The 202,115-nt window shown below is 42.6% G+C and overlaps 4 protein-coding genes and 1 long non-coding RNA gene across 12 annotated transcripts; 2 read left to right on the top strand and 3 right to left on the bottom strand.

Moving 5' to 3' along the window:
• The first annotated feature begins 6,911 nt into the window (after positions 1-6,911).
• LOC128415249 (uncharacterized) lies at positions 6,912-10,373 on the top strand. Its single transcript, XR_008330901.1, has 2 exons — positions 6,912-8,269; positions 9,954-10,373. It is a non-coding gene; the product is annotated as an uncharacterized LOC128415249 (long non-coding RNA).
• A 14,314-nt stretch (positions 10,374-24,687) lies between these two features.
• Positions 24,688-28,220, top strand: MRPS14 (mitochondrial ribosomal protein S14). Of its 2 annotated transcripts, none has more exons than XM_053391232.1 (3): positions 24,688-24,798; positions 25,584-25,742; positions 27,793-28,220. In XM_053391232.1, exons 1-3 carry the CDS (start codon positions 24,760-24,762, stop codon positions 27,973-27,975), a joined length of 381 nt encoding a protein of 126 aa, XP_053247207.1. In that variant the 5' UTR covers positions 24,688-24,759; the 3' UTR covers positions 27,976-28,220. The 2 variants fall into 2 exon arrangements, with proteins under 2 accessions (XP_053247207.1, XP_053247206.1); XM_053391231.1 differs by lacking the exon at positions 24,688-24,798 and adding an exon at positions 25,224-25,459.
• On the bottom strand, positions 28,221-38,540 carry CACYBP (calcyclin binding protein). 2 transcript variants are annotated; one of them, XM_053391230.1, is made up of 6 exons: positions 38,433-38,540; positions 34,986-35,181; positions 33,429-33,525; positions 32,140-32,239; positions 30,803-30,897; positions 28,221-29,301 (listed from the first exon to the last, which is right to left on the bottom strand). In XM_053391230.1, the coding sequence occupies exons 1-6, from the start codon at positions 38,439-38,441 to the stop codon at positions 29,142-29,144; spliced, it is 657 nt and encodes a 218-aa protein (XP_053247205.1). In that variant the 5' UTR covers positions 38,442-38,540; the 3' UTR covers positions 28,221-29,141. The 2 variants fall into 2 exon arrangements, with proteins under 2 accessions (XP_053247205.1, XP_053247204.1); XM_053391229.1 differs by lacking the exon at positions 38,433-38,540 and adding an exon at positions 37,601-37,960.
• A 2,717-nt stretch (positions 38,541-41,257) lies between these two features.
• On the bottom strand, positions 41,258-192,007 carry RABGAP1L (RAB GTPase activating protein 1 like). Of its 6 annotated transcripts, none has more exons than XM_053391188.1 (27): positions 191,840-192,005; positions 187,648-187,765; positions 184,531-184,684; positions 183,877-184,054; positions 182,924-183,134; positions 180,912-181,086; positions 180,286-180,446; positions 179,672-179,782; positions 176,091-176,157; positions 174,136-174,238; positions 173,073-173,239; positions 170,538-170,658; positions 169,678-169,771; positions 161,041-161,191; positions 122,894-123,007; positions 114,395-114,469; positions 112,777-112,902; positions 108,294-108,437; positions 105,585-105,626; positions 94,309-94,437; positions 72,548-72,640; positions 59,271-59,381; positions 57,326-57,430; positions 48,217-48,300; positions 45,993-46,064; positions 44,146-44,343; positions 41,258-42,675 (listed from the first exon to the last, which is right to left on the bottom strand). In XM_053391188.1, the coding sequence occupies exons 3-27, from the start codon at positions 184,663-184,665 to the stop codon at positions 42,520-42,522; spliced, it is 3,123 nt and encodes a 1,040-aa protein (XP_053247163.1). In that variant the 5' UTR covers positions 184,666-184,684; positions 187,648-187,765; positions 191,840-192,005; the 3' UTR covers positions 41,258-42,519. The 6 variants fall into 6 exon arrangements, with proteins under 6 accessions (XP_053247163.1, XP_053247164.1, XP_053247167.1 ...); XM_053391189.1 differs by having other exon boundaries at positions 184,531-184,680; positions 187,668-187,765; XM_053391190.1 differs by lacking the exons at positions 41,258-42,675; positions 44,146-44,343; positions 45,993-46,064; ... (1 more) ...; positions 57,326-57,430; positions 59,271-59,381 and adding an exon at positions 71,601-72,293 and having other exon boundaries at positions 191,840-192,007.
• GPR52 (G protein-coupled receptor 52) lies at positions 148,403-152,835 on the bottom strand. Its single transcript, XM_053391214.1, has one exon. It carries the CDS (start codon positions 150,597-150,599, stop codon positions 149,505-149,507), a length of 1,095 nt encoding a protein of 364 aa, XP_053247189.1. The 5' UTR covers positions 150,600-152,835; the 3' UTR covers positions 148,403-149,504.
• Positions 192,008-202,115: the final 10,108 nt, after the last annotated feature.

The raw sequence follows: 202,115 nt of genomic DNA, 5'->3' as shown, positions 1-202,115 counted from the left end.
ACAAATTTCAAAGGATGGCTGTGTTTCAGTTTGTGCATTGTTTCAGAAAGTGCAAAATAGGTACCGTAGGTTCGCCTTTAAATGTGAACAGAATCAAATTTCAGGCCTCTTTCACACTATACATTTGTATTAGTTTTATACCACTTTCACAATTGTGGTTTTCTGCAAAGAATATCAGCAGCTACAGTTTGTTAAGGGTGCTGGGAATTGTGGGAGTCTCCTATCCTGTCATGTAACTGCAATAATTATACAATTATTTGCATTTGCATTTTTTGCATGGGTATTCTCAGAGCCCCAAAGGCATTTTCTAAACAAAGATTTAATTTTTTGAAAGAATTTGCTAGGACCACCAGACTAGGTATCTCCAGGAGAACATCCACCACAACCTGAAGCAGCTTGAGCAGCGAATCCTTGGTGCAGTGGGGTGGTCAGTACATCAATAGGAATCCTGCACTGACCCTATTGCCCAACTATGGCACAGAATTTGCTTCTGGCTACTGCTAAAATTGGAAGGGACGCGGGTGGCGCTGTGGGTTAAACCACAGAGCCTAGGACTTGCCGGTCAGAAGGTCGGCAGTTCGAATCCCCACGATGGGGTGAGCTCCCGTTGCTCGGTCCCAGCTCCTGCCAACCTAGCAGTTTGAAAGTACATCAAAGTGCAAGTAGATAAATAGGTACCGCTCTGGCGGGAAGGTAAACGCATAGCTGTCAACCGTCCCTTATTTGGTGGGAAACTCCCTTATCCCAGCGCCGTGTCCTGCTGCTGTCCCGGATTGATGATGTCCCTTAAATTTCCCAGATTTAATGCTCACCCAGCTCAGGAGGGAAGCAGCAGCTCGGGGTCCTCCGCCTCGAGGGAGAGCGTACACGAGCTGCCGCGTCTCCATCTCTCCCTTTTCCCCCTCAGGGGCGCGTCCTGAGGAGATGGGTGGCGGCGGGCGGGCAGGCAGCCCCTCTCTTGCGAGACTTCCGCCGCGCTGCCAGGGGAAGCCGGAGGCGGCAGCGGCGATGGAGGTGGCTGAGGAGGCAGCCTGAGGGAGGAGGAAGAGGAGGGGATGGGGAGGGACGCAGAAGGGCGATACTTCAGCGGCCGCCACCGCACCACAACCACCTCATGCCGGGCTCGCGGGCAGCATGGGCGAGAGTCTCTCTCCCTCCCTCTCGGGCGGGGAAGGGCCGATGGAACTCATAAGCTAAGCAAAACCCCTTATTTTGGCTGCTGGTCCATTATTTTCAAATCTGTAAGTTGACAGCTGTGTAAACAGCATTTCCGTGCGCTGCTCTGGTTTGCCAGAAGTGGCTTAGTCATGCTGGCCACATGACCCGGAAGCTGTACACCGGCTCCTTCGGCCAGTAAAGCGAGATGAGCGCCGCAACCCCAGGGTTGTCTACGACTGGACCTAATGGTCAGGGGTATCTTTACCTTTACCCCTTACTTATTTGTTAGCACAAAGTTTGTAAAGGAAATTAGATGGCATTGGTTCTTTATTGAACTTTTTTGTTTGTTTGTTTTGGGGGAAGTTAGATGACATCCTGCCAAGCAATTGCTATCTCACACTTTCTCCTATCACAAAGTCTTTATCGCAAAAAGTCTCGTTTGGGGATGGGGGAGCCGGTTTGTTGTGCGAGATCACCGAATCCGCTTTAATTGTGTAACCTGAATCGGCCAGTATGCGATAGCAGCAGCCGTCTGGAAGTGTCCAAGGTGCAAATATATTATTGATGCAATTGTATGAGTTGTATGAGTTACAGATTTGGGGGAACTGATGGTTTCTGGATTAACTAGTGGGGTATTGCCTCTTTCCAAACTAACTCTTACAAATGGCATATTTTGTATATGGGGAAATTGCATACGTTTAATGGAGAGCCTACGTAATGTAGTGCCCGAAGTGTTGGGCATGAACTGGGGAGAGCCAAGTTCAAATCTTCTGCAACCATGAAGCTTGATGAGTGAGCTTTGAACTCTCTTTCAGTCTAGTATATTTCAAGAGGACTTGTGCAAGGATACAATAGGATGCCTCACACACATTCTTAGTAGATGAACTGTAGAGTGTAAACATACGTTACACTCTACTAGTTAATGTCAATAGCCCACACTTACCAAACTTGACCTTAACCAGCAGAATATATGATACGAGGTTACAGGGCTATTGATTCCTGGAGTGAAAATAGCTCAGCTGGGATCCCACGCAGAACAATAAAAGAATGTACTTCAGTTATGCAAGATACATGCATACAGAAAGATTTTCCAGCCATTGATCTCGTGGTGCAAGGCTCATTATAATTTTTAATACCGGGTAAGAGGCACACACTTAATCATGATCAGGAAGTAGTTGAGAAGCTGTGGAATGTTATATCTGTAAACTGATTCATAGGCATACAGAATATGTCAGAAGGAAAAGGGTGATAGAGAAACCAAATGTGTAGTAATTATAGAACTGCAGGATAGGCAGACATACTTCAGAGAAAAGTAACCACATATGTGCTTTATTCTGGACGTTCCTTAGCATCATATTTTCCTCTTGGAACTCCATCCCACATGATTTTTTTAATGAGAGCTCCCCTCCCAACCACCAGAACCTTGTGGTCTCCAGAAACCCTTACGCAAAGGTTTTGCAAGGGCTACTAGCAGCTGAATCCACTGCAAAGGACATTTCTATACACTGACATCAACCCTGGGATGAAATCCCTCTACATCGTAATCCAATAATAGATTTATTTTTTAAAAATTCTTGTCCCTTGGAAGATGCTTCAAGGAATGTCCTCATATTTATATATGTAAAGGGTACATAATACATGATAGTTTACTGTGGAATTTAACATGTAACTAAGAAGAGTTATAAGGTTCACATACTTTCCGAGTTAAATCAGAGAGAACCAGGCATAAATATACTGAAGTCTGGGGATGAATTTAGGAGAGTAGCCTCTGATCCCACTTTACCTTGGTAATTGGGGTCATTCTGGAAAATGGCATTGAGAAAGCCACCCTTTCAAACCTCAGTTCCTTGTCTGTAAAATGCGAATTTAGTGTAGAAAGAAGACATGCCGCAAAACACGGCTGTACATTCTCATGCCCTAGGCACCATTCTCTCCTTTTTCTTTCTCAAATTACATTCTTTGAGAAATCCAACATTAAATCGCCTATAAGCTCCCTCAATATATTTGTAAGCACACTTGCCATAGTTATTTCTCTTCTATCTCGTAATAAGCATAGCCTTGAAGCCTCAAGATCTGCCGATCTCTAATTTAAGGATAGCACTGATCTACTTTACAGAATTGTGCAGGCAATAGTAGCAGTCAAGCGCAGAGTTCCAAGGAACCCCAGTGGTGAGAGGGAAAGCAGAGGATGAAGCTCCCCGTGGTGTGATCAGACAGGTTGGACGTGAACCAGCATAGGACAGAATCAGGGAGACCTGCAACGTAAAAGGAATAAAGGCATGAATATTAAAGGTAATGGAAAAGTTGTGGGTGATGAGGAATGAATAGAGGCATATAGAGGCAGCGTAAAGGTCATCATTGATTTTCAGGAAGGCAATTTCAGTAGAGTGCAGGGAATAAAAGCCAGATTGGAGTAGGGCAAACGAGAAGTTGGCGGAGAGGAAGTTGAGACAATGGAAGTAAGCAGCCAACATGCTGCAGGAGTTTGCAGGTAAAGAGTAGAAGGGAAATTGCACAGTCGTTGGAGAGGGTGTTTGGGTCAAAGGGGTGTTTGTATTAAAAAACACACATACAAGAGAAACAGTGGCATGTCTGAATTAAAGGGAAGGCACCAAAGGATACCTGTGTTATCAACCCCTCACCATGCTATAGAGCAGAAAAAACAAAGGATCGAAGGAGGTACCAGAGAAGGAAGAGGGAGAAGACAAAGCTAGAGAGGTCTGAAATACATTTTGCTACTGAAGGAGGCAAAATCTTGACTAGAGAGTCTTAGGAGGCCTTAGGAGGGCATCAAAGGCAGAGGAGAGGTGCTTGGGATTCCTAGCGTTGATCATGAGATGGGGTTATATTGCTTAGTGGAGCTGGTATAGCTCAGTCAGTAGAGCAGGAGACCCTTAAGCTCAGGGTCGTGAGTTCCAGCATCACACTGAGCAAAATATTCCTGCATTGTAGGGGGTTGGACTAGATGACCATCTTGGTCCTTTTCAGCTCTACAGTTCTATGTTTCTATGACTTACAAAAGCTAGATTGGTGGTGGTGGACAAAGAGCAGCCAACTCTTTATCCATTTTCTAAAGTTGTTCAGTTGCTCAAGAACATAAATGAAGACAGCAAATGGAATGAGTGAGCCAGGGCAGGGGAGGATCAGGCAGTTCACTGCACAAGTAAGCATATTTGTTATGCGTTGAAAGGCGGGTAATTGAAGGTGCAAAATGGCAAAGTCTGACAAGCAGGACTAAGGGGTGCTTCCATACTGCCACTATTTTTTTGTGTGGAGGGCGGGGGAGTGTTCAATCACATACCAGCATATTCAGGTTGTACCTAGTCCTACAGAACAACCCTATTTTCCCCCAAATGGACTTCTTGTGAAAAGAAAAGTTAAAAGAAAATGCACTGGAAAATGTGGGGTAGCGTTTTGTTGCCTCATCATCTAATCTCTCTGCAAACAAATCACAATGAGTGCATGGAACCTTACAAAGGGGCAATACGAGTGGACTCTCTGTGCCCTTACCACAGCAAAAAGACTGATACTGGTGAGTTGGAAAAATAAAAATGTGTCTCCCTTCTATGATTGGATTGAAGACTTATACAAACTCACCACATATGAACAACCTGCAGATAAATGCAGACTTGCCATGGACAAATTCAATGATACAGTGGTACCTTGGGTTAACATACACTTCAGGTTACAGACTCTGCTAACCCAGAAATAATTTGTTGTTGTTGTTTAGTCGTTTAGTCGTGTCCGACTCTTCGTGACCCCATGGACCAGAGCACGCCAGGCACTCCTGTCTTCCACTGCCTCCCGCAGTTTGGTCAGACTCATGTTTGAGATAATACCAGAAATAATACCTCGGGTTAAGAATGTTGCTTCAGGATGAGAACAGAAATCATGCTCCAGCGGCGTGGCAGCAGTGGGAGGCCCCATTTGCTAAAGTGGGGCTTCAGGTTAAGAACAGTTTCAGGTTAAGAACAGACCTCCAGAATGAATTAAGTTCTTAACCTGAGGTACCACTGTATGTGGAATCCATTCTTTCAATTACTGTTCTTCTTTGGTGATCATTTGTAGCCGAGTAATACTGTCTTCCACGAACCCGGTCTTAACAGTGAGTCCGTAAGTGACTGTGGAGGCCAATTCTGGATCCACACGTCCTTCCACAGTGTGGACATTGGATTCCTGGCGGGAGTTGATCACTGTGAGGGTTTGCCAAGCGTGCCTTCCTCTTAGCACATGTCTTCCTTTCGTCCTGAGTTCGAGCGTCTTCAAAGCACATGACACCTTTGGTAAAAGCTGTTCTCCAATTGGGGCACTCGCAGGCTAGTGTTTCCCAGTTGTCGGTGTTTATACTACATTTTTAAAGATTTGCCTTGAGAGAGTCTTTAAACCTCTTTTGTTGACCACTAGCATTACGCTTTCCATTTTCAAGTTTGGAATAGAGTAGTTTCTTTGGAAGACAAGAATCAGGCATCTGAACAACATGACCAGTCCAATGAAGTTGATGTTGAAGAATCCTTGCTTCGACACGGGTGATCTTTGCTTCTTCCAGTACAGTCCTACCTCATGTTACGTTTGCTTCATGTTACCTTTTTTCAGGTTGGGTCCCGCGGCGATCCGGAAGTACCGGAAAGGGTTACTTCCGTGTTTCGCCACTCGCGCATGCGTAGAAGTGCTAAATCGTGTCAACATGATTCATGGTGTCAGCATGACTGTGATGTGTTACAAGTCATTATCTCCAAGCCTCATGGCCATGCCTCAGAAAACACAAACCACCCCAGCTTTTCGGAGCTGGCTATCGTGGCTTTAATCTTTGTGCATTGCTACACCTGATGGCTGAACCGTAGAAAGCACTGACTTTTATATATCTATTTTCACTGCCAAATGTTGCAGGGGGCCATTTTCCGCAGTTTGGCGCTGCTTTAGAGTTAATCGGATGGCTCATTTTGTGGGGCGCTGAGAAACGTGCGGTTTTCCCTGCTAAACATTGCACGGGCCATTTTGCCAGTGCTCGGCGCAGGAATCCCTTTCCCATAATATCTTATACATTTTAGACAGCACTTTTACATTATGCAACAGGTCTCGCTCCAGTTGTGATATTTGGCAAAATCTTGATCCTGAGGGTTAGGGTGTCAAGGGCTGATTTTGTGGGGTGCAGGAAAACATAGTGTTTTCACTGCCAAATGTTGCATGGGGCCTTGTTACAGCATATGGCTCTGCTTTGGAGTTAGTCGGACAACCCCAGATTTTTGACGAAATCTTGAAACTACTGTTTAGTGTGCTAATGGCTCATTTGGGGGGGGGAGCTGTGAAACGTATTTTTACAGGGGCTGTTCCTGGAGCACCGCTTTGGAGTTAATCGGATAATGTCATATTTTTGGCGAAATCTTTACCCTGCAGGTAAGGGTGTCGAGGGCTCATATTGTGGGGCGCCATGAAATGTAGTTTTTTCACTGCCAAATGTCACATGGGGCCTTCTCCAAGCATTTGGCGAAACATAGTGTTTTCTCGACAAACGTTGCAGAGGCTCTCCCCCACAGCTTAGCGCCCTTTGTAATGATTCGGCGGACCTTGGATTTTTGACGATATCTTAACCCAGCAGGTTAGGTCGCTGAGGGCTCATTTTGTGGGGTGCTGGGAAATGTAGTGTTTTCTTTTTTTACCAAAAAAATTTATTGGTTTTTTCACAAAAATTTAAACACAGAGACAAATAGACAAACAAACATAAATCATAACCTTTTTAAGACTAATCTAATTAACATTGTTAAGTGACTTCCTCGTATCCCCCTGATTGGATTTCAGTGCATATCATTTTAACGGTTTTCCAAATCAATATTCTTATAAAATTAACTTAATCACTTAACATCTTTCTTACTTCCCAGTTCAGTATTAAACATATTTATTCGTCACATATTACATATTGAAATCCTAAGTCTATCCGCTATATGCAAGCTTTTTCCAATTAATTTAACTTAATATATTTAACTAAATAGTCATTAAATTTCATCCATTCTTCCTGATACTCCTCCTCCTTCTGGTCACGGACTCTTCCAGTCAGGTCGGCTAGCTCCGAAAAATCCATCATCTTCATCTGCCATTCTTCCACTGTTGGTACTTCTTGCGTTTTCCAATTCTTAGCTAACAAAATTCTTGCTGCAGTTGTGGCATACAAAAATAATTTAACATCTTTTGGGGCCAATTCCAAACCTGTTATTCCAAGAAGAAAGGCCTCTGGTTTCTTTATAAATGTATATTTCAACATTTTTTTCAATTCATTATAAATCTTTTCCCAGAAGTCTTTCACCTTGGGGCAGGTCCACCACATATGATAGAAGGTACCTTCTTTTTCTTTACATTTCCAGCAATGGTTATCACAGTTATGATAAATCTTTGCTAATTTAACAGGGGTCAGATACCATCTATATATCATTTTCATTATGTTTTCCTTTAGTACAGTACATGCAGTGAACTTGACCCCTTTCTTCCACAATCTTTCCCAATCCTCAAACATTATGTTATGTCCTACATGTCTTGCCCAATCTATCATCACTGATTTAACTTGTTCATCCTTCGTATGCCACTCTAACAATGGGAAATGTAGTGCTTTCACATACACCCCAATGTTGCAGGGTGCATTCTCTGGGTGTTTGGTGCTGCTTTGGAGTGAATCAGATGACATTGGACCTTTGGAGAATTTGTGACCCTGTGGGTTAGGGCAATGAAGCCTCATTTTGGGGGGGGCACCATAAAACGTGGGGTTTCACTGCCATGGATCACAAAACGGCTGCTGTTTTGTGCAAAGCTGGTAGATTGAGAAACTTGAATTTTATTTTTATTTTAAAAAAGATAAACTAAAGGTGTGTGCTTACAGGTAAACAGATACCAGTGTGCATGCCCATTATGACCTCAGGCAAGAATCAAGAAAATACAGGTGGTCCCTCTTAACTGACATTCTTAACTGAACAGAACTGAAGGGAGGGGCTGGTTCTGGAGCAAAGCTGTTTAGATTGGGTTTGGGTGGATGCGAAGAGGATGCCTCAAACTTCTTGGGCTTTGCTTCTCAACTTATTCTGCCTTCTGGGACCCCCCAGCCCAAGACCAACCACCTCTTGGATAGGTGAGCATGCAGATATTTTGGAATGTGAGTGTGGGGCAGGATGACCGCGTATGAAAGCTCATTTGAGCACAAGTGCTGGCCCCCCTTTTCTCTCCCATGGAGGCCCTGAACTGGCCAGCTCCTTGTTCGGGGCCTCCAAGGGAGAGAAAAGGGAACCTCAGTTACTCTTTGACTTCTGAGGACAATGTCTCACTCCCAGAGCCCCAAGACTTACGGCTGCTGCTCTAACAGCCTCAAGGGATCATGAGCAAAGCACACAAGCCCTGCCTGCCAGATATGAAGCACTCTCCTGAGAGAATTTGGGTTTTTTAATCGGCCCTGCTCCTCCAATATACCACAGAGTTTCAGCCCTTGGGGAATTTGATTTCTTAAACATACACCTTCCCCTTCCTTGTGTCCCTGGTGAGAAAAGCCAATCCTGCTTTCTGCCTTTGGTAATTTAATCAGAGGAAAGAACTCTTTCCATGGTCTAATTATAGATTTGCTGAATCATGAATTCTGTACATGCACAGAGGCTATACCTCTTGAAACCCCAAAGATGGGCAAGATGGGGCATTTCTCTCCACCTGGCTCCACCGGATATTGCTGATGGCCAATGAAAGCCCAAGTAGGGATTCCTAGTGGGGGATGTTGCTGTGGTATGTTGGAGGAGCAGGGCCAGGAGGCTAACTTGGACACCTGAGAACACAAAAAAGCAGCAGCAAAACAACTACATGTTTCCTTTTAAATGGGCCTTCCTGCTGAGTGGAAAGCATAGATCCTCATTTTTAAAGGGAAAAGGGAGAGAAGGCTTCTCCCAAAGTGTTAGAAGGCCACAAATAATGTAACAATAGAACAAAACAAATGTGCCGTTTCATGTGATATAGAATCCTATGTGCAAATCTGTTAGATTGAGAAATGTGTATTAAATAAGGGGGGGAAATTAAAAGTGTGTGCTTGCAGGTAAACAGATTGGAGATTTCCTGCAAGATCTTGTGAGATCTCATCTCTTGCAAGATGTCTAGGAGAGCAAAATATGTATTGAGTTTTGGGAGAGATCTTGCATGCTCTTTCAGGGACCAAAGCCACCACTGCTGCAGTGCCAAAGGCAGGTGGCTAAGGGGTGGTGAGTGTCCCACGGGGCGAAATGGGACGTACCCCCCCCCCTCAAGCTCAGGATTCCAGAACTAACAACTGTCAGTTGGGAGGGACGGAAGGCAAGGTGGGGCTCGCTAGCTTGGGGAGGAGGTGTGTGATTCCTCAGCTGGAGTAGATGCAGGACAGTTGAGGCTCACATGCCTCATCACCGCAGAAGCTGTAACTGGAAAGCTGTCCTGGCCAGGCCTGTGTCCTTTGGCTCCAGTTGGGAGTGAAACGGATGACGTCTGATTTTTGGAGAATTTAAAAAAAAATAATAATTATGATTTTCAAGTTTATACATTTCAATAATTTTGCAGTCATTTTAACATTTCAAAACTTGACTTCCTCCCCCCTCTTTCTGCAGTTCCTTAAATTGATTCTTCATATCTTATGCATACCCAAATTACCTCAATTTCTTCATTTATGCACCTGCTTTAAATATATAATCTTATTAAACTGCAGGTTATTCCAATAATCCTGCCAATGTTCTGATCTGTTTACAGTTTGTTACTATTCATTAAACCATTTCCATTCTTTAATAAAAAGTTTGTTCTCTTGCTCCTAGAAACGGTCAGCATGTGACAGAGGCCACATCCTGGGAACGGTTTGACTGGCCACCTAAACCAGGGGAGGGCAGCCAAGGAGTCTCAAATGCTCAGGAACTTCCCCTGTGTGCCAAGACAGGCTCCAGCAGATTGAGCGGACAAGACCAAGCGTGGGCCCAGTGGTCAAGAAGGTGGTTTCTGCAATGCTGTGGAGGGAAGTGAGGGGCAGATGGGGCTCATCCACCTATAGCCCATCGAGGAGAAGGAAAACTCTGATCCTAATTTGCCTTGTGGGATATCTTTCAGAGCTGAAAAGGCTAAGGAGTAAAGCCTACACAAATCTGGAGTGGAGTCCCTCAGGCGGTTGGATGGCGCCGTTTACAACCCCTTCTGACATCTCCTGCAGCCCAACTGGTGCCTAACTCTGCTTTCCTTGGAGACACATCTGCAAGGCCAAGAGAGGGACTCTTGTCATCTGGGAAGCCCAGGACCTCCAGACACACTGCCCAGTCTTGCTCCCTGGAGAGGTCCCTTTGAGACTGCTGACACTGTTGCTTGACTTTTGACCTCACCCCCGGAGGCGCACTCCATTGCTTCTCGAGACAGACAAATGCCAACATTAAAAAACTATTTGAAAGAATTTTATTTCATTCACAAAAGACAATCTGGCATGTGATTAGGACACTGGTTTTCTGACAACGGGTGACACGTTTATTGATCCAGTTTGGAAGTCTCTGTCTTGTCTTCGCACATGTGCAGTTCCATCTAGGAGCAACAACAAGGGAAGGAGCCAAACTGTTGACTCCTGCAGCGAGACCCCGGATTTCCACTCATGCTCACAAACGTAGGAAAAAGCACCGCCTAGGATAAAAGGATGATCACAGAATAGCATGTTTGTAAAGGAACTTGATTAGAATAATAATAATGATTTTTATTTTATTTTTCTATTTGGGTTTGTGGGGAAGGGGGGGACTGGGGAGTGAGATCTGTGCTGGAGTTGCTGGCCTCACTGCTGTCGCTGCCCGGAAGAGAGAAGAAGAGAAAATATTTTTAATCTTTCCATTTATTATTATGTTGACAACCCATCTTTCCTTCAAGGATCTCCAGGTGGCTTACGCTATTCTCCCTTTCTTTAATTATATTTACTTCCTCATTCCATTTCTCTTCCAATATCTCTTCCTCCTCCTCCTCGCAGACCAGGGGGTGGATTTTAGGGGCACAACAGCAGGAGGCCAGCAGCTTGCACAGCCTGCCACACTAGCCATTCTCTCTTTCAACAGCCTTTGAGAACAACTGAGTAGGCATCTAGAGCGTCAACTGAACAGGCATGCGGATCAGCTAGTCACTGGGCACAGTCTATTCTTTTGGAGGGGGATTTCCCCAGTTTCCATTTATAAGAAGTTTGAAAGGTTGCCTCTTTATAAAGTCTGTTTCCTTGTGATGAGAGACCACACTGGAGACTCATAGTGTTTTTGAAATATATAAAGGTAAAGGGACCCCCGACCATTAGGTCCAGTCGTGGCCGACTCTGGGGTTGCGGCGCTCATCTCGCTTTCTTGGCGGACCGGTCATGTACAGCTTCCGGGTCATGTGGCCAGCATGACTAAGCTGCTTCTGAACCAGAGCAGCGCATGGAAACGCCGTTTACCTTCCCGCCGGAGCGTTACCTATTTATCTACTTGCACTTTGATGTGCTTTCGAACTGCTAGGTTGGCAGGAGCAGGGACCGAGCAACGGGAGTTCACTCCATTGTGGGGATTCGAACCGCCGACCTTCTGATAGGCAAGTCCTAGGCTCTGTGGTTTAACCCACAGCGCCACCCGCATCCCTATTATTTATTTATTTAGATACTTGGGTTTTGGGCAAAGGGAGAACTGGGTCTTGGAGCGGGGTAGAGCTGTACTGGAGCTGCTGGCCTCACTGCCATCGCTGCCTGGAAGAGAAATGAAGAGAAAAAATTCTTAATTTTTTCATTGATTACTACATTGATGACCCATCTTTCCTGCAAGGATCTCCAGATGGCTTGCGTTATTCTCCCTTCCTCCCTTCCTCATCCCATCCCTGAACTCTTCTTGAATCAGGGAGCTGCCTCCCCCCATCCCAGTGATCCAGATTCTCTCTGGCCTCCCTGTTCCTCAAGAACAAAGATCACCATCTCTCACCATCTATATTGGCATCAGTGGCATCCATCCCCTGGTCGCTTGGTCTTACATTAGTTGTTTCCACCTTCACTAAAGATTCCTTCTGATCTTCATAACCATCACTTCATCCTCCCATTTCTCTTCCAATATCTCTTCCTCCTCCTCCTCGCAGACCAGGGGATGGACCTTTGGCACGTGACAGCAGGAGACCAGCAGCTCACGCAGCCAATCTTTATAAACTAATCTAACCATGACTTGGTTCCCTACGTTTCTGAATCTTGAGGGATAGTAAAAGAAACAGAATGCAGAAGGAATTAGGAATCCTACTTATACTTTATATGAAGAAAGTCTCTTCATTACACCAGAAAACATATTTCCTTTCTCACAAACTACCTTTTACTGTATTTTTGGTTTTTATGGAAGCCGCCCAGAGTGGCTGGGGAGGCCCAGCCAGATGGGCGGGGTATAAATAATAAATTATTATTATTATTATTATTATTATTACTACCTCCTCAAACTAAATATGCTCATCTTTAATTTTATAGTCCCTCTCCTCTTTTGTCCAGTTCTGCCCCTCCTTTCGCCGCTTTTCTTTTCTTGATTCTCCAATTAGTCCAGCCATTTCTCCTAGACCACGCTACGCCATCTTTGCCATCTTTATAGGTTAGTGTTTAATATAAGTTCAATATTAAAAGTGTTGCCTTCTCTTTTACCTTTGTTTTCCAGTAACTTCCACTCTTTTACCACAAACAGCGCTGACAATCCAAGTCTTTTAACTCAGTCTCTTTCGCTGGGCACTCACGCCACTTCAAAGTAAAAAACAAGTTAAGTCCTTGAATTCCGCTTCTTTTAATGGGCTACTACTGCTGCTGCAGAGTGAAATTTGAATCTGTCTTCCTTTTCTTACTGGTACTTGTTAGAGAAATCTTCGCTTATGGTTAAGTATAATGAGAAAGATTTCCAATATATTTAAGATAAAATCTGCCGTTCTTTACTCTTTATGTGCTAGTTTTTTGGGTCTGTTTCTGAGCAGCTCACTTTGTATAAATAAGTCTCATAGACCCTCTTCTCCTCAAACTCTCCATGTTAGCTTAGTCCAGTAATTAAGGGGATTGAGAAAGTGAGAGATTTTGCTGCCGTTCTTACTGTTTGGGACTTTGAGGCTTGTTGCTGAGGGTTGCTTGTGTCCTTGCGTCTAGGTACTCTCTGTCGACTCACCTCCTGGTTAGGACGTGGGCTTTTTTGATGCTTCCGGACAATGTCAGCCCAGAGCCTTTTTGGGGGTCGTGTAGCCTCCGCGTTGCCCCCCAAAGTTCCCTCTAACAGCTGCTAGGCGCGGAGAACCCACGAAGCATATCCACAAGGGGGGGGGACCGGAAGCCCTTACATACCAGGTTTGGGAGGGGGATTTGGTCTGCGATAGGCTTTTTCTGTAGGGACACAGGTGGCCCCAGAGCCTAGGGCTTGCTGATCAGAAGGTCGGCAGTTCGAATCCCCGCAACGGGGTGAGCTCCCGCTGCTCGGTCCCAGCTCCTGCCAACCTAGCAGTTCGAAAGCACAAAGTGGAAGTAGATAAATACCGTATTTTTCGCTCTATAGGACGCACTTTTTCCCCTCCAAAAATTAAGGGGAAATGATCAAAGCAGCAGAAATAAGAGGTGATTGGATCCCTTTCTGAGCTCGAAGCATGGGTACCCCCAACAAAAATTTAAAATTTGGTTTTGTAATTTGGAACTAATGTGATTTGATTGGTTTGCTAATAAAAATTATTTTGTAAAAAAAAAAAAATCAGGGGAAATGTGTGTGCGTCCTGTGGAGTGAATGCAGGCTGCGCAGCTAAGCCCAAAGCCAGAATAGGGAGAAGGAGCGCTGCGCAGTGCTCCGTCTTGCTGTTCTAGCTTGGGGTTAGCTGCGCAAAGCCTCCGCAGGGCAGCGGGGTGAAGGCACCCTGCTGCCCTGCGGAGGCTTCAAAGGCCGTCCCCAAAGCCGGAACAGCGAGGCGGAGCGCTGCGCGGCGCTCCATCTCACTGTTCTAGCTTGGGGATGGCTGCACAAAGCCTCCGCAGGGCAGCGGGGTGCCTTCACCCTGCTGCTCTGCGGAGGCTTCAAAGGCTGCACTCCGTTGGCTTCAGGCAGCTATCTGCAAGCTTTCGGAGCGCAGCGCTCCGAAGGCTTGCGGATAGCCGCCTGAAGCCTGGAGAGTGAGAGGGGTCATTGCACACCGATCCCTCTTGCTCTCCAGGCTACGCTTCGCTGGAGAGGCGCTGCACAGTTTCCCCTCTCTGCGCAGCGCCCCTTCAGTGAAGCGGGAGGAGAAATGGAAGGGGCTCCGTTTCTCCTGCCGCTTTGCTGAAGGGACGCTGAGCAGAGAGGGGGAGAATTCCCCCCCCCCGTTCTCTCCCTCCTATGGTCCAGTGTGTCCTATGGTCCGGTGCGTCATATAGAGCGAAAAATATAGTAGGTGCCGTTCTGGCGGGAAGGTAAACAGCCTTTCCGTGCACTGCTCTGGTTTCGCCAGAAGCGGCTTAGTCATCCTGACCCCATGACCCGGAAGCTGGACGCCGGCTCCCTCAGCCTATAGAGCAAGATGAGCGCGCAACCCTAAAGTCGTCCGCGACTGGACCTAACGGTCAGGGGTACCTGTACCTTTACCTAGGCTTTTTCCAGATCTGCCTTACTGCCCTATGTTTCTAAATCTTGAGGGAGAGCAAAAGAAGCAGAATGCAGAAAGAATTAGACATCCTACTTACACTCAAGAAGAAGAAATCTTCATTTTGCTGGAAAACATCATTACTTCTCACAAACCACCTCCTTTCTCCTGAACTATCCTCAGATAGTTGCTCTTCCCAAAGTCCTCAGCCAAGTCACTCAGCAGGGGGACGTGTCACAATGGAGGCCCTGACCCTGTTGCTTTAGCTACCTTGCTTAACAATGTGAATGGTATCACCAAGGAAAAACTCTCCTGGCCTAGACTATGGCTGCTGTTTCTCAATTAATAGTAAAAATTGACCCTTCTCAACATCCTGTAATAATCTGTCCAGTATTAGGATGGACAGGAGCAGGACTTCACCCTTAGACCCCCTCATCCCCCTGTTTCCTTCTGTTTCTGCCCAGTGTCTTCTGCCAATCAACAGCTTTCCTTAGCTTGCAAGGAAGTGAAATGTTATGAGTTACTTGGTGCCAGGCTCCCCTTTGCCACGAGTTTCTGGGTGCCAGGCACTGAACCCCTGGACACTGAACATCTGGGGAATTAAATGTCCCCCAAGCTCTACATTTGATTGTTGGTTATTAAAAACTGATTGAAACCATTTTATTTCATTCACAAAAGAAATTTTGACATGTGATTATGATAAGAGTTTATATAATAAAGGTGACACGTTTATTGATCCTTTTTGTTTTTGTATTATTTGTCTAATGTATTTTTTATATATATTAATCAGTAAGGGGGTGGGGTGGGAAGCAGTGTTGCATATGAAACTGGTGGATGGCTGTCATTAATCCAGATCAATTTCATAGAATCACAGAAACTTATAGCTGGAAGGGACACCAAGGGTCATCTAGTCCAACCCCCTGTGATACAGCAATCTCAGCAAAAGCATCCATGGCAGACGGCCATCCAACCTCTGCTTGGAAACCTCCAAGGAAGGAGAGTCCACCTCCTCTCGTGAGAATCTGCTCCAACGCCAAACAGCCCTTACTGTCAGAAAGTTTTTATGAATGTTTAGTTGGAGTCTCCTTTCTTATAACTTGAATCCATGGGTTCAAGTCCTACCGTCCAGAGCAGGAGAAAACAAGCTTGTTCTCTCTTCCATGTGACAGCCCTTAAGATATTTGAAGATGGCTGTCAGATCTCCTCTCAGTTTCCTCTTTTCCAGGCCAAACCTACCCAGCTCCTTCAAGTGTTTCTCTTCAATCTTAGTTTCCAGACCCTTGATTGTCTTGGTTGCCCTCCTCTGCACACATTCCAGCTTGTCAACACCCTTCTTAAATGATGGTGCCCAGAAGTGGACACAGGACTCCAGGTGTGGCCTGGCCAAGGTAGGAGAGAGTAGGACTTTGACTTCGTTTCATCAGGACCCTGGACTTCCATAGATGCAACCTAGAACAGCGTGACCATTTTCTGCTGCTGCACATTCCTTGTGGCTGAGGCTCAGGGTAACGCCCCCGGGACCTTTCAGTTCATGGTGTCCATGGAGGCGCAGGTCAATTCTGTGTCCAGGCCAGCTGTTGACCAGCTTCATCTAGTACGCAGGCTGAGACCCTACCTGCGCACAGACTGTCTCACCGGAGTGGTGCATGCTCTAGTTATCTCTTGCTTGGACTACTGCAATGCGCTCTATGTGGGGCTACCTTTGAAGGTGACCCGGAAACTACAACTAATCCAGAATGCGGCAGCTAGACTGGTGACTGGGAGTGGCCCCCGAGACCTACACTGGCCCCCAGTATGTTTCCTGGCACAATTCAAAGTGTTGGTGCTGACCTTTAAAGCCCTAAACGGCCTCGGCCCAGTATACCTGAAGGAGCGCCTCCACCCCCATCGTTCTGCCTGGACACTGAGGTCCAGCGCTGAGGGCCTTTTGGCGGTTCCCTCCCTGCGAGAAGCCAAGTTACAGGGTAGTGGTGCCTGCCCTGTGGAACCCCCTCCCACCAGATGTCAAAGAGATAAACAGCTACCTGACATTTAGAAGACGTCTGAAGGCAGCCCTGTTCTGGGAAGCTTTTAATGTTTGACAGACTATTTTATTTTAATATTTTGTTGGAAGCCGCCCAGAGTGGCTGGGTATAAATAATAAATTATTATTATTATTATATGATGATGATGACTGTGAGGTGTTACAAGTCATTAACTTCAAGCCACACTGCCATGCCTTTGAAGACACAAACCATCCCAGCTTTTCAGAGCTGGCTATCATGGCTTCTTTAATCTTTGTGTATTGCTCCACCATGTGGCTGAATCATATAAAGCACTGACTTTTACATATCTCTTGACCTCTAATTGCAAGAAGATCTCGTTAACTTGGATTATAATCTTTATAAATTGGAGTTGTGGAGCAGGTCCTCGAGGGGGGGCTCCCACCATTCCTCCTCAGTCCAGCCCCTGACAACCATGTGGGTTACGGCGTCGAGGGCTCATTTTGTGGGGCGATGTGAAACGTAGTGTTTTCACCCCAAAACCTTGCAGGGGGCGTTCACTGGGTGTTTGGCGCCGCTTTGGAGTGAATCGGACAACGTCTCACTTTTGGAGAAATTGGGATCCCGTCAGTTAGGGCGCCAAAGGCTCATTTTTGAGGGTGCCATGAAATGTGGGGTTTTCACTGCCAAACATTTCAGGGGGTCTTTAGCAGGTGTTTGCCGTTGCTTTGTTGTGAAACCTAAGACATCGGGTTTTCAGCGAAATCGTGGCCACCATAGCTATCCTGACAGATGATTTGGCCTGTCACCCTTGTGTGGAAGTAAAGGATGAGATTCCCCTACTACTCCGCCTGGGGTCTCCAATGTGGTGCACCCAGCCTCCACTCACACTATTCCTATGTTGGGAAATTGTGTGGGGCAAGTTAAGATTTATCTGTGAAAGAGGACTTAGTATTTTTCTTGCTTTTTAGTGTAATGTACTATGAAAAGGTCTTAATGGAATTTTCTTTTTTAAATGGAATTTTAATGGAATTTTCTTTTTCGTTATTACCCTGTTTGCCAGTGTTTGTCCCTGGTAATTAACTGCCCTGATGTCTTTGTAAAACAGAAAAACAACTAAAAACCCACGATGATTTCACTGTGCGCACAAGGTGTGTATGAAAGTGAATGTGAGTTACAAGAGATGCTAGCCCACTTGTTCTAAAGTGAAAGCCTTCTGTGACATAATATACAACGAGTTAAAAAAGGTTTTGAAATATAACTTTAATAAAAAACCAGAGGCATTTTAATTAGGCTTAATTGGTGAGGAAATACATAAAAGTGATGTAAACATGTTTATGTATGCCCCAACGGCTGCAAGGACACTTCTGGGTCAGAAATGGAAGCAGCAGGAACTTCCAACACTGGAAGATTGGCAGGTCAAGATGATGGAGTACGGAGAGATGGCCAAGTTGACGGGGAAGATCTGGAATCAGCATGACGAACTGTTTTGTAAGGACTGGAACAAATTTATATTTTATATGAAAGAAAATTGTAAACATTCGAAAATGTTTGTAGGCTTGAATTGAAATGCTCTGTAATGTAAATATAAGGAACTGATTTACCAATAATAAGGTGAAATATTATAATTTGACAAAGGGTAAATAAGTGCTTATAGAAATGCGAAGAACATGGAAAGTTATGTGGAAGTCAGAAAGAGGGAGGGAAGGAGGTTGATGCACTTACAGAGTAATATAGAATTATGTAACAAAATGTGAATATGATTTAAGTGGAAAACTCAATAAAAAGTATTTTTTAAAAAATACAAGAGATGCTAGCCCTTTCTCCCTGCCTCTAGCATAGGAGCCAACTCCTAGGGCCCAAGGTCCCTTCAGCCCCCCCAGTAAAATATTTGAGGGGACCCTCCTTCCCCCAAAGTTGATGGGCATTGCCATTCAAATGGTGTGTGCACCATGTCATGTGATCGATTACACAGGACGGGGTTTACCTGGTCCCCCCACCTAATATTTTATTCAAGTTGGCACCCCTGGTCTCTAGGCCTTCACAGCACAATCCTACGCCTGCTTGCTGAGTCCCATGAGCCTTACTCCCAATGCAGAAAGGCAGAGACAGCCCTGGATTACTCAGTAGTACATATACATGGGGGGAAACAGAACTTCACTAGACTCCCTTACACCCCACTGCACATTCTTCCCCCATTTTTCTCTTCTTCTTTTTTCCTATTTATTTTGAATTGCTTAGGGGAAGGCAACCTTATATTTTGACTGCTTTAGGGCCTCTAAAGGTCTTCATCTAGCCGTAGGTAGAGATGAAAGGAAGAAGTGAAATACTAAGGGCTGCCTATTTCAGGGAAAGGGCAAGGGAAGGGGGTGCTTCTACAAGTTTCACTGGGACCCAGAGGTGTGGATTGTGGTTCTGCATAGGGATTCTAGCTGCAGCTAGCAGCAACTGACGAACTGGTCCATTTCAGTTTCCATCCATTTCTCATTTTCCCAGTCTTAGATTTGATCCTCCACATTTCTGCAGTACTTTGCATTTTTAAAGAGGAGTCCTCATGCAAATCCAATGCTGCATGCAATTTTCGTAATGTTCGCAAGCAACTTTCCTGAATATAATGCATGCTTCTATGTTCTGTTTCTACACACACGCATTGTAGAGGTGCTTGGCTGCTTAACATGGCAGACTCAGAGACTGCCTCAGTGATGGAGGGCTTAACACCCAGCGCCTCACACACACACACACCCCGCTTCCATGGAGGCAGGAATGGGCTCAGGAGATGATTGCGGGTCTCCTTTCTAATCGATACCCCTCAACAAGGTATGGAAGGCAATTCAGCCTCAGGTTACCCCCCTCCCCTCTTCCAGAGTCTCCTGCGAATGGGTGAGATGCTGCCATTGCCACAGACTGGAACAAGAAGCCTACTCCACCACTGTTAGTGAGTGAAGCAAGCAGGGGCGTAAGCCCTGGTATTATAATATAATTGCAGTATTGGATCCACACAGCTACCCAGATTATTGGACTCTCCTAGTTGGCATGGCTATATGACAGCTGTCATGATGAGATTCTGCCCTTTAAAATATACTGTACTACAGCACCAGTGGTTATAGCGACAGTTCAAATCCTCTGCCTTTTCCAGACACAGTCCATGCTTACCCTTCAATCTGCCGTTTGCTCCGATTGAGCTTTAAAGAGTGGATATTTGTGAAGAAAGCTCTGGAGCAAAAACCAGCAACAACAATGCTCAATCAATGCTTTTAAGCATGGACTCTGCCTGGAAAGTGTGGGGCAAAAGGCATGTGTGGATAAGCCCTCAATTTCATACATACACATACCTCATTTTTCTCACCACTCCTCTCCACAACACTCCATGCCCAGCTCAGTTCTTGTTGGGCTACTTTTGGGGGAAGTCCCCTTGAAGTCCCCCCCACCCCTGCAAAAAAAAAAAAAGATTTGTGTAATCTTGCAAACCTTGTGCATGTTCACAAACCCAAGTCTGATTATCTTTCCCTCTTGCATGCTGTTTGACTACCTTAGGCCTGGGGCTCAGAGACTTGAGATCATCACTGTCAATAACGATGGAACTGTGCCAGAGCTCTCCTTTAAGGCACTAGCATCCCCTGGTGTACATTTGTGCACCATCTCTGCCAAACCCATACACAAATTCAGCCAATTTGTGGTACAGCAGAAAAAGGGAAGATCTACTGCAAAATCAGAACTGCTTGCAAAATCTTCCAACCTCCCCATACTTCTTTGAGGGTGGGTAAGTAAGTTTGCTGTTTTGGATACTGTCTTCAGATATGCATTGGCAAAGGGGAGCTCAATTTATTAGCAGCCCAGGCCAAGTTCTCACAAACAGCAGACGAGGAGGCAAACATGTTTCTGGGCTGCTTCACTTTAGATTGTAGGTGGGATTCCCGAGATTGAGTGCTGCTACAGACAAAATATATAGACAGATATATGAATTCTGTACATAGAAAACATTTATCAGGGGAAACTGAGGCTGCATTCAGACCTGCGGTTTATAAAGCTAGTGCTTCTGCACCAATTTCTAATGCTCTTTTTACACTCTAGTATCTTGTTGCGTTATGGAACTGTGGCTTTTTGATCAATATACGTTTCTGTGTGCTGCTCTGGTTCGCCAGAAGCGGCTTAGTCATTCTGGCCCCATGACCTGGAAGCTGTACGCCGGCTCCCTCAGCCACTAAAGTGAGATAAGCGCCACAACCCCAGAGTTGTCCGCGACTGGACCTAACGGTCAGGGGTCCCTTTACCTTACCAGAATTGTATGCCAGTATGTTGTTGTTGTTTAGCCGTTTAGTCGTGTCCAACTCTTCGTGACGCCCTGGACCAGAGCACGCCAGGCACTCCTGTCTTCCACTGCCTCCCGCAGTTTGGTCAGACTCATGTTTGTAGCTTGGAGAACACTGTCCAACCATCTCGTCCTCTGTCGTCCCCTTCTTCTTGTGCCAGTATACTATCCCTAATTTCATCAGTGCAAAACTCCCACAATATCTGAGCCAATGGGAATGCAATATGATTTTTTTATGGAAACAACACAGAAACTAGATTCCACTAGATTTCCAGAAATGGCTTTTCCATCATGTGAAAGATCACAATGAATGCAAAAATGAGCAGGTAAAGAAACGTCGTGAAGATGGAGCAAAGTGCTGCCCTTGTATGGAAGCCTAGTATGGAAGCTTAGTATGGAACTTTTCCACTAGCAACCAAGGGTTGCTCCCAGATAACCTGTTCATTGAGTATTCAGAGTATTCAGCCTGTAGCATTTGCACAAAATCTGCAGGGCGGTTAGGTGACACCCGTCATTTAAGGAGCCTTCATTCTGATCTGTTTGCAGGGAGTTTTTAGATGACACCATGTTAAGCAATTTTCATCCCACTGTTGGAGAAAATAATAATTCATAAGACTATCATTTTGATTATTACACTTTCTTTAGTTTATGGCCTAGCTAAACTGCAATGTCCTGTGCCTGTCTAGCTTTTACAGTAACAAAACTAGGTGCTTTTAGGTACTGTACATAAGGTCCTTTCCAGAACATTGAAAAGAATAAGCTGTTAGAATCTAGGGTGGCCATTGTATGTCAGGGTTGTGATATATCCAGGATTTGGCTGTTGGAAACAGTGTCTGGGTGGAAATCGCTGAAATGTCCGGGAACAACTTTTGTGTCTGGATTTTTACTTTTCGAACCCTATTGTATGCATGGCAGTTGTGATTAATCTTGAATTGTTTTGTAGACAGCTGAAAGAGGATATTGTAAGACATTTAATGAATAGGAAAATTAGTTAAAGTCTTACTAAATAAAGACGCTGAAAAATTGTTATATGTAATCACATGATATTATGATGGGGGCTGATCTGAAGAATCAAATGATTGGTTCAGGGGGATGACACTGGGTTGCAACTATTAAGATTGCTGTGATCCTTTGATTAGTGAAGAGAAGTGATACATGTATAAACAACATTGTTTTGAATGTGGTTCTTTACAGCCTCCTTCTTTTTGAGGCTGTCCCTGTGCACCTTTGTATTTCAATAAAGGCCTTTCTTCTCCTTTGAGCTGAATCCTTTCCCTTTGGGTTTCTGGGGTACCTCCAGCCTAGGAATCCCTTTTTAAATTTCTCCAAAACTGCATTTTCCCAGTGTATTTTCCCAACATTTTCCTTATTGCAAAAAATATGATTTTGGGGGGAAGCGGGATTGCTGTATGAGAACTCCAAAAGCACTACACATTTTGGAAAGTTGCTTGTCTGCCTGTTCTCTTTGCATCGGTCATTACCAAATTTCCAGGTGTGGCTGGTGGCCACTCGACTTGGTGAGGCTGCTAAGAGTTCATGGGGGCATAGCCAATGAGTGGCCACAAATTGGTGCTACAGGTTTCTCCATCAGATATCTGTGACTGTCAGTGTTGGTTGCCTGAGGCATGTCCAGGACTCTATGGACTTATTAATAACCGAACAATGTGTGTCCATGGGAGCATCTTTTGGGGGAATGTTCTGACCATGAGAGCCATTCTGGCGAGAGGATGTGCCCTTTCTCTCTCTCCTGGCCACCACAGCCAGAGGCAGGGGGTCAGATACCTCTGCAACTGCTTACAAGACACTGGCATTTATGCAACTCACCTGAAGGGGGCAGCAACTGGGTGGCCTAGACTGAACACTCACACAACATTCTGATATCATGCATAACCCCCACGTTTTGGCACAGTTAGCAGTCAAACTGAGGCCGAAACACTGTCAAGGTGGATCTTTGCAACAGGCGATGAAAGGTTTATTGGGGGGAGGGTTTACATTAACTTTTACTGCAGGGTGAAGTTTTAGAATAATTTGCAGAATAAGTTCTTGTGGTCTTTTCCTACATATGTTGTAAATGTTGTAGCCATTTCTACATTTGGGTGCCCTTTGCATTTAATATTCTGCTTGTGTGGTTTTAGTAATTGGATAGGTGTATCTGAATACAAATGAAAGATAATAACTTGAGAACACCAGAGAGGGTAAACAGAAATATTCACATCCAGAGGCTGAGTCGTGGGAATGTCCTGAATACAATCTTGAGCACAAGCAGTATTACGCTGGTCGAAATGATCATGATATGATGTAGAACCCAAGCCATTCAGGACTGTATTCCTTTTGTATTTTGCCTTTTTAGACTAAGCCTGAGGGCAGACACTGTCTGCATACACATTTTCCAAGCACATGACTTGCCCCAAAGAATCCTGGAAACTGTAGTTTATGCCTCACAGAGCTACAATTCCTATCACCCATAACAAACTACAGTTCCCAGGATTTTAGGGGGAGAGAGAAATGTTCTTTAAACATGCGGTGTGTACACAGCTGTTGTCTTTTTGGGACACATCTGCTAGCTGCTCTGGGGTCCCTTTTTGGCTCAGTATTGTGCTAAATTTATTTGAATTCATTCCCAATCTGCCTTCTCCCTACAAAAAACTCATTTCGTGAAGTTCAAAGATCCCATAAATAAAGGGCTGGGGCAGTCATGAGGGTCATGGCTCACTGGTAGAGCGTCTGCTTTCTGTGCAGAAGGTCTCTGCTTGAATATCCGCTGTCTCTGCAGATGTTTCCTGCCCGAAGCCCCGGACAGCTGCTGCCCATCAGTGCAGGCAATATTGCGCCCCAGGCAGGAATGGTTTCACACACCACAGGTAGCCCTGCTAGCCTGTTGCTGCAACATAAACAATAGTCTTGTAGTATGCAGCTGACAAATGTGTATTATTAAGCTTTTGTGCACTACAAAAGGCACATTTCCTTTTATTATTCACCTGCTGCCTCGTTTTCTATTCTGTGAGGTTTTTTAAAGTGTTCTTGTTTGGCTGACTTTGCAAGATAATAGTTCCAAAATGTGATAAGCTGCTAGCACATTTGCAAAGCTAAGCAGGGTCTGGTATTGCTTCAAACTGGATGGGGAGCTGTGTGTTGAGATTCCAGCATTGGACTAGGTGACTCCTGGGGTTCCCTTGAATTCTATTATTCTCATTATTAATTTTTAAAATATATTTCATAACTTTCACTAATTTCAAATTTGTTATCCATTTCTCTTTGGGATTTGGCTCCCCGCTTTCCTTCCACGCTGTTTTTGTACTCATCCCTTTTACATACTGCATGATATCACATATCTCACCTAATACAGGTTCCTCTATTATATCACATATTATTAATTTCTATCATTCTCACTTTGCTTTTGTTTTGCTTTTTCCCTCCCCGCCCCCAAACAGGCTTCCCTTCTCCGCTTCAGCTGAACTTCCCGCATTCTCCCCTTCAACTGCGAGCGCGCGTCTCCTGCAGCAGCATCTCTATGTCCCACTAGGCGCAGTTAGCTCCGCCTAACTACTGGCGACGCATGCGCGGTCTGCCGCGACGCCGTTGGAGGCTAGTATGGCGGGGGCAAAGGGGGCGGGGCCGCGCGCTTCTCAGCCGCGCCGCCGTGGATTATACTTGAGTAGCTCCGCCTAACTGCTGGCAGCGCATGCGCAGCTCTCCTCCGCGCCGCCGTTGGCGAACAGCCTTGTGGGGCCGGCGGGGCGCAAGATGGCGGTGGCGGCGGTGCTGCAGGCGGCGTCTCGTCAGGTGAGAGTCGCGGTCGCGCGTGTTTCCTCCTGGGGGGCCGCCCTTTTCCCCGCGCCGGGGTGGCCTCGGCTGCGGGTTGTCAAGTTTTAGCCCCGTCAGAGACGGAGCCGCGCCTGGCGGGTGTTTCGCCTCCCCGCAAACGGGTTCTTTTGTGCGCCGCCTTTCTCCCGAGAGGAGCTCGAGGCGGCTGACAGATTGGGAACGTAGAAAAGGCGACAATGAGAAAGCACACAGAGTCCTTTCCAGGCCTGTGCTCGGGGGGCGGGGGGGTGAAGGACACGAGCGCCTCATTTCGCTTGGAGAGGTGTCACTGCTGTGTGTTTCAGGTTGGTGGAAGTTGCCCTTGGGGGACAGAAAGCCGGGATTTCGTCCCGTGGGTTATTGGGCCCCAAACAGAAGCCCACACTAAAGTCTATCTCTCCCCCTCCCAAAATAAACTCAGGAACGTAAATAGTCTTTTGCTTGGTTGCCTGTAGGAAATAGTGCACTGCAGTGCCCTCTGCTAGCCAGGCATTTATTCCCCATGAGTTACCCCCATCAGGGTGCTACAAATTACAATTGTGTCTCCAGGTGGTGGGCTAGTAAATTATTTGTGGGCTCACACTTTCGTGGTCTTTCCCTCCCAAGACTAAATCTGGAAAAACGTTTGTCAGCAAATCAGGTAAAAGTATAATTAGATTTCTTAAAAGAACAGATGCACTGATGAATATCTGGACACTCACATCTGATTACTTGCACAAAATGTACCACACTTTGACCCCAATTTATTTTTGTTGTAATAATAGATCTTCCGCATACCATGTGTTGGACAAGTAAGGGGTTATTATGTTGACTGGAGGATGGTACGTGATGTTAAGAGAAGGAAGATGGCTTTTGAATATGCAGATCAGAGGCTGCGGCTGAATTCCCTTAGGAAAAACAAAATTTTGCCCAAAGAACTCCAGGTAAGATTAAAATACTGTTTTAAGATATTCTTGATTGTAGCAATGAACCAGGCATCCCCTCCCCATCTACATCACAGATTCAAAAATATATTTTATTTTAGCATAATATAACCATTGTAGGTTATGAACAGGTTATGAATAGAATTATCTCCTGATTCATTTCCCACAGTACATCCATTGCTTTTTTACATACCGTATTTTTCGCTCTATAACACGTACCCGACCATAACACGCATGTAGTTTTTAGAGGAGGAAAATCCGTAGGCATACCACCCGTAGGCATTTCCTCCATAACACGCACAGACATTTCCCCTTACTTTCTAGGAGGAAAAAAGTGAGTGTTATGGTGCAAAAAATATGGTACTTTTTAAGTCATTGGTTTATCCAATTTCTATTCTTTCCAGGAGCTAAGAGTCCACTAAGCAAATAATAGTATGGAAGCAGCTAGCCAGTTGTGTGCAGTTACAGTATTACACTGAGGATCAGTTTGGAATGTAACCTACTGCTTGGGAATCCTGTAATTTTGTTTTAAGTTATTGTGTCTTTATTGTGGTGGGTTCCCTGAAGTGGCATCTATTATGCATTGAAAACCTTTCTCATTGTGTCCTTCAATTAAAAATTCCAGGCAGTTTTTTACTGGTTATTCTGTTCCAGACTGTATTCTTTCTTAACTTTAAAAGGCATCTTGAATGCTCTTTTGTTTTCCATATGCTTTTAGAATTTAACTGTTGGTTGTTGTTCTCCATAGTGATTCAGTCCTTTTACAAAATTCCTTTTTCTTTTTCTAAATGTATTGTTGTAGGTAATGTTTTTGTTGAGTACCTGTGTACATGTGGCATTTGAATGCTCCAGGAACAAACAGCTAATCGTTAAAGAAAACACTGTGTTATAGTAATTTAAAGTCTTAACCAATTTATTACAACACTGGGGCTGACCTGCCCTCCGCCATTCCTCAACCATTAACTTCCTAGACCTTCCCCTTCTCACACCATGCAACCACTAAGATTGCTTTTCACCTTCCCATTTCTGAAGCTGCTTCTCTCTTCAGTTTTGCAACCCTGCTTTGCAGTCGTTTTTACCTTTGCCCCATGTCCATGCTTCTTCCCTCTCCTTTTGTGCAAGCAGCCTTGCACACAAACTTCCCACACAGTAACATCCTGTATCTACCTCCTCCTATGCACCCTTTTCATCTTCTGCCCAGGTATGAAGCCACCATCCCTTTCATCTTCCACCCTATTCCCTCGCCTCCTACTCCCTCTTTTTTCACAAACCCCCTTGCACCCCCAATTTCATCTTCACTTCCTTTTCCCCTCCATATTTCCTCCTTATTTTTCTCAACTCTCCCTTGCAAAAAAATTAAGAAAATATGAGGATCGCTTGAAGGAGTTGGTTATGTTTAGGAAAAGAGGGGACTGAGATAGCCATTTTCTTAAGGGCTGACACATGGAAGTTGGAGCAAGCGTGTTTTCTCCTGCTCTGGAGGGTAGGACTCGAGGCAGTAGCTTCAAGTTACAATAAAGGAGATTCCGACTAAACATTTGGAAAATCTTTCTGACAGTAAGAGGAGTTCAGTAGTGGAACAGATTTGAGACACATGTTATTTTTGCCAGTGAGTTTGCAGATTCCTAGCTGGGAGAATTAAAGCTTTGATTTGTCACAACCATAGTGGTTGTAAAACTGCTGTTGCTGTCACATTTCCTTCCTGTGATGCTAAACTTTTAAGAGATCAAGACGGTGTCCTTGTGAATGATATATTCTACATGTGTCTCCCAATTTACACAGGGGTTACATTCTGGACCTCTGTATGAGTCAGTGAAATGTGTGTAAATGGGAAGCACCTTAGAAAGGAGACCCCCCCCCCCAGCCCAAAGAGGATGTCCTCTTCAGGCTCTGCAAAGGGTCTCCTCGCAAGTCACTAGGACTCTCTATGGTGCTCCCCATTTCCAGGTTTCAGCAGACTGAATGCAAATAGATGGTGTGTAAATGGGGTGCTGCCTGTAGTAGCTCCAGGGCTACCGATGGGCATTACCGCTGTTTTTATTTGTTCCAGGAAGTGGCTGAAAAAGAGATTGCTGCCCTTCCCCGGGACACCTGCCCAGCGAGGATCCGTAATCGATGTGTTCTGACATCCCGTCCACGAGCTGTAGTGTGGCGATGGAGGTTAAGCCGAATTGTCTTCCGCCATCTGGCTGACCATGCGCAGCTCTCTGGAGTACAGAGAGCAATGTGGTGAGCCACCACCAACAAGGCTTTTCTTCAAAGCAGACAAAACGGAGTTCTACTTCAACTCCTAGGATGAATTAAAGACACGTTCTATAACTTGCAGCGTGTAAGGAGTGGGGGGGGGGAATAGACCCATTGGTAGAAGACCCTTAGCTAGAAGGGGGCAACCTTGTTTAATTTTGCCAAACCTTCCACACTTGCTCCTCTTGTATATTTAAAAATGACATCGAAAAATAAAGCAGTCCCACGCTTGGATTTTGTTTGTCCTTTGCATTTAAGGTTTGATAATATAACATTACATTGTTGCAGGGTGTATATTGCTAGCAAATCTGAAAATATCACAGAGACACAGAATTCAGATACACTACATAGTTACTACATATATTTTCTTCCTGACTAAGCTGCTAAATGGATCGGTGCAGCTCTCACTGCCGCTAGATGGAGTGCATGGTCCAAAAACAGTGGCTAGAAACATGAGGGTTTAAGTAAATATAGTTATCCTATAGTTTGCAATTCCTGTTGGTGGGTCTAGGACCTCAATGTCCTGTTATTTTGACTATTGCAGCAATTACATTACAGCTTGTTCAGTCCATCGCTGTCCTCACTGAATGTCTCCACAAGGACAGATTGGCACAAATCCTCATCAGCACAGAGGAGGAAGCCAGAGTGAAAGATCAATAACTCTGCCCCCTGGAGCCTCCCAGCAATGTACTTAACAGTCCTATTACATGCTAGTTTGCATGCTTCAATAGTGCTCTTGAAATGGGCACCATCAATCTCTGAGAAAAGAATATGAAGCTTTCTAGTTAGTTCCTTTGTCTGTACATACAGATTACGCATACATGCCCTGAAACCTATTTCCTCAATGGTTAGAAGTGAAAGTTTCTTATACAGAACTTGGGCAGGTGTGGGTAGTAAGTAGATGTTGATTTCAGACAATAGACAGTTGCACTCAAACTAGCTTACTTATTTTTATCAATTTCACAAAAAGCACTTAAAGCTTTATGGAAAAAGGGCAACACATTTGAAGGAAAAGCTTTTCTGCATGCTTTATTTCCCATCTCCAACCTGAAATGTAAAACTTGTTTTTACGCAGAAGATTATGTAAACAGCACACTTTCTCTGATCTCAGCAGAAGCCCCATACAAAAGATGTACATTTAAGATGGGTATTTGTTCAAATATCTATTGGTAAATCATCTTTGACTTGCTTTTCTCGGCTCTCAACCCAGGCTTTGTTAATTGACCTCTTCATTTCATCATCGCCTTCAGCATACATCTTTTTCAGGAGATTCATCAACCCTTCACTCGGGTCCGAGGTGTCATAAGCAGCTTTCCTAGAGCATACAAACATACAGAAAATAATTACATCACCAGTTACACACAAAGTTTGGTATGCATTAAGATTTAAATTCAGTGGTACCTCGGGTAACATACGCTTCAGGTTACATACACTTCAGGTTACAGACTCCACTAACCCAGAAATAGTACCTCGGGTTAAGAACTTTGCTTCAGGATGAGAACAGAAATTGTGCTCCGGCAGCACGGCAGCAGCAGGAGGCCCCATTAGCTAAAGCGGTACCTCAGATTAAGAACAGTTTCAGGTTAAGAACGGACCTCCGGAACGAATTAAGTACTTAACCCGAGGTACCACTGTACAAGTAAGCAAACAGTAAAATAATGGGAGCTCCAATCCTAAACCTGTTTACCTGAAAGTTTTATTAAAAATCAGTGGACCATATACAGAGGGATTGTTAAGATTAGACTAAGAGCAACTGGCTGGGAGAGAGGAAGCCTGGATAACTTTCGATTACTGTCTTGTTTTTCCCCACTTCTGCTTACAAGCCTCCCAACTGCCAAATATGAATTTGTGCCCTCTCTTATAATCAAAATACACCTGTTAAAAGTACATAGAGTCCTCAGGTAGTAAGAGGTGGGAACATGAAAAAGTACAGACATTAAACCTGTCACTTGCGCTTACTATTCCTTCTACATTACACCACACCTGCAGCCACTCTGGTAAATTATCCATATATCCCTCAGGAAGCTTGTTTTGTATATTGAGAACCTTGGGTTTTGCTACAGGACAAATTAGTTCCTGAACATCTGGCATTCAATGTAGTATTAATTCCAGAAAGTGACATGGCCCTTTTGTGCAGCAAAACAAGCAACCAGTTTTTGCATATATTTAGTGGAATGTTAAGTATTCATGTTCTTGTAAGGACACAGGAAAGATTTCATTAAAAATACTGTGGCCTGTTTCAGGTATGAGTAGCAAGAACCCCCAGTAGGAAAAAACGGTTTCTGCAATAAATGTTACAAGCAAAGATTAAAAGCTCATTGTGTTGCAGTTTAGAAAGACATGGAATTGAGCCAGCTTAGCCTAGCAGTTCCATCGACCAACGCATAGCTTGGATCCTGCAATCGCCCACAGGCAGCAGTTTGAAACCTGCAGGCACTGGCTGGCTTTTAAAAAAAAACAACTTTTTTTTAAAGACATGGAATTGAATTCTATTATGAAAATGAACAAGTTCTAAATAAGATGATCTGGCAGAGCTGACTTAAAGAGTTGCCCATCAGGAATACTCAGCAGACAAGATTATTGTAGTGGCACAATTTGAGCCACTAATAATGGAACCTGGATTAGACTTTTGCCTCAGAGTCTTTTGATTGCCACAACTGGAAACACCACGGCAATAACTCTCAGCATCAAACACCAGCTCGACTGACAAATATTTTGCATGGATCAACACCACTTTGGGTTAACAAGCCTAATCTGCAAGTCCTTTTTTTCTACCAAACGCAATGCAAGAGAACAAGAAATAGAGTTGCACTTACTCCTTCTCCTTCGTCTCTTTTTCAACTTGTGTTAGGCACTCCCATTTTTCCTCTTGCTTTTTCCTACATAATATCAATATCATATCTGTTTTGATCTGCAAAAATAAGAAAAGCACTACAAAAAGTGAAACTAGGTGGCAGAATTACCGAACAGGCTAAGTATCAATAACTTTATTTTTAATAGTATTTAAAGAATGACAATTCAATTATGTGAGTTAAAATTTAGAATATGGACAACAGGCAGAAACAACAAAAAAAGGGCAAAATGAACAGGAGAGATGGTGTTGTATGAACAATTTTCGCTCACGTGTAAAGTATAAAATAGACTAATCCTGTGCAACACTTTTGCCAGCCAAAGCCACCCACTGAATTTGTTGTGAAACATTCAGAATGGGGCTCGTATTAGCAGTATGTTCATTGTCAGTAATTTGAGACAAGGTAATTGTTTTCACCAATCTGAACACTTTTTTGCGTTAATTCTCTACACAAATCTCAGAATAAATGCTCTCTTATATACAAGTGTTGTTTCTCTACTAGAGAGGTCACATGATTGTAATTGGAAGGTAGCAAGATACAGTATGTGCATTCTCTTGGCGCAGCAAAAATTTCTTTTAGCTGCACCCAAGAGAAAGAATCTATCCTTATCAAGTTCAATTGTTGTTGTTGTTTAGTCGTTTAGTCGTGTCCGACTCTTCGTGACCCCATGGACCAGAGCACGCCAGGCACTCCTGTCTTCCACTGCCTCCTGCAGTTTGGTCAAACTCATGTTCGTAGCTTCGAGAACACAGTATCAAGCTCAATACTGCCTGCTAAAGCCTAAGAAACCACATATATAACATGAATGAGACTAGGCCCCTTGGATGGCATCGAACAAAATGCTTCTGCTAGTGCAGGGACTTGTGGCTGTGCAACGTAACTCCACTCCCTCTCCCACAGCTCTCCAGAGCAGATTTAGGGAGGGGAAAAACCATTGTGCTAACGGAAGCTCTTCTTTGGATACCGTTCATTCTTCCCAACAGACTGGTTTCTTTGTGAAAGACTCTCTCTTGTTATGTCAAGTGGTACAGCCCAGATTTGTGACCTCAGGGACAAGTGGGCCTCTGACTGTCCTCTATTGCCCAGTAATATTGAAAACAGAACGTAAATATATGGGCAGGAAGCCTATCAAGAAAGGGTATCTATCCATCTTGAAACCACAAGCTACAGAACTGATGGCTTACCCCCTAGCAAGTGCCTAATGACTAATCTGCAGCAGGTAGTAACACAGGAAGCAGCCTTAAACTGTGGAGATCGTAGGAATCTACTACGTTAGCATGTACTTGAAAAGAAGCGTTTACCTTCCATGAGCTGCTTTCCACAGAGATGGGTTTCAGAAGATTGTTGAATGTCATAGTGTAGTTCTTGTTATTCAGATTCTTCACCAGCAGATCAAATGATCTAGAAGGAAGAAGAGATTAATCATAAAGGCACAGCCATGATCTATCAAATTCAGAGAAAGCTGACATGGAAAGGGGGAGGGAAATAAATTGCCCTGCACCTAAAATCTGGTATCACAAATCTAGAATCACATATAAGACATAACTGAAGCAAAAGATCTCAAAAGGGAAAAACAACAATAAATACTACAAAGATAACAGAAGCGGGTAAAAGTCAAGCCCAGAGATATTCGCATTAAACTGTAAGGAAATTAGTGTGACTTTAAGACACAGTAAATAATGATTTGGTGACGCAACTGAGTTGGCTAGATGCTAATAGACAAGTCCTGTGAGGCAAAACAGCAAAATAAATTGGGTGAGGGGGGAAAAGCACCCATCAGATCGAAGTGTCCAGCAATTAACCAGAGCTCAATCAACAGAAGCAATTATGGCAAGGAGACAAGAGAAGCAAAGTGGAGATGGAAGCAAGAAAAGCAGAAAAAATGGAAATGGAACTCAGAGGATGAACGAGGAGCTGGGGGCAAAATCTAAAGAAAAAAGGCAACAAACTGAGAGGTAGAAATAATTATGAGAAAGCATATGGTACTTCAAAATCAAGAGGGGTAGCATCTATAATTTCAAAGAGATGCGGGTTTAATATATTAAAGATGAAGAAAGATCCTGAAGGAAAATACATTATAATTCAGGGAACAATGGCAGGGGAAGAATACGGTATAATTAATATTTCTGCTCCTAATGAAAATCTGGTGGAATTTTTTCATAAAATGTTTAAGGAAATGGAGGATTTTGAATATATGGGCTATATGATTATGGTAGGAGATTTCAATATAGTATTAGATAAACAATTGGATAAGTCAAATCCTATCCCAGAGGAAAGATGTAATAACATTACAGGATTAGCTAAAATTATGAAAAGGATATGAAAGATGTTTGGAGAGTGATGAGGGGAGGAGAGAAGAAATTTTCTTTCTTCTTACCAATGCATAAGACCTATTCAAGGATCAATTATATCTTCTTTTCAAAATATATTCATATACTGTACATAAGTTTGCGAAGGAAATTTAATACTTGGGAACTATTTCACTAGCTTCTGAAACATCTTAATATGGGAACAAGCAGCTGGGGACAAACAAAGCAAGAAATGATTCAAGACACAATCTGTACTTCCTGGTATTTAATGAAATACCCACCTTTCTGTGAAATGCACCTTCACATTCTCAGCTGGCAGGTGCTGAACTCCACTTAAAGTGATGTAGATTTTCAAAAATTTATCTGACTGATCCCAAGCTAAAGGGATTAAAAGAAAGCTGTATTTATTACATTCATGATTCCAAACTGCTCTCCCTAGGTGATGATCTTAGTGAGCAATTTCTTCATCTTCTAAGATTTTAGCAGGCACTGCCCACACCTCTGCAAACAATTCTGGCAACCATGAGGGCTAGAAACATGTTTGTTTTTAATGTAAACTGGAGTTGCCAGGAAACAATTACTGTATGTATAAGACAACTATTTAACCCAGGAAAATCTTCTCAAAAGTCGGGGCTTGTCTTATGGTTGTGGGGGTCACCTGAGTGCGGCCCTCCACAGCGGTAAAGACCAATGGGAAGCTCTCCACCAGCTGCCCATGCTCCCCCCACAAGACATGGGACGGGGGGGCAGCTCCTCTGATGTCCCTCGGAGCACCTTTGAAGTGGAGGCAGGAGGAGCAGGAGCGAACCATTGTCCCCAAAAGAAGCGGGGGGGGGGGACAGGAAGGGAAATCCCTTCTCACAGCTCGCTATGCCTCCTGAGCTATGCTGACCACTGAAGCGACACCTGCCTCGGGCGACCCTAGTGTGTACGCGCATTTTCAACATTTGTGCGTGTCTCCTCTCTGCCCCCCCCCCACGGATGGACGTCACCGAGCGGAGGGGACGGGGAGCTAGAGGGGGGGAGCACGTGGGTCCCTCTCACGCGTGCACGGGACAAGTAAGCGGCTGTTTGGCGGCCACTGGGAATCCGTGAGGCGGGGGAGGTGGGTCCGGTGAGGGAAAAGAGGGGTGGCAGCTTCTCCTCCTCCTCTCCCGCCGTCACACGGAGAGTGATGGAGGGAGCCCTTCCTGCCAAAACGGGGCAAGAGGCGGCTGCGCTGGCCTGGCGGCCCTGATTAGCGCCGGGGAGGTGGATCATGAGGGGGAAACATTGACTATTATACCGAGAGAGAGAGAGAGATATCGTATGTTCTAGCTGCCGCCAAGGGGCTGGCTGCCGCCGGGGATGGAGGAGGGATGAGGCAAGCAGGTCTTTGAAGTCCTCCCCTCCATCCACCCCTCCCCCTGATCCTCCTGCGAGGCCCCCAGCTGTGGTGTGTGTACAGGGATGAAAAGACTGGCTGCCTCTAGTTGGCTGCAGGCACTGGAAGAGGGATAATCTTATATGGCGAGTATATCCCAAACTCTATATTTTAACTTGAAAAGTTGGGGGTCGTCTTATACGTCGGAAAATACGGTATTCATCAAGTAACAGTTATTATGGTTTTCATGTGCTCCTGTAGGATCACAAAAAATCCCTTGTTCATGACATAAAAAGTATATCAATCTCTGCACAATAACCTACTTTTCCATATATAATCCAACCTATGATTCATGGATTAAAAAAATATATACACTGGCTGTGATGCTAAGCAGTTTACTAAGCAGTTTACAAGATGTTGATATTCTCTTGAATCTCTTGTATTAATTCAAAAGGTATGGGTGGATAAGACCTACCATAATTGTTGATTTTTACTGTGTATCCTGTTGGAGGTGGTCTTTCCTCTTCAGATGTTTCTGCTTTTATTTTGCTTGGTAACTGGTTCTTGATTTCTCTTTCTATCTTATTCTTTTCTGACAGCAACACATCATGAACTCTCTTTCTTGATGCTTTTTTCAAAAGCTCCTTCACCTCATCTAAATCTTTATGTAGCTGGATGAAACACACAGAGCACACAAATCTGTAAGCTGCCTTGAAAGCAAGTGCTGATAAAGAATTAAAACAATCCATACAGTACAATCAAAGCACGAAGTGCAGAACAGCAAACAGTTAAACCCACAAAAAGCACATTAAGGAAATAACTTAATCAGGCCAACTAAAGTATCACAAAATATCGTACATAATTTTTGGCATTTCCACAGAAACCATCCAGCCTGGGGAACTTGCAAGCTTGCACATTATTTTGTGTTATTTTGTTTGGTCTAAAAAGATATTCCTCCAATATAGATATTGAGCATTTTGTATGGGTCGACACTAAGCATTTTAAAAATGAAACTAGATTCTATTGTCATTTAAAAGACGACATACTGAAAAGTTGTGAGGAAGACACTGGAAACAAGAGACAAGGGATCAGACACCACTACTGGAAAGTTCCTCTCTATAGTTAGGTAACGGTAAAGGGACCCCTGACCATTAGGTCCAGTCGTGACCGACTCTGGGGTTGCGACGCTCATCTCGCTTTATTGGCCGAGGGAGCCGGCGTACAGCTTCCGGGTCATGTGGCCAGCATGACTAAGCCGCTTCTGGCAAACCAGAGCAGCACACGGAAACGCCGTTTACCTTCCTGCCAGAGTGGTACCTATTTATCTACTTGCACTTTGATGTGCTTTTGAATTGCTAGGTTGGCAGGAGCAGGGACCGAGCAACAGGAGCTCACCCCGTCATGGGGATTCGATCCGCTGACCTTCTGATCAGCAAGTCCTAGGCTCTGTGGTTTAACCCACAGCACCACCTGTGCCCCTTCTCTATAGTTAGCACCTGCCTAAATTCAGAAGATCAGGCAATCTGGAGCATAGCTGTCAACTTTTCCCTTTTCTTGTGAGGAATCCTATTCGGAATAAGGGAATTTCCCTTTAAAAAAGGGAAACGTTGACAGCTATGATCTGGAGAAGAGACGTTAATACTTTCACTCAAGAAAGTAACAAATGGTGGAATGGATGTCAGAACAGATCTTTTCCATGCTATCCTTTACAGTCAAGCAGGAATGAATTTGTGCCTTCTAATTCCATGTAACACTAGACCTCTCTTCACAATTTGCCCTCCCTGCCTAAATGCACAAAGGGGTGGGGGTGCGGCAGCACACACCTTTTCACCCTGCTCCTGATGTCACATGCTCCCCAGACCCTTCACACTCACTTTTGCATTGAGTGTGACATTTGCAGGGGGCACACTATTACAGGGCACTAAGTTCTGAACAAAAGGGAATCCTACACAATCACAGTATGTGTGCATGTTGTCCTGCTCTTGCCATTTTCCTGCTCACTGTAGAAGGTGGGGGGTAAGCAAGGCCAATAGAACATGCAATATTGAGAATGTGACCAAGAAGCACCATCCCACATAATAATAATACCACCTTTATTATTAATGCACAACCTGTGTACAATGAAATTAACCGAGCCTCCCCCCCACACAAACACTCAATCTCATTGCACTCTATGTGCTTGTTGCACAACACACCAACCCTGAAAGTCAGTTGCACTATATTTTCCGTTCAGCAGCCTAACAACCGACGGATATAAACTGTAAAACAGCCTGTTGGTATGACTGATTATACTTCTATATCTCCTGCCCGAGGGTAGAAGATTAAAGAGGTGCTGGCCGGGGTGTGAATCGTTCCTGATAATTTTTTTCACTCTCCTAAGGCAAGGATCCCTTGCAATGTCATCTAGCGGGCTCAGGGGACAGCTCATGATATCATGTGCTGTGTTCACCACCCTCTGTAAAGACTTTCTGTCCGTGGCTGTCAAGCCAACGTACCACACTGTGATACAACATGAGAGGACACTTTCTATTGTGGACCGGTAGAAGGAGGGCATCAATTGTTGTTTACTTCCCCCAAATTTATTTCTCAGCTTAAAGGACAACTTCAGTGATTCCATAGGTCAGTTTTATTGCTAGCTGTTTGTCAAGTCACGCAAAGCCCTCCCAAGCCTGTTCGCAAGTTTCTGAGTTATATATATCTCAGTCAAAAGAAATAAATGAAAAAGCAGCATCTTAAAGGGTGAATATTTAATTATTAATTACATGTATATCCCACCTCCTTTCCTTCTCCCCCACCATGCAAGGAGCTCAAGAAGGCGAACATAGTTCTCCTCCCACTTCATCCTCAAAGCAACAACCCTGTGAGACGGGTGTGGGTGAGAGCCAGTGAGCAGCCCAAGGTCCCAGTGTTCGAAATTCTCTAGGTGCCAGGCACATTTTGCTACTGGTGTGGGTCCAATTATAACTAATCTGTTCAACTTCCTAAAACCAAGGCGTGGCTTCTGATTGGCTGCAGGAGCTTCCTGCACTCAAGCAGAAGCAGCGCTGGACGTTCGGCTTCCAAAAAATGTCTGAAAACCCAAACACTAACTTCCAGGTTTTTGGCATTTGGGAGCCAAAACGTATGAGTACCAAGGCGTCTGGGAACCAAGGTACAACTGTACGTGGAGATGTCTGGGCACCAGGTTGGCGACTGACATCTCCATCGAGCCAGCTGACTTGTGTGCAGCAAAAGATGTACGTTGTTATTGTTATTAGCCTTTATTGGCATAAGTTTAAACAATAAAATGGTAAAATCATCCAAATGCATTGATAATCCAAACACATAAAATATATAAAAGACTAGATAGCCACCACTGAATAAACCAGGCAGCTTTAGATTTAGCTTTAAAGATTTTGTCTTCTCCTTCTGCGCCGCTGCGCGAATCATGGCCATCTTAGTCCTCCATCATCCCATCAAGGAAAGTAAGTGCAGGGCTGAGTACAGATATACTTGACACTGCAGCAACCTTTCCACAGGCCTCCCAAATGAAGCTCACAGACCACAGTTCTTGCATACTGGGACAAGTGAATCATTGTAAGAGCAAACTACAATCAAGCAATGTAGTTGAGATAATAAAATCATAGAATTGGAAGGGACCCCGCGGGTCATCATGTCCAACCCCCTGGCAAATACACATCCTGTTGTGGTGATGGGGACTCAGGTTTAAGGGGCCTTTGGGTGCCTAGCTTATATATCTGAATTTCTAGCACCCCGGTCTCTCCCAGCCCTGCCTTTTCCCAGAGGGGTCCTTTCTCCCGCGCTCTGCACATGAGCAGGAGCCCCCTTCTTCCTCCCTCTCCGCCCCTCGAGGCGCCCAACGGCCCTTCTTCCCTCGCTCGGCCCCACAGCCGCCCCCGCGCGCCGCGCGCCCCCGCCTCACCTCCTCCATGGCTGGAACAGGGGCCCCACCAAGCGGACTCGCGCACGCGCATGCGCCGCCCAGCGCCGCCCCCCCCCCCCCGGAGGAGACGCGGAAGCGGCGACGCTCGGCGCGCCCAATCAGAACCGCGCCGGCCGCGCTGCTCTCATCGCCCCGCCCCCGAGCTTTCTGACCTTAATCGTCACTACTCCGCGCCCAGCCCAGCCAATGGTCGCAACGCGCCCATACAGGAAGCGGAAGAGGGAGAACTCTGGGAGGGGGAGATGGAAACGGAAGAGGCGCGTCTCGCTTTTCTGGATGCGCAGTTTCCGGGTTCAGTCTCGGAGAAGCCGTTCTGTGGTTTTTTCTGCGAGGGCGAAAGCGAAGGCTGCCTGCTGAATTATAGTCATATAGAATTTATATATTCATTTATGCAAGATAGATAGATAGATAGATAGATAGATAGATAGATAGATAGATATTGCACTTCTATCCCACCTCTTTCTCCAAGGACCGCAAGGTGGCCTGCGTGGCTCTCCCGCCTTCCTCCTCCATAGGGTAATAGAATTGTAGAGTTGGAATGGGCCCCTCAAGAGTCATCTAGTCCAACTCCCTGCGATGTAGGAATCCCCACAGCTCCTCTGTTGGAAGACAGCCTGAGGCAGTGACTGACCCAGGGCCACTCCCAGTGAAGCTCGTGGGCAGAGAGGGAGAATTTGAACCGTGGTCTCTACCAGATCCTAGTGGAAACGCTCTTAACCACTTGAGGTCCCACCCCACCGCCCTACTTTAAATATTAAGTCCCCCACAATTGCAAATACAGTCCGTTGTACCTCCATATTTCAGAGAGGAGCAGTGGTGGCTGAGGAAACGTAAGAATATAAGGAGAGCCAGGCTGGATCAGTAGCTGCAGATGAGAAATCTGTAATTGCATTCAGCCCAGCATCCTGTTCTGGCAGTGGCGGATCAGATGCCCCAATGGGAAGCCCGCAAGCAAGATCTGAGCACAAGAGCACTTTTTCCCCTCCTGTGACTTTCAGCAACACATTCAGAAGCATTGCTCTCTAGCTGTGGAGGCGGAGCATAGCCACAATGGCTCCTAGCCATCAATAGCCTAGTTCTCCTCCATAAATTTGGCCAATCCTCATTTAAAGCCATCCATGTTGGTGGCCATCACTGCCATCCACACAACTTAGATTGACAGAGGTTGAAACTGAAGGGGTCCTGTTTGACTGGGCAATAGAGACCACCATTATTACATATTTAGCAACATCCAGTATACCAGCCTTTGCCAATCTGGTGCTCTCCAGAGGTTTTGTACTAAAACATCCATTGAAACTCTTCCTGTTCTGGTTGGCAAATACTTCTATGTAATGTAAGGCATAATTTTGTACATAATCAGACTCCCAGTTTTAAATATATATTTAGTAAAGGAAATGCAGGCTCTGGGGATGCAAAACTGAACTGTAATGGTGGGGGAAATTAACCCTTCCACAATGCCTTAAAAAAAAAATCCACAGCTTCCTTTCCATTTCAGCCTTCTGGAGTCTTATTTCTCCCCCATAGGTGGGAAAGTGTGCAGGGCAGGGGGGATTTTACTACAGAAATGCCAACCAAGAAAGGATTGATTTCACTCCCACCTGCATTTCTTCCCAAATCTTCCCTCACATACAAATGTAAGGCTGTCATCGCTCAGCCCCCATTAGAGGATTTGAAGCATCTCATCACAGTTCTTGATTTGCATGAGGAGGAGAGCATAAGAGAAGGCAAGCTGAACAGCAGCAGAGGTTTGAATAAAGGAAACTCAGAGCAGCAATTATAAGGAGAAAAGTTTGTGGGGAGCCCTAAAACCTTATGATTAGCTGCCGCAAGGATTAGAAAGGCAGAGTCTGTTATATATTCCCTGCTGTTACAGTCTTAATTGGTTTGGGAGATGGACCCTATAGGCAAATGAAAAGATTCTCAATGGCACAAGATCTGGTCCACTCCTCCAAGTCGACTAGTTTTTAACATGTTCACCTAGCTCATATTGTAAGAGCCAGCTCCTCCTTATGGTGTCAGGTACAAAGAACATATTGGCATATGTGGTAGCGCTGTAACTATGTACATAAGTTCTGGAAGCTGGTTGTAAATTGGTATTATTGTTGGCAAACAGGCCACCTTGAATGCAAAGTTGTGTTTTTCATCAATTTCTGATGGTGTCTTTGCTGACCTTACTTCTCTGTATCTGTTGGTTACTGCTCTCAAGGATGGAAGGACACATCCTGTTACTCTCTGGATTTGCTTATTGCCATTTCTGAAAAACTGACTTATAAAATACTTGCTGCCAGAGGTCATGCAGACTCGACTCCTCAATTTCTTCTGGTTGGGGACTGTTTCTACTAAATTTGAGTTTATTTGGCATTAATGATTATTTGATATGCTTTGTATAAATATGAACCTTATATTTCACTCTGGAATGTATCTTATGCTACTGATTATTATTCTGTCATCTTATTTTTAATTCCTCTTGTGCTTAAAAATAATACAAGTTATTCAGGGAAGCAAACTTATTTGACAGAATGCCTGGTTTTAATCATTATTTTAACTGTGTTATGTATTTTTATTTTGTCTTAGGTATCTTTTTTTTTGTAACCACTTAAACTTCACAAATAAATAATATTCACTTGTATATACCCTCCCACAGTACATACTATTTATAAAAAACAACAACACAACCAGATGTGGTTGCTAACCACAGTATTAATATGTTTGGTTTGGCCCTCAGTTATCATGAGCAAGTCAAACTTTGCATTATAGTGTTGAAAACTCCTAATGGCAAATATGCCCAACAATGAAACACAAAGTGAGCATCATTAAACTTTATTGTAGAGAACTGACTGATAGGCTATTGCGTTAATTTGGATTAAAATCAGCACAGAACAATGTCCCAGGAACACTTTTCATAACATGGAAACCAAGTACATAACCAACTTCTTATCCAGTAGTGATGTTGGCCTGTGAGACATTATTATACACATTACACATAATAAAAAAAATATTTCCATCAATTTAAGCAATAGTATAATTCTCCATGAAATAAGCATTTCTATAAACATTTTATGTTAAATTCAAAAATGTAACAAATGTTTTTTTTTTGCACTTTAGAAAGATATAAAACAAGTATGATTTCCAGACAGACACAGGAATCTTCTGAAAAATTTGTTCTGCCAGTCAAAGGTGAAGGTCACCTTCCATCAAAGCATTTTGGACACATTTTACCAGGACCAAGAATGTCTTCTACACAAGCCCTGTGCAAAAGAGCAAAGGATGCAATCCACTAGGAAGTTCACCTCTGCTAGCTTCGATTCATTTTGAAGGTGAGTGCTCCAAAGAGCTTTTGTGAGATGTGCCCCAAGTCTGCTGATTGGCAAAAGAGAACAGAGGTGTGGGAAAGAGCTATTTCCCTTATTTGCAATATACGGCATAAGTTACGGAATGCTTAAAGGCAGCATTAAAGTAGATGTGGTTTTATGCATGTTCTCGTTTAGTAGCTTTACAAGATTTTTTTTTAATTACTGTTGTTCCACTTGTTATAGATGTGGCCTGAGACTCAGGCCTTAAAACAACAGGTGCATCTTGGCAGGGTGCAACAAGAGCTGTAAACCTTTGAACTGATCTACCAGGAAACGCTCTGGCATTATAATAAATGTGCTTTTTCTTCATTATTTTACCCTGCCCTCTCTCTCTTCTCCCAAAGTGGGGAAAAACTGTCTTATAAATAATTATGAATATTTTTTAGCAACATATGGAACACATAGTTCTGAATTATTTGCTCCCCATACTTGAACTTCTAGGCATACAAAATAACATGTAAAATATGAAGGTACCAGGATGTGGCAAGGCAGCTGGGAACGAGTATTCCACATATAACAGGATTCTTTAAATAACTTCCCTTTGGAAAGGGCCACATCAGAACAAATAAAAGACACTGAAGGAATTGGTTTGCAGGCTGGCTCTCCTGCCTGTCTCCTGCTTCCCCCTTTGAACAGGTGCTATTGGGTGAATACCCAAGGGGTTTCAAGCTGCTTTGTCCATTGTGCTCTTGGTGCTTGGAATCCAGCTGGAACTATGTGCTGCCCTCTTTGGGTGATGACGACAGCTGAGCCTGCTGTAGTGGCTGTGTGCCAGTAGCTGTTTTGATAGAGTTCAGGGTTTTGCTAAACCAAGAGTTCTTGGCAGCTTGGATTTCACTCATAAGTGCTCCTCTCTGGTGTTCTAGCTCCTGTGAAATGAAAGCAGTCCAGTGCTGATCAGAGAACTATTCAGCAGGGCTTAGACATTTGAGTCATCTTTTGCTGAAATTAACCAGCTTAATAAAAATTGTTGCCAAGTTTATGGATAATTTTCTATGTACAACTTCAGTGATAAACACAGCAACAACTTATATCTGCTTACATTACAATGTAATGTATGTGTACAACATATATCTGCTTACATTACATTACAATGTAATGTAAGGTATATGGGGTGTTAGGGGAGAGGTAGTACCTCTGGTGAGGGACACATTGTGCTCCTTTGGGGTAGTTTGTCTCCCTTTGGTCCCCCATCCTGCACTCAGCCCTCACCTGTGGCTCTGGAAGCTGTCAGCATGTGACAGTGGTCACACCCTGGAAACGGCTTTGACTGGTCAGCTAAAGCAAGTGAAGCTGGCTGATGGGTCTTAAACCTAGGGACTTCCGCTGCATGGAAAGATAGGCTCTAGCAGATTGAGCGGACAAGACCAACAGTGGTTCAACGGCCAGGAAGGAGGCTTCTACATGTGCTGTAGAGGCAAGTGTGGCATCAACCTGGAAAGGTAGCCGATACAGGAGAAGGAAAACTCTGATCCTAAACCTTCATTGGCTTGTGGGATATCTTTGGGAGAAGAAAAGGCTAAGGAGTAAACCCTACACAAATCCGGAGTGGAGTCTCTAAAACGGTTGGATGGTGCCTTCTACACCTCCTTCCGGCAATGCCTGCAGCCAAGCTGGTGCCAAACGTATCGCTCTGCTTTCCTTTGGACCACATCAGCAAGGCTGAGAGGGAGTTTTTGTTGTCTGGGCAGCCGACGACCTCCACACACACTGCCCAGGCTTGCACCCTGGGGAGGTCACTTCAGTGCTGCTAATGTAGCGGTTTTACTTCACTTCCAGAAGCGCACTCCATTGTCTCTTGAGACATGTGGATGCCAGCAACAATGTAATTGTGAGTTGTACGATTTTAATTTTAAAAAATTCAATGTCAATCCTTTTAAATATTATTATGAAAATTCTTCTCAACAGATTTGCAAGGAACAATTAAATTAAAAAAAAAACTGGAACCCCTTCTCTTCTAATGAAGCAAAGACAAAGCAGCCACCCCTGAAAATTAACAGAGGAATCCAAATGGGGACTGGACTGCTATGGATTCCCCACGGCATCCCCAAAGCCCTGCCAGCAATTGACGTGCAGAATGGAAGGGGTAGATTATTCCTCTGTGTCACTACACCAGGGGGATGAAGCAGTTTTGGATTCAGTCACAAGATTCTCATCACAGGAGTCCCACCAAAGAATGCTTCATTGTCAATGAATACGTTTGCCTCAAAAACATTCTATCTGTCCCTCCAATACAGTTAGATGGGTAGAAAAGGTATAGTTCATTCTTTACCATACCAAGAGATGCAACAACAGTCTATTTTCATCAATGCAGTATGGCATGCATAGAATGACATTACCTGTATTTTGCATTTGGCTTCCACAAGTTGTAGTTTGGTCTGTGCCAGGTCCAGCTCCATCTCTCTCAGCTGCTTTTTAAGGGCATCTTTCTCATCATCTGTGTCTGTTCTTGGGCTCTCTCTCGGTACAGCAGGTACTTTCAATGTCCCCTCTTTACTGAATATTTCACTACAATGTTTGCAAGCCATCACCTTACCCTAAAATAGTCAAATCAGAGAGTCAGTTGATAGTTATGATATCAAAGAGGCTGCTCACTATACTAGGGTGATGTTGTGAGTTGCAACTACAAAGTCGCTGAGCAGATACATGGCTCTTCCTGGCTGAAAGGATACCAGAATTTCCTGAACTGAAGACAACATATTGTAAAAAAGGTGTAACATCATCTGGGACCAGTTTGGCATGAAAATCTGAGACCTCAATATATTGTTGGTGCCAGAGACCCCATTCAGGACCAGGGAATCTCCCACACCCGCCTGTCCCCCAAAAACAGTACTTCTGTCTTGTCAGGATTCAACCTCAATCTGATAGCCACCACCCATCCTTCAACCGCCTCCAGACACTCACACAGGACCTTCACCGCCTTCACTGGTTCTGATTTAAAGGAGAGGTAGAGCTGGGTATCATCTGCATACTGATAACACCCAGCTCAAATCCCCTGATGATCTCTCCCAGCGGCTTCATATAGATATTAAAAAGCATGGGGGAGAGGACGGAACCCTGAGGCACCCCACAAGTGAGAGCCCAGGGGTCTGAACACTCATCCCCCAACACCACTTTCTGGACACGGCCCAGGAGAAAGGAGCAGAACCACCGTATAACAGTGCCCCCTGCTCCCAGCCCCTCTAGACGGTCCAGAAGGATGTTATGGTCGATGATGTCAAAGGCTGTTGAGAGATCCAGCAGAACTAGGAAACAGCTCTCACCTTTGTCCCTAGCCCACCGGAGATCATCGACCAGCGCGACCAAGGCAGTCTCAGTCCCATGATGAGGCCTGAATCCCGATTGGAATGGATCCAAATGGTCCGCATCCTCCAGGTGTGCTTGGAGTTGTTCGGCAACCACCCGCTCAATCACCTTGCCCAAGAATGGTAGATTTGAGACTGGGCAATAGTTGGCCAAATTGGCCGGGTCTAAAGATGTTTTTTTAAGAAGCAGTTTAATGACCGCCTCTTTCAGCGGGTCTGGGAAGGCTCCCTCACAGAGGGAAGCATTCACCACCCTGCAGAGCCCATCGCCCAGCCCTTCCCGGCTCGCTTTTATCAGCCAGGATGGGCAAGGATCAAGGAGACAGGTGGTCGATTTCACTTGTCCAAGCAGCCTGTCCACATCCTCGGAAGTAACAGATTGGAATTGATCCCATATAACAGGACTAGACAGAACTCTAGCACTCTCCCGCCCTGGCCCTGCTCCCACGGTGGAGTCTATCTCCTTCTGAATCTGAGCGACTATCTGCAAAAAAACTTTGCAAAAGCATTGCAGGAGATCTTGGGGTCCCTACCAGGCCCCGGTGGTGCAGGTGGTTCCGATAGATTGTGAACCACCTGAAAAAGTCTCCTGCTGCTGTTTTCTGCAGATGCAATGGAGGCGACGAAGAAAGCCCTTTTCGCCGTCGCCATTGCCACTTGGTAGGCTCGACGTTGAGCTCTAGCCCGTTGAGCTCTAGCTCATGTAAAAACACACTGATTCCCGGACCGTCTGTGGGCCGGACTGAGAAGGTGATTGGGCTGCATCTGGCCCATGGGCCTTAGGTTGCCTACCCCTGCTATAGACCTACAATTGTTAACAATAACACTACCTCAAAATACTATTTTGAGGTAGATGCATGTCAGATTCAGAGTATTCTCACCTTTAACACCTCAAGTTCCTCTTTATTGGCTGCCTGCTGCTTCTCCAGCCTGCTACTCAACTGAGAACAAATCTAGGAGGAGATAATATACTTTTAATAACATTTATTCTCAAGGAAAAAGAAAATTTAACATATTTAACCAAGGTGTTGACATTTCATCTTCTTTTAGCATCTTGAAAGCCTTTACTCTGTGAAAGGTCAGTCGAAGTGATTAGGATACTAGAGTCACTTCCAGACTATCAGTATTTTGGGGGAGGGATTCGCTTACCAGAAATTTAGGCTTGCACAGTTAAAATGGATTAAAGTTTTCTGTCACAATAGATCCACTTTTTAAAAAGAGGGGACTATTTGCAGTTAAGAAAGTGACAGAAAAATTTACTCAAAGTTTGGGATAAACAATTGATTAATGGTGAGATGTAATGTGCAAGCAAATCAGGATGAAAGCTCATTGTTATATATGCTCCCCCTGCCCAACAAATCAGAATAAATATTCCTTAAAGACCAGGTGAGGATGAATGCTTAATGAACAGGTAGTCTGGGTGGGCCCTAGGTCCTGGGAGAACACAATCCAAATCCCCACTCAGCCATGAAGTTCACTGGGTGATCTGGGGCCAGTCACTACCTCTCCGTGAAACCCACCTGACAGGGCTGTGGTGAGAATAAAATAGGAGGAGAAGGAGAGACAATCAGGCAGGGACTCTGGCTACAGGGGGCGCAAGGAGCACTCAGCCCCTCAAGGTAGGGAGCAGAGCCCCCCAATATTGAGGGGGTCACCATCACCCCCTGACCCTGGGCAACCACCAACACGCCGGGCAGGGGCGGGAGGTCAAAAATTGCCACCTGCCAACTGAACAGACCCGCCGGCAATCCTGTGATGAGGGGGCGCCATCAGAGCTGAAAGCTCCAGTGCATGGTTCTGGAAGGCGAGCGTGCCTTCCACAGAAAGGAGGGAAGCTCCCCTGGGCCAGCTGGAGGCAACTCTGGGCAGCAAAGAGGCAGCCTTGCAAACTTGGACTGTCTGCCGTTGGGCTTCCCCCATCGGAAGGGCCTGTATGAGGTCCAGCATCAACTCCTCAGCAGGAAAGCTTTGCAAGGGAGGGAGAGGGTGGCGGGGAGACTAGATCCTGTTGTGATCTTTCCGATCCATGGGGGAAAAAGTGGGGGAGGCAGAGCGCAAAAGAGGGAGGATTCCCTGAAGCAACCGGTGCTGTTGTGGTTGGAAGGTGGCAGCATTTCAGGAGTGACCTCGGTTTGGGGATTCGAAAACTACCCACAAGTGTGTGTGTGTGTGTGTGTGAGAGAGAGAGAGAGAGAGAGAGAAGGCCAGGAGAATTGGCTGGGACTGGGTTAGGCTGAGTGTTGAGAGAGCTACGGAGCCTCCCCAACTATCCCCTCCCCCTTCTTTTCTTTTGCCCATGGCTAGTCTGAATGTCTGATAAAAGGTGGATTAGGAAGGGAGCTGAGAGGCACACCAATAGCTGCTGCCAATGGGAGTGTTTTTGTGATTCACCTGTAAGAGGCTCAGGAATCGCTAGCTGCTGCTTTCTTTCAGCACCGAGAACAGCTACAAGTGCAGCTCCTCACTGCCTGCCTTCCCCCTCCTCTGAAGAGCCAAGCAGTGTGCATGCAAAGAGAGCCACAAGAGGCATCCTTAGGGTTCCTCTCCAGCCCAGGTGGGCTCCCCCTCCCTCCCACGCTTGCCAGCGCCTTCCAGGAAGGTGCTCTGGCGATCTTCAAAGTGACGCCCGCATGTCCTGGCAGGCCTGGCCGATGGGGGGAGGCGCACTGCGTGATTCCCCCCCCCCCCAATGTTGGGCCCAACTCAGCACACCTGCAATCAAATATGCTACTTTGAATTCTTTGGAAGAAAGATGGAATATTAAATAAATAAATGTAATAAAAGTCATTCCCTCACAGGTCATTGGTGAGCATTTGCAAGTCTGATTATTAGCTCTATAAATTAGTATTGACAAACTCTCCTCTCAACATTTGGCACGGACTTGACTGGCAGGAAATACAAGCTTGATCCTGAATTATGAAGTGGGTGGCTAGCTATTTAATTATAAGTATACATAGTTACTCTTCAGAAACTTACACATAGTGAAAGTGGAGATGAAAACATAGAATCATAGAATTGTAGAGTTGGATGGGACCCTGAGGATCATCTAGTCCAACCCCCTGCAATGCAGGAATCTCAACAAAAACATTTCTTAAAACCCATTACCTGTTTATACTCTGCAATAATGGCTGATGTCTTCTTTATCTCAGATTCTGCCTTCTCTAGCTGTTTTCTGAAGATCTCCTTTAACTTTTAATACAGAAGGAGAGAAAACATATTATCATTAAAGTTTGAGGTATATCCCAGACACTTAATTAACTAATTACTTTCTGAAACATACCCTTTATCAACAATATTATATATTCTCAGTTCTCAACTCTCAATTTTAACACTTTATAGCAACAATTCTAACCATATCTACTCCAGAAATAAATTCTACTGAATCCCATGGGGTTTACTCCCAGGCTAGGATTGCACCCTTAATCCCTAAAGTCTAGGTAAGGTAAATGTTTCCTATAATTATTTGCTCTGGATTTTGAATCATTAGGAGTGTGTATCGGTGCAATGTTTTCTCATCAAAGATGGTGGGAGAAATTCAACCCTGTGCTAAGGAGATCACTCTCTTCTTCTGCCCCCGCATGCTGTTCCAGGGCTTCTCCTGCCCCAAGCATACATTAGATGTTATAACCTGAAGAATTCATGACACATATTAGGCAATCATTGGTCAAATATATTACATGCACAAGGATATTCACTTCACATGGATTAGTCACTATGGTGTAATTACCTTTTTATATTGTTGCACTCAGTGGTAAAAGGTTGCATATCTGACACACCTTACTCTTTGAATGCATATTTATGTGTAGGGTTGCAACAGCAATTCTAAACAAAGTATAGCCTTAGTTGTGTTCATTAATCCAGATGGAGCTCTCTTTTTTGAGGACTATCCCTGCCTCCAGGTCTGGTCCTGACCGGAAGGATACAGTAATCAGCAAGGGAAACCCACATGACCTGAAAGTGTTGCTGTGCAATGCCAGGTCAATGATGAATAAAACCACTGCCATCCACGACCTGATTGTGGATGGAGGATTTGACCTGGCATGTGTGACAGAGACCTGGTTGGATGAAGCAGATGGGCCTGTCCTTGCCGCTGCTTGCCCACCAGGTTTCTCTTACGCACAGCAACCCAGGTCATGTGGGCGGGGAGGGGGGGGTTGCAGTGATTTTTAGGAAGTCATTAGTCTACACCAGGCGTCCTATTGGGAAGACCCAGTTTTCTGAGTGCATGTTCTGGAAGTTGGGCAATAGGGGCAGTACAGGATTCCTACTGGTGTACCGACCTCCCCGCTGCACCAAGGATTCCCTGCCCGAGCTGCTTCAGGTCGTGGCGGATATGCTCCTGGAGACACCTAGCTTGGTTGTCCTGGGGGGATTTTAACATCCATGCCGACACGACCTTACAAGGGGCCGCTCGGGACTTCGTGGAAAGCATGGCCTCCATGGGGCTGTCCCTGAATAAGTTTGGCCCAACTCATAGCCGTGGACATGCCTTAGACTTGGTGTTCACCTCTATGGATGTTGGTGATCTGACACTAACTAAAAGCGAAACGAAAGAAGTGCCATGGTCAGATCACTTCCTGGTGCAACTGGACTTCTCCGCAACCCTTCCCCTCTGCAGGGAGGTGGGACCGATTCGGATGGTCCGCCCCCGCCACTTAATGGATCCAATTGGCTTCCAGAGAGTGGTAGGGGATGCTTTATCCCAAGTTGATGGCCTTTCAGCTGATTCCCTGGTGGCACACTGGAATGCGGAGTTAACCAGGGCTATTGACTGTCTGGCTCCGAAGCGCCCTCTCCGATTGCATGGAGCCCGGACAGCCCCGTGGTTTTCCCCGGAGCTGAGGGTGATGAAACAATCGTTGAGACGGCTAGAGCGCCGGTGGCGGAAAACTCATTCTGAATCAGACCGGACACGGGTTAGAGCTCAACGTCGAGCCTACCAAGTGGCAATGGCGACGGCGAAGAGGGCCTTCTTCGCCGCCTCCATTGCATCTGCAGAAAACAGCAGCAGGAGATTTTTTCAGGTGGTTCGCAATCTATCGGAACCACCTGTACCACCGGGGCCTGGTAGGGACCCCAAGATCTCCTGCAATGCTTTTGCCAAGTTTTTTGCAGATAAAATCGCTCAGATTCAGAAGGAGGTAGACTCCACCGTGGGAGCAGGGCCAGGGCGGGAGAGTGCTAGAGTTCTGTCTGGTCCTATTACATGGGATCAATTCCAATCTGTTACCTCCGAGGATGTGGACAGGCTGCTTGGACAAGTGAAACCGACCACCTGTCTCCTTGATCCTTGCCCATCCTGGCTGATAAAAGCAAGCCGGGAAGGGCTGGGCGATGGGCTCTGCGGGGTGGTGAATGCTTCCCTCTGTGAGGGAGCCTTCCCAGACCCGCTGAAAGAGGCGGTCATTAAACCGCTTCTTAAAAAAACATCTTTAGACCCGGCCAATTTGGCCAACTATCGCCCAGTCTCAAATCTGCCATTCTTGGGCAAGGTGATTGAGCGGGTGGTTGCTGAACAACTCCAAGCACGCCTGGAGGAAACGGACCATTTGGATCCCTTCCAATCAGGATTCAGGCCTCACCATGGGACTGAAACTGCCTTGGTCGCGCTGGTTGATGATCTCCGGCGGGCTAGGGACAAAGGTGAGAGCTGTTTCCTAGTTCTGCTGGATCTCTCAGCGGCCTTTGACACCATCGACCATAACATCCTTCTGGACCGTCTAGAGGGGCTGGGAGCTGGGGGCACTGTCATACAGTGGTTCTGCTCCTTCCTCCTGGGCCGTGTCCAGAAAGTGGTGGTGGGGGATGAGTGTTCAGACCCCTGGGCTCTCACTTGTGGGGTGCCTCAGGGTTCTGTCCTCTCCCCCATGCTTTTTAATATCTATATGAAGCCGCTGGGAGAGATCATCAGGGGGTTTGGACTGGGTGTTCATCAGTATGCAGATGACACCCAGCTCTACCTCTCCTTTAAATCAGAACCAGTGAAGGCAGTGAAGGTCCTGTGTGAGTGCCTGGAGGCGGTTGGAGGATGGATGGCGGCTAACAGATTGAGGTTGAATCCTGACAAGACAGAAGTACTGTTTTTGGGGGACAGGGAGCAGGTTGGTGTGGGGGATTCCCTGGTCTTGAATGGGGTAACTGTGCCCCTGAAGGACCAGGTGCGCAGCCTGGGAGTCATTTTGGACTCACAGCTGTCCATGGAGGCGCAGGTTAACTCTGTGTCCAGGGCAGCTGTCTACCAACTCCACCTGGTACGCAGGCTAAGACCCTACCTGCCCGCAAACTGTCTCGCCAGAGTGGTGCATGCTCTAGTTATCTCACGCTTGGACTACTGCAACGCGCTCTACGTGGGGCTACCTTTGAAGGTGACCCGGAAACTGCAATTAATCCAGAATGCGGCAGCTAGACTGGTGACTGGGAGTGGCCGCCGGTTCTGAGAGATCTGCATTGGCTCCCAGTACGTTTCCGAGCACGATTCAAAGTGTTGGTGTTGACCTTTAAAGCCCTAAACGGCCTCGGTCCTGTATACCTGAAGGAGCGTCTCCACCCCCATCGTTCAGCCCGGACACTGAGATCCAGCGCCGAGGGCCTTCTGGCAGTTCCCTCATTGCGAGAAGTGAGGTTACAGGGAACCAGACAGAGGGCCTTCTCGGTAGTGGCGCCCGCCCTGTGGAACGCCCTCCCATCAGATGTCAAAGAGATAAATAATTACCTGACATTCAGAAGACATCTTAAGGCAGCCCTGTTCAGGGAAGTTTTTAATATGTAACGCTGTACTGTTTTTAACACTGATTGGGAGCCGCCCAGAGTGGCTGGGGAAACTCAGCCAGACGGGCGGGGTATAAATAATAAATTATTATTATTATTATTATTATTTCCACACTTCCTTTTGTCCCACTGCTTTCTCTCAGGATAAACTGCTCTTTAGTGCTCAATTGGAGCAAAAGTCAATTTGGGCTTTTCCTGGGTTGCCATGTGTTCCACTCTATTGGTAAAGATCAGGTTTTCCCTTGGAAAGGAGCAGGGCAAGCAGAATACCGCTTGGACACATGCCTTCCAGGCATGGCGGAAGCAGAAGTGTGGACGAGCCCTTCATATCCTTTTCTGAATAATAGAAATTCCCATTGTTTGGCATACTTTAAATTAAGGAAGGGGAATCTGTAGTCTGGAAGAAAATCTTGACCTATCAAGGTTTAAAATTGTGCTGTGAGGCCATTTTCCTGACACCACACCCCTGTCATCGCTTTGATGGGCAGGGTGACATCAGCTTTGGGGCGGGTGTGTATGTGTTTCAACTGGCTATGCACATAGGGAACAGGAATGTACAGCCAAATCTGCAGGATTTAAACCCCCACATTCTCTGATGATTGGGGCGGGGTGTTAAATCCTGATCAGGCTCCTACAGAGAGAAGCACTCCGGTTTCCACATCAGCTTATGAATAGAGCATGTAATCCTGCTGGCTGCTGCTTCACTGGCAAGTTCTCTGCAAAACAGATCCCTCTCCCCCACTCCCAGGTCAGCTTTGGCAGGTGGGCAAATTCATCCACCATTAAGATACCAGACAGTTGGCAGGTGGATGGCCCCACCTACCTGTCAGTATTGGCCTGCAGAGGGGAGGGGTCTAATACACCAGTGTGAAACCTCCATTCATCCACTGGGTAATTCACATGAAGTTGTCTGATTTTTATTTTTTTTTTATAAAATTTTTATTGGCTTTTCAACATATATTATAAGACATTACACACAACAAACACAAACAAACGAACATATAAACATGTATAATTTCATAAATTTTTTCTTGTACCCAATTTCAACGACTTCCCCATGCCTCCCTTTTCTGCATCCCTATTTTAAACTTTTTCAGCAACCCCTGATCTGAATTACTTATAAATTCCTTTCTTTAACCCTTTTCTTTCCTCTTGTCCAATCATTTATCTCTGCAAATCTGCTATGCTTTACCCATGACATTTTAACACTCACTAATTTTACAACAATTTTTAAGATAAAATTTGAATTTCTTCCAATCTTCTTCCACCGTCTCTTTCCCTTGGTCACGGATTCCGCCCGTCATCTCTGCCAGTCCCATGTAGTTGATCACCTTCGTCTGCCACTCTTCCAGTGTGGGTAGTTCTTGTGTCTTCCAATACTTTGCTAGTAGAACTCTTGCTGCTGTTGTAGCATACATAAAAAACGTCCTATCTTTCTTTGACACCAATTGGCCTACCATGCCCAGGAGAAAAGCCTCTGGTTTCTTATGAAAGGTACACTTAAGTACCTTCTTAATTTCATTATAAATCATTTCCCAGAAGGCCTTAATCCTTGGGCACGTCCACCAAAGGTGGTAGAAAGTACCTTCAGTTTCATTACATTTCCAACATTTATTATTGGGCAAATGGTAGATTTTTGCTAGCTTGACTGGGGTCATGTACCACCTATAAATCATTTTCATAATATTCTCTTTTAGGGCATTACATGCCGTAAACTTCATTCCGGTGGTCCATAACTGTTCCCAGTCAGCAAACATAATATCATGTCCAATGTCCTGTGCCCATTTAATCATAGCTGATTTAACCGTTTCATCCTGTGTGTTCCATTTCAACAGCAGGTTGTACATTCTTGACAGATTCTTAGTATTGGGTTCTAACAATTCTGTTTCTAACTTTGACTTTTCCACCTGGAAGCCGATTTTCCTGTCCTGTTTAAATACTTCATTTATCTGGTAATAATGAAGCCAATCTCTTACTTTAGACTTCAGTTTCTCATAACTCTGTAATTTCACATTTCCACCTTCTTGTTCTATAATTTCCCAATATTTTGGCCATTTAGATTCCATATTAAGTTTTTTGACTTCCTTAGCCTCCATTGGTGACAACCACCTAGGGGTTTTATTTTCCAACAAATCTTTATAACGAATCCAAACATTGTATAATGCTTTCCTAACAATATGGTTTTTGAAACCTTTATGAATTTTTACCTTGTCATACCATATATATGCATGCCAACCAAACCTATTATTGAACCCTTCTAAGTCCAAAATGTCTGTGTTCTCAAGAAGTAGCCAGTCTTTCAGCCAGCAAAAAGCTGCTGCTTCATAGTACAGTTTTAAGTCCGGCAGAGCAAACCCCCCCCCCTTTCTTTTGCATCAGTTAATGTCTTAAATTTTATTCTGGGCTTTTTGCCCTGCCAGACAAATCTAGATATATCTTTCTGCCACTTCTTGAAACAGTCCATTCTGTCCAGAATCTGCAATGTTTGAAACAAAAACAGCATTCTTGGCAAAACATTCATCTTGATAACAGCAATTCGGCCTAACAAGGAAAGTCTCAAATTCGACCATATTTCTAAATCTTTCTTAATTTCTGTCCAACATTTCTCATAATTATCTTTAAATAAGTTCACATTCTTAGTTGTTAAATTAACCCCCACATATTTCACTTTATTTGCTACCATTAATCCAGTTTCACTCTGAAACTTCTCTCTTTCCTCCACTGTTAGATTTTTCCCCAGTACCTTTGTTTTTTGTTTGTTTAGCTTAAAACCTGCTACTCGACCAAAAACTTGTATTATCTCCAAAACTCTTTTAGTACTAGTGTCTGGCTCTTGCAAAGTTAATACTAAATCATCTGCGAACGCTCTCAACTTATATTGTTTAGCTCCGACCTGAATCCCTTTAACCAGCTGGTCCCCTCTAATCATATTTAATAACACCTCCAGAACAGATATGAAAAGTAATGGGGATATTGGGCACCCCTGTCGTGTCCCTTTTTCAATAGCAATTTCCTCAGTAACCACATTATTTACAATTAGTTTTGCTTTTTGTTCAGAATAGATTGCACCTATACCATTCTCAAAACCCTGGCCTACCCCCATTCCTTTGAGATTCTTTTTCATAAAACTCCAAGAGATATTGTCAAAGGCTTTCTCAGCGTCCACAAATATTAATGCTGCCTTCGTATTAATATTGTTTTCGAGCAACTCCATAATGTCTATTATATTTCTCACATTGTCAGATACCGTATTTTTCCCTCTATTACACGCAGATTTTTTCTCCTAAAAAGTAAGGGGAAATGTCTGTGCGTGTTATCGAGCGAATGTGTGGTCCCTGGAGCTGACAAGCGAAGGCAAAAATCAGGCAAATATCAAATCGTCCAGAGAAGGGAGGAAAGGAGGAAGTTGCTGCTTTCCTGCATTCTGCCTCAGGGTCTTACTGCCCACCCGCTTCTGTTTCCTTACTGTGTTTGCTCAAACGGAACAAAGAGCAGAGAAAACCCCTCCCCTCCAGGCAAGCAGAGTGGAAAGCTCCTCTCCGTGCGTCTGGGACTCGAAGGCAACATGCAGGTTGGGGGGGGGGAGAGAGAGAGAGCTGGCTGGCTTGTGGGGGGGGGGACTTTTGCCTTCCTTTCCTCCCTCCGGTAAAACCCCTCTCCTGCATTCTTAGCCAGCTGCTTCTCTGCACACCCCTCTCCTTGTCGCTTCTATGTTTTTCCTTCCCTCCCTACTTAAAACGTGGTTCCAATCACGGATCCACATGGATCCTCAGGATCTTTGCATTGAGTCACCCCAAATTCACCATCAGATCACATAGCAATGATCTGATGCAAAAACAGGGCTGCAATGGTGCAAAAACATGGTTACAAAGCACGGATCCACATGGATCCTCAGGATCTTTGCATTGGGTCACCCCAAATTCACCATCAGATCACATAGCATGTCCATGGCTACAGCCTGCACCAAAAAAATCACGCACCCACTGTTGCCTGGGGCTGCAATGGTGCAAAAACATGGTTACAAAGCACGGATCCACATGGATCCTCAGGATCTTTGCATTGGGTCACCCCAAATTCACCATCAGATCACATAGCATGTCCATGGCTACAGCCTGCACCAAAAAAATCACGCACCCACTGTTGCCTGGGGCTGCAATGGTGCAAAAACGTGGTTACAAAGCACGGATCCACATGGATCCTCAGGATCTTTGCATTGGGTCACCCCAAATTCACCATCAGATCACACAGCATGTCCATGGCTACAGCCTGCACCAAAAAAATCATGCACCCACTGTTGCCTGGGGCTGCAATGGTGCAAAAACGTGGTTACAAAGCATGGATCCACATGGATCCTCAGGATCTTTGCATTGGGCTACCCCAAACTCACCGTCAAATCACATGTCTGTGGCCGCAGCATGAAGCACAAAAATGATACATCCACTGTTTCATTCAGAATTTTTTTTTCTTGTTTTCCTCCTCTAAAAACTATGTGCGTGTTATGGTCAGGTGCGTGTTATCGAGCGAAAAATACGGTAAGTGTCTTCCCGGGAGAAAGCCGGCCTGGTCTTTATGAATCTCACCCACCAAAACCCTCTTCAATCTTTTTGCCAAAATGTCTGCAAAAATTTTGTAATCCACATTGAGCAATGATATAGGGCGGTAGTTCTTAATCTGGTTCTTTTCCGTCTCAGATTTTGGTATAAGTGTAATGTATGCTTCTTTCCACGATTCAGGTGCCTTCTTCCCCTCTAAAATTTGAAGTTGTCTGATCAAAGCATTGGAAACATGCACATGGTTGACCCAACACATTTGGTGCCCAAGGAGAAAATTCCAAATGGTGCACTAATTACCATGAGGGACAATTTGCTTGGAAATTATTGGAGCGGCTCCAGGAGAACTTCCCAGGGAATTGCCTTCCAAGGACCAGGTGTTGCCTCCTGCTCTGCCATTATTAATGGTGCCCAACATCAGCACAAGAGCTAAACTTGTTCCCCCTGTTGCTCGTGGAGGTCCCTTGAAATGCAATCACCTTTGGTAAGGCAATTTTTGTCTGGACCGTGGCAGGGAGATTCCCTGAAGCTATTTATTATGAACACAACTACATCCAGTGTAATTATTATTATTTTCCTGCAGTAGTCCCTGCCCCTCACAACCTAACCTGCCCCACAGAGTTGTTGGGAGGATTAAATGAGCGGGGAGAACTATGTATGCCACCTTGAGCAACCTGGAGAAAAAGGTAGGATATAATGCAATCAATCAAACCATGCATTTTACATCGAGCTTCTAACAGGTCTCTCATGGTCAGGCTGTGCAGTGTGAAAGTGCCAGTGATTGTTCACTGGATCTTTAGGCAACGTTCTCTATTTTTCCCTTTTGATACACCGTGTTTAAGCATTCTGCATATAGGTTAGTTGCCTCCTCTGCTGATCACTGAAACTATTCTTACCTGGGCTGTTTCTTCTTCCTGTTTCCTCTTCTCCTCTTCAGTCTCCACTAGTTTTTGTTTGGTCAAAAGCAGCTCCTTATTCAAAACATCTGCTTTGTCTTCAGCCTGAGAATTCAAAGAAGGTCCCAGTTACACAACACTGGCTCTTAAACAATAACAACACAATTTATCTGAGCCTCTATGTGGAGCTACCATTATCAATGGAATGTGCACTCCCCTGAAGATGTGTGAATATCTGCATGGAGGTGTGTGCTTGTGTGTGTTTATGTATATATGTATGGACTTGTCATCTCTCTTGGCACTTTGAAGATAAACGCTTACAACATTATGATATAATCTATATCCAAATACTGGGGCCAGAGAATTAGCCTCCCACATCTCTCTTTACAATGAAATCTACACATGGGTAGTCATTTGATCTTTCATTTAAGTTAATTAAACATGCAGAAGGCTATTGGAAAGAGCAGTGTCGCATTCTTTGCTGGCACCTGGGGTACACATGCACGCACCGGGCGGGAGCAGGGACAGGGGGTGAGGCGCAGAGGGTGAAGAAAACCTGCCGCGCCAGCCCTGCCCTCACTGCTGCTGCTGCTGCCAGGTGGGCGCAGGGCAATGAGGGTTCACAGGACCACGCTGTGCTGCCTGCCCACTCAGGGGGGAATCTGCCTGGCCGATGCAGTCCTTGGCGGGCACATCCTCCCAACATTGACCAGGCGAGAGGGGTGGGGACATGGCAGCAAGGCCAGGCCAGGCCAGGCTCCGGGGCCCCCAGGCCCCCAGCGGAAGGTAGAGTGGAACAGGGATCCCTGCAAGGGGGTTTCTGGTTCGCATCCCCTCAAAATCATGCGTTTGGGGCTACAGCCCCCCCGGCCCTGCCCACGCTACGCCCCTGATTGGAAAAGCTCCTATTGGGTGAAACATTTACTTTTCTAATATCCATCTCTGAGAGACATTTATTATAGAATGGGTTCCTCAACCTCAGCCCTTCAGATGTTTTTGGCCTACAACTCCCATGATCCCTAGCTAGCAGGACCAGTGGTCAGGGATGCTGGGAATTGTAATCGAAAACATCTGGAGGGCCAAGGTTGAGGAAGCCTGTTCTATACCTTCTTTTATCCAGGCACCTGTCTTCTCCTGGGCTTAGCCCAAACATGACATGTCTTTAGGATATGGTAAGCCATTTCTCTGAAAGTGGGGCAATGATTGGCCTTCATGAGCTCAGGAGTGCATAACCTTTTTCACCCTGAAGACCACATTTCCTCATGGGCCATGTGGGAGCTCAATGGTAAGCGTGGCCAGAAGGACTCATTTATATCTGCAACCCAATGACATAGTTCTTTTGGTACCTCAAAAATATAAAATGAGAAAATAATATACATTAAAAATATAAAAGAACTGTTGCAGCATAAAAATTTCCCAGCAGTGAGAGAAACCTAAAACCAAATTTACAGTTTAACTAAAAATGCACCACATACAAAAGTTTCAATTTTAAGATCCCATAGTTTAAAACAGGGAGACTAAAAAGGTCTTCACCTGGCAATGAAAAGAGCACAAAGAAGGTGCCAGGTAAGACTCTCTGGGGAGGTTATTCCACAGCTTGAGTGCCATCACCAAGGCCTTCTCCCTAGCAACCACTAAAATCACATGGTGAAAGAACTTGAAGATGGACCTCTGAAATGGATCTTAAGGTTTGGGTAGTTATATACAGAAGGTGTGGATCTTGCAGGTAACCTAGTCCCAAGCCATTTAGGGTTTTAAAGGTTTAGGCCAGCATTTTGGAACACTAAATACCATTCACAAACATGAACCACCCACCAATAATAATAATAATAATAATAATAATAATAATAATAATGTTTGTAATTCTACTCTCCAACTGCAAACCTAAGACTGTGATTTCTCTAATTTCGGCTTATACCTGCCTGCTGATGAAGGCTTTTCTCACCTGGTCCAAGTCATTCCGTAGAGCAATTTTGCTTGTTACAAGTTCATGGGCAAGGTCATCGTTCTCTTGCTCAAGCCGCATGCTGGCTTCCTGAAGCCTCCGGTTCTCCCTCTGCAGAAAGAGAGGAACCACCAAAACAGGAAGTTAACTCTTGCCAATACTGAAGAAGACAGAGTAGCCGTGCAAGCCATTTAGCTGAAGAAAGGAAGTTTAGAAAGTGCTACTAATCTGAGTCCATAAATAAAGATACGTTGTTCACAAACATACTACGGAAGGTTTGGTTTGAACCTAAGACTTGGTACAATAGGGAAGGATTAAGTTTCACTAATCATGTTCACCTTATTCGGCATGCAGCCCCTTGTCCTGTGATCATTAGCATGTGAAGCAAAGTGATTTTGCCTTTTTAAAAGCCTACAACCACAGTGTCATTCCTTGTCTCTTGAACTTAAATAACTATGCAGAATAGAGGGAGCACTAAAGGGACTAAAGTGGAACTGGACAAAGTTTAAAACCCTCTTAAAGACTACAAAAACGCCCAAATAGCAGAAGAGCAATAAAACTAAAAATTCAATAAGTGCTGTCATAATAAATATTAAACAGTTTTAAAAGGCCTGGGCTTTTCCATTTGGTCCTCGTTCTCCTCAACAAATTTGATGAACACACAACTTGCAGATTGTGAAAGAAGCAAGGAGAAAGTAAATTCCTTCGGTATGCAAACGTCATAAAGCAGAAGTAATACTGTACAGGTAAGATAAGATTGCTGCTTTAAGGGCAACAGTGAAGCAGTTTCAAACTCTTCTCATGCAAAGCCTGCTGAGGAGACAAGAAAAGCATCACTGCTAATGTTCTGTTGTGAGGAACATCCTGAATCAGGTGTTGTCCAGAATCACTCACATGTGTTCTAGGGATCATGAAGGCACTTGTGGTAAACAGAGAAGAATTCACTAAGTCATGCCTCTGAAGACAAAAATGTGCTCTCTATTTTTCCATAGCTTTCTTCCTGAACACAGACCATATTAGAATGTTGAACCCAAATAGCCTGTACTGAAGTATTTTTTGTTGCATACAAAATGTAGGAACAGTATGACATCACTCGCAATTTATGAATGGACTGCTTACAGGTGCAGACTCTGTATGGATAAATGCAATAACATTTGGAATGAGTTTATACAAAATGTTGTAGGCTATTACTATTTACATAAGCACTAGGACAATAACATTATCCCACTTTAGAGAAGAACGTATGGGAATATCATATATATTTTTCTTTTTTTGCAAATTTTTGCTTTTATATGTATCTTTGATGTTGTTTTTCTCCCTCTCATTTTCCCTTTTTTCCTGTATCACTTTAATTCCTTTAATTGAAATCACCTTAATAAAATATTAATATTTTTTAAAATGTAGGATCATCCCATTGCTGGATCTGATGAAGATGTGGAGATGGGCATCTGACAAATCCACTAATTACAAAAAGTCATCTTTCAAGAAAGCTGTCATGATGGATTTGAGAGTCCTCATCCTAATATGCTTCTGGTGAGATGAGAAACTTGTTGAGCCACTAGATCTGAAATCTCCAACCTTTTGTGGCACCAAGAAAGGAATAGACTCCAGACCTCTAGACCAGGGGTCAGCAAAAATTTTAGCCACGGGCCGGTTCACTGTCCCTCAGACCTTGTGGCTGGCCAGAAAAGGGGCACTGGGGGGGGGTGAGCTGGAAGAAGAGGCAAGAGGGGCAAGTAGTCCTCCTCCCCACCCCCCAGCCCCACCCCCAGCTGCTGCACTTACCTTCCCAGGGGCTGCCGCCACCACCACCACCACTGCTTCTGCTTTTCGTGAGTAGGCAGAGCAAGCTTGTCTGCTCTACTCCCTGGCCCACAGGAGCACCAGGGCGGCAGCGGCGACAGCAGAGGGAAGATGAGTAGCGTGAAAGGGCTGGCTCCGGAGAAGGGCTGCTTAAAATGGTGCTCAGCCAGCTCAGCCCAGCCCCTTCCTCCTCTAGGCAGGGCAGGGATAATCCAGGAGGAGGGAGGCGCCGCCGTGGTGTGTGTGAGGGAAAGGAGGGAAAAATGGAATAGCGCAGGGAGAAAAATGGCGCAGCCCGAACAAACAAGACTCCCCACACTGGTCCACAGACAGTCCACAAGCCAAATCATGAAGGCAATTGGGCCTGATCTGGTCCCCGGGCCTTAGTTTGCCGACCCCTGCTCTAGACTGTAGGGACAAGAGCTATTCTTTTGACATCCAGAAGGTGCTGATGGTTTCTAGCCCTGGCTGGTGTTTGGATAGATTTCATGACCTTGGGGAGCTCATGAATTTATTTCTGGGACAACATGCATACTCCATTATGTAACCTAGAGAGACCATCTCCCAGACCTATACTTCAGAACTAGTTTGATGCATAGTAAAGCGTCACCTACCTTTAGTTACGGGCAGGGAGCTGGTGTCAGGAAGAGGAAGATTTATTCTAAACCTTGCTGAACACAGCAGATGTGTTTGTCCCTGGTTGGGTCTGCATAGAGCTGCACCCAAACCCCTGGGATAAACTCTGCTAGAAGTACTTCCCTGAAGTCCAGTTCCTTGTGGAATAAGCCCGAGTGTAAAGACTGTCACTGTTCTGGTTCTTTTTCTTCCTTTCTAGAGTAGACTAGGCCTTCTTTTCATCTTTACTCTTTCTGAGCACTAAATCAAATGCCTTGCCAAACAGCTTTGTACCTGAGAAGGGATGCTCCAGCCAGCCTGGACTAAGAACTGACTGGCTGCCCAAGTCCTCAGTCATATGTTACTCCTGGCCACCATGTTAACTGTCAAGGCTTGAAACTATAACTTGAGGGTACCCATGAGAAGTGTCTGCCATGAGCACAGAAGCCAGTCCAATCTTCTCGAGACCATCCTTAATCACCTTGGACATACCTTCCAGCTCCTGGAACCACATAGAATAATAGAATCATAGAACTGTAGAGTTCGAAGGGACCCTGAGGATAATCTAGTCAAACCATACGAAGCTAGAGCTGGCAAGCAAAGCCCAGAAGGCAGTAGCAGAAGCTTCAAATCTCCTGTGAAGACGCCTTGACCATCTTGTCATAAGGGTCCTTGGTCTTCCCTTCTGCAGAGTGACAGAAGAGGCAGGCATATGCTTATAGAAAGATGACTTCCTGGAGGAGCTAGATGATAATGAGCTCAAGGGTGGAGACCTCCTGTTCCTTTTGTGGCTAGTGTGCTCCCAAGGATAGTGCTTTTGCTGTTTCCTTCCGGAACTTTCTAGACCCCAAATTGGAACAAATATGGCCGCTCCTCCCATCCCCTTCCAAAAACAAAACCAGCCAGGGTATTTCATGGGCAATCATTCCCCTCATCCAAGTGAAAAATGTGGGTGTAACTCACTACCCAGATCCAGAGGTCTATTGGTATTGGGAATAAGAGCCTCATATTATGAGACGCTGAAGAGCCAGGCTGCGAGGACTGCAGTGCTTGGCCTTCCCCTGGCACCACTGTGTCCCCGACACATCTTTCTGGGATTTCATGTCTGCTGCAGTTACCCCAGCAGCCCAAAGCTCATGTCTGGTCCCCTGGAGTGGGGGGAAGCTTAGAAAAATGTAAGCATTTTTTGGTAAATATATCATCCAAAACAGCCCTGACACAGGTGGGAGTAGTGAGAACTAGCCTAGCCAGTGAGATTTCTCCTATGGTGGGTGGCCTGACAGCCCCAGAAGGGGTGAGGAGCCTGCTTGCTGTCCCATTGCAACAATGGCATGCAATCTCTAATGCTGACCTGCCCAATCCCTAGCTGTGAGGTGTTGGGCGGTGTAGAGGGGGGGAATGAAAAGGCAATAATAATAATAATAAATCAAGAAAGGAAATATTTTGTTTTACACTGGTGACCTTGAGAAGCTCACAAAAAAGCCCTGATAGGTCTGATCTGGGAGGGCAGGGCAGCTCCTCCGCCTGGAGAGGACCATCCTTACTGGCTCTGCTGCTGTCCTGTCCTAAAGGTTTGGAACACCCTTCAGGAGCGACAGGAGAATTCTGGGACTCAGTGCAACTACTTCTATAATTAAATTGTGAAGCTGTGGAGTGAAGCCCAGCATGAGATAAGGGAAGTGAAAAACTGTGCTAAGATGTGAAAGCAACCTAACACTAGTTCTTCCTGAATCTATAAGGCATACTTCCAAGTGCAATCATAAACTAGAGTTACACCTAAAATAAATAAGTAAACACCCACAACTGTTTTCAGCCACAAGACATAAGAAAATATTACTTAAAGAAAGCTAGCTGACAACAGTAATGAAAAGGCTCAAGCTGGGGACACGACAAGGCTGCCCAATTTCCCCACTGCTTTTTATTTCAGTCCTGGAGGTTTTGCTAAACATGATCAGAAGGGACTGTTTGATTAAAGGTATACAGGTCGGAGCTAAACAATATAAATTGAAAGCTTTTGCAGATGACTTGGTATTGACGTTACAGGAGCCAGAATCTAGTGTTAAAAGAGCTTTAGAATTGATCCAAGAATTTGGTCATGTGGCAGGATTTAAGTTGAACAAGTCAAAAACTAAAGTCCTTGAGAAAAATTTAACACCGATAGAGAAAGAAAGGTTTCAGAAGGAGACAGGGTTAACATTGGTAAAGAAAGTAAAATATCTGGGGATTAATATGACTGCTAAAAACTTAAATTTAATTAAAGATAATTATGAGAAATGTTGGTCAGAAGTGAAAAAAGATCTAGAAATATGGTCAAATTTGAAGCTTTCCTTGTTAGGCCGAATTGCTGCTATAAAGATGAATGTATTGCCAAGAATGTTGTTTTTGTTCCAATCACTACAAATTTTGGACAAAATGGACTGTTTCAAGAAGTGGCAGAAAGATATTTCTAGATTTGTCTGGCAGGGCAAGAAGCCCAGAATAAAATTTAAAATATTAACTGATGTAAAGGAAAGAGGTGGATTTGCCCTGCCAGACCTTAAACTTTACTATGAATCAGCAGCATTTTGCTGGCTGAAAGAATGGCTGCTTCTTGAGAACACTGACATTTTGGACTTGGAAGGTTTTAATAATGTTTTTGGGTGGCATGCATATTTGTGGTACGACAAGGTTAAAGCTCATAAAGCATTTAAAAATCATATTGTCAGAAAAGCATTGTTTAATGTCTGGATAAGATATAAAGACTTACTTGAGAACAAAACCCCAAGATGGTTGTCACCAATGGAAGCTAAGGCTCAGAAAAAGCTCAATATGGAGGCCAAATGGCCGAAATATTGGGAAATTTTGGAACAGGAAGGAGATAAATTGAAATTGCAGAGTTTTGAGAAATTAAAAGATAAAGTGCAAGACTGGCTTCATTATTATCAAATAAGGGAAGCTTATAATTTGGAAATGAAGGTACATTCTTTCATCTTTGGTGGACGTGCCCAAGGATAAAGGCTTTCTGGGAAATGATATATAATGAATTGAAAAAGGTATTTAAATATACCTTCTTGAAGAAACCAGAGGCCTTTCTTCTGGGCATAGTCGGCCAACAGGTGCCAAAGAAGGACAGAACTTTTTTTATGTATGCCACAACAGCAGCAAGAATACTTATCGCAAAGTATTGGAAGACACAAGATTTACCCACTCTGGAAGAATGGCAGATGAAAGTGATGGACTATATGGAGTTGGCGGAAATGACTGGCAGAATCCGTGACCAGGGAGAAGAGTCGGTGGAAGAAGATTGGAAGAAATTTAAAGACTATCTGCAGAAATATTGTAAAATTTATGAATGTTAAAATGATGTTGGATTGGATTTAAGTGGACTTAGTAATAAGACCAATAAGAAAAATGTAAAAATGGTTTGATAATGGATGAAAGTATAAAGATGTAATTCGTTGAAATACTGAGTTAAATTTAAAAAAAAAATGGGGTAAGGATTTGCTGAATTAATGATGTAACTGGGAATACAAAAAAGGGAGGTGTGAGGAGGTCAAAGAAATAAGCTAATGAGAATTCTAAAAAGTTGAAAAATTGATTTATTTTTAATTATTCTTTTTTGTGTTTGTCTGTTTTTGTTATGTATTTTTGTATTTTATGTTTTTTCTTCTTTCTACTTTTTTCTGTATGTTTTTTTTCGTTATGACATTCTTGTCTGGTTTTTTAAAAAAAATCTTAATAAATATCTTTTTTTTTAAAAAAAAGAAAAGGCTCAAGCTGGCAACTCTTTTGACTAAGGTAAAAAAGATTCCGAATTCTGTGCAAACTGTGGACTGATAACTGTAGCAATGGGACAACAATGGGACCCTTCCCTTATCTCAGTGGAACCGGGAAGAAATAAGCCACCCCTTCTCACTCACTGCCCCCATGGTGAGACTGGGCTTTCCCACCCCATAAATCTGTTTAGAAAAAACAAGATATGCAACTGACTGCTAAGTACTTAAGTGCACATCTCCTTGGGTCCCCATTTCAACTCTTTGCAGCCTTGAAGGGAGCTTTTCTTCATGAGCAATAGTTGGCTTTACAGCTGTTGTTATCTGCTTACCAAAAGCTTTGGTGCTGGCAAAGCAAGTAGCACAAACGTGAACTTCAGGTGCCTGGCTATTCATTCACAGACATGTGAGCAAGCAAGCTGTGTGGTAGGAATTGCAGTGTCCTCCCATTCTACACTATTTTTTAAAAAATGGTCAATTTTAAAAATAGAGATGCTGTAGCAAATGACTGAATGAAAGCCCTCTGGTCAAAACTATTCTTTTTCTTTCTTTTTTGGCTGAGGGTCACTATCAAGCTGCCTTTACTCCTTTGTGCTGCAGAATTAAATCACTGGGTATGATTTCAACATCCCACCCCCACCCCCCAATGTTCCCCTAGGGAGGAATTATATTATGTCAGAATGAGCCCTTGCTTTCTGCAAAGGAGTTATAATTCTTCTTGAAACAATCGTTTTTAAAATGCTTAAATCATGAGAAAATTGAGAACCCCAGAGGGAAAAGAACTTAAATTATGCATCTCAAGGAATACACAGGTTAATTCTGTTGCTTCTAGGAAGTTTTAGATTAACTATAACCCACTTGTAAATACTATTACATTCTAGAAGAAAACATTTATGACCATGCTAGCCAATTTAAAGATAGATATGTAAACAGAGGCTTCTTGTACTAATCCTCCAGTACTAGCTACTATTACTACTACCCCCCCAATCCAAGCTGTAGCATTAATAGAGGGAATGAAGTTGAAGAAATTGCTTGCTATGAGCTGTCAAGAAGGACACTGCATTTCCAAAACAGAGAGGAAAATATGTAATATAGTAACACAGAGATATAAAACTTACCTCCATACAAGTCACAGAACAACTACTGCTTTCAATCATAGATATAAAGTTGAGAGAGAGAGAGACGTAATCCAGTGAAATTTAAATATCAATCAACAACAATTAGGAAACAGGGGAAAAACCAGCTTGGGAGCGTGCTCTGTGAGGGGGTTTGGCTTTTTTCCTTTTCCTTTTAAAAAGGATATAACCTCTTCCAGCTGTGACCTATTAAAGGCAACATTTGATTAAAAAGAGGAAGCTTGAAACAAGAAGACAAGTTCCAACTCAGGAAGGCTGCAATACGCTTAACTCCACCCTCAACTATCCTCATTCAGCATAGAGAATGAACATGTAGACTGATGCAAAAAGATTACAATATTATTCCTAAAGCTGGGTGTAACTCAATGTGTCACACCCCTTGCTAAACGCCTTCATTATATTTCATTGCAACAGAGCGACTATTTGGACACTTAGTTGCTTCAATATGGGTAGTTGTTAAAATTAGTAAGAAAACCAGAACCTTGGATATGTGATGGTTTGAAATGCAGCCAAAAAGGAGGTTAAGCATAAGATAAATTATTGCAAGCCATTAAGACTGCCAAAATATAAAAGCTAAAGTTAGACTATGTGCTTTGTGGAACACATCACAACGTTTTTTCCACTGTGTTGTCTGTTGCTATGAGTAATTTAAGCACACAGTCGTCCAGAATGCCATTATTTAGAAATTGTTCTTCAAAAAGAAAAACAGCATTCAATATGTGATTCTTTTTTCCTACCCTTGCAGTCAGGGAGAGCAGCAGCAACACAGGATAGAATTTATTTGAGTAACCATATATCATGTGGTAAAAGGGATCAACTAGGTCTTGCCACTGGACAGGGTGAAATGGCTCCATGGGTGTCTTAGTTTGGCTGCCGCAAAGCAAGAGCACACTGTTGTTTATTATTCTTGCATTTTTATTCCCAGCGGAGGGGAAGAGGCATTTTCAGCTATAGGTGCCAAATAAGTGAAATCCTGGAATGCCAGAACCCACTGTTATACCAAACATGCATTTGTGGACCAATTTCTTTTCTTCCTCCCCCCCCCCCATATTTATATGGTGGTAAGTGCTGCTGTTGAGGAAGAAGAAGAGTTTGGATTTGATATCCCGCCTTTCACTCCCCTTCAGGAGTCTCAAAGCGGCTAACATTCTCCTTTCCCTTCCTCCCCCACAACAAACACTCTGTGAGGTGAGTTGGGCTGAGAGACTTCAGAGAAGTGTGACTGGCCCAAGGTCACCCAGCAGCTGCATGTGGAGGAGCGGAGACGCGAACCCGGTTCCCCAGATTATGTGACTACCGCTCTTAACCACTACACCACACTGGCTCTCCATGAGCCATCAACCATAGTGGGTCCCAGCCCACCAGCTGACAACCAATGAGCCAAACTGACTAGGACTGAAGTTCTGACTAAAAGTCAGCTTTCCACATTCCTAATCCTAAGCATGATTAGTCAGAAGCAAGTTTCACAGAATCAAGGGGCCACTACCAGTAAAATATGTTTGGAATTGTACAAGACCAATATATTTTGGTGTCAAGGTGGAAAATCCAAATGTCACACCTCAGAACCTACTAAAACTTTCTCCTGTACAAGTCACATTTAAAATGAACTTAGGTTGTACAGCTTCTGAATACTTCAACCTTACAATTTGATTGGTTGCTTTAGATCACACACTCAAAGATCTGGGCTCCCAGTGAATCAAGAGAGGGCAGGCTGATTATTATGTCTAGCTGGCAGCTTCCAAATTCTGAGGACAAGTGCCTGGACAGTGTAGTTGCTCCTACAACACACTAGCTTAAAGGCTTAAAAGGAGAGTAGTGGTATTAATACCCAAGACTGGAGCTATGGGTGATGTTTTATCCCTTCAAAGGTAATAGAGGACTCTGCAACAGCAGGGTTTGGTTAACACAGGATATACATGCTTTTTGCTCAAAGGCATATTAATCAGTGATGGTGTCAAAGTTCAACAGTATCTGGCTACCAATGCAAGTGTATCTAGTTCACAATAAGCGTAGGTTTCTAAAAATTAGGTCAGGTTGTTGTTGTTGGAGTAACAAGCTTGGTGGGTCAGGGGAATGCTGTGGACATAGTGTATCTTGATTTCAGGAAGGCTTTTGACAAAGTCCCCCATGATATTCTTGTGAGGAAACTGCTAAAATGTGGGTTGAATGAAGTAACTGTTAGGTGGATTTGTAGCTGGTTGGCAGACCGAACCCAAAGAGTACTCATTAATTGTTCCTCATCATCCTGGAAAAAGGGACAAGTTGGGTGCCACAGGGTTCTGTCCTGGGCCCATTGTTGTTCAACATCTTTATAAACAACTTGGATGAAGGAATTGAGGGGATGCTCATCATATTTGCAAACTGGGAGGCGCAGCTAATGCCGCAGATGACAGAATCAAAATTCAATTTGACCTTAACAGATTGGAGAACTGGGCGCAAGCTAACAAAATGTATTTCAACAGGGACAAATGTAAGTTTCTGCACTTAGGCAGGAAGAACCAGATGCACAAATAGAAGATAGGGAACACCTGGCTTACTAGCAGGACATGTGAAAAGGATCTAGGGGTCTTGGTGGACTACAACCTTAACTTGAGTAAAAAGTGTGAGGCAGCAGCAGGGGGGGGGAGCTAATGCTATTCTAGGCTGCATCAACAGAAGTCTAGTGTCCAGATCAAGGGAAGTAATAGTACCACTCTATTCTGCCTTAGTATTCCAGGTGTGGTCTGACTGTTTCCAATTCTGGGCACCACAATTTAAGAAGGATGTTGACAAGCTGGAACATGTGCAGAGGAAGGTGACCAAGGGACTTGGAAACCAAGCCTTATGAGGAACGATGGTAGGAGTTGGTTATGTTTAGCCTGGAAAAGAGGAGACTGAGAGGAGATATGATAACCATCTTCAAATATCTCAAGGGCTGTCACATGGAAGAGGGAACGAGCTTGTTTTCTCTTGCTCTGGAGGGTAGGACTCAATCCAATGACTTTAAGAAATGAGATTCCGACTAAACATCAGGAAGAACTGTCTGACCATAAGAGCTGGTCGAGAGAGGAACTGTCTCCCTCGGGAGGTTGTGGACTCTCCTTCATTGGAGTTTTTTAAGCAGAGATTGGATGCCCATCTGTCATGGATGCTTTAGCTAAGATTTTTGCATTGCAGGGGTTGAACTAGATGACCCTTGGGATCCCTTCCAACTTTACAGTTCTATGAATCTAAGCAAACGAATTTCAAGGAAGCCTCTCTTGTTCCTGAATATTGTCTCCTGATCACATCAGAAGAAAATTTGAATCAAGAATATGATGAGCATGTGTCTATTATTTATTGTCTAAGCCAGGCAATAAATGTATCATCATTTGTATTTGTGGAAGGAAAGTCTATCTCATTCCTGAAATTAACATCAGCATTGAAAAAGAGATACAAAATTTACAGTCTTAACCTTTTGTTGTCAAGTGCACCCTAACAGCACTGGAAATGAGTCAAAAAACTTGCCTTCCTCTTCTACAACTACATGTTCCAGGTTAATCATCAACCATGAGATGTAAATCACCCTGTGAGGCACATCTCCTTAACTTAATAAATAAATAAAAAATCAATGTTTTTATTCTTAATACTTTTTGCGGTCAAAACCCCTGCTGAAATGCCAGGGGCAACTGAAAAATAATACACACAAAATACTAGGGGGCAAAGAAACCCTGCAAAATGCTGCTCAAATGGATAAGTTACTGATCATGCACACAGGTGCATAATGCTGAAGCTGTTCCATCCACTTCTAGTGAGAAAGGAGCACAGAGGGCGACAAAAACAATTATTTAGACTAAAGGAATATTTTTTTACTAATTGCAGAAAAAGCAAATTAGTCACCTTCTGTAATATCAACACAAACAGTATTAGGGACCAATAATACTACAGAGGTTTACATTATCTTAAAAACGTAACTTTAAAAAAAAAAATTCCAGTTAGAACTTTCCTTGTGATCCAGCAAAACTCAAATCCTGCTTCTGGGGACACTGCAACCCCAAAGGTATCTGAAAATGTTTGTAAGCAACCCACACCCTCAAGCCAGTGGTACCAAGTGGTGAAAGTTCACCTTATGCAACACAAACGAAGTTTATGCAACAAAGAAAGAACCCACCATTGCCCTATTGAATCCATGCCTCTCCCAGCCCTTTAAGGCATCTGCCTGTGTGTGCACCTTTTCACAGTAAACAAGGATAACTAGTAATATAGCCGTAATACAGGCGCCCTCTGGAGGAAAGATTTTACCTGACCAATGAGGATGTGTGTGCAAGGATTTGGGCTTCACCTTAACTGCCAACTCTTTTGCTAATGGATGTTTCTGTAGAAGGGCATGACATATTTCACATTTAGAGTAAACAGTCAGCCCAAACTAGCAAGGAAACATCTTCATGCAGGAATCCTCCTGCATTTTTCTCAACATAACTAACCACATATTTTACCTCCCCTTAACTTCTTGTGGTAGAAAACAAAAGGGGGGGGGGAATCATTCCCTAAGTGCTTCTTCTTTTCAGATATATTTGCACACAGCTTGCTCTCTGTAGGTTTTGCCCAGGCATGGATTACCAAGTATGGAAATTTACAGTATGTACAGGTTTTAATATTTCTCTTAATAGGCAGTCAATGTGGTATTGACAAATTTCTGAGCAACAAAGCCTATTTTAGAAATGGACTGCAGTACAAGAAATCTGCTCACCACAAAATGGCAGAGACTCCTGCATTACGGCGGAAGAAGCTTAATGAACTAACATTCCCGATCAATACTTTAATTAAACAAACAGAAAATAATCAATATATGTCACACTACCATGACCATACTAACCAGAACACCATGAAAAAATTTCTTCTGACCTAGAATCCAAGCTATGCTTCAGATCAATGTAATAAAAGAATAAAAAAATCCTATTTGTGGGGGGTTGGTTTATCAATTCTTAGAAGAAGGGGGTAATATAGATTTATTTATGTTGCATTTCTCTCAAGGACCACAAATAGGTATTAGGACACCATATTAATAAAATTCAGCCAGGGGATGTTTTATTTTATTAGACCAGTTACATAATGCAAGCTTTCAGACTTGATACTTAGCACTCACATAGTGCACTTCAAGTATTCCAAGAGCTTCACATACATTATCTCAATAATCCTTACAACAGCCCTGTAAGGTAGGCCAGTATGACTATTACCACATTATAGATGCCAAACTGAGTCTGAGGGTATAGTGGCTTGCGGAATGAAATTGTGGCTGAGACGGGATTTGAAACAGAAACTTCCTGCTCACTTAGCCACTATGCTACATCAGGACTTTTTGAGGCCTGGGAGTTCAGGACAAAGGTAGAGTAAAAATGGGTGAGACAAGGCTTCACCTTACTAAGGACTATCCTTGCTTAGAACAACCATGACGTAAGAAAAACTTGGCCCAATAAAATATAGTATTTCAACCATTCTGTGCCTCTCATTATGTGTGATAAACACAACTACAAACATGAACAAATTATGAGGAAGATTTGCACCACAGAGAGTGAAAGGTCAATCTTGGAAGCATGCACCTTCCAAAATGTGTCTGTGGTAGTGAACCACACACAGCTTTGTCTAAAGCATAATATATTTCCTCCTTTGCGTGTCAGTGGTAGAGAATCTCTCTCTCTCTCTCTCTCTCTCAGGATCCCATGCAGTTTCCCAGAAAAGTTCAACAGCAGAAGTGTTACCTACAAACATATAAACTGAAAGAATAAAAAAATATAATGTGGCAGGCTTTATGGTGCCTTTTAATTATTTTAAACAAAATATAAATGCATATTTTCGAACAACAAAAAGTGCCTGAAGTGTGCCTTTTAAAATAAACATATAACACACTACTGTTGAAAACAATACTAGAAAACCTACTTCCAGCTTCTGAAGGTGATCCCGTTTTGCCTAAGTGGGTCAATGGAAGTTGCTTGAATACTTTGCACCCCATTACCTTGTATCTGTCCAGAGGGTCTTCCTGCTGCAGCTGATTCTCTCGCATCATCTGATACTCCCTCTCATATTTCCTCAGCTTCTTTGTGGGCACCTTCAGGGGAACAAAAACTAATGTTAGTGATGTTAAGAGCAACACTTGGGAGTAGGGGCTGGGAGAAAAATGAGACAAATTGCTGTGCCAACACAGAGAGGGTAACAGAAGATCCGGACATTCCCTACTGAATTTCAGCAAATGAGCAACATTAACTTGTTAAAGTCTGTCTCTGAAATTCAAGCAATGTCTAAAGTAAAACTGCATAATGTGGTGTCCCTTGCCCTGGTGGGCAGAATTATGGGAGGAAAAGTAAAGGGCTCTTAATGAAGAAATTAACAACAACAACAACAACAACAACAACCCACCCTTCACCCTATGTTCCAGGGCAGGTTACAACGTTAAAATTCAATATTTCAAACAACTTAAAAACACAAAAAATTAGGTCCTAAAAAAAAACACTGCAGGTATCAAAAGCCAGGGTAAAGAGGTATGTCTTCCATATTTTCTGCAAGCAGTACAATGAAGGTGCCAGACACACCTCTGTGGGAAGGGAGGTTCACAGCTTAGGAGCCACCAGTGAATGCCCTCCCTCCCATGAGCTTCTGAAGGTGAAGGAACTACCAAGAAGGTGCTGATCTCAGCACCCAAGAGGGTTCGTAGGGAGATATTTGGGGCCTAAGTGACTTAGGGCTTTAACTACTAATGTGAGCACCTTGAATTGGGCCTGGACACAAACTTGCAACCAGTGCAGCAGTTTTAAAGCAGAGGCTATATGAGATATAAACAGAGCCCTAGCCGGCATCTTGCCACTGCATATTGGACCAATTGAAGTTTTTAAATCATCTTCACCGGCAGCCCCATGTGGAGCACATTGCAGTAATCTAACCTGGAAATTAACTACAGCATGGAGTGCAGTAGGCAAGTCATCTCCAAAAGGGGCTGCTGCTGGCAAACCAGTTGGAGCAGAAAAAGGCACTCCTAGCCACTGAGGTCACCTAAGCCTCTAGTCAGTGTTGAATTGAGGAGCACTCCCAAACTGCAAACTTGCTCCTTCCAAGGGAGTGCAACCCTATCCAGGGCTGGCTACATTCCTACCTCCTGGACATGAGCATCTGGAACACATTAACACCTCTCTTTTCAGGATTCAGCTTCAGTTTATTGACCCACATCCAAGCCATCACTACCTCCACGCACTGGTCCAACACCTCAACCACCTCTCTGATTCAGATGGAACAAAAGATAGAGCTGGATGCCATCTGCATTTTTATAACAGTTCACTCCAAATCTCCTAATGATGTATGAAGCTGGGCTTAAACAGCTTGTTGTAAGCCAGAATTTTTACTCTGACAAAATTGAGGATTCATCTCTGACAAAATCCTGCTCCTGGCCATGCAGAAGAAGGTAGTGCATGAGTCCAGCATTTCACTTGGGCTTACTGCAGATCACGTATGTAGCATTAAGCCATGGTTTGATGCTACATGTGAACACTAATAGTGTGTCAACAAATATTAAATTAACTTCTGTTGAGTCCAACAATAGCATCAGCACAACTGCTGTTGGGGAGAGAAGGTGGAACTGCAGTCTTAATGTTGCTCTTTCAAATGACTTTTCAATTTCTTTCCAAAAGAAGAAATTCAGGATTTGCAATAATGTTCAGTTTTTACAAGATAAAACAGAAGGCAAAAGCCTCCCTTCCCTAGCTACCCAAGACAATCTTAATTCAGTATAATTCAGAGGCAAAAAATGCTTCAATTTGATCAGTCAGGAAGAAAGAGGGGCAGACCTAAGCAAATAAAAGTTTTTAAAACCCATATTCTTTTTCCTATATATCCTTGGCTTTTAAAACTCTGGTCACACACTTAAAATCCAGATCCTGAAGAACAGATGCAAAGCACACCAGGCTGCCGTCTGTGCCCTCCTCAGCATTCTGATGTTTTGTGCATGGGGACACAGCAGATTCCTAACATGTTGCTAGGATACCTCTCAGCAAATGCACTTCTTATATTCCCTGATGTTTTGCCACTACCCTTCTGTCAACAGAAGCAAGACGATAACAGAAAATACAGGGTAGTGTATAAACTGGTGTGTAAAGCATTGCCACTAAGGCAAAAGAAGATTCGAGAGTTTGCAGGGGCAGTGTCAGAAACACTAAAGTTGGCTTTTGAGGGAACAGCAATAAGTAAAATTGCTGTTAATTGCTAGTGCATGACTAGCATGGCAAGAATGAGCAGCAGCAAAGCTTATGCTCATGCACTCTCCTCCATCTTGGAAGCTTTGCTTTCAGATTTGGTTAACCAGTTTGTTGTGTCATAAAGCCCAAATAACTGCAGTTAACATTAACTATGGCTAGTTTCAAACAAGCCAACTTCAAAGCATGTTTGCTGAAGCTCACATGCTGAAACAAATATAAGTTTATGTTAACCACTCCTCTGGGTCTAGATAACATGCCACACAGTGGTCAACCAAAATTGAAAGCCAATGCTTCTGAAATTCTTCTCCCAGCCCTGTGGGAGGAGAAGGGAGGCTGTGTTCAAATCCATGGCTCACTGTGGCTTGTTTCTGCTCATGACATGTGAATGTGTTTACCATAACATAGAAATGAGTGTACATTTATCACTAGCTTATGTGTCCAAGCTCCAATTCCATGTTTAGCTCCATTACAGAGGTAGGAAAGTAGGTGGAGCTTTCATTCCATAGTCTATTCGAAACAGGTGCTTATATGCCAAATCAATATTAATTGGGGAACTTTTTAAAATCACAAATACAATATTTCAAATTCTCTTTCAGTTATAGAAAGCTCAGCTCTGATTCTATATAATTTTGCTCAGATTGGAATCTAGCATAACAAATTATGATCACATACAGCCCATAGTCTCATACTACAAGTTATTAATCAACTGGTTCCAATTAATAACATACTTTGCATAGAATACACTAATTAAATTAGAGTAAAAGAAATATAATATACCCCAATAGATTTATGTTTGAAAGAATGAATGTAGAAGTCAGATAGAGAAAATTATCCCATATTTTTTGGATACTTCTATTGTCCTCCCGAAAACAGTAATATTGCTATTAGGTGTGAAGAGATATGTTGTCTCAGCACATTAGGCTCAAAGTTACAGATATAAAGATTCTGCTCAAGGCAAAGGAAAAAGCCAAAGTAAAATTTCAATGAGGGACAAGAGACCCATGTGTTTTTCTGTTAAAGTGTAAGAAATCTAATCAAGGGAATCAACATACCAGACCTGGCACAGCAGACAAGCCAAAACTGGAAATTTCTTACTATGAATTTTTGTTTACTGAAGTCTCCTGGAGGGCAATCCGAAGAATCCAAATGGGAAGACAATCCAAATAATGTATTCTATGTGAGGTGCTTAATCATACACAAAAGCCCTCAGAAGAAAGGAAGGAAAGGTCCACTGCAATTCTGGAAGAGTGGCCATTTTAAGGCCAATTCATCCATTAAAGGAGTACTGGGGAAGCTGCTTCTTCATCACTTCCTCCCATGTTGCTCTGGCAATGTTTGATGCAGACCGTAACTGCTTCAACAATCCCACCAAAGTGGTTCCTGCACCTAAATATTATCAGAGCAGAGTGGAAAGACAGCATTCATCTAGGAATGAGTGACCTCATAGAATCTTACAGCTGGAAGGGTCTCAAGGGTCATCTAGCTCAACCCCCCTTTTATTGTATTTATTATTTTTATTGACACTGTCCACAAAGTTCCCATATCACAGGAGTGGTATGAGAAGACGTCAGAAGAAAATGGCTTCCAGACTGCCACAGTAATATAGGAATTGTTAATTACTCCGTGACAACAAAACAAGCAAAAACAATGCCATCTTTGAAGTTCACTGCTGGATTGTGGCCTATCAATGACGAATAGCCATGATGGCTATGCTCTGCTTCTGACTGTGGAACCACAGTGCTCTGGTGCTTGGATCCTGATGGGCCACTGAGAGAACAGGAGGCCAGGCTAGTTGGGCTGATCCAGAAGGCTCTTCCTATGTTCTTAACTCCCATCAGCCTCAGTAAGCATGGCCAATGGTTACAGATGATAAACTCCCAGCATCCCACAGTCCAACACTGTCTGGAAAGCTACAGGCTCATGTCATCGTGGTTCCATATGTAATTTTTAAAAATGACAATTTGCTTTGAGAAACGTCTAGAATACTTCAAGCTCTAGGTAAAGGTAAAGGACCATTAGGTCCAGTCGTGGCCGACTCTGGGGTTGCGGCACTCATCTCGCTTTATTGGCCGAGGGAGCTGGCGTACAGCTTCCAGGTCATGTAGCCAGCATGACTAAGCCGCTTCTGGCGAACCAGAGCAGCGCATGGAAACGCCATTTACCTTCCCGCCAGAGCGGTCCCTATTTATCTACTTGCACTTTGACGTGCTTTCGAACTGCTAGGTTGGCAGGAGTAGGGACCGAGCAACGGGAGCTCACTCGCGGGGATTCGAACCACCGACCTTCTGAGCGGCAAGTCCTAGGCTCTGTGGTTTAACCCACAGCGCCACCTGTGTCCCACTTCAAGCTCTAGCTTAGAGCAATTTTAATGCGGCTAAGAAACAATTCACACCTTCATGACCCAGCACAGCATGCTGAACTCGTAACCAAAATGAACAACAATTGCAGGGGTGCAGAGCACAGGGTTTCGTTGCCTTTGTCCGTTATCCTGTCTTCTGTTAGCCTTGGAGGACATCAGTGCCTAAGTTCTGTTTCCAGAAACGACATATAAAAGTTGGAAGGTCCAGTGAAACCAGTATAATTAGGCCATGATTCTCTTGACAGCAGTAGAAAAAAGAATAACCGCTACAATTACCAGCTACAATTACAATACTGAGTGTGTGGTGGCAAAGTTATGGTTTCAGAGCAGGAATGGGGAAACCCATGACTCTCCTGATGTTGTTGAATTAAAAGTCCAATGACCATTGGCCATGCTGACTGGGAGATGGGAATTTGAGTCCATTATGTTTGTATTTGAGTGTGTACACACGCACACACACCCCTCTCCAAATGCATCACTGGATTTTTAATTATGTTATTGCACATGCATTTCTTCTATTATCTTTTTCGAGTCATGTTACTGCCTAATACCCTGAAACTGGAATCAGTAATCAGATTACAGTGGTGATTATCCATGGTGCTCCCCCAGAGAAACAACTGCCAGGGGAAAGGCAGAGGAGTGTAATTTTCAGACATAATGTGCTTTGTCTTTGGTTGTAAAATTTAGATTGTGAAATGCTTGCTTTTTGCTTTAAAGTTTCTAGGATGGTCAAAATTTCATAGGAAGGGGCTGTTTTAATCAGAAATATAATTTCAATGTGCAACATTTATTGTTATAACACTAGGAGCAATGACTCTAGAACAATTTGCACAAAATTAGGACTCACCCACACTTCTGTTTGCCCTGGGAAAACCAGCAGTTTAATTCTGAACTGGAACAAAAGGGCAATTGGGTTTTCTGTGGATTGCCTTTTGTTCCAATTTAGCACTAAAGAATGTGTTTTCCAAAGGAAAGCTGTGGGGCAAAGGCAAAACCACTCAGACCCATGTCTAGAAAGCAAGGGGCAAGCAGGAAACCCTTCAGACCTGTGCTTTCTATGCACAGAACAAGCAGAAGAGTGGACAAGCCCCTTAGCATCATTGCTCCTTAACAGGTAACAGTATACTTAGTAACCAGGGTATGAAAGGCACTATAAGTAAGTTTTGTTGTTTTTCCACGTGGAAAATGGCTTAAGAGAAGCTTACTACAATCATCTTTCTCAGCCCACTTCTTTCTTAATAAAATACTTCAAGTCCATTGTCATTCTTTCCAGGAATTAAGCTAACATACGCAAATCACAGCAATCAGTCTTACAGCATATTGTTCTTCATAATCCAAGTACTTTTACAAATATTATTCAGAAGTCACTAAATTAGGTATTGGATTATGGATCAATTACCATGAAAAAATGCATCATAACTGCTTTGTTAACAGGGAACTTCTGCTTGCCATTGCCCAGTTAAGACAAAATTGTTCTCAAATCATTCTACAAGGCACTGGCGGGGCACAAGAGCACAGTGGAACTGAATGTTCCCATCAACAACAGTTTCCATCACTGCCACCAACATTTCTGGATCATTAGCACTCCCAGAAAGAAATCACACAGGACTTCAGTTGGAGCCACAGTTTCTCTCCTTAAAAAAATTACAGCAGTGAAGGCTGTGTCTTGGCAGTGATCTCTTAGGGTATGCACCTATGACGGCAATTAGGAAACCACTGGCTGTGATGACTTATCATCTGTCCCAGATGTAGTAGCTGATATGTAAGAGGACCTTTCCAGGGGAGGAGATATGTGGAGAGGTTGGCTCTGGGAGCTTTGAAAATGTATTTGGCAGACTAAAAATAATCTGCTGTTTGTGATCCTAATGATATTAAGGGACCCATATCTTACATGTGTGTTCATGGAAGTACCACCTCTGGGATCTTTAATCTGGAGATGATTCCATACTACAGAGGTTATTCCACTACATTAGTACCAATTTCGACTTGTCAATACTGTACTGCTTACTTGGAAAAATTAGCAAGAACCAATAAATGGCAATATTAGTTATTTACACAGAATGGTGGACAGGGAGTAAATGTGCTACTGGCACTGAATGTGCTTACAGGATCAACTTTGCAGTGCTTTTTGTCTAAAAAAAAATGTTTAAGGGTACTCTCATTTTCCTACTCATATTGAAATACTGCCCCTCAGTGAGGCAAAACTTAAGATTCACAAAATGTTTAGGGGTATGCATCCCCCTAAACACTGCAACTTTGTAAGATTGAGGCACACTGGCAAGGCACCCTAAGACAAACTATAGCTACCTGGGACTGCACTCGTATGTTTGTTCTTGGCTAGAGCTCATGATTAGTCAGGACAAGCACAAGTTCGAACAACACACATGGAAAAGACTTAAGAAAAGACTGGGGGTGGGGGGCAAAGCAGCTGGGAGCTCCCCTCCAGGAGCCCACATCTTCACACTGTCCTGATAAATCATAATCGGTCTTACCACAATGTGCAAACCAGGCCATAGTCATAAATGTTAATAGTGCTGGAATATACGCATCCATCTTGAAAATGTAAGTGAAAAAGAAATGGAAATTTTAGTTGATACACATCCACAAGTATTAAATAAACAAATGGAGTTGAGGTTTCTCACTGAAGAAGCATTTTATGTAGATTGGGCGTCCCTTTAAAATAAATGTTTTTCTGAAGAATAACAAAATATTGAAGAGGCTAAGCAATTATTAGAAATTACAAATGGTTGTTTGGAAAGTACTATTCTGATTGATAGCTGTCTCTGACTTCAATGTTGACTTTCTCTATAACTTACTATCAAGGACATTTTCATGAGGCACCAGTGGGGAATTTGCCCACAAACAATACGAGCTTCAAAAGAGGGGCTTTGATGGGGAAACTTAATATTCTCCCTCCATGCCTGCACTGATTCTATTAGTATCAATTCCCACAGCTGCTGCAATTTAAAACACCTGCACATTAGGTGCAAAAGTGCATTTAACCTCACATGTTGTTTGGTCATGAGAACTGGAACACCCGGCATGATGCTATAAGGTGTGTGAGGATGCAGAGTCATTAGCCAATTTTAAACTTTTCACCCAATAACAAAACCCTGCAAATTGAGAATACAAAACTTTACTAAGCAAAGCAGTTAACCACTGAAAACTTGGTTTCCTTTGCATTCATTAAAAAAGTAGTATTTAAAGTCTCCATAGTATTTAAAGTCACCTCCTATTTTGATGGGAGGTGACATTCTCTCCAGTTTTTAACAGACGAGGGAATATAAGGACACATCATCTTACATCACAGTAATAAAAAATGATTTCTATCTGTCATCATGCTAAAATTTATAATGTGGTCGTGGAAATCCCCAATTCAACTCTCACCTCAGCCACAAACTTAGTAGATGGTCTTAGATAAGCCTCTCCCTCCCTCTGCTCTGCCCCAGCCATTTTCAAAGCAAGGCTCTTTTACAGAGAAGACTGTAAAGGTTACTGCAACAGTATATGTCTAGAATTTCAACACCATATAAATGCTATTATCGCTACATCTACTTTTGATGAAGTAAACCTGCATGGATATACACATTCTCTCCAAAACACGTTCTCTCCAAAACTGCATAATGAAAATCTCAGATTGTATTATTGCTTCTTCTTGTCTAATAAAGCTAGTATTTTTCCCCACGACTGCAAGTCCCTACATTATCTTGATTAATTGCATATTTTTATCACTATGATTATTATAATCACAAAATTGTAATCCTCTCTGTTAATAAGACTTTCCTAACACGGTCTTCCTCTTATTATCCAATTCTAATATAATTCAAGGGGGCAAAACACTGCTTGAGCAGGCACAGAACTTTAGATATGGATAAAAATTTCAATGTTAAGTTTGACCACTTGATCATTTCTATTTCAGAGCTATCTGTCATGCGATATAGCCTGATTGAGGATTCTGACTAGGTTTGCCAGTATGCCCTGGTGGGAAGGAGAACAAATTTAGCCATTTCTCATTTGTTTATTTTATTTTGTCCTAGTCAGAACAGATCCAGCCTGCTGACTTGCCACTATCATTTTAACATTATTACTGATGCTAAATCTCTGTCCTAAACGCCAGTCAGGCTGGCAAAAATTAACGCCCCCCCCCTTTCCCCTTTATGTTGGAAGGGCTGTGGAAAGCATGATTCATTTATTCATGTTTGGTGGGAATGCTCTTACGTTAAAAACTTTTGGAATAGAGTATTCTCCATTATATATGCAATTACAGGCCAACCCCTTTCTCCAAATCCTACCTTAGCCCTACAATCTTTGGACATAGACAGGTTCCATCCTGTGCTGCAGTGAACTAGTAGGCTTCTTACTGACCGCAGCACGATTAGCGGTAGCTCAGCAATGGAAGAAACAAACTGAAATACCCCTGAACATTTGGGAAAATAATATCTGGGATGTCTCAGGGTCTCACCAGACACAGGAGGGCAATTAATGGCATAACAAACAGAGACACCTTCCCCAGGTGGAAAAATCAAAATTGGAAACAGAATTCTTAGAACCTAAAACTAAGAACCTGTCAAGAATGTATAACCTGCTGTTGAAATGGAATACACAGGATGAAACAGTTAAATCTGTTATGATTAAATGGGCACAGGATGTTGGACACAACATTATGTTTGCTGACTGGGAACAGTTATGGACCACAGGTATTAAGTTTACGGCATGTAATGCCTTAAGAGAGAATATTATGAAAATGATTTACAGATGGTACATGACTCCAGTCAAGCTTGCAAAAATTTATCACTTGCCCGATAATAAATGTTGGAAATGTAAAGAATGTGAAGGTACCTTTTTTCACCTTTGGTGGACATGCCCAAAGATTAAGACCTTCTGGGAGATGATTTATAATGAAATGAAAAAGGTATTTAAATATACCTTCCAGAAGAAACCAGAGGCCTTTCTCTTGGGCATAGTCGGCCAGTTGGTGTTAAAGGAGGACAGAACTTTCTTTATGTATGCTACGACAGCAGCAAGAATACTTATCACAAAGTACTGGAAGACACAAGATCTACCCACCCGGGAGGAATGACAGATGAAGGTGATGGACTACATGGAACTGGCTGAGATGACTGGCAGAATCCGAGACCAAGGAGAAGAGTCGGTGGAAGAAGAGTGGAAGAAATTTAAAGTTTATCTACAGAAATATTGTAAAATTAAGGAATGTTAGAAAGATGTTGGAATTATGCTATGTGGTTTTAGCAGAAAAGATATAAAGGATTAAGTAAAGAGGAATTGATAACAGGTGAAAATGTAAAGTTATAATATATTAAGATAAAATATTAAGATAAAAGCAAAAAGGGTAAGGATTTGCTGAAACAACTACTGAACTAGGATACAAAAAAGGGAGGTGAGAGGAGGTCAGGGAAATAAGTAAATGAAAGATAAGAGATGGAAAGACTGATTTGTTTTTAACTGTTTTTATTTTTTTGTATTTTGTATTTTTTGTTCTTATTTTTTCTTTTCTTTTTTATTTTTGTAATTTCTATGAAACTTTAATAAATATTATTCAAAAAAAAAAAACCTTCCAAGAAACGTGGCCCCCATTTTTTAATTATGTTATTGGTCAAAATCAAGACCGGGTTATACCAACTACTCAATATTCTCAGTGGAGCGGTTTGAATGTTGAATGTGTAAGTGTAAGTGTATGTCTAGAGACAACGGATAAAACAAACATCGTTAGCTGTACTGCTGGATAGGTGTTTAATGGCTATTGTATTTGTATTTGTTTAAAAACCAATAAAAAACAAAAAAAAACCTGTCCTAAAGCCAGGTGGAAAGAATTCCTTACCTTCACTGGATCTTGGTGGCACTGCTTTAAATTCTTAAAGGACATTGGGGGAGGGGCTCTTATACGGCACATAATTTTCTCTCTTCCTTAACATCAGGATGTCTTTGTTGAGTAGGATATTTTACAATGATGACAAATAGTAAAGGTGAATTGGGAGATAAAGAGTCCTTGCTTGTAAAAGATGACAAGAGAATGAGAACAAGAATATCAGACCAAAAACATGGAGTGGTATTACATGTTTTCGGCTCTTCAGTTTGAAAGTTTGATATTGATATTTCAAGGATTTGTTTGTATATAGCTGCCTAACTATAACTTTGTATGTTATATCCCAGCATAAGAATCTGAACAGTAAATGACAAGCAAACATGATATTGCTCATTTGCTGGTATGGAAGCTAAGCTATAGCTACCACTCAGAAGCCAAAATAGATCCTACCAGCTAGTAGAATCTCTGTACACAGAGTTGCTATGTGAGCAACTAAAAAATCTGTTTTGGTTATGGTGATGCAGAAAAGCAAAAGACACAACACACAACCCCACAATGGTCCACCAATACTAGCTGGATGTTTTATTATTTTTACAAGGGTTTTATTCAGTATAAGCCATGATCTGTCGACCCATTTTAAGGATTGTAACATTGCATGTTGTTTCATTAAGGAAGTATTCCATCTATGTAAAAGTATTAAAGCGATGCTGAAAATCAGTGGAATTATTTTTATTTTTTGCAGTAAGTAAAAGGTCTAACTTCTACCTCAGAGATTTAAAAATACTGTAGCTGGTTCAGCAAGAAAGCTTCCTAAATGGAATGTACCCTATTTTTCGCTCCAGAGGGCGCACCGGACCATAGGGCACACCTAGTTTTTAGGGGGGGAAATAAAGAAAAAAAATATTCCCCCCCCCCAGCCCCAAAGAGCAAAGAAGCCAAGACAGCCAGCGGGATCCATCCCGCTGGCTGTCTTGCCTTCCTCTTTAGCCACGCACAACCTCTCCAGCCGGGATCCAAACCCACTTTTTCCATGAAGCTTAACTCCTTAGTTCCCATTGTCAAATAAAACAAACTATATCACACACGTTCCCTTCCATCTCTCTTTCATAAACATAAATAAAATTAAGTTGAAGAGGATCCTTTCTTGTGCAAATTAAGTTCACTAGTCCTACAGGTTAAGCAAGGCCAGACCAGCTATAGGCTGCCTTGAGGCATCAGCAGAATCTCTTTTAGTGTAACAACACCAGGGATGAGCAGTGTGATAAGAATCCATGGTTGTTCGACAAAAATAGACATTTGACAGTGTGAGAGGTTTTTAGCACAGTACTATTCAAGAACCTTGTCAAGTCAATGAGGTCTAAGGGAGAAAGAGCAAGTAGAATCATTTCCCTACTACAGACATTGAAGAAAAAAATGGTACTGAAGAAAAAAAATAGAACAGTATTTCACAATCTAGACACCTACCACATATTTGGGTTTGCTGACTGCAACCAGGCTGGCCAGAAAGTCTTCATCATATAGCTTGCTAAAAACATGGGAGTCGTAGGCCACCACAATGGAAATTTCTTCCATCATTTTGTCAGCACACTCTGTTAGCAGTGCCAGCAACAGGTTCAGTATCCAACGACAAAGAATTAGCTCAGCTGTGTGTCGATTGTCCACACCCACTTGAAGAGACTAAGTGGGTGGAGTGTCACAGAAGGAACAAAAAGGCAAAGAAACACAGCAGCCAGTGCCTGTCTGTTGCTTTCCTCTGGGAATCTTCCTTATTTTTGCAGGAAATGTATAGGTGTAACACCTGTTCATATGCTCAGATAATAAAACAGTCATTCGCTAAGGTCAGTAATAAAAAGTCTTTTTCCCAGTAATTAAAGTCCAAATGAAGCAGGGGTAAATCCGAAAACTTCAGTTCATAACAGAGTTCTCTCTTGTGTTTCCCCACAACTTCTTGTTCTTTAAATGTAATATTTCACCATAGTAAAAAGATTCTTTTTAGTGGAGGAGGACAGATTTCACAAGACGACTTGCTTTATGCTTATTCCACAGATTCCCACAGAAGGAGTGAACCGTATTCTGCCACTCTTGGAATTTTCCAGAGTCTCTTATCAGATACCTGAGGAAATAGTGTTTTTTCTTTGGCAGGTTTGCTCTGGTGTAGGGTCTGCTTTTGTTTCTTTTTGAATTATTCTGACATAAAACAGAAATATAGGGCCTCATCAGCCTTTTATTGAAACAATCTTATATACCTGTAAGATCACAGCGACAAGTTTTCACTGTTAGTCAGAGAGTAAGATCATACCTCAAAAGGATAAAATCTCATCTACATGGCCTTCATTCACAAGAAAATGTATGCCTTTGTTCAACAAAACAGTAGAGTACAGAATCAGAAGAGCACAGAAAGAAAATCCTCCTTGCAGAAGGAATCCAGTCCTTCCCTAGTTTTTAACAGCAGAAGGACTTTGTAGTTTCAGACCAGTAAGTTTATCAAAAATATGTGAAGGGGGGAAATGCACCAAAATCTGAAACATTTGAGAATTTTCAACTATAGTTTTACCAAGACATGCAAAACTCCATGCCTACCCTCCAATTCACAACAAGCTGTTAATCAAAAAGCAATATTCTTCAATTAAGAACAGAAAGGAGAAAACATCAAAGGACCCATTCCTGACTGACTTACTGCATATTTTGCCCTGTTCTATAGCATTTTCTTCCAGTGCTAAGGACAGATATATATCTGACATTTATCATGAATGAGAGTACATTTTAGTCACCACAAAAATCATATGGTATTTCCTGGTCCAAACCGCTGCAACTTTGTCACATGTTTTTTTTTCCTGCCAGATAAAACAAAAGAAAACTGCTTGTCATTTCATCCTGTTTTCCTCAGCGGTCCCTCTCAAAAATTACATGTATATCTCAAGAGCAACAGGTGTTGTTTGCTATTAAACAGGGAAGCTGGGACACAGCTATAGCATGGCGGATAAAAAACATTTCCGTTTTAAGAAAGGAGGAGTAAAAACCACTTGTTATTGCTAGGAAACAGCACAGAATTTTAATAGGCTTAAGGCAGGCAAAATGCAAAGAAATCCTCTTAAGAAATCCTTAAGAGCTACTGGTCACGTTTAACCCACTAAGTGCAATGAAAAACCTATGTATCCTATTTGAAGCTTGTAACAATGTAGTTCTGTGATACTGAAGCTAGGTTAATCTTACTTGTTTTCCCAAGGAAGTAGTTCAGATCTAAGCAGTAAACAAACCATTCTTTTTGGATTCCAGTGAACCTAATTCCTACCTGAACTTGCACTTTGTTTTCCTAAGCATGCTACTAGGTCCAGGGAACCTCTTCAAAGCAAGCATTTCTCCCTTCAGCTTTGCTTCAACTTCCTGGTAGAAAATGCTTGCTAGAAGTGAAAGCTGCCTGCCTGTGTGGTTTCACCTTCACAGTGACTCAGCTTGGGAGTATGATAATGTGTGTGGCACAAGGCAGGTAAACAAAGACACCTGTTGTAGAAGGAGGTAAGAAATGGAACATCCCCTGATCCCAGGTTCCCTTCCAGGAAGGGATGAAATTACAGCAACCATCACATGCATTACAACTACATACACTTCTTTCTTAAAATTCTGTGGCAGAATCAAAGAAGGGGGTGAGGAATGCAAGATCTCCACCCAAAAAAGCAACCTTAAAAACATGTCAATAGTATCCAGATAACGTTTAAGTTAATCATTTCATGGCAAAAATATTGGGAGTCAGATTTTTGTATATCCCACCCTATCCTTTTAGTGTGGCAGCACCTACACTTTGGAATTGCCTGCCTATGGATATCTAGCAGATGTCTTCACTGTATTCTATTCAACACTTGCTAAAAACATTCTTGGTTAGACAAGTCTACCCAAGCAGTGTGAATTTTAATCTGTTTTTAGCATTTTAACTTTTTGTATGGTTTAAAGTATTGTGTTTTTTAATTTATAAATTGTCTTCTTTTTGTAAACCACTTTTCAAGCATCATAGTATGTCCCTTTCTATTCTTAAGAAATGACAATAGCCGCAACATTCATTTCCTCTACTATACTTAATTAACAAAAATGCATCCACGAGCTCTCTCTTTTAGCTTGCTACACTGGCTTCCTAGAAGACAAATCAGGAGACAGGAATCACTCCACTCTCTGCTTCCCCCTACTCTTAATGAGTTGCTTGGCAGGGAAGGTAAAGAGAAACCTCCAAGCATACTTGGGAGGTAGTCTCTGAAATTCTCTCATGCAACATTTTAACAAACTGGAAATAGAGGACTTATTCTTTGTAAATAGTTTGTCTATTTTCCAGGAAAGCCACATTTGATTCCAGGTGCAGACAACCCATCTGCAAAGATCCTTTTAGAAATTTCAAACCATTTCTGCAGAATAGTTTACTGAGACCACAGTGACTAATCCAACGGCTACTGCTTTAACATTTCACAATGATGCTACAGCAGAAGTAATGACGGAAGTGGTTTTACACCCTTTATTCTAGATTGCAGTTATGGTTCTAAACAGAAACACTAGTTATAAATTTTCACACACACATATGCACACGCTCTACACTAGACTGTAAGATTTTAACTCACTGTTAACAAGGCATTTTGTGTTGAGGTAAAACTAAAGAAGATCAGACCACTGGTCCAGCTTGTTCAGAATCCTGTTCTAAGAGCACCAATCAGACAATTAAAGGGAAATGGAAACTTAGTGAGAAATCTCCTCTCCTTTCAACTGGCTAAAAGGTCGGCGAGTGAAAATATAGTGTATAACCCAAGTTGGAAAATAGGGTAGATAGTTGCAGAATTTAAAAGGATAAAGGGATGTGGGGTTTGAAACTTGTAGAGCTGGATCTGAAGCTGAAACACTGGTCACAGAGCACTTTAGCAGCAGAAGCCAAGAGATGACTGTGAAGAGACTCAAAATCTGAACAGAGGGTAAAAATGGATAACATGTTGACTTCATTAGGGTAACAGTTTAGAAAAGCCATAGTCATATGTGTTTCTCTCCATTTTAAATTTGTTACTTATGAGTAACTGTAGCATTATTTATCTCTAAAATCATTTTCTCAAGCTGCTTGCTTTACTAAAAAGAAAAAGGCCTATTTGTTCAGGAAAAATTTGGTCTGAGGTAGGACTGCCAAGTCAGGGACATCCTGACCTAGCAGTCCTACCTCAGACCAAATTTTCTTACCTGAGATTTCACTGCCCCAAACTGAGACCCTGGGGGCAGCCCCCAGTGATGTTGCAGGGAAGCCCCAATGATGTCATTAAGTACAACACTTTAAGTATTAACTGCAGTCCCTGAGAGAATGTCATTCAAATAAAGAACACAAGTCCAACAAATGAGCAACCATATCACTCGTTAGAAATTAAGATGGAAACCAAAGCTAAAGTAGGTGTTTCTGGGCTTGTTGTGAACTGCTCTTGACAACAGCCAATGTTAATGACGCAATTGCCACTCCGTGCTGTATGCATCTCACCAATGCCTATCCATTATACAATTTGTTACTCCTTAACATGCCACAAAACATTCTTGCTTGTTCAGAAACAAAGAAAAGCCATTTAAGAGTTTGTAGCAACATATAACATTAACTTCAACACACAAGATCACCTGTGCAGGTCTACCTGTCTGACATACAAGGCAATCTGGCAGAAGTGGGGACACTGGCACAAAGTGAAGATTACCTTTTCCAGGCTCTGGTTTAAATAGAAACACACACACACACACACACACTTTATTCTGCAAGCTCTGTATTTAAGTCATGAGATGCAATGAGAGTTTTAGTCCACCAAAGTAAAAATTGCAAGGATCCTCCTTTCCAAACTTCTCCTTTACACACCAACATGGTTAATTCCCCATTTAAGACACACAGAGAGGTGGGGAAGGCATAAATTCCACTGGGCTAGCAGAAGCCCCTTTTGTGAATCAATATTGTTCTGTCTTCAATTCAGATTTTAGTTTAGAAAACTAAACACATTCCCCCTCCCTTTCATCACTCCATTCTTTCCCATATCCAAAGCGATTTCTCATGCCAATTCCAGCATTCCCAACTGGATTAATGTAAGAGGGAGCAGTCAGGGGAGCTGCTCTGGAAGTGGAAGGGGGGAAATGCTGGAATGGAATTGGGAACTTTCTAAATCAGTATTTTCGATCAAACAAGTCTCCAATCTGCTTCAAATGAAAATGAAAAATACTTCCTCTAGTCCAGGCTCCCCAGGCTCCACTCATGTTTCTCAGCACCCCAGTCTGCCATTGTAAATTTCTGTCATCACCCCCTTGGACTCATCTGAGAAGAACAAAAGACCATCCAGGAGTTGCTGTGGGCAGTGGAGGCAGCATGGTTCAGATCCCACCCCTCCTCCTCCCGTGTTCTGATCACTTCTTCAGCCCTACACCTCATGCCAGGTGCACACTCACAGCCCCCTCCTCCTCCTGAGCCCAATTATTTTTCTTCCTCTGCACTCCCTCCCACCACTGAGCCCTGGAGACTAAGGTTAACTTGGAGAGGTGGAAAATCAGACCCCCCACCCCATGAGAGTATATGCAATGCAGCCAGCCTCCTGGTGGAATAAATCTTGTAAGCTGCATGCACACTTTTTTTAAAGGAGACTCAAGCCCTCCCATTGCCAAGGGCATGAGATCTGGGATCCAGTGCTAAAGACCAGATCTCATGCCACCTGAGCCACGCCCAACAATGTCCACTGTGGCTCCCATGCAACTGGTAATTATTTGCATATCACTTATGAACCTGAAGATTCCAGAGAGTCATCATGAGTTATAGCCAATTATACACATTCTTCATGATTTTTTTCTAATCCCTTTTTAAATACATCAAAGCTAGAGCCTCATCATGTTTTGTGGCAGAGAATTCCATAAATTAGTTATATACTGTGTGTCCTGAATCTTTTACCAAATAGCTTCTTTAAACGGCACTGAGTTCAAGGATTATAGCAAAGACAGATTTCCTACGTAATTTCTCCCTAACAAAACTCTCCCAAATAAAATATCATTTCATAAACTTCTATCATGATTCCCCCTTGGTCTGTTTTTTTTTTTATAAAAAGAACAACATGTTGCCTTTCCTCAGAGAACAATTTGGTACTTATAATACATTAAGGGAACTGCAAGTGCATTGAGAAGCCAAGCAATGGTTATACCTTGGGTTGAATGTGTTTCGGGATGAGGGCGTTCAAGTTGAGCTCCGTGGCAACCCGGAAGTAACGGAGCGTGTTGCTTCCAGGTTTCGCCGCTTGCGCATGCGCAGACGCGGTGAAAAGCGATGCGTGCGTGTGCAGACATGCCATCGCTGGTTACATTTGCTTCTAGATGCAAACAGGGCTCCGGAACGGATCCCGTTCGCATCTAGAGGTACCACTGTAGTTCACAAGCCACTTACTCTGTTACAGTCCCAATGGCTTTAGTGAGACACTTTGGAGTAACATGACTGTGGGATGTTGCTTTCAGGGTGCAAAAGGACATATATAGCAGGCCTGTGTCTGCTCTTTCTTTCAGAGTGGTTCCCACTGCCAAAAAGACAAGCTGTGTGAGGACACAACTGAGCATCAACTGAGCGTAGTGACCATATTGCTGAACTGCACGTGGGCTCTCCCATCCTACCTTAAATAGCTATTTGTTCTCCTTACTTGGGAGCACAGTGGGTACAGAAGCTGCTCATTCACCTTTTTTCAATTCCTTGCCTGGTGGCTCCTAGCCCTGGGTTGCAATAGAGAGATCTGCCTCCTTGCTAGAAGGCAAACATCAAGAGGCTGGAAAGAAGCAAACCACAAAGGCTGGTTCATATGTGATGATGAGTCAGAGCTGTGGTTTGTTACCTCCCACCTCACCAAAGAGTAGAGTAGGTCAGGCACAATTTGAGCAGCATACATATAATGTTGCTCATTCACATTAAGCCATACTTTGCTTTTGACTATGGCTTGCTGTGATATGCAAACTAGATCAATGTGAAACTGAAGCAGCCAAAGTACTTGGGGAACAGATTGAAAGTATGATACCATGTGACTGTGGGCAGGATTCCATCAAGGAGCCCAGTCAGCAGAAGCCCTGTACAAGGACTTCCATTCATGCAATGGGACTTTCCCCCCTCTCCCTCATGTGCCCCAAAAACCTCAGAATAGCATGCAGAGGGAGGAGAGGGTGAATCATTCTACCTGGCAAACTGAAATGCAACCCAGAGTGTCTGGTCATGAGAATTATTTTTGAGAGCACCCCCCCAATGTCTGAGGTGTTGGTGGTTGAACCACACTACAGTATTTGATTTCTGAGAAAAATAATACAGGCGGCAACCATTTTGCGTGCGTCTGATTGATGCACAACCACAGACACGTGTGCCATATTTGGCCCTGGAAGGGGGCAGAGGGGTGTGGAACAGGCTTATGCGTGACTGCTGACATGTGCAATGACCCATAACGCAACCCTTGCACAAATGGGGAGTTGCATGTAGTGGAGAGAGAACAAAACACATGTCAAATACAAGTACACAGCTTCAGAATTTTATCTCCATGTGAAGAATGAAGTGAATGCTTAATTATGGTGGCAAAAGAAACAGGAAGAAATAAGAAGCTGCTCCAGGAAAATGGCTAGATATGGCCCCCCTTTGTTATTTTGGCAGTTGCTAAGCAACAGGCTTGCCAAGGAATAGCTAAAGCAACATAGCATTAGTATTTTTCTTAAGAAATTGCATGCAAAACTGAGGTGGTAAAGGCAAAAATGGGAAAATAAGTCAGAACATATTCCAAAAACTTTATTGAATATAAAGTCCCACTTTTCAACAGGAACAGTGACAACATTCCTAGGTAAACCTGGTAAAATACATAATTTAATCAGTACTGAAAATGCAATCACCTCCTCTGCTCATTTAGTCACTATTTTCAGCAATTCAAATGTAATAAAACCAGATTAGCACCTACGAGAATTAAATAGTTATAAAATGTATCCTCAAGCACTAACTGTCCCAACATCAACTTTGCTTCCACCGAGGAGTCATCTTTTCCTTTATCCTCAATAACATGACAGTCTCCCAGGCGTGCCATTTTGGCTCAAGCAATTCCCCCCGCTAAAAATTGTATTTGACACCAAATGGCATTTTGACACGTTGAAAAGATGGGGGGGGGGAGTATTAACAGAAATAGCACCAGATCCAGAAGAGTTCCTGAACTTTTGAAACAAGGGGGACTGCAACCTCATACAGAATAGGTTGCCCTCCTACTCTGAGATCTGCTGAACCCCCAAATATCAACACCTCCATCTTGTGTAGATGAAGTTAAATAAAAACACAAAGGCAGTGCTTACAAGACTCTCAAGTATAAACTGGACCTTCCATCTTTCCTGGAGATGGATGTGGGGAGCAATTAGCCTCCTAAAACATCTCTTATCCTGGGAATGAAACCATGCTCCTCACTGCCTCCTGCTGCAGTCTGCTAGCATAGTGAGATCTGACATGCTGTTTATTTGGGAAGAACTTTAGATACATAGCTGCCACTTATGATATTGACATAAGATCGGTCAAGAGAAGAAGGAAGCAGTTGTGACACTGACATCATTTGCTGGAAAGGGGGAAATCACAGCACAGGGCACATGGTCAGTTTTCCCAAACAACTCAAGACAAACTACCAATTATTATTTGTTTTGTTTTTTTACAAAATGCAGCCACTAAAGTTATGATCTGAAATGGAAGAAGAGAAGCAGCTTCTTAATCTATTCTCCTCATACTATTATGCTTCCACATAATCTCTCCAAGGAATTGGATTCACATAAGGAACAATGTTTTCCCTGGATTGTAGAGCTGCAGGAACTAAGGACAGGGTAAGCAAAATGTTAAAATTCAGCTACAGTGGTACGTCAGGTTAAGAACTTAATGCATTCTGGAGGTCCGTTCTTAACCTGAGGTACCACTTTAGCCAATGGGGCTTCCCGTTGCTGCACGATTTCTGTTCTCATCCTGAAGCAAATTATTAAGCCGAGGTACTATTTCTGGGTTAGCGGAGTCCATAACCTGAAGTGTATGTAACCCGAGGTACCACTGTATTCTGTAGTACTTTGCCAATTGCCTGAGCTCTGGCAATGTTTCTGGTAAATGGTTTAAATCTTTCTTATTGATCTTGAATCACTTACACATTAAAAAAAATGTGAAAGCTGATAACCTTAACCAAAAAAGTGAACACAGAAACAAAATGGTGTCAAGAAAGTATAAAGGTAAAGGTAAAGGTACCCCTGCCCGTATGGGCCAGTCTTGCCATCTAGGGTTGTGCGCTCATCTCACTCTATAGGCCGGGAGCCAGCGCTGTCCGCAGACACTTCCGGGTCACGTGGCCAGCGTGACGAAGCTGCTCTGGCGAGCCAGCACAGCACACGGAACGCCGTTTACCTTCCCGCTGGTAAGCGGTCCCTGTTTATCTACTTGTACCCGGAGGTGCTTTTGAACTGCTAGGTTGGCAGGCCAAGAAAGTATAAAAATCTCAAATACAAACAGTATATACAGATCAACAAAATATAAGCACTAAGCACCATTGTATGGGGGGGGGGTCAATCCAGCCACATCTACCAGCCAAAGAAGCAGCTGCAACAAGCTTCGCTTTTTATTTTTATTATTACATTTATATACCACTGATCCAACCAAGTTATCTGAGGATCTGAATTAACTAATGAGAGAAAATAAATGAGACAAATTTATCCATTTAAATGTTGTCTCCCATAATAATCAGTATTCTCTGATAAGAGTGTCCTCACACTGACCTCCAACAAGTTTAAAGAGAAAGTGTGCCAGTAACCACCCTTCCTGTTGAATGCCCTTCTCCAGGAAACACCTGGGTATAATCTGTAAACATACACGGACTGTTCTTTGCAGTCAATGTTATACAGCTGCCATTATCTGTGGGCTTATGTATGACTGAAAGTTTTTCAATGAAATTACAATTAAGTTACAGATCCAGATTTCTCAATTATAACTGGCTGTATTATTCAAAGTTCATTGGGGCAGCAGCAGTGGGAAAAATACAGAATATAGAAAAATAATGACCCAACCTAGATTAGGGCTGCCATACGGCAGGCGCCCGTTTGTCCTGGATCTTTGGCAAATAAACTGTAAAAAGCTCAACAACTCTGAGGTTTGTCTAAAGAAAGCTCAACAATTTCGGTGGTTTCCTAAAATACAGCTCAACAACCTCCGGGGTGTCCTGGTTTTTACTTTTTGAAATATGGCAACCCTGAAGATGTTTAGTTTTATAATTAAAATATCTCTGCCACGGATCTTTGATCCAACTGCTAATTCCACTGCAGGGGCCTAATTTTACCTTATTTACAGACAAAATGATAGCCCTTACCTTTACATTGCAAGCCTGTTCCATAAGCCTTCTAGCGTTCTCTTCAGCTCTGTACCTCTTGGGCAGCTGTACCCTAAAGAACTTCAAAGCTCCTTCAAAATCAGCTTGCAGAAGATCCTCCTTGGAGGTCTGCAATGAAACACATTGGAGAAGTGGTGTAAGCACAGAAGACAGTCACACTGGGGTTGTACTCATCATCTATTGAATACATTTAATGGCCTATTGCATTGATGTAAACACAAATCCCTATTTTGGGGGGGGGGAATCTCTTTCTGGGAAGTCAAAAGCATATTTTTAGATATGGCAAACAGATTGATGTGAGTGTCAACATAGAAATTTGCAAAATACTTATAAATAAATAAATAATACATATGCCAAGAAACACACACCAGCTATAATCAACAACATTCTCTCAATATTAAAGTATTAGTTAGTTGTGCTAAAAACAACATACAGGCTCTTAGCTTTGAGAAGACTTAATTTAAGACAAAGCTCAGCCTCCAAATTTGCAAAAGCTTTTAATGTCACTGAGTATCCAGAGCAAATTTCAATTAATCTAGGATAATCAGAAAGTAATTCCAGAACGGAAAGTACAACATGTAGGAAGCCATGAGCAATAGCACATTTTAAGACAGTACACACTGAAACAGAAAGGCAACCCACTGTATCTCAAACAGCTATGAGAGAAAGGATAAGGAATCTTCTGATAGAACCATTTGTCACTGCTGGGGTAACAGTGATTATCTTGTCTTGCTCAGTTGCTTTATGAACACAGAAGGAACAAGCCCCAATATCCCCAAACCTCATGAATGTGTGCTGCTAAATAAATTTGGCAAGAGAATTACAGAGGGGGTAATGGAAGACAGCTACCTAATTTGTTTCCAATGATAAATCATGATTTCTTTCCAAACTGCCTTCTTAAATCTGCTGACTGCAGCTCTGATTACAAAGAAAGGCAACATAAACAGTAGTGATACTTTAGCTGCCCTATTTCAGCTCAGAAAGCAGCTCTCAAACAAAAAAAGATGCAGAACCAACTAGATTTTGCCTTGCCTGTGATCAGGCATTGAATTAAATGGGATAATTCCTGTTGCCTCAGACTTGTACATTCTCTCCCCAGCCTTGTGGTGCTTACCTTTGCTTCCCATTTCTCAATCAACCATAGTTTGCTTGGTTCAGATTAAATAGCAAACTATGGTTGTTGGTGGTGGTGGTGGTGTTTTAAAAAAAACGAAGAAAAAGTAGGAATCACATGATACTCAGACTCCTCAGGGTTTGGTCACATAATGCCAACCTGTGGTTTAGCATGGTGTGCAGGCAGGTTGTAATTGCAATGTCTTAAATTTTCTGGCTTTTTTTGCTTAAATAGAGTTGTTAATAATAATGTTAGAGAGAATGGGCCTATATCAGTTAAGACATCCATGGAATTATTTTGAGCACCAGCAAAATTAGCCTGAAGTGTGTAATATTTGAATGTTCTTTCTCCCTCTCTCTTTTATACATATCAGGAACACTAGAAAATCTCTGGTATGTATTTAAAAAGCAACAGTATCAGGCTGCAGGTATAGTGGTAAAAACCTATAATATTCAGGGTATATTTTCGTGCACAACAACAACTTTGTGGCTCTCTTAGTGGGAAGTGTATGGCGATAGAATTGGGGGGGGGGAGAATAAATTACTCCTCCTCACCCCATGTAGAAAACCTAAATTAAATGACTGGACTGCCAGGCTGAACATTTACAGGGATCCCTGGAACTGGCTGGTAGTGGTGGGGTAGCACAAGTTTTTAACTGAGCCCCAAAATCCCATTTAAAAGCCCTAGAAGTACCTGGCATGATACTTCATGATTGGTATGTGAAAAACATAAACTTTGAAGCATGTAAAATACTGGAGATGTGATACTGAGATAGCAGGTTTCATGTATATCTGACTGTATTGCTTCAAGATTACAGTTTTTTTCAGTTGATCAAGGAAGCCACAAGTGAGCCACCACAAAATCTTTTATATGCAATCTCTTTTTTGAGAATGTCAAGAAATCTACTGATGGAATTATATGGTTGATAAGGGGAGAATCTTTAACTATTACCTTTCACAGAAATTCAGTAGTTATAGGATGAGTGCAGGAGACACCGGAAACTCACTAAATGGGGGAGGGATAGCAATAAGCCAGCAATTCCTGCCCACTGTACTGGAATCAATGTTATTCAAGGCTTGTGAAATGGACACCAAAATGACAGAACAACATAAGCAAGTGCAAAGCGATGGAGACTGGGACAAAACCCCTAGATTCACAATTGCTTTAATGGGCTCTAAAATAATGGTTAAATGCTTCAGAAGGATGGTACGACAGTGGAAAGCTGACTGAAAGCATCAACACAGAGGACTGAAAGAGTGAAAGGGAGATAGGACCAGAGGACAGGAACTTTTAGGAAAAGGACTAAAAGAGAACAACATAACATGCACCCATGACATGACTGCATCTAGAATACGGTGTCCAGCTCTAGTTGCCCCATTTCCAAAAGGTATCACAGAACTGGGAAAAGTCCAGAAAAAGGAAACTAAAATGATAAATGTTAGGGTACCTTCCCTATGAGGAGAAAATATAAAGGTTGGTGATTAAAACGTGCACAAGGTGGAATATGACAGATGTTTACAAAATTACGGATGGTGCCTAAAGGTTGTAATCCAACGAAATTTATTGATGTCTCAGATAAGAAAATAGAACATAGATGGAATGATGGCTGCTAGCTTAAGTGGATTTAAAAAAAAAATACGGGACAAATTTTCCTTATCTTTCTGCAGCTCTTCATTATAATAGCTCAATAGAATCACCATGTCCAGAGGCAACATCCCTCAAATAGACCTGAATGGGAGATACTGTGGACCAACTGTAGAAGGCCCTGCTTGTGAGCTTCTAGAGGCTCCTGGTGGCCACTGTTGGAAACTGAACATTAGCCTAGACAAGCCTCTGGCTGACAGTCTGGTTTTACATTCTTATGAAGATAATTGAGGTTCTTCCCCTAGATTTACAAGGTTGTTGAATCGCACCAAGAAATGCAACATCAAATCTCACATTTTAAATGCTGACGAAGTTTGTTGAGGGAAGCTGTTGAGGTAAACAAAACATTCCAGGTTCCACCCGCAGGTGATGGTATCTGATCTGCTGAATTTGTATTCATATGCATTATTTTTTTTGTAGACGACTAAGTTGTAGCTAGTAATGTGTGTCCTTTTTCAACCTGGTATACATCATATTGACAATACTTGTGGCAAAACAGATTCTTAAACATTTTCAGGACAGACAAAGCAGCAGAGGTGCTCTTCTATTTTGCAACAGCATCACAGTAACATAAATCATTGCATGAAATAATGAAATTTTGAAACCAATGAAAGTCTTAGGCATCTGATGGATTATAAACCAGACAATTAAAAATTGCAATACCATCAAGTCCTGGATATACATACTGAGAGTCAAAAACAGAGAGCTTATGGGTTTTGTTTTGGCTTGATTATTTTTTAATATACTGTGAAGATGATTTAATGTCATTTGGGCAGTGTATAAAGTAAACTGATGGAATAAATACTTGTGGTGCTAAGAATTAATATCTAGATAAACTAAAATAATTTTAGGGATAAGTTTGGATCAATCAAACCTGTACGATTTGCCTGTCATTTGCAGTTCTGAAGGTTGTATGTCTTAACTTCAGGTTACATAGACATAGTTAATTTGTTCTAATTGTTAAGAGAACACTCTTTAATAATTTCAGATCAAAAATTTCAACTTATCTCTTCCTACCAGCCCTATTCTCATAATCAATGACACAAACATTTGATTTGCACTATTACTGCTTACCAAGAATGTAGAAAAGATAGTTTGCACCTTACTAATATGGCAGAATAGATCATGCTGATGCTAATAATGATGCTGATAACATCTGCAAATTGCAAAGGCCAACAGCTAGTACAATGAATTTGATGAGGTTTAAAAATAATGGTAATAATAATAATAATAATAATAATAATAATAATAATAATATCAAGTCTTAAACATTTGAGGGTGCTAGAAAATCCACTGGAAAATCAGATTCAACTGTGACAACATTGGCAAGAAGAGGGGAGGCAATTTTCGACTCAAAAGGTAATCTAAGCCAGTTCCCCAGCCCGGTGTCTATAAGGAAGACGACCAAGAGTCATTATGTCCTAAATTCACTGCATAAAATAGGGTTACCCTCATGCAACCACCCATGAAATGGATCCTTTGAGACAGCTGAGTGTTAATAAGAATGGCAGATTTGCTATGCGTCTATTTCTAGAAAACCAGAATCTCACCGCAAGAAGCCGGGGAACAAACAGGCGATGCCCCATTCCCAGAAGTTCCAACACTCGACAGGCATACTCATTCACAAGCTTGCTTCTTTCATCATGTATATCCTGGGACTTTCTGATGGGTGGTGCAAGCTTGGGAGCTGGGGTTGGGCAAGGCACCCCTTCTTCCATCAGCAAAAAACAGCAAGTATCCAGAGTGAGAAGCACTGTTCCCTTAAGCCACAATTTCACACAGTGGTTATTATCGGAGCCAGCTTTAGGTCTCTGAAAGACCAATACATTTACTGTCTACACCGGGGACTTTCAGGTACAGGCTCAAAAAACAGAAAACATCTTTGCTGAAAAGCACAGAAGAAGCTGGCAATTCAAAAAAGACAAAAACTTAAGAGATGGATCTAAAAATGTCTGAAAACAGGGGAAATGGCAGAGAATGATGCAGAAAAAAGGCTGCGATGGCCCAGCCTGCCTGTGAATGTGTGTAAGAGCAGACAGGAGCAGCAGCAAGAGCAAAAAGCTCAGGCCAGTTGTAAAGCTGCAAAGAGAAAAAGGATGAGCTCATTGCAATCCTAGATTCGTGACAAGCGTGTCTAAGCTGCTGCTGCCGCCTCTCACTGTGAATCAGTAATGAAGGGGTAGAAAAGGAGGGGGAAGGGAGAGGCGGAGGTAGGTGAATGAGCATGCAGAGGGTGTCTCAGAGGAGAATGCTGTAATAAGAAGCCAATAGTGAGCTCTTGGACAGATGAGCTCCCCTCCCAATCCACCTTCCGTCTACATTAGTCTGACAGCTACCCAAGCCTGCAGACACATTGTAGTCTCAGTGTCTCTTGCTTGGAAGAAGTCAGACTGATAGCCACCCAAAATACTGGCCTCAATAAATATCTGCTTTCAAATAAAGATTCGATCCTGCCTAGGCATACCAAAGCGGAGGGAGAGGAAGGGAGGGGAGACGCATCAGTCCCGCCCAGATTGCTGTACGAATGCAAGACCAATGGAAGAACAAAACAGCTGGGCGCTACTGATGCATAGACTGAAATGGCATAGGCTGTACTCCTATTCTCTGTACAGCACTAAGTTGCAGCTTCCATGGTGGAAAAGCTTCAGAGCAGCTGTGGGCGGGGAAATAGAGAACTGCTCTAAAAACATAAAATAAACATACTGGGTAAAAGGAGCAATACTGATTGGAAAATGTGATGTAGCAAAACTGTTGAGTACTTAACTTCAAAGGATAGTTTCATTGTATATGCAAATATTATTAGCATACGGGACATTTAACCCACGTTTCACAATACTGAATTTTTCTGAAATTGCTAAACATTCAGATGTAAATCTAATCTAACAAATTTAAAGTGCCAGATTATTTAGATTTCATTTTCTTTTCTTCATTGTAATCTGTTGTCTATAAAGACATTATATTTGTAGTCACCTTGTTTTTAACAACATCTGTATTTCACATTAAAAAGCCTATGGCCTGTCGATAACCCATGAGCCACATATTACATGCCCATATTGTCATGCCACAGATTTCAATGTGGCTGGGATAAAATCAGATGTCTCTGTTTCCTAAACAAAGATTCTGCTTGATTTGCTTATATTAGCCATGACCCAGACACACAGACACACACAGTCACCACAACCATGTGTACCATAATTTACCAAGAATTCACCTCAATAAGGGGAATGCTGGATTCTGCATATGAAACTGGTTTTATGTATATTCTGGGTGGTGAGTGGACTTTTTTAATTTAAAAAAACCACCCCTCCAACTAGCCCTGCCCCAATTTGGGGGGGAAAGATACACCACCATCATGTGACTAAAGAAGAACATCTAAAACAAAGGTTTATCAACAAGGAGAAATTATTTAAAGTATATTAAATTCCAGCATATCGCCGAAGACAAACATAGATGAAGACTGGTGATTTTCTGGAATGGAGCAGAAATTATCTTATCAAAGAGTGATTACAAAAAGCAGTATGGGTATAGCACAAGATCAGATAACTACAAACACCTACATGCAACAACTCTTCAGAAAACAGTGTTGTGAATTTGCTGATTATTGTAAATGAATTTTTCACTATAGTTCTGTCTAACTTGACCGTATAATTCTTGATTCCATTCCTAAGCTTCATGCCATTGCTAACAGGATAAAATCACAACAATTCTACTTATATCAAGGCAGCAGGCAGGTCTGTTCTCTCCCCTAGCTTACTGTTCAGCAAAACCCCAGACTTAAAGGATTAAAATGTAAAGACTCTGAACATAAACTTGCCCTATGTGATTAAGATGCCATTCTATTTCTTGTTGATCCTGAAACTTCATTAAAATAATAACCCGCCCTTCACCCTAAGATTGAAGGCCAGGCTGCAACCATTAAAACACAATGTTAAAAACAATTTAATACCGCTGTGAATAAAGATCCTCTCATCCATGACGTGATTACGGATGAGAATGTCGATCTGGCCTGCATCAGTGAGACCTGGGTGGATGAGCAGGGTGGAGTTGGTCTCACCCAGATGTGCCCACCTCGGTACTCAGTGCAGCATCAGGCAAGACTTGAGGGTCAGGTAGGGAGAGTTGCAGTGGTCTATAGAGATATTCTCTCTCTCTCTCCCTGTCCAGTCTGGGGCGGGAGGGAATCTAGAGTGTGTGTTCCTGGCGTTGAGCAATCAGGACAGATTAGGGATTCTGCTGGTTTACCACCCACCTTTGCTGCCCAGCAGTCTCCCTGCCTAAGCCGACAGAGCTAGTCCTGGACGCAGTGCTGAAGACTCCCAGACTGTTGGTTCTGGGGGGCTTCAACATCCATGCTGAGGCAACTGGCTCTGGGGTGGCTCAGGACTTCATGGCTGCCATGATGACCATGGGGCTGTCCCAACATGTCAATGGCGCAATACACGTGGCAAGCCACACTCTGGACCTTATTTTCTCAACTGGGCAGGAAGAGGGTGATCTGAGGGATATTGACATCAGTCCCTTATCATGGTGAGATCACTTCCTGATGACCTTTAGGCTTTCAGCACCTTTTCCCCTCTGGAGAGGCAGGGGACCTATTAGGATGGTCTGCCCACAGAGACTGATAAGATTCAGTGGGCTTCCAGACAGCTCTGGTGCTCCTGTTGAAACTCTGGCTGACCCTCTGGAACCACCGAATGACTTGGGCCAGTGACACTATCACTCCTGTGTGCCCTTTTTCACTTTATGAAGCCCATTTGGCTCCCTGGTATACTGGAACACAAGTGGAGGAAAAATCCGGTTGAATGCAATTGGAACACTTGAGGGCTCATCATCAAGTCTACCTAGTGGCAGTGAAGGCTGAAAAGAAGGACTACTTTGCTTCCTCCATTGCATCCTCATTGTGCCATCCAGCAGAGCTTTTCTGGGTAATGCAGAGGCCCGTTACAGTCTGGCCCAAAGGAGGTGGCAGAAATAACAGCAGCTCACTGTTACTTGTTTGAAAAGCATTTTGAGGATAAAATTGCTTGCATCCATCGGGACCTTGCCTCTGCTGTTACAGCAGATGAATCTCAAGGGGTGTCCAGAGCACAGTCTAAACCTGTTGTGTTGGACGAGTTTCAGTTGGTAAGGCTCAATAATGCAGACAAGAGAATGCCCACTCTTGGGCTATCACCACCCTGTGCTAACATCCTATTTCAATTACAAACTGAACTCAACCACCCAAGTTCACTAATAGAAAGAATGGTAAAAAAAATTAATTTAAACCTATACCCCACAAACTAGGAGGCAATTAGAGGGGGGGCAGGGAGGGGGTTATGGTGAGAGCAAGAAGAGGAAACTTCAAGTATGGAGAGGAAGAATGAACCATCTTCTTCAAGCCCATAACAATTTATAGTAAGTCTGCTGGAGGGGGGAGGAGATCAGAGATCAGGGATGGTGGGCTGCATGATGTTAAGTTAGGAAAACTCCCCATTCCATTTACCACTTCCAAATGCCTCCCACACCAATCTGCTATATAGCTATAACAATCTCAGATTTGGATGGTGGTGGGAAGACTCTGTACATGAATCACACTTGCGCTCTGATTTCTAAAACAGCCTCCGCAAAGTACAGAGTTCCTGGGTGAATGGCCGAGCTTAAAATATAAAACTGGATCGCAGGAAAGGTTTACATATACTATCGCCTTAAAAACTTATTTGGTGGCACAGTCTTTAGTAACCAAGAGCCCACTTCATCAGTTAGGAACACAGGAAGCTGCCTTGGTTCATTAAGGTCAGTATGATCTACATCAGCATCTCCCAATGTGTGTGTGTCATGTGCAGGTGTGTCACGGGTTTCTTAGGCAAACCCCAAATACTTACTGCGTGTAATCCTTAACTGGCATGATAAAAACCTCTTAAAAACTTTTTGTTTTGTTGCAACATTATGCTGCATTGTCATTTATAACCAAACATCAGAATCACTCAAGTCTTCATTTTAATACTTGAGAGCTGCTCCTTAGAGAAGACCTAAGGTCCAAACTTCATGTGACAGTAAGTTCAAGAGCTTCCAGTCAGAATGAACTCAGGCTTGCAAGGGAGGTTAAAGATAATTTTGAAAGGTTTCTTCGGCTATGTTGAAACAAGAGGAAGAACAAGCAAGTCGTAAGTCCCTTGCATGGAGAAGATGGAGAAATGCTATTGGGTAACAGAGAGAAGACAGAACTGCTCAACACTTACTCTGCCTGTTGTCACCCAACAGGAAAGCAATGCCCAATCTTGTGATAAGGAGGGAGCTGTAGCCCAAGATAGGAAAGGAGGCAGTAAGGGAACACCTGACTACTTTAAATGAATTCAAATCTCCAGGGCCTGGTGAACTGCACCTAAGGGTACTAAAGGAGCTTGCTGATGAAATCTCAGAGTCTCTGTCTATAATCTTTGAGAATTCTTGGAGAACAGATAAGGTCCCTGTGGACTGGAAGCAGGCAAATGTTGCCTCCATATTCAAGGGGGGAGGGGAGAAGGCCCAGGTAACTACCGACCAGTGAGCTTGACACTGATACCAGAGAAGGCCCTAGAACACATAATTAAACAGTCTGTGAGCACTTAGGAAACAATGCTGTGATTACCAAGACTCAGAATGGGTTTCTCAAAAACAAGTCATGCCAGACGAATCACAAGTTGAGTAGATCAGGGAAAAGCTGTGGATGTAGTGTATCTTGATTTCAGTAAGGCTTTTGACAAAGTCCCCCATGATATTATTGTGGAGAAACTGATAAAATGTGGACTATTCAAAGTAACAGATGAATTTGTAGCTGGTTGACTGAACCCAAAGAGTGCTCACTAACAGTTCCCTGTCATCCTGGAAAAAAGTGACAAGTGGGGTGCCACAGAGTTCTGTCCTGGGCCCACTGTTGTTCAACACCTTTATAAATGACTAGGATGACACCAAACTGGAAGGGGCAGCCAACGCCGCAGAAGACAGTATTGGGATTCAAGATGACCTTAACATTCTTCTTCCTCTTTTTTCTATTTCTGTTTTTATTTGTTTATTTTTATTGTAGTGCACTGCATTATGAAAAGCCTTAATACAATTTATTATTATTATTACTTTTCTTTTTAAAGGACTGTCCCCCATAATGATTTGGCATAAATGGACATTTGTCTTGCTGCGAATTTATGTTTGAAGACCCCGATGGAGGACATTATGCCCACCTGTCCTTTCTCCACTGACAACTTGGGGGGAGGGCTGTCGGTGACATCATCCACCACCTCACATATGGTTAGGGCTTCCTTTCCCCAACTTAGAGAGTTACCTGTAAACTGAGCTTTTTGTCTGCTAAAGTGAGGGCAGGGGGCATCTGCTATTCTTGTTCTGTCTGTGCTCCTTGCGCGTGCACACACACACACACACACCCCAACCCTTCCTTGCTAGTTTCCTGGAGTGATGTTTTCAGTTATTTTTCAGGTGGTCTCTTTTCAAGGATCATTTATGGGTTGAAGAATTGTCTGCCCTGCCAGTTAGTCCGGTGAGAGGGATGACTCCTCCCCTCATGAAGTACCCTACCTGAACCTCCAGTAGGAAATGCCACCCCTATCAGGAATATCCCCTATAAGGATCTTGTTTCATTCACAGTGAAACAAATGTTCATTTTCTCAAAGCACCTTTGTCATGGCACATGGCACTCTGCTTATATCTCAGTCTCTTTGTGCTGACTACCACTTCAAAAAGGCACTGGAGAGTAAACTGCAAGCAGGACACTGACACACTTATTCCATACATCTGCTTCATTCAATATAGTATTTCATTCTATCTAGTGCCCAGCTAGATGCAACAGCTCTCTCCCTATAACAAACACATAGTCACCCAGGGGGGAAATGCATAGAATATAGTGCTTGTTCCCAAAAAGAGCCAGCCAAGGCCCACAACCAAGGACATAGCAAGGGAGATCTCACTTGGCTCTACAATTGCTACTACTTCCTTTCGACCTCCCCAGTATGAACAGCAATGCTTGTCTGCTAAGAGACTTCCAAGAGTTGCAAGGGGCACCTTATCACTTTCAGTCAAGCCAGCAGCTTCTTTTGTAGGGGGAAAGGCCACATTACTATAGCTCTTCTCCGATACAGAATACTTCATATACCTATTTGCCTTCATGAACCTTTCATGCCAAGAAATAGTTTTATAAAATAATTGTTGCTCACACTGAAGTTTCCTATAATACGAGAACTAGCTTCTGATTCAAATCCCTGTAATGAAATAGACTGCCTGATATAAAACTTCTATGAACTGTATGGGCAGGCTTCGAACAGCCACCTAGCTATGGTGAATAAAAACTACCTCCGAATCACAAGGCAGGGAAGCTTTTATAAATTGGCAGGGAGGCTATCAAGGAGCAACAAATGACAACACAAACATATGTGGTCAGATAGGCTAGTAAAGTTGTTTGAGTAATTTTTGTCAAGTTACTTGTAAGGCTGTGAATGGACATAAAACCTGGAATAACACAAAAATGACTTACCTTTAGGAGAGCCAGTGCTACATTAAAGATTACATTCAGACCCTGAAAAAGAGAAATAAATGGTATTGATCCTGTTTATAAATTTTAAAAACAGGAACACCCCAAAACACAAATATTTAAGAACTACTTCTGTGACCAAGCAAAATTAACAGAAACATCAAATCAAGCAGCAAAACTGTTCCTAGGCTATTAACATCACTCTACAGCTAAGTCATTATGGCTTACCTGTGAAAAAAGTATTTGTGAATACAAAACTAACACATTAAGGAGAAGGCTAAATAACTCTTCTTATCTACTTTACTGCATATAGGGTCATTTGTTCATCATTCTGTTGTGTGATCCCCACTTTTAGTTTAAAGCAGAACAGCTCGGGGACAGTATTTTTGCTTCATCTGGTGTTTATCATCAAGGAAGGGTGGATTAATAGTATTCATAAAGAAAGAAAGAAAGAAAGAAAGAAAGAAAGAAAGAAAGAGATGCTAGATTAGAATTCTGCACAAGCACTCACATATGTTAGGCTCACATGGTTCCTCCTCCCCATATGACCCATGATCAGAAACATAAAACTGCAGTGAGTTGCAATTCAGAGTTTGCCCTGAAACCAGGACTGCTAACTATGATTTGCTGCTAAGTGTGATTAGAATATTCCAATGGCAGAGTGCGGAGGGGAGAGGATGTAAGTGACCTCAAGGCTCATGATTTAGCAGCCAGCTCTAGTAACTTACAAATGGTACTGGCCACAGTCTGGTACAAAATTAAACATGCTAAAGTGGTATTCATTTAAACAGGGTCACAAATACAAAAGGAATATTTTTTAATCATATAGTGTAAGCAAACCAGATTTCATCCACTAGATGTCAGAATTGTAACAGTAATTAAACTCCAGTAGCCAGCAGCAGTTACTTTACATATCCTGAACATAATGTGTCACAGGTCTTTACATACAGTACAACAGGGGTCGGTGAGGTTTACCTCGCCTGGGCCGGTTCACTCCAGCGGAGATCCCTCTGTGAGCCAGAACGCACGCATTTTTCCAATGCCGGCGTCTGCACAGAAGCGATTTCCAGCATCTGCACATGCACAGGTGTGATTTCCGGCACTGTGGAAGCGAGTCCCCGCACCACACTGCGTCGGTTTAGAGCAGCACGCAGGGACTCACCAAGCACGCGGCTCGGTTCAGGGGCAGCTCGTGGGCTGGTTAAACGACCCCGTGGGCCACTTGTGGCCCATGGGCCTTAGGTTGCCGACCCCTGCAGTACAAGATGTTGAATGATAATGGCTCAATTCAAACATAAAACCAAATCATGGTTTGGTGATCAGCATTGTCGCTGTGGGATCACACATTCCCTCTTCCTACCCGTGTGGAAGCCTTAGTCATAGTCTGCTGGACCATACAAATTGGTAAAGCACACCTCAATCAATGCCCAAGCATTATTTCTCTGGGCTGTTACAAACATGAAACGTGGCCAACCCCTACCCTACCCCACTCCCCCAAAACGACTTTGTACATTTTGAAAACTGCAGAATGGGTTGGTATCCTCGTAACTACTTAGGTCTCTTTGTTAAAGCTCCTTAGATTTCTGTTTGTCACTTTCGTTTAATTAATATAGTTTGTGCTGCTGCTTTAGGCTATATACACAAATCAGACACAAACGCCCTTTAGACATTAGATTTTGAGGAAAGGGTACAATGCCAATTCTTCTACACACTAGGTTCATTTGTAGGGCTGGGCAATGTCAGGTTTTCACCACACCAACGTTATATCACCACACCAACCAAACATCGCAGCCTGGTGATACACCACAATGTCGAAACAATAAGCTGCATTGGCCCAAGCCAGTATGAGGACCAGAGCGATGACAGCTTCACCCAGCAGTATAACATGGGTGAAACCACCGCTGCTCCTGAGTCCCTCTGCTACTGGCGGCCTGAAGCTGGTAGCAGAGGACTCAGGAGCAGTGTCTGTTTTACCTGCAATATACCCGGGTGAAGCCCCCATCACAGTCTGCCCCTCATACCAGTCCTGAGCAATGTATCGATACATCACCCAGGCCTACCCATTTGTTCATTTATGTCTCTGGGGCCTGCAAATCATATTAGCAGTGCGCTGCTCTTATTTCTGTATAAGGTCTACGTCGCTTTCAGTCTGAATGTTGAAAAGTAAACTAAAGTGTATGAGGCAAATTGATTTAAACTTCATAGTGTGTATGGGGGTGGCACTTTGAAGCAGCCGAAACCACCTTTTTAGAAAGCAGATTTCTCCTTTATCAAGTAGCCTCAATTATTCAAATAAATCTTATAGTGGAGAAAGGGCATAAAGTCAGAAAAATTATCCCACAATCATTCCAGTTCTTTAAAAAAAAAGGCAACTTTGGGAAGAGGTTATACATAGCACCTTGTTGAATGGAACAATCCACTGCTTTCTATTTCCCCATGTATTATTGTAGAGTATCTCCCAACCTCCCTAAAGCCAATTTTGGGGGGTATGATGGGAGGAGAGGGGAGAAAACCCTGTTGCACTAGCAGGAACCATGGCAGAGTAACCCACATTATTTTAAGACAACAGAGTAAGTGTAAGAGCATTCCCATATAATATTCTCATTTAATACAAGTAGTCTTCCTTCAGATCCAATAACAAAAGCTCAAAAAAAGTGGCAATTCATTTCATGCAAAGCAAGACTCTTCAGATTGAAGGTGGTTTTATTTTACCTCACAAAGGAGTAAATCAATTATGTGGAAGACCATGCAGAGTGGGAACTTGGCAGTGAAGAGGGTGAGGAACCACTGGGATGCATACATGTGAGCTTCCAAGTTCTGTTTCAAGAAATGGTTATACAAATCCGGAAGCTGCTCCTAGAGGTAAAAGAAAAAGTTGACTCCATCTTCTGCTCTCTGAAGTATTTCTTTCTATGCAGACTTCTAACAATGAAATAATTCATTACAAATGCTAGCATGCCAAAATACATTTTAAGTTGATACCCGTTTTGCTATCTTGCTTATCCTACTAATATACCTACAAACACATACATTTTCTTATGATTTATTTCTGTGACACCTGGAGGGAACTCAACAACATTGGGATGGTGTGTCCTCCAAGAGCAGACATGCAGGGTCCACAGCTAACCAAAAGAACAATTAAATCAGGGTGAGTAATTAAATCCATGTACAGCAGAGGCAAAAGCCACCAGCTCCTCCTGTAACTGGTTAGTCTCAGAAGGAAAGAAGGTTCGAGCCACACACTGGACAAAAGATTCCTGAATTGCAGGGGGTTGGACTAGGTCAGGGGTGTCAAACTCAAATTCATCGGGTACCGCATCAGCAGTTTGGTCACCCTCAAAGGGCCGGTTGTATCTGTAGGACTATGTGTCCACTCTTTATTATCATAAATTATTGTCACTGCATTCAATTATTACTGTTTTTTGTAATAATGTAAGTAATAACTAGCTCTGAAAGCAGAAACATAGTCAGAATAATGGCAAGTAGATATTCAAATGTACAATTATTGTACAATTTATTGAAAAATGATTTTTGGTAACAGACAGTAATTTTATTGAATAAAGCATACTTCCATCTAGTCTAATTCATTGCCATTACACATTGCACTGTACATGCATTTTCCTCCAAAGCAGCCGAGCTACAGTCCTATTGATAATAATCAACATCTTATTTAAAGTATGCTGCACCTAATATCTAGGAGGGCAATGGGGAGATAAACCAGTGAACTTTTCACATGCTTACACATATGTACAGTAAATAGAATTGGGGCTAAACTGTTTACACCAAATGTTAGCTAGTACATAGATTTCCACCCTTTCTTGTATTTTTGTGGAGGACAAAAGTTCTTTACATATGTATCCACTCTGTGTGCATGTAAGTTTACAACTACAGCAAATACGATTTTAAAAGGTGGGACACACACACACACACACACACACACACACGGTATATGCTGGGCAATTTTACAACCTCTCCTCCCTGGGACCAAGAAGATCAAAATAAAAACAATATGGAGAGACTTAAAACATGCCCGATTAGCCCGGAGACCTGCCTTTGAGGAAAGTACTGTAAACAAGCGAAGGAGCAGGAAGGAATTGGGCGGGAGGAAACTTTAGGAGACAATCATCTACTAAAACCAGTTGCCGCCAGCAAGGAAAAGACGAAATATCACGGAGATCGGGAGGCAGCACCTTTCCCCCTTCCAGCTCCGGTCCCCGCCGCCCCCCAAGACTCACCTGTCGGGAGCCAGCTGAGGCAGAGAAAGAGCCCTAGGTGTTGCAATCGCCAGCTCCAGGCCATGGCGCTGCCTCCTCCACCCACCGGCCGGATCCCTCTGCGCAAACAAACCTCACCCTCTACTCCTAACTCCGGGAGGTGTTGGCCTTGCTTTTCCGCTTGGGAAGGGAAGCCTCGCCTTTTACTATTATTGTTATTGTTAGTATTATCTGGAAAGGAGCGAGCCGATGCAAGCAACTCCCTTCCTCCCTCGGCTCGATCTCCCCCGGCACCTGTTGCTGGAGCGCTTTACCATTTCCTCCAGCTGCGCCCTAAGGCGCATTCCGGCAGGTGCTTCGCCTCTCCCCCTGCAAGGAAGGACGGGTCCCGCCTCCCGACTCGCTACCTGAAGCGGTTCCTCGCCAGGCCTCTCCTCTCGTTTTTATTTCCCCGAGTTCAGAGCGAAGAAGAAACTTCCTTTGTACAAGCCAGATGACCCCTGGCAGTTTAATCTCTGAAGTTCTTCTATGTTCAGAAAGGCTTGCCTTAACACCCAAGTTTTTTAATGAATGAATGAATGAGCCCCCCCCCCCAAATCAGGCGGTTTTGCCTGTGTGCACAGCCCGATCCTGTGCAGCTTTAGGTGCGCCCAAGTTCATTAAAATCAGTGGGCTGCATTGTTCAAGCGTTGTTAAGAAAACACCATCTTTATTATTATTGTTCTTTAAACTAGTGTTCCGCCCTTCATCCGAAGATCTCAGGGGGGTTGACAGGATTAGAAATACAAGGTAGAAACACACAAAATACGTAATAAAAACAAGAGCAAAAGCAAAACGAACCAATACCCCCCCCAAACATGTAATAAAACACTATTAAAGTATATTGGGGTCAGATCTAAGCAGGCATATATTGCATTGCAACAGTTCAATCCTATGTAGATTTTAGGGAACCTAATTGTATATAGGATCGGGCAGATATTAGCTCCTCTGGAGCAATGCGGTCGTCCCACCAATAAAACAAAATGGGTATTAGAAAATGGAGAGCTGTGGACGGGCACTCATTTGGCAACCACATAAGAGGGATATTTCCCTGCTCCTCCTGGAAGATCTCCGCAGAGGAAATTCAACAGGTGCCGTCTTTTTCCCTCGCTGTAGCCACACCGGCAGATTTTCTGCTCGGCACACAGAAAACCTACCAGAAAAATGTTGGCAGGCATTGTAACAATTAAAAGTTAGCAAGGAAGGCTCCCCCCACACCTCCAGGAAGGAAAACCCTTTTGCCCGGTTAATGCAGTTATTAAAGGCGCGATCCTCATTATTTTAAATGAAGCGGGCACACTTGGGAGGCAGGCCATTGAACTCAATAGGACTCCCCGATTTCACACGCACGGAGAGAAACCGATGTTACCCATTATATACATTTGCAAGTGGCAATGACTAAAGTAAATAAATATTTCCTTCCCCCTGGAATTCCTTAAATATTTGTAGCTTTGTCTCCATTGTGCACAGCAGCGTATATTATTATATTAGAGTAATTGGAGGGGGAAGGGGAGAAAAACGAGCAAGCTGCTCATCGACGTTACTTCTTACTATGCTGCTGCTGCTGCTGCTGCGCAGGCGCTCTTAGCCAAAGCAGGTTTTGAACTCAACTTCCCAGGGATCTTGGCGCGCCTTTCATTCGGTTGCTTAGCAACCAGCGTACACCTGCCATGGAGCCGAAGGGGGAGCAGGAGGCGAAAGACGCAAAAGGTACCCCCATTCCCGCCCCTCTCCATTTCCCGCCTTCAGCCATTGCCCAGACTTGCCACCACGGGGTTCCCCTCGAAACTACCCCTTGCTCTCAGTAACGTTGGCAACACTCCAACACTCCGGCGGCGGCTACATGGGCCACATGACGAGGTCTGGCAGGCTGGATTTGGCCCGCGGGCCTTGTGTTTGACACCGGTGCAATAGATCATGTCATCCACCAATAGATGGTTGCTTTAGAGACTCTGGTACCCAAACATCTGTTCAAGAAGGAAATGAATAGGGACTCTTGTTTTCCTAGGGTATGTCATCCTATCTAAATAGATGTGAAGCGTCTTAGTCATACCCAGCTTGTGCCAGTCTTGTTCCTTGGGGTGCACTGACCTACAGCATAGACAATGTAGGGATATTTCCTGTGACACATGGAAAGTGTGTCAATTTTGAAATAAAAAAGGAATGGAGCCTAGAGGCTACTTTGTATGAAGAAAGCACAGCTGGGAATTGCCCAATAAGATCTGTACTCTCCAAGCTGACAGACTACCCTATAGGAGAGGAGAGATGGCTGGACTGCCTTCATTTGATACTGCTTTCTTTACTGCACCTAACCCTGGACTCTCCCACTCAAGCCAGTACTGGGAGTGGGATAAGGATGCAACAGCAACTACCTGTAGTTTCCCTTAAGTGTCCTTGTTACCATTCTCTATCAGGGGAGGAACAGAGAAGCAGAAGTATAAACTTAAATTAAAACTAAAGGCAAAAGGTTCTGAATCCAAGGCTGGCCTGATAGGTCAGGGTGGCCTCAACCTCTGGAGAAGCAAGAAGATGTATCCTGCCATTCTGTTCCAGTGGAGGCACCATCCCAGTGTTGTAAATACCCCTGGGGAGGCCAAGGAGAACACTTCAATTATACCAATAAAATGTGAAAGTAAATTTAAAGATGTATCATTTCTTCTTTAGAGAGCAGGAAGCTAGGATATAATAAAGACAATAGGATATTTCTGTATGGAGATAACCTTTCATATGAAATAGATTATAATTTTCCAATTAAACAAATGCAATGAGACCAATGGCAGTCCTTTTACTGAAAGTAACTTCACAAAATAATGTATGCACAAGAAATGCACACTTGTTTCCACACACATCAGTTCTCAGGACAACACTAAAGGTTTCAATGGTCCCTTCCCTTGGTTTAACCTTTTTATAATGTAAAGATGAATTCCTGAGCCAGAGCTTACCTGTATAAGTTTCTCCAACTGGTAAAATTTGCTGCGAAGATCTTCTAAGTTGTTTTTATAGAGGTCCCGCAGGCCATAGTCATACATTATCCTCACCAGCACACAGAATGCTTGCTCTTCAGGCATCTGCATGGAAACCATTTAAATGAACAAAGTGGCCCTCATGTGAGCTCTGTAATGCTTTAGCCCTAGAATGTATTGTACATAGAGGATTATATGCAAAGAGTGCAAAGCAAACAAACAAAAGCATTTCTCTAAATATTGCATTGAGAAATTACATTTGATTTTGTGAACAGCAAGTTCTATTATTCTATAAATTATGGGCCTTACAATACATGCACCTGCCATTTTAGTTATAGTACTAGTGATGCTGCTGAAGTGCAAGTTTTCCTAGCTGACAAAATATAAATATATTTCAAGGTGAACTCCCTCAAACCTGAAAACAGTCTTCTAAACCTGTTCTATAAGCACAACGGGAGCCCTACCTGATAAAGTGTTTTTGTCCAAGTGACAGAGAATAAAGCTAACAAGCAAGTTAATCATTTGTGCAAGTTTAGAAATGGAGAAATAAGACCAAGGCAGTCAACTCTCCACCTTCTGATCTTACAAATTCCAGGTTCCTAAGTAAACAAATTCAATAAATAACAATGACAGATATAAAGGTAGAAATCCAGAAGTGTGAGCGCTGTCCAGTGTGTTTCATAGAGGGTTACAGATAAATGTACTCAAAACTAACTTTCTCAGGAAAGGAGCGTGAAGAACTGAAGCAAATAGTGGTGACAAGAAATGAAGTTATAGGCTTTATAGGCAAATTAAAATCTAAGCAATCATTGGGTCCTAACAATATCTACCTGAGAATTCTTGAAGAACTCAAATATGAAATTGCTGAAAACCTTACTAAAATATATAACTTGTCTCTCAGATCAGTTTCCATACCCACGGACTGGAAAGTGGTAAATTTATCACCAGTTTTTAAAGGGGGGTCCATGGGAGATAGTTAGCTTAATATCTGCTCTGTGAAAACTGGTGGAAATAATTACTGAATATAGAATTATCAAGCATTAAAAAAAACGTTTTGTTGAGGAACCAACACAGGATTTACCTTTGCACAACCTATCACAAAAATATTTTAGAGTTTTAGAGAGCAGAAAGAGACGGATGAGCCAATACATAATGTGCCCCATGGCTTTCAGAGTTAGATACAATATGCCAAAGACTCACAAGTAAGCTTTGCAACCATGGGATGACAGGCCCTCTTGCGGATCAGAAAAAGGTTAAAGAGTAGGAAGCAGAGTGTAATAATAAATGGGCAATTCTCACAATGGAGGGGCATATACAAATGTGGAATGCGTATTACGTAGCACCTGTAACAGTACCAGTTCTGCAGATCAAAGCAGTCAAGTGGGCAAATATGGGAGTGGGAAATGGAGGAAGCTAGAGGCAGCTAATCAAAGAACCAAGTAGTCCTGTTCTAGTTTCATTCTGGACAAAAGGAAGCAGCAAGAAAAGAGGATTAAACAGGAAAGGGAATCTTACAAGTATTTGAGATATGGAAAGCAAAAATCTTTTAACTGCTTTGGCTCATTAAGCAAGAACATCATTTCCATGGTCTACTCACGTGCAGCAGCAGAACAGCAGCTAGAAAGGAATGACCCTGACAATAACCAATTTCTTCATCATACACTGAATATGCCTGTAATAAAAAGACAAGCTTTATTACAATAGTGAATAATGTCACTAAGACAAGCTTTATTACAATAGTGAATAATGTCAGTCCATGATCACAATTCAGGTGATGGTACAGAGAGAAATGTGGTCTTTCCAGAATGGCCTGTTTTAGTGCTTTATTTAAAAAGGTGTAAACTTAAAACTTAGCCTGCGACGCTCCACTACTATGACAGACTAGGGTTGGACACTGAAGTTGCAGGCAGTTGTCATGACTTGTCCGCAAAGTGTTAACATGTTAAACATTACATTACATAAGCTGGCATCAATGGATTAGAGGCCCCTTCCCAGGTCTTGTCCATCCCTCAGATAAGGGAGTAGCTGACAGGCAGACAGCATCAGAAGCCTCTCCTTCCCCAACTAACTGAACCAAAATAAAGGCTTCAAAGTTTGAAAGCAGATAAACATGTATAAGCTCATTCTTGCAGCAACAAACAATTAGTCCAGGAGCTATCTTGACTACCAATTTCACCATTTTGAACTACACAGGCAGCTGTGAATCTGCCACAGCAAAACTCTGCAGTCTTGTGGCACTAGTTTTTATTGGTCAGGGCATCCTTAATCACTTGCATCAGATAAATTAAGATTCCTGCCCCAAAATATTATGCAACTATAAATAAACTATAAATCTTATGGTATCTTAAAGACGCTTGGCTAATGAAGATACCTTATGCACCAGGTGAATTACTATTACCCCTAATAAATACTATTTCCATTAGAAGTAGGGAGCGGGGATCACAAAGTGTCATGGACTGACACCAAGGCAGAAAAAGTTCACTGAACAAATGAAAAGGAAACAGCAGTTAAGTATATGTGTGTGCATGCAGATAAATCTGAAAGTACGATTCAGTGAATAAAAACAGACTACATGCACACAGAGGAGGACCTCAGGAAAGATGTCTAATGAGTTGGTTAACAGGGAAGATTTTGGATGCAAAGTCTGCAACAGGTAAAGTGGTAAAGGGTGAAGGCAGCCTACACTTTGGGAGATACTGCAAACATGTAATTCCTTCCTCTCAAATCCTTTTTAAAACAAAATTATGGTACTACTATTCATGATTTTGCTTGGATAAAGTTTAAAGTTAGGGGACGCGGTTGGCGTTGTGGTCTAAAACCACTGAGCCTCTTGGGCTTGCCAATCAGAAGGTTGGCAGTTCGAATCCCCACGACAGGGTGATCTCCCGTTGCTCAGTCCCAGTTCCTGCCAACCTAGCAGTTCGAAAGCACGTCAAAGTGCAAGTAGATAAATAGGTACCGTTCTGGTGGGAAGGTAAACGGCATTTCCGTGCGCTGCTCTGGTGTCGGTGTTCTGTTGCGGCAGAAGCTGCTTAGTCATGCTAGCCACATGAACCGGAAAAATTGTCTGCAGAGCAGACAAACGCCAACTCCCTCAGCCTGTAAAGTGCCACAACCCCAGAGTCATCTGTGACCTTTTTAAAGTTTTGATAAGCCGAAGTACCATATTTACTCAAGTCTAATGCACCATCGAATCTAAAGTGCACATCAATTTTCAGAACCTTGAAACAAAAAATATTATTTGCTGGCGAATGTAAAGGTGCCATCGGATTGAATGTGCAATTAATTTTTGCAACATAATTTGGTCAAAAAAGGTGAGCATTAGATTGAAGTAAAGATTTAAGGAATCTGGGACTAATGAATTAAAGCAATCTGAACACTATAGTGCTGTGATATTTCTTCTGCTTGCATTGATTGCCCAAGGACTTCATCTATGTTTGAAATAAATAATATCCTTTTACTAAAACATGATGAGAACAGGGAGCCCAAGACAGGAGTGTCCTTAAACATTTGTTCCTTTTTTCCCACCACATCACACTATCCTCTTGTGTCTGAATAGGCTATTAATATTGTTCATAATTTTGCATTGATGGTAGCTTCATCCATTGTTACAACTCCACATGGACAAAGAGTTTTAAATTTCCCAATAAGGTAATAATAACAAATAATTTTACCCTTCACTCCTACCAAGCATCCAGATAAGACAGGAAATAATTACTTTTAAAGTTCATGTGATATTTGTGATCAAAACCATTTGGATCTCTGAAACAATCTCTGATAAGAAAAGCTTATATTTTTCCTTGAAATGACAGAATTCTTCTCTGATCAAAAATACTACATTCATTACCAAATTTCTTCTGACAAGCCCTAAAATGATTCTAACTGGCAGAATTGACAAGAAAGTTTTTTTTTTAAAAAAAGAGCGAATACATGTGGTCTTTGAATGAATGCTTTGTACAAGCACAACAATAGGTACTAGTATTTAAATATATAAAGGTGAAAATTCTCTCCCCTTCATCTTCTCCATACAAAGACAGCAGTGTTTCTTCAAATGGAAAGACAGACAATGGATGCAGAAATTTCCTTTGCTAAATAAAGGATGCCACCTTCTGTGCTACTGTTTTCCATGTGGCATCAGAACGAACTTGGTTTCAAGGCAACACAGGCAAGGCTGAACCATATAATTTTGCAAAGACACCTAGGTGGTAAGAAGAGAAGACTATATAATGGATTGCGCCTTGCCTGATAATACATGGCAGATGTGTCATCTGTCAGCAAGCAAGATTTTTAATGCCAGGAAGCCATGGGAGTGTTCTTGTCAGTGTTCCAAATTCAAAGTAGGAGCAACCTTGTTTTGTTTGGACCCTTCTATACAGAACCTAAACTTTAAGTGAGCACCAGAATTTGACATTACTGCAGACTAGAACACAAAATGTTTAAATTGTATAATAGTTATGAGCATGGGACCTGACTAGAGACTACAAAAGCATGCATATTGTGATGGGATGGTGAGCTGCTTGTGCGTAAAATCCTAGTCCCTCAGAGTTTGGCTAAGTCCACAAACCTCTGTCTGTGACGGAGCTCCTTAAGCATGGCTCCATCAGTCGCTCGTTGAATCGGACAGTGGGCGTTTACGGAACTTCTTCCAGCATAAAAGCTCCTTAACGGAAACGCGTCTTCTGGACTCTCGGCGTGACAGTTTCCGGCGAGGAGTGGGTGTCCCTACAGGAGGTCCTGAAACCTCCCCACTGTTCTCGCTTGAAGTGTCTCTGAGCCCTCCCTCCGACTCACTTTCCCTTGGAACTCCACTTCTCCCCCTGCTGGTCCCCTCCTCAGCTGAATGGTCTCTCTCACCCTCCGTGAGCCCTTTCACCTCCTGCGTCTCAGATGGCAGTTCCCTGACACACACACACACACACACACACACACACACACATATATATATATATATATATATAGTGTTAAAATCAAGAAGGTTCTACCCATTATTTATCAGAGAAAAGATGACATGAATTCTGAATCAGTATCGCACTGGTTAGTTAAGACTATAATTATTAATTCAGTATTAATTCAAATCATATGAACACATGTCTATTGTTCAAAAATCTAAGAGCAGTGGGCGGTATTTAACTACTTTTTACTCAGAAAATACTTATTACAATTAATGGACTCACCTTATGACTAAGATAGGTCCATTAATTTTAACAGATCTATTCTGAAATTAATGAACTAATTTCAGTGGGTCTACCCTGAGTAAAATGTAGTTATCATCCATCATGTCCATAGAAAGTTTCTTCCCAATTCCAAGCCAGTTAATTATTAATTTACAATGCTGGGGGAAACTTCCAACTGTATAGATTTGGTTTTAAAGCCTCAAAAAATTAAAAATACTGAAGTACAGCTTGTGCTAATATAGAAAAATAAAACTCCATTTTAGTTCCAAGTACTGCAGAAATACATCATAGGTGCAACATGAAGAAGTCAAACAATTAATTTAAACAGAATGTGGCTGATCACAACTGCTGCATGATGAGAAATGGCTGCTCTTTCTTCCTCCAAGCTTTGAACTTCAACAACACAACCTGAGCAGACGTAACTGAGATTTTTGCAGTCAACCATCCTACTTCTAACTTGATAACTAAGGTGTAAGGTAAGAACATAAGATGAGCCCGCAGGATCAGGCTGTCACGAAGTAGTGATCCTGTCAGTGCATAGCTAAGGCTTTTGCTGCCCGGGGCAGTGGCTATGTTTGCCGTCCCTCTCGCTGTTCCTCATGCGGGAGTCCTGTCAATTTGCCACAGTTCTCCCCTCCGACTGTCCTTCCTTTCTCTCCCCCCACTGCCGCTTCGCAAGGGGTGGGAAGGAACTCAGTTCTTGTCACTTCAGACTCCACCTCTTCTTTGCTTTACTTACCGTATTTTTCGCTCTATAGGGCACACTTTTTCCCCTCCAAAAATTAAGGGGAAATGTGTGTGCTTCCTATAGAGCGAATGCAGGCTGCGTGGCTAAGCCCAAAGCCAGAACAGGGAGACAAAGCGCTGCGGAGCGCTCCGTCTCGCTGTTCTAGCTTGGTGTTAGCTGCACAAGGCCTCTGCAGGGCAGCGTGCTGCCTTCAACCCGCTGCCCTGCAGAGGCTAGAAAGTCTGTCCCCGAAGCCAGAACAGCGAGACGGAGCGCTCCGTCTCGCTGTTCTAGCTTGGGGATGGCTGCGCAAAGCCTCCGCAGGGCAGCGGGGTGCCTGTCCGCAGACAGCTTCCAGGTCATGTGGCCAGCATGACTAAGCAGCTTCTGGTGAACCAGAGCAGCACACGGAAACGCCGTTTACTTTCCCACTGGGGCGGTACCTATTTATCTACTTGCACTGCGTGCTTTTGAACTGCTAGGTTGGCAGGAGCTGGGACCGAGCAACGGGAGTTCACCCCGTCGCGGGGATTCGAACCACTGACCTTCTGATCAGCAAGTCCTAGGCTCTGTGATTTAACCCACAGCACCACCCGTGTCCCTGGCTTTGATCTATAGGCTACCACTAAAACGAGGCTGCATTTTAAGCTGCATTTTAAACTGTATTTTAACTTATATTTTAATCAACTTTTTTGTTTTTGTTTTTAAAATGTTTCTACTGTATTTATATTCAGTGTCAGTCGCCCTGAGCCCTGAGTCTTGGCCGGGGAGGGTGGGGTATAAATAAAATGTTATTATTATTATTAGAACCAAACTTGAATTCAGGCTTCTAGCCCAGCGTCTTCTTTTTCAGCAGACATTTTAAGGAAGTTTTCTGCTTTAATGATTATTTTTCACTGATTTTATCCACTGTATGCTTCTATGGATGCTCATGCTTAGTACTACTACTACTACTACTAATGATGATGATGATGATGATGATGATGATAATGCTGTCCAGTGGCGGCAGCTCTCCAGGGTTTCAGGCAAGGGACCCTCTCAACTCTAACTGGAGATGCTGGGGATAAAATCTGGGACCTTCTGCAGGCAAAGCAAGTGCTCTGCCATTGAGCTATGATCCTCCCCCACCTGCTTTAGTGTTGAGGGTCCCACAGAACTTTGCATCTGCCTAATCCAGACATTTAGGAGACATTGTGGAAGTGCTGCTGAAGGCAGGCAATTAACCAAGTTGAGACTGACAAAACTAAAAAGAATTCCAATAGGATACTGCCCGGCAGGCACAACTGCAGCAGGTTGAGTTTAGGTCCCATTTTCCAAGGGAGACTGCTTTGCAGTCACATATTGGCACAGGAAATAACCACACGGTAGGCCCTGCAGCAGCTCAAAATGTAACTTAGCCCCCTATACAAATGAGCAGCAGCTTTCTAGCAGACATATAACAATGAAATAATTTCCAATTATAACTTCGATTTAAAATGCACTTTCCTTTCAAAGCCTCCCCGTTTTTTGAAACAGGGCTGCTTAAGGCTGATATGAAACATTCTGCATTTGGAAGAATATCAATGCAGAGCAGGACAGAGGACAGGCGTACACTTGGCAATCCTAACTGGGATCCTAATCCTTATCAATATATGTGAAAAGTGCAATCAATGCATTGGAGTGAATTCTGTAGGTCACTAGATTTCTAAAGGTATAGATAACAATACCTATATAAACAAAAAGCCAAATACTGCATCAGTAGTAGCTTGAGCATGTGTTTTCAAAGACAAATGTTTAACAGCTACATTAAGTGTACAGGTACAAGGCCCAATACATTTGCTCAACTCACAGCAGAGGATCAGCCCAGGAAAGAACTGGAGTGCGAAAAAGGGGGAAGAGGTTTACATTGCAACTAAGGGTAGAGAAAGTGCCTCATTCAATGGCTTTTCAATCTTACACCCTGCTTTCAAAATGTGTTTAAAACTCTTCGTTGCAAAATAGAGAAGAGATTATCTGTTTTGTTTTTGTTCTTTTGACAGAGTATTAACCTGGACAAGCTCATATATGGAGTCTACCAAAACATATTAAATTCTACTCATTAAAATCACAACAGTTGTTTCTCTGATAAACACAACTTGCTTTAACTTGAAAATGTGAAACAACAACATCCCTCAAATTAAACTGTGCATTGCTGTCACAGCAATCCAAGAGACTTTTACCAATTATTTTGATTCCCTGTAGTAAAACACCTTTGAATATACATGCAAGCAAAAAGTAGGTCACCAGTATTATTCCACAATGTATCAAATCCTAGAAAATTAATCTGTTTATATGATGGGGAAAGGAAATGCTTGAAAAAAATAGTTGTTACCAAACATCTGACTTGGCCAGTTCCCTTCTAGGAAGCCCTTTGCAATTGTTATTTTCTCAGTAACTACCTTAAATCTTTCATGTTCTATTTCTAGGTACATGTAAGAGGACATCCCATCCTTATAAATGAAAAAGATCATCTACAGAAGTTGAGGCTATACCAAAAATTTGTCAGATAATAAAATGGTTTCTCATACATACAAACACACAAGTCCTCAAAGTCCGGCATTTGAGACAAAAATACAGGCAATTCCCCACTTACGAGGGGTTTACGTTCTGGCCTTTGTGTGCATAAGTGAAATGTGTAAGTGGGAAACTTCATTTTTTAAGTGGCTTTGTTTTCCATTTCCACCCCCTTCCTGCACTTTCATTTGGAAGGGTAGGAGCGGAACAAGGGCCATCTAAAGGGCAGCAGAGACCCCCTTCCTACTGCCCCTCGCCCTCAGTCTAAGCCACGCAGCTGAGTCCACTGCAAGGACCAGCTCCCCCCCCCCCCATCAGCTGTTGAGCGTGGCAGCATAGCAACAGAGAGAGCTCCTGCACACCATTTGGGGGACAACGTCAGAAACCTTTTTCACTATTAGTTTTAGAAGTATAATGAGTTTTCTCCCCAGAAGAGGATTCAGAAGTTATGTGACCCCAGAGAAGCTGGGAAAGTTGTACAGATGAGACCTGCTGCAAAGCAGCTTTCCTGCCTCTCTGCTGATGAGCACAGTAGTGCAGCAGCAGCAGCAGCAGCAGCAGCAGCAGCAGCAGGGGGCCCCACACACCTTTTTCAAGCCAGCACCAGAGCCCTGCTCCTTCATAATCTACAGAAAAATTCTTCCGGGCTCTGGGGAGGGTCACAAGGACTCTCCAACTCTCTTCTGCCATTTCCAGGTTTGAATTGAATTATTTCCTAGCACAGCGCATGACAGTGCATAAGGGGTGTGTCTATGCCTGTACTGCATTCCAGTGATGACGTATTAGATGTCAATGTGGAGTACAACAATTAATGGTCCCAGAGCTGATTAAATCCAGTTTGGATAGACCATAATAGAATTACAGAATATGGACCTAATGATTTAGATACAATGTAGTGAACAATGTATTATAGCTGGACTGTTAATCCTTCAACTTCCCCGATTTGATCAATAATCCTCTCCTAAACAGCAAATTTGTTCTAATCCAATCTTTTGTTTGTTTGTTTGTTTGTTTGTTTGTTTGGTCTTCAGCCCATAGTACTTTTACAACAATCCAAAGAAGTTAACTATTAATATCTCTTAATATTTAGGCAGGTATAAATAAAATAAAAGGAGGCAAAGCATACTGCCAAGAAGATGGTTGAAGAGAACCTACAGCCAACAAATGGACCTTTCTCCCTTTATGTCAAGCCTCTTGTGTTGTTACTGGGTGGTGGATAATGCCTGAATTATTTAAATAAAAATATCCTAATCTACTGATATAGGTGTTGTAAAATACCATTGAGCAAATTAAATAATGAATCACTGATTACCTAAAATTGGCCCTTTGAATGATATAGATAACCTGTTTTTCCTTGCAGCACAAAAATATTATACTGCAGCTGACTATTCTCACGGTACCATCACAGAATCACAAATCACAAAAAACCACCAATGTGCCACAGAATTACAAAATATTAAAACATTCAGTTACTATGGATGTTTGTATGCGATGCCAATAAAAGGTTTGATGACGATGAGAAAACATTCAGAAATGGCATTTAGAATAATATATGGAAACTGTGTTAATATGTGGAAGCTATTAAGACGTGTGTAAAATGTACTGATCATTGGGAGTGGGAGCTAGACTTTTCAATGCACATTACATACAAATCTGGCCGTACCTTACAGATCTTATATAGAGATTCCTGGCCATCTCCTCCTGTATCTTTAAAATATTCATGAGCTGGGAACGTACGATGAATGTCTCGTGTAATGACACTCTCCTGGGATGAGTCCTGTGAAGAAAGGGAGAAAATAGCATATGCAAACTACACTTAAAATGAGGAAACCAAGATACTTCAACACAGAATGAAAACATATACAGTACTTGACAGATTATAACACTACCAGCTGGCCAGAAGGCTTACCTCAATTGCAGGATGGAATCCAGAACACGTGCCCCATCTTAACATTTGTAGGAAATTATTAGCCATTTAATAGGGCATCAGTAGTAACTGCTTCATGCATCCGCAAAACAAAACGATTAGTTTTTCAACTTCGATCATACACTTTGGAGGAAGCCATGGTGGCCCTTGGCGAGGGGGGGGATTACTGACTATAATGCCATCTCTTGATATAAGCAAACATGTCCCACCATTTTCCTAAAGGAAAACAGATCCCTCAGTTCAATTTGTATAAACACACCAGTTTGGGTATTTGTGTGTCTTTCATTTTTGTATTTCAGGGTCTATGAAACCCACCCTCCAAACTTCCCATGAAGGGGGCACCAAAAAGGGCCCCAGATGATGATTGCAGGGTCCAGGTTAGTTCACGTGGGGAGAGATGGTCCTTGAGGTACTAGTGTCCACATCCACATCAAGATTTATAGATCAAATCAGCACTTTGAAAAGATTCTGGAAACAAATTGGTAAGCACTGCAGACGTGCCAGATTTGGTGTTATATGTACTGACTGTCTTCTGATTTTTTAAATTGCAAATTGGTATAAGTGTCCTCAGCTCCTTGCTCTCATGGAAAGATTAACACATGATATGCGGCAAGCAAGGGGCTGAACTACATCTAATCATGTTGACACCGTATGGTTTCTGCTCATTATTTTCATAAATATTTCTCTTGGGAGCTCACAACCTCTAACTACCCAAGCTGAGTTTTAGAGGGGCATTATCATATAGTTGCTTTACTTATTGTTTATCTGATTTCAATGCTTATTACTTTTCTCCAATCATATGCATTGTAACAATGAAACATGAGAGATCTGTAACTGTTTGATTTGCTATTGCTAATCTTTATAGTACTTCAATTTATAAAATAAAATTCTTAATATAAATAAATAAACAAAAAACCCAGCACAATGCATCAAGCCATTGTATGGTATTGGTATTGGTAGCCAGTGCAATCACTGGTGTTGTACGTTCAGACTACCCTGCTCTGGTAGTAGTCCAGTCTAGAGGTCACCAGAGCATGGGCAACAGATGTTCGGCTGCCCCCACCCATCAGTCGAAGCTGTTGAGCACCTGTTGAGACCACCCAGTAGAGGGCCCACTACGAGTCCCTGAACCCACTGCTGCTCCTTCTCTGTGTTGCTGCTGCCTGTCCACTCTTAGGAGCATAGGAACCTGCCTTAAACTGAATCCAGATCAGTACTGTCTGCACAAACTGGTACTGGATACCCAGGGTTTCAGATCGGACTCTCTCCCTGTCCTACCTTTAGATCTCAGGGACTGAACCTGGGATTAAACTATGTGAGAGAAAAAGGATAAGGAGCAGTGATCTCTGCACACCATGATTTTACCCATCATTACTAAAAACCTGCACCAAAACATATTAAAAAGGAATATTTTACAATAGATTGATTACATGTTAATAAAAAACAAAGCAAAACATTAAAATAAATATAAATTTACTATCGTGGACTTGTTGGATGCAAAGAAATTGTGGGAGAAGCCAGCTGGGGAACATGGATGCAGCCAAATCAAAATCAACACAAATGAATACAAATCTGAGGTTATGTCTGCACCCCCCAACAAAAATCCTGGCTATGCCCAGGCTGGGGAACCAGCAAGGGAAGAAGCCTCAGAGCCCAGGGATTGGTGATGGGTCAATGACGAGTGGTCAGAGGGAGGAGACTATGAAGAGGAGGTGTCAGAGGCTGAAGAGGTAACAGCAGGTGGAGTCTGTGGCAGAGACAAGCCCAGAAGCAGAAGAGAAGGGAGGCCAAGAGGCAGAGACTGATTCTGGCATGTGAAGAGGCATGGGAGTCTACCTTGCCCCCGGGTCTTCCAGAACCAGGAGAGGCATGAAGACAGAGGACGAGAAATTAGCTTCACGCAGGTAAAGTCTCAGATTACTTGGGGGAAACTCTGGAAAGGAGAGGACTTAGGCAGCTCCATGGAGGCAGGGACCTTGAGTCTCAGCAACTGCTTCATGCGGGCAAGACCTGCCAGAGATGAGTTGCTGTGCTCATTCGGTATGATACTCCTGTGCAGATCCTGTTTTTGCTAATAAAGAGTTAACACCAATTTGCTCTCTGTGATTTACTGCTGGCCCTCTCCTGTCACCTACATATTTTCTTCCAATCATAGTTATACCACATAAAATGAATACCAACAAGTCCGCAGAAAGCTGTGCTGATGGCAGATTTTAAATACTCTATGACAGGGATGTCCAACCAGTCGACCACGATAGACAGGTCGATCCCTGGGTGATAGTGATTGATCACGGGCTCATTCTCCTCCGCAGTGGAAAAAGAGCATCCACACACGTGCTTTCCTGACCTGGCAAGAGTCGGTCGTCGCTCGGCCGCCAGCACTAGCGCCCTGCTACTTCTGCGTTTTGGAAGCCCCTGCCAGCAGGCTGCAGCAAGTTCACTCCGGCATGAGGCTTCGCAGATCCCCCGCCATGCTGGTCTACCCATGCAATTGTGTGGCGGTAGAACGTTCCTGGTGCCCATCCTCTGCTTCCCTGCAATGGTCTGATGAGAGGGTAGAACATAATGGGAGCATTGCTGGGGACGAAGGTCCACCTAAACACCATGTCACAGGCGATGCGAGAGCGGTGTAGTCTTTACTTTGCTATCAACTTATGGCATGCCCCCCCAAAAGAGCAGACGAGCTATGGCGCCCCGCTAAAAAAAGCTCAACAACTTTGTGTGTGTGTGTGTGTCCCCCCAAAAAAATGGGTAGATCACTGCCAGTTCCCCCCCCCCCCCGGGAGCAGATCGCAGTCTCTTGGGAGTTGGACATCCCTGCTCTATGAAATAAGTGCTATAGGCAACAGATGGTATAAATCCCTTAATCAAAACTAATGAAGTTGAACTTTTGTACCATGCTAATTAACAGAATACATTCTGTTTTCCCTTCAGTTTGAAAAGTGTCACAAACCACGAAGACATTACTCAATTAGCAAAAAGAGATATTATAATATGATACACAGCGCTTGTGGCCATGATGGCTAAGATCTGCCTCCACTGCTGGAAGCAGTATGCCTCTGAATGCCAGTTACTGGGAAATCACAGGTAGGGAAAGGGCTATTGCACACAAGTCCTGCCTGCAGGCACCTGGCTGGCCAATGGGAGCACAGAAAGCTGGACTAGATTTGGTCTAACTCAGGAGGGCCCCTCTTAACTGCCAACTTTAGCTAGCAGGACATAAGCAGTGCACCTGTGCAGGCCTTGGCCCAGCAAGATGAATAGGAAGAGCCAGATTTGTTTGCTTGCTTGCTTGCGACCACCCTTCAGCCATGTGTTTTCCCTCTGATATCATCTGGTACCCAAATCTGATGTCATCACATCTGCTATAAGGCCCCTCTCTAGTTTGGATCACATTAGGAGCTGTGCAAATGGCACCAGAACAGTAGCACAGCGTGATGTAATGGTTAGAGTGTTGAAGTAAGACCAGGAGGACACAGATTTGAATCATCATTCTGCTGTGGGTCAGTTACTGCCTCTCAGCCTAACCTACTTTGCGGGTTGCTTTGAGGATAAAATCAGGAAGAGAACCTCACATGCTATCTCGGGCTACGTGAAAGAGAGGTGGGGCATAAATGTACAGGCATCCCAGCCCCCACTTACTTGGGGGTTACATTCCAGGCCCCCATGCACATAAGCAAAAATTATGTAAGGGGAGGAGCACCCTCTAAGAAGCCTCTAAATGCCCATTTTTTCCTGCTCTCCAGCACTCTCTCCCATTCATGGGGACAGCTCCGCCCCCGCCCCCCCATCAAGTAAAACAATAGAAATACTTAACTGACCAATCACGCCAGTTCTGCCCCCCCCAACAAAAGTCCTGCCCACCCCCCCAACAAAAATCCTGGCTGTGCACATGCTCCTGCTCTCTCTTCAACTAGAGCTGAAGCTCTGAGGCTGACTGGAGACTGGAGCACTGGCGGAAAAGCAATGGCAGCAGCAGTGCTATGGCACACACAAGCTGCTAGGCAGCTGTTGTGAACAGAAACAAAATAACAACATGGTAGAGGATTTTTCATCTGCTTTGGAAGCTCATTTTTTGCTTCAAAACTTTTGAGGGTAAGAAAGAAACCTGGTACAGCACAAAAAAATTGATTATACAATGCGTCAGAACTTGGAGAGCAGCTTTGCTTCTTGTATCCCACCCAAATTACATCCATGAATGGAAAGATTTCTATCCCTAATTCTGCATTTTGAAATCATCCTGAAATCTGCATGCTGTACTGCAATTAAAAGTCAGTGTACCTAAGTTGCTCTGGTAGAAGAACCTCCACAGAATACATTCCTCAAGCTCAATCCTGAATAGTGCCGCCATGCTAAACTCGAATGGCTCACAGAAGCAGAGCGGAGGAGCCAGAAGATGAGATGGTAGCCGCCCCCTCTGCCAGAAAAAAAGAAGAAGCTCACATATACTTTTCAATCCTCAGAAAAGCTGAGATAAGAAAACTGGAAAAGTTATTTGGGCAGCTCCATCCTTCTCATCTCCTTAGCAACTGAAAACATCTCCAATAACCATTTCAGCAGCACTTGCCTCAGGATGATTGGTATGAGCTAGAAATAGCACATTCCGCCATCTGCTTTTGTATTCCAGGGCTAGCGGTGTTCACACTTCACCGGTACTCAGCCTCATCAACATCCAGCAGCCAATAGTGCAATACACCAATAGTAAGGGGGGGGTGTGGAAAGAATTCTTACAACAATAATTAACAACTGATTTTCGTCAGTTAACAAACCCCTACATTGATAGAATATGAACCTTAGAAATCCGATTTAATAACCAGCCTCAAGAAGCAAGTTGGATGGCAATATTAGTAGACAATATTTTTTTAAAAAACTCTATGGGAATGAAGGATAGAAGGGTGGCCAGTAACTGAAAGGCACTGAAAACCCTGGAATATATTATGTATATGCACAGAAATGCATTTAAGAAGGAGGTGGAGGAGTTGGGGGGGGGAGAGCCTCAAGCTGTGGAAAAAGGAAGGCAGCCAATTCAGCTCAAGTTACTACTAAAATCTTCTGCATGTTTAGAATGCCAACCTCTTGAACACACCCAGCCAATATGATATCCTCCTTTCTCTGTTTTTCTCCCAATTTAAGAGAAAATGTTATTTATGCCAGGCCACTTTTATTTCATCTATAGAATTATACCCCCTCCTTATGGAGAGAGATCTTTCACAATTCACCAAACTACATTATTATTATTATTTTTAAAAAAATTCTTCCCCGTTTGATTTGCTCTTTTGCTGTTTTAATATACGGTACCTATAAATAATCAATTTTAGAAGATCCCACTCCAAAATGTTTCTCTAGTTTCCCTGGATATAGGTAGCTGAAATAGATTTTATTTCATTTTCAAAAAAGAAAACCTTGCTGCCTACCATCCTCTGACTCACTATTTTTGAGGCATCTGATCATAGCCTGCATTTTAATCAAGGCTTATATTTTGATCAGATTCCTGTATTCTAAAAATGAGCTTAAATTCACAAATGTTTCTTTCGAGGCAGGAAACCAGCAGGCAAGGTCTTTGTCAGAGGCCCCTTTGGTTTATTGCGGTCATAAAACAGGCTGGGACCAAAAGGTCACACTGACCATACAAATTATAGAATACAATCAAGGTTGCAAAAACACAATTAAATAGTAATAATTATTGTGCCTCCCATTAAACTTGAGCCACATCTTCCTAAGGTTAAAAGGGCAAGAGCTAATACAAACAGCAGCTGGCTAGGGAAGAGGCTTCTCTCTGAAGCTGCTTTGAAGCTTCAGAGAATTTAGAGAACTTAGAGAACCTAGCTTTTACTAAGTTCCTTTTTACTTAGACAAGATCTTTGCTTCTAAAAATCTATATATGTTATGTATGAAATATTGGCTTAAATGTAATTATGCAAAGGATTTAGAAAGTAAGAAATCATAGAATCATAGAAGAGTTGGAATAGACCACGAGGGCCGTTGGGTCCGGACCCCTGCCAAGCAGGAAAAACACCATCAGAGCACTCCTGACATATGGTTGTCAAGCCTCTGCTTAATGACCTCCAAAGAAGGAGATCTTTCATTGATAATGTGTGGGAAGGTGAACAAAAAGATCTGTTCAGATAAAATTAGCCACCATCTGTTTTGGAGTGAATAGGGCAATAGGGCAAAAAGTGAAATGTTAGTTAAGGCGCCTAGTCTAGGGCAAAAGGTTATCTGGTAATTAAGGTGCCTGGTCGAGGTAAATGTAAGATATATGACTACTTATTTGCCAATTATAAATAGAAGAATATATAGCTCTTTGTCTCCCATAAAAGGTAATAGGAAATGGGTGTATCTTTTATGATTGGTTCTAGCAAACAGCCAATAGGAATTTCAACCAGGCTGATTGGACAGAGGCAGCCAAAGGAGGAGCAAGGGGGCTGAGCTAAGGGAATATAAGTGCTGGCCATAATGACAGGAGGCCAGGCCAGAGCTTGGTAACCATATACCACTGTGCCTCACATTTATTTGTCCGACAAATAAATTATTATTTTAATTTCTCTATTGCTGCGTTGAATATTTCATTCCAGCTAAGCGTTAACCACAAGCAGGGTGCTACATTTTTACTCACTAAATGAGACTTCTTGTATTTCCTACACAGCAGCGTTAATATAATTAACATGCCACAGTACACTTGCCATTCTACAGTTTTTTATTAGTTATTTTCAAGCTGACCTATTTCTTGTCTCTAGATCATTTCCAACTGTTTAGGGTGCATACTCTTCACTGGAAAGCTCTGACTATATAGTTAGAACAGCAACATAGCTTACTTAAATGCTATGTATGTTCCCTAAACACAGCATCAAAAATGCAGGAAGAAAATATCGCTTGAACTAAACCAGGGGTCAGCAAACTTTTTCAGCAGGGGGCCAGTCCACTGTCCCTCAAACCTTGGGGCGGGGACTATATGGGGGGGGTGAACGAATTCCTATGCCCCACAAATAACCCAGAGATGCATTTTAAATAAAAGGGCACATTCTACGCATGTAAAAACATGCTGATTCCTGGACCGTCCGCAGGCCGGATTTAGAAGGCGATTGGGCCAGAACTGGCCCCTGGGCCTTAGTTTGCCTACCCATGAACTAAACCATCTTTATACTGTTTGCAACTGCTGGTCTGTACATTTTAACACAGACTCATAACAATTCATTTTACAGAAGTAAAAATGAACAAAATTAAAGGTTACATTAAGTACTGTCCCTTCACTGACAGAATACATCCATGAGTGGAAAAGAATGGAAGATAACTGTTGATGGTTCCCTCTCCCCTTCCTCCACCCCACCCCAGTTCCTTCTCCAAAAATCCAGTATTTTAGGATTATAAAAGCCAAGTGCGCAAGTGGTAAAGTCAATGTAGTAGCAATCCATCTAAAATTTTCCAACTGAGGTTCCATATACTTCAAGGCATCTGAGCTACACTCATTAATTAGAATCACAGTCTCACAGTAGAGTTGGAAGAGACCCCCAAGGATCATCTGGTTCAACCGCCTGCAATGCAGGAACTTCGATTAAAACATCCTTGACAGGTGGCCACCCAACCTCTGCTTAAAAACCTCCAAGGAAGGAGAGTCCACCACCTCCCAAGAGAGTTCCACTGTCAAACAGCTCTTGCTGTCAGAACATTCTTCCTGGTGTTTAGTCAGATTCAGAATCTCCTTTCTTATAACTTGAAGCCATTTGGTTCAGGCCCTAGCCTCAGGATCAGGAGAAAACTCCATTAGAGAAACAAAAAGACTGAAGCAAGCCAAATTATCCTTTGGAAATAGTAATCCAGGCATAGGCAAATTCGGCCCGACAGATTTTTTGGGACTACAACTCCCATCATCCCTAGCTAACAGGACCAGTGGTCAGGGATGACAGGCGTTGCAGTCTCAAAACATCTGGAGGGCCGTGTTTGCCTATGCCTGTAGTAATCACTTCCTCTCCTCCCCACCCCAGAACAATGCTGCAAGCTACCTTCTCCAACTTGCACTCATTATAAGGGGATGTGAGCCTCCAGTTGTTTACATGTTATTAGGAACAGGAAGCTTGCATTCTTCATCTCCCTGTGTTAATGAACAGCCTGGTCATCTTGTGAGCAGTGGTTCTGGAGATCTCCACCAACAGGGCAAGGGGGCAAAGAATGTGATCACACTGTAAGAGTGGCTGTTGCTGCTCTTTTATTGGCTAAATCAGACAGTGCTTTCCTGCAGCCTTCCCTACTGCAGGGGAAAGGGCAGGTAAAGTGGCAAAACCGGTGGCTATGCTGCTGGAAATGTAAGGAGTGCATTTCAGAACCCTAGGCACTTCACTACCACAGGCTAGCTGGCGTGATGTACCTAAGCTTCCTTGGTGGCAGAGCATGTAAGCAATTATAGCAAGGCCACAACTTGAGCACATTTAATTTGTGTGCATTCAGCTTCATGCGCACGACAAAAAATTTAAAAGGGGGTGGGAAGGGTTCTGGGATAAATGACTTTGGCAATCCCATCAACCATCGAACCCAATGGGTTTTGATTATACACAATTTTGGCTTTAAGCAAGATCCCCAGAACAAAACCCTTGTGTAAGTTCTGGGCTTACTGTATATCTCTTCTTTTCCTACACTTTCTCCCAAAGGAGCCAAGAACCAAATCTTGTTTCTAGCAGAGGGTAACTTACATATGTGCAGCAGCACAATTTCCTTAGGTCCTATAAGAACATAGTTCCTGTAATGGATGTGCCTATGTGTAGAGTAGTTAAAGAGAAGCACAGGGGGAAAGTATTTATCATTATTATTCACGCCTTAATTACCTTTCTCCCACGCCATCTGAGGCCCGCTATTTTTAAAGAACTACTCTCTACAGTAATGCTGTAATTATCTTCCCCCAAAATAGATTGTCCTCATCCCTGCTCACACAGCTCTGCACATTTTAAAATTACCAATATATCCCTATGGAGACCTCATTATTATATTTATCTCACATAAGTGAGCTCAAATAAACACACACATATACATAAATTTAGAGTGTATGATGCTGGAAGGACTAAGTAATCAGGATCATCAATTTACATAATAAAATGTTTCTGAAAATCAGTAAAATGATTTGCCATATATGGAATGAACAAATAGTAGAGCAACCCCACAGATGAAGCTTGCATATAGTAATGCTCTGATGTGAGTCCATTTCCAGGCTGGAAAACACACAGAAAATATTTGATACAAGGTGTGGCTTTCAATTCCCCTATGTCAAGACCTTCCAAGGAAGATTACTCGGTGATCCCGCCAAGTGGTGTTCACAGGATGGTGTTTATCCTTGTTCTGTTTTTAAATTACTTAAAATATCCACAAGATCCACTGTAGGCTCTTCCACACAAACACTTTATATTAAAAAAAATACCTGCTTTCTTTATCCCTTTACAGTTCAACCACCACCATTTATTTCCATTCAATACCTTTATTCACCTTTTTATTCCTTGTATTCAGTAGCTGGCTGTAGCCATAGGATACACTGACCAAAAGACTAGTGCTTAGAAATCAAACCAAAACAATTTATTGCTGTTTATTTATAACTGGTGGCCTGTTATCTAGCATTACTCGGGAATTCTAAAAAGTCACTGCAGTTTTGAAATCAGTGGTTAAAATATTACTAGAACCTGTGCTGAAAATCTTTGCCAGCGAAGTGGTTTCCCAGATGCTCCGTGGAGTAGTGATATGGGCCATGGACCCAAATGCTAACAAAGCCTTAGAAATAGGGCAGAACAAATTCCTCAGGAAAGTGCTCTCGCTCCCCAATGGGACCCCAGCTGCTCTTCTTCGTGCTGAAGCTGACGTGACAACAATACAGGCTAGAATTGATTACCTGGGCCTAAATTTTGTGAAAAGAATTCAATCTCTTTTGGAGGAGAGATTCCCCGCTATATCTTACACAGAACGGGAACAGACCAAATGCTGGAAGGCTGGCATCCAACACCTCTTGTCCCAATATCAATTACAAGATCTTCAGGTGACCATGAAGATGGATAAGAGGCACTTAAGAGACTGTCTCTTTAGGTCCTATGCAGAAAGGGATCTAACCATGACTGCTTCTACCAAGAGCTCACCATGGTTCCTACTTACCAAACGGAGCATGCCTGAGCCAGATACCTGACAAAGCTCCCACTTGCCGTATTAAGAATAGCTTTTACAGAACTACAATTCCAATTGATGCCCTTGGCAGTGTTGGATGGACGGTACGGTAAAGTACATTACGAAGAGAGACTCTGTCTGTGTGGATAACCCTGCATCGAGGACCTGTGCCATTATTTATTGTAGTGCCCATTATATATAAATCCAAGAGACCGATTTATAAAACCCCTATTTACGAATGGAACACATCTGAATAGGGTGGAAAGGGTGAAATGGCTGCTGAGCAACACCGACGACTTTGTTACTTATAAAGTAGCACTCTATGCACTGGCAGCTAAGATCAGGAGGAAGGAACTAGACAAAATAGCGGTCAACTGCAAAGGGGATTCGGATATTTAATTTGGCACACCTTACCCGAGAATCTTCTGCTATTCTATTCTATTTAACGCAACGAATAATTTTAGTAGCTGTGACCGTGGTTTTATTATATGTCTGTGCCCAATGATTTTTATGGTTATTGTTGTTTGTTTGTTTTTTGTTCTCCTTCTGAATGATGCCATGGTCTATGGCTAGTGCAATAAAAAGTTTAATTGGAAATTAGTTAAAATATTGCACTTCTGAAAGCTTCAGTCTGCCATCTTGATTCAGAATGGAGTCCAATTGTATCCAAACAGACAAAAACCTGCTCTTTGCTCTCAGGAACCATTATACAAAATTTTGTTTTGATACCTTAAGTGGTGTCCAAATGCACTGTAAACTCTCTCTCTCTCTCACTTTCCTTTATGCATAAAAATGCTTAAGTACTGCCACATCAGAATCCTCAATCTGCATGAAGTCAGAGCACAACCCTCATTGGAGGATTTGTAGTGCTTCACCACAATCCTGGATTTGCATGAAGTCAGGTTGGGGGAGAGGAACAAAAGTTGTATAACATGGCATGGGAATGAGAAGGGACACTGAGAGGAAAATGGCAGTTCTAAACAAAGGCACCCACAATGCACTGCATTCCTGGTACCCTATGTTGTCTTCAGCATGAAGTTCCAGATTCAAGACAGTAATTTAGAAGAGATATTCTAACAACAAGCAAACACCCATATATGCCCAGCACACAGCAAGTGAACTTGCTCTTAAGATTCTATTCATCTTCACAGTAACATGAACAGCATGGAGTTTGCGCACAAAGGGGCTGGCTGCAGATAAGGAGAAAGGAGGAGGGATGGAAGTGGGAGTGGTGGACTGTAGGCAAGGAAGAGTTGGAAAAAAGGAGGAGGTGGAGAAAAGGGGGTGAAAGTGATAAAGGCTGATGCGTGCAGAAGAGAAGAGAAGGCATACAAATGGGGGTGATCTGTGTGAGAGTTGGGAAAAGGAGGAGGGTGGAGGAAAAACGAAGGTGAAAATGCGGGTGCAAAAAAGGAAGAAGTAAGCGCAACGGGGTTGAAGAAAGCAGAGGCATGAAAAGGTTTGAAGAATAGGAAGGGATGGCGGCTTAGTAGTTGCAAGGAAGAGGAAGATGCGGGAGACTCCATGGGGTGGTTGCAGAAAAGGAGGGGAAGGAGAAATGAACATGGGGGGGAGGTGAAAACAGGTGTGCAAAGCGGGGCGGCAGAGCAGAAAAGAAGTATCTTCAGAAATGGGGTTGGGGAAGGTGAAAAACAAGCTTAGTGGTACCTCTGGACGCGAACGGGATCCGTTCCGGAGCCCCGTTCGCATCCTGAAGCGAACGCAACCTGCGTCTGCGCGTGCACGGGTCACAATTCGCCGCTTCCGCACATGCGTGTGACATCATTTTGAGCGTCTGCGCATGCGTGAGCAGCAAAACCTGGAAGTAACGCGTTCCGTTACTTCCGGGTTGCTGCGGAGCGCAACCCAAAAACGCTCAACCCAAAGCTACTTCAACCCAAGGTATGACTGTAGTTGCATGGGATGTTAAAGTGAGGGGAACGGCAAGGGGTTGGTGAACGGTGGAAACAGGCACACAGACCCTATATAATAAATTTAATTACATTTAAGTGGTATAATAATAATTGGGTTGGCAGTTGCTGCCAGCTGTTACTATCACGTACTTTTAAGATGATGCTACATAACATAAATGGTGATTTTGTGGCTTTAAGAGAGTATATATGAACTTGTTTTAGTTCTAATCCCTATAAAAATCCATAAACCAATTCCCCTTCCTAGCTTCACCACAGTTCATTCACAGGCTTGTTCAGAGGAAGCTTTCCTAATGGACCAATCTGAAACTGGCCATTTTGGATGTTCTTGCCTTGAGTTCAACTGTTTAACTGAAACCTCAACTTACATAATCCTCCTCAGCAACTGACAGTTTAAATGGCACTTGAGAGGCTGCCAGCAGAGCTCACAATAAAACTCTCAGGCTCTAAATTGGGAGCATAAAAGGCTAAGGTATTTTCTTCTTCACCCAGGTAACTATTTTCAAACCAAACTCTGTCATATCGTAACATTCTTACTTTTAAAATTTACTGCATAAGAATCTGGGTTTCTCTATACCAGTGGGTCCCCAGATGTTGTTGGACTACAACTCCCATCATCCCTGAGCTCTGGCCTTGCTAGCTAGGGGTGATGGGAGTTGTAGTTCAACAACATCTGGGGACTCACAGGTTGAGAAAGGCTGCTCTATACCCTTCCAACTGTCCCAGCAAGTGTCAATAGGGACTATCTGAGAATGTCAGTATGATGGCTGTTACACACTGATCTAGGGCAGCGCAGCTCCAAGAATCACCATTCAGGAGCATTCTCTTAAAGCATATGATCATTAGCAATGACTCCATTTAGGGTTTTTTTATTAGTAATTTTTATTAAATTTTCAAATTAAACATCTTTTATGATACCATACATTCATTGACCTCCCTCCCTCCCTTTCCAAGGTTCATTTAACTTATCCACCATTCTTGCATATTTTAATATATCTATCTAATTTAATTCTCCTATCAGTTCAAAAGATGCTATACAGTGGACACTTGGGTTGCAAACATGATCCGTGTGAGAGGCACGTTCGCAACCTGCAGCATTCGCAACCCGCAGCACCACGTCTGCGCACACGTGGGTTGTGATTTGGTGCTTCTGCGCATGCACCAAAACCCAAAAGTAACCCATTCCGGTACTTCCGGGTTCGGCGTGGTGTGCAACCCAAAAACATGCAACCTGAAGCGTCTGTAACCCAAGCTATGACTGTACTTTTTAATTCCTTTAATACAGCCAGCGTTTTTAACTGTGCACAATTATTTTCAATATACTCAACAAAACATTTCCACTCCTCTTTTAATACCTGTTCTTCTTGTTCTCTTATTCTACTTGTTAGGTCTGCTAATTCTGCATATTCTATCAACTTAAACTGCCAACCCTACTTACTAGGGACCTCTCTCACTTTTCATTTTTGGGCTAAAAAGATCTGAGCCACTGTTGTTGCGTACATGAATAAGTTCTTCTGACTCCTGGGAATTTGTGTCTGAACAATTCCTAACAGAGATGCCTCTAGGTTTTTTTTAGGAAAGTAGTTTTAAACACCTTTTTCATCTCATTGTATATCATTTCCCAATAAGCAATAACTCCATTTAGTGGGTGGGTGAGACTGCTGGGCCAATGAGCCTTATCGCATGGCAGCAGCAAACTGGTTCTTAGTTCTGACAGCTGAGGAAGTGGCAGGGAGCTTACCAACTTTAGAGATGCAATAAGCTACCTCTCCTATGGAATCCCTATGTGAGCTGATCTGTAATCTGTGGATGAAGGGTGGTATGCAAATTTAATAAATAAATACAGTAATACCTCCGCAAATGTCCGCCCTGTCGACCGTCCATTTCGGCGAACATCCGCAGCAAAACCTGAAGTACCGGAACAGGTTACTTCTGGGTTTGCCACTCGCGCATGCACAGAAGCGCTAAATCGTGCTTCACGCAGAACAGCACTTTTGTGTCAGCATCCCTTTTGTGGAGCATCTGGGGCTCCACATAAATACAGTAATATCTCCGCAAATGTCCACCCTGTCGACCGTCCATTTCAGCGAACATCCGCAGCAAACCCGGAAGTACCAGAACCGGTTACTTCTGGGTTTGCCACTCGCGCATGCGCAGAAGCGCTAAATCGTGCTTCACGCAGAACAGCACTTTTGTGTCAACATCCCTTTTGTGGAGCATCTGGGGCTCCGGAACAGATCCCAGACTCAAAACAGGGTACCACTGTAATAAATATATTTTTTGCCACAAACTGTGGCGAGAACCACCATCTCAAAAGCATGGTAGTTGAATTAATCAATACTCATGAAGTCTATATGGAACCTTCACGTTCAAAGCAGAATCCCTCTGAGTAACAGGCGCTGGGGGGCAGCAGCATGAAATGGTTGTAACCTTCTTGCCCTGTAACAATTGGACACTGTCAGAAATGTGATGATGGACTAGATCCAACAAAGCTATTCTATTCACTCCTATCCGATTCCCGTCAAATTAATTTCATTATACATATATGGAATTGTCTACCATGGATCCCTAGTTTGTTGCTAAAACGTCTGGCACATGTACTAGGATATACAGTTCATGCAGGGCACTGACTAAAACTGATTGGCTTTTTTTGTGTAAACAGAGAACATGGCTAAAAACACAGGTTGTTGTTTCTATTTTGATTGTGTATTTTGTGGTTTTATATTTTGATTTTATTCTGTGAAGCACCCTGAAACCTGTGGGTATAGGGCAGTATATAAATTTAATAAATAAACAACATACCTTAAAATGGTAACAGGGAGCAAGCTGACTTTCAGGGACACCTGACCATCTTTGATTATTCTTTAACTGAGGGACCCCCGAAAGGCATCCAAAGAACACTCGGGTTTTGTGTAATGCAGTCTGAAACCCACTGATCTTTAGGGCAAACACTTTTTCCTTGAAACTTGAACATCTCCCAGATATTCAAGACCATCCAGAGAAGTGCTGTTAGTTGTCCACCATGTTACAGAGGGTCACTGGCCTCAACCAGAAGTTGGGCATTTAGTGTACCAGTCCCATGCTGTGGAACACTCTTCCAACAGAGATCTGGCAGATACCCCCACTTTTGACTTTTGGAGACTTTTCTATGCTGACAGGCCTATGATTGCTTCATATTATTTTTAAATATTTTATGTACAGAGCCCTAATGTATTGTGAGAGAGTAATATATGACCCAGGTGGTGCTGTGGTCTAAACCACAGAGCCTAGGGCTTGCCGATCAGAAGGTCAGCAGTTCGAATCCCCACGACGGGGTGAGCTCCCATTGCTCGGTCCCTGCTCCTGCCAACCTAGCAGTTCGAAAGCACATCAAAGTGCAAGTAGATAAATAGGTACCACTCTGGCGGGAAGGTAAACGGCATTTCCGTGTGCTGCTCTGGTTTGCCAGAAGCGGCTTAGTCATGCTAGCCACAAGACCCGGAAGCTGTCTGCGGACAAACGCCGGCTCCTCGGCCAGTAAAGCAAGATGAGCGCCGCAACCCCAGAGTCGTCCACAATTGGACCTAACGGTCAGGGCCCCCTTTACCTTTAATATATGAATACTTTATTAAATAAATAAAATATTAAAGACACATGTAGTAGAATTCTTCCAAACACAGGTTATGAGAAGCCACAAATGCAGATGGCAGAGACATTAAGGTAAGAGTGCACCAACCTAATTTGTGAGGTGGTGAAAACCTGTCAGTGATATCCTGGCAAGAAGCTGGCAGCAGAAGAAATGAGTATAGCTTGCTCTTTTTTCGTATGGAGAAAATGTATACACTTTCCACAAAAGTTAAGTATATTAAAAACATTACCTTTTCTTATCTGCCTGACCAGCCCTTTGTGCACATTCACTCAGTTTACAAAAGTTGAGAGAGATTTTTTAAATATCAGTGATTTACTATGTCACTTAAACGTGACATGTATTGGAAAAGATAACACAACATTAATAGGATTAACTTCAACATTTCACTTATTTGAAAAATAGAATTACTTTGCCAGTGCTATAATCACCTTTAATTGAAATTTATTCATGTTACTTAAAAGCATAATTTTTAGAATTGAATAATCCTTCTTAATGGCAGATCAATGTCATTTCCAGTTAACGGCTACTAATACGAGATCTTTAATTCTGCTCTAAAAGCCCCACATCTTCTGCTTTTCTTTTCTTTTTTTCTTTTGAAAGAAAATAAACACATTCACTTAAATTTAAAGAAAACCAAAATTTATAAAACCACCACACCAAATCCTCCCCAAAAATAAAAAAAATCTTAATAGTAAATTTACAACTTTTTCTGCTAGGAGAAACAAATAAATATGTAACAACAAGTAACAACTGGGTGTCAACCATGATGTTTGCCTCAACACCAAAATCTTCATGCAAAACCTGTTACAGTGGTGCCTTGCAAGACGAAATTAATTCGTTCCGCAAGTTTTTTCTTCTTGCGAGTTTTTCGTCTTGCGAAGCACGGTTTCCCATAGGAATGCATTGAAAATCAATCAATGCGTTCCTATGGAAACCGCCCTTCAGACCAGGTCCGGGGACAGTCTGTCCCCCGACCTCTTCTGAAGGCTGGGGGGGGGGGGACAAGGGCTTTTCTTCCCACCGCCAGCCTTCAGAAGGCTGTTCTGAAGGCTGGCGGTGGGAAGAAAAGCCCTTCTCCCCACCTCCCACCCCACAAGCTCCGTAGACAGGAGGGCTTTCCTCCCGACTGCCAGCATTTTAAAAGCCCCCAGGACAGCGGAGACTTCTCCGCTGTCCCGGGGAGATTTTAAAATGCTGGCGGGCGGCAGCGAAGCTTATATGAATTCTAAATGGACAGCCAGCCAGTAACCTGGCTGCCACAATTTACACCAGCTGAAGTTTCTTCAAGGGCAGCTCCATGTAAAGCACATTGCAATAGTCCAATCTGGAGGTTACCAGAGCATGGAGTACAGCAGCCAAGTCATCTTTGTCCAAAAAGGACCATAGCTGATGAACCAGTCATAGCGGAAAATAAGCACTCTTAGCCACCCTGGCAACCAGAGCCTCCAGTGACAATGTTGGATCCAGTAGTACCCCCTAACCTGCTGCTTCTGGGGGAGCACAAGCCCATACAGAACAGGCCATATTCCTACCTCCCAGAATGAAGAACCCGTAACACATCTGTTTTTTGAGGATTCAGCTTCAATTTACTGATCCAAATCCAGCCCATCACCGCCTTCAAGCATCAATCTAGCACCTTATCCGCCTCTCCTGATTCAGATGGAACAGATTTAAAAATAGAATATCAGGCAGAGTATGAAGCACTGAGTAGATACAAAGAGAGGCTTGAGAGATACTGCGTTAGATCACCACATTCTCTTAGGGAAAGGTCAGTCAAAAGATAAATCCTTCTTGAATGCCAGAACGTAAGGAGCCAAGTGAATGTGAACTGCAAGAGTTCCACACCTACGCAGCAGCCACCAAGAAGGTCCCATTTCTTATGCTTGCCAACCTAAGCAATTTCACTGTGGTGCACGCAAACAGGAACTTATATTTTAGGTGGGGTCATAACAAAGTAGGGGGTCCTTAGGCCTCTAAATTTACTGGCAGCCAGTGCAACTGGCACAAAAGTGGTACCACATGATCAGAATAGAAGCCTCCATTATTAGCATCCTGGCTAAGGCCAGGCCCTGCTGCTCCAGATAGGGATACAGCTGGCATGCAAGCCTGGGTTGGGAGAATGCACTCCTGGCCACTGCCACTATCTTTGCCTGCCCAGACAACAATGACTCCACCAGCACCCAAAGCTGCACACCTGGTCCTTTGCATTCCTGAAATCTGACGCTGCATCAGCGTGAATAAGCCCCACTGCTTAAGTTATTGTGGGCAATATTGTAAGAAGGACTGTGAAAGAAATACGAAAGAGACTGAGTTTCAGGCAACTGAATCTCAATGGAAAGGGCAGATGGTAAAAAGCCCTATAGAAATAATATTGCTACCTATAGGACATTCTGTTACCACTTCCTAGGTGTCTTCTGCAAGCTACAACTATACAACCTATCACATTTAATAGGCTTAATTAATTTCAAAATGGACAGATTTAACCTCCAGCCAACAGATTTAATTAAACTAATCCTCTAATTACCTGTCTTTCATCTTTTTCTTCCTTTTAGAGACTTCACCTGCTTTTCTCTTTAATTAAGATTATCTCCAATTCAACAGGAAAAAGTAGCATGTTAAAGTGTGCCAGGAAAGCCAACTTGAGTAAAATATTGGGGGGAGGCAGGTGAGCCCTGCCCCACTTAATCGATCACAAGACACAGCAGATGCACAGCATTTGAATGGCAATATCCATCAACTTTGGGGGGGCGGCCTCCTCAAATATTTTATTTGGGGGGCGGTGAAGGGACCTTGGCCTCTAGGAGTTGACTTCTATGAAGTGTACAGTTTGCTGAGCAATAACACATTTGTTGAAAAGACGCACAGCTTCTTTTTGGTTTCGAGAAAATCGATTTTAGGAATGAGCTAAAAATAGTTTTACAGTTTTGCATGGTGGTCATATATACATTTCCTACAAAGAGATAAAGACAGTGTTTCAGGACACATTAAAACAGGAACTTTTGTAGTACCTCAATATTTTGCATTCTTGACCTGATCTCTAGGATCTGTGCTCCTGTTTCCTTATCTCCATCAAGTTCTTCCCTATCCTCAGCTTCCCTCCTTTTCACCAAGGGGCTGCCATAGAGGGAGAGACTACTACCTGGGATCTTTCCTTTGTCCTCCCAGCCCCTCACCCTGGGAGACCAACATTTCCCTGTCTCTCACCCAGGGTCCTCCATCAACCACCTGCCACCAGTATACAATCTCTGGACCTTAATAAAGGCCCCAGACATAGGACTTCCAAGAAAGAAGAACATACAAAAAACAAAAAAGGGAAACAAAAATGAGTCGGACAGTAAAAGAAAAAAGAGAGTGAAAAAACATAGGAGAAAAAGAAACATTAGAAAAAAATACAAAAACAAAACTTCCAATTTTCCATCAGCGTGTTTCTCTCTCTCTTTCTAACATTCTATCTTCTCCACCTTCTGTTAAACAATATTTCTTTTAAGTCAAGGTGTCTCAGAATCAATCATTTCTTTTTCCCTAATTGTTATTATTATTGATAAATGTCAACCATATTTTGCTTTTAACTTTACCTCCATTAATTCCCATCACTATTATTCCGTACTGAAGTCTCTCCATTGTGATCACATATTGGGCCAAAATTCCATAATTTCTTTTCTTCTTATATATCAGGGTGGATAAAAATCAATGATTTTTTAAAAATAAATAAATTAAAAATCAGATTTTTAAAATATATATTTAAATCAGACTTCTTAAAATAAAATGCTTTTGGAGGAAAAATCTTTCTAAATATAGTTTTCTATTTAAGTTACATTATAGTCCAAAGGCTATTAATCAGGAAATAAGGATTTGTTTAAGTTTTTCATGTGTGCTAAAACTGAGTCTAAGTTTTATTTTTAAAATTTTGTTTAACCACATCAGTTAACAAACATGGATACATATGATATATTGTTATTGTTTTAGTTAAATAAATTGTTTAAATTGTCATTAAGAAAATAATTATTTTTCTCCTTCCAATAAAGTACAGCTAAAAATTTGTCCAAATATAAACAGTTAACTTGTTAAACCTCACAATAATTTCATAATTATTGGTCTATGTATTTCTAATAGTATAACCAAATCAGTAATTTTTGATATAACTGTAAAAACTACTCTGAAAATTTATTATTCCAAAAATGAAACCTTCATCTGGTTTTGGATTCAGGTAGGTAGCTGTGTTGGTCTGAAGCAGTCAAAACAGAAATAATATTTTTAAAAAAATGTCTAGTAGCACCTCTAGGCCGTTTCATTTTGGTTTTTTCCAGTCATCTTCCAGAGAGAGTACCATAACTTTAATGGCATCATTCTCTGAATTTGCTCCAGGTCTAAAAGTTCTCTTTTACTATTAATGGACTTATAATCACACTATAATCAAACATGCAAAATCCTCTAATAACTGCATGTATATTTTCTAAAGATGTTCCTCAGAATTTTGCTACCAGCCCCTTTGGGGGTTTTACCCAGGGCGATATCCACGTAAGGTAGGCTCAAAAAGATCAATGGGCCCATATTTTTCAACGAGTCTACTCTGAAGATAACTAGCATTCGATATCAGCCTCAGTCTACCCAGTTAATACAATTTGCAGAATACACTTTTATGCTGTGAACAGCTAATCTACTTCTCATTTCCTTCTTTCTTTAACTAACTTTTAATACCAACTGATCATTCAAAATTGTAATCTGATTAGACCGAAGAAGAAAATTTATCTTAGGAAACAAGATAATGTTCTATACTGATTTTCTACTGAAATGTTACATTCATCTAATGTTCTAATGGTGTCATAAAATCCTTACAAACAGCAGGTCATAACTGTTCATATAAAAACTATTTTATATTTTCTGAAATATAAATAAAAAATTTAATATCTTGCTGGCTTATTTACCCAATTGGCCTGTATGCAGTTTTATTCCCAGACTGTTCTGCACACATTTCCATAGCCTTGTTCTGAGACTTAGAATATTTGTGAACGTTTCATACCATCCAGTTCAGATCATGTGATGGTGAAGGGCCTTCTCCATCACAAGCACAGTGCACTATAGATATATTAGCATGAAAGATTAAAGGAGTAAAAAATCCAGAATACATGACACACTATTAAGGGTCTGACGATGTAACTGACAAACATTACCATCCCCTTTCTAGCTGTAAAGACCCAGTAACTCTTTGTTCAGAGAACACTACAAAGTCGTTGTGTGAGTCAACATAAAAAGTTTTTACTTTCCATAGGTGGCCAAATTAAACCCTGAATTACAAAACCACTTCAAATTGTTTTTCTAGACTGCATGCAATTTAAAGCAGCCATCTTCCTCTGCCTGGGGGCTAGATTTCAGCATACACACCCACCCGTGACATTTTATTTTCCACCTACACAGTGCATGCTTATTATTAAAAACAAAACTTCTTACATGATCCATAAAGTTCCCACATTATGACTGCTTACCCCTCCCTCAAATTTGTAGAAGCAGCAAATACAGCCTTTAAAGACAGCCACACACAGAGAGGGCTGAAGCAAAAGCTATTGCATTTGTGTTTTTTTCTTTGTGTGCTTCTCTGTTACAGTGGTGCCTCGCAAGACGAAATTAATCCGTTCTGCGAGTTTCTTCGTCTTGCGGATTTTTTCGTCTTGCGAAGCATGGATGCACCCTGGTACTGTATTATAATGGGATAGCGGGCAAAGCACAAAGCGGGTCGCTCCCCAGCAGGAGGAGTTTCCCCAGCCTGGAGGATCTGTTGCCGGGAAGAGGCAAAGACACACCCTCCCACCTCCCCACGAAAACAGCCCCCCTTCCTCTGTCGCCAAGCCTTGCCGCGTCTTCGCTCCGCCAAACCGCGTCCCACATCAAAGCCCCAGCCCGCTCCTCTCCCTCTCTCTCCACGAGGTGCCAAAGGAAGTTTGAGCCCAGGAACCGAGGGCGGACACACAAAGCGCCCAGCGCGGACTCTCCCTTGCTCCCCCCGTTACCTTGCGCCACGCCACCGGGCTCCCCACAGTCTCGGCAGCTGCTCCCAGCTTCTTCCCACCCCCGCAAAGGCGCCTTCGCGGCGGCCCAAGCACAGTGGATGCCTTCTCCTCCTCCTCCTTGGTCCCTCTCCTCCTGCCTTCGCGCAGTTAGGGCAAAATGGAGCAGCCACGTGGGGAGGGGGAGAGAGAGAGAGAGGCAGAGGCAGAGGCGGCGCAGAGACCCAGCCAGATCCGCTGGATCCCAGCCCACCTGCCTCCTCTGTGCCCTCTCCAGAAGAGGATCCCTCTGGAAAAGGTAGGTCGCTCCCTCGCTCGCTCCCTGCCAGCCCAGTTCCCGCTTCAAAAGGAAACAAACTCGCAAGACATTTCGTCTTGCGAAGCAAGCCCATAGGGAAATTCGTCTTACGAAGCACCTCAAAAAACGAAAAACTCTTTCGTCTTGCGAGTTTTTCGTCTTCCGAGGCATTCGTCTTGCGAGGTACCACTGTACATCTGAACCAGGAGAAGCTGTGACTGTTTTGAATCAGAACCTGGATGCAGTGGTGGGCTGGCTGAGGGTGAATAAATGGAGACTGAATCCTGGTAGGCAGTTCCCATGCCTGGGAGTTGGAGAGTTTATCAGATCTGGATGTGGTTGCATTCCCTCTGAAGGAACTGGTACATTGTGAGTGCTCCCAGGTCCGTCTTTATCATCAGAGACCCAGGTGACCTCCATGACCAGAACCAACAACTTAGACTGGTACACCAACTGCACCCTTTCCTGCACAGAGCTAACTTGGTGACTGCAATTCATGCATTGATAATCTCACATTTGGACCACGGCAATGCACCCTATTGGATGCAGCTAGCGCTATGGTCTAAACCACTGAGCCTTGGGCTGGCGACGGGGTGAGCTCCCGTTGCTCAGTCCCAGCTGCTGCCCACCTAGCAGTTCGAAAGCACGTCAAAGTGCAAGTAGATAAATAGGTACCGCTCCGGTGGGAAGGTAAACGGCGTTTCCTTGCCATAGCTGTCAACTTACAGATTTGAAAATAAGGGACCAGCAGCCAAAATAAGGGACCTGCAGCCTCACCTGTTCCAGGCACTCCAGTCTTCCTGTCCTCCTGCAGTCTGGTCAAACTCATGCTGGGTAGCTTCAAGAAAACTGTCCAACCAACTTCGTAACCAGAGGTTCAACTGAATAGAATCTGAATCACATGCACCACAAGGCCTATGCAGCCTCAACTTAAGATGGCTCCCCGGCCTGGCTTTGCACTGCAAAGTTAGCAGCAGTACGTGCAAGAAAATGGCGTCAAGCATTCAAAAACCCCCTCAGCTTGCATTAACTAGCCACACTCAAGGCATGCAAGCTCCACCCCCCAGTCGTTCTTAGACTTCTTTTTGGGTGAGCAACACAGCCAAGTAACACAGTTGGAGCCTCCCTCCTCCCTGGCCGGCCGGGAGGGAGGGAGTGAGAGGAGCTGGTTCCTTTGAAATTTAAGGGACATCATTTAAGGGACATTTAAGGGATATCCATCAATAAGGGACAGCAGCGGGACATGGCGCTGGAATAAGGGACTGTCCCTTCAAATAAGGGACACTTGCCAGCTATGTTCCTTGCGCTGCTCTGGTTTCACCAGAAGCGGCTTAGTCATGCTGGCCACATGACCCGGAAAAACTGTCTGCAGACAAACGCCGGCTCCCTTGGCCAGTAAAGCAAGATTAGTGTCGCAACCCCGGAGTCGTTCGCGACCGGACTTAACTGCCAGGGGTCCTTTACCTTTACCTTTTTTTAATACACCCTATGTATGGCCTTTCTTGAGACTAGTTTGGATGCTGTACCTGGTGCAGAACACAATGACCATGTTCTTGAGTGGAGCACCTGGACATGCACATATAAACCTGTGCTGAATGAATTGCACTGGCTTCTGCCTAGCTATTTAGTATTCAGTCTTGTTACTAACATATAAAGCTCTGAACAATTCTGGACCAGGGGACCTGAAACATCACCTGCGCTTGTACAAACCTGTAAGATCATTTAGATAATCTGGAGAATTTTTACTATTGATACTACACTATACAGAATATCACAAGGCAGTGAGTTGAAAATGGGCATCTTTTGCAATTGCCCATGCATTGTGGAATGCCCTTTCCTCTGCAACAGGTGAACCACCATCCATCAGTTGCTTCAGACAACTTGTAAAAACAAATATTTTTGCCCAGGGTTCCCCTGACCCATAAGAATGAACCCTGTTTTACTGAATTCCTGATTTTATTATACTCTTCCAGAGGCTTTTATATTGTTTCTGTTTTGTGATACTGTTTTATTATTTTTACATTGTATTTTTGTATACTTTTAAGAGATTTTTAAATTTTAAGTAGTTTAGAACTGTTTTCAAACTAAGAATCCACAGAGGGTTTACTAATATATGAAGGGGTCAGACAACAAGGAAACTCCACAGCCACCACACTTATCTTGCTGCCCATGTCCTATAATTATTAGACAGTGTACATTAAAAAAAAACAACAACCAGACAGGTCCTGCCACCAAGCTTAAAAGCCAATCTGCTCTGAAACAATTCCCATGCAATACCTGTAAATTCACAACAGTAAACCATAACTAAAGCATGAACTACAGATTTTAGGGCTACATATTTAAAACACCCAACCTCTTTAAACAAAACCAAACAGAAAGAGTAGAAAATACTATTTCTAGCTCCTGCATATCGGGGGGCGGGGGGACCTTATCACAATGATCTCATTTGTATGGGCTTGTATACCCAGTTTTTCCTTCTCTCAGATACACAATGTGAACGCTATCTTTTGGCAATCTTTGCACTATATTTTGTCCCAGAGTTTTGTTTCAGAAACAGTACTGGAACTTGTCTCAAATACTCTGGAATTTGAAAATTACTGAGGGTGACACCCAGTGGTATCAACAACCCACATGCAAGGGACTTCTATTAAGGAAATTGGACTTGCTCTTCCTCTCCTCCCACAACCTGGCAGCCCTCTGAACATACCTAAGATCTGCTCTGGAGTTTTTGGGAACCCTCAGGAGCAGACTGGGGAGGTGCTGGGGGAGGAGTGGATTGCATCCACTGGCACAACACTGGATCTTGCCCTAAGAAACTGTCTTTGATAATAAGTCAAGTGTTTCGCCTTCCCCATTGGATACACCAGGTATACTCAACACAAAAGTACATAACCTTTGGTGCAAAAGGTTCTAGGGAGAATTTCATTATTAGTGTTCTGGTAAAATAAGAAATTATAGGGCAGACATTTAAAATGTTATTTTAATATCTGGTACACATGTTAAAAGCAACAGTCAGAATGTGGCAGATTGAGCCAAAATCAGTATTATATAAATTACTGATAACTGTGAGTACAATCCAGCACAAGTTAAGTCCCACTGATTGTAACATGAACTGGATCATGCCCTACATACCGTACTTAATGAGTCCTCACAAATTGATTATGGAAGCACCAACGCAAGTCCCCCACAAAACCCCTTAATTTGTGAACCCCTAACAAGATTTGCCTAATACGCATTTAAGACTGCAAGAAGTACTTCTGTAAAGTCAACTCAAATTTTTATTTATCCCAAATTTAAAACAATGACTTAACAATATGCTAGGAAAACCATTAGGCACAGAATACAAAATGATCATTTTAAAAAATATACAGTGTTATATACATGCTGAGCTCATGCAAACTGTGATACATTCACAACTATATAACTAAAGTGGAACCTGCTTTTTAAAATTTACATTTAAAAAGTGTTATTGAGCAGCTAAGTCACACTGCTATTTGATGTTATTGCATATGCAATAAATTACAAAGCAAAAGCATTAGCACAAAAAGACTCCATAAATTTGTGCTAATTTAGTAGGCACTAGAAAATACATGTTAATTTCAATAATTTAACTGTTGTTTCACTCCACGGTATATTCTCTCAAAGCTTGCCCCTCACATACATTGTGCCTAAAATTACTCCAGTCCCCTCAAACAGCTTGAGAACAGTAGCTATAAGGGGGCAAAGAGGCAACTATATGGGCTTCTGACCCCAGAATAAATAATATGCCTGAGCAATGGGAACAAAAGGCTCCAAAAGAACAGAAAAGTATTAAGTCATTTATATGTGTTACACTAGAACATTAAAATATACTTTACATTATTTCCCTGCAAAGAAATATATTTAATTTTAAAATTACAGTAGTTTAAAAATGTTTTTGTACAAGCGACAAAACTACAAGATTGAAGCTGCCTCATATTAAAACATATATTTCCTAAGGACGTAATTGATAATCCATCACTTACTGCATCAAACAAGATTTACCTTAATACAACATAATACTACAAATTCATCCACATATATAATATGTGACAATTTCACTATTACTGTTGATGAATTACTCTTTAGTTCTGAACAGATTAGTTCACACTACTGGAAGCTTTGCCCTACATTTACCAGTGATTCCCTCTTGTACCACAATTTCACCAAGAATCCATCTCTGACCATTCCAGCTACATGTTTTTCTTACAAATCACCATTCAATCCATAATTCATTTTGCAGTGAATAAATATTTATTGACTGTTTATTGCAGCAATATTCCAAAGGATAGAATACTACCTAGCCCAAATATCACATTGTATTTGTCTGTTTTAGTTCTCAGATGGAGCAGGAATTAGCCCGTTTTCTAGGAACTGGGTCTTGAACAATGCTGTCTTTTTTAGGTATACAAGATGAACACACAGTCTCTGACAATCTCCAAAGTCCCAATCTGAAAACACTGTTTGAGAGGCTATATATAACACAGTTACAAAAACTATTGCTTATAGCGAGCCATGTTGTTAAGAAAGACAGTGCTGGGTTTTCCAGCACCCTAGAACTCTCCAGCATAAAGTAGATGATGTAGGGGAGCCAGAGCACATAAAACACACTGGTTATACGAAATAAAACCATAGCATAGCGCCGGTCAGGGCCATGCCCACTTTCTGCAGCAGTGTCCACTTCATGGCTCGGAAAACGAGCTCTCCTGTCATTTATCTCTTTGGTGTGCTGCCGGCAGATTTTGAATATGTGGAAGTATGTAAAACAGATGATGAAGGCTGCTGGAGCATATAGCAAGCACACAATAAAGCCAGTAAAATAGGCATTGGTAAGCCAAGAGGTTGCACACCATTCAAAAATGTCTCCGTGATAACCTGGCTTTCCCCAGCCAAAAAAAGAAGGCAAAAAAATAAGGCAGGAATACAACCAAATCAAAATGATGCAGATTCTCAACCGGCAAGGTGTAACCAATTGGTTGTAGGTAAGTGGTTTTGTGATAGCAAGATAGCGATCCACACTAATAAAAGCAAGACAGGCCATAGAAACACTTTTCAGTACAGAGATGATATATCCAAAAACCTGGCAAGTCAAAGACTCATGGACACCTGTAGAATAGTGCAGCAATGACAAGGTAGGAATCAAGCAGCTCACCCCAACAAAAAGATCAGCATATGCCATAGTCTGAATAAAATAGCTGGTGGTATAATGATGTAACAGTGGAGCACAGTGAAAGACAAAAATTACTGTTAAGTTACCAGTTATAATTAAAAATGTTAGTAAGACAATAATTAGAGTCTCAAGGATGCAGATATCAACAACACTGTAGTGTCCAAAACCAATTGGACAGGAGTAATGCTCAGATACATTCACAATGCTACCGCTCATATTCAGAGTTTTCCACTCAATCCAAGTGGACTGGTTCATGATCTGCATTACGTAACAATGTGTTCAAAACTCAGAACTAGGTGATTTGTGAGTCACCAGCTAATTTTGTTTACATATCCATTTCTCTGGGTAGATTTTAGAATTGCTTCTAAAACTGTTCATATTACAATCCAGAAAAGAGGCAAAAAGGCCACTGCTCAGCTTCTTCCTGTGCTCATTCCTTCCTTAGCAAAAGACAAGGCACTTCTAAACAAAGCACTTTGTTTAAGCTGTACTTTTGGAGGAGAGAAACACCAAAAAGGAGAGTAAAATATAATGTCATGATAAAAATCTCTGCAAGTGCATTTTCCTGGGGGGAAACGTGAAGGAGGGAGTACTGGGTAGAAATTCTCAATGTAATGTTTTCTAAAACAAAAATTGTTAGGAGCTAAAAACTAGAAGCAAAGTAGATAAGAAGTCTAATAAGATGCTCATTCTAATATATTGTATCCTTCGGCTTTCTTCAAGGCATAATGTCATCTGTATCATCTTCATTCTGCATTACTAAGGTCAAGATTTGGGGCATCTTAATGCAAACAAATGTCATTAGTCTTTGGTAACGAGTAAAGAAATATGTTGGGGCAGCAATCACTACATGAAGAACAGGTTCGTCCCTTCGATGAACAATATCCTCTCCATTTAGTTAACAAGACCACGTATAATAAAGGAAAGAAACAAATAGACATGTTGGATCTTCAGTCAAGCCAGTTAGAAAGATATGCTGTCCGTTACAATATTAGACGTCAATAGGGTAATCCAAGGTTCTCACGGAAGACAAACTTGTCTTGCATTTAATTTCAAGAGCAACAAAAGATAAAAAAATTCTTTAGAAATAAAGCCACAGCTGCTACAGTGAAGTTCATAGCTCTATCCATGTCATTTCTCACCTCTATAGTGATGTCCACATTCTTTCGTATGTCCCAACACAATGAGATAATTAACTCTCATCTAAATTCTTCTAAGAAGCTAATGAAACGATGATTTAACAAGAAAAGCTGTCGTTGCATTCTATTACTCCATTAGTCTTCAGGCTTCATTTCCTCAGTTGCTACATACGCATTTCATTAGACAATTAAAACGATAACCATCTGCTTCAAAAATTCTTTATCTCAGAAGCAAATATTACCACATCCATTACATCTGCCACTCTGACACATCCAATGGGGTAAGAAGGCTCCTTTGATGCTCACTAATAAGCAGGTATTTGACTACTGTATGGATCTTTCATTCAGCGCATGCAGCAGTCTTGCTTTTTAACCCACCCACCATCCACACCCAGATCAAATGCATTGTTAATCATTTAAAGATACAGGAGAAATTACTCAGCTCACATATTTTAATTAAAAAGAAAATCCAAGGTCATTTCAATTTTATGTTAACAGCAGACTCTCTTTTCTCTTTTTGAAGTGCTGGAATCGCATTGGCACTGCTTAATGATCCTTGCTGTGCCTTCTGGAAAAAGGATTCCTTACATGAGAAAGAAAAGATTTTTCTCTCGTCCTGCTGCAGCAGTGGGATGAATAGAAAGCATCCTTTTCTAAGTTTCATGTCTCATGTCCATCACCACCATGCTGTGCTGAAGGTCCTTATGCTTTTATAGCATCCACAGAACGTTGCCCATTGCTCATCTGTAAGCAGTTCAATCTATCTCAAAATTAAAATACTGTTAAAATTAAAATCTCTTGTCAAAGCAGTGAAGCGGTGCCTTGCATATATATTTGCTTTGTCAGGAGCTGCGGTATAGACACAGAAATCCTATTTACTGTGATCAGTTTTGAGAATGCTATTGCTATTTCTTACATGCTCTCTTGTGATTTTACAGCTTGCACCTAAACCTGCCCCTCCTCCGCATCCTTAGCTGATGCAGAAAAACTCGCCATCAGAAAGGTGACTCGGTCCTTCAGCCCCAATCAAAAGAACAACCAATGGCTACTGCAGCTGAAACTGTCACTAGGTAACAGTTGCCAGGGACAATGCTGGCTTATAGCCTTCTACAGCAAGCCATGAATAAGAATGACAAACGAAGACAATTGAAAGTGACCAATCTCAATTAATATATTGAGGATTTTAGGGAAAGCGTGCTTCTGCAGAGCTACATTCTTCCATCAAACAAGCAACGAAAATATCCATAGGAATAACTTACATGCTCCAAAGATACCTTTAGTGCACTAAAAATGAGCAGCAGCTAACCCGAGTCAGCAGTAATCTAATCCCTACTGGGAAGAAAGAGCTCTTAATTATTAAACACATAAATAAGGGTTTGGTGTGTTGTTGTTTTTTAAAAAAACCCCAACCCTCTGTAAGTCAAATGATTGTTTATCATTTGAAATTACAATGTGTTTTATTGCAATTAGTAAAACTTGGAAGCTCTTCCTTTAATCCCTTTATAATTCAAATTACTATCACACTCATAATACAGAGGCATATAAATAAAGGTTGACTGTAAAAATGATTCATCTACATTTGTTTACATAACCACACATAGGAAAACAACTACAACTAATGCTAAAACTCTTAATTAAGTCATGTTATACAGCAACTCAGATTAAAAATGCATTACCACTACAATTCCATATTAAAACAGTTGGGCTAATTACAAACAAAATCAAGTCTATGGAATTTTACTTTTATTTCTAATAGCACTTCCGAATCCAAATTCAAACATTATAATTAAGGTAACAGTTCACTAACTGTATCATTAGATTCCCTGAAATCATAAAATTAGAGTAGATGTTTTTGTCAGGAGGGTGGGAGTGAGGAGGGGTGCAGGACAAATAGTAGAAAGAGATAATCGCAGCTGCCACTATCCGGTGTGGAGCTGCTCCAAGGCAGCTAATAGATCAGAGAGTGATCCGCAGACAGAACAGGGCCACAATGGAAAATTTCAGATTTTCAAAATATACTTAATTAGCATGCTGTTTTTATTATTCTTTTCCACCGATGGACTGCAGGTACATACAAAAATAGAAGATACACACAATTATTCAATTTGATATTTTTATGTAACTAAATTCAGCATGGAACTATGACCATATACAGTGGTACCTCGGTTTACGAATTTATTCCGTTCCAGAAGTCCGTTCTTAAACCAAGGTGTGCTTTCCCTAATGAGGTCTCTCACCGCAAGTGCCCTTCCACCATTCGGATTCCGTTCTTAAACCGAGGTAAAGTTCGCTAACCGGAACACTACTTCCATTTTTGCGGAGTTCGTATACCAAATAGTTTGTAAACAGGGCTGTTCTTAAACCAAGGTACCACTGTACACTAAAAGAGACAGTCAACTGCAAACTTCTCTACTAAGCAATTATGTAAACACGAGGTATATATACTTAGATATAAACAATTACAATTTTTTGAGTTGTCTTGTCCCAGAACGCTTCTTGCATACCAAGCATAGCTGCATCTGAGTGGAGGGTGGTCAAGTGATAGTTCAAGAATAATTATTTTAAGTTTCCCCAAAATCTGGAAGCCTCTTCCCTTTCCGTCCCCCCACCCATATCCTTCCACTGGAACTCAGAAAAACTCCTGGAGATATCTCTGCCAGTCTCCCGTTTTCTGCCAGTTAGTTCTCTGGACCACTAAGTCAATCCCAATCCAAACGAATTGCCAAAAAGTCAGAAAGAGTCAATGCTCAGAAAGAGAGAGAGAGCAGGGTTTTTTATATTCTCTGTCTCTCTCTCTGTCTCTCCCCCCCCCCCAGCTCCAGGTCAGCACCTGGGTTCTGCAGGGCTTGGGCTAAAGTAGAACTAAAGCTGCCAGCACCCCACAACACCCTCAGCTTTGGGGCTTTCTATTGGCTCCTACCAGGGATGTGGGTGGCGCTGTGGTCTAAATCACAGAGCCTAGGGCTTGCCGATCAGAAGGTCGGCGGTTCGAATCCCTGCAAAGGGGTGAGCTCCCGTTTTTCAGTCCCAGCTCCTGCCAACCTAGCAGTTCGAAAGCACATCAAAGTGCAAGTAGATAAATAGGTACCACTCCAGCGGAAAAGTAAACGGTGTTTCTGTGCGCTGCTCTGGTTCACCAGAAGCGGCTTAGTCATGCTGGCCACGTGACCCAGAAGCTGTCTGCGGACAAACGCCAGCACCGCAACCCCCGAGTCGTCTGCGACTGGACTTAATGGTCAGGGGTCCCTTTACCTTACTGACTACTACCAGCAGTGGGTCTCCATGTGCTAGGGCAAAGCTGGGGCCTCCACTCCTTTCCGCTGGTTGGGTGGGGGTGAATCCAGTGGCGGAGCATATGCCCGCCCTTTCAAGGGCGGACGCGTTCCCAAGGGGCGCAGGCACGTGCTCCATAGGGGCACGGAGGGTGCCCTCCCAGGCACAGGATAGCTGCACACCCACCCGTGGTAGGCGTGGGAATCCGAGTCGTGGGCGGGCGGAGCACGAATGTCACCCCCGCTTAGGGATGACACCTGGAGCTGTGCACGCGCCCCCCAAGTTCCTCTGCCAGTGGGTGAGTCCTACACATCATATTAACACACACCCCAGCCCTTCAGCCAGGGGATGGGAGAGACTGGGTGGTATTCTTTCTGCCATTCTGATTTGGTGGTTTTGCTTTGTATTTTTAAATAGTTTTTACCAATAAAATTTGTAACTTTATTTTGCACCAGTTCAACTGCCAAAGGCACTTGTTAAGTATGAAGACAGTTTTCATACTAAGCTTCTCTTGAGCTAGCATACTGTAATAGTATTAGCATGTTTAGAGCCCACAGCCTGCAAACACCACCTGGCAGCATGTGTTTGAAATCTTGTAATATCATTGGTAGAAAGAGGTGTCACAGGCTCTCCAGTTTGAACTGCCTTGTTTGCTATGATACAAGTCAGTACAGCTCCGTGAAAGGTCCCCGTATGCCAGTGGTGTCCAAAAATTTTTTGGAAGAGGGCCAGATTTGACAAAGTGAAGGGCCGTGAGGGCTGACCAAAGAGCCAACCAAAGTTGTTGACCTTTTTTTGGGATTGAAGTTTTTTTTTAGGATTTTACCCCAGGAAATAAACTACCACAGAGGCCAGACCAGCAGACGTTGGACATGCCTGCTGTATGCTAAACGGAACATAGAACACCTCAGAACTGGAATTAAAAGTTATTTAGCTACATCTGTTTAATTAAACTTCATACCTGGGATCCAAAAAGCTATATATGAATTTATGCACTAGGATTCTTCAAGTCCCACACAAACACACACTGAAATTCCTTGCACCCTCCAAAAGCCTCAACTGAAATGACTCTCTTCTTTAGAACCAAATCTAACATAGCATAATAGTGAGTAGTAGTCAGAATTTTAAATTGCTGAAGCCCACATAGCACAAAAGTGCTTTAGGACTACACAATCCCAGCCAATACTTGCCATGGGCTTTCATATGACACCTTGTTGGTAGAAATAAGTGGAGCATTTCCAAAGCCCTTTATAGGGAAGCAGGGCTGTCTCAAGCATATGCAGCACCGGGGTGCAAAGATCCACCCAGCGCCCGCCCCCCCCCCGCCCCCCAGGTTGCCCAGTCCCAGGTGCACAGGAAGGCGGAGCCAGCCGGCCGCCTCAGCATCTTGCTGGCTCAGTCGCCCCCGAACTCGCGGTGCAGAGCTGCCTGCAGTAGAAGAGCCTGCCACGGCACTCCAACCGACGGGCGGGCTCTTCCCCGGACTCACTCTTGGGCCCCGGACTCTCGGCCTGGCGCCCCTGAGAGCCCAGCGTCCGGGTGCCCCGCACCCCTAGCGCCTATGGGTAAGACGGCCCTGTAGGGAAGCACTGGCTAGACACAGACATGTGGTTGAAGTTTATTGTATGTTTCTGTTGCCGCATTTTTGATGTGATACACAGCAAGTTTTAAGGCTCAGTGATAAATTAGTAGAAATAAATATTGGAAACTGTCAGAAGCTGACATACTGCTATTAATCTGGTAACAGTAATATCAAAGTGCCTTGGAGGACTGAGCAAGAGACCAAAGGGCACAGAAGAGAGCTGCCACTCCTCTGAAGTCGGTAGCAAAGCTGGGAATATTAAAAGAATAAATCCGAAGTAAATGTGTTATCCAAGCTGCTGGTAACCAGCATGAAACTGCTGACTGGTAGCAAGAGAACCAATCAAAATGGGGCCACACTGGATTTAAAGCCCCAGACGGTGTATGTCTGTTTCAACTACTCAGGAGGAAAGTGGCCAAGTTACAGCTAGCAGTGTGTGAATTTGTATTGTGTGCTTTCATGGATTTAGAATCAAGAATACTGTATGAAGTTAATTTTGCTGAGTCCATACACAGAGATACATTATTAGTCACAATGAATCTGGTATTGCTTTTTTCATTTTATTATGTATAGGCTGCCTTTCAGGGTTACCTCTTCCAAGGCAGGTCACAACATATTGGAACACAAAATGTTGCAAAACAAACACCACAATGTAAAACATATCTAAGAGTACTTGCAGAGTATTTTTCCACCCCAGAAATGAGAGAAAACAGGTAACATAAATATATCATATCACACTTTATTGTCCTGTTGGAAATCTGTGTTTGGAACAACATTGCCAATAATTATGGGAATATCAACAATCCAGATAACTTGTGGAAATTGGTCTATATGACTAAATAAGTTGAGTCAGAGAGGGGGAAGGCAAAAGAGAACAGACAAGGATGACTTTGAGCAAAGGGAGAGGAGGACATGCAAGACACAAAATGTCCACTTTTCACATAAAAGTGAGCTACGTGAGCTAGCAGCAACTAGGTGAGCTTGAGCCTGGCTTGTGCAAGGTGTGATATCCAGACAGAGCCAGGCTGAACCCCTGGAGTCACCCCCAATATTAGTTCAGTTAAGCCAGTCATAATCCTGACTGTTGAATACTTAAACATGAGCTTGCATGCCACACCGACTTTAAGAGACAGAGAGAACCATAACAGATGTCCTCCATCACATGCAATTCAATTAGGTTGCAATGCAATGCACTGCTTCTCTTAATTATACAAGTACAATGAAGAAGATCTAGCAATATTAAAAATTAATAGCTATGGGACTCCTATGCTACAAAGAAAACACAGGTAACATCTGCTTTACATGACCCACTCCACTCCACGCCACTAAGGCCACCTGAGCCTCAAGCGACAGCAAAGAATCCTGAAGTACCCACAAGCTATGTCCTCGCTCCTTTAGAGGGAGTGTAACTCCATCAAGAGCAGGCAACCTGCCATCCATCTAGTAAACCAGCAGAATCTCTAATCTGTCCTAATAACCCAATGCCAGGAACACACATTCTAGATCACCCTCACAAATGGACAGAGAGCCTGAAAGGCAAATGGAATCTCTATAGACACAGCAACCTCCGCTCCTGGACCCTCAAGTCTGCCCTGATTGTGCACCAAGTATCTAGGTGGGCACAGTTGGGGGAGACCCACTCCACCCTGCTTACTCACCCAGGTCTCAGTGGTACAGACCACAATCAGCCTTCTCATCCATCAGATCATGGATGGGGGAAATCTTACTCAGAGCCAACCTGGGATTCAGCAACAACAACTGCAGACTCGAGGGCTAGCTAACAGGACAACCGAATTCCCCAAGTTGGAGGAGGGGCTTGGACACAGAAGAGTCACTAAGTGCCTGTGCCATATGCCCCTTTCCTGGCCTATAGATTATATGAACAGATTCATTTCATAATGTCCAAGTGCTGGCTTGGAAAGAAACAGGAAAATACACAGTTGGATAGACATTGGCTTCAGTGAGATTCATCCAGGAATACGCAGAATGCTAGATTGAAGGCTTAATATTTTAAGAAATATACACAACCCCCAACCACGAGGTATTTCTATAAAAATGAAGAATGTCAAAAAGAAACGCGGTCACATTCATAAAGCTGTATTTTATTGTTATGGCAACTGATTTGCTAAAGAAAAAAAATAGGTAATAAAGTTGTTATGGCAACTGGGATCTTAAAAGCAGTCAAAAGTAGAAAAATCAAATCAATCTCAGCCAACTTCTATGACTCAACTTTCAAAAGACCTACACATATTGTTTTATAAAATCTCCTATAGAGAGCAGAATTAATACATGTCTTCAGTGCTACAGAAAAATAGGTGTTGAACAAAGCAAACATGTATCAAAACACTGAATAAGAAAACAAATTTTTGTTCTGTTTAAGTATCTTCAGATTCTAACAAACAGTTTTTATTATATACTAGGATTCATTCTAGGATTTAATACGCATTCTACACTCCGATTAGCTAAAATGTGACTCAGTCTGCATCAGATCTCCAATTCAAAATCCTCTAGCTTCTCATGAGATTTCAAAAGTGTGGACATTACTTGTGATAACAAGATTGCTGTTTTCAAAAAGTAGGGAAAGCTAGAAGCATCCGATAACAAAGAAAAATACAGGAAGTTATTCAAAAATCTGTTTTCCTAGGACAGCAATGAAAATAGGAAAAAGGTTTGATTGGCAAGAATCAATAACAGCAGAGAGAGAGAGAGAGAGAGAGAGATCAAGAAATCTCACCCTTCAACCAAAAAGTTCAGGGCAACATGAAGCCTAATTTCATTCCTACAACGCTATGTGCTTTGCCAGATTGATGGTTGAAGATTGACCCATGGTCTTTCAGAAAGCGTCTTGGGTGTGATGGGACTGAATCCACGTCTTTCCAATCCAACCCCACTGTCTGCTGCTAAGGGCAGAACTGCATCATACAAAAGGGCTGCTACCATAAACAGGAAGCATGAATCATGAATCATGGGACGGCAGGGCCCTGATTGACTCCAGCTACAAAAGCTGAGGCTGCTGAAGAGCTCAGAGACCATCTTACCTACAGCAGCAGATATGCTGTACGTTTTTGATTGTATTTTAATTTTATTCTCTTGTTGATTATGCTGTTTTAAATGTGCATTTTATATTTCACTTCCTTTAGCAATGTTCTCTTTTGAAATGTTTAAGATAAAATTGTAGTTGTTGTTAACTTTGCTGCGTTAAATGTGCATTCTGCAGATGATCACCTCTGTAATGTTTTAGAAACAGTGTTGGTGCTAAATGAATGACACACTTAGCTGTATCTTTCTCTGCTGAATTTATTAGATTAATAACCTTGTTCACCTAAATTCTGGATAGGTAATAACTTTCAAAACAGAATTTCAACTCTATATTATAAAATCAATTACAAAAAGTTTTAAAATATACTAAAACCAATTTATCCTTAGTCAATAAATGCATATTCAAATAAAAAAAATTGTATTAAGAGAGAGATAAACATTCAAAGCTCACTGGATTGTGTAAGTGTGTGTTAAAGCTTTCCAACTGCATATATGCAAAAAGCAATCACTGTGAAAGTGGAATATTCTAAACAGTATTAGATTTAATATTAAATAATAATAATAATAATAATTTTTATTTATACCCCGCCCTCCCCAGCCAAGGCCGGGCTCAGGGCGGCTAACAAGCAATAATAAAAACAAGTTGAATGAATACAACTTAAAAACAAAATTAAAATACAACATTAAAATATTGAAACATTAAAATTAAAATGCAGCCTCATCACAGGAGGAGAAAAGAAAAAGAAAGAGGGGGAGGGAATCAAATTAAAAAGGTATCCCCATATAGAAAACAAGGGCAAAAGAATTATTTGGCTTATATACAATATAGATATACTTCTTGCAAACATCCTTTTCTTTTATACTAGTCAGTGAGAGTATGATCACATGAGCCACTTTTTAAAATTAGAGTCCACTGCTGATAAATTAATCCCAGAACTTCTGTCAACGTAAGTCTACTGTACCACTGGGATCAAAATATATTTCTCCTGATAGTACTAATGAAATATTCCATAGTTAATGGTATCAAGTAAACTGAAAAATTACAGAATGTGAAAGAGAAGAAAAGCTCTACCTATCAACTGCTTCTATCACATCTGGATCCCTCCCTCTTTCAATAAAAACTTTAAAGGCTGAAAGCTGGTAGATACCAAAAGAATTAAAATCCTGGGGTACATGTATATGGAGAGTCTTATCAGGGACACAGCACAGTGGTTCTCATAAACATTTAGGTCAACTTTTTCCATTCATAAGAGCACAGCAGCAATACACTAAGCAGCATATAACTAGACCTCAGGGCTGCAGGTATGAGCCTGATACAGTAAGACACCCAGGCTAAACTTTTTAAAATTATAAAAGCAGCCAAGTGACAGCCTTGCTATCATGGAGAATAAGGGTCTCAGAGGAGGAGGAACAAGTTTGTTAAAAAAAACCTACATCACAGTTTTTAGCATCTACACAGAACATTAGATGCCATGCAGTATCAATAACCAAGGCCACATGTTTCATTCCTAATTCAATCAAATCTGTGGGTACCCACAGCAAGCAGTAAAGTATTCTAGTGAAAATTTCTTTACACTTATTTTTTACGATATAGCTCTATTGTTGCACATGCAGAGAGATCTGATTTAATATATAAATACATCATATCAATGAACATTTTCGAAAGACTCACCTTTGTGATGAGAATTCTGTATTTTTCCAACATTGCTTGGTTATCATGGCATCCTGCTAGTAACTGCCATACCTCAGCTCTTAATGCCTCTGGAACACCACGCTTCACCAGCGAAGACAGTCCTTTTGGTCTCACACTAAGGTTACTATGCCTAAGAAAAAGGTAGGAAAGTTGTTGCTTATTTGAACAGTGCAAGCCTAAATTATACACACACACAGTCACTTTGAAATATTCTAATATAAAATAGGAAAAATAGATTTGCCATAACAAATTCTCAACTATCCTAGTGATGAGAAGACAGTAGGAATGGCGAACTCCTGCACTTACCGTATTTTTCTGTCTATAGGATACCCCCATGTATAAGGACTCCCCCATTTTTGGGGACTCAATTTCAATAAAATATGGGGAGATGGCCCAAAGTTGTTGAGCCTCTCCCTCCAGGCAGCTTTGGGAAGGAGACACTCCCTAGACTGTTTCCTGCACATAGCGCCATCGGGGGAATTTGCGCTCCCGCCTGCCATCCCGTGTGTGGGAGCGCAACCTCCCCCAATGTCGCCATGCAGGGGAAAAGATCCAGGCAGCGCCCACCGCACACAGCAGCATTGGGGGAAGTTGCGCCAACGAGCAGCTTCTCCCCCCCCCCACGCAGATGCGGGCAGGAAATGCCCCCAGATCGCTCCAGGCTTGCTGCGGCATCGGGGGAAGCCACACTCCTGCCAAACAAATGGCTGGCAGCGCCCTGCTTCTCCCCCGGCCCATGCCACTATCTGTGTATTGGACGACCCCAGTTTTTTTACATGATTTTTGAGTCTAAAAACCTGGTCCAATACACGAAAAAATATGGTATATATCAAAAGGGAGAGCTTAATATTCTGACATCAGAATATATGTCCAATTCCCAACTCTTGCAGCGTCTGGGACTTTTTAGTTTAGAGGAAAGGCCAGTAAGAGGCAACAAGATAGAAGTTCATAAAATCATAAAATAAGAAGTCTTTTCTTCCTCTCCCATAACACTAGGACTCATGAACATGCAATGAAGCTGAATGTTGGAAGATTCAGGACAGATTTTGGACTTCCGGTTCAGCGCGACTCTGAGTCAGGCGGGGATTTTTCCTTAGAGAAGAATCCCGAGCTTTTCGGAGGAAAATAGGGGTTCCACAGGGCGCCGTGGTCCCCTGAAAAGTATCTGGTGGGCGTTCAGATACACTGGTTCCCGCGGAGCCAAAAAGCGGACCTCCCAGCCGTCAGGTAACTCCGTTTGGGGAGCGAAGAGTATGGCGGGGGGGGAAGCGGGCTGAGGGAAGCCATAGCTGTCTCCGAAACGCGAAGCCCCGAGCCTGCAGGAGAAGCGCTGGATTCTCAAAAGAAAGGAATTCGAGCCTGAAAAAAGGGATAAAACTAAAGTGGATGTTATCTAAGGAAAGACTCGAAGAAGAGGAAGTCAAAAAGAGCTCGACTTTTATCTGAAATCAGTGTGGACGCAGAGACCTAAGCAAAGCGGAAAAAAGTGTAAGTGACGCTAGCGGCTAAAGTTCTTCTCCCCGCTCTACGCCCTTTAAGACTATATTAGAGGATACAAAATATCTGGCAAGAGAGGAAAGTAGAGGGGGAGCAAAGAGGTAACATTTGGAAACTGTATGATATAATCTAGCCCTCTTTGAGATAGTGGGAAAGAGGAAGAACTCAGTTTCATCTTTGAAAGTTCTGCGTAACGGAAGACTCTACCGCGCTACGGCGTGGGCGCCATTACTTACTGCTTTTTGTGTTTTAGAAGAGAGAGGGAAAGGGAGGTACGGTATTGGTGCCCCCCTCCCCCCTGAAACTCGGAAAACTTGGAAACTTTAATAAATAGATTGACTATAGTTGACATTACCTTTCCTTCTCTGAGGAAAGGAATTGGAAAAAATCTTCTCCTCCCCCTCTTTTTCTCCGGGTGCTTCCTTCTTCATTCAATTGTTGGCAGACCTCTGGTGGATGGGAAAGAAACTACAACTCACTTTGTTAGCATTTGCTAACCTCCCTGGGCTGGCTTAACGTCTCTGAAAGTATCTGAAAGTTGGACTTAAACACCTGAGAGAAGGATTTTGGTTTGTTTGAATTTCTTTTGGACCCTTCTGCTGACCGGATTTGTAGTGGAACTTAGCCCAATTGAGGGCAAGAAGATAAAGAAGGCAAGAAGACAAGCCCTGAACTTGGATCTTTGACTTTCTTTTTGGTGGGATGTTGGAATACTTTACTTAGGGGGTTAGCTTAACTGGGGACACCAAGAAGAAATTATTGGAACACTATTTCAGATGTTCTAGTGGAACTGGTCTTGAGTTTTGTAATTATTGATAGAATTGAATTACCATTATTATTAGTATCTCCTTACACTTAACTGAAAATGTCCTATCAACCAAAGAAAGGTGGGAATGGGGGGACTCCAGTAGAAAGAAAGGGGTCCAAGCAAGAATCAGATTTTAGATCGGAAATCTTAAAAATGTTTGCAGAAATTAGACAAAGTGAGAAGAATTTAGAAACAAAGATAGAACAGGTAGATTTAAAGATAGGGAAAATGGATAAGAAAATAGATGAAACTGTAAATGAATTGAAAGGCCAAATTAAAGAGGTATCCAAAAGAACTCATGTATTAGAGGAAGGAATGAAAAAGACAAAATTGGAAATGAGAGAACTGAAACGTGAAGATGATAAAATTAGAGTAGGTCTCTTAGAAACTAATAAATCACAAGAGGAAATGTGGGATGCGATCTCCATGAACAAACTTAGACAACGGGAAGTTAACCTAAGGCTGAGGGGGGTCCCAGAAAACCAAGGTGAAAACATCAGACAAAAATTAGTAATAGAATTGGCACAATGGTTGGAGTACCAAGCAGAAGAGATAGCAGGTATGGTACAGAATGCTTTCAGAATGAAAGTGAGAACGACAAGGGCAAGAAGATTGCCAGGGGATTGTTTGATAATCTTCAAGGATAGAGATATGAGAAATTTGGTACTCCAAAAAAATAGAGAAAAAAGACTAATGATAGATGGGAGTTATATAATTATTTTTAAAGACATTCCAATTAGACTGTTAAAACGAAGAGACCCCTATAAGCCACAGGTGCAAATTCTTAAAAAGAATAATATTGAATTCAAATGGGAGTTCCCGGAGGGGATCTCCTTTACTTATAAAAATAAGAGACACAGACTGTCCAGCCCGGAAGAGATAGGCAAATTTCAGAGGAAATATAAGGAATTGTTAATAGAGGAAGAAGAAGAAGAACTTAAAGGAGCAACAGGAGGAGTGGAGGTTAAAGGCGTGAAGGATTTGGGGGAGAGGGAAAAATCGGGAGAAAGGTTAGAGGGAGAAGAGGAAGGGGAGGGAGAGGAGGAGGAGGAGGAGGAAGAAGAAGAAAGATTATAAAGAACTACTATATAGGGAAAATTTCTTTTTGATTACTTGGAAATAAAATGGCGTTAAAATTATGGAATTGGAATATTAATGGATTGAACGATAAAAAAAAACGGAACAAGGTGGAACAATTTCTAAAGAAAAAAAACTTAGATATAATCTGTTTGCAGGAGACACACGTGGCGAAAAGGCATAGGAAAATTTTGGTTAATAAAAGACTTGGAAATGAATTTATATCCTCAGACAAAGAAAAGAAAAGAGGAGTGATATTGTATATAAAAAGCAAAATTGAGGCTCAGCAAGTATTTAAGGATGAAGAGGGAAGAATCATAGCTGTCCAAATCAATTGGCAAGGTGAAAAATTAATAATTGTTGGGATTTATGCACCTAATGGAAACAAAACTGACTTTTATAAAAACTTGGAAGAAAAACTGCTGGAATATGTAGATCAAAAAATAATTCTGATGGGTGACATGAATGGGGTAGTGTCAATAGAAATGGACAGACTGAGAGACGGTGGGACAAAAGAAGGTAAATTACCTAAAACATTTTTCGAAATGGTTAAAGATTGTAACTTAATCGATATTTGGAGATTAAAACACCCGTTAGAAAAACAATTCACCTTCTACTCAGAACCAAATCAATCGATGTCCAGAATCGATCAAGTTTGGATTTCGAGTGAACTAACTCCAAGAATTATTCAGGTAGAAATTGAACCAAGAGTAATTTCAGATCATAGTCCAATCAAATTAGAACTTAAAGGCTTTGAAGAAAGATCATTCAGGTGGAGAATAAATGAAGGCCTATTTGATGATCAAAATTTCATCCAAGAGGCACAGAAGAAAGTGAATGATTACTTTGTGGATAACTGTAATAAAGGAACGAAGATGAGTACAGTATGGGACGCAAGCAAGGCAGTGATGAGAGGGTTTTTTATACAAAAAAATTCACTCAAAAAGAAGAACAGAGAGAAAGTAAAGACAGAGATTTTAAAACAAATTATGGAAAATGAGAAAAAGTTAATTAAAAAACCAAACAATATAAGAATCAGACAAAGTATTAAAGCTCTGCAAACTCAATTTGCAATGATAATAAATAAAGAAGTGGAATGGAACATTAAAAGAATTAGACAAAAAAATTTTGAGTTTGCAAATAAATCAGGAAAATGGCTTGCTTGGCAGATTAAGAAAAGGAAAGAACAAAGTACAATAAACAAAATCAATGTGGAAGGAGAAGAGATAGTTAGCCCTAAGGGTATTAGAAAAGGATTTCTGGACTTTTATAGACATTTGTATAGGAATAAAGAAAAGAACAGTATGAGAAAAATAGAAAGATATTTAAAAGGAAAAGAAGTGCAGAAGATCCCAACAGAAGCAACAGAAAGGCTGAATACCCAGATTAATAATGAGGAGATTAGGGAGGTAATTACAGAATTGAAAAATGGGAAATCTCCAGGACCAGATGGGTTTACAGCAAGGTACTATAAAGAGTTGAGAACAGCCCTAACAACACCATTAAAAGAAGTAATGAACAATATCTTAAAAGAGAGAGAGATTCCGGGGACTTGGAAAGATGCATTTATAACCTTTATTCCAAAAGAGGATGCGGATCAAACACAAGTAAAGAATTATAGACCGATTTCCCTATTAAATACGGATTATAAAATCTTTGCAGGAATAATGGCGAAGAGACTAAAAAAGGTGTTACAAGAAATTATTCATGAGGACCAAGCGGGTTTCCTTCCTGGCAGACAGATGAGGGATAATGTGAGGAATATAATAAATACGTTAGAATATCTGACAGTCAGGAACGAAAGACAGGCAATGCTAATGTTTGTGGATGCCGAAAAGGCATTTGACAATGTATCGTGGGATTTCATGTTGAAAAATATGGAATACATGGAATTGGGAAATGACTTCTTGAACGGAATTAAGGCAATATATACTGAACAAAAGGCGAAATTGATAGTGAATAATGTGATAACAGAAGAAATTGAAATATCAAAAGGTACTAGACAGGGCTGTCCGCTCTCACCTCTGTTGTTTATAATGGTCTTGGAGGTTTTTCTGAATTCAATCAGGGGAAATGAAAGGATAAAGGGGGTGACAGTAGGCCAAAATGAATATAAAGTTAAGGCCTTTGCCGACGATTTGGTAATAATGGTGGAAGATCCGATGAATAGTGCTCTTGAAGTGTTAGAGGAGATTGAAAAGTTTGGTGATGTGGCAGGCTTTAAGCTAAACAGGAAAAAAACTAAAATCATAATCAAAAATATGGACCAAACAATGACTGAAGTGCTGCAGCAACAAATAGGTATTGAAGCTGTTAAAAAGGTTAAATATCTGGGAATATGGTTAACTCCAAAAAATATTGATTTGTTTCAAAATAATTATGTTCTGGTCTGGAATCGAATTAAGAAAGATCTGGAGGGATGGGGAAGGCTAAAACTATCTTTTTGGGGTAGAATCTCAATGGTGAAGATGAACGTGCTCCCAAGGATGCTATTCTTATTCCAAATGATCCCAATATTAAAAGGAGTAAAGATATTTCAAGAATGGCAAAGAACGATTTCAAGATACATCTGGCAGGGCAAAAAGCCGAGAATTAAATACAAATTATTAACAGACGCAAAAGAAAGAGGAGGCTTTGCCCTGCCAGATTTAAAACTATACTATGAGGCATCATGTCTTTGCTGGATAAAAGAATGGATAAAACTTAAAAATACTAAACTACTGGATTTAGAGGGTTTTGATGCAAGATTTGGGTGGCACGTGCATTTATGGCAAGAGAAGAAATTGGGTTATAAATCGTTCGAAAACCACATCTTCCGGAAATCGTTGTTGGAAGTGTGGGACAGATATAAGAACATATTGGAAATGGGAGTCCCACACTGGCTATCTCCACTAGAGATTATGGGAGTTAAGAAAATTAATATGAGAAGTAACTGGATTACTTATGGAGACTTGGTGGTAAAAGAAGAGGGGAAATGGAGACTGAAACCATATGAGCAAGTAAAAGAATATGTATTTGATTGGCTGCACTACTATCAGATAAGTAATATGTTTAAAAAGGATATGAAAGAAAGAGGGTATAAGGAAAAAGATTCGAAATTCCAAACAGAAATTGTTAATAATGATTGTAAGATAATTTCAAAAATGTATAAAATTCTATTGGAATGGTATACGTTGGATGAGGAAGTTAAAGCAGTAATGATCCAATGGGCCAGGGATTTAGGGTACAGTATAGATTTGGAAGATTGGCAAAAAATATGGAATGAAAACTTGAAGTTTACAGCATGCACTACGTTGAAGGAAAACACTATGAAGATGGTATACAGATGGTATATGACCCCTGCTAAATTAGCAAAAATGTATAAAATCTGTAATAAATGTTGGAAATGCGGGGAGAAGGAGGGTACATTCATACATATGTGGTGGGAGTGCAAAAAAGTGAAGGGATTCTGGGAACTGGTTTATAATGAGTTAAAGAAAATGCTGAAGTATAGCTTTGTGAAGAAACCAGAGACCTTTCTGCTGGGAATAACTAGAAATGATATAAAGAGGAGGGATCGCAAAATCTTCCAATACGCAATAACAGCTGCGAGAATATTGCTGGCCCAAAGGTGGAAGCAGAGAGAACTTCCAAACATCGAAGAATGGAGAGAAAAACTGACAAACTTCGCAGAACTTGATAAACTAACTGGGAAAATCAGACTTCAGAGAGACCATGAGTTTTTAGAGGACTGGGGGAAATTTAGAGATTATTTGAAAACTGTATGTGAGGAAAATATAACGCTAGTGTGTTTCAAAGAAGCTTTGTGAAAAAAACAAGGAATATTGCAAAAATGTAAAAGAGGATGGGAAAATGTATTAAAATGGCAATATTATAAATAAGGAATGTGTAGATAAGAAATTAAGTATGGATGATGGTCAGAGGAGTTGAGGGAGGTCGAATAAGTTAAAACAAGTGATGTTTAAAATTGTATGATTGGAGATATTATCAAAAAACTCAATAAATATTATTAAAAAAAAAAAAAGGACAGATTTAAAAAGTACTTCTTCACACAGCACATTGTTAAACTATGGAACTTGCTCCCACAAAAACCAGTGATGGCCGCCAACTTAGATGCTATTAAAAAACAATTTGACAAATTCATGGAGAATAAGGGCTATCAACGGCTAGAAAGCACAATGGCTATGTTCTGCCTTCATGGCAGGAGGCAGTAACGCTTCTGAATACCAGCTGAGTTAACACCTTACATTAAAAACCTGACAGTACCAAATTATCGAAGGTTATTCACCAAGCCAGACTAAATGTTTTTCCTTCTGCAGTGTTGGATGGCACGTTGAGAGGAGTTTCCTACCAGGACAGACTTTGCTTGTGTGCTCAAGACATGGATTCTATAAAACATATTTTGCTGCACTGTGTGAAATACGAGCAAGCCAGGGCTGAACTGATATTACCCTTGCTGGTACATTTTCCAGGAAAATCAGAGGCTCACTATGTCAGGTTCCTATTGGAAGACCGGACAAATGCTAGAACATTAGCAGTGGCAAAGTTTCTATCGGTGGTTGCAAGAACCAATGATCCCTATCTTTAAGTCTGAACAAAATGCTTATTTAACTTGGAGGTAGGCTGTCCAAATTGTGCATTGCTTTGTAACGATTTGTTGGGTCTCTGAACCGTAATAAAGATTGATTGATTGATTGATTGATTGATTGAATACCAGTTGTTGGAAGCCATGGGGTGGGTTGTTGCTCTTGTGCTTGCCGGTTTGCCACATGTATCTGGTTGGCCATTGTGAAAATCAGATGTTGAGCTAGATGGGCCCTTGGCCTGGTTCAGAAGGCTCTTCTTTTCTGTTTTCTATTTGAATAACCAACTTGTAAGTCTCTCAGTAGCCAATTATTTACAAATCAATGCCCATGCACCAAGACCCCCTTTTAATAGAAAAGAGAGGTACTGACAGGGTAATTCAGGCATCTAATCACAGCAAGCTGAAAGGAAAATTGACAGAACTATGCATCTCCCACAGGCTTCCCAAAGCATGAAAAATGTGATACCACATCAAGCACCACCTTCTCTCCCCATCCCCAAGTACTGTTTTTTTCTTGCTTTCAGTTTTACGCCAAAAAAATGGAGTGAGATAAACTCCAATGTAAATTATGCTCAAGTCTTTTAAAAAGTTACTTTTCTAATATGTCACTGTTCAGTTCTCTTGCAAAGTATTTCTAATTAATTCTTACCATCTTCCAAGCAATTCTCCCCATGAATACAAGATCTTCTCTGGGCAATCCTTTGATACATCACCAGTACCACTGGAGAGTTCATTATCGCTCTCTACATCGGAAAAACCCAAGACATGAACATATTTATCAGTAACATGGTCACAAGAGATTCTAATTCCATTGCACACTTCTTATAACTCTGTAAAGAAAACTACTGCAAGACAGAACACAAATTAGTTTATAAGACTAATGTAGTTAAGGGATTGTAGTTTGGTTGACAGGATCCCTGGCAGAAAGTGTGTGCCAGGGTGGTGGCAGTGCAACTGTCTCTTCTGAAGACATCTCTAAGAACTCCCAGCAGCTCTATTCCAACTATTTATTCCATTCCAACTACACCCATCCTAGCCCTGTAAGATTATTTTTTCTTCCTTGGAGATGGGGAAGTGGATGGCAAAGGACAGGAGTGCAAGAAAGCAGATTCAAGGCAAGCACCGTATTACACTGCCTGCCTCAGTTCTCTTTTTATTCAAACAAATGAAAGGTCCCACCAATCCAAGTTCTCATCACACCTGCTCTGTCATATATAAACCTTGATCTCTGCTATCAGCAGGATCTACTCTGGAGCAGTTTCCAGCCCACTACCTACAGAGATAGGTAGCGGTTGTAGTGGAAGATGGATGCAGGGGGCTAACACAGCAATTCATCACCAGGACAATTAAAAGACAGAGATAACGAACAGCATTTACGGATAACCAGCAACCCCCAGAAATTATGCATCTCTCCTATTTGAGGTACATCCCTGGCAAGCATAATTAGGAAGAGCTATATTTAATGGAATACATTACAGCCTGTGCAGGTATTACTGAAGTAAACTTTACCCTCTTTAGCATCATCCTCATGGGATGGGCTGCCTGGTTCTTCCTCTCTTTCAGAATCTCTGTGCAGACTCAAGACTTCATAAATCGCATCTCCAGCATTTGGGTGACCTTTCTCTTCACTCTAAATATGACAAATACATTTCAGCCTATTGTTGCTGTTATTAATTAAATTTATTGTTCATTTCTTTGCCACAGCAGCTCAAAATCAGTTACAATGTTTTAAGAAAAAACACACAAACACATATATACATTAAAAGCCAGCATTTTCAAAAATCCAAAGTACTTTTTAAAAAACTGTTTAAAACTGCCTGGCAACATTCATAGCAATGACCAGTGACCAGAGGAGGGATGACCTCTGGGAGGAGGACAGGCAGAAGAAACACCATGCTGTATCTGCAGCAGCACAACCAGATGCCCCAGCTGCAACAAAACATGTCACTCCTGTATCGGTCTCTACAACCACAGCAGGTGCTGTACCCTTCCAACAGTTTGCCTTCACCCCAAAGGTGCACTCCTCCATTGTCTCCCAAAGCAGGCAGGTGCCAACCAGATTAAAACATCCCACCCACACAAAAAGACCATAGGTAATTGAAAGTCAAAGGCCTTATGAAAAAGGAATGTTTTTGCCTGGTGCCTAAAGATATGCAGCAATGGCACCAGGCAAGCCTCCTGAGGAAACTATTCCACAAGCAGGGAGCCAACACTGATAAGGCCCTTTCTCATATTGCCACCTCCAGTCCTCCTTAAAGGGGGCACACAAACAAGGGCCTTAGATTACAATCACAGGGTCCAGGTCAGTTCATATGGGGAGAGGTGGCCTTTGGGGTAATGGGGTCCTGAGTCATAAAATACTTTATAGGTCAAAATTAGAACTCTGAATTAGGCCAAGAAACTATCTGGTAGCCAGTGCAGTTGGGTCAGGATTGGTGTTATGTGCTCAGGCCATCTTGCCCCAGTGAGTAATCTAGCTGCTGAATTCTGCATTAGCTGCAGTTTCTGAACAGTTTTCAAAAGTGTATAACAAATTGCAGTAATCTAACCTAAGGGTTACCAGAATATAGGCAACAGAAAATAAGGCTATCCCTGTCCAGATACAAGCATAGATGGGCCACCAGCCAAACCTGATGGAAGACACCCTGTACCACCGAGGCCACTTGAGCCTCAAGCGACAGTGATGGACGCAGACGTGCCCCAAAACTACATACTTGCTCCTTCAGAGAATGTAACCCTGTCAAGAACAGGCAACCGCCCATCCAACCAGTCCAGGAATCACCCACTAACACTGACTCAGTCTTATCTGGATTGAGCTTCATCTTATTGACTCTCATCCAGCCCATTACTAAGGCAGACATCTGGCCAGCAAAGCCACTGCCACACCTGCAGATATAAAGGAGAACTATAGTTGTGTGTCATCAGCATACTGACAATGTAGTCCAAAATTCTGAATGATGCCACTCAGCAGTTCCATTTAGATTTTAAACATGGGGGATAAAATTGAGTCCTGTAGAACCTTACATGGATAATCTAGATCAGAACTCTTAGAATCTGTTTCATTTTCTCCCAAGTTCCCACCCATTATGCCAGAGGTGTGGCACTTCAGACCCTGGGGCCAAATGAAGCCCTCGAAGCCTCTCTATCTCAGGACTCTCCGCAAACAGCACATTTTCTCTGCAGGTAATGCTCTTTTGCCTGCCTGGATAGCAGAGGGTGTATGAGTGCGTAGAAAGCAGCATGCAGAGGAAAAATGTACATCCATTAGTCCAACCACTTTTGCAGATTGTGTGCAGATTTTGACCCTCTATGGCTTGGAAACCATTTAAAAACAAAACAGAACAAAATAACCTTATTCACCCATGCAATTATGGCTCTCCAAACCTCGGTTTGGCCCTTAGAAAGGCTGTTTTAGGGTAGCATGACTGGTTCGTCCACACTGGGCGGCAGCATTTCAGGGGGTGCCACAACAGTGATGTAGAATAGAGCACAAGAGGCAGGGGGACGCCAAATTTTAGTGTTGCAGTGCACCACTGAAATCTGAAGAGCCCAAAGTCTGCCACTGCCCTTAGGACAGGATGATGCCCTAAAATGACCATGCTTTGCAACCTCCTTGACTTTCTTTGCCTGGCTGGAATGTGCCATTTACCTCTGATAATGGAAGGTGAAGCTAAATATCTGCAAGTGAATCTTAAACTGTATGCTCATTTGGTACTCCTCTGCTGGACTGCAGCAATTGAACCACTTCAACTATTTACGTCTTGGTCAGCCACTACATTTTCCTGAAAAGCCACTCCAAGGAGGGGGTGAAGGTGGCAGGCCAAGTTCGCAGTCCCCCAAAAGTCTGCCAACTAGCTGTAAAGACACAGACATTCACTCCTTTATGCCCCGTTTTTGCTACTGGGTTGGCAACTGCAGGCCAAACACCATTCCTCTAGAGGCCAAATTTTACCTGGGGGCTCCAGTTGGGCAGAAGAATCATTTCGAATTGTCTTTTAAATATGTTTTTTACCTTTGTTCACTGAAAAAGAAAAAAAGGATTACCTGTTTCAGTTTCATGTGGAATGTTTCTGTGAAAGTTTTTCTGCTGAAATACCAGAAGCGCTCATTGGCAGGATACACACGTACAAGTGTCTCCAACAGAAAACGAACTGGCTCCACCACTTCTGTGACCACCATATCTACTGCCACAGTCATGTACACACACTTATCTGTAGTACAAAAAAGTGAGCTTGATTTCACATAAAATAATTGATGATTAATTGTTACAGCATAAAGGTATTTAGTAACATTGGAAAGAAGATAAAAAATACTCTGACAGTTTTTTCTTATCTCAACTATGAGTTGCTACTGTTTCATGCCCCACCCCCCACCCTCTAAGTCGCCATCCCCTTTTTCTGGAACTCTTCACGTCTCCTTTTTTTGCAAAGGTTTAAATAGCATTTAAACTGCTCCCAAGCTTTTGATGTCTGATATTTCTCTTCCTCTTGTGTTTCCTCCCTTTAAAGCCCTAAACAACCTCGGTCCTGTATACCTGAAGGAGCGCCTCCACCCCCATCGTTCACTGAGATCCAGCGCCGAGGGCCTTCTGGCGGTTCCCTCACTGTGAGAAGCAAAGCTACAGGGAACCAGTCAGAGGGCCTTCTCGGTAGTGGCACCCGCCCTGTGGAATGCCCTCCCATCAGATGTGAAGGAAATAAGCAGCTATCCTATTTTTAAAAGACATCTGAAGGCAGCCCTGTGTAGGGAAGTTTTTAATATTTAATGCTGTATTGTTTTTAACATCTGATTGGGAGCCGCCCAGAGTGGCTGGGGAAACCCAGCCAGATGGGCAGGGTGTAAATATTATTATTATTATTATTATTATTATTATTATTATTATTCTCTAATTGTCTTGCTTTTCTTATTTGAACCCTTGACATAGGTTTCATACTTTCAAACTGAATCACAGCACACCTAGTGTCAAAGCACTGTTGTGCTATTGTCCAATCTAGTGCATGAAGCATGTGCCATACAGCTGGAGGTTACACTAGTTACTCAACCCACTTGCACTCCGGCAATTATATAAAGCAAAAAGTTGACAAATAGCATTTAAATGCATAATTACCCTTAGGAGTTTCCTCATTCAGTACAACAAAGGTAGGTGTATTAGGATTCCAAATCCCAGTAATAATATATGCTTTTCCATCAAAGCTTTTCCCCATGGACTCCTAAGAACACAAACATCATATTCAGAAAGATCAACTCTAAATTTTCAATTGCTTATCTCAACAACCCTCTGGTAAGGCAACTTTAACTGCAATTTTCCCACTTAGTGTAGGAGCTTAGTACGTACAAATAAAGCCAAAATGTTGCCCTTCTGGCTGCCAGCTGCACATTTCAGGTACAAATCCTATAGAGTTTGCAGGCCCCAGGCATCACGTGATGCTTGTGAAAATAATGGTATCAGTGATAAGATCTGCCCAGCTAGTGCAGCAGAATAATGTCAGAAAAGTTGATGGTTCTTACCATAAAGATGCAACTGTATAAATTTACTCATAAACAGTTTAAATGACTTAAGCTAGCCTTGCCAGCTCCAGCTGGGTTGTTGAAGAGCAACTCCCAGATGATTTCCAGTTTCCATAAAAGTACTTTCATGTGGAATATGGAGCTAGCAGCCAGAAATTCACTATTGTTTCTGCATTAAGTAGGAGCAGAGCATTAGGTACAACAAATGATATATATTTTAGAAGATAATGCTAATGGATAGTGACAACAGCTTCAATCCTAATATTTAAGCAGTCTGGTTGTGTAATTTACAATCAGTTCACAATTATATCACACAAATCAGCCCAAGGCACATCATACAATTAATAGTATGAAGAGGTACAGAAAATGTTGATAGTGTCAAGGAACTATTCAACTTGGTACAAAGACTTATTAATAATTATATTATGACATAATGTATTTAACTCGCTGCAAAACTGAGTCAGAAAATAAGTATTTTAGGAAGACAAATGTAACTTTTGTTGAGTAGTGGAGCCAAGTTGAAAGAGGTGTCAAACTACACCTACACCTCTCTAGGGTCTTTTTTTTTTTTTTTTTTTTGCAAAGGAAACAATTCTGCAAGCCAGCAGCAGAAGCTGACTGTTGATAACTTAAGTGTTGATAACTGGCTCTGCTTTTGATATTTTCACACCCAAATATACATACACCTGAGCAGTTTTAGAAACTTTTGCAAGGGTTTTAATATTTTTTTAATGTGATAATGGATGATAGGAACACACATACATGCAGCATTTCAAACAGTCACACGCATACATACACACAGGCAACCAGCACATACGAAGAATGAGGAGAGCGGCAAGAATGATAGTTGAACTAGAGCACTGGCATGTATGGCAATTATTAAAAATGTGAAGCCACCAGAATACCAGGTTCACGCCACAGCTGAATATCTCATCTAAGGATCCTCTTTTGAAATATTCATCTTTGCCCTTATGAGTCTTCACACCCCCCAGTTCCTTTCTAGGGAAAGGACCCTCTCATTCCCCTGCCTTCTTCTGCAATAATCATATACTCTTTGCTGCAAATGCAGCAAATAATTACTTGTAAGCAATCCTAGCCAGCCATAAACAACTTTGTTAAGGGAATGAGGGAGAATGATTCTACCCTGGCATATGAATCAAGCAAGAGACCTTGCTCAGCAGCAAAGCTGCTTCAAAAAAAGAAAGCCCGTGGTGATATCTTCTGGGACATCACATGAAAAATCATAAGAAAGTGAGCCTCTTTCATGAGGGGCTCAGCTTCAGGCAATAAAATGAACTAATAATAGACTCCAGAGGATTTGTGATGAACCAAAACCGTTACTGAGACATATTCTAGGAAACACTTACCTTTAAGAAGCATGGGGATTTCAATTTCCACCCTGTTTTTAGTCCTTATGTCTAAAATATGTTCATTCAGGTGGATTTTGCAATAACTAATATTGGATACTGTAACACAGCAATTATTTTAAAAGAAAATAAATTAAGTACTGGATTCCCAGTGTCTCTACTAGTTACATATAGTAATAATACTTGCCATATCCAGTAAGTGCATTTCACTGTTTTTGACATTTCGACCTGGACTTAGAAGCATCCCAAAGCACCTGCAAATGATATACAGAAAGCAACAGAAGAGTCACTTTTTAAATTAAAAAAAGCTGACTTTTATCAATATATGATTTTTATCAACTGCTATTTTCCAAGTCTCATGCTGATACTATCAACAATATCCGTATCCGTTCTTGCAGCCTAAGTGTGTACAGTGGTACCTCTGGTTACAAACGGGATCCGTTCTGGAGGCCCGGCCGCATCCGGAAACTTCGTAACTGGAGGCGCCCTTCTGCACACGTGGCACAATTGAACGCTTCTGTGCATGTGCAGCAAAACCCAGAAGTATACACTTCCGGGTTTGCCGCGTTCGCAACCCAAAGTTTACGTATCCAGAGGGATACGTAAGCAGAGGTACAACTATATATGTTTTTCTGAGAAGTGAACTCTAACATGTGTTTGCTCATCCCTTGTCCTTCATGGATTGCAACATCATGTCAGGTGTGGTGGAACAAGAGAAGAAAATGACCAGCTTTGTCCAGGAGGTAATTAATACTCTTTAAAAACTGGGGGATAATCGTAGAATTGTAGAGTTGGAAGGGTCCCAGAGGGTCATCTTGCCCAACCCCCTGCAATACAGGAATCTCAACTAGATCGTAATAGAGTAATAGAATTGTAGCGTTAGAATGATGCCTTGAATAAAATCAGGGAGTCAAACTGAAGAGGCTGCATTCTGCTTGGCAGGCAAGAAAGCAGGCAGCAGCAAAGGGTTACTCCCAACCTCTGACCAAAGGAAATCTTCATGCCAATTCCAAGAAAGAAGAGCCATTTCGCTGCACCAGCCTCAAGCTGGAGCAGGGATCAGGCCCATCTGCCTGCTCCCCACCCGCACTTTCCTCCATCGCGGCTACATAATTGGCTGAACGGTAGGGTGCAACAGGAACTACACTGCTGCACATGGCCACAGCAGCCGCCATTTAATATGGCTCCGTTAGGAACTACCAGGGAAGCTATCTATCTCCCAGGAACTCCTTTGGGACTGAAAGTATTTGAGAGAACTTGGTGCAAACCATGGCACAAACCTGTAAACCAAAGGGCAAGAATTAGTAATATGTCCCTGAGAAACTGCTTGACATGAGAGGAATCAAGAAACAGAAGGTGTTTGACCATGAGACTGCTTGACCATTATCCACGAAACTGTCAAGAGCCATGACTTCCCTCTTTGGGGTGACAGGCCTTCAATGAGACCTCTCTGAAGAAAATCTTAAACATCAGGGTTGAGGCAGTTTCATAAATTAGTGACTCAATGGTGCACATTATTACAGTCATTAGTACACAATGTTCCCCTTAATATTTAGTTGTCCAAAACTTATTATGTTCAGCTCTGGTTTTTAAAAATCTGGAAAAAGCAAAAAAGCATACAGAAACAAGTACACACCAGTTGCAGCTCTATGGGTGTGTTTTTTAAAACCATACTGCAGGGCAAAAGTTTCCTATATGAAACAATCTGTTTAAAATCTTATGAGAAGGTTGCCACCTAGGGTAGTTTCTTTTTCAGTGCAACTTAAGAAAATGTGTTCAGAAGTCTTGTTTTATTATTAAGGGAAGTGGCAGAGCATATGCTCCCACCGCCTGGAGCAAGTGCATGGGGCGCGCCACTGAAGGGGCGTGGCGTGGAGGGAGCTCGCTGTGCCCAAGTGAGAGAATGCTGCCTTGGTAGCATCCTTGCACACGCAGCCCAGTGAAAGAGAGAGGCACCACCACAGTAACACTGCTGCCGACTCTCCACTCCGCCCCTAGATCAGACCTGAGCCAGGAGCAGAGCTTTGGCTGGGCACAAGAGAGGTGGCCGCTCCTTCAAGCACAGTCCAGTGGAGGAGAGGGGTGGGGAAGCTGCTGCCGACTTTCCGCCCCTAGTCAGGTCTGACCTAGGAGTGGAGCTATGGCTGGGTAGGAGCTCCCACGCACGCTAGAGCCAGGCTCCAATGAAGGAGCTTGTCATGGGGGCACCTGATTGTGCCCCCCTCAGCCTCCACACACACACACTATGCTACTAATTAAGGGAGGAAGCTAATAGACACAATGTGAGAGCCATGAAGGGATCTCCAGAAATCTTTCTCTTTGCTCCCAGGGGTGCATTTAGGTTGGTTCTGTGCATAGCAGGGAGAAAGACTAAACCCTTCCCCCTTGAGCTGGGCAATATATTGGTAAATTGTCTGAAACTGGTAAATTGCTAAATTGTCTGCCTACCTGCGCTTTTGCCGTCTGCAGGCAATTTGAGCTGGGAATACTTTGCAGCTCCCTGACCACTACGAAGTATTGCCAGCTCAAAATGTCTGAAATCAGGGCAGGGAGGGGTGGTCATCCCAGGCACAGTTTGGGGGACACATTTTGCTCCTCATGCTGCCCTGTCAACCCTGCACTGCACTGCAAAGCTGGGTTGGGCTCTGACAGTCCTATCCCAGCTTCACAAAGCCACACAGAGCTGCCAGGGGCAGCGTGAAAGGCACACTCACACTGCCCGCGCCGCTGCTTCAGGGAACTTTCACAATGCCCAGGCTGAAGGCGCACTCATGCCAGACTGTCAGGGGGCAATGCCACTACTGCACACCCCGCCAAGCCCTTGTAGTGCTGGAAGAAGCCACATTTCCAAATGAGCTTCCCGGAGCACACCAGTGCTGCTCTTGGGTTACATAGGGGCTGCCAGGGCAGCATGAGTGCGCTTTGAAGCAGGGGCAAGGGCTGGGCTGCTGAGCTGCGCCCCTCTGCCTCCCGCTGCACACGCACCCCAGGCATCAGGGGCACATGTTATGCCCCTGCCTGAATGCCATACCGGTTTCAGACAATTTACCAATATATCTCCCAGCTCTAGTGGTGGAAGCCAACTTCTCTGTTTCTATAGCCCCACAATGGTTAGAAAACCCTTCTGAACGGTAAGATTGGCACTGTATGAGTGGTTGTGTGAATAAGGTGCTTTAAGTTGATTGTTGATCATGCTGCCTGGCAATTAGCTACACAAATATGGTTACTATGGATATCAGTACTGTATATTTATGTTGCTTGATTGTGTATTTGAATTTTCTTTTTTGTAAACTGCCTCAAGAACTGTGGACAGTTTAATAAAGAGACTAAATAAATTAAATAAATTCAGGGAAAAGCTAGCAAACAATGAGCCTTCAGGATACATTTAAAAACAATGAGAGAGGGTGTGTGATGCAGATGTTGGTGAAAGGGACACACTAAAAAGGCCCTGTCCCAGGTATCCACCATTCTCACCTTCCCTGGTGGCAGACAATATGTGGTTGATCAGCAGGCAGGTTTATACAGGTCTAGGAGGTCCTTCAAATAATCTGTTCCCAAAGCAATTTGTTTCCAGTCCCAATTTAAACTACTGAAGACCAGTACTTTAAATTGGGACTAGAAACAAATTGATAAGCAATTTAGATTATGATGGATTGAAGCAGAACATATTCACTATCGTTTTTTGGTTTGGCTAGGCCAATACCACCTTGCAAGGTCATTGAGAATATAATTAAAGAGCATTTCAACACTGATAGTTTCTAGCATTACCTTTCAATTGCTAGTTCTTTGTTGGAAATCTGTTGTACAGTGATCACAACTTTCTTCTCAACTCCCTGTTTCAGTTTGAAATAAAATTTCTCTCTGTCCTTTGGTACTGGGCTACAGAAAATTTCATAAGAATAACATTTCATTAGCATTCATTTAACAATCATAGACTATAAAATAGCAAACTCTGACAAAATGTCTGCTGTAAATTCAAGACCATTTGCTTCAGGAAAAACTGAGTAACTTCTAAGAAACCCCCCAAAATATACTCCACTATATTATATTTTATACAAGGTGAAGTTCACTGTTCAGAATATTGCTTCTTTTGTTCTTGCACAGCTTCTGGTGTGCAATTTGCTGGGGCCAATGTTGTTTCCACATTGTTACAGGCTTTTAGCCTAGATCAGACCCACTGGACTATCAGGTACCAGGAAAGACAATCTATTCCTCCCCCTGTCCCTTCATACTGGCCCCCTAACAAGCAGCATTATGTATGCTGTTCTGAGCTCCTTAGAAATGGGCACCCAGCAAATTTAGCAAACTTTGCAAAAGAAATTTAACTATACAGATGAAACAGCTGATCTTTTTCTGGGTTTTTAAAAACATCTTCCATTTACCTGAAGTTTCCTTTACCATCATCTTCTTTGACCTCTAAAGAAACACTAAAAGTGAATGTATCACTGTCGGGAGTTGGAACGATAGTGTCCTTTATGTGATCTGATGCTTGTTTGGAGGAACGTTTGAACGCTGTTGAAAAACTATACAAAATTCGGCTGACCTAAAATTGCACCAAAAGAGGAGGGAGGAGGAGGACAGAAGAGAAGCGGGGGAGACTATGATTAAGCCAATAATTTGTGATACAAAAAGCTAAGCATGAAACTGGAACACATTAGCCGAAGTGGTTATCTCACACTACTGAACAGGACAATTGTGAAACAAAAAGTTGGGATCAAGCCTTAGGCCATATACACTTAAGTCATCAATCTATTAAAACATCATTTTATATGAAAAATGCAAATAAAAAGTAAACCCCATGCACCTCAAACCATGCCATTTCCATATGAACTGTAGCCCACAGAGTTTATAATGGGTTCTTCACGTCAGACTGACAATGCTGTTCTAGTATAATATGAAATTTTGTATTTGAAGTGGAAACAGCATACAATAATGTTAACTGGAAAGGTTAGGTACACTCTTCAAAAAGTTTGTAACGGGCTCATTAAAAACAATAATTTCTACTCACTGCCTCTTTAATTTCACAAGAGAAGACATGAATCTGGAACTCATCACTGCCACAGAAGCTCTCAGTAAATGCAAAACAATCACTTTCTGAAGTTCCACTTTTCCCACGGACGCAAAATAAGACTTTGTAGATTGGGAAAGAAGCAATTTCTGTACCAGTGGACTGATCTATTATTCTAAATAAGAAGGAGGAAATCGAAAGGCTTTTGTCACTCAGCAAGTCCCAAAGAGAGAACTTTACTTGCCACTTTCGAAATCTAAATAAAAACCTTATTAATCTAAAATATCCTGATTAACACTGAAAAAGTTCACAACACATTAAGAAACCTAGGTCATTCTATTCCAACTAAAATCATCAATATTAACACCTTAAGCAAAAAATTTAATAGATTAAAACAATCTACACTATTACTATTCTCATTTATTTCACTGGAAATCCTGCATGCATCAACAGGCAAAACGTTAGTGTTTGCAATATGTACAAATGTGAACTCATTAAAAAGTTTCACTGTTTGTATCCTGTCTTGTGGAGTTCCACAAAGGAATAAAAGAACCTGACACGGGGTGGCAGGGAGGAAGCACGAAGGGAGAAACACTTTCTCGCTTTATACTGCCTCTCCCACACCACGCTTCCCCCAATCAAACTAAGGAGAGCCACATTCAAAACCAGTCTTCTTCACACATCATTTGCTGAATAAAGGAGCTTGGGGTAAACCTTAAATGTACAAACAAGTGTGGGTGTTCTCCACAACATTTTCCATGTCTGCATGCCACTTTACAACTGCTGCTCTTGATCCACCAAGTAATGTGTGTGGACGTCTGGTTCTGCATGCAGAGAAGCAACAGCGGTGCAAGTCATGGGGCAGAGTAACTCTCCTGCCACTTGTGTTGCTACTTGTTGGAGCTGTGCAAGTGCACCAGAACAAGCACTGGATTGGTGGTGGTAGTCCCACTGGTTCACCCGCATGCCCCCCAACATTGCCACCATCTCAGGTAGGCTAAGCAGCAGCAATTCTGGTGTCAGGAGGGGGGGGGTTACACAGCATTATGCGTGCCACTGCTACACAGCACCTTGCTTGGATTGCGGCACCTCAAACTAGCTTTGAGAACAACTAGTGCAGCCCCTCTGCACAGAAGAAACCATTTGCGCTCAAAAGAGATACGCTGCTCCAAGCTGAATGACTTTCCTCTGCAGTTCCCGGGCTAGAAAACCACTTATTTGGTTTATTTTATTTATTTTTAAAATTTCTATACCGCCCCTCATCTGAAGTTCACAGGTTTACAATATAAAACATAGCATAATAACAAAAACAATACCCTCACACACACACAAAAAGCACTAGCATCAACACTCCCTCTCTGTGACAACATTTATTTAGCCCCCAACAGTGTGTGGGATGTTTTGAGGATGGGAATGCCATGATGGCATTCAAAAAAGTCACAAAAAGGTGTCCTGTGCACCTTGTATGCAGGAATCCACTCCTGCTCTCTTCCTAGGCCCATTTTGGCATTTAGTGTTCCCACACAAGAAATACCCATAATAACTAACGGAGGAAGAGTAAACTAAGCATATACGTATTTTGTCTGTATGCACAAAAGTATGAATATATACCGTATTTTTCGCTCTATAAGACGCACTTTTCCCCTCCTAAAAAGTAAGGGGAAACGTGTGTGTGTCTTATGGAGCGAATGCAGGCTGTGCAGCTTTCGCTGAAGCCAGGAGTGCAAGAGGGATCGGTGCGCACCGATCGCTCTTGCTCTCCTGGCTTCGCTTCGCTGGAGAGGCGCTGCGCAGCTTTCCCTCTCTGCGCAGCGCCCCTTCAGTGAAGCAGCAGGAGAAACGAAGCCCCTTCCGTTTCTCCTCCCACTTTGCTGGAGAGGCGCTGAGCAGAGAGGGAGAGAATATTTTTTTTCTTGTTCTCCTCCTCTAAAACTAGGTGCGTCTTATGGTCAGTTGTGTCTTATAGAGCGGAAAATACGGTATTATGAATTTAAAAAGCAAGAGTAACTCACCTAACAGAACCATCTGGGATATTTGGAACATATAGAGTTACAGGGAAAGGTGAATTACTTGAGCTCTTCAGAGTTCCCATGGCACACAGTGCCTCCGATTCACTGCGAGGAGCAGAAACCTTCATACATCCAAGATATGTCAGTTTGTTGAACAATACACTCTCCTCTTCTGAGGGTACAGTAGGGGAATATGCTGTATCTGACGACGCTTCTGAAAGTGAATAGAATTCAATCATTACCAACAATGTTCTCCTTTCTTCGCAACAGTCATTCAACATCTAACTGCAGCAGTGTACTCAAGCTGTCCTTGTAGTCTATTTAATGGTTGCAGCTGGTCATGGTCATGGCTTACATTGACTTCCAAAGCTGCTCAAGTACAAAAGTGCTGGTTTTTACCCTAAAGCAGACTTCAACAGTGTTGAGTTGACACCACCATTTTGAGTTTATTTTTTAGGTATTCCTAATTTGTCACTTGCAACTCTAAGATCCACCAAGTGTGACCCCACACACCATTTTAAAAATGACAAAGAAGAGTAGCTGATGCCTATTCCGCAAGTACCTAACTTTTCTTTAGAAGCTCAAAGACCAAATTGGAGTATTTCCCAAAAATTATCTTTCAATTTGGATTTGTTTTCAACGGCTACAGTTAAAACAAATATTTGCTCACCACATTATTGCAGTTTGCTAAAGGATTCTTGGTTATTAGCTGTTTTAAAAGGGCATTGCTATACAGTTTTTCCAAGTCAGCCCACATAAAACTTACACTGAAGCAATCCAGGGCATGTTCAAAAATAATGGCAAGGAAAAACAAACAAAGTTTGCTTAACAAAACAAATAATAATGAGAGTTTCACTCTTCTGCAAGAGAAAACAGACTTCCTAACCACCAACCAGTTTTTGTTTCACCTCCCCCACATTTTCCCTTAAATATATGCTAAATATTAAAGCCAGTACTTGTGGTGGGAGAATCAAGTAGAAAATGCATAGGAGACTGGCTGACATATCCAAGTGACTGCCTGCAATCACCACTCAAGTCTACACAGTCAGTAGTATCAAGCTTCTGGCCTTTATCAGAATCTCCTAGTATCTCTTCCACGGCTTTCTCCATTTGTTCATCTTTGTTTGGAAGCATCTGTAGAAGGAAGAACACAGAGAGAGATTTTTGAATCTGTAAGATTTCACAAAATTAAATTCTTCACAGTTCCATTCACAGAGATAGGATATTTCTGAATTGTCAATATCTGGAAAAAGAAATTTCATTTAAGATGGTTTAACCATGTATTCATATTCTCACGTCATGTCTAATCTTTACTCACATAATTAGACAATACAGAATCCTGTCAAGCTGCAAATATAAAGTTAAATAACCTTCTAACAGCTTATTTCTTAAGAAGACAATGACCTTGAAGTATACATGCCACACAAACTGACAATGCAGAATGAGCTACAAAAAGCAGCACAATTCCTTCTTCACACCTAACTGTACAATAGGCATCATTTCACAATTAATTTAGGTCCATATTTAGAATAGAATGCTACTTATGGGTCATCATTGAAAAGTTAAAACTGCTAAAAGTTGTTTTTAAATAAAAATCAAGGAAATGTTACCGTCAGCTGAAATTTCTCATCTTTTGCACACAAATCTTCAGGATGCTTTTTAACGAAGACATATTCTTCCTGATTTACTACCAAAACAGTTTCAGAAGAAAGACTGACTTTGTCAAATGAGGATCCAATGTCCATTTCAGAAGGATGACCCTTTCTGCCACCAGAATAAAATATAAAATAACAGTATCATCTACTATATTAAATCAAGTTATCAGTACTACAAAATAAAAAAATCCTTATTGTAAACTCACAAACCATTGAACCGTTTCCAAAAATCCACAAATACCATGCATAGTTCCAGATAGGTATCGAACAAATCCTCTCCCCCAATATATTACGGATCTAGGGCTTAATATAGTGCATGGAAACCAAATAGTAAGCAACCAAAGTTAATGTGATAAGAAAAAAATATATAGTTTGTTCATTTACCACATAATATAATTATAATGTTGTCACTTCATTATATAATTTTTAATGCATTTATATAATTAAATGCATTTTCTGATCTATTTGGATTTCTGACGGACAGAATACCGTCTCTTAAATTAGGAAGAGATGTATCATATACAACAGGTGAAGTTCCACTCGCGCAAGAGGACTTCACCTGCCTCTCCTCCCCCTTGCAGCCCTTTGCGTGCCCCACCAAACAGGTCCAGGGGGTCCCCCAATCCCCCAGAGCAGATTTTGAGGGCACACAGCAGGAGGAGAGGAAGATCATGTTTCATCGTACAAATGGAAGTAGCTCCACTTGCGAACTGACGGCAATGAATGCAGCCCAGTATATGAAATTGAGAGTACAGTTGCTGTATTGTTAGGATTATATATCATGTCATTTTAACTATGACATTATTTTAATCTTTCTTATTCTGAAGGGATTGTGATTTTATGCTGTAAAATTGTAAAACACTTCTTACTGATAACAGAAATAAGAAACTTGCAGCAATTTAACAGTATTTTACCAGTGTTTGGTTTCCTGCCCCCACCGTCACCCTCAGTCATTCTAAATTATATGATGTTCAAAGATATGACAGTTTCTATCCTACTGGAATTATAATCCATGTATATTTATCTGTTGCCAAGGTGACATCCACCCCATGTAATGACTTCATGCCACAAAAGCAGCTTTGGCTGCACTTTACGGTATTTATTTAGCTAGCCAAACCACTTCACTGCAACCTTCATTCACAGGAGAGAACAGAGAATTGGCTTTTCAATAAAATGCATATTTTGGATTTCTCTCTGGAAGACTGAACTAGTTATTTCAGTGCAAGGGTTTTTTTAAAAACACACTTCAGAAAGAAAAGGAATAAAAATTATTTGCTCTTTTGTTATTTCTATAAACAATCCCACAACTTCCAAACTTTTATCAAGCCTCTTTTTAGATCTTCTTCACCTTGTCGGTTCATGGCAAAATGGAACTCAGGCTTCAGTCCTACACCAATTTACCTGGAGGAAAGCCCCATTCAACTCAATGGGACTTATATAGATATACCAGTAGTACCTTGGTTTTCAAACAGCTTAGTTCTCGAACGTTTTGGCTCCCAAACGCCACAAACCCGGAAGTGACTGTTCCAGTTTGTGAACTATTTTTGGAAGCTGAACGTTCGATGGGGCTTCCGATTGGCTGCAGGAGCTTCCTACAGCCAATCAGAAGCCGTGCTTTGGTTTTCAAACGTTTTGGAAGTCGAACGGACTTCCGGAATGGGTTCTGTTTGACTTCCAAGGTACAATTGTATACAGAACAAAATAAGGAAAAGACAGGTGACTTCCCCAGGACCTCACAAATCTAAATTTAAAAGCACATAGAGGGAAAGAAATGGAACAAGTAGTTCAAGGGTAACAAAATCAGCCAAGAGGAAAGGAAAGGCTATATTATCAGACAGAAAAATTTGAGTATCATTAACGGGCAGCAAAATTGTTAGTTACTTGGTTATTTCATTTAGCTGTATATTTTTTTACTGTGGTGGCAGCAATTTGACATGAAATATTATATATTTATTAATTCATGTAATTTAAAATGTTTTATCCTATCTTTCAATCATAAGCTCACTAAGAGAATTTATAAAACTAAGTGTTAAAAGCAGAAATGGCTAATCTTTGGTTCTCCAGATGTTACTGGATTACAATTACCACCATCCTTGGCTTTTGGCCACACTGACTGGTGCTGAGCGGTGCCTGTCTAGAACATCTAGAGAGCCAGAAGTTAGCTACCCCTGAGTAAAAGGAATAGGAATAAAATATTGCTCATAATCTATCAGACAATTTATTAACTCCAACACCACTAAATGCCTGGAGAAAAAAACAAAAGTTTTAACTGGCACCTAAATGCTAATGTGCCAACGCTTCCTGAATTGTTTGGCGGGGGGGGGGGGAGTTCCACAACTGCAAAACTACAGTAGTCTCATGATCACTTCTGTCTTTCAAAAACCTCAATTACAATGCAACACTGCAACCTAAGAAACGAATTTCAAGTATTATCAAATCATTTTACAACTTGAAAACTAGCTATATGAAGCATTAAGGGGTAGATATAGAATCAGCAATGGAAGAGAAGTGCTGTAGCCCTGAAACAATTGCTTCTTAGACTGAAATCCTATGTCCACTTTAAGAGGACTGCCTTCTATGTGTGTTTGTGTATGTGTGGTTGTGCTATTGAGGGAAACCATTGTTTTATGAACACATACTGTACAGTGCAATCTTATACATGCCTACTCAGAAGTATGCCCAAATGAATGCAATGGGACTTGCTCCCAAGTAATTGGGTACAGCAAGGACAGAGAACCCTTTTCAGCCCAAGGGATTCATTCCCTCACCAGCAAGCTTCCAGCGGTTGCATGTGAGGAGGACCTAAGAAAATGTGGGTGGATGTGACTCTTACAGAAGCCTACATTCCAGCCATACAAAAGTTTTCTCCACACATTTCTCCATCCAAGCAAACAAGAGGAATTATCACAGTTCAAGGATATATTCCAGTCAACAAAAGGACTTAAGGCATGCCTGCAGCAGAGTTAGGGAGGCGTGTGGTCTGAGGAGGATCTTAAAGGCTAGACAGCCACATTCAGCCCCCAGGGGCATATAAGCTTCACTATATTATTCTTTTTGTATTGCAGCACTTACCCATTTACTGTTGCCAGAACTTAACAACATAAGGTTTGATATTAACCGGTCAAAGAAGCTTTCATAAAGAGTGGTCTTTCGGTCAGCTCTTTCAAGGCAGGCAGGACCTGTTAATCACCTTTGGGGCCAAACAAAAGAAGATAGACAAAGGTCAGACATACAGGCAGGCAGCCACACAACTTATCATCATCATCAGGCTGAAACAATCAACACTCAGCCAAACAGATGTGATTACAGACAGTAGTACTATATACACAATATGGAATCCAATCAGAGCATGCAGATGTTTTGCAAATAAGTCACACAGGGCTGGTTCAGATACCCATCTTGAAGGATGAGATGGAGAACTCTTGCACAAGCTGAAAAGAACTCTACAAGTCATTAGTGCACCAGTGTAAACTCTTGTGATTTTTCTTCCTTGCTCATGTCAGGGGCGCCAGCATACAATTTTTGGTTGATGCCAGCATCCTACCCACTTCAACCAGCAAGCCCCTGTCAGCTTCTTCCTCAGAAAAGCTTGGTGTTGAATGAGTGTGCCAGATTGCATATTTATTCTGCAAAATATAACTTGGATTCTACTTGACACAGAATTTGTATTGTTGAGGCCGACAAAAATTAAGTTTAAGTAATCATCATAGATCATATAAATCCCTGGAGCATTATGCTATATGTACTCAGTTTAGGCAGGTATGTTTTGGCGTACTGAATTTTAATATATGGTGCAGAAATGATATCATACTCCTACAAGAAGAAACAATGGAAATGAACATTGGAAAGATAGTCATATCTATTTAATTTACCTTTTCAAATGCATGTAAATGTGAACATTTAGAGACAATTATAATGGTAAAATCAAATTTTGTGTCAATGTGAAATTTTACATGGGATACTTCTTAGGGCTCTTTTTTTATAAAGCTTTTTAAACTTCTGCCATGCTAATAATCTCATCAACTAGGAAATGCTTGTCCCCAATACGAAGATCAGGTGCATAGCATGTCTCCTGACAAAGAACATTCTCCTCCTACCCCCCCCCCCAAAAAAATCAAATTAGTACTTCTTTCATTCTACCCACTGAAACTAATCTGCACCTGTGAGTTCTACTTTGAGAAGGGGACGGGCAACTATCAGGAAACACACTAAAGAGTTACCGTATTTTTCGCTCTATAACACGCACCCGACCATAACACGCACACACATTTCCCCTTACTTTTTAGGAGGAAAAAAGTGAGTGTTATGGTGCAAAAAATACGGTAGATACTAGTTAAGAAGTGGAACGTTCAGACAAGAGGATTCATGCAAATCTTTTAACAGCACCCAAGAAGCATGAGGAAAATAGAGAGAGTGAAGGAATCACTATTACATCAAAAAGGTTCTTCAGGCTGCAGTGGGGGAAGGGATGGTAAGTTGGAATGTGAGGACCCTTTGTAATTGTGTTTATACACTGAAAATCAATAAAACTTCTTATTTTTTTAAAAAGGGGTTAATCAGAGAAACTGCTGCTAAAGATGAGAAAGATCACAACACATCAATAACATGGCACTATCACAGTGCATACTGATATCACACTATATTAGAACTGCTGCCCTAGCAGTTCGAAAGCACACTAGTGCAAGTAGATAAACAGGTACTTTTGCAGCAGGAAGCTAAACAGCATTTCTGTGCGCTCTGGTTTCCGACAGTGTTCCACTGCACCAGAAGCGGTTTAGTCCTACTGACCACATGGCCCGGAAAGCTGTCTGTGGACAAACACCAGCTCCCTTGGCCTGAAAGCAAGATGAGTGCTGCAACCCCACAGTTGCCTTTGGCTGGAATTAACTGTCCAGGGGTGATTCTTTACCTTATATTACTTACAGTATCACATTCTTCACTAATAACCATTTGATCCCCCTACAGGACAGCTGCATATTCCTACATTGCAGGGGGTTGGACTAGATGATCCTTGGGGTCCCTTCCAGCTCTATGATTCCATAAAACCAATTCCTGAGTATTATGAATTACAATGCTTGCTGCAGATTTTAATTTTTATATAATTTGCACATGCAATTAATTTTGTATGCCAAGTTAGATTCAGCTTATTTATTCATGCCCAATCCAAATAACTTTATTAATGCTAGTTTATAAAACATGTCTGAGTGGTTTAAAACGCCAACCCTTTCCAAAAGCCTGAGAAAAGAGGTGTGTCTTCTGCTGCCAATGAAAAGTCAACAATATGAGGACTCAGTGCACCCCAGGAGAGGTTGTTGATTTTGTGGGCTCACAATGAAGAGTAACTCTACTTGATATTTTGGAAATATGTTATAGTTAAATATGAGTCTATGCAGTAATTAAAATATGTACAATCAATGGGAAATGAAGAAGGGGAACAAATTAATGATAAATGTTAAAATATTTTAAGTACTGAAATGGAATTAGGAAATGCATGTTACACTGAGCAGAGAGTAAGGGAGGGGAGAAAAACATCATGAATGCAGGGTGGGAAGTCAACTTTTAAATTTGTATTTAATATGAATTAATTTGATGTTAATATGTTAATTTTTTTGAAAAGCAATAAAAATTAATTGCCCGTGAGAGGTTGTTGAAGCAAGGAGCCACCACATGTGTCAGCTTTGTTACAAGACTTGTTTGTCACACTTCCAAATGTTATCTTGAAGCATTTCCCACGTATTCCCATATGAGCTATAGGTAGTGGACAAAGTGGACCTATAGGTCATCCTCATTATAACATACTCAGGCTTGCAGTACAATATTTTAATCATGTTTGCCTCTTCCAATTTCAACATAACTTCTCCCTAATAGAATTCCAGGCTTAATAATTTCAGGAGCCTACTGAAGCTACTAAGAATAAACAAAATGTTCCCACAAAATCAAATACTTTTTTCAGGCTCTCATACCTTTGATAAGGTATGTGACAGTAAGAAACTTTGTCAAGAGGGCTGGAAAATGCATCTTTTAAAAAAACCAGAATTTAGCTTCACTTCATGAAAGAATTCCACAGCTTGTCAATAAATTAAATTCTCTGCACAAAATTCCTTTTGGATGCGAATAAACAAAAACTAAATTCTAACAACAATTTTATTCTGGTTCTCTACACAATTTAGTTGTACTGTAATTCACAAGCCCTTCTAGCTTCCCCTGAAAGCAGCCAGTTTATGAAACACTGGCCAGTAAAGCCCCTTCGAAAGCTGAAGTGTGACAAACACTCTGCAGTCCTCATCAGTTTCAGTGCCAGAGAGAAACGAACAGAAAACTTGACAAGCTCTGCGTATTTGCTCTCCCAATTCGTCTTTGGACCTGAAGTTTTCCACCGCGCTAATTCGGTGAGATCTATCCAGATGTTTGTTAGGAGAGCTTTCCATGAAACCGCAAGCCATTATGCTTCGCCTCTGCCAGGGTGAAAATTCATCTACCATCGATCCTTGTCTAACAAGAACATCTATACCAAACATCCGCAGCTTTCTAAAAGGAAAGGAAAATGCTGATCGACAGCGACAACCTCCTCGTCCTCCTCCTCCCTCCACCGCGCAGAGCAGCCCCTCCGAGCTCATCCGGAGCAGCCAGCAACTTTATCTCAACAGCATCGCCCCTCGCCGCAAAGTCTCGCCGCTTTCGGAAAGCGGGCGCATCCGAGGGCTGCTGCAAAGCAGAAGCACCGCAGCGGCATCGCCGGCTCCGGTCCAAAGCAGCCCTGCTGCCAAGAAGAGGCACCCGAGGCCGGGTCTCCTGGCTGCGCCTATTTATTGCATTTCTAGCCCGCCCTTCACGCGAGGTCCACACGCCCGAGTCGGGATGGAGGCAGAGCGGGGAGTCCCCCAGTCGGCGGGGCTCTTTTCCGCGGCATCCCTCGGACCCACGCCAACTTGGCGGCGGCTGCAACCCCGAGAGGCTTCTTTTGGGGGAGGGAAGGAGAGCCCCGAAATTCACCCCAATGGGAAGTTTGTTCTTGTTGCCGCCCCTCCTCCTCCTCCTCCCGCCCCAGAAAGGTTTTGGCGGCGGCAGCAGCCCTGCCCGGTTTCCCGGCGGGGGTGGGCGAGCCTCTGAGGGAAGCAAGGGGGCCCTCCGGAAAGAGCCCAAACAACTCCCAAGTCAACTCTCGGCCTCGCCTCCCTGGGGCGACACGCGGCGGCCCTGAGGGGCAGCGCCCCCGGCGGAGGAGGAGGAGGAGGAGCAGCCCCGGCCCCGGCCCGCGTCTTACCGGCGGCCTCCGGCTCCCTCAGGGTGGCGGTTGGCGATGGTGGCAGCGGCAGCAGCAGCAGCGGAGCCCCCGCCTCCCCCCTCGGGCCGCTTCCCTCTCTGCCGAAGGGGCGGCGGCGGCGCCGATGACGTTGGCGGTTCTGTTTTGCCAGGAGGGAGGGGGAGGAGATGGAGCGGCGGCGAGGCGGGACAAGGGCGCAGGCGCGCGCCCGGGCACCAGCCCCGCCCCGCCCGCAAAAAGGGCGCGACCGACGGGCCCCGAACGGGGGGGGGGGCGCTGGGACAGGCAGGGACGACTTGCCCGCCCCCCTGTTCTCCCGCGATGGGCTCTCCCTCCCCGGGCCCCGGCCGCGCTGCGAATGAGGGGCTCCGGCCCTCGGAGCCTTTCGCGGGCCGAAGCCCAGCCTCCCGTCAGCGCGGCAGTTAAGCTGAGCCACCAAAATGTGGCCTCTGGATCTCTAGAGTGGCCAGTTCCCCCCCCCCCGGAATTATATATATATATATTTAAGAAAAAGCCCCGGTTGGATAACTTTTGTAATGTGTGAAGTGCAGGTGTTTGTGCTGCCCCCTTTTTATTTAAGCCAAACCAGCTTTACTATTATTTATTTCATTTGTATAACCACCCTTCATCCATAGATCTCAGGGCGGTTCACAGCATAAAAACAGAAGATTAAAACAAAATACGTGATATATAACATGAACAATGACAGAACAATAACGCCCTGCACCCCCAAAGCACATTGAAAAGAGCAGAGGATGTTTTACTGGTGACAGACCACAATCCTGGGTCTGCCCAATACATTTTGGTGCCTGAGAACCACAAAATGGCACCACAACCCCACCTGCCAGGAAGGAAAGGGGAGTGAAGATCTGCCAGGTGAAGGAGGGCACCTCCTTGTCACCAAGAGGCAGCTTTTACGGGGAATGCCAAGGGGGCAGCAAGTCTGCAAGTCGTGGGTGTCCCTGCCCTGCCACAATCCCAAGGCCGCTGTTCAAACATGACATTTTCCTGGTGGTTGGGGGACATGCAAACCACTGTGTACCTTGAGATGTGAAGATGAGACAAGGCAAAAGGCAAAGGCTTCCCAATAGCTACAACATCCAGCAGAATAGAGCCCTGCATGGTCTTCAAAGAAAACTGAACAGCCTGATTAATTAACATGGTTTGATTTTCCTACACCAGTGTGGAGAACAGCCTAAGGAAATCATCTTGGATGAAGCAACAGCCAACTGTACTAGCTTCTTTCTAAATCCTATTGCAAATCACTTTCCATGGAGATTTATTTTGTGTAGGAAAAACTTAGTGCATGACACAACCCCTCTGCCTTTCAGCAAACACAATGCGCTCACTAAACATTTCCTAATAACCTATAGCCTATTTCACATATATATATATATATTTAACAATAATTATATCCAGCCATATACAGCACTCAAGGCAGATTGTTAAAACAATCATATTAATATTTAACAACAAAAAAGCAAACAATAAACAACAAAGATAGCACATAACTTGGCTGGTGAAGCATTCCTGCCAGTAGGACCTTCTGCTGGCATTCCAGGGGGCTTCTGCTGGTGTAGAAGCACCCAGCCCCCTTAGCAGGGTTACGCTTCCTCTATGCAAATGCTCCTCAGCCAGCAAATCTTTTGAGTTTAGGATTTCTCTCTCTCCTGGTATGCTTGTAAGTACTTCCCTTGTTTGGCTGCATTTATTCTCGGAACTGTGAGTATAATCTGACATGACAGTAATTTTGTTTCTTTTGCTGTGTTATGGCAAATCAATAAAAAAAATGAATTGGAAGTCATAAGCTATGAATTATTGGAACAGAATCAGAGTTTAGGATTTTTTCCCACTAAATAGAATAAATTAAAAATTTCTTTTTTACTTAAGCTCCAGTCTCCACTACACCGGATTCAAAATATTAGCGTAAGAAATTACAATTCAATTATATCATTTGTAATTATTACATATACATATTTTAATTGTATAGCAATTATAGATTAACATTACTTTTCTCCACACAGTGCCCAGTACCACTTCACTGGTGCCCTTTAAAAGACCCACCAGTCATTCATTAGACTGGCAGTTGGAGATGCCACAACTTTTTTGTAAAATTTTTAAATAGCCAAGACTTCAGTTCCTCGAGAAGGAAATATATTGGGACGGGCTCTTTGACTATAAGACATAGATCCTGTAAAAGCTGCCTCTTAAATTACATGAGAATTCTGTGAATTTAAGCAGGTTCTTAACAGACTGACAACCTTCATCACAATCACTGACCCAAAGAGACCAATATTTTAAATACATGGGGATGGGGGGAAATAGTTTGCCTCACTACTCACTGCTCACTTTAAACAGGTTTTTCTTATATTGCTTCATCCAGATTAAACAGAATTTGTTCCTGTAAAACAAGCTGTTGAGAGGACATGGTTTCTTTCTACTCCCACCATGCAGCTTAAGACAACAGGATGCCATCGCCCAAATCAGAATCACTTATGAGTGACAGGCAACCTCAGAAACTGCTATTTATCAGAGTAAGCTGATTTGCCATGGCTGCTAGGAGCAGATAGAAGATAAAGGCTTTGAATGGGGTGTTAGGGGAGAGGCTAGTACCTCTGCTGGGGGTCATGCTTCTGGGATAGTTTGTCCACCTTTGGTCCCCACCCTGCACTCAGCTCTCACCTGTGGCTCCTAGAAGCTGTCAGCATACGACAGCAGCCACACCCTGGGAATGGCTTTGACTGGCTGGCTAAACTAGGCAAGGGGGGCTGATAAGTCTCGAACCCTTGGTGAGTTAGGGACAGTATGCAAAGACTGGTTCCAGTGGACTGAGCAGACAAGACCAAGTGGTCCAACAGTCAAGAATGTGGTTTCTGCATATGCTGCAGAGGGAAGTGAGGGGTACATAGGGCTCACCAACCCGGGAAAGTAGCCCATCTAAGAGAATGAGAACACTAATCCGAAATCTCCACTGCCTTGCAGGACATCTTCGGGAGAGGAAAGGGCTCAGGAGTAACCCTACACAAATCCAGAGTGAAGTCCTTAAGATGGTTGGATGGTGCCTTGTATGCCTCCTTTTGGCAACTCCTGCAGTTAAGCTGGTGCCCAAGTATTGCTCTGCTTTCCTTTGGACCACATCAGCGAGGACAAGAGCGGGGGTCTTGTTTGGGCAGCCCAGGACCCCAATACACATGAGCTAGTGGGTGCACATATCTGATTTTTCTGTGTTTTTGTGCACATTCATCCACACATTTCATGGAACTTTGAAGTGTCAGGCATAGCTCTAATGGCTTTAGCCCAAACGTAGCAGAGTTTTCCTGCACAGCGAAGAAGCTAGTTGAGGTGGAAATGACTAGTCAGCTAGACTCAGAATAACTATTTACAGGATTTATTAAAAGGAAAAATAAAACCAGCAGAGTTTCTGCATACAAAACAAAGCAAAATAAATCCTTTCTTTCTCTCTCTCTTAACCATACACAGCACTCCTACTCCTAACACACCCCACATCACACTGTGCTAGCAATCCCTAGATAACAGAGTTGAGTGCTGGTCGTTAACCAATCAGAGTAAGTAGTTTCTAGGTCAAGCTGACCTTGGCTTTCTGCCAAGAGTAAATTGACACTGCCTTGAGTTAATTGTGTGAAGCCAGAATCTGTAAGTTTCCCATGAGAACCAATTAACAGAAACTCAACACCCCCTCACAGATTCTGCTGGACAATTAACATCAAATACACCTATGTAGGAGATTATTTTTCCAGCAAACCTAAACCCTTGCACATTCGTTTGTTCTTTACCTTTGCCAATGGTTTAGTTAACACATCTGCTACATTTTCTTCACTTGATACATAAGTACAGGTGATTACATTGTCTTGTACACAGCAACGCACATTGTGGTATTTTACAGAGATATGTTTGGAATGCGATTTGAAACCCTCTGTTTTACTTAAGGTTATACAAGCTTGATTATCAATGTGAACTTGTACTGGTTCTCCACAATTTACATTTAAATCTGCTAACAAATGCTTGAAATAAATCACCTCGTTGCACAATTCACTCAACGCGGCGTACTCTGATTCCGTTGATGACACACTTACAACGTCTTGCTTGCGTGACCGCCAGCTGATTAAAGCTCCACCGACCATTATGACCAGTCCTGTGACAGATTTTCTATCCGGCAAATTTCCCCAGTCACTATCACAGTAGCAACTCAACATTTCATCCTCTGAAGAATTTAATTGTAACATATAGCCAATTGTCTGTTTGAGGTATCTCAGAACTTGTTTTACCCCTTTCCAGGCATTTAGGGTGGGTTTTGAGACCAATCTACTTAATATGCCTACTGCATAGCTAATATCAGGTCTGGACCACTGTGCTAGATACAATAAACTTCCAATTACAGAATGATATACATCAGTATGTTCAAATTCAGGACTCTCATCTATATGAAGTGTTTTTATGAAACCTGGATCCATAGGCACCACTGCCCCTTTGCAATCCTGCATCCTGTATGTAGTCAGTAGTTGTTTAACTTTGTTCTGCTGACTAATTAGGCAGCTGCCATCTTGGGCCCAGCACACTTCCAACCCTAGATATGTCCTAACCGGGCCTAAGTCTTTCACTTTGAACTTACTGGACAATTGCTTGGCAAACCTTTTAGTTTGTTTATCTGTTTTGCAAGCATACAATACATCATCTACATAAATCAGACAAAACTCTTGATCACTGCCTGTACCACGTACATAAACACAATTGTCAGCTGTACTCTGCTTGAAACCAAATGACACTAAGGCCTCATGGAAACATTTGTTCCAAGATCTTGCAGCCTGTTTAAGACCATATAGAGCTTTGTTTAATTTCAACACTCTATTGGAACCTGTCTCATAACCAGGCGGTTCGGCTAGATACAGGTCTTCTGATATTGATGCATGTAAATATGCAGTCTGGATATCAAAATGGTTTAACAGGAGTTTTCTCTTTGCTCCAAGCGTTAAAATCAGCCTTACACTGTCCCCCTTCGCAGTAGGGGAAAAAGTCTCGTCATAATCTTTTCCAGGCCTCTGAGAGTATCCTTGAGCCACTAAACGAGCTTTGTATTTGTACTCTCCTGTCACCAGAGGTTTAAGTTTGTACACCCACCTGCAGCCTACAATCTTTGCCCCCTCAGGCGCTGCTACTGGTGTAAAAACCTTGTGCTCATTCAGAGAGGACATCTCTTCCTCCATTGCCTGTTTCCAGAGCTCTGCCTCCTCTTTTGGTAACTTTAACACCTCCTGAAAACTCTTGGGCTCTGCAATTACACTAAACACATTTGCAGTATCTGGAGAAAAATGCACCGGAGGCACTCCTTTGTTTTGTCTTTTAGATCTTCTGGGAGAAAATTTTTCTTCTGACCCACTTTCCTCCTCAGAACTATGACCTCTCTTTTGTTGCTTAACAACTGGTCTTTGGGCAACTCCACTTTCTTGAGAGCTCTTATCTGAACTTTCCTCCCCCTCAGACTCTGATTCTCTATGTTTACCTTCAGAGTCATGAAGCTCCTGGGAAGGTTCAAACCAAACCTCAGTATTGGCATGTAGTCTCTCCCAGCCACTATGTTCACAAAAAATGGCATTCCTGGAGATCACAATGCCATTTGTCCCTTCAGCAAAGCGGAAACCTTTTCCCAGCTCCTGGTAACCCACAAACACTAACTGTTTGGTCTTAGGATCTCCCTTCTTTCTCATTTGTTTTGGAATTAACACCCAGGCTTTTGATCCGAACACATGCAAATGGTCAATTTTGGGTTTTTTGCTGAAACAATTTAAAGTACGGAGTTGTACCTATTGTTTGATGAAAGAGCCTATTTTGGAGATAACACGCGGTGAGCATGCTCTCCCCCCAATAAGACATGGGCAAATCAGCATCATCAAGCATGGCAAACATCATGTCTTGTAAAGATCTGTTTTTTCGCTCTGCAACGCCATTCTCCTCTGGGGAAAAAGCGTTCGTTTTTCTATGCCCAATGCCACGCTTTTGTAACCAATCTCTAAAAGCATTTGACATAAATTCGCCACCTCTGTCCGTCTGAATCCTCCTGAGTTTAGTGGACAGAAATCTTTCCACAGATGCCACCCAGCCTTTAAACTTAGTGAACACGTCACCCTTATTCTTCATGGGAAAAACCCAAGAATAACGCGTGGCGTCATCCACAATTGTTAATGAAAAACGCGATCCACCCCTGCTTACGGCAAATGGACCAATTACGTCCATGTGAACCAGCTGTAGCGGTGACTCACTAACTCTGTCACTTCTGGGGTAAGAGACTCTGTGGGTTTTAACCTTTTTACAAACGTTACAATCAAGGTACTTGTTACAACTCTTTAAATCGCCCCCATCAGCCAATTCAGACATTTTTAGTACACTTTTCCAGCAAGCATGCCCCATTTTCCTATGCAATAAATGCACACAGTTGTCATGTATAGCTTTGTTATTCACTGCAGGCTGAGATTTACTGACTACTGCTGCAACTTGAGATCCTGCTTTAAGCCAAAACAAGCCTCCCTCTGACTTAGCAGTGCCTAAAATCTCACCAGCCTTCGTAATAATGCAACTGTCTCCTTCAAAATACACTTTAAACCCAGCTTTTAGCAAACAATCTACAGACATCAGATTGCTCCTTAATGAAGGCACATAAAGTACATTTTGCAGGCATTCACGAAGACAAGGAACAAAAACTGCACCCCCCGAAATCACTTCGGAAGTACTTCCGTCTGCTAGAGCCACCTGGCTGCGCTGTGCTGAGTTCTTGGAAACAAACAATTCATCTGAATTTACGATGTGCCGAGACGCTCCCGAATCGACCACCCAGACAGCTTGTTTCTCATCAGCAATCTTGACCTCGGCGGTCACCAGCTGAGCCGACTGTTTTCGTTTGAAGAATTTCTTTTTCCGCTGCTGCTGCTGCTGCTGCTGCTGCTGATCTCGTCTCTGCTCCTGCACCGGCAACTGAGACTTGACCAACTCAGGACATTGTCGTTTTAGATGCGCTGAAGACCCACATCGAAAACAACGCCTAACAGCAAACGCTGACTCCTCACCGGCACGCTGCTCTTGCTTCACCTCTGGCACGGCATGAGAACTCCTTCCAAACCGCCCGCCTGTAGAAGCCTCTGCAGCCAACGACCTTTCTTGCCTCTTCTGCCACTCTTCAATCAAACGCCCAGTAACGTAACTGATTGATAAATCACACTCCTGTATGCCTTCTAGAGACAAAACTAAATTATCCCAGCTTTCCGGGAGAGAACTCAAAATAATAGCCACCTTCTCCTGCTGGTCTAATGCACAGTCTCTTTCCTGTAGCGCAGCAAACTTTAACTGTAAACTGTGTAGGTGTTCCTGCATTGTAACCCCAGGCTGTAACATTGCCTTGTACAATGCCTTGCGAATGAACAGCTTGGAAACCGCTGTCTCACGCACATGGAGTTCTTTAAGTGCTTGCCACACACCTCTAGCTGTCTTGATTCCCCTCACATACGGCAACTGGGAATCTTCCAGCCCCAAGACAATCGTGGCCCTTGCTCTTTGGTCTTTATCGAGGTCTTCATCATCAGGCTTCGCAGGAAACTTACTCACCACTTGCCAGAGACGATCCCTCTGCAGCACTGCCTGCATGCGTTCCGACCACAGCAAGTAATTGGAGTCATTCAGACGCTCAAAAGCCATCTGAACTGGTTGTGAGGCCATCTTGAGAGTGATGCCCCTGGAACCCGGAACCAGCTACTCACAACCACCGAGAGAGAAAACAGGAACCACAGCACCCAGCACTCACACGCTGCAGCTGTTGTCCTTGTGTCCGCTGCGTCACCAGCTCACCACAGTCAGGAACCAGCCAGTGTCCATCTGCTGCACCAACAGGAACAACAACTTCTGGAACTACTGGAACCAACGCCGTTGATGCTGACACCACCGCAACTCAGGCTGGCAGCACAATGCCCATAACCTCATGGAACTTTGAAGTGTCAGGCATAGCTCTAATGGCTTTAGCCCAAACGTAGCAGAGTTTTCCTGCACAGCGAAGAAGCTAGTTGAGGTGGAAATGACTAGTCAGCTAGACTCAGAATAACTATTTACAGGATTTATTAAAAGGAAAAATAAAACCAGCAGAGTTTCTGCATACAAAACAAAGCAAAATAAATCCTTTCTTTCTCTCTCTCTTAACCATACACAGCACTCCTACTCCTAACACACCCCACATCACACTGTGCTAGCAATCCCTAGATAACAGAGTTGAGTGCTGGTCGTTAACCAATCAGAGTAAGTAGTTTCTAGGTCAAGCTGACCTTGGCTTTCTGCCAAGAGTAAATTGACACTGCCTTGAGTTAATTGTGTGAAGCCAGAATCTGTAAGTTTCCCATGAGAACCAATTAACAGAAACTCAACAACATTAGCACTTTTAGATGAACTCTGTATCAATGTTTTCTGTTCACACTAGCAGGCACTGCTTGATGGGATGTATTCACGTTGTGTGTTGTGCCCTCCCCTCAGTTACTACCTTTCCACCCCCCCAAAAAATTCAGAAACTTGAGATCCGTTGTGAGCATGCACATAGGTATTTATTTAGTTGTGCCTGTGGCCAATTTTTTATTTTTGCGATACAAGTATTCCCACAGACCAGATTTGCACAAAACAGTGGGCAAAAAATTGATGGGGGTGGGGTGTGTGTGAGATGCCTGCCTCATCAGTAGCCACCCTCTCTGAGTTCCATAAACCTGAGCTCCACTGTGGGCACACGCTTAGGTATGTCTTGACATGTATGCAACTAATTTTCAGGTGTGCGTCATGCCAGCCCCACCAGCAGCCCACTAAGAAGTGCCTCACACAGGAACTGTGCTGGAATTGCTCCCAGCAAAATATCACCACCCAGATTAAAAACACATGCACACTTTGATACAATGCAGTTCAGTACACCTGTAATTGGGTGACATGCAATTATATATATTTCCCCCCTGACCACATTATCCATGGATTGGGGAAAACTGAATTAAATGAGCAAAGTTATCATGAAAAAACAGCCTGTGCATGTGACCCTTAAAGGGTTAAATATTACAACTTTGTATTATGGACTAGAGTTGGACACCACCCTTTGGACTTTCATTTGCTCACCATTTTCAGTTGTGCTTTCTTCCAAGCCAGTGATAAGGAAACATGTTTGTTTGCCTGCAGTAGGAAGTAAGGGTTTGCTTATTTTGCAGTTATTATGATGAGTATAGCAGGATTGGATGTTTATTGCCAAAGGGTGATTTGAAGGGATAATTTAAAGTAATATGAAAAAACATACCGTATTTTTTGCACCATAACACTCACTTTTTTCCTCCTAAAAAGTAAGGGGAAATGTCTGTGCGTGTTATGGAGGGAATGCCTACGGGTGGCATGCCTACGGATTTTCCTCCTCTAAAAACTACGTGCGTGTTATGGTTGGGTGCGTGTTATAGAGCGAAAAATACGGTATATATCCTTTACTCTCATAGTGACTATTTCCCCTCTTTTTTTAGTACTTTATGGCAAAGGATGACACAGCCCTAGAAGAACAGAAACAATGCAGTGCCCACTTACAGTTACCTGGCTGGCCGGGCCCCTCAGGTTACAACTCAGAGCTAATTTCTGAGGTTCCCAAAGTGTGCAGGCTCAGTAGCAGGCTTTTTTCGTGGATTTCATGGTTTCTGGACAGAAAATCCAGCCCCAGCAACCAGGGGGGAAATCCAACTGTTTTCCACAATTAGTTTCCAGTCACTTAGTTAGTCCTTTATACAGCAACTAGTTAACTGATTTTCCATTGACTGTCCAACCAGAAGGAAAATCCTAAAGGTCAGGAACAAATCTAAAAGAACTAACAAAATTAAAAGCCTCAAACGGGCTAAAAAAATAATATTCTGTTCAACGTACATCATGGGCTAGGTTAAGTTATCACACTCTTTGCATGGGAGAGTGTGAATAAAGGTTACTATCCTTCCCTTCTTCTGGCCTGGCCTGGCCCTAGGGAGTGGAGGGTGGGAACTGGTTGGCACCATGTGCCTCCCCCACTCCAGAAAAATACCCAGCCTAGGAATGTGGCTGCTCTGTCTAATAAGCAAAGCTGTTTACATGGTTGCACGGCTTTCAGCCCTTCACTTAGAACCCCCCAGATCCAGCAATATTGCATTTTACCGTATTTTACTGTAGATATAAATTTACTTTGCACCCTGCAGTATTACAGAAGCTGAAAAGGGGTTGGGTTGCCTGCCCTTTAAGTATCAGAGTA

This window comes from Podarcis raffonei, chromosome 6 (genome assembly GCF_027172205.1).
Source record: "Podarcis raffonei isolate rPodRaf1 chromosome 6, rPodRaf1.pri, whole genome shotgun sequence".
In the NCBI taxonomy this organism is placed as follows: Eukaryota; Metazoa; Chordata; class Lepidosauria; order Squamata; family Lacertidae; genus Podarcis; species Podarcis raffonei.
The sequence above is the reverse complement of the archived record's forward strand: the minus strand, read 5'-3'. Positions and strand labels throughout refer to the sequence as shown.

Excerpts from the sequence above, each read along its gene's own strand:
- MRPS14 (XM_053391231.1), top strand. The coding sequence starts at position 25,322 with ATGAGTTACCCCCATCAGGGTGCTACAAATTACAATTGTGTCTCCAGG. Across the intron at positions 25,460-25,583 it reads AACGTTTGTCAGCAAATCAG|ATCTTCCGCATACCATGTGT; the intron begins GTAAAAGTATAA and ends TTGTAATAATAG. Across the intron at positions 25,743-27,792 it reads TTTTGCCCAAAGAACTCCAG|GAAGTGGCTGAAAAAGAGAT; the intron begins GTAAGATTAAAA and ends TATTTGTTCCAG.
- CACYBP (XM_053391229.1), bottom strand. The coding sequence starts at position 37,945 with ATGGCCATGATTCGCGCAGCGGCGCAGAAGGAGAAGACAAAATCTTTA. Across the intron at positions 32,240-33,428 it reads AAGGTGCATTTCACAGAAAG|ATCATTTGATCTGCTGGTGA; the intron begins GTGGGTATTTCA and ends TCTTCCTTCTAG. Across the intron at positions 30,898-32,139 it reads TGGAAAGCAGCTCATGGAAG|ATCAAAACAGATATGATATT; the intron begins GTAAACGCTTCT and ends TTATTTTTGCAG.
- RABGAP1L (XM_053391188.1), bottom strand. The coding sequence starts at position 184,665 with ATGGACATTGGATCCTCATTTGACAAAGTCAGTCTTTCTTCTGAAACT. Across the intron at positions 176,158-179,671 it reads AAAGAACTAGCAATTGAAAG|GTGCTTTGGGATGCTTCTAA; the intron begins GTAATGCTAGAA and ends TATCATTTGCAG. Across the intron at positions 114,470-122,893 it reads CTCTATATAAGATCTGTAAG|GCATATTCAGTGTATGATGA; the intron begins GTACGGCCAGAT and ends TTTTTATTACAG.
- GPR52 (XM_053391214.1), bottom strand. The coding sequence starts at position 150,599 with ATGCAGATCATGAACCAGTCCACTTGGATTGAGTGGAAAACTCTGAAT.